The 288,358-nt window shown below is 41.1% G+C and overlaps 3 protein-coding genes across 11 annotated transcripts; all 3 read left to right on the top strand.

The window, feature by feature from the left end:
* The first annotated feature begins 52,078 nt into the window (after positions 1–52,078).
* Positions 52,079–66,619, top strand: STX16 (syntaxin 16). Of its 6 annotated transcripts, none has more exons than XM_030009937.2 (9): positions 52,079–52,457; positions 54,978–54,989; positions 57,387–57,494; positions 58,670–58,810; positions 59,360–59,522; positions 60,438–60,529; positions 61,703–61,846; positions 62,370–62,450; positions 63,959–64,612. In XM_030009937.2, the coding sequence occupies exons 1-9, from the start codon at positions 52,323–52,325 to the stop codon at positions 64,046–64,048; spliced, it is 966 nt and encodes a 321-aa protein (XP_029865797.1). In that variant the 5' UTR covers positions 52,079–52,322; the 3' UTR covers positions 64,049–64,612. The 6 variants fall into 6 exon arrangements, with proteins under 6 accessions (XP_029865797.1, XP_029865795.1, XP_029865800.1 ...); XM_030009935.2 differs by lacking the exon at positions 63,959–64,612 and adding an exon at positions 64,627–66,619 and having other exon boundaries at positions 52,080–52,457; XM_030009939.2 differs by lacking the exon at positions 63,959–64,612 and adding an exon at positions 64,627–66,619 and having other exon boundaries at positions 52,081–52,403.
* A 3,075-nt stretch (positions 66,620–69,694) lies between these two features.
* On the top strand, positions 69,695–85,497 carry NPEPL1 (aminopeptidase like 1). Its single transcript, XM_030009750.2, has 12 exons — positions 69,695–69,896; positions 71,128–71,313; positions 72,479–72,649; positions 75,268–75,357; positions 76,052–76,133; positions 76,332–76,474; positions 77,034–77,111; positions 80,731–80,831; positions 81,488–81,611; positions 82,787–82,963; positions 83,626–83,736; positions 84,593–85,497. Exons 1-12 carry the CDS (start codon positions 69,747–69,749, stop codon positions 84,749–84,751), a joined length of 1,572 nt encoding a protein of 523 aa, XP_029865610.1. The 5' UTR covers positions 69,695–69,746; the 3' UTR covers positions 84,752–85,497.
* A 36,663-nt stretch (positions 85,498–122,160) lies between these two features.
* GNAS (GNAS complex locus) lies at positions 122,161–284,237 on the top strand. 4 transcript variants are annotated; one of them, XM_030007689.2, is made up of 12 exons: positions 122,161–122,521; positions 186,244–186,316; positions 224,400–224,454; positions 224,541–224,660; positions 242,983–243,080; positions 272,944–272,998; positions 274,719–274,792; positions 275,596–275,654; positions 277,578–277,698; positions 278,780–278,910; positions 279,425–279,492; positions 280,382–284,237. In XM_030007689.2, exons 1-12 carry the CDS (start codon positions 122,254–122,256, stop codon positions 280,526–280,528), a joined length of 1,269 nt encoding a protein of 422 aa, XP_029863549.1. In that variant the 5' UTR covers positions 122,161–122,253; the 3' UTR covers positions 280,529–284,237. The 4 variants fall into 4 exon arrangements, with proteins under 4 accessions (XP_029863549.1, XP_029863550.1, XP_029863551.1 ...); XM_030007690.2 differs by lacking the exon at positions 122,161–122,521 and adding an exon at positions 181,153–182,203; XM_030007691.2 differs by lacking the exon at positions 122,161–122,521 and adding an exon at positions 183,080–185,753.
* Positions 284,238–288,358: the final 4,121 nt, after the last annotated feature.

Raw genomic sequence — 288,358 nt, 5'->3', positions numbered from 1 at the left:
TTGCTTTCCACGTAACCCATTTGGCTTCTGCAGCCCAGGAGAAAGCTCTGGGTCCCATCCTTCCTGCCAGTGATAGCGGCAGTTGGGACCTCTTGGTTAAGATGAGGACCCCAGTTCAGCATCTGCAGACGCAATGAAATGGTGAGGTTTTTTTCCTTCCAAACTTAAGGACATGCTGGGATACTCGTGGTGTCAGTGTTAGAGAAGAGAAACAGAACCGAGTGTCCCATTACACTGGCTTTCAGCTGTGTTTGGGAACAACCATTACGTGAGAGGCACTGCCTACTGTGTGCTCTAAGTAATCCAGGCCTGATCCAAAGCCCCAAACCATCTGCCCTGCCAACAAAAGCATGTTAAATAACTTACCAGAAAGTACATTAAAACAGTCTCCTGTCCTTGGTGTTATTTTGGTATTTTGCTGCCTGTGCAATGTTACCACATTGTGCTTGCTGCTCGACTGTATTTTTAGCATAATAAAACTAGAAAAACAGTCATCCTTTCACCTGAATCTCTGAAGTTGATTCATTTTTAATGTTTGAGGATGTCCTGAATTCAAACGGGGATTTGATTTTTCTGTAGATTTGGCTCTAAAGTTGAGGGCAATTTTCAATAAGTTTTGCAATCTTTTTTTACTCTCTTTTAAGAACTGAAGGTCTTTGTGTCATGTTATGTTGCCAACTTCAGGGAGAACAAACAGGTATTGGTAGGTGTGGTGATGAATCCAGAAGAATTTGAGAGTGATTAACTTCAAACAAAGAAGCTAGGCTGTTTTAATGATGAGATTGTTATCTGACTTGAATGCATTTAAATGTGTATTTTACAGTCTGCTGGTCAAGTCATAGAAGTACTATAAACCTTAAAAGGAAAACTGAAGGTTAATAGGTCAGAAATCAGCCTCAGAATTTTATGGGTCAGGAAACAGCAGGTTTTCTTCTTTCCAAGGTACCCTGCAAGACAAGGTGGACAGAGGTCAGACAGTTGCACGCTGCGTGGGGATGGCTTTTCAGCAGTCACCTTACAGGGAGGGAGGAAGATCACGTCACAAAATCCGGGCTGTGATACTGAAGTGAACAATGATGCCAAGCAGCGTCACCAGCAAATGTCTGGTGGCATTTCCCAGTGACACAACACTTGGTTGGTGCTGGCTTGATGGCATTTTGTCCTTTGAAATCTCTGCCGAATACCGCAGCAGTAGCACCTGGGGCAGTGCAGAGAAAACGCCACGCCACTGCCTCTGCATGTGCCTGGGCTTCGTGAAGATTTAACTGAGCACATTTCCCATCTGCAGCAGAGCGGCTATGTTTTCTCTTTTGAAACAGGGAATGCTGTTCTCCTGCGATTGTTGTATTTATTTTACGAGTTGTACTAGGAATGTTGTGTGGCACTCTCTTGGCTGCTCTCGCCTATGATTTACAGTAGTTATAAACATTCCAAAGTATACATGTAAGTTAAATGATACATTAATATTATAAAGTTACAATTCTGGTATAAATGTGTCATCAGTTTGAAAATTCAGTTTTTCCTTTGCCCAGCTTTGTGATTAGGCTGACTGGAATCAGCTTGATGCAAAAGCTCCACAGACATGAATTCAGTGTGCCTGTGTGTCCCCAAAGTAAAATGCTGTGAAGACAAGAAAAGGATATTCTGCCAAGCTGAAACAGTTCAGGATATTTAACTGCTTACACGCATTTTTATCATATTCTTCAATAAATAGAGCAAAGGGGAAAAAAGGAATTGAACCTCATGCCCATGACAGGAAGACAAATTAGACTCTCAGCAATACCCTCCGAGGTCCAGCTCTTCCCGCGGGTTCATGCCACTGAAGTCGTTTCTGCAGTGCCAGAAACCACAGAGCTGGACTCGCTGCTTGGAAGGGTATGTCTGCACCGATGGCCCTTCCAGAGCCGGCCACACGCTGCCACGGCTCCAAGTTGGTCGGATCCAAGCCAAGTCCGCAAGCCAATGCCTGGTCGTTGCTGGCCTAAGTGCAAAATGCCTCTGGGACACTTGTACAGACATACTCCCCTGCTTCTCCTTTGTCGGTCGGGGCATTTCAGCCCCACTGCTTGCAGCAGCAGTGGCACCATTGGGCTTTCCTTCCCCGCTTACCCCCACGTTTCACTTTATGAAAAAAAGCATTTACATCTGCTAGGAGGAATGACCCGGACTAGGATTTTCACAGGAGGATTTTAACAAAATTCAGAGTCATCCGCATCTCCTGTATTTGCAGAATAACTGCCACAGCAGCAGTGAAACACAGCGAAAACAGGTGATTAGTTCAAGGTCACCCAGGAAATCAAGATCACTGGGAGGAATGAAACCTAACACTTAAGATCTATACACCCAGACTCTAACACTAACATACAGAAACTCGGCTGGCAGGTATTCTGTAAAATGTAATCTGGCTATACAAAGAAGACTAAGAATAATCACTTACATAATGAATGCAATAGGATAAATTAAGATGAAAGAGCCTATCAAAGGAAAATTGAATCTGTGGCATTAAGAATTTACAGGATCAGTCTCAAAGTCGGGTGGAGATGGGTTATTTGGAAGGAGATGAAGTGACTGTATTTGTTATATCCATCCAGCTACATACCGCTAGTCTGAAGAACCCCTTGGAATGCTCATTTTCAGAATAAAATATATTAATTATCTATTTAATAAAAGGAGGTGACCTAATTCTTTACACTCACATCGCAACTCTGTTTCAGCCTGATTAAGGTGACTAGTTCATCTGCTTCGTGGGCAGGGTGGAATGTCCCTAAATCCCTGAAAATGTCACTTGCATTGTCTTAATAGTCAATTCTTCATCAGTTGTTCCATAAGAAAATTTTTTTCTTTGTAAGAAATTTATGAAAAAACAGCTTAGTATTCAGAAGTACAGCTCTTGAGAAACACTTCTCCTTCCTGTTGGACCCAGTAAAGGGAGCCGGGTGAGCTATCAGATCAAACAAGCCTACCACAGAGCAGCTTCAGTTTTCATTGTTGCAATATGAAAATATTTTATGATGTCTCATAACTCATGCATGAGGCTCTGATAATGGTCACGTCAGCCCCCACATTTCACACTGCGTTTAAAAATACGGCTTGTTTATCTACCACATGGGCTGCAGCCTGCGATCAGATTTACATTTGAAAACACTCAGCACCCGCACGCAGTCTCAGAGACTCTCTTATGAAAAGCACCCTAACACGATACAAAATTGTTGCCCTCCTCATTGTAATTAATGTTTTAGAGTTTCACATTTTTTGTCTCTGGGTTTGGAGACAGAGTTAAATCCTTACTCAGTGCCCTTTCAGGAAATGCGTTTAAGATATTTTGCACATCCCTTTCACCCTGTATCCCCTGCAAACTGTGGGTGAACAGGGTAGGTGGGTGGCTAGATGGGGCAGAGCCACAGTGTGTCTGTGTTAAGGGTTCTCACGTCCTCTTCATTTTATTGTGTTCTGGTGCATCTAACATTTTACTTACAGTACAAATCTTACAGACAATTGTGAGAGGATCTGTACTCTCAGCAATAATTGCCTTGCAGCCCATACGATTACACTGAAAATCTTCAATATGCAGCTGAGATGAACCTTTGGGTCTTAAGGCAAATGCAATGAACCTCAATGCCTTTAAACATACAAACACATAAAAATAAAACAACATAAGTTCTAAGCCAATTTCACAATTATGCTGCCTGAATCACAAAACTAAATCCCTTGGAATTGGCAGTAACATATGAACTTTTATTTGGGTCTGTGCTCTCTATTACATTACTCTATTAGCTCTTTAAATAGCAAAATAAAGTATGACTTAGCATTCAGCAGTAAATCCTTTCCTTTTTTGTGTCCTATGCTACAGTAGCATAGTTTAAGTGAAAATAATTTCTGACAATGACAATAAATGCAACGTATTGCCTGACTGTAAAAATGAGGTGGTGTTTCAGTTAACTATTTCTTTCTTAATGCAGAGTATTAAATGTCAACCAGGGGCATTAGCCACGGTTTAAAGGAGCCTGTTGATGATTTCAAATATTCAAGTGGTGTTTTCCTGCCTTGTTTGTATAGTCATTGGGCAGTTGACAAGTAGTTTTGCAGAGCATAATGGTTGCACTGTATCACACCAGAGCCTAGAGAGAGCCAGATGCTGCAATATAAGGGACGGCAGCTTCAAGCAGGCCAGCACATCTGTAGGTTGGTGTGTTTATCATTAATCCATGTGTATTCAGGATGTGTAATCTTCTCCCGTGTCCCCAGCTGGCCCATTGCCCCAGTACCCCCGGTCCACACCGTGCCCATACCACCTCCAATGCTGCCTTTATCTCCTCGCTTGCTGAGGCTCGCTGCCCACCGCACAGCGTCTCTTTAATCTTTGTGAACCAAATTCCCGGCCAGAACAAACTCTGCGTGCCAGAATGCATTTGGGAGGGATGGCAGGGACGAGCGGCGAGAGGCTGCATGGCAGAGGAACCGGCGTAGGGGCCTCATGGGTTAATTCCTGGTCGAGCACCTCCTTTCCCAAAGCAGAGCGGGCAACAGAGAACTATTAAATCCCCTTAGAGGTTTTTCCATTGATTACGGCACTGGTCTAACCTGTATTCTCAGGCTTGAAATCACATAAAAACCACCTCGATGTGACCTGAATTTCAGCCCTGAAATGTCTTCTTGTGCAGAGCTCCCAGCCAAGGGTTGCTTTTTGGGTGTGATTTCAGGCAGGAGGGCAGGTTGCTCTCCAAAAGCTCTGCCTGGGTACAGGGAACAACAGGCTTTCATGAAAAGCTTATTCTGAAAAAAAAAATACTGTACATTGTATTTGGAAGCGTGTGGGGGGTTATCCACACAAGCCAAGTGTTATGTTTTCCAATTGTCCAATAAAATAGATTTACATAGGAGCAAGGAAGAAATAAGGCATTTTATAAGACTATTCCTAACCTCCATGAACTAAGACATCTTGATTTAAAACCACTCAGTGCCCAGCAAGAGGAAATAGTTTAGACTATATGTGAAAAGAGAATAATGGCTCCATCAGGTAGTCTGTCAGCCTGTGTAAATAGGACCAGGTTGGTGTGTAGGAAAGCAGGGTGAATGATCTACTCTCCCAGGAAAGGGCTTCAGTGAGGCATTTAATGAAACTAGAACAGACTTATTGTTCTATGGGACTCATACAGCAATTCCCCTGGGTCCCTTTGAAAATCACAGGCTGAATAGACACAACAGGAAAAATAAAGACTGTATTTACAGCGGAAAAGTCGAGTCCCAAAGCATTTACAAGCTCAGTCTAAAGCCTTTCAGAAGTACAAGCTGAATCCGTATTTCTTAAAACCTAGCACCTTATCTACAGAACATCTCCCCGTTCAGTAGAAGCAGCACAAAATGTACCATTTGACAGTAATGCTGCACTCTGTGCAAAACCTCACTGAATTTATTTTTCAGGATGTCTCTTTCCTACTTTATTGCAGGCAAAACTCCACATTGCCAAAAGACTTCAATGCAGAACAAAGTTTTACAAACCTAAAGACCAAGGTTGATTGAAAATCAGGAATCATTCATGGAAAATTAGGAAATGTGACACACGTGGAGTGAAATCTGCATTAAGAATCGCCTCCAACTGGCGAGGGCTTAACCTACGGGACAGCTTTACTGTATCTCCCAGGATTATAGCATAATTTTCTCTGACAACTAGTTCACGATCCAAACTATGCAGAAACCCTTTTTGGGGGTCTGCTCTGAGGCTGCCTACTGCGCCAGGATCTGTGAAAAATATCAAGACAAAAACAAGCAGGAGGGATTTTTTTGGTTTGTTGTGTGCGAGGAAGAAACAGGCCTTGAAACAGCGAGAGCTTCCATGTGCCGAGGCGTTGTTTCAGACTCTTTAATTCTTCTGCCTGGATGCACATGCGGCTCCTATTAATGTCAGCTGGAGCTACACATGCCACAGCAGAGGAGCAGACCCAGCAGCGGACATTAACGCGCGACCAGGCACGTGTGTTTCCAGACACCGTCATGCCTCAGGTACATCCGAGGCACCACGTCAGGGCTGAGCTCTTCCCGCGCCTCCGCCATCTCTCCAGCGCTCCTCACTTCATTTGACTTTTTAACCAAAATCCTGGCCAAAATAGATCAGAGCTTTTCTAGGGCCAGTGAAAAAGCCTGGGAGAGCCCATTCATACCATAGAAAAAATTTTGGGGCTCTTGGGCATCACCTCTAGCCCTCTGTGATCCCCTTCCCACAAAAGGGAGACCCAGATGCTAAGGGCAGGAGGAAGCTCCTTGTAGAGATACCAGGTGAGTGGGGAGGACCAGGAGCGAGGTAGCTGATGGAGAGCACCATCCCCACAGTTTAACGAAGCCTCTGGTGATTTTGGTGGGGGTCGGAGCCATCTCCAAGTGACTGAAGGTGCCCAGGGTGCACCGTCCCCACTGCGGGTGCCGGTAGGGCCGCACACATTGTGGGTTATTAGGCAGCCGGCAGTAGTGGTCACCACATAAATGAGAGGTATTTTTTGAAAGGAAAGCACAGAGAGGCTCGTCGCAGTCCTGTGGCAGAAGAAGCGTTGAAGGGCAGATTTGGGGGCAGCTGCACAATCTGCACGATGTGCAGGACAGAGCCCGGTCCAGGCGCAGGGGAAGGGATGCTGTTGCTCATGCAACATGGGGCGGTGGTGGGATGTGACCTGGAAAATCGGCAGCGATGCATGGAAGGTGTGGCATGGGAAGGTGCTGCAGTCTGCACGCTCTGCTGAGATCGGCATATGGATTCAATGTCAATAGATGAAAGGCCACACGTCTGGGGAGGAACAATAAAAATGCAAAATATACTTTGGATGGAAATGTTCATGAGGAAACTAAAGGGGAAACAGATCTGCTGGCAACAGTAGCTGCAAAGCAGTCAAACAGGGCTGGAGAATATAACGGTGGGGGACTGGGTTACAAAGCAAAGGAGATAACTGCTCCCCTCATCTGGCCACATCAGGAATTCTGTAATGGTGTTACTCAATTTGCTTTATAAATTACACTGGGGAAGAGATTCAAAAGGCAAAAAAGGCCTTGTGATAGGAGAGGTGCTGCTTTTAGGAGGACCTACTCAGCCAAGCAGTTTTAGCAAGGCAGAAGTCAATCTCCTTCTAGTACAGGATAAAACCACCTGAAGGGCTGTGTGTGGGGAGAGGTGCTCTGTCTTTGGGATGGGTACCACTGCTTCCCTCAGGCAGGGCTGCTGTTTTTGCCAAAGGAAATGATGAGAAAATATATGGCCAAAGTGTTGCAAACAGACAAGACACAAACTTTTCCAGAATAAGAGATGCAGCTCCTATCGAGCACTCATTACCAGAGGCACAGGGCTGGCTGTGTACGCAGAGGTGTGCTGGCTGGGATGCCTGTACCTCTGCGGGCAGCAGCCATGTACTCAGGATGATGAAATTCAGCAGTAAGCAATGGCAGGAGGTGGCCCTGATGGTCCTTCAAGGGTAAATGTTCTTGCAGGTGTCATCAGACACAGGGAGGTCATTGAGGTGAGGGTGGATTTGGACAGGCTAACCAGTCCCCATTCTTTTCTGTGATCACATCTGGTAATTGCAGGGGCTGCAGTCTCAGCAAGAACCATCTTCTGCCTTTTTTTCCTCACATAAGCAGCAAATGGGGTCATGGATGGGAAGTGCCAAAAGTAATCTTTCAATCTCTTGTTTTCTTAATATGAAAAATGTATTACATTTTTCTAAAAGGAAAAAAAAAGAGACAAAGAAAAATGACTTTGTCTGGAACCAAAAATTAAAAACCCCAAAGCCTTCCTTGTGAAGTGAGCTAGGAGTGACTTGGATAAACACATCTATTGACTTTAAAATATAATACTTTTCTTCAGAAGGAACGAATGACATGAAGGGTGTGTGTATCTCAGAAAGCTATTTACATTGCCTTAACCTGGATTCACCTTTTTTTTCTCTGCAGTATTTATTTTCTTTGCGTAATGTTCTTCACATTAGCCCTTCTGCAATAATTTCGTAAAAGGATTTGCAAGAATGCAGGTTTTATTGTCTGCAGTTTTGCTTTAACCTTTATGCAACTTTTGTTTCCAACAAACTCTTTCTAGCTTTCCTCATTCTTTCTTGTTTCTTCTCATTTCATCTTCTATTCTTAATGATTCCTCTGCTCTTCTGGAATCCTTTTTTTACTGTTAGTTTTCAATAGATAAAACCTTTAGGACTTCTCAGCAAATGAATGTTGGCTTTTTCTCAGTATGAGCCAAAACTCTTATTCCAGAAGACTGAATTTGCATCTTTTCTGTTTGTAAAACTTCGGTAGTACAGTTTCTCACCATATTGAACAAAGGTCTGCTTTAAAGAACCACGTGGTGTCAATGTTCATACATTTGATTTATTCATTAAACCTATTGGAGGAGGCTTTGCTTTTATCAGGAGGCTGCCAATATGCAGTAATAACTGCAGGGCTGTTCCTCCCCCTCCAACCTCAGCGTGTGGGGGATTATTACACCTTTGCATTGTTTTACTTCACTTCCCTGGTGTCAGGAGGTCTGTGGGATGTGGCCAATGGCCCAATCACTCTGCAGAATAACTTGCTAAAATACATGATGGAGAGGAGCTCAAAGTGTATGGGCTTAGTTTGTAACCCCAAGGACGGCTACAAAGAGACTTCAGCATAGCTCTGCAGTTGCGGGGGGAGGAAGACTTAGGGATGCCGCAAAAGTACTGTAATGACTGAGATAGATACAGGCAGGCTCAGAACCATTGCTTTTAAGCCAACATGGTCCACAGAGCTGAGAAGCTCTGTGCATGATGTCTCATACTACGAAAACAAAGTCGTTGTGCATCCAGCCACAGTAAAAGGGAGTGTGGTCAAAGCTGATCCAAGGATGTTTTTTTCCACGTGAAGCCTGATTAAGTCGGAATTTAGTACCAGAGGAAGCCTTTGTGGTCAAGAATTAAGCTCGTTTAGCAACCATATAGGATAATAAACTTGTCCAGAGCTATAATGGTTACTGTTAAATCCTAGAAATACTGTTAAACCTAATACTTCAGAGCTGAAACCAGCCTTCACCCATTGCAGATTAAGAAGTGTCTAGAGCAGGCAAACCTCCCACACCAGCATCTTAGGCATTTCATACCAGCACAGGCTGGTGACTGCATGGGGACCAGGATAGGTTTTATCGGTAATGAGCATCTTGAAATGAAGATGCCTACATGAATGCTAAACTCCTTTAAAGAGTTTGGCCCAACCTAGTAAGAAAAAGAAAGGGTTCTCCAAGGTACGGTTATTTCTTCAGGCTGTATTGGGTAGCTGCCAGCTTTATTCACAAAACTGCTGTTTTCCTCCTTCCATAATTGCAGTGGGCAGAAAGCCACCTCACAGAAAAGAACTGGCACATCCTTGAGCTCCGTCCACCCGCCTCAGCAGAGTTCGTTAGGATGAGCTGGCTGGCAGGTGCAGCCACTGTCTTCCCTCAAAAAATGCAGTCTGACCTCTCTTTGCTCTTTCAAGCTCAGTGCCCGCTCTCAGAGTCGAATTTTCCAGTGCTATGAATGTCAACCTCTAGTTGTTCAGGTGCCTTTTCACATCAAAAGCTTGAAATTTTCCTCCTCCAGCATGCAAAAATTGATTATTTATCCTTCCACTGCCAAGTTTGATCCTGCCTTATGTCATGAGCACCATCAAACCAGTGGCAGTTATATCCAAGTCGCTAGCAAGTTTTCAGTGAATTGGGGTTTTGTGTTGCTGGAAAATGGCAGTTAATTAGAACTGAAGCTTTCTGTGCAAATATATTGGTTTTGCTAAATTTAACTCAAGACAAGGTGTGAAACTGCTGAGCAAGGAGGCAGGGCGGGAGCATACCCCTTTCTGTCTCTCCTGTCCTGATCATCCAGGAGAGTATCTGGTGTCCAGGTCCCTCACCTGCACTATGGAAAGTTATTTTCAAGTCCTTTCCTTGAAATGGTGCAAAATCTTTCACCTGGTACCCTAACCAATGGATGAGGGAGCAAAGAAATCACTGGTTTCTATCCCATGACAGATGGATGCTATAAACTGGTGCCTCAGGCGTTCATTCAGAATAAGAAAACAATTTCCTTATTTTTTCTGAAAAAATAACCCAGAAGTTTTCCATTTCATTCCTTTCAGAACAAAGCAAATGTTGACACCTGCACATTTCACAACAGGTAACTGTTGGTGTTTCGGTTATCCCTGGCATTGGAGTCGGGGGGGGAGAACCTTTGGCGACTCACATTCATACCCACCAGCTTCTCCAGCGACCTGGCATCAGTGTTCCCTCTTCATCAGTCCTGGCACATCTGAAACTCCCAAGGTCATTTGCAAGGGCAAGCCAAAAGTTTACATTTAATAAACCATTTCTCATAGTTAATTAATAACAGTTCAGGTAATTGGGAGACCTGGGTGAGGCGTGAGGATCAGCCCTATGGGTGTTATCCTGACTTCCCCCAGCTCTTACTCCTTCAAGTCCAAGTGTGCACCACAGATAACTAGAGAGAAAAGCAGAACAGCAAGTTGCAAAATCACATTCTTTCCCCTAAAACATGAAGGGACATGTTTGCTCCAGCATATTGGGTTTCATAGTGATGGAGTATAAGCAGGTTAGGGAACTAAGCCTGTCTGCCTGTGGTTATCAACGTGTCTTCATCTCGGTATTACTGTAACCGGTAACACGAGTGCAGAACCACGTCGCCAGAGAGCTGCTACCTGCCTGCGAGCAGCCAGCAAAAAGCCCTCAAGAGACCGAAGTCTTTCCTCTCCATTTGCCCAGGCAGTGTGGCTCGTTTGTATGTGTCGAAGAAAGTTTGACACCTTTTAGTTTCTTGAAGAGTGGATGTCGGAGCAATGGGAGAGGAAAGGTGAGGCAGGAAATCTGGCTCCCTTTAAAGGTGCTTTGATAATCTCCTGCACAAAAAGCGAAAGCCCTCAGGTTTCTCACATTGTAACATGGAGCATGCACTGCTCGAGACCTACATTTATAGCTCAGTTACTAGGAGTGAAATGCTTTACATGCCTCTGGGGACATGTGAAAGGAGAGCTGCCCCCAGTGTACTACTAGAAGCCATGCCAGCAGTTCAAATAATTTTTTTCCAAGATTTTATGATCTGATGCTTGGATTACATTTGTTTAGCTGTAGAGGTGTGAGGTCTGAACAATTTGTCAAAGGAAAGAATAGCCCCAGCTCCAGACGTATGTGCATTTGGAGTTCAGCTTCAACCATGACACTGTGGAAATCCTTGAGGAGGGATGAAGTCATAGGACATCTTGCCTGAGACCTAAAGTGGAGGAGAGAAGAGGGACACAAAAGGTGGGGAGAAGTGGCTGTGAGCCACCTTCCCCTACTGCAGAGCAGGCTGGGTGCAGCGTTTGGGAACGGTGTCTGCACGGCAGTGGGGAGAGAGCCCCAGGAGCCATCGCCTGGGGTCGGCAAGTGCTGTGCCCCCACACCTGGGGTGAATCCAGCACCAGGGTGAAGTCACCTAAAGCTCACCTGGACATCTTGCACCGTGCAGTGGTCTGCAATGGACATCTTATACCCCAGCCAGACATCCCAAGGAGCAGAAAGGGCTCGCCATGAAACATTACTGTCTCAGTCACCTGCAGTGCTATGACAAGAAAAACCTTCACCTCCAAATATTTAATTTTATTAACCTATTTCATTCCAACAACATTTTCCTCAAATTTCAGGCTTCAGACCTTTATTTCTGTTGTTCCAAGGGGGCAGTTCAATAACACAACACGATTCTCTCCCTAAATCTTCACAGACATGAACTGAACCTCACAGCTCCCCAGACTGAAGGCAACTACGGCAGTCTCCCTGCCGTGCAGGTGGGGCATTGAAGCAGGGAAGCTGGTGACATTTCCAAGGCCACAGAACAGAGCCACCCTCTTCCCCAGCCCAGGCAGGCGGTCACAGCAGACAGGGACTGAGAAGTGCAAGTGACAGCCTGGGCAAGTTTGTGGGAATCCTCTCTCAAAGCCTCAGGTAAGGATTAAATGGCAGGGCAGTAACTCCAGGACCCCCACCCTATATCCCTCTTTGCATGCCAGAGCCTCCTATCCCAGAGCAATTTGCTTTTCTCACCAATCCTATCCCAACATCTTTTTTTCTTCCCCATTTCCTCATCCCCAAATCCCCCTTTTTCCCCCTTATCAGCCTTCCCAGCACAGATCCTTCCACCAGCCCATGACACTTCTCATCCTGCCTTGACCCTCCATCATCTCCCCACGTCCATCAGCCGCTTGCATCCACTGACACCCTGCATCTGCCAACCGTGGCAAACCAAATCCACTCCTGCACACAGACGTGCGCACTTCAGGGGTTGGGGAAACTTGGATGTGGGCTGCACCTATGAAAAATCCAGTGGAAAAGAACTTGGGGGCAGAAAAAGAAGACAAATGTAAGAAAAAAAGGTGGACATATGGTAGCCCTAATAAAGAGTGATAAAGTCCTCTGATGTTGCTGGAAAAACTCCCACTTAATTAACCGAGCTTTGGACCAGACTGCAAAGCAGCTCACTTTCCAAAGCTGAGATAAGTTCCTGGCTCCTATTTCCAGCTCTTGTGCTCAGACTGCTCGACAAGGCCCATCCTCCTGCTTTTATTTATATTAGGGAGTCACTCATTCGTAATGCATCTGGGACTGAAGCTCACTTCCCGTGTCAGGATACGGATCGTTTATAAGGCGATAAGGGACTATATTAACATTATAACCCAGTGTTTGTAGATGCTCACATTCTCTCTCAAGATGTTTATCGCCAATAAACACAGCAGAACATCTGACCTTCATTGACCTTTGCTTCACAGATGATTCTCTTTCACACTGTACATAAAACACGACATTTATTTAATGCAGTGCTGGGTTGGGTTCAGTCAAGTTCAGTACGTAATACTGAAGACAAGAGGAGCTGTAGGTGCTCAGTACCTTTGAAAATACTGCTCTTATAAACCTGTTTAGGGTTTTTAATTATCACGCGTGCCAATAGTATATTTTTACTTGATCATCAGGCATTTCCCCTACACACTGTCCACCCTAAAACCCAAATTCATTTGTTTTCATTTGAAGAATAACAAAACATATAATTAACAAGCACATGACAAGACTTCATGATGGATTAACACCATTTCACAGTTGAAAAGTAGGCCTGTAGATAAAAAGCAAATGTTAACAGATAGTCACTTAGTGAACTCAAAATTTCCACCCCATCTGGAATTGCAATGTCATGGTTAGTGTGTGCTGCATTTATTGAAACGAGTAGCAAACATTCATCTTTTCTCTTTGAAACATATTTAAATGACTTGTCCTCTTTATGGCTTGTAAAAAAAAAAAGTCTTTATATACCAGGCAGGTAAATATCAAATCAATCTCTCGGGTAAGACAGCATTAATGAACTAACTGGTACAGGTACCAGCAACAAAAACTGGGCATGGATGGCTCATACCATTGGGACTACTCTTTGGTTCATATTTGAGGAGTCTTTCATTTCCAGGTAACAGGTTTGACTCTACCACGCTCTAAAATGATGACCAACTGACAGTGAAGGGTGGAGAGGAAACTCAAATTGCATCTGGTGCTCTTGCGACGAAACAGCAACGATGGGTCAGTGACTCAATGGGTCAACCCTATGCGCAGCAACTCTGGGGAGCTTCTCCTGAGCTGGGCTAGCAGAGCTTGGTGAGGGGTCAAGGCCCAGGGTGACGATCCCACCACAGCCCTTGGGTGACCATTGCTCATGACCTAGTACTTTGGAAATGACAGAGCAAGATATGGGGTGCCCAGCTCTGAAAACGTGAAGGAATGTGACTTCCAGTAAGTGGTCAACACTCACCTCTAAAAATAGAGGCACTGGAAATCACTGGTGACTTTTGACAGTCTTGGCCAAAATCAACTATTTTTAGTCCATCTGTTCCCTCTGAGCTCAGTTCTCTCAGGAAGAATGTATATTTTGGGGGAAGGGGAGGAGGCAGAGGTTCTTGTCACAGAGTGAAAGTTGAAACACTTTCATATCAAGAGCGCTAAAAAATGACAGAACCACTTAATTTCTTTAAATGGGTGTGAGAACGTTGCCAAGTTTTGTGAGCAATTAAATTTAATGCAGGATAAGATGGCAGGGATGAAGGATAATTATATGCTCTCAAAAGCTTGGTCTTTTTGTAAATGAAATGGCCTTAGGGAGTTTTCCAGCAAAGTTTGGGCTCAGCCTTTTAGTTCCAACAAAGCCGATTGCCAGTCGTGGCTCTGCACCGGGCATATGTGACATGATTTTTAATGAATTCCCTGTCAGATTCCCATTCAGTTGCCCACCAAACCTGACAATAGTTTGGTTTTTCTTTTGTGCTTTTGTGCAATTGAATCTTGCCTAATGTGTTAGCCTTCCCACATACCTGCACCCTTAGCAAGTGAAGAATTCAATATACTGGACACTGAGAAATTTATCTGATAAATAAACACTGGAAGCCTCTGAGGTGATAATGTAACAAATGCATCAATAACAGCAATGGGAGCACTAATTACAGTTCTTGCTAATGAGCCCTGACCTGTGAGGTGTTTGGTAGTTCGTAAGAGGTGCTCAGTGCCACCATTCGCTTTGCTGAAAGTCAAGAGAATTAATTCATACTTGCTGAAGGGAGGCACAGGTACTGATTTGCCCTTACACGAGTTGTTGGGCACGTCAGTTAGAGTACGTCCGGACATCATCCCGTAGCAGTATGAAAAGCAAATCTTTAATAAGATTAGAGGCTGGTGGCAGAGGGTCTATCCTTCAGACTTTGAGCACATTACTGACTCATTTTCTTTTGAAGTTATTTGTGGGTGTTATATGAAATTATTTATTTATCAGTATTCAGACAATGTTAGATTATATATTCATGAAAACTTTTTCAGTTTTCGGAAGTGTTGTAAACCCATTACTACTGCTTCCCCAAGATCAGTTATTTAAGAAACTGGGGGAGGTGATATAATATTCTTTGTGTGATGCTCATTACTGTCCTGTTGTAAAAGTTTTGAGTAGCCAGACATGTAACAGAAACAATAGAATATGATTTAGACAGTATATTCAAAATATCTGATAGTCAATCTGAACAAGTTCATGAGTATCCCAACAATGGAAATTTTAGGAGGGGATGGATTATGATAAAGGTCATGAATGATTAAAACATCATAAGAATGAAGGATTAACAAACTAAAAATGGGTAAATCCCTTGGATCACTCATCTGATGTTCACTATCCACTCTTACAGGTCGCAGTCTGACAGGATACAAAATACAGCCTTAGGCCAGACACCAACTAGTTGATTCTAGCAGAAGGAGAGAATATTTATAAGCAACTTGTCTAACCATGTGAAAAAGTTATTTCCATTTTTTATTTTATTTTTTTCCATTTTCATTTTTTCATTTAATAAATCTATTTTGTGTTATTTTGGCAACATTCTCTCCATGTAAAGCATATTTTATTTGTAGCTAACTACAGAAATATTTCCCAAGTACATTCCAACTAGCTGCAAGGATGATAATCTTCCAGACATTTTTCTTTTTATGGTTTAATTATATTTATTTTTAGTTGAATTGCTGGGCTTATTCTTGGGAGCCTGTTGGATCCTGATGATGCTTGCGTTTGCTGTTGGGAATATGGCACAAGCAGCAGCACTGAACTGGATAACATTTATAAAGGCTCTAATAGCTTCGCTGCTGGCGAAGAGCTGAGAATGTCATTTTCCCAACCCCACCTACAGATTTCAGGACCTAACAAGCTCCGGAACAAATGTTGCATTTCAATTTTGTAAAAATGATTTTATCTTTTGCTGGAACCCCCTCCAGCACTTTAGAGAGGAAAAAAAAAAAAAAAAAAAGAAAGAAAGAAAGAGATAAATATGGTTATATCTGATACCTGCATTTGTTTCTCCACTGGTTGAACATATATCATTCTGACTAGTTCAGAGATATTGCCCAATAGTATAACCATACTCCTACATTACCACGTAACTGATATGGCCATGCCACCACCAGCTAGGACATAATCAGCCTGTATAAGCCAGGTCAGGCTAAAGCTTTGCGTCCAGGCAAGCCAGGCTGCTCCAGAGGGATGCTCCAGTGGTTCGGGCCAGCCGGAGTATCCTTCTCTGCAAGGAAGTGAATAGTGCAAATGGATCATGACCCACTGCAGCAAGAAGAGTTTACTGTGACCACTGTGCTGGATGGAGCCTTTGTGACCAGGGTTAGTGCACCGTAACGGGGGTGACAGGCAAAACACTTGATGGGAATCTCATCTTTTCATGATTCAAGACACCACGTTCTTTTCCATAGGAAACACTCCACTTAAGATTGTGCAGTTGCAATTTCCTATCTGTTTTTCGCTCTAGTTTTCCTTTTGGTCATTTCCTATCCTTCTTTCTTGAAGGAAGATGCTTAACATTGTTAAGCAACTTCTGTTTGAGATATTTACATTTCAGTAACTGATACCCAGTATAGAGTTTGCTAACGGATCATTCAGGAAGGAATACACTAAATGTGAGGTACAATGAGGCATATATTAATAGTATGTGTTCACAGTTAACATTAGTTTGATATTTTTTAAGATTTTGATGAATAGTGCCACATCTGAGAAAACAAAAAATAAATAAAATCTGAGTAAAGATTTCCTGAGTAGATACGTTTCACAGGAGCTAAACCTGAAATCAAAGCTGTCTCGCAGGTCTGTGCTTAACATGCCATTAGCACGTTGCACATGGGATTGCCTGTTTGCCCATCGTTTATGATTATGGTGCTGTAAATACCTAGTAATAGCAACACTTTGATGTTTCAATTGTCATAGGTCTCACATCCTTGAACCTAACCATGCATCCAGTCTCTGTGGCTTGAAAGCTCCAGAGACAGATGTGGTTCTCATGTGTGTCCATCAGTGTGCAGCAAAGTGTGTTTATCAGAAGTCTTTCTACTAATTGCCTGGAGGGGTCCTGTGCGTTTATATTGGCGTAACTCACACCAGAATCCTGTTCCCTGAACCTTGAAAAACAAATACTTTGGCTTCAGGAAAGAAAATGGATCCACAACAAATGGTGTAGTATTGCTTAATGGTTTCCTGACAAATCCCTGTCTCTGCTTTGGAGCCGTGAAAACAGACGCAGAGGCTGCTCTCCTTTCAGTCTCGGGAGGAACCTGACAGGTGCAGTGAGCAAGCTGGTCAGGATAATAAAAGCCATAGGTTCAGTACGCTATTAAAACAGGCATTATGCAAAGCTCGGACACTTAGCTCAATTAAGGGCTGTCTGCAAAACTGCCATAAGAGGAGAGGTCCTGCACTGCTGGTGTGTGCGATGCTTGCATGTGCTCAACTCCCTCGAAAATGGCAAGACCGGGGAAGGAAGGCAGGTTAGCCATTACCTGGCACAAGGTGCGACTCCCCAGGGACACAGCGACACAGAACAGGGGCAAGTCAGATCAGAAGATGAGGTGAACCTTCACATAGGAAATGTGTACCTGGAGACTGGGTTTCCATGTGTTTTCTTCTTTGCAATGGTTTTATAGTTTACTAGGACTCTCACCATGAGTTCAGCCACGGGTCAGTCACAGCCCAAGGTTTCTTCTCTTTTAACACCACATTCCACAGTAATTTCTGCCCCACATTCAGATTCTTTGCCGTTTGAAGGACGGCATTGGATAAAGTTTTCTTAGTTTGTTGAAAAGTCTTACAGAACTAGACAGACTTGATCCAACAACCTTGAAAATCAATGGATCTCCTCTTGCTCCAGCAGTCACAGAGCTGGAAGGGAGTGTCTGAAGTAAGAACCCTTCTTTTCTTCTTCACCTGCCCAGCCCAGACTAGACCACCTAGGTCCTTCCTCACAATTTATCTAGCCTGCTCCTAGAGACAGCAGCCTGCACACTCTGCAGCTGTGTTTCTCAGCCCTCACCCCAGGGAAGCTTTTTCTGATGTCTTGCCTAAAACTCTCTAGCTTCAGTTTAAGCCCATTGCTTTTTTGCCCAATCCACTTAGGTGCAGAGGAAGGCTTTATTTCTAAAATACTTCATAAATCGATAGAAGGTAAGATGGAGCCTTTCTGCTTCCATTGTTACTTATTTATTTTAAACTAGAAATTTGGAGGATTTATTAACTTCCTCAGAGCGGTTCAAATAAACCACACAGAAGAGCAATAGCTTTCTATGGAGTGCTTTAGGGAAAAGTAGTTTCATGCGCTAGTTAAACCTGGTGTACTGAAGTCATGGGAAGTTTTGCCATGGAGTATAACAGAGCCTGGATTTCAGTCAGTGACTGGCGGTTTTCATACTCATATATTCGTTAGGGTCCATTGGGTCATCGATCCTGAAAGCATCTCAGTGTCTTCCAGGTAAAAACCTGTAAAACTGTGAAGCCTCCAATAGGTCTTGTTGAGCTATGGCCCCTTCACCTTCCTCCAGGGCAGAGACAAAAGATCTCCTTAAAGCAGGGTTATAAGGGGCTTGATTGATTTGCCTGAGCTTCACTTTAAGTAGAGAAGAAAGAGCTGAGACTGTAATTCTCTTACAATGAGAACACAGGTTTGAAGGAAGAAAGGAAGAAATACAGATTCTGGAAGAGGTGGAGACTCGTGGCAGAGCACCAACAGTCTCGGTCCCATCCATCCATCAGCCCAGGCACAGACCAAAAGTCTATCAGTCACAACAGTTTATTCATGTCAAATGATTCCAGCTCCCAGCAGGAGCGATGGGACCAGCACCAAGCAGAGGAGGTTTGAATCATCTGAGCTTATCACACAGAGGTTTCAGAAAGTTCACATTACAGAGCCCCAATGCATTTTACAGCTTACTTGAAGGGAAGGGACTGAAACATCCCATATATCTCCCATAGGCTGACAACCTAGTAAACACTCCAGCAGGATAACCATGATCCTTAGAACAATGGAAACATTTTAGTTAGAAACTGTAGAAGTTACAAGGCAAAGATTTATGTGCTGTGGGGTAAATAAATATTCAGTTCCCATTAATGTTAATGGGAGTTAAGTGGCTAATTCCCCACACATTATGCTGAAGATTTACTTCTCTGTGTTTTATAGAATAAATGAATTTATAGTCTTCCTGGAGGTTAGACCTGAGAAAAACAAAGAGCTCAGAGTTTACTCCATTTTTATGAGGTCATTTTTTTAAAGGAGGTTTATTCCCCAAACAGAAGGAAAGGTTAGAAGAGCACCAAGTTAAAGCAATCCCCTCCATGGGATGCCAGGGAGATTTGTGGCAGGCATTTAATCCAAACTCACAGACGGAGAGACACGCAAAGATCCATATAAAATGTCTTAATAACAGAAGCCGGAAATTCGTAACAATAATAAAGGCTGACATTTATACAGAGCCTTTCATCCACACATCTACAAGCTGGATTTTGCATTCAGAGGCACTCACAAAATCCTCTTGCAAACCACATGTGATTTCACACTAAGAGGGCAAAATGCATCAAGTAGGCTGACTTCAGCGTTACTGAAACTCGGCCAACACTGGGGCAGGCATTTAATGCCCCAGGAAGGTAGTTAAGCATGTTTCTATTTTAAAGCTCAGAGTATTCTCATTAACTTCAATTGATTTTTCATGCCATCTGACTATACATCAGAAATGAGCATATGTACCTTGATGAACTAATACCTACGCCAGCACTGAACAGTCATTCCCCTGCATGTCCATGCAAAAATCCCATGGAATTTGTTCTTTTTTCTTATGCTCCAGTCTCTAAGATGACCCCATAAATTTTCATTGCTGGTTAAAAAACATTTAAAGTCAGTTTTAACACATTAGAAGTCACAAGAATCCTTTGCCCAAGATGCAAACAGTATGCCATAGTCTGTGTTCAAAGACGACCAAATATTCATTCCAAACAATCACATTTTTCTCTTCCTCTGTTAAGGACTACTACGTATTTGTGCTGAAACTAAGATTAGAGATTATGTATGAGACAATTGCACATTTGTTTCCTTTCTGCCTGATCCGAAAAAGAACAGCTTCAGGGAGAGGGAGAGAAAAATTCATAGCAGTGTTTTCAATAGGGCACAGTGATCTGCTACAGATAAGCAGCAGTCTTTTTTCCTTATTCAAATGTTAAGCTTTCCCAGGCAAATAATATATTCCCCTAACTGGTCATTCATTCATCTATAACTCCATGCAAACAAGTCCTTTTCATTAGCAGGGTCACTCTCACAGTTTCATTTTGATCAGACATTGCTTTTGTATTGCATATATTGGATTTTTTTTCCTTTTTGGCAGCAAAAGAGCCTCTCAAGACCTTTGACAGGAACTCCATGCACTCATCTTTCATTAGGACTAAGTTCTCCCGGGTCACTTCTTATTTACCAGAGCCAACAGCTGAAGAGGTACCGCAGGATCAAGTGGACCGGGCACCCACGCACCAGCTTCACCCAGCAACCTGGTGCCAAGGCTGGACCACGGCGCTTTTCAGCATCCCCTCCCTCCCCCAGCTGCTGTTAAACGCTCTTGATGCAACTGGTTATCTCCAGGCTGACACGGAAATTGCAAAATGAGGTAGCACACGCAAATTAAGTTATAGTCCAGGTGTATTACGCTTGGCCTGGTGTAAGCACAGAGCGCAAATTCAGCCCCTGGGAGAGCTTAGGGCTGAAATGTCGGGGATGAGACGACCTGCGGATGGAGAGACAGCTGGTGGCTGGGGCTGCTGATGGGAAGCCACCAGTCATCAACCAGGGGCATGCCCTATAAATGCAACACTTTCATTCTCTCTCTGGTGATTTTCCAGGCTATAAGCGCACAGAGGAGGGCAACAGCAGGCAGTGGACCGCAGCGTGACATAAGGGGTTGGATGGCTTCCCCTCCTACGTGGGACAGGGTAGCTGCTGGTCTTTTGGGGTTTTTCAGTGCTCAGTAAGAGCATCCTGATGAGGGCGATGGGGAACCTGAGTGAGGGTCCTGCTTTGTGTCAGGCTTTGGAGGGTCTGCCTCTGCCCATCAGCTGCAAAAGCGACATAGGGAAACTGGTCAGCCAGAGAGACACCTAAATTATGTCTTGTATGAAGTGGGGCAAATATTCCCCAAAGTTATAACTGCTTGTGTTTGCGCTGGACTTCCCACAAGTAGAGCAGATCCTGGAGGGAAGGAAGGCAGCAAAGAGAAAGCAGGACTGGAATGTGATTCCCTTGCATATTTGAAATGTTATTTACTATCTAGTAAACCCATTTAATAGCACCCTGCATTTTATTTTCAAACACTTCTATTGACACGCACTGTATATCAGTCATTATCTGATTATGGAAGCTTTCACAATGGTTTCCGGGCAGCTTTAAAAAGCTGCCAAAGAATTCAGTGTGGCAGAGGTTTGAACTTTATTGCTGCTTTTCACAAAAAAAGAGATGGAAAAAATGGATTTCAATGACCTGTGTGCATGCAGTAGGCCCCAAACAATGAAAAAATGACCTTTTGGGGGTTATTCAGTGCAGATAACCTGCTCACAACTTTCTGCCAGTGGATCATGAGATCCATAGCCCCTCTGGCTTTTTTATTAATTCTTGAAGAAGAGCAATAAATAAATGTCTTGTCATTACTGAAAAAGCACCTACGAGACACAGAACAAATATTAATTGTACTTAAAGTAGTCCAGTTAGACGGTATGTGCGCATCCTAGAGAGATGATGGACAGGTAAAGAAAGAAATCTCTCCTTTTAAAAGAGATAGCTGACTCAACTAGTTTGTTTTTGCTGGCCACACGTGAATAGGATTGCGTCTGTACAGATTACTTTTACATTCTCTGCTTCTCCTCGGGGACAATACCTTGTCTTTTTAAGCCATTTAGTTGTGTTGATAATTTTTATTCTTTACACTGGGCTGTAAGCCAAGGCAAATGTTTGTGTTGTTTTAAAAACTTGAAGTGTATCACTGTGGGAAACTTCAAATATACAGATAACTTCAGAAAGCATTTTTGAAAAAAAATTGTGATAATATCCCATGTTATTTTACTTTCCTTCTATTAGTTTTACATGTAGCAGTGTTCAGTGCCTTCACTGCCTGTTTTTCTGTCCTCCTCCTTTCCCACTCCAAATATATGAAAATACCGATATGATGCTAATTGAACTGAACCATCAACATTTCTGTAGCAACAAAAGTTACACAAGAAATCAAGAAGCTAAAATCAAATGTTATTTTTATCTTTGAGAGAATGTGTGAAATATGTAGCTGAAATAAGGAAAACACTTTGAAGTGCATGTATATTAAATATTAGCACTAAACAGGACTCAAAACAGTAACGGAAGGACAGGCAAAGTTTAATTGAAAATGACAAAACTAAATAAGACACAGCCTCTGAGTTCACATAGGGAACATTTGTCTCAGTCAAATGCTACCAGTGCTGCATACCAACGATATGCTGTGTGCTGCTGAGCACGCAAGGACTCAAATCAAAAAGATTACAAATTTGGCTTGTGAAGCCTGCCTCGGACTCTAAGTAAGACAAAGTTAGAAGACTCCAAATATTCAAGGACTGCTAGGCACTGATGAGAAAGCTTGGGGGAAGGAGCAGAAGTGAGGAGGAAGGCATCCAGGCTCTTTGCTGCTTTTGCAAAGCCACTCACCCTCCCAGCAGCTCTCCCTTACCCCAGGGGTGAAAGCAGAGGATCTGCCACTGCAGGGTTAATCTCTGTTGCCCACTCCGTCCTGGAAGTGGATCCTGGCAAGATCCACCAGCCAGTGGGATACTGCTCACTGTAGAAGGAAATATTAATTAAGGGTGAACCTGATCTGCAGAACCTGGGCTTGCATATCTGAATCCAGCTTAACGCAGAGTTCAAGCGCGTAGGTTTTGATACTGCGTTAGCAAGTAAATCAAGCAAGCACCAGCTGTCAGCCCAGCCCAGCATCCCGTATTTCTGCCACATTTTTCATGGTGAGGGCATTGTTATGTGTTTAGACAAGCCAGAGGCTGTCCTGCGTAAAGCCTGACATGTATGAACTATACACGTCTCTATTAATCAGATGATGATTGAGCCCCCGTGTGTCCTCGAGCTAATAGCGGACCTGGCATATTCAGTGCAGACCCAAGTCTATACACCAGCTTGTCCTCATGAGTCGTCATAACCTCAGACCTACCTTCCTTCTCCGAGACACGCACACACAGGCACAAGTCCCCCCAGGTTTGTTGTTTTAGGAGCAGATGACATTAAAGCAGTACGGAGTTGTGTAATGTAGCTTTAATAAGCATGTGCTTTCTATTTGTCACTGCTTAAACTGTACTTTTATACACACAGCCCAGGAGTCCTGCTGAAATCTGCAAAACATTAACGGCAGCAAAGATGAAGGGGTTTCGACTACTCTGCGGGCTGGGGAGAGAGTCTGGCTGGGGAGGCCGGGTTGGGAAGAAGTCATTTTGATGGAATTAAAGGAAATAGTAATCAGGGTTGTAGTGAGAACTCTCTTCCTCCAGTTAATGTATTTTCTTAAACAAAGAACAGGAAGCTATAACAGAAAGCTCCTCTGTGCTCCTTAGGCACACAGCGACCGGCATCCTTCGGCTTAGCACAAATCCCCTTTGACTGGGGGCAAATCGGAGATTCTCCCCATTAGCAGCACACAATCCTGGGCATGCTCCATTCAATCCCTCCTTTTCCCACTCCAGGGATGCTTTTTCTCTTCCATATACCTCCTTAAATAGATGATCTGTTGGTGGAATAAAAAGAGAAATGTCAGTTTTCCCTCCTTTTCACTGAACTCTGTCCCTCCAGCTCTCTCGCTGGCTGTGAAGGTTCTTAGAGAGTCTGTTTTTCAGCAATAACCATTCCCTAACCAAGGTCACACATACTGTCTAAGAGCCAGCAACCAGAAACTTTAAATAAAGTGTTAGTGAAGTAACTGTACAAATACCTTTTTCGCAATAATCTGCTCGCGGTCTTTCATGTGTTTGCTAATGAGCTTTACCTCCTGTGGAAATTCAATGGGCTCTAGCTGTACAATTTTCCAGCATTTGAAAAATATATCAGTTTTGCTGGAAGGGGAGCTGGTGTTTGTTTTTCTGCGGTGAATTTTGTTTTTATTGCTCTAACTGCAGCTTCAGAAAATGAAATATCTGTCAAAACAAATCAGGAGTAGGAATGCTCAAAACTTTCATTTTTGGCACCATTCTGCAACATCAAGTGTTCATCGTCTCAACTTTTTTAAATGCTGAACATGGTTAAAATGAACCTCAAGATCAAAAATTAGTAGATGTCCCATTAATTATGTTTCAATGTGTAGTAAGCTTCCAAGTGAACTCGAGGCCATACGGAATTTTTCTGATGCCAAAGCCTGAGGCCTTCTCCAGCTCTGCTATTGCTGCTTTGGTCACTCTCAACACATTCCATCCCCACAACTCACTGATAGTGGGGGACACTGGAGAAATCCCGGTTTTGCAAACATGTGCCACTGGTCGTATTAATCATATTAGTAGCACCAATACTCATAGCATTTACCCCTGGGAAGGATAACACTAGTTGCCATGGGGTTACTTAGGCATATAGTATAAGCATGAGAAATATTTGCACGTCCCAGGAAATGTTCTCAAGGCAATTCAGTGCAGTGAACTGAAGTATCATGGATTATGAGGTGATAACAAAAGCAGGGATGCTAAAACACAACGCAGTTTGTCTTTGCAAATGAACCTACGTCAGCTGCTAGTTAAGCACAAGCAAGTCAGTGTGCACGATTAATTGGTATGGTACATGTGTCGTAGTATACAGCCTCCTCGGCATAGCCCCATGATTTGGGTAGAGGATGGCAGGTACAAAGGCTACAGCCCGTGTCGGACATGCTGACTGTGGTAATGCCAAATATTTTCAGCATAGTAAGCCTTCAGCTAATTAGTAAAGAAAGGCTCAAGAGGGAAAGTTATAAGCTGAATAGCATTATCATGATATTAGGATTCAGATGCTGAAAATCGGTCATGTTTATGATATTGCTTATTAATAATTAAAGTAATTTCCAAGTGGGGTCTACTAATAACAATAATAACACAGCAATCAAATATCAACTATGAGCTAATAGTTGTGCAAAGAGATGTGTACTTAGGCATGGTGCCATCAGACAGCATGTACAAATCTTAATGTGCAAATTCCGAGTCCAGGACTGAACAGGTGGCTTCAGAGAAATGTTGATAAATACTTTTCTAAACAAAAAATAAATAATAGAAAGCACAGGCAGGCTACCACATTTAATATTTTCCATATGCAACTGCAGAATCACAAAGTCCAGAGATTAATAAGGGGAAAATTATTCTATGTCAACACTAGTGAAAGTTTTAGAGGCCAAAATACTCTTGAGTCTGAGCTCAGTCATGAGAATATTCCCTCAGTGAAGAACCGTGATTGTCTGGTAATAAAATAATGGGAAGAATAATGCATTGCACTTGCCCAGTACTGCATGGGAAGTGGCAAATAAGGACAGTGGTTGCCTCTATGTAAAAATAAGCCCCAGGCTGGGCTCAAAGCCAGCTCTGCTGTTCACCTACACTTCTTTGCTGCTGTAGCAACCTGAGTCAGCTCTGGGGTGAGCCATTTGGCAGTTCAAGAAGAGGAGAATTTGATGTGCTTTCTGTACTGTACAGCACATCCACAGCATGCGTGGGGCCCAGAGCTCCATGCCTAGCTCTGCAGCTTCCCTCTGCCCTATCTGCCTCTGGGCTGATGCCATGTCCTCAACATCGGCCAGACAAGACCACTTGAAATCTTTCCTGGAAGGCCACAGTGTTAACTGCCTACCAGGGCAGATGGGATTTCTAGGCATGTCAGGCTGAATCCAAACTGCATACGAGGACAATAACGAATGCAAGGTTCTGGGATTTAGGAGGTAACCCAGGCTTCAGGACAGTCCCAGACTAGCCAGTTAAATTTTGAGGTAGCCACAAGGACCACCTCTATCTAGATCTATAGGACGGATCACGGTGTCCACTCTGGCCACGTGCTGTCCTTCAGCACACAACCATTCCCAAACACCATGCAGGCAAAAGGTTTGGCTGGGACACGTTGAAGGAGAAGGGGTGGCCAAGAGAGGCTCTGCTGGCCGTGCCTCGCCTCTGGCTGAGCGGCCGCCAGCCCTGAGGTTGTTCAGTCACACTACAGGTCAAATAGCCGTCTTAAAAAATTCACTACCTATTTACTGCTCCCCCTCCTCTCTGCAGTGTGCCGAGCAGACGTGTGGACTGCTAGAATATGTTTAATCTAAGGAGGAGAAGTATCTTTATTAGTTTGTAGCATCATTTTTCTTTCAAGTTCCATTAACAAGGTTTTGTGTGCCTTTAGCTGGTGTTTTATTATGACTTTTAAATGTTAACATAAATCCTGTTGTTCATCAGTATATCTGCACTGATCTTATTTCATTAATTCCTATCTTTGCTCCTGCGGATTTTATTAATTTTAGTCAGTATATAATTAGATTTTTAAGAGCCATCATTAAATTTCTAGCATTTGAAATAGTCCTCAGAGAGTTACCCTGTAAATGTGACTGGCTTCAAGCACTTTTTTTCCTTTATAAGGAGTGCTGTAAGATCTTTTGTTTTATTCATGAAATGTCACGTTGTCTAGTATCACAGCACTACATCACATAACACATCCAGTCTGTAGTAGTAAATCCCTTTATGTTTCTACATTGTATTCCAATTTGCAATATTAATGCTGCAAGTAACATCTAGTGACAACTGAAACTTTCAAAAGAACATACATTTTCCATTCCAGACACCCACTATCATTTCCAGTAATGGGTATCCAGTCTGAATGTATGTTTCTAGCAGACTGTAACAGTATGACCGTTAAAGTACCAGTGGTACTTGTGAAACCACAAATATGCAGGTAATCTTCTGTGATTAGTAAAACATTTCCAAGAACTTTGACTTTTCCATTTCAAATCTTAATTTCTTGTTAATTCCCTAAAATACGTAATAATAACAACAATAATAACCATAATGATAATACTAGTAAGTCAATGGCAGAGTAACTGTGAAGTGTCTTCCAGTAATACATCAGTGCACAACTAAATTGCTGTATGTGGCAGAGCAATTCCTTCTGCCAATCTGGTCTGGAAAGATCCAAGAATTTGACTAAACCATGGATGTCATCAAAAGGGAATTTTGATTTTAGTTCCTGAAGATCTTGAAGGGTTTCCCACTTCTTTCTGTGCCACCAGGTTTATGCAAGCGTTGCTACCTTCCCACCAAGTGACCTTTCCACCATCCCCTTGGTAGAAGTCCATGCCTTCAGGGTTTCAAATCAGCCTTATCAGAGCCTCCTTTTTACCTCACCAGAAATAGCTCAGGCATCTGCATACATGATGTTCCTGCTCTGCCTGCAGCTGTACTAATACCAGAAAATGTAAGAAAAGAAAAATGAGGGGTAGCTTTTGAAAATGTGATCGTTGAAATTTAGAAAAAATTTCAAATTAAGATAGCCCCATCCCCTCCTCCTCACACACCTCAACCACAAGTTTAGATTTGTTCAAGTTCTGGCTTTTCCTGAGGCCTCACTCTCCATTAGGCAGTTTTATCCTTTCTTTACTAATTGTTTATACCAGAGGTAAATCCTCCCAGCTGCCTATGAGGAGTAAAGAGGTTCCCACAGCACTGCTATCTCAGGGAGCACTGCAAGCCTCGAGGGAACATTTAAGAGGAACATGCACACTGCATGTCAGGGCCACATTTCTTTCAGGCACCAGTGATTTGGGCTTTTAATTATCTTCTTAGATATGTCAGGACAGGTGACAACATCCCAGGGAAGGCTCACAATTCTCTGCTGGCATTGCATCAGTGGTAAAGCCTGGCTGCAAAGCTGCAAGGGTGCCTGAAGATAAATGAGCCCCCGCATCCCAGCCTCTCCACACGTAGCTGCTTTCACCCCTGGGATTTCACAGGTCAAGCTGGCCTCAGCAAGTCAATAATTCTGCCCTGGGTATCCATGTTTACCCATTTCTTTCGCATCAAAAGGCTGTTCCTAGCGAGCCAAATGATCCGTGCCGTGCTGGGGTGGGTGGGTATATTCAATTCATCAGAACTCGCAGGTAAAGAACAGCCACCATCACAAAACCTGGCTCAGTTCTCAGCTGCACCAGGTTCATGCTGTAAACTCTGCTTCTGTTTCCCTGAAGCTGAGCAAAAGTTGGGCTGAAAGGCTTTCCAGCATACTTCAGGATGACTTGGGGCTGCTGCAGCACATCCCAGCTGCAGCCAGCTGCTGGCCCAGCAGAGGAGCCGGCTAAATACTACGTGCTGTCACCCATGTGTGAAGGCAGGGACAGGGGACAGGCAGCAGAGAGCCAGCCAGGGCAGCTCTGCTCTGTCCCGGGGCTCCTGTGCAGAAGAATCCTCCATTACTCTGCAGGGACAGTGCCTTGGCTGCTTTCTGCTGCCTCAGCAGAGAAAGAAACCTACTACCTGGACCAAAGTCCAAGGATTTAGCCCATAAATCTCAAGGCTTTGATTAATTCCTTTCCTTTTATTTTTTTTTTCCTTCGCAGATGTTAACATTTTCCAAGCAGTTATATGCTACCTTGGTGAAGTGCAAAGAAAATAGAAACCATGTCTGAAATTACACAAAGGATGAAGTAGAATAGCATGCATAGGTTTAATGCAGCAATCAAGATTAGATAAGAAGCATATGCCCAGTGCTGGATCTGAGAAATTAGCAGGAACGCAAAAGACATTTTTAGCATGTGTTTCTGATATAAAGTCACTTTCACTCAGAGGGGAAATACGTTGTGCACTAATACTGATATTTTCTTCCCTGATCCATCAGGTGAAAACATATTGGAAGAGGCAGGATAATACTATTTCACCCAGGGTACAATTTTCTTCTTGCTAGAAATAGATTTATTGTGCCTTCTCAGTCAAAACTGATAGCATCCAGCATACTCCCATTTACCTCTCACTGCTTCTGTCATCTGACATTTTTCTATAAACAGACAATGATTTAAGATTTCAGCAGAAATGAAATCATTTTGCCTGGTAGATGATGGTAAGCTTTGAGGCTGTGCAATCTTGATTATACAGTTTTAACATGAAAAAACACCATACATCTAAAACTTGCTTCCTTTTTTTCCAAAACTTAACAATTCAAGAACACAGTTGCTTTCATCATCCATCATCACGATAATGGTGATGATGAAAAGACGTATTAGCCACGCTTAAGTTATTTACTCGGAAAAGTAAGTTTTAATATGGAAGTACTATAATAAAATTTGGGAACTCAAAAATAAAGGTTTTCATGTTACAGTCTGTTAGCTGAAATGTGGCAGTACAGAGGTACCTAATAGTTCAGAGAAATCTGGAATCCTTATTGAGACCTAGGAATCCCAGTCTCACTTGCATTCAAATAAGCAGTTTTCACTGGGAATGTTATGGGTTTGCCAGTTGAACTGACATGAGAAGGTTCATTTCCACTCTTGAGGGGCTATACAGAATTGATGGAGATTTTTCATAATATGCTGTAGGCGCCTCATGTTGATGCTGTGGATCCAACAGCCAGGGACTTCTCCGTCCTTCTGACTCACCCTCCGGAGGAGCCCCGGTCTCCCTCTGTGGGAGTCTGGCAAGATGAGCTGTCTATTTTAGGGAATCAAGTTAAAGCTAAACAGGAGAGAATACTCCTACAGATACAGCAATTTCTTTTGCAAAGAGTGGCTGAACAACTGGACCATTTCTGCAATTATTTCTGCGTTTTCCAGTTATATCATATACGGCCTCAGTTGTTTTGCAAACTCAAGTGAGAAGTGCAGTTAAATGCATACGTGTAGACATTTATCCCAGCAGTGCAGCAATGAACTACCGCTCAGTCAACCCCATGGCACTGCTCTTAGACCACTCCTCTCTTTAAATTCCAGTTTTACATCTATATTATTCTTTATGAAAGAAACAAATTACTCCCATAGCACACAGGCTTCTACAACGCAGTCATTAACCTCGCATAAGTGATGCTTGCCTGATGCTGTTTCCGACATATCAAAATCCCAGGACTGGAATACATGACCTCTTCCTTTTCCCTTCCCGCTAAAGGAAATCACAATACATTTTTTATAAGGTTGTATACTCCCACATAGTGAGGGAAAACATGGTGCTGCTCTTGTGTATATCTTATAAAAGAAATTCTTTTGTCAAAGAAGCCCCACAAATTATAGCCTAAGGCATAAAAAAGAGATCTAGATCCCAACTCAGATTTAGATGTGAACACACTGTGATCAAAGATCTTGGAACTAAAGATAATTACACCCTACTGCAACGATCATTGCTGCTTTAAAAATAAATCAGGCTGGTTAGAATCTTTTCACTGAAAGCACTTCCAAAGCAAAAACGGGAGTTGGATCAAATACAATTTTAGGAAAATGTTATTTTTTAACTGTTAAAAAAGATATTAGAAATTTCCAGGCACAATCTGGATTTTTGTATTAGTTATATTTTCACTTGAAACAGAGGTAACATTGACATTTTGTTACCTTTAGAAATCTCCCACCAAACATTTCAAGTGAAAAAATTTTAAGCAGAACATGTTCAGTTAAAAATTTTACGAGAAAAAAAACCAGCCTAAAACCAAAAAAGGCATAACTGGAGAAAACTAAGATTCTAAATTCATAAAAATAGGATTAGCTTTTATTTATAAAAGCACAGGTTTTAAATAGACATCAACTTAGCGTTTTAAATGTGTGAGTCCAACATATTGTCACCAGTATGACCATAACTACAGTCATTGCTGAAACTGACTGGTGACATACTGGTGTATCGAAGTGTTAATGTCTCAACACGTGAGTTAAGGAAAAGGTTGCTATCATGCACAATGCATGTGTCTTATAAATTAGGTGGATGAAAATCAAAATCCCTTATTACTGTAAGCACAAAATTACAGGGATAAATTTAGAAACTACTTTCGATTTTTCAGTATTCCTATGCCATTAATCCCTCTCTCTGCTTCTCCTATTATTACCATATTAAGTTTATAAGCCTATAGCCAGAAGAACAGTCACAAACAGAGTCCACTGGTAACTAATATAAATAATTTATTTCAATTCTGAGTTTAATCAATATACGGCCCAATTTTTCTAGCTGTATTTTCTTCCATGCATAGAAAATGCACAGAATTTCAATGGCCATTTCAGAATCCTTTTTAAAAATTGAACACTAGGGATCGTATTTTCCAAACCTGCCCAGTCTGTCTCTTCTAATTAATGATGTGGTGCACTAAAATAGATTGCTGTGTATTTTGCAAAGTGTTGCTTGAAGTTTGACTTGTATGCCTGCCATTGGCTTTCACGGCTGTTGCCATGAAAACTCCAAATCATTATTAAAAAAAAAAAAAAGTCTGTACAGCAGAATAAAGGCAGAAGTTGTAAATAACATGCCAAGAAATGAATATGCCTAAGTAAGCATGCCATCACTGCTATGTACCAAAGATTGCTCCTCCAAACGGAGCTCCAGCCAAGAAGAGAAATGGCGGTGATGAGTTCTTCTGCCATTTCACCCTCAGCCTTGAGCTCAGCAGCAGAATTAGCACCAGCGCCTTCCGAATCTGTTTAACAGAACGGAGAGCAATGAGTCATTTCTCAGGAGAAGTCAAAAACCGATCAGCTGAGAAGAGCTTTTGATCACAACTCCTTCTGTGGCCCTTCCTTGGCCATAGGCCACCAGCTCACCTCGGTGTCCCCTGCGAGAGGGCCAGCGGCCCACAGAAGCTGGCAGCTTCCACAAGAGCAACGCGCGACTGCGCATTCTTTTGCTGGTGGATCTATTCATAAATGAGTTCTGTTTAAAACTGTCCAGCTGCAGAAACTTGGCAAGGGGACTGCTCCGCAACACAAGCACTAACTCAGTTGTCACTCTGGATATGGGGCTTTTACACAGTGTGACATTTGCACTGATGGATGAGGTACCCAAACAGGGTGTCTATGTAATAAATGCACATGAGTGAGTAAGCACATTTCATTCCCAAACAAAAATCATGCCTAGGAGAACAAGAAATCAACAAACACATTAGGGAAATGAAAGGTCACGGGAGGGAGCTTTTCTCATTAACCCTTTAAGTACCGAGAAGCTGAAAAGAGTAGTCAGTCAATGTATGGAGAGCTAAAGGTCTCCATTGCTGCCTTCCTTCCCATCCATACCAGCATCTAACAACAGTGTACGCAGGGATTTCTGATACTGCAAAACGATTTATGTCTTAGCGTAGGCAAGAATCACTGAGATAGTTACTGACAGTAGTCAAGATCTGAAATATTCTGGCCTGTTGGTTATAGCTTTAGCTTCTGGCACTGAGCCACAGTATACAGCAGAGGTGCAGCAGTATTACACCTCTATTAGTATATGCATGATTTAATTCAGCTGGTGCCTTATGTAAATGACCCACAAAGGATGAATGTAAGCTCTGCTGGGTGAAAACTTGCCTGTCGCACATGCTACATGATCAGTGGCCCTGGCCTGCCCGCTGGGTTCCTCCTAAATCCCTCAGGGTTTGTTCCACTAACACAGCACATCTACCCGTATGCAATCGGCTAAGCCACTGTTCGGACACTAGTGCTAGGGAACCCTGATGTCCTTTTTAGCTTGGGTTACAAGGCAAAGCTTCACTTACAGCCAATGCCTCTCTCTTTTCAGATCCAAATGCCCTCAGGGCCTCAGTATGGTGAGTTATCTCTGTTTCTGAAACAATCCACCATATTTACTTCACCACCGCACCGCATATCTTTCTGATAATGTTTCTTCCTGCAGATGACGAAGAGAAGCCTGGCTTTCCACAGCTCTCCTAAATTCCCAGTCACCGCAGGTCACCTATCCTTTTCTTCCCCTATTTTCTGCCTGCCATCTCAATGGCTTCTTAGGGAGGGGCAAATTCTCTCCCTTCTCCTCATCAGCGCATGGCCTTCCTCTTCCTCATCCCGCTAGCCGAGGCAGGAAGGGAGCAGGGGACCGACAGCAAAGTGAGGGCAGAGCTACTTGTGACACAGCAGCAGCGCTTTCTGAAGTGTGTTATGCCCCAGAAAGCTCTCTCCAGCCATCGGGTGGTCCAGGATCCATAATTTGAGACACACTGACGGGGAGAAACAGGCTTTCTCTGTTCTAGTCCAACACCATTTGGTGTTTTCTCTTACAGGCTGTTCTCTCCACCTCACTGCACAGAGAAAACACCCCAGAGTATCCTGTTCAGAGCCACTTCCTTACCCTACATCCCAGTGGATGCAGCTTCTGAAAGGAAGCAGAGTCGGCAAGGATGGAGTGCTTTTGGGAATCATTCCCAGCATATGGAGACTGCATTCTGCAGCAAGCGAGGGCAGTTCCCTCAGCAAGTGGAAAATGGGCTTCACCTCCCTGTGGTCTCACTGTGGTTTGCTTCCCTTGCGATATTATTTTTGAACAGCAGGCAGGAGCTCTGTGTTTCTTGTTCTGTTTAGTAAATCCAATAACCAAACCTGGCCCGCTTCTGGGTGGTCCTCGTGAAATACCAGAAAACCACGCCAAGGCCATGTGATATAATAATCATAAGAAATACAGGGATTGCTTTGACAGATACCTCAAAATCAGTTTTTCAAGAAATGGGATGTTTCAACCAACGTGTCCATTCCATTTGGGTTTTTTTTCCCCTATTCCTTTCACTTATTGAGTGCCTTTGTTCCTCATTCTGGTAAGCCAGAATTACCAGCCTGGAAAATGAAGATCACTGATGCATGACGCTTAACTTGGTCTTAGGCTGGGAGACGTTACACTGCACAAAATGCCTTCCAGGTTAAAGAATTCAGATCTGAATTGCTAGGCAGACTGACTGCTTTCATGACCAAGAATAAGAAAGCGAGATGCAAAAAGCCAGCCACTAAAGCCCGAACGTAAGCATGGTTTCCTTTTATTTTCCTGAATACTTTGTGGGTAAAGTTAGTGCTGAAGGACTAATCTCAGTGCGCAGGGCCAGCTTCAACCTTGCCAGGCGGTACGCCTGCCCACACACCCGCAGCTCCGCCAGCGGACTTCACTTGCAGCAGCAGCAGCAGCAGCCACCGCCGTCCCACCGCGGGGCCCCTGCGCTCGCCGTTTGCCAACACGCTTCAGCCATGACTTCCAGTGCCTGCGGTCCAGCTCCGGCCCTCCTCGCTGACATCTGCCCCAGCTCCACGAGCATCCGTGCCGCCCTGCCTCTAGAATTGATTTTGGAACGTATCAGCCCCCCCGGGGGGGAGATGGGTGATGTGAGATGGGCTAAGGGAAAGGAAATAATCCGAGTCCCTTCTGACCTTGCAGAAGCAGGGGCACAGTCGATCATCGGCCAGCTCATCTCCCTGCACATTGGGGATATCCCTAAACATGCTTAACTCAGAGGGAAAATAAACATTATATTTTACCACTAACACACTCCTTCCCAGCTACCAACTATTAATGATGTTATACTTAACCAACATTTTTTCATTCACCGCTTTTTACAACTGCATTGTATATATGCACAGTCATTTCTGGAGAGGATAGGAACCCAAGTCTCTTCAGGTCGAGAGGACAGGCTGGTCAGAGGCACTGTAGTTTATTCCTGTTCTGATAGCAATCAAATTAATAATTATTTGGAGCAGAAAGGCTCTTCCTTCTTAAGGGCCCGATCCACATCACATTATGTCAGATGAACTTTGTTCTTTTCTTCAGCTGCCTGTGCAACAGCGCCTAATTGGGCATCTATGCTCTTATTTGTCACTGCCCTGATTTAATTAATTGCCGTAGGATTAAAAATACTGGTTTAATTCATGCTTACATTAATATTAATCATTCTTGTCTCTTTTCATAAACACAGGCGCTAATTCAAGTATCATAATTTTACACAGCAAACATAGCCAAAAATATGATAAAGGAGAATTTCATGATCAGAGGTTGGCCAATACAGAAACACAGCACAGCAACATGACCAAAGCAGAACAGTGTGATTGATTTTCCTCTTCCTTTCCTCCCAGCTGCTGCGATTCGTGTGAAATCTGTCTCGAGACAATGGGATCCCATGAAGGGAGCAATTGGTGCCGGGAAGAAGCAGTCAGCATTAAAGGGGATACACATCCTCCCTCTCCTCCTGGCATGGATATACATCTGGATAGACAGTCATTGCACTCCTGGATGCCCTGCCATTTCCTCACAATCTGGGAACCCAGCTGCTAAGCTGCACTTACAGAGATGCTCAGGGTTAAATAGGCAAACCCCGACCCTCCCAAAACCTTCATCCCACTGTCACCTGGCACTTCACAATCCTGCTAGCTTTCCTTTGCCACGTTACTTTCTCACAGACCTGCCTCTCTTCTCCCAGCATGTAAATAATGTAAAAAAGACTGTTCTCTTTGTATTCAATTAGAGAGGGAAAATGGTTTTGTGGTTCATGGACCAGGTGGGGACTCAGGAGATGTGACTTCAGTTCCTCGCACTGCCACACGCTTCCCGCGCGACCTTAGCTTCCCACACAGCCTCGTCGCATTCACCCAAGCCAAAAGGAGAGTAACAGAGCAAGCGTGATTTCAAACAGCAGGCCCAGGGTGCCAAACCCACCAGTCATCAAAAGACCCGGCACCAGTGACACCAATAGGCTGCTGCCCACACACGGCTTTGTGCAATCGGGGTCACAGCCTGAGCGGAGCACGGTGCGGTGCCATCCCTCCTTCTCTTCAGCAAGAAAACTGCACCGCAGTATTCCTGACTACAGTGATTTGGTGTCTGTTCCCTTGCACTGCACTGAACCAAGCCAGCCGGGGCGCAGGGAAGCCTAGGACAAACTGCGATGAAAGGAGCATCACCACGAAGACAGAGAAAGGTTTGTATAACTGCAAAGGCAAAAGGTCAAATCCTTTATTAAAAAAAATCTGTAAACAATTAAAGTAGCCACGAATATGGGAGGTATGAGTGCAGGCATTAATATTTAGGGGAGTGGAGGAAGGAAGACAGAGAGATGAAAGCTGAACACCTTTTTGAACCTCAGCCAAAGCTTTATCAACCGTATAACTAAGAGAACACATCCTGCTCAGCGAGACATGTATTCACCCTGTTTCATTACATTCTGTTCTGTCCTCAGTCATGATGGATCCTGCTGAGACTCGTGTTTAACAGCTCCTTCCTGGAGTGGCTCGAGCAACAACAAGAAAAAAAATATTGTGAAAGTCACACCCCATTGAAATTGCATCCTAAAGGGACCTGGCGAGTGCAGTAATTACCAGAATGACTATGAACACCAGGGCCACACTTGGCTCAGAGACTGCTGTACATGTTAAAATTAAGAAGGACTTTAAGCAGATGCAAGAAAAGTGGAAATTAGGGACCAAAGTGTAGGCACAAGAGCGATTCATCATTCCTGATAAGGAGCCATTAGGCTGGATTTTGATGGGAGCAGAACCCGGGGAAGCTGGCCTTTTTAAGCTTACAAATGCAGTGTAATCCCCGACTGTTTTCAGATAATGGAAAACTGCATTAACCTTGTAATGCTTCCCTGGTGACTCTATCACCCTCTTACAAGCCTCTCAGCTACTTTTTTTGCACCCTCTGATTTCTCCAGATTCTGATTTCCATCCTCTGGGGCCAAAGCAAAATGCCTTGGTACACGAGATCAGAATCCGGCTCCTTGTTATTTCAGCCGGAACAAGATTTCTGGCTTGTTTTAGCCATCAGGATAGCCTTGACATGCTTTGACTTGCCTGCACCAAAAATGTAAACAGCAGCGCTAAGTACAACAATTAACATTGTGTCTCTGCAGATGTTTGTTTCCCTTGAAGGAGCTTGGAATTTGAGTGGGGAAAAGCAGGGTAGGCAGAGAACAGAGGCTAATGCAGTCTGGGGCAAACTTCCCAACTGCAGTTTTATAAACAGCTCAAGCTGCTCCCCTTTCTATCAGTGATGTCACTCCTAACCTTATAGCGGGCTGCGGCATTGCGATCTATCATCTGCTGGCTGCTATTCCTTCCCCACCATAAAGCAGGAGGCACATGGTGTGTAAAGGCGGCTGGAGTCTTGAAGTGTTTCAGTTTCATGTGAGTGGAAGCCAATAAGCTTCAGATTCCCTGGATTTTTCATACAAATTATCTCACCCAAGTCTGCAGATAATGCCGTCTAACAGTTGTAGGTTATAATTTCCAAACAGCAAGATAACCTTCATCATCAAGCAAAGGCAAAAATGCCATTAGCAGATAGAGAGGTGATTTAACTCAACCCAGCCATTTGCTCACAAGTCTGAATTTATGTCACCAGCTGTGATGAAATGAGTGTTTTCTTAGATAGATATGGACGACTAACACAGCGCAGAACTCGGCAATCTTCAAAGGACTCTGAGTTTTAAATTCTCTGGCTAAAGTCAAACATTTGTCTTTCTTATCACTTTCACTCTAAGGATGTGTTTTTGCAATATTACATCAGGTTCATTTGCCAACAGAAGAGGCCAAAAGGTGACATCCAAGAAAGAGATGAACACTGCCTTCACTTACACGACAGTAACCCATCAGCTGCACTGGAATTACTCTGGGTTTCCAGTGAAGGACTGACAGCAGGACCATAACACCCTGCTAGAACATTTCTTGTATCACCATTGCAAGAGCTCTGTAAATCCAGCGCTTTCCAGCTGAGACATTTCAGATGAGAGCTCAAAGTTGAGGTGATCAAACCACTAGCGCAGAGGTGGCCGAACAATGAATAACAATAGGACATTCGCCTTCCTTCCTCTGTCCAAAAAAGGTGTTAAGTTAGAGTAATACAAAATGTAGAGTTATTCTGTGTCCAAACCTATTTTGTCTGCAGTTAGACCCTTTCACAACATAAGTGCTGTAGGCTTTGGGAACAGGACCTATTCTTTAACAGGTCACCTGCATTTTCTTGTTCTCTTCTCAAATGACAGCACCTTGGATGCTCTTGTATCCTCCTTTAAACTGTTTCTGAGCCAATCCTGTATGATTGCTTGCGGTGCTGCTCTCATCCCTCAACAGGCCATGAAAATCAAAGCAAATTTCATTTGCTTTGGAAGCAGATGCCTTGTGAAAAAGCCTCTGTCTGTTTAGCAGCATGGCAGATTCATTCCTCCTGCGGTCAAAAGGTTTTTATTTTAGTGAGGTCACACAGTCAGAAATTGGCCAATTGAATACTCACCAAAGAATCTCTGCAAAAGCCTGATGTGATTCTACAGGACAGAGAAGTACCTTCAGCATCAGGTAGAATACTAGAGCATCTCATTATTCAAATAGTGAAGTGGTTTCACTGCAGTACATTGTTATTATTATATACAGCAAATGTTGTTACATCAGTTTTACTTTCCTGCAGCCTCCCGTGGGGCTCACAGCAAAAGCAAATGAAGTGAGCAAAGAATGATTGTGGGCACCGGACTTCTTCAGGCGTAGGAAAGGCTGAAGCTGACTGGCTTTTGTGCAATACATGACTACAAATCCAGAGCTGGTCGTTTGCCACTTTTCTACCAAGATAAACAAAACATGCCTCTACTCTGTGCATGCAATTTTCCACAATGCCATGAACTCTGCAGGTGACAGCCTGGGCAAGGGAACAGAGCCAGCTCTCTGCACACACGCTGATTGGATTTCAACACACAATTGTGACAGATGTGGATATTTTTCAAAGCTATCTGTGTACTGGAGGATTTGAAATGTTTCTTACCTGAGGCTACCTGCCAATAACTACTGCTATTCTTTGCAGCTGCAAACACCTTCAAAATGAAGGCAAAGTTCCAACTAAGCCTGATGTTCAAACTCCGGCTCCAGCTTCAAGGTATGTGAAGAATTCGATCAACCTACTCATGCATCTTGTTGAACAAAGATGAGTTGTTTTTCATGCCCATAGTTTCTGGACAGTTGTGTCAAGCTTTTTGCTATACCTAGCCAAAGACTTGCCTAAACCCAGATGCATCACTAGGTTAGTGAGGCTAAGTCATGCCAGCGTCTCCACAGTGACATTAAAGGGAGCAACACCCTTTCCATCACAAGTAGCCACCTTTGTGGCTTGAGGCAGATGGGTCAGCCGGGAATACCTAGGCAAGGATGACCAGAAGGTTTCTGCAGAGAAGAAGCTAAAGAAAAGCACCCTAGCACGGTGCATTTAGCCATCACTAACACTTATCAAGTGCATCATTTGGAACAAAAATAAAAGTAGCTGTAATTCCAGTCTCTGCATTCCCTGTCTTCAAAGAGCTTCCAAAGGCAGCTTGAATTCTTCATCCTTTTGCTAGCATGCTCGGAGTGACATTAGAAGCCACTTCTGGCACTAGCTGTTATCACATCCCGGTAACTGCAGCCCCCAGCTAGCCACATGTTGGCAGCAGGAGAGGAACGCAGCTGTAACACTATCTGACACACACCCGGAGAGTTTGTGCAGCCCCACTCACAACTCCACTACACAACGGATATCAGCCCTACACACTAACTATAGACGTGCTGAAACATTATCATACATGAAGGACTAATTAGGTGTGCTGGGCCATTAGCCATCTCTGAACATTGACTGATGAAAAACATAATTAATGGCAGCTTTCATAAACAGACTCCAGAATGGTGAATTAAATTAAAAGGAAAACAGCTGTTGCTAATGGAAATAAGGACCATTTCTTGATTAAAATATCTGCCTGTCTTTCTGTGGGAGTTCTTCCAGAATGGTGGGATGGAAGAGTGTAACAAGATCTGGGAGCAGAGAATCTGCAAAGCTTCCTGCTGAAGAAAACACAACTTCCCTGGCTGATGAGTCACAATGTTTTCCTTTTGCAGATTTGAGTAGGGGAAGGAGCTGTACAATTGCCTTGTTCATCTCACTGCCAGTCTAAATGGCTTTATAAAGCTTGGAGATCAACCTTGACATAAAAGAATCCATTTCGGCTTTAACATAAGATAATATTTCATATTACATGAACCCGCAGATATAGGAGGGTCTAGATTTCAAAAGCTACTTGCTAAAGCCCTACATACTAGTACAGAGCTCTGAATCCAGAAGACAACATCTCCACAAATCTCACTTAAGCACATATATCGATTCTGACACCAAACTTCAGCAATGAATACATGGCTGAGAACATCTATCAGAGGGAGACTTCCACCCAGAGAGAGCCACTATGGACTCAGTAAAAGTTTGCTGACATAAATGAAAGGGTCTGAAGGATAGAAAATGTCAGAATCAAGATTTCTTCAGGTCATGAGGCCTTTTCTTCATGCTGTGATGACTCTGATCCTCTCAGACAAGTAGTACTGCACGAGGAACCTACAGTATGGAACAGTTAACATCCAGATTTTTATAGAAACTGAGGAACACAGCTTCATCTGCCTCGTACCGTCTTCTCTGTGACAGAAGTCACACACCTGTGGGGTGAAAGTCTTCTTTCTGAGCCCCTGAAGTCATTTACATTTACTTCATTTAGCACAAACATTTTCAGTGAGCTTCCAACTGCCATTGGGACTTGTGTGTCATTAGATGTGGCCTTCTCAGTTTTACCCTGTGCGTTTCAGTGTGTCCTCTCCGAGGCGCACAGACGCTTTAGTCTGTCTTCATATAAAGTCTTGAATCATGGGTTTGATTCACTGGGTGGGCTCTGAGCACTGCGTGTTACAGATTAATACTGGTACTTAACTGTCGATCAGCTCTTTGTAGATTTGCACGCCATTCTGTACCTGGGGCAGGAGAGCCTCCGCTCTGCCGCACCGACTCCATCAGTCTTGCTCTGCCTTGTTCAAAATGATAGATCTTTTCCATCACTCTGATGCCTGAGAGCTAAGCCCTGGAAATCCTGTGCCCCATGAAGCCCGCTGACAAGGAAATACATGCTCCATACCACCTGCGCCTTGAGGAATGAAGGCATATGAAAGGCTGCGTTCAGGCTGCATTATCAGATTCAAAGTGGAAACTAAAGAGAGAGAAAGGTCTGAAAGATGAGCCAGCCAGGAATGCCTGTTGCTTTCACCTTTGATCCACGTGGTGCTTTGATGTGGTATTTCAGCCCTTCAGACAAGGTAACTTATCCCAGTCTGCAGCTCATGGCACCTCCAATGGATATAAATGAGGCAGCAAGCCGTGCTCTTCGGCTCTCGCTGAGGCACTGCCAGTTAGCAATATAATTCAGTCCCAGCTCCCTTCCCATCCCCATTTTTTTCTCTGCCTGCAGAGTCTAAATGGAAATTCCCTCAAATAAATACAAAAGCACTTGATGTTCATCTAATGGCATTTCAGGGAAAGGAAGCATGAAACCACACAAGTTATTAATCTCCATAAAATGGTTTTATCAGAGGCCCAGAAGACAATTCCTTAGCCTGAGGAGGTCTGATCTTCCTCGTGAGATATAAATGCATGACATTATGTGCAGAATGGGTGCTGCTTAAGAACCCAGATAGATACAGAGCAGGCATGTGGGAACAATCAGCATAAAACATTTCCTTTTAATGATGTGCACACTTCTGCTCCTTCGAGGGAGAACAATATGTGCACCGAATACTGCAGCACATTCTTCTAGTGATATGGAGGTCTTGATCTGCTGGTGAGGGCTCAGACTGGAGACATTATTTCTATCACTGACTCAGCCAAAGGTTGCCTCTCCTTCGCTCACCCTCACTCAGCCTCCCTGTGCCAGGGTTTTCCCACCTGCAAAATGGAAACAAAGTTCATGTCCAGGGGTTCACCATCTGGGCAATGAGCTGAGCTGGAAAACCTGGCTCCAAAGTCCCTGGGGTTTCTCTCTGCAGTCAACAGCAGCATGGAGTTTATTTTTCTCACGTAAGATTATCCCTGTTTCTTCTTTCCCTCTCACAATAGCACCAAAGTGAGCCTGAACTCCCGAAGCCAGGATGACTGAATCATGTTCAAAGGAGCCCCAAACCAGTACAGGAACGCAGCCTTTCTTGCCAGAGGCCTGGGTATACAGCAGAGGGGTCCTGCTGGGTGGGAAAGGTTCTTTCGGGCTCAGCTGCTGCAGTCTGAGGTGGTGGCACTGGAGCCGATCACCGCTCTTCCGCTGGAAGCTGCTGTCACAGCCCGGCAGCTATCGCAGAAATCACAGCTCACAGCCACTGCAGTTCACAGTTCACTGCCATAAATTAAATCACCAGCGTAAGGTAATACAGCAGACTGGGAATAGCAGAGGCCGAGGACCTGGCAGATATTTGTGCCTCTCTCCCCTTCCATTATGAAAACAGAGGCTTATACCTTCTCCGCCCCAGGAAGATTTGGCACAGTTTGGCTGTCAGAGTCCCAAGCAGCTCGCTGGAGGTCACGCAGGAAATGTGTGTCAGCACAGATCGTCGTGCAGGGTGTTGGATTTGCATCTCCGGAGCCCAGGCAAACACCCCGCCATGAGACTAACCTTTTCCTCCGAGCAGGGGCTGGCTGTAAGCATCAACCCCAAGCCCTTCAGTTACCACCGCCGCTGCCTGCCAGGCATGCGCCTGTCAAGCCGCCTTGCGAGCAGCTGGCACGTGTGTCAAGAGGAGCATTATTCTGTAGTTGCCTTTCTAAAGCCCTGTTGAAAAATCTGTCCCAAAGAACAAAAGGAGAGGTATTAGTTTAAACAAGCACTCCTTAACATGCACGTGAAACAAGCCCTGGAAAGGGAGCAGAGCTGGAGCTATTCTTACTTGCTACCTCCTGTGCAGGCTTTAATTGCACGTTATTCATTAATCCTTTGCTCTTCAGAGCAAACAGATCTGTTTCAAGACACTTGTGTTACATAAACAACCAGAAACCCTTCTGGATGAGTGTGTGTGTACACACCCACCCAAGGGAGCGTCGCAGACATGTCGGAGATTCTCGTTTCCCCGTGCAAGCGCTGTGCTAGAACTGACAGAAATTAGTAGTCATTGTGTGGCTTTGTTGGGCTGGTTTTGAAATTGGTTTTACAAAATCTGCATGGGAACCCAAAGATAATTGCCTAGCTCCTGGTTAATTTAGGAACAGAGACACTCTCAGGAGTGGCACTTGGAGGGAGGCAGATATTTGCAGGACTGCTCTGAGCTACAGGAGGCATCTCGCCGAGGCACGGTTCATAACACAGTCCCTGGCAGGAGGGAGATTCCTCCTCTCACCCACCAGCTGTTTGTGTCTGCTGCCACCCCCGTGCGCTTGCTCCGCTGTCAGACCATGCGCGGATTAGATATGCAATTCTGGGTCTACAAATATTAGCACTCACCGCAGTGATACAGTTTCACGGTCACTCTACAGAGAGCATCATTCTGGCACTGGGGCCATGAAAACAGAAAGAAATTAACAAATGAGCTGCAGGAGAGGGCGAATTCTCCTCATCCAGGGCTTTGATCTCTGTAACACAGCTGCCATCTTGCTTAAAAAAAGAGAAAAGTTATCTGGAAACAGAAATGAGGGAGCAAAAGGTGAAGAAGCAAATGCAGGGAGCAGAGAAAAGTGTTCACAGGTCTCTGTCGTGCTTGGACTGCACGTTCAGGAGAATCAAACACAAATGCAGCTCTGTTGTTCTTTGATTCAGTAGGAATGAACCCTGGTCCTGCGGGGAGGAGGACGGGGTAACAGGCGATTGGTGCAGCAGGGAGACATTTTGAGCTGGATGTGGAGCCAGAGTAACTATTGGCCAAAGTCATCTCTGCTATAACACTGCCAAAAGCAGCTCAGCATTCTTCACCTCCCTTGAGCTTCACCAGCGACAAACCTGGCTGGGCTGTGCTCAGCCCAGATAATCCAGCTGTGGTAGGACCCAAGCTCAGCAAACCGAATGGCCTTGCGGGCACTTGCCAACCTGACACGTCTGAGTTCGTGAACTGCAGATGGTGCTGGCCCGTGTATTTCATTTTCCCTCGACATCCCCGAGCAAAGTGAGTCAAGCGTGCCTTACCACAGCGCCTGGGAGACCGCGGGCAGGAAGGGATCGAATTTTCCAGTTTTGCCTCAAGCGTGTCACCACATCAGCAGACAACTCCTTTGCCTAATGCCAGTGTATTGTGTGTCACCTCATATTTCACACAATACAACACAGTCCGGTGATGCAAGTCCCTTCTCCTGCCGGCTGACCGCTATTTATGGAGATAGCAATTACCAGGAAGCCAGGATTTAGGGCACGCAAGGGCTGGTGGTGGCACAGAGCCCTTGCTACTGGTGGGTGGGATTCCTTTACCTCTCCCTGAACTCCTGCCAGGCCACTCAGCACATCTCCAGCCACAAGAAGTTTGCAGCTGTTTTGGTTTGAAGCACCAGAGGAGGGGGAGAAGCGGGGGAGGCTCTATCAGCTCTTCCCAGGGAATGCGGTTCAGTTCCTCACACCTCATCTTTGGTCAGGAAACTGAGATGGGGATAGGCAAAGCTGCTGAGCCTACTTAGACAGAATACCTCAAGAAAATATGCGGAGCCAAATTATGTCCCGTTAACTTCTCCCAGCCCACCATCTTCCACAGCTATGCTGCAGGGAAAGCGGGTCAGCATTTGGACCATTACCTTGGTCCCCTGCTACTGAACACCTCCCGTTCTCTCACATGCTTTCGTTCGCAACGGTGGGGAAAGGCAGTGCTGTTAGCTGGGACACTGAAGCACCAAGAATAACCCAGATCCAGGCACCCTAAATCCCACCGTGGTCCTTGTACTCAGTGTCTCCTGCTGGCCGAGTACTGCTGATGGCCTCTTCTATGGATTTTAAGAGGGACACAGCAGGCAGAAGCCAGGGTGGATATTCCCATGCAAGGAAAATGGGGTGGCTGTGTCAGGGTAACCAGCCAGCCTGGACTGGCACAGGCTGGATCCAGCCCTCCCTCAGGTACAATAATTCGGACATTCGGGTCTCTTTTTTTCCTGCAACTCAGCTCAGGGCTCCAAGAATCCTGAGCCCTGTATGGTCAATGGTAGATGTACTCCAAGCATGGGAAGATGTGACCACCCCTGCAAAGCACAGACAAAGGGCACTGGACTACCTTTCCCAACGGGGATACAACAAGGACAGCAGAGCACAGAGATGGGGCCATACACCCTGGAGACCACAGAGCCTCCCAGATCAGCCTATACATGGCAGCGCAGAGGTGGGAGATCGAAGTAACCCTCTGCCCACTCTGAGCACTGCTGCCATCACTCACAGTGCGCTGGATGATCCTCTGTCAGCAATGGGGGTGAGTGGGGAGTTCAGGGCACAGACGATTGAAGAGGATATTCACTACCGCTGCAGACCAGCTGGAGCCCACAGGCAACAGCTGAAGGGTCCTGGCCTAAAGCCAGCCACTGGGACATCAGTGGGAGGTAAACTAGTTGAGTCTGGGCTGCATGAGTCATCCAAGGTCGGACATCCATGTCTTCAGAGGGATCAGACGAGGATAGCTTGGAGAAAAATTGGTTGTCAAATCAGCATCATGCTCCTTTGCCTCAGTTTCTTCAAACTGGGGACAATAAGATGTGTTCCTGTGAGGCCTTGCTCTGTGGAATGGAAGTTCACAGATGGTGGTAAAAGTGTTTCTGGAGACACTGTAATTCTTTTATCTGAGCAACAGGAAGAAAAGAGAAAGAAATGAGAGCAGTTCCTTTCTTGGAGCTGCTGTTCTGCTGTTCCTTGCAACACCTTTGTTTTGATTTCACATGTATGGTTTGTACTTTTTTTTTTTTTTTTACTGTGATGCTATTTAAGCCAGAAAAGGGATTTCATCATCTCCCCATGGCCATTCTCAGCTGCAGCTCTGACCCCCCTCCCCACCTTGCTCCACTTGGTCTAATAAACTTTTTTTTTTGCTTGGTCTAGTTTCCTTCCTTGCGCTCTTACATCATCTTTGTACTTATCTCAGATTCTAGCATTTCCCATTTCTAAGCACCTCTGAGAATAGCAATAAACACCACGTACAGCAGTATCTTGGCATAATACGTCAGCTGCAAGCAGCAGTCGTAAGTGACAGAAAACCGTTCTGGAAATCTACGATTCCTTCTTTAGAGGATACCCACTTGCTAGCCACTTGGCACCGATTCATTAAGAAAATCAGTATTTACAGTTCCTGATTCTACGGGAAAATCTAGGCCAAAAAAGTGAAGATTTGTTAAGTAGGAACCTGCTCTTATGTGCCCTCTGCTGCTCCCAAATGGCATTGAAATTAGCAGGGTCATTCCTTCTTTCCCTCTCGTTTCAGAATGATTTGTGGTTAATGCTATTCATTACAAAGCAGAGTCAGACTACTTCTGTGCAAGATAATACTCATTATGCAGACTTTCTGACTGGATTTTTTTCACTATTTCATTGATTATTTTTACATTGTAATGTGCGAAAAACTATTCATATCTTTATTAGCCTGACTTGTTTCCTGCGTTTATGAAAAAGATCTTTCTTTGATAACAGTTGTTATTGCTGGAATGAATGTCAGACCATGATCTACTGTAATATATCTTTTTGAATTGCCTTCTCTAATTTTATTAGTTGAAAAAAACAACACCTAATTTAAAGAGATAAAGCCTTCTGGAAGTGGAACATTGCCACTAATTAGGATAACAAGAACAGGTATGAGTTGCTGGCGATACTGGAGTCTAAGCTTCTTTTTCTAACACAAGCGTAGGCATCTTTTTCTGGCACAGTCTTCCTTCTTTTTCTGAAATTCTGCTGCTTTGGGGGAAACTGTTGACACTAATCTCCTTATCTATGATTCCTTTGGGGAAAATGCTGACCAGGACTCAGCAGCTCCAGATTCAGGTCCTGGGTTTGCTATAAATACCCTGTGCGACCTTGAGCAAGCCACTATTGTTCTGTGACTTGGTTTTTCCATCTGTAAAATGGCAGTAATGATGAATCCTGTGGTTTATTGCCAGCTCTTACATTATGCATATCTGCAGGGGAACTGCTCACTGAATCTCTTCATGGCTTGGTTCCTCATCTCTAAAAGAGGAATAATAATACTTGCCTTGTCTACTTATTTTGATTACAATCTTTTCATCTATGGATATGCTTGAAGTACTGTGGGACTTTGCCACAGTATGCAAACAACACACTTCCCTCCTCTCTTAATCCAGACTCAGTACCGTTCGACCCTCGAATGTGGGTTTGCAGAGTGGCTTTGAGCTAACTCCCCTCAGCACTCCAGTGTGTCAGCTGCAGTGGCTTGACCTCTCAAGGAAAGCTGCTATATCAGTAACTAAACTGATCAACTTGCACTAAAGCATGTGAGAAGCACTCACAGACAGACTGTGCTAGCTACATTGCAGGGTAACATCATTGCTGTGGTCAATAGCAAACAGCTAGGGGACAGAAACATCTTGAATTCACACTGCTATTTCTGTGGATGAACATCTAACCACTGCTGTACATCTAGACCCACAACTTCTGCTCAGCTAAAACATACAACCATGAGAGCTAGGTATCCCATCTTCATTAAAATCTTTGCATATATATCTTACAAGAAAAAGACCAGTAACAAATTTTTACCTTTGATGCATCAATTTAAATACAGAATATCTTCACATGACTACTGGAGAGGTACTTAGAATAAGCAGAGATATAAATGCCTGCAATGAGCAATCTTTTATCTTTGCTGCAGAGGTGACCTAACACCATGGTGACACAGAAGATTGAATATAGTGCCCAGCTGAAGAAAGGAATTTTGCACAATATTAGATGACAAAGTTGTTCCATTGTTTAAGTACCACAGGCATTATTAGCCGGTCACAAGACTGGGGTACGAGCTCAGAGACTGTAACTCTCATATCTGCCTTTGAACAAGGTTGCCTGTCTAATTATGTATGTGAAGTATGTCTGCCTGTAAGCATCAAATTTTTGCAGCTGAATTTTGATTAAAAAATTCCTCCCAGCCCTCCAAGCAGACACAGCAGTCTTCACTGCCTACCCAGATTGAAGACTTGATTCCACCTGGATTGATTGCATTTCAGTAGCAGGGGAGGAGTGCAGACACATTTGCAGGATCTGTTCTACCATTTTTCAGTGTGCAGAAGAGCAGCTGAACTCAAGGCAACATTTGAGTGTAGAGCAAAAGAGGACAGAGCCCACTTAGAGATGTGATATTTTTTTCTCTTTAAACATCCATTACTTAGGGTCTCTGCATGACCAACTTATTATTCGTTTTCAGATGTTCTTCTCTAATTCATTAGATTCTACAATCTGCTGTTAAAATTCTGGTAAAGTTAGATCAATATGAAAAGACAGTTTGTTCAACTGCAGTTTTCCAGGAAGAGTACATAATGCCAACAGTTTGAACCCAGGGAAAATAACAGTTCTCCTCTGTTTATATTTCCAATGAGTGCATTCAGATTATAGATCATCGAAATAAAGAAATTATGGGCAACTATGTCTAATTTTCTTTTAAGAAAGTTGGAATACCAGGAGCTGGTTAAGAAACCAAGGGACTGACTTTCAAAAATAGCACAGGCGAGTCTTAATCACATCTCACTGCCTTGCAGCACCACCTACAGAGAGGCTGTCAGAATCACACCCACTGCCAAAACTCGGGAAACTCCCAGTTCACTGCCCAAACAAACTCTGGTTCAGTGATTAACACACTGGAAACTGCGAGTTTGACAGCCCTGAAGCCTGAAAATCTGCTACAGGATAAAGGCAAGAACATGGTCTATTTTTCCAAAAGCCCCTCAATTCCCATGCAGAAAATGCACCTCTAGCAATGACAGAGCTAACCTAGCCACTTGGCTGTCTTTTTCTTTAGAAACTTTCCTGCAGAAGAACATTTCTGGCAGCCAAGTGTCCCAGCTGCAAAAGGATGGTGGGATTTTCCAGGGCAAAATGCACTTAATGGTCCATTAATCCTACCTTTGGCACAAGCCGATTGTTTAGGCTTCAAAAGACTGCAATATTTCACCTCCTCCGTGTATCTACTCAATTACACAAGATAAAATGTCGTGGAGATTGACCTTCATCTGATCACCGAAGCATAAGGTCTGTTTGCCCTTGACTTAGCCTGGGTAGCTAAACAGTGGCGATACAGGGACTGGACTGTGAGAAAGGAGTTTGCAAGCGTAGTTTAAAAGCTGGCTTTTGAAATATGGCTCTGATTATCTTCCCATTTAAACAAAAAATGCTTCGCTATTCACCTCAAAATAGAATGTTCTTCTGAAATATGGCGTATTGTTGTCTTCCTCCACAAGCCTGATCCAAATGCCATGGTAGTAACTGGAAAGTTCCCACCATTTTGGATCAGGCCCTGGCTGTGGGAGGCAGTGGGTGCAGGAATGTGCAAGTGCAGGCAGCATTGCTATCTCATTGCTCATTAAGAACAGCAGAAAAGAACAGGCACTAAAAAAGCAGATAAAAGGGCAGAGGAAGACACAGGTTCCAAATCTATGGCAGTGAGCTTTAGCATTAAGAAGCAACAGCCTGAAATATTAACAGTGTATGCTTAGAAAAGATATATTTAGGGATATGTGCTGTCTTAGGAGGGGAAAATATCCTTTTTATGAATGGATTGAGTGCTACCTTATAATGCGTTTGTTTGCCCTTGCCATGCTTGTAGGAAGGACACTCATTCCTCTAATGGTTAAACATTTTCTTCTAATTTCCAGCCTACATTTATTCATTACCAGACAAAATAATCTACTAGCTTTTCTCTGTTTAGAAAACTAGTTACCTTACAAAGTCACAAAAAACTAGTCACCTTACGTAGCACTATGCACCTTTAGTAAATGCATGTTGTATATTAGCCTGTTTCCATCTGCCATCATGTCTGATATTATTCTTTCCTGCTAAATTTATCCAAAAGTCTTATATTTTATTTGGATCAGACTTCAATTATTTTTCCTCTTTTTAACTGCTGGAACAATTTTTCCTGCTCTCAAATTGTGTTGTGTTGCTCCTGCAGTGATGCTGTTACACAGCCAGATATAATCTTGATAGGCCAGTGCTGTTAGATGTCTGGGTCAGAAATTAGAATATTTCAGTTGAAAGGGACCTATAACGATCATCTAGTCCAAATTATCATCGCATTATGATCTTCATGACTTGTTCCACTTGGATGAGATAATTTCTATCTCCATGCATTTATTTCCTCTATGTACATTTCCACTATATATTATGCATTCATTTGTGTCCTGCCTTTCCCCTTTCATCACCCCTACCTCTTCTCTCCTTCATCTTCTGGTATGTACACCTGAAGAACATTTTGCTATTTGTTTTAATTTCCTTTGCAAGGTCTAACTTGGCTTTACTTCTGGCACATTTCCCTTTATGCCTACACTTCCTAACTTCTAAGACTTAGTTGTCTTTGATTAATCCTTCTTCCATTCCTTCTACTCCCTTTGCTTATTCCTAATATCCACTTTGAAGTGGTTATTCACCAAGTTAGGTCTGGACCCCTTCCTTGCAGTTTTATCCCTCTGTGTACAAGTCCACAATACTTCTTATAGCCACTGCTTAAATTCCAAGCCTGCCCAACATTCAAGCCTTTTTAAGCTGTCAAAAATCAGGAAGCAAAAGATGTTAATTGTTGGTGTGTACCAACTTCCAGCACATTAGGCTTCCCATTGGGTTCATGTTCACTATCCCAATGTGTGAGATATTCCAACCGGTTTTCCCTGCGCACGCATCCAGAGCTAAGAGATCACGGGGAGACCGCTGACGGCAGGAGAAATTCCTCTCGACCTACAGCCATGACAGCAGTGCCAAGAGAAGGCTGGAAGGTCATTAGCTGAAACTGTTCTCATAGAATAAAAAATTGTTACAGTAGATTAAAAATTAGCATGAAGAAATGAAGTACATACATATCTTTTTAAAGCCTCTGTCAGGCAGCCAAAATGAAAACAGATTTCACCAGACCACGAAAAATGAAACGCGTGCGTTAGTCCTTGTATGACTGGAGCTTATTTCCTTGCTAAATTCCAAGTTTCAGGTCTCTCCCGCTGAGGCAGAAGGGCTGCTCAAGAAAACTCCCCAAATGTCTTATAATAGCAAAGGAATACTTTTTTTTATTTCTCACTGTACAAGTTCACCCAGGCGGTTAGATAAAACGAGGTAACACTTCCAGAAAATGTGGTTGTGATTATAGTCACTGTTCCTACCATATGTGTAAATACTAGTTGTTTTGGGGGGCGGGGGGTGAGAGTTTAAGCTAGGGAGTCTCCTGACGACCAGCGTGCAGCAGCCGCCCTGGCCGTGCCGTGGCTGTGGCCGCTGCCATTTTCACAAGGGACACGTTGGACGTCCCTCAGGGTGCCAGCGCGAGGTGCAGACATGGCGTGGGGTGCGCAGGAGGGAGCCCAAACCCCAACTCGTGTCACGTCTGCCCCGCGCAGGGCGGACCCAGGCTGGCCGGACAGAGCAGCAGGGGAAAAATCATTTCAGTCCGCCTTATAAAAAAGCCTCTTTCAGAAAGTGAAACCCAGTATTGTCATTTTAAACGGCTTGTTCGTTTTCAGGGAACGACCTGATTTTTGAATAGTTGGGGGGGGGAAAGTTGCGTGAGGTTTTTTGGAAAACAGAAAATTCACTGGAAGCAAAGGAAATTGGGGGGAAGGTGTGGGGGGATTCAGAAGACAAAACATAAATGGGAAAAGAGAAGCCATTGATATAGAGAACGAACTGCTTATTGCTTGATGATTATCTCTCTGTAACTTTACATACCAAGGACTGGTGTTTGTCAAGGATTAAGCCTGTCAGAGACTGGTACTTGGGAGTGATGAGCAAGAAGAAGCCATGAGCAATCACAAAACTTAATTAAATGTTTGATGAATTTACGCTCTTGTTGAGAAGGCACAAGCGGAGGCCTTGCCAAACCAAAATGGTCATACTCCGGTATTTCGCTTTGAACCAAACTCGTGCCTTTCGAGGATGCTTCACAGCAGTGAGAAGGAGCAAGTTAACTGAAAAAGCTATGGAAATGTTAGGGCTTCTTTGTAGGAAGCCATTTAGCCAAGTTTCCCCGCCAGGGAAAGGCAAGACCCCAGCCCAGCCGCCAGCGAGGGAGCCCAGGCACACGTGTGGAGACACGAGGCCACCATTTGCGCAGGCCCGCACCTGGCTCTCGTTATGGGCAACCAACACAAGGCACTAACCCCCCCCACGCCCCCCTAGCTAGGGCCGGGAGCGGCAGAGGGCTGGGGTCTCTTAGCCCCAAGGGGGGGTTCACAGCCGTTTGGGTTGGATGTGGGGTTTTGCTCGCCCCCGGCCGCAGTGAGGCCCGGAACGTTGGTGCTGCGGTCGGCGGGCCCGGGCGGAGCGGGACGGAGAGGGGCGGGCCGGAAGGCGCTGAGCGATGCACAACGCGGAAGTGAGCCGGGCCGTTGCTGGGGCTGCGGTCGGATCCGGGGGGGGATGGATGGGGCCGGCGGCCGGGGGGTCCCGGCGCCGGGGGTCTCCGCCCGGGCCCTGTGAGCGGCCAGCGGGCGTCGCCGGGGGCGGCCGCCGTCTCTGCCCGCGGGCCCCGGGGCTGAGCTAGGGCCGAGGGCCCGGCAGCGAGGCGCCGAGCGGCCCCGGGGCGAGGGGCCCCGGGGCGGTAGGCCATGGCCACCCGGCGTCTAACGGACGCGTTCTTGTTGTTGCGGAACAACGCGGTGCAGAGCCGGCAGCTGCTGGCCGAGCAAGTGAGTAGTTACGGCTCCTCCAGCCCTCTGAGTTCACGTAGCATGGCTGCTGCGGTGAGTCTCCTCCCTTCATCCTACTGTACCTTGCTGCGCCTAGGGCTGCCAGGCAGCCGTGCTGTGTGCCCCGCTCCTCCCGTCCGACCCTCCAGCCTTACCCGACCCCCCCTCCAGCCGGCCCGGGTCTCCCTAGCTCCCTTTCTCTGAGCCCTCTCCTCAAAACCCCACCGTCCTCTGTACTTTCCTCCTCTGCCCCTCCCTCCCCACCTTGTTGATCCCTTTTTCCTACTACTTCACGTAAAAGGAATAGAAGAGATCTGTCCTGGTGCTGATCACGTCTCTGTTCACTTCATGAATAATACAGTTATTGTTCTAGTAACTTCGTGTTTGCATTGACTTGAGGTTTTTCATCCCTTGCGCTTTTGATGCCTCCTTTCCCCAAAGAAAAAAATCCAAGTCATTTCACAGAGCAGAACTCTTCTATTCACTTCAGTGTGGGCACTGTTAAATGCACTAGTGTAGATTATTCCCATTGCTTGAATTTTTCCATAATTTGCTCTGATGTCCGTTGCCCTTTTTATTCCCCCCTCCAAATAACAAATAATACTGAAAGTCGTCTGTGAGTGAGGGGAGTTGGTAGAGTCTAGTGCAAGTCCTCGTTACAGAAACTTCAAAAAGTCATTTGTTCAGTGGCAGTTTATGTGGCTTTTTCGAAGTTTTGAGCTAGTCAGACTGATGGACTGCTTGGCAGCTCAGCTCTGCTGAGGTTTTTACACTTTCTGTTCAAAGTTGTTATTTATTTGTAATAGGCACCAGTAAATATCTGCTGGTAGTCTCATCATTATAAATTGCTTTACATTAATGCACTTTTGTTAGGAAAAGCAGGACTTCGTGTTGCAAATTTTATTTCAACTGATGAGTTGCAGTGGAATGCTCTTTGTTCATTGTTAACTTTATTACACCTGTGTCTAGCAACCTACATGTTAAATTGCATTTGCGGAACAGGAAATGTCAATAGTAATGCGTATTAGACATGTTTAATTTGGCACTGCATTTAGTTCTTGTTAGCGTGGGGTTTTGCCAATACCAATATCACTTCTTTAGATCCTTGGCTTTGTATAAATTATCACTTAGAAAAGTTAGTGATAGTTTAAACTCACATACAGACTACTGAGCGGTGAAACTACACTTTTACTCAACAGTGAGTGCAATAACACTTAGCACTTGCATAAAACATTTATTTACAGTGTTTGTTAATGTTAATTGAAGCTATTTTCTAGGATGGTTATTCAAATGTAATGAAAGCTAACAGTGATTGGAAATTGTTGCTCTTGTGCAGTGGGTGGAGTTAGTCAATGGCTCAGTCTTGATCCTGGCAGACAGTTCAGAGTTCTGTAGTTACTACAAGGGTATTATTTTAGCAAGAATTGTAAAGATGGTAGTGTGAGCTATTCGCCTTTCATGTTTCTAAGGTGCCTATCGCTGTCAGAGTTGCAGCTAATTACCTTTTAGGTGGCATCCCCAGAGCAGAGCTGCTGCGTGCCAGCAATGCAGTGTTGCAAATTCTAGCTCATAGCACTTCAGCTTACCTTAGTTCACTCTCCAGGCTTCTCCTGAAGAAATCCTTTAGTCTGAGAGCTCTCTATCAAAAATTGCATTCTGCCCTGGAAGATGCATTCTCATGTGGACAGTCAACCACTCCTTAAACTCGGATAATCAAAGCAGCATTCTTAACAGTATAGTCCTATTTCAAAAGCTTGGTATAGGATAAAAGAGATCAGTAGTTAAAGCCTGCTGCTTTGTTAAACCACAAGTATTTTGTCCCTGGTTTAGATCTGCTTGCTTTATTAATCTTTGAGTGAAATATCCTATTGCACACGCATACCTTCTACAGTACAAAGATTGATGAGTAGAGGAGGTGCAGATATGTTGCAGATGCTAGCCTTTTGTATTTTTTCAGATGCATGTAGGATTAACATTACCTGAAACCAGACCATAAGTGTGTACATAAGTGAGCGTACACTACATTTGCTGTTGCTTTTTGTCTTTTGCTGTCTGTTTTATCCTGTGATAACTGGGGTGCTTGTCAATAAATGTCTTACAAAGCTTATATGTGCATCTTCCAATCATAATCAAACCTTCTAACTCACCAGTGGATGTTGAATACTGCAGTCAAGTTGCCCTTGCTGTCACACTTCAATATATTCTATTGCAGTTTTTCTACCTGAAATTTTAGTAACTAGAAACTTCACTGTGCAGTTACTTTGGAAAACAAACCAAGCTCTTAACTTGATCTCTTATGTTCTTTCTGTTTACCAAGCAACTGAAATATTTTTTTTAAAAAGTTTGTGCATCAAGCAAAATGCTGACTTAAAATGTGCAATATCATGATGTATTTATTGAATAGTTGTGTTTTAAAAGCCAATTTGTTTTGTTCTTGGTAAACCATCATGCTTAAAAAATAAATTAGTATTTTCTCAACTGACCATACCCTATATCTGTCCTATGTCTCTTTTCCCTTTTATCTTTTGCTGTCTCTAACTGGATGGGGCTGATGGGATCCACAAATCACTTCAGGAGCTGGATGAGGTACTGTTTTTCACGTTTTATTCTGCCATCGTACATCAAGCATACATCGCTGAGCTAAAATGTTCCTTTCTTTATTCTGCTAGTTTTATTAAATTTCATTATGTAGGATGAGGTGTTTCCATGTAGAGTAGAAGGATAAGGCTGAATAGAGAAGACAAGCATTTTGTGATACCATGTTACATTGTTAATAGATACATGTATAAATTAGTCTGACTTATTGTATAAAGTCACTGTATCCCATATGTATACAATGAAGCATTAACTATTTTTTATGCTATGCATAAATTGTATAAACTTTATTGGTCAGGAAATAAGGTCAAGGATAAAAAAACAGGCTTTCAGGAAAGAATTGCCCAGGAAGGAAGAAGGATTGTTTTTTAAAGGGGGAGGGGGTGGGGAACCACAGAGCTTTCCAGGCCTGATAAAGGAAAATTAGAAATCTGGGAGAGATAAGGAAGTGAGGATTTTTGTATGAAATCTTTCCCTGGGAACAAACAGTGACATAACTAGGTATGTTTCAAGTGGTATCATTGATGATACCACCTCTTTCTATCTCCAGTAAAGGAGGATTAGTTTATCTCTGAAATCACAAAGCCTGATTCAACTGGCAACAAGATCTATATTTGTGTTCCAATTTCATCCATTCCCCTGCCTTCCTCTCAGAGGAAGATGACTGGAAGCATTTATGGCCCCAGTGCTATGTGTTGCTCTGTGGCCCTGCACACTGTTAGCTGTGTATCCTACTCAGCCTTAAATTGGAGAATCATAGGCATGCTTGTTGGAAGGAACCTCTAGATATCTAGTTCAGGCTGCTGCTCAGAACAAGACTATTGGTAGTCTATATAGGGTCACCCATGACTTTGTTTAAGCGAGTCTCAAAAACCTCCAAGAGCAAAGATACCATCCTTTCACTGGACAACCTCATACAACACTGTGCCATTGTAGAAATAGGTTTCTTTGAACCTGCACTATAGCACTGAGTCTATTTACATAAGTTTCTAAACCCTACCAAGAAAAATCTTCTGATCTGTTTAAAGGTCAGTAGCACTAGTGCTGTCCTTAACAAAAGAATTCTTATTGAGGGTGAACAGCATGTTTTACTGGCAATGATATCAAAGCAGATAAATAAATCTGTACCTGTATATTCAAGATCAGACCGTGGCTTTTGGTTTCTGCCAAACTGAGCTTTATAGAAAAACAAACAAAACCAAAACAAACACCTGACACATTATGTTCTTATTTCTTCATAGTTGTCATATTTTAAGCTTTGTTGAGGTTGAAGTTATTCAACCTGCATCCAAAAGTGTTATTTGAAAAATAAGATTCTGAGAGATTTATCACAGGCATTTTGTGACTCAGATACTTTTAATTAGTTATGTGCCTTTTCTCCTAAAAGCTGTTAATATTTCAACCCTACAAATGGGATTCTATTCCCAAAAAGAGTCTCCAAAAAATATATCATACCCTTCTGCAACTGCGGCTGTGCTGCTGTACATCAGTGTGCATCAGCCTCCAATAATATAAACCCCTGATTTGTTGCACCTGAATTATTCAAATTATGACTATTAATTGTGATAAAGGGTTTCTTTTATTCCTTCCCTACCTCCATCTCTCCCTCAGATCTGTGGAAAGCTGTGTATAAGCTGGCTGGCACATTGTCTTACTCTCTGACAATCTCTGGAATTTTCTGGAGAATTATTCCACCTATTTTCCTGCAAGTTTCTTTGCCTCATGCCATATAGCTGAAGTAGCAAGCATGTATCATTGTGATATAGAGAAGTGTGGATTGGTCACTGCCTTGGCTACTTTTGTTTAGCACCTTTTAATTTCTGTTAAATAAATAAATTAACAATTTTAGTTGCTTGGCAGTTTGCAAGAGTGTTTGTTCTTCAGCTGCCTAGTAGGTGAGTGCCTGGCTAAATACAACATTGTCTGAGAACAATCATGGGATACTGTTTTTATTTCTTGGAGATGTAATAAACGTTTTTATTTGGAGATTTTCCCAAATGAGACTTTCAGACTCACCTGGCCCAATATAAACCATGCTACACTGTTGATTAGGGAATCCCTTGGCTGTGAATCGTCTAATACGAAATGTACCAACATGAGAATTACTTGAATTCTCACTGCAGTGCCATGCTTTCTCCTTTAAAATCTGCTAAGAATTTATTCTAAGAGTAACTTTCATCTTTCAGATCCGGTAGGAAGGGAGGATGTAGGTCATTAGCATACAGGACAAACCAGGAGATGTGGAGCTTGATCATGCCTGCATTGTGCGCAAACACGTTTTTGAGGTTAATTTTTATGGGAAGGCATACGTGCACTTTTTCCCGATGCTCAAGGATTCAGATCTAATTTGAGTAAAATTAATTTGCTATCTTTTCTTATCTTCTGTAGCTTGCTGATGATCGTATGGCACTGGTATCAGGAATAAGTTTAGATCCTGAAGCAGCAATTGGAGTAACAAAACGCTTACCTCCGAAATGGGTTGATGGAGCAGACGAAGTAAGTTGTGTGGCAAATCCAACACAGATTTTGATTTCTCGTGTAGGGATTTATTAGTGTTGTCAGTTACGTTCTCAGTGCTGTAAGTTTTACGACAGAATTAGTATTAGAAGAAAGATTAAAATAAGTGTGTTTTCTAAACTGACACCCTTGTTTAGAAGAAAATATCAGGCAAGCTGTGACTCGTTATCTTGAAGTATATATTGCCAGTGAAATAAAGGGAGGTTATGTAGGGCCAGAAATTCCAGAAGACTTGGTTTGCATCTGTAGCTGAGCATTTGGACTTGAGACTGCAGGAATGTCCTAAAGCTCTTAGCAAAGCAAAGTTGTTCTCAGTTTGAAACTTAGAAAGAAGGATACAAAAAAATTAGCACTTCCAGTAGACTTTTTGTTTTAACCTATTGAGGGGTCCAATTGAATAGACCCTAAAATGGTGGAGATTAGCAGTTTACTGTTTGAAAACAGAAGTGTTAGTGTCTTCTAGCAGGAGAATTTTTCCTGCCTATGCAGTACCGGTGCTTTGCAAGTTATGGATATATTTGGACAAACGTGAGGGAATTATTCTGGAGGCATCCAATTAAAAACCTTTTCCAGTACTTGGAGTGTGAAGCTATTCTTGACTTTCAGAAAATCCTTTTAAAATGTACTCTCGGAGCACATGTTGGCTCCTCAGTTTGTGCGTACAGAACCCATTGTGCAGAAAGGTGATCGGTCTCCTTTTTACTACGATAATAATCACCCTTACAGATTTATTTTTAATGACTTGTTTGAAAGCATGTCATTTAACTTCTACTGTTGAGTTCAGGCTATACAATATTTGACAGAGTTGAAGGTGTGACCTGAATTTTCATTTCTATTTTTGGAAGTTGGCTAAACCTTCTTACTATGATATTAATTACAAAATGATAAAAATATTATTCCAACTTAATGAAGCATATTTGAAAACAGCAGTCGTAACAAGAGTAGGTTTAAAAAGTAGCAAACTCTAAGTATATGAGATTATTCAGTTACTTCTTAGTCAGCTTTTTATGTGTGTTTTTCTTTTTCATGATCTTTGGTCTGCTTTTTATATCATATAGATTTCTTTCAGTGATTTTTGTCTAACATTTGTCAGAAGCTTTTCCTCTGAAACATTAGTCACTTCCTTTTCTTCATTGTTGGGTTTTCTGTTTTAGATTCAGTATGATATTGCCAGGGTTAAACAGAAGATGAAAGAATTAGCCAGTCTTCATGATAAACATTTAAACAGACCAACACTGGATGACAGCAGTGAAGAAGAACGGGCAATAGAAATAACAACCCAAGAGATCACACAGGTACAGACTGCTTTCAGTTCTAAACCTACAATTCGATGTATCTGTAATGCATCATGAGGAGGCAGTGGTTGCCTTTTGAATAAAGCATTTCTTTTGTAATCAGTATTGGTGAGAGCCAGAAGTCCTGGGCTCTGTGTTTGGTACTGCACTTGCTGTCTCAGTGAATTTCTCAAGTCACTTAACCTTCCTGTTCTTTTACCTTACCTATTTGCTTTTCTGCTTGGAATAGGATTGGGAGACTTAATCAAATCACATTTACAGATATCTCAGAGAAATACAGATATATATTCTAAGGCTTCCAGTCCAAGCAGTTATAATGAAGCAAATGCCTTTGGTTGGAAGTAGTTGTGTTACTCTGCTACCCTGTTAGCTTGAAGTCGTTTGTTCACCTATGTTCTGTGTTTCCGCACCTTTTTAAACATTGCACTGGGCAATAAGAAATTAACTTTAGAAATCAAAATATTAGTCTTCCGTTTGGAACTTTTGCAATGTGATATTTAAAGTGTGTGTTGCTGTATGTTTTTTTTACTAATGGAATTGTTTTCTCAGTTATTTCACAGATGTCAGAGAGCAGTCCAGGTCTTGCAGAGCAGGTCACGTAGTTGTACAGAACAAGAAGCACGTGTTCTCAGGAATGTAGTGTCTTCCTTAGCACAGTCCCTTCAGGACCTATCCACCAACTTTAGGCATGCACAGTCTGACTATCTCAAACGTAAGCATAAGAGATACAGTAATACATGGGCACCTTCTGTGGAACCACTAATTAAGGTGTGCTTGTTTTATTGGTTGGGAAAACTGAAGCACAGAAGGGTTAAGTGATGCACACAGGAGTGCCAGAAGTATGTTAGAGTGGAGGTTAGAATTTGGGAGTTTTTGGTTCACAGCCCATGTTCAAACTGCTTTGTTCTACCTCTCATATTGCTAAAGGAGAAATTTCATGGTTAAATATATCAACAAAACCAGTGTATTTCATCCATCCACATTTTTAATGCATCATTGCTTCTCAAATTGTGGTCTGCAAAGCTACTTCTGTTATATTGGTGAAGCAGCTGTTGGTCTTCAGACATGATACCTGCTGTTGATTGGTAGTCTGTGATAAATGAAGTCTTCATCCATAAACAGATTGCAAGTGGAATATCCTCTGTTTAAAATTCTAAAATTGTGTGCAATTCTATTTTCAGCTAAGTAAGATTATTTTGATCTTGGGAGAAACCCACAAAAATTTGATCTTCAAATTTAATACTGATGTATTTCTTCCTCCAAAGGTATAAATGGCACAGGTGGAAATTAAGATCACAATTCAAATAAGGGATGTTCCTAAGAGAATTTGTTAGAAAATAGCCTAGAGTGATCACACATTAAGGCTCTTAACTTACCTATTTTTTTTAACTTCATGGAACACAATGACTTAAAAATCACTGATTTAACTGGAGTCTTGCAAGTCTGGTTGAATTTGTTATGCTTTGTTAAATAGTAAGCCTGTGTGACAGTTAAAATTAAGATATTGCTATTTGTCATTAGCCAGATTTTCTTTCTTCTGCTTTTCTATCTGGTGCTTCAGACCTTACTTTTAGTCTGATTTTAGTGTGCATAAATATTATGCTCAAACATAGTTTGTCTTTTACAGGCATGAAGAATAGAGAAGAAAGATCCAAACACTTCTTCGACACCTCAGTCCCGCTGATGGATGATGGGGAGGATGATACACTTTACGATAGAGTAAGTTAAGATATTATTACCCAAATTCAATACAAAGAAACTTTTTAATATACCTTTAATTTTAGTATGAAAATATCAAAATGGTATGCTATGAGCACCAAGCTACATGCAAATTCTATTTCTGCAGATTTCTGTGATGCATTTTCCTAATTAATATTGCTGTTGCGATGTTAAGATGATTGCACTATCAGCCTCAGCGTTGCAGTGTGAGGGATCTCAGTTTGACTACTGAATCCTCCTTACATGACTGACAGGGACTAAAGGTCTGTAAATACAGTGCTGTCCTTTGTCATACCACCTTTCTGGGCAGATGCAATTGTTAGAAACTGTCATTCTGAGTTTGGATGGAAGGTGGCACTCTTTAAAGTTAACTTTAAAGTGTCACTGAAGCTTTTCAGTATTACAAATTATTACAAATAATGGTGTAATGATTTGTTTCTGCACAGTTATGTTGTGGAGCCATACCCGACCCACTTTGTTTTACTTTGTGGAGTTTGGGGATACTGAATTTCTAAGCAATGGTGGGATCTGTTCTATTGTGTCCTATCTAATAGTGCTGCAGAATACTCTTAACTGTAACGCTTACTGTTTAACTGAAAACTTACCAAAAAAATTCAAGGCAGCTTTTCAGCTAATCTTGTGTATAAGAGGTTTTTCACTTATCTCTAAACAAGAGTGATGGAGAAAGGATAGTGTTCAGTTATGATTGGCCTTGGGAGACAAAACCAGTAAGGTCTCTACAGTTTAAAAAAAAAAAAAAAAAAAAAAAAAAAAAGTCAGAATTGCTGCTGTGTCTTTACACATTGGCATTATGGGACTTTCTGTAATGCTGGTCAATCAGTAGATATTCCATAACTACCAGACACTTGCATGTATTGGTTTTGTACACCAATAAAAACATTGTTTTAGGACAGATCTTATTTTAAAAAGTTGTGAGTTTGGGCAGGATGCGAGATTTACATTTTCTCTGCTCAAACTATAAATAGCTGTCCAAGTTATTTTAGTGACCCTGAAACTCTGTTTTTAAAATACAGTAAGTTTTTTTAGATACTTGTCTACTAAGGAAATTCCAAAAGGACTGTTGTGTTATGAAATCTTATAATCCTTGTAATTATTTGTAGTGTTTTCATGCTGTTAATGTTAGTTCAACATCTAAATCTTTTATTTCAACAGGGTTTTACAGATGACCAGCTAGCATTGGTGGAGCAAAACACATTGATGGTGGAAGAGCGGGAACGAGAAATCCGTCAGATTGTACAGTCAATCTCTGATCTCAATGAAATATTTAGGGACCTGGGAGCCATGATAGTAGAACAGGTACATTGACATCACAGTGTTAGTAAGAAGTAGGAGATTCCATGTAGTGTTAAGTCTTCCAGATGGTTGTAACATCCTGTTTTCATGTGCTGCTTGCTTTTCCTAACTTACCTCTTCAGGCTAAGATTTCCTCTGCTTGAAATCTGCCAGAAGATGACTTAATGAAAATAAATAAAAAATTCAACTGGTTATGAGTGTCAGACTAAAAAAAAAACATAGAATGCCAAAGTTCTGTTGGTTATTTCTCCCAGAGATTCAGTTTAGGTTGTGTCAGCCAAAAGCACCTGGACTGGAAGTAAGGTGATTATTAAGGGTTGTGATGAGATGGTGACAGAGCTGCCAGTTAGGCATTGAGCAAGGAGGTCCTTTAACGAAGTCCCAACTAGTTCTGTAAGAGTTCCTAGTTTACGTACTTCATTAGCTGTTTGCTGTGAGTATTGTTAATTACTCTGCTGTTCATAATAATTGCTTTATGACGTTCATTTAGGTTCAATTTGGTGCTGATTCTCTCCATTTTATTTAGGGAACAGTTCTAGATAGAATTGACTACAATGTCGAACAGTCATGTATGAAAACTGAAGAGGGTCTCAAACAACTACACAAGGTAAGTAAAGAATACTTAAGCTGCTCTGAATATCTAATAATCTTTTATAATTTAGTAGAACTAAGTTATTCAGTCATTTTTCAATTGGACATCGTCCCTTTTAGAAATGATTGCTGTACTGTATAAAATGTCCAACTATGCTATACTAGGAACTTTTCATATAATTTCAGTTAATGTCATGCTTGATGCCTAGTGTTAATTTCTTAAATAACTTCTGGGCATCCAAGTGATGTGCTTTGATCTTTATATTGTTGACGTGGTGGGACCTATCTGCAATTCCTTCTCTGGAGAGCCCAGCACTTGTGAAATAGGGCTGGTTATTGGGTACCTCGCTATAGATTTCAGTCAGTGGGTATCTCCTACTTTGAAAACATTATCTCAATAATGTGAGCAGCAAGAATAATTTTTAATGTTTTCTCTTACCATCTGACACTTGTTAGAAGTTAGGTCTAACCTTATGCTTTTAATGTGAAGCTTTTACTATGAACATCTGAAAAGTTTGAATTGGCAGCAGAACACAGCATTTTGTGGTTGTTTTGTTGGCTTTTTTGTTTTGATTTTAAGCTAAGTTCGGACTTGTCAGCTCAGTTCAACCCTTCCATTGCTGGAAATAAAGTAGAATGAGAGATTCATGCAAAAGCCTCTTAAGTAAAACATTCTGTTTTGGAAATGTGGACATCTTATTACTACACACTCAACTTCTTCATATTATGGTAGACTTCTAATATATGGAGAGCAAAAAAGTGCCATTTGAGGAAAAGCAAAATAAATTGGTTATAGGTTTATTCTTGTTATACATAAAAGTGAATTGGAGATCACTAAAGTCATTGACCATTGGTGAACAAGGCTTAAAGTAATTGCAAGCAATTTGCACAAACTGAACTGGAAATAAATTAATCAGTTGGAATCAATGCTATTTCTAGTCTAGTGGCAGTTAATGAATTGTCAGCAAACCCTTGTTAGGATTGCTGACTAGAGTATGGGTATTTGATGCAATATATACCTGTTTTCAGTACAGCATAGGAATTTTTTCACCTATCATGGGAGACATGCACACAGGTCTGAATAGTAATATCAAACACAAATACCTTGCTGTTTCTAATGCTGTTGATAGCTTTATTCTGATTTAATATCTATGATGTCAATTTTCTTTTCTGTTTTAATTGGCATAATTATTACAAACTATTGAGACAGCACTTTCACAGAAATTGCATTAATTCACTGCAGAAGTCTGGTGATATGAAGCACTAGTTACCAGTTCCTGCTTCACATGAAAATTGGAATCAGTTGTGATACTTTGTCAGGCTGTGATACTTAAAGCCTAATAAAGTAAATAATCACAGTGGTTGCATGTTACATAGTTTCAGGTCAAAAACTCCTCTTTAGCAGATCTGATAATACTTAATTACTTTCCAGGGACTATAAAGGAGAATTAATATATTTTTCCCTTTAAATATTGAAGGTTTGTTAATTTAAAAAGAATTAAATGCAAGTTTTGTTTTGTTTAGCTTCTATTAGCAGACTTTCATTTGGCTTTTGGAGAGTTTTCTCCACGTTGCCTCCTTTTAATTCCCCTGGGAAAAAGAGGAAAGGGATGAGAAAATGTGGTTAGAAGAAAGAAGGAATGAAGCAGAAAACTGAGAACCAAAACAAAAAGAAAGCTTTCAGTTCTAATTGAAATTAAATGAAAATACACAGCTGAATCAGGTACAACAAAAATGCCTATTAAATAATGAAGTTTTATTGTGAATTTCAATGTCCTTCAAATATGATACAGGAATCTCATTATCAGCAAAATGACTTAAAACGTCTTACCAACTTCTACTGTTTCACACAACTTCTGTGTAGCTCGTATGTCCTGTGGAGGCATAGGGACCTCTCAAGGACTCCTGAAAAGTAGTCACAGTAAGGTTGCTTAACTGACATGAGGATGTATTCTTCTTTATAGAGTCTGCTGTTTAATACAGATAAATGTGACTTCAGTGCACACTTACCTTCACTGAAGTCTACAGTGCAGACCAGAGTTATTTTGTGGGAGTTGCTTGCAATATACGTTGTATGAAATGTCAAATTACCAAAGAACAGTTCTGAGATACATGTACTGCACTTATACTAAACAAGAGTCTGTACCTTGGCAGAAATCTAAGTATTAACTCTTTCTTTTCTGTTTCTATAGGCAGAGCAATATCAAAAGAAGAATCGGAAGATGCTTGTTATTTTAATTTTGTTTGTTATAGTAATTGTCCTTATTGTTGTTCTTATTGGTGTAAAGTCACATTAGGTTTCACTTCATTTTCTCATTTTTGGAGTTTATGTGAACTTTTTTCCCCAATGTGAATGGATGGACCTGCACTCCAGAAAGCTGCCTTTTGAATGTATAAGCCCTTGTGGTGCAAAGTCAGTGCAATGTTTCTGTAGAATTCTTCAAAGTACAAGTTTGGTGATCGGTGAGGTGTTTTTAAGGATTATTTGGAAAATATCAGGAAATTTGATGCTCCCACACAAATAATTTGGCGCCTTTATGCAGAGGTATTTGGAAACACGGTACTTAAAATTAATTACAAAATTGAAGGTTACCAGTGAGTACAGTAATGAGTGTGTTACTGTGAACAAAAATGTGTTGTCTTCTGTATTCTTAGTTACAATTGTTACAGGCTTCAAATTTAAACCATGTTACTGAGTCATGGGACTAAATAACAAAAATTGACCTAGATGTAAAATATGGTGAGGCATAAAAATGTTTGGCTTCATCTCCTTTCTTCCAGACTCAAAAACTCCAAGAACTGGATAGACAGCTAAAGAAGAAAGCTTTTAGCAACCAGAATGTAATCTGACCCCTGTGATCTTAATTTAGATACTGCGCCATTACCAAGAATCAGAGTAGTACTTGATCTTGTAAATAACAAGATTTAATCACTGGGATAATTTAACACATTTAGTTAATTAAAAAAAATTTCTGAGCTTGAGTAATCATGGGAATGCTTTTCCTCACCAGAATGATCATATATATTTTTTCATGTACAATTTTTTTTTAGTTTGAAGTACAGACATCACATTAAAGCAGGGGTGAAGTTAAACATAAAAAATGGAGTAGAAAGCTGAAAGGAGAATCTCTATCTGACCTCAGATGTTTCAAACTTTAGTTGTTGTATAAGCTGTTTATTTTACAGTGCATCTGCCCGTATGTATTATGTTTTTTTTTTATAAGAAGTGACTTCACTACAGTATATATTACATCCATTTTCCCTGACAGAAGATTATTTCTTTCAAATGTCTGCCTGGAAGAGGACGTGCTTATGGTCTCTTACTGACCATGAGATGTCACACAAGTGACATGTTACTAGGCCTTCAGTAGAGAATTTGGGGTTGTTTTCACTATTTTTTTTCAGTGGAAAACTTTGCTGTAGGCCGTAAAAGAGAAATCAGGGCAACATCTAATAGAATAGTCCTGATTTAATTCAGGCCTGAAGTGGTGTGCAATTGTAGAGGCCTTGTCTTAATATTTTTAATATGGCTTTTCTGTATGGATTTTCTTCCCCAAAGGGACTGTAACTTCCTTCCTTCACTTTGACTGATACAGTGCTCCCCATAAACTTGAAGAGATGCTCTGCTCAAAGCCCCTGAAGTGCATTTTCATAATACTATGATATTAATTTTGCATATGTTGCCTGCCCTGAGTTTATCTTTACTATGTACTAAGGAGGACTTTAAGATGTGGCTTTAAACTGACTTGGTGCAGGAATGGACCTGAAAGCAAAGACTACAAAGATGTGAAAGCCTTGGCTTTTTGTGTGGCTTATTGTGAAAAGCTTTGTACCACTTTTGTTACCTCTAGACAAAGGGGATGTTGAACTTCCAAAACTGTCAGTTCAAACCCTTGATTAAATTCATAAAGTAAATTGGTAAAAGAATGATGCTTGTGGTTGGGTGTGCAGCTCCCCTGTTCTGGTAATAGATCTTTTCAATGATCGTGAGTAAAACTACTGTCTCCCTAGTGTGCTGTCTACATCGGTTGGTGTGAAGCAGCATATTGCTATAATTTAATATACTGTATTTGCAACTTTCTCTCTAACATGAGATTGTGTTATTTATTTCTGTCTTGACTGGTGCTTTTGACATTTTATCATGGCTAATGAATTCAAAAGAGTAATAAAACACTTCCAACCTAATTGGGCAATTATTCATTTTTTAGAAAAAGTATAAACTGAAACATACTTGTGTGATGTTAATGTGTGTCTATATATTCTTCATAATTAAAAGAAAGCAGCAGTGATGTGAAATACCTTTGTGCTACAGAAAGTTACAGGGTTGTTTGGTTTTTTTTTTTTTTTCAGTGTAACTTGTATTGTCAAGAGTTATTTCCCCTGAGTTATGGTCATGGTATCTTAGCTCCACTGAAGTAACTGGCTACATATTTTCTATCCAAGTTCCGTAAAAGGAAATGCATTTTTAATATGCATTGGACAAGAGGTTAAACTTGGATGTGAACTGTCCTGTGTAACTTGAGCTAGAATTTATTGAAGCTGATTATATCAAGAAAAAAAACAGGCTTCTAAATCATTGCAGGTGTCTACCTTATTATGAGTCAGTCCAAATAACTATCAGCAGCTAAATCAAACCCTTATGCTGTGCTTGGTAAGAATTTCTCCAAGTGGCACGTTACAGAAGGGGTACTATCTGTGCCATTGGGCAATGAAAGCCCAAAAAAGCCACTGCAACGGAGGAGTAGCTTGGCTTTGATAGTGGGTGCTGCCTACTCAGGTGTTACAGGAGCAAGAGCTGCCTGAACCTACTGACTGTGCTTCTGTCCAGCCCTGTAAGCATCTCTGCTGCTGCAGAGAAAGCAGGTGTGCTCCATTATGCAGATTGTGGCCTCTTCGTGGTTGCTGAATTCTTCTTCTTGGCTTATATTGAACCTCTGATTCCTTACAAAGGAACGGAACAGCATTGCTAGAGCATCTCCCAAGAATCTGTGGCTCCTCACGCAGTGGGAATGACCTGTAAAGCTGTTGGCTTGTGCAGAATTTCTCCATTAAAATGCATGCAAGTGTGCAAAAACGAGCTGCTACTCTTTGTTAACAGAAGTTAATTCTAGTAGTATGTGAAAATGACAGTATTAAAAGCACTGTTACAGCAAATTTATTTCTACTGCAAGCCTTCTCCAGAAACTGAAAAGTAAAATGGAAGAATTAGTTTCTTGCTTGGTGATTTTTTGGAATGTGATAAAAATTTGAATGAATATAATCAATGCAGTGTTCACTGAGGCTGCCTAGATTGTATTTATTTAAGGTTTGCTTTTATGAAACATCACAACACAAAGGAGTCTTATTTCCTTTGTTTAAATCCTTGGAAACCTTGCTTTTGGTACACCTATGCAAAATTTAAGTTCTTGGATAGGTGACAGTGAAACTGACTTTGTTGGGAAAAAAAACCCATATATTTACTATTTCAAAAAAAAAAAAAAAAACCCAAACAACCAAACCCACCACTGAAAAACACACCCGACAGCCTTCCTAGATAAAATTCATTAAAACAGGGAATCCATTATGATTTTGCATCTTAATTGATAGATTATGTTTCAGTGGCTTAATTCCATAAATACTTGTAAAGGATCAATAATTGGAGTGGCCATGGAAGACTGGTCTATGCTGCAGCTTCCACTGTGGCTTGTATGAGTAGAAATGTTTGCAGCTACTGTTAGTGGAACATATGCAGGAAGTTTCTGTACTGTAGATAGAATTGATTTTCTCAGTCTATTGCTTGACTAGGACCCTCCTCTGCTGTCCTTAACTTTAGTGAAGGAAGGGTCAAGGGTTAGATGAGTATTTCCTACTGCTTTGTTTATCTTTCAGATAACGTGGATTTGGGGACATTGCTCTTGCAGTAGCAGGAATAGTGGAATAGCAGAATTTTTACTCTAGGAGCTTACTGCCTGGTAGAATCTTTGGAATGTCTCAATCCTGAAATAATTGCTGTGTGTTACTGTCTTTCGTATCTCCCATGCTGACTCTATATATTGGAATAATAGTGAGCCCCTAAACAGTTTATGTTCTGTGGCTTAGTAAAGAGACTCATAAAAGTTGGAGTTGGAGCTTGTTTAGTGGGTTATCCCTTCCAGTCTGTGAGGATGCATGACTGATCTCTGCAACAGATTTTGCTAGACCTTTTATTCAGGCTAATTCTAAGTCTATCAGGCAATAAAGTTTCCATAACATCCCTTCAGAGACCAAAGACCTTACTCTAAGGAAGCGTTCTGCAATACAACCTGATTTTTTTTTTTTTCTTTTTAGATGTATTTCCATTATATGCATCAGCATTCACGTTTCCAGTCTAAGTGGAAGTGCACTGCTTCTGATGTTTAGACTTCCCTAGCTGCAGATTAATGAGTATCAATTCCCTACTGACCCAACATTAATAGGAGGTGCTTGGCAAATATAAAAAGATGAGGATAAATACCCTATTATATTTAAAACAAACATGTACATCTACTATTAAAGCTGGTGTTTGGAAAACTGTTTCTGTTTAGTGAATCGCCATGCTGTACCTCGGAGCCTATTTTGGCTTTTTCTTCTGTTTCTGGAACATTTTTTAGATGTACCTTTTTTCCAATATTTAACTTCATGAGGAAAAGAGAAATTGAGCTTTTTCCATTTTTATCCCTATGTAACTTCACACTTTCAGAATGAAGCCTTTCCATCCTAAAATGGTATTATGAAGGGGAAATACAGACTTTCCGCTTGATACGATTGCCTGTCAGTTGTACGCAGAGGCAGCTGGATTAGGACCAATGCCTTTCCCTCTGGGACGCAGGGGGAGCGTTACCGTGTGGGTGGGGTGGGTTTTTTTTCCAATTTTCCTCTATAACCTGTGAAACTGTAACACCCCAGATGTACGGCCTGATCTCCGAAACGCGAGTCAAACACAAAGGCCTGCCACAAGGCGCTTTTTCTGGCCGGGAACTCCCGCGCGTTGTGCGGGGGATCCCGACGCGACCGAGCCGCACGCCGTGCCCGGGCGCGGAGCCGAGGGCGCCGGGGCTGTGAGGGGCCGCAGCACGGGGCTGGGGCCGTTTCGGAAGGGGCCGGGAAGGCCCGGCCCGCTCTCCCCGGGCCCCTCCGCCGCATCCGGGTCCCGCGCCCCGCCCGGCCCGGCGCCTTGCCCGCCTGCGGTGCCCGGCACGGCCGCCGGGGGCCGCCCGCCCCTCCGTGGTGCCCGCCCGCCAGAGCCGGAGCCGGGCGGCGGGGCGGAGCCGTGCGGACGGGCCGGGCTGAGCCGAGCCGGGCCGGGGGCAGGAAGATGGCGAACGTGCAGCTGGAGTTCCAGGCCAGCGCCGGCGAGGCGGACCCGCAGAGCCGCCCGCTGCTCGTCCTGGGCCAGCTCCACAACCTCCACCGCCTGCCCTGGGCCCAGCTGCGGGGCAAGCTGCAGCCGCGGGTCACCGAGGAGGTGAGGCCGGGCCGCGGCGGGAGCGCGGTGTCCCCGTCCCCCGTCCCCCCCCCCGTCCCGAGGCGGCGGCCCCGGCGCAGGGGAACGGGGGGGAGGTAAGCGCGGCCCCGGCACCGCCTCCCCCCCCCGCCGCCCACGGGCCCCCCCGGAGGCCGCGTCTCCCCGCCCCGGCCCCGAGCGGCCTCGTGGTGCCGGGTAGGCGGGGGCTCGCCCGGCCTGCGGCTGCCTGCGCGGCGCCCGGCCTGCTGCGGCGGGCGGGGAGGGAGCCTGTCGGCCCCGCCGGAGGGGAGCCGGCCTCGAAGCCCAGAGCCGGAGGGTTTTACCCCGTGAAACCCCCTCGGAGTGACCCCTTAACGGAAAAATAAAGGGGAGACGGGCCGGGCCCGGGGGCGGCAGCGGGGTCCGGCGGGAGCCTGTTGCTGAGGCGGGGGGAGCCGCGCAGCCCTTCCCCACCCGCGGGTGAGGCACGGCGGCTTCGCTCCCGCAGCCCTTGCGCCCACCTCGACGGGTGGCGAGGGCTTTGCCCTCCCCTGAGGTGACCGAGGATGTCCGCAATTAGCGTAATTACCGAAATGCGCCTTCTCGGGTGCCAGATGGCAAGCGGGAGGCTGAGTGAGACTCGCCCCCGGCAGAGGGGGAACGAGGTGGCAGCGCTTCCCCCTCCCCGGCTTTCAGCTACCGCGGCGGGATGCGCGGACCTATTTACTTAGGTGGTGCTGATGGCTTGTGGTAAAACGATAAATGTTTTGCATCGCGGCTTTTTAGGTCGCCAGGTGTTTGGCCGTCTTTTTTGCTGGACTCCCGAGCCTCTTACGACAATGTTTAGCCTTCTTTTTTTGTTTGTTTGTTTTTAATTAAATTGCTACGTGAAACAGTAACCCGGGACTAGTAAATCAATCCACTTATTTATCAGTAGCAAAACTGTCTCATCTTAAAAAGGCTCTGAAGCGGCTTTTGCGCTAAATGGTGTGGTTTTAAATTTTAATTCATAGGGCCTAAAAGAAGTGCTTGTAATGGAAGGTACGTTTGTATTTTCTGGTTAATGAACAGGTTCGTTTTGTTTCCTGTTTCTTTTTACTCTAGAGGTTATTGCATTTAAATGCGCGTGCATAATTTCTTTGTTTCCAACACCTAAAATCCTGCAATTAAAAGTGCCTAAATATAGTGGGAATGAGACGGAAAGAAAAGTCTGATCCAGTGCTTTGTCTTTAAATTCTTCTTTTCTCCCCAGATATGGCAATCTGCGTTAAGCACTCTGAATCCAAACCCCACCGACAGCTGTCCTCTCTACCTGAATTATGCCACTGTGGCCGCTTTGCCTTCCAGGGTCAGCCGGCACAATAGTCCATCTGCAGCTCAGTTCATCACCCGCCTGGTTAGAAACTGCCTTCCAGGAGGTGTCAACAGATGTATTGTTGTAAGTGGCTATTTGAAAATGCTTCCGGTGAAATGTCTAGTCAAGTATTTTCTCGACTTTTCAGGATTTTAGCTGTATCCAAGGAGACTGGAGGTGGGCAAGCCTTACCGGTATAATTATACTGGTATTTATAAGTGGTTTTGCACTGACGCGTAAACAAGACCTAACTATAATGGCTTATGCGTGCTCAAACAGTTGGAGGGAATTAAGGTTGGATATGCATGGAATGTCTTCAGCTAGGAACGTCCATGCAAAGGGAACCAGTAGTGGCTTTTTTCGAACAAGAATTCATTACATTAGCACATGCTTTAGAAGATTGACGTAGCCTGCATGCAGGGTGCTATGTCTATATTGCATAACCCACTTAAGGTGCCTTGTTTGTTATTCAGTGAGTTTTAAAAGTCTTAATGCAAACTAGTGCTCCAGTGTGAGTCCTTTGCAGGACAAGCTCTTGGACTGCTTTGGTCATCTTCTGTATGAGCCTGATGAATTTGTTATTTGTGTCTATGGCTTCTCCAGTTAATTCAGATTTTGAGGTTGTTAGAGAAGACTCATATAGTCAGTGTCAGTAAGAAAATCTTATACTCTTCACTTGGAAAACTTATTTGCAAGAGTAATTACTGAATTTTTTTTCCCCTTATAGTTAACTTTGAAAATGTTTAGCTAAAACTGCTTTCCATTGGTAATTTCTGTAATGAACTTCAGAAAAATATTCTACATGTTAAAAAGCTTTTGGGTTAATATTAGCCACATTCTCATATCATTTCTGTCTTTGTTTCAAGCACATGTTGATAGTTCTCATGCTTTTTTTTGTCTTGATCTGTAGGCTAACCTGTGTTAATTGCACTAGTATAATTAAAGGAGTCCAGTTCCCTTGTAAGGATGTACTAATTCCCACACAGTCAAGTCCAGCAATGTAATTCATTTCCATATGGGAAATTAACTCAGTCAGTACAATGTGGTACTGTTTGTACTGTCACTCCATCCATGCAAAACATGACGTATGAGTATGTCTTGATTCAGACATCAGTTATTTCCCAGCCACCCTCCCCCCGCCTTTTTTTCCCCCCCTCTTTTCCCCAATAATATCACAGGTAACATCCTTTTAAATGTAGTCTTGCACATCCCTAATGCTGTCTGACTTGCCTTCTGGCTGGTGTTTCAGATGGTCTGTGAGCGGTCTGAAGTCTTCGCTTCTGCTTGTGCGTTGGCCAGGGCTTTCCCATTGTTCACACATCGGTCCAGTGCATCAAGACGCACAGAGAAGAAAACTGTAACGGTAGAGTTTTTCCTGGTTGGACAAAACAATGGACCAATAGAAGTGGCAACACTTAAAGTAAGATTTTGCTTTTTTCTGTCATCAGTTTTTTCCATTATTCCCTGAAATATTTTTTATTGTTTTCTTCAATTGGTTGCATGCGCAAATACATCTGTCTCAGGCCACGTATGGAATAGGTGTTGTACCTAAAGTAATAAATTACTGTAGGTCAAAGTTCCTTGAAATTGATCAGTTCACAGTACCTGTGAGTAGAAATATTGAACATATTACTGCAGCAAAGGCTGAAGATGTTATTCAGAATTTAGGTTTCAGGGGTGGAAAACACCACAAATAAATAGCACAAAGAAAATGTCTCCTTTCTCATGTTCATAACAGATGCAAATAGTGTATTTCTAGCCTTTAATATTACATTGCCTTCGGCGTGTGGGCTTCTCACTCTCTTCTACCCAGGCAAAATCCGTATGTGGCTGTGCAGGTGAATGTCACAGTGAAGTCACTGAAAGTTGCTTATTCTGGGATCACATACGGCCTCTGCTATTTCTGTGTGATGTACCTCTTTGGCTGAGTTTTTCTAGCAGAACTGTAGCCAGAAAAAAGACCCTAAGAAACAATACAGCTTGGAGAAGAGCTATACATAACAGTTAAATATGTCTAAGTCATCTTTCAAGAGCAGAAAATCAAATTCCACATCAGGTAACTTTTAGTATGCTAGGTCATTCCTCTTCAAGATCCTAACTTAAAAGCTGTTCCAGGGTTTACACTTAAGCTGTTAGGCAACTTCCTGTTCAGTGCTCCAGGTTCTGTGCTTCAGTACAGATGGACGCTCACTTAGCTGATCAGTCAGTGAGGTTATACAAATCCCTTAAAAATTTTGGCAATGGATTTGACAAAGGATATGGTGTTGCTGCATCTGAAATTCACAGAATTGCAGCTCTAGGGTATTTTTTTTTCTTCCAGTATTTCTTCCTCCATACTTTGTCCTTACACTATGAACTGATTTGGCCACAGCAAATGATGCCAGACCAGTTTTCAGGAAAGTGACAAAGACAGATGTGCTGTGAGTACAACTGTTGATCACTCAATTTTTCCATGCCCCAAATCAGAAAAAACATAACTGGTGTCAAAAATAGTTCCTTCAGATAGGTAGATTCCAAACCACTTGGGTTATTTATAACTAAAAAACAAAGCTGAAATATTTCTACCTCCTGTTCTTCCCCTTGATGTCAATGCCAAAACTATTACTGGCTTCCTCCAAGCTAAGTTTTCACCCCTTAAATTCAACCAGCACCAGGCAGCTAATGTAGAACATGGAAGAGGCACGTGGTAGGATTTTTTTAGCTAAACCTCTCCCTCGGCATGTTGCTGTATTTTGCACCTACTGCGTTGTCCAGGATATTTTATGGTGAGGACTAGCAGGGATTGTCATAGTTTTACAAGGCACTTACTAAAGGCTGCCATTGTCCAGGTTCTCTTGAGTACCATGGAAGCCAAAGCCAGGCACAGCTTATTTCTGTAAGTTATATTTTTTCCCTCGGACTTGGCCTTTGGGTTAGAGCCACCTCTATTTACCTGCATGGCCCTAACAGTGAATCACTCCAAACCTAGCTTGGCTCCTGAGGAGGCCCTTATCCCTTTAGGGGAAGTAAAGCAATCAAAAGTAATTGTAGGGAATCGGGCACCATTCCAAAGCAAGCCAAGGTTTATGAGTCTGCTGGGATACAGAATGTATAGAGTCCTTAGGCCAGTCTGGCCAAGCCAAACTTCGGATACCTCAGCACGAATGACTATCCAGCACATCGGATTCCTTTGAAACCCATCTTGACTCACCCGCCTGCTGTGTGTGGTCTTCAGTGTACTGTGGCTACTGGAAAGCTTGAACAAAGTTTCCTTCCACCTGGTCTTTTTGTTTCAAGTTGTTGATTTACAGGAGTTAAAAGCTGAAGCTTAGTGTCTGGTGCCCTCATTGTCCTTTTTGCCAGGAGGAGGATCCTTCTTTAAGGAAACAGCCTCGGCATGCTCACTGTTGACCATTTTGATTCTGTCCGCTCTTGCTTAGATAAGATTTTACTTAGTCCAGGTGAGGGTCAGTCCATTTTGCCACAGGAATGAGGAAACAGATGGGTGCATGTTTTACACAAATATGAAATACTCCACATTCCCCATGGGCCTGCCATATAGAATGTCTTACGGTAGTAATCTTTATTGCACTCAGCCACTCTGCCTGCCGTATATAAACTGCTGTTTCCCATCTTGTAGATTGTGTAATCTCTGCAGGTTTCCAACCCGAGCGGCCTACAAGCAATTTGTGACTTCCTCAATTGGCTTTCTCTTATGTTTGTTTCCTCCACTTCACATTGTCTTCTTGGTCTCCATTTGATAGTGGAGAAGGCTACTAATTTTGCAATATCAATTCACTGTGGGAAAGAATACAGTTGCTTAGAAATTAGAGCCTAGGGAAAAATAACTGAAGCTTAACACGTACAAAAAAAATAATGGTTAGCTTGGTTGACATTATTTAATACTGTACAACTGCCTGTGATTGGTTGCAGTTAAGCATTAATGTGCTCCAGAGGAACCACACAACTGGTGTGGGCTGCATAGGACTAAATGCAAAGCTATGCAGAAAACCAGCCAAACCAAGGCCAGTTCTCAGGTGTCCTCACTTCTTTTCATAGTGTCTGGCAAGTGCTACAGAAGGAGTCAGGCTGGCTGCTCGAATTGTGGACACCCCATGCAATGAGATGAACACGGATAACTTCCTGGAGGTAGGTAATACACCTGATGAGTAAGAGTTAGTAATTGTAAGTCTAGACTACAGTAATCAAGAACTAGTGTTGCTATCTCTTAGCAAAACCTGTATGTCAGCAGTGGGAAGCACATCAAAGAGCATGTCCAAGGATGCTGAGGCTCTTTCTTTGGCCTTTAATATTTCGTAGAACTTTGGTAAGTTGGAAGGAGGCAGAGTGTACAGCTTGGGGTAAGGCATGGGGAGTCAGAAGATACGAGTTCTTGATTCGGTCATGACACTGGCTTCTCTGCCAGTGCTAGTGTTGTCTTAAGCCTGATGGTGATAAGAGTTTCTGAAATTACAGGACAGAAGTTGACATATTTCCAAATTAGCTTTATCATAAAGATCTGGAAAGCTGTTGAGAATGAAAATATTCCTGTCCTATTGCATCATGATCCAATAGAGTGAACAGCTGGCCTTTACCTCTGAAGATTTCTTTTATTGGCGGAGCTTAAAGGTCAAATTTGTATTTCATGCCATAGTAAGTCAAGGATGTCTCAGTGCAATTAGGCCATTGGAAAACCAGCACCACTCCCAAAATTGTGAATGTTTGTACGTGTATGCATGCAAAAATCACACAAAACCCTTAAGTGGGTACCCATTTGTGTGGAAAGACAGATGTGTCCTTCTGATGACTGACTGACAATGTCCTTTTTCTTTTAATGATTAAGGAAATCAAAAAAGTTGGCAAGGATCTTGGGATTACTCCTACCATTATTCGAGATGAGGAGCTGAAAGAGAGAGGCTTTGGAGGTATATCTTGTTGATAATTCAGCTTTTTTCCTAGCACTTAATTGGAATGTTTTGCCATCTCTATTGTAATATTTTATTTGCACATTTTTAAAATGGTTTTATTGCCCATAGTATTCCAAGATGTTTTACAGAAAATAGCCACAGATTGCTCCCCACAGTCTGTCTTCCCCACAAGTGGTTTAATTCTCTGTTTTCCAGGTATCTACGGAGTTGGCAAGGCAGCTCTGCATCCTCCAGCCCTAGCAGTTCTTAGTCACACTCCAGATGGTGCTACGCAGACCATTGCATGGGTGGGCAAAGGTATTGTGTATGACACTGGAGGACTCAGCATTAAGGGAAAGGTACCTAAACACTTGTTATTCTGCTGCCTTTGCTTACAGTGTTGTTTTCTGTTGGAAATAATTCAGTTAATGTCTGTAGGAAACCAAAGTATGTTTATTTGAGTAAACACTTGATCTACTGTCATCCACGTGGGCACAAACTGTCAGCTGAGAAGACCAAGTAGAATTCAAGGAACACTTTACAGAGCAGTGAAATAGCTACCTGATATTTTGCCATCTGTATTTTATATTTGACCACTGCTAGGAGAAGGCTAGAAACAAAGATGTTTAATCCTGATTTTGGAGATAGATCCAAAACCCATTTGAGTTGGCCTCAGTGTGAATCTTGTAAACAACCTTTTTTCTTTTCTAACAAATTAGCAGCAGAGGTTTAGTATTTTCCAGTTCTAAGGCAGGATCCACCAATAAGCAGGTGCAGGTGTTCTGTGTTTCTCTTACGGCTGAGCACTGTTAAGACCAGAGTTACAGAAGCATCAGGAATACTAGTTTTAGCAGGCATTACTGTGAAATTCTCTTTTAAAGAAAAAAAAAAAAAAATTCTATGGTTCTGTTTAAACAGACGACTATGCCTGGAATGAAACGAGACTGTGGTGGAGCAGCTGCTATTTTGGGTGCCTTCAAAGCCACTGTAAAGCAAGTAAGTAAAATGTGTTAATTGATATCATGTATCCCAGCATTGCCAAGGAGCAGTCTGGGTTTTGGATATATTCCCAGATATGGGGGCCAGTCTAACCCTGAGGTTCTGACCTGCCACGGCTGTTAGTGATCCTGGGTCACTCTGCTCTTTCTGCTATTTCAGGAAAATATTTCAAATCTTTACTGGGATCTTGAGAATTATGAGAAGTTCTTTGAGTGCTAATTTTTTTTGAAGAGTCTTTCTTGAATTTCAGGGTTTGTTCTGCAGGCTGAGTGGTTTCTAGTTCCTTGAATCAGATTTATACCCAGTGCTGATTTTGTTTAAGCTGTAGGATTTGGGGCAGCTGTCGTCCCTTTAGCAAAGAAGGGCATGAGTGACTCCGGGGTATGAAGTCTGTCCATATTCCAAATCCTGTGCCAGCTCTAATATTAGCCTACTGGGGAAGTGGCAGCTCTAGTCTCATCAGGAGCTGCTTGTTGGGTTTGCTCCTGTGGTCAGAAAGTAGTAGGGGAGCTGAGAAGAAGCCAGGTATCGAAATATGAAGAATTAAAAAAATGCATATTGTGCTTTAACAATACGAACTGGGGAAAAGAAGTGGCTGCTGCCAATAAAACTGTGCCCTCTCCACAAATCCAGTGACTTGAGTCTTGCTGACAGAGCAGCTATTGCCTCCAAGGAGTATCCAAAGTTCAAAGAACATTACTGCTGGAGATTAATGCATAGATCTGACGGAAGCTTTGTCCAGAGGATGATCAGTGCCAAATTCCCATTTCTCAACAGTTTAGTTCTGTGCCTTGGCCGTAGTAGCATGTTTGATGTGGAAAGATTGTAAACTTCACAGTTATCTGCAGAGACTTAAAATTGAAAACAGATTCGCGAGCTGTATCTTAGGCAAAACGTCTAGCTTTCCGTAACTAAGTTCTTCAGAAAGATCAAGCGTTTGCAAGGGGAAAGCGTTAGAACTTACACGGTGGTTTGGGAGAGTCTGGGAAAGCCATGGATGTGGTACATTCTTTCGGTGATTCAGTCCTTGTTTCCAAAGTAGTTTTGTGTGTAATCATCTGCACTGAGAGAAGTTGCATTCACAACCACACTAGGTGTGAACGCAAGTGATCTGCCATTTCATATGCAATTATTGTAACGATGAATAAACTGGCAGTGATATGTTTGGACAAACTGAGCCTGAAGAAGCTGTGGTACCTCATGAGAAATCTGTGCCTTTACATGTAAAACCAAAAGAATGATCTTGCTGCTTAATTTTACAACCTCATGTAAGAAGATCTGTTAATGAAATCCCTGCAGAAAATGTATTTGGTAGGCAACGGAAATAATTTGTTGTTACTGTTTCAAGTTGTTGGTTTTGTTTTTTTAAATGCTCTTAAGAATAATGTAAAACTGGAAGAGGTTTAAATTAGCTATGCTTTGTCAGAGAGACTGAAGTTGGAAATGTGTGTTGGATAGAAAGCTCAGTGGGAAGAGGGGCAGAGGTTATTATCCATCTTCAGAAAATATCTGCCTACATGCTGTTCGACAGTTTTACAACGTGATTTAAAAAGACTTTGGATAGCAAAATTAAGCAAGTGATTTTTCCTAGAAGGATGCATTTCATCTGTTGTGAGCTTTCCAACACAAGGGAGAAGAGAAAAACATTCACTTAAATTTTTTAAATCCGTCTTGATCCTGCATGTTAAACATAGTGAATCCTGCTTCTGAAGAGCTACAGACAAAATGAGATTTAGGAAAAGGCAACTGATACCGGAAACGGCTTTTCACTTTTTGACAGTAGATTAACCATATCTCCCACTTGGAGGAGGAAAATTTGGTGCAGTCCAGTGAGAGATTGTGAACAGAGCGAGGTTTTTGCTGCACAGACCGTTTTGGAAGAGCCAAGGGTCATAGATGGAAGGTTATCTCATCAACAGTGCTGTTTGCCCACTGGCTGGACTAGAAACTGCAAAGTTACTTTATGGCTTCTAGATGCTGCCCGTTGTTTTGAAAGGTTTTGATTGATGCATTTGCCCTTTAGACTTCAGAACAGGAGCTGATTCAGCAAGTCCAGATTTCTTCAGCTATTATCCAGAGATTAACAGTAAAACTGTACCTGTTTTCCATAGGAGTTTGGTGGTTTTAAGGCTAGCTATCCCATTTGAGGAGGAACTATGTTTTTATTTGTTAAATACTGCTGTCTCCCTTTCTGTTCCTAGGATCCCTCCACACAATACAGCCATTGTATAAATAACAAAATCATCATACATTTTAAAATATCATCCATGACCATATAAGCACTTGATTTTAAACCAAAGTAAACCAGAATGGGAAATGCCAGAAGAGAGGAGACTAAGGGAAAAAAAGAGCTTGAAAATGCTGTGTGCCTCCCAGCAGGAATGATACATTTAAAAAAAAAAACAAAACCCAAATTCATGTTAGCCTTGGATATTTTTAGTTTCACATGGAAAGAGAGAGGACAGATCGTGATAGCATGTATGTGACCTGTGGTGCAGGTTGGATGTTGAAGGACATTGAACTGTGTCGTTGGCATCTGGGAGATCCACTGAGACATGGAATTCCACCACATTCCAGGATTGCTATGATCAAAGTTACTTTCCATGAAAATTCTCAGATATGGAATCTCTTCACCTGGGGTTGGCTTTTTAGGGAAAGTATGCCATTCACAAATGGCTGCATATTAGCATTCATTATTTCCATCATTTTTCACTATTACTGTGGCTCTTCCCCAGTGTGGCAGCAATGATGGGAAGGAGCTTAGTTTCTGAAATGGCCCCAGTTGTATCTTTGTTGTTATTGGAGACTAAACAAAAGCAGTGGAAAATACAGGGTTCAGAAAATAATCCTAAGCATCCTGAGCGGCTGCATAGTGTCCTCTCACGAGCCTTTGTAATTGTCACATTGAAAGCATCCGTTGCTTGGATCTTTCCTTCGTGGCTCTGAAATGTGAAGGAGTTACACAGTCTGGATGTGTTGTTTGTGATGTCTGTTGTGGGTCAATGTTAGAGTTGTATTAAAATTAGATGAGTGAAGTGTCGTATCTTTGGAGATGTATTCTGCTGATTTTCGTACAGGGGTACTGTAGTTTAGTGACTTAGGGTTTGGTTTTGGTGAGCCTGGCAGTTTCCTGGTGAGCTCAGCGGGCTTTGAAGTTGTGCTTGTGAAGATCTTACTGGAGCTGGCTGTAAAGAGCTGAATGTGCTCTTCCCAGGGAATCAGGTTTGACTAAACATAACCCCCTCCAGTTGCATATGCATACTGCATATAAAAGATGTTTTAGTTCAGATAACTTACCACTGAGAGAAGATTGCACTGATCACTGCTTAATTGTCAGACACTGCTTAATTCTAGATCCCTTCCCCAACTGCCTGTCACATGCATGCAGGCTTTTATTCACTCTCCAGTGAGAACTCTAAAACCAGTATTAGATGTAGCCTCCTCACCCGCCTTCTATAGCTCCTGGCCTCAGCTTCAAGATACAAGACATTCCTCACAGATTTCCGATATAATTAGTGGTGTTGCTGTCAAGAAGTCATAATCTCTCATTGATTTCAGTCCCAATAAATTAGCTTGATGTGAATCAAAAGCCATTTCTCTCCTATTGTTGTTACAGGGTTTTAAAGATAATCTTCATGCTGTTTTTTGTTTGGCCGAGAATGCAGTCGGACCACGTGCAACAAGACCTGATGACATTCATGTTCTTTACTCTGGAAAGTAAGATTGTATCTATCCTTTTCACAGAAACATTGAGAGGAAACGTCATCTTTGGTTCTGTTTATCTGAGTACCATGCAGATTGTGAACCTGTCCCTTATCAGCTTCCCTAAATATTGATAACAGCGTTTCAGACAGCCGTAGCAGTGAGTTTTAAGTGTGCTGAGAGTTTCCTGTTGGGTATGTAAATACACACCAAAATACATATCATATATCATGAGCCAAAGTTTCCTTAAACCACTCAGGTTTAGGCGTTTTTTCCAGTACAATCAGTTTTCTGTGTCCCTCTGTAGTCTACGTTGTCTCAGTCGCAGAGGCAGGCTACCATTGTATAAGAATCTCTTCTTGTTTTAAGCAGAGTATGATACCTCTTTGTATGGAAGTAATTTGTAAAATCCCAGCTCAACATGCTAGGTATTATACAGGCCCAACAAGGAGACCCAACCATGAGGACAGTACTATTATAACTCTTTTCCATGTGTCTTCTGTCTGGATGCTTGCAGCTGGGGAATAAGCAGCCATACCGACTTGTAGAGTCAAATAAGAAAGCACATTAGGTTTGAGTCTGCTTTTTCATCCAGTATTCTAGTCCAGACAGATGAGTCTTAACTTTCAGCCTGAAGCACTGTTGTATTAAATGTCCTCTTTTCTTCCTAGAACTGTGGAAATCAATAACACTGATGCAGAAGGTAGATTGATACTGGCTGATGGAGTAGCTTACGCATGCAAAGATCTTGGAGCTGATATCATTCTCGATATGGCCACTCTTACGGGAGCTCAGGTACTGATACAGAACTGCTAGCAGACAGGGGGTGCATCCTTCTACTCTCTGTGCGTTATACGCTTCTTTGCCTCTGTCCTGCTAGTCTTTGGGGGAAAGTAGATATCGTGAACTGTTGTGCTTGATGGTGGCTTCCTAAACTTGTGCAAGAGAACGTTGCCAACAGCAACCACAGTAAACTGTAATCTTCTGTGCACATGACGTGTGCCATGAATTTGTTAAATTTATAACTGCATTACTCAAGCAGGTGGGTTTTTTGGTCTTTATGCGACTTTTTTTGCTTTTTCATACTTAAAGAAAAAATGGTATTCTTATGATGACATTAGTAGCTGATGTAAGTGATCTGGTACTCAATGCTTGCAATTCAGTAGCTTTATAATGAGCAAAACTAATTCGATGATAGTGATCAGGAATTTTCTTGTCCATAAGATGGCTTACATTGTAAGTTGTACACAAAATGATAAAAAGAGTATGAATTCAGTGCTATTGTTTTTTGAAATCTATTCCTGTTTTATAGGTTATATTGACAAGCAGTGATTCTTGTAGCTTAATTTTCTAGAAAATGAATTGGTCTTCATATCAGGAGGAGAAATGGTGGCAAATTTTGAAAGCACGAATGTTGCATACAGTGCTATAAACATCAATCCTTTGAAAGTTTCCCATCATTGTCCTACTGGAAAACTGGTGTGATGGTGGCCTCTGGGTTTTGTATATCTGGAAGGAAGCAATCTTTCCAATGAATGAGGATGTTACATTCAGACTCCAATGACTGACACACATTGGTGGGGTATGCTTTATGTGTGTGTTAGATGTTTTATTTATAATTCATTGCTGATTTAATTTTATTTCTGAGGATAAATGTAGAGTGATAATAGTTTGCTTGCTCATATAAAGAAATGTTTTTGTGGGGCAGTGGTTTGAATAGGCCAGACAAATGCAGACTATTTCACTGCAGAATGGATTTTCAGAAATTTTAAAAGATTCAGCAGTAGCTACAATGTCTTTGTCTACATTTGTAACACTAATTTTCTGCAGAGTAGTTTTGAGACTTTTTTTTCTTGGTGGTTTTCTTAGATGAAAAGCAGCTGTTAATGCTGAGAGGGAGTAGTACAGAATTATCCTGCCCAGCACATTTAAGGTGAATCCTTCCTGATTTTTGTCTTATATTTCACTAGGGAATTGCTACAGGAAAGTATCATGCTGCTGTCCTTACCAATAATGAAGAGTGGGAAAAAGCTTGTGTTAAAGCTGGCCGGAACTGTGGAGACTTGGTCCATCCTCTTGTGTATTGCCCCGAGCTCCACTTCAGTGAATTTACCTCTGCTGTAGCTGATATGAAGAACTCTGTGGCAGTAAGATTTTGTTTTTCTTTTAAATGTCATTTTTTACATAAAAACGTGTCTTTTCTAAATAATGTGCTGGCCTGTTGATAGCTGAAAACCTCTTCATGTGGGCTGTAATATTTTAGAAATGGGCCATATAATTATGGTCTTTGGGGTCTTATACCTGGGGATTTTGCAGGCTGTGTGTCACTACACTGATACTTAGTGTCAATTTTTAAACAGGGTAGCCTGTTGCAAAGGTACCTTTGGGCTGCTTGCCCCAAGATGAATGCTAAATTCCTGGATGGAGACCGTTTAAGAAGTAAAGATGGATATTCCTGAGGTCATACTAGCAGAGGCAGTATCTGGGAACACAGAAACCAGAAAATTGAGGACAGAGGTCTTAGGAATCACTGCAGCTTCTTTTGCTGTATTTGAGAGTTACAATGTGCAGTTGACTTCCAAAAACACTGCAGAAAGGAGCTTGGGCAGAAGAGGACTTGAGGAGGGCCAGACTGCTACCAGAGATTAAGTCAAAGGATTTATAGTATAATTGGTTTGCAAGACTGTGTTTTAGGGCTATTTGTTAAGCTTTGAACTAGATTTGCACAACTGTCTTTTCTGTAGACAAGAATAAAACATTGACATTTTCTTTTCTTCCAAGACCTACTGTATTTTTACTATTTCTACAGGACCGTGACAATACTCCAAGCTCCTGTGCTGGGCTCTTCATTGCTTCTCACATTGGCTTTGACTGGCCTGGAGTCTGGGTCCATATAGACATTGCAGCACCTGTTCATGCAGTGAGTATGTTCATATGACTTCTGACACTTTCCTGGGCAAGCAAGCTGGGTAAAGAAAACTGCTTGTGCCTGCAGGTACTCTGAATTCTATGCCATCAAATTCAAAGCAAGAGAATTAGGTGGAAAAGAGTTCTTTTTAAAAGCATTGACTCTTCACCTGTGTTGGGAATTTCTTTGTTTTGGTAGCTTCATCTGTTCTTATTTTTCATTTTGGTTTTAAAATATGCTAATGGTCACTTTAATCAGCAACATCTTTATCATTGTAAACTTTGACAACTTGCCTGCTTTCTCTTCATGGCAATAATCCTAGCCTTCCATTTTCACCCATATTGTTTCAAGGTGATTGACCAGAGTTGATCATCCTGCCTGCTGACCTGCAGCAGAGAAAACATTTGTTTCCTCTTGGAGGTTTTCCCTCCTCCCTTTGATGGATCTTGAGTATATTCTTTTTTCCTAAAAAACAAGCCAGTTTGCTTCCCCACCTCCTTTTCTTTTAAACCCAACTTACTCAGCTTATACTCCAAATCCATGCTCATGCTGGATGGAACATTCCCTGCCCTGAACAATGCTAGCATAAACCCGCCATCAAGTCAGTGTGAGCTCTGTTCTCATGTGAATCAACCAATGTGTTGATTTAATCTAGCTGGGACAGATTCCAATAGCAGTAGGGATACAGAAGCACAAGCTGAGCAGCCCTGCCAGGCACCCCAAGTATTTGCTGTGGCCATGCGCCATCACTGCCCTTGTTGAGTGAGAAGGTAGATTAAAACTAGATTCAAATTGTACAATCTGAAGTGTGAATTGTTGTGTGGTGGGTTTTTTTGTTGGGGTTTTTTTGTTGTTTTTTTTCTTCTAGGGTGAACGAGCTACTGGCTATGGCGTGGCTTTGTTGCTGTCCCTGTTTGGAGGGGCATCTGAAGACCCTTTGCTAAACATGGTGTCCCCTCTTGGGTGCAATGGAGACTCTCCCACTGAAGATATGGAGAGGGATTCCAAAAGGCGGCGCCTGGTTTAATGTGCCCCCAGCCCTAAGTGATGGGGTGCATGGGTTACCTCACTTTGCACTGATTCATTCTCAAGCAATGAAAATGTTACACATCAGAAATTGCCATTTTTTTTACTATCACGATAAGATTTATTACTTGTTTCTGATAAAAACAGCCTGATTTCTTGTTTGTTTTTTTTTTTTAAATTATTGGTGCACGCAGTTGCTGAACAATATCAGTGGTGCAGAGTCTAGGCTCAACTAACTGTATCAGGAAGAGGACACATCCTCCTCTGAGCTCCTCACAAAACCTAACTAAGTGCATTAATGCATGAGAAGCTCTCTCTAGTCTGAAGAAGCAACTGCATCTATTGCTTACAAAGCCTTCTGAATTACTTATTATATGTGAGATTTTATCAGACATTTCTGCAGGCCCCATTACATCTCAGAACACCGGACAAGGAAAAAAAACCTCTGTAGACTTGGCTTATTCAGTGACAATTTAGCTTAGCAGCAAAGGAGATGTAATGAGAAAAGGCCTATAGTTTTAATAAGGTGCTGTTTCCGCATGTTTAATGTTTTTCTGACCAGTGAAATCAGCGAGAGTGGTCCAGAACATATCTCTACGTAAATATTTCACATACAAATTACAGAATGTATTCATGTTAAATGAGAAAAAATAGAGGGACTGTGATTGAGTAAAATCAGTTTACAAAGCAGAGTGGCTTCTTGCCACTTAATAAATTTATTATTATTAAAGCAGCTTACGTATCCCATGTGGCGTTTCATGGTGTTATTTACATTTCTGAGAACACAGAGTGCTCCAAAAGTTTGTGCGCGACATCATTACTCTGTTCAAATTCCTTTTTCTAGCACTCATACATCTGAAAATAGACCTGCTAGAGTAACAGCTTATACTGAATGGTTCGGGGCAGTTGTGAAGAACTTACACTGATTCACTTCATTTGTTTGATTCAACAGTAATCGGGGATGCATAGTATTAGTTTCTGTGTAAGCCAGTCACAAGGAGCTCACAAGCACTAGTTTGGCTTGGACACCCCCGGGGGAATGACTTGCCCCAATTTATGTAATGTCAGCGGCAGAGCTGGGAACAGACTGACCAAGTTTTAATCAGTGCTGGTCCCAGCCCAGTGGTTCAAGCGTCAGCCTTTGGAAATGTTTCTTGGCTCAGCCAGAGTGTTGATGGTGAAAAATCCCACCCAGCATATGCTTTTGGCTGCTTTGCAGATAAAGTCAAGCTGAGTTGTGATGAATTATACCTTTCCCTGTGTTGGAGGTGATCTCTGGAGAGAACTGGTGCTAGGTTTTAGATGGAGTTCCAACAATGAGGTACACATCTGGTTTTAGGCATGAGTCTTTTTGATTAAAGACTTCATGGAAAGCTTAATGCAGTAGGGCGAAGAAACAACATTTTTCATTCTGGTTTTGTGGCTATATTTGATTCTTAGGCAGAATGTAACTTTCTTAAAAAAAACAACAACACAGAACTTCATTGCTTCCTGTATTTGCTTCTCCCTAGCTGTTCTGGTTCCCTGGTCCACTTGATCATAGTTTTAAGGGATCTATATATAAATGAGTTCTGCCTTTGGTCATTCTAGACACTCAGTATAAAGCACTATCTGGTACCAAAAACTGTTGTGGGAAATGTGTTGAAGAGTTGTTTTTGTTACTGACTCAGTCTGACCACTGAAGCCAATAGCAAAATTTCTAATTTCAGTGCGCTGAAATCAAGTCTTCAATCTCCATCCTGCAGAAACACTCCTCAAATTAAGCAATTCTGATTTTGAATTTTAGTGTTTTGCCGAAACAAGGCAAATTTTTACATAAAAAGTAGCCTGCAGTTTTGTGGCGTAATGCTAAATTCTAATGTTATTCACTGACTGCAGCAAGCCCAAATAAAGGAGAAATTAGATTTTCATGACTGATTACCATACTCTTCAATTTTGCTGTGTCTCAGAGCATATCATTCTGCTGGATTTAATTTGGAAGGCACTTAATAGAAGCTATCTTTAAAAAGAAATACCTAATATTAAGGAAATCTAATATGAAATACCTGAAAAGCAAATGGGGTAAATATTTAGGAAATAAAAAACTGAAAACTGGCTTAAGTTTGCTTAAGCAGAGTGAAATAAATCAATCCAATACCTAACAGTAAAAAGGTCTGATGCTTCCTGTTTCAGAGATACAAAATAATAACACAAGGTGGGTTTTTTTTCCTAATTCTGTAATAAAATCTCTTGCTATTCCTGATGTATGTTATTATTTCCTTCTGTTTAGATAAGAGGTCTATTCTCTAGAACAGAAGCTTCAGACCTACACAAGACAGTGATTTGTGAGCTGTACTTGCCAAATAAATGATTCTCTCTCTTCTGTGTTTCACAGAGCTTGCACTGGGATAATTTCCGTTAAGCTCACAGTGTTTCTTAACGCCTTAATGAGTAGAATTTTAGTTCCTTCAAGGCCTGCTTCCAGCACCTGCATTTACTTACCTGCTTTCAGGTACTGGGCAATTTTAACTGCTGCTGCAGCATTTGCCCTGAAGTGTCTTGATATGAGACTTGGAAGCAGTCTACGAAAGGGGGGATCCCCAGACTGCCTTAGAAGTAGCAGATAGTGTCAGAAATTAATATGTGGGATAGTTATCAAACAGAAATAAGCCTGTGTCGAGCAGCAAAGCTGGAATTTGGTGTCTGCAGCTGCCACCTACTTCTGCTAATCACTGTGCAGCCTGAAGTGCGGAGGTTGCAGAAGCTGTCTGATGTTCCTGTGGCCTCCGTGGCCATCCTGACCGAGTGCTCCACAATTACTAACGCATTTAGGTTTACAGTCCCTTCTGTGTGACAAAGCAACGGTTATTCCTGGGAAACAGTTCCAGACACCAGAGGTTGACCTCAGTGGATTTAGGTGACAACACTTGAAGTATATTCTGGCACCACTTAAGCAACTTTAAATAGAAACACTCCTATGCTGGGCAGTGTGCACCAGCATCGTTTCATATAACTCTGCTAGGTCCCGGGTCCTGTACGCTGCGGGGTACCCTGGACCGACCCTTCAAAGATAACGAAGCAGCACAGGGCTCAGTGAGTTGCTGAAAGTCACCTCAGTAGATAAGCAGAAAACTGAAACTCGGGGGCTCCCATGCCCCGGGTTCCTCCATGTCCTCTGGCTCCTCAGCGCCTTCTGAGCACCCACAGGAGATGGAGCAGAGGCACACATGGCCTGACACCTGGCTCCAGAAGCAGCACAGAGCCAAGGAGGTGCCTCTCTAGGTTGTTTTCTACGAATTAGAGCTTAAATTACTACAGCTGTGGGCCCAGCACTTTGAAGAGGAGGTTGAGGAGTATACTAATATACTCCCCCAGGAGGTTTCCTTCTCCTCATTTCCTCCTTGGAGCTGTGCTGCTGTTACCTGAGGATGGTCCAGGGGAAGCTGACACAGGCGGCAGGTGAGGTAGCAAGCTCCTCCGCTGTGGCCACCTGGCACTGGTGGCTGATGGTCTGTAGCAGAGCAGTGCTGCTCTTTATCTCGGTGACACCAACGTCCTCTGGGCAGGAGTTTGCTATGAACTGTGTGGCAGGCTTGGGGGGGAGGACAAGGGTGATCCGCTGCTTTGCTTGTTAAAGAGGAGTTGGTGTTTTATGGATTGTCCAACGTGTTCAGTCAGGGACAAACCTATCTGATGTTTTCAACTTGTAAACCTTACTGCAGAAAACACCTTTTCTGTCTTTGCTGCACTTTGCACGGAGCAAATTAAGCCAACAGCATATTTTACCACATTTTGGTACTACTAACTGCTGTCTGAATTGGGGACTGGTGACAGACGCATCACCAGAGTTTTATCAAGGGCTCACTCTGTAAAGATGCGCTTACCCAAAGCACTGCTTAGGGGTTAACTCTTGCCAGGCAGTACGGACCCTGGGAGAGCGTTTACATGCAGTAGAGATGGGCATACTCCCTCTGATGCGCCGACGCAACACTTCACAGGGTCTCGTATGCTGCTGCGATGCGTTAGCCAAGTCGGGTACGGTACCAGCGTAACTCCCGGAGCTCTGGTAGAGGAGCGAGTACAGTGCCGTGCACTAATACCACAGCTGTGCTCTGTGCACGTCTTTAAATCGTACAGGGGTTCTGCTCTCCCGTGTTATATATGTCGGGTTCTTGGCCAGCACTTACTGGGTGAAGGGCGTAGTGATTTGTTGGGCCGTTGCGTGCTGCCTGAGTAAAAGGGATCAAAGTCCTCTGCTGAGAACTCACGGTGAATGATGAGGAAGAGTCTGACAGGGTGTTCCAAGTGGAGCCTTTATAGCACCGGGGCTACGTGTAGCCTGAGGGGGTGAATTAGCCTCGTCCTTTACCAGACATACGGAGAGAAAAGTTATTCTGGAGGATACTGTGGTCTGACTGCCAAGGAGGGCAAACTGTTTCCCACCGACGACAGGGAGCCTGGGTTGGTGGGTGTTTGCAGATACCTCCTCCTGCATCTGGGACAGCATTTACTAAAGCTAACAAAACCTGTGATGTTGGAAGGCAGAAAGAAACTAAACTGGGACTCGCTGTGTTCACATTTCTCATTCTCCCCTACCTTTCTTCTCTCGTTTTCCTCCCTGCTGCTTTATGCGTGGGACTGAACAGCCTTCAGTTAACATTAAGGTGATGGGTTAAAGTCTTTTAGCTATTGAGTTTTGAACTTGTATGTCATGCTTTGGTCAGAGGAACCCCTTACCTCGTAACTGCTCCTTGTAAGAAGTCCAGAGATGTCCAGGGGCTGGCTGGTCTCGGACTGAAGAAGTGGCGTAAGGAGCAAAGGAGGCCACACGGTACAGATCAGTATGAGCCCGCATTCTGCATTTCACAATCACTTTCCTCTCCTGCCCTGTAGGCTGAGGATATTTCTGCAAAGAAAGAAAATTTTAGTTAATTTGCCACAGCCATTTCAAAAGTTTTTGTGAAAAGGGATTGCACAACAGCACTCGCTCACCTTCTTGGACGCTCTCCAGGCTTTCGTAATTAAAATGTTAGCATATAAATCATATAAACACAGATGCAGCTGGAGAAGCTGAGGGTTGTGTTAGTCCAGACCCATTTTGGTTCCCTTTGGGTGTGTTGGACTTTACCTATAGCTGCCAGTTTGAATTCTGCTGGGTCGCTGAGCCATGCTGGGTGTCTGGGGCTGGAGGGATCATAGACACCTACTGCTTTCTTTGGGTACAGTATGAGAGTGGGAGGCATGGAAATCCCATCCTGTTTGTAATTTGGACAAAATTTTGGACAAACTAGTTTTTTGGAAAATAGTCTTTGGGACATCAAGACAAGTGCCTGTATTCCAAGACTGTTCTAAGTGAGTCAGGGCATCTTTTTATCTCCTAGTACCTATGCACAAAACTACTATTAATCATGTTTGCTACAGCAGGGCTAGGAACCTGCTAAAAAAGCACCCATACAAGAAAAGGGTCCTCTTATACTTACACTACACTGAATCAGAAGCTGCACAAAGTCACACTAGACAATCAAATTGACTTTTCTCTATTTGCATGTTTAAGGGATGGAATTAGTACATCTCATTCCTTGGTCCCCATTGTGGTTTGTGTCCTGGAAATTCTGTTGCCTTGATGTGTGATGACTTCTAGGCTCTGGATGGGCAAGTAATAGTTTTCAAAAAGTGCAGTGCAGGGATTTTTATTTTTCCCTTTCATGTTTTCTTTCAAACACTTCTCTTACACAAAACCCACAGAGAGACTTCCAGGCAGTGTCCACCCATATGAAACCAGACATTTTTTCCATAATCTTTTTATAGATTTGATAATATTTAACTCAGCATGTATTAAAAATGTATGGAGTACATAAAATTCATTATAAATGTCACCAAACGGGCCAATGGCTTTTTAATATCACTGCCACAAGACTGCGTTTTAACCTATTTCCTGTCTGGATCCATTCCAGTGGCAATTCCAGCAGGGGAATATATTTAGTCTATATTTACTTAGTCTGTTTAACTTTCAGTTAGTGTCTTTGGCTCATCCCGTGGCCATGCTATTTTGGGATGATTTATACAATATTTACATTAAATTCTGCTAATATTTCCTTGCCTCTTGAAGTCGGATTACACTATTTACATCTCAAAGGCCCAAGCTGGAGGAATAAGCAGCTGTTCCAGGCACCAGAGAGAATTTAGCGTAGGGGAGGCTGCCAGAAATGAGACCATGTGTCTGAAATAATCATGAAGGAATTATTTAGAATTGGACCAGTCCTCCATGAAGGAAGGGGGAAGGCTTACCATAGCAGTAAGAAACGTGGTTGGTATATAGGGGTCAGACAATAGCATTCGGACATTGCTCTTGTTTTCTGCAAAGAATTCCTGGTGCGCTTGCCATCAATTGCAAATGTCCCAAGCTAAACCACGGCAGGACCGTACTCTGGGCTCCTCCACGGGTAGAACTTGTGGTTTTCATACTCTGTTGTAAAAGCTGAATGTCACTGCTGTGCTTAGCCCTGAATTAAGGGTGAATGCCATTGTATCTCCATCACAACGTTGCCTGGGACTGGACCAGGCTATAGCCATGCCTGGTCTGACAGTCTGACAAACCAAAATAGATGCATTTGACCAAGTACCAAAGCTGAGCCATGTGGTTTCTGTTAAACCTCCTGGAAATGAGCAGAGCACAGGATTTGCTGGAGTATTTTAAAGAATTTCATTTTAAAGAATTAAAAAAGTGACTACTTAAAAGTAAAAGATTGGACCTCTTTGTTAAGGCTGAATCAAAAAGCAAGCAGACGAGCAAAGAACAGAGGCTGTAGATCAGAGGAAATTCCCATCTCATCCCCAGTGGTAGAGCAAAGCAGTCAGCTGAAGGGAATAAAGTGTATCTCTTATTCAGGCGTCTGTGTGGCGTAGCATGAGAAGTAGGGACGATGGTCCTTAGGTGTGTGATTTAGCCTTTTACAAAGCCAAGAGACATCTTCAAATCAAAGTTTGGATGCTGAGGCCATATTTCTTAAAGCAAAGAGGTCAATTTTGGATTTATAACAAAAATTAAGACAAAGTACATTCAATGGCACTTAAATTAACTGCAAACGTGCATCAGAGTTAGGAAAAAAATCCTCTCCATATGTATGAAAATTTACCTTCAGGATTGACCTGTGAAGTAACAAAGCAAGCAGCTGGATGAGATCAAAGTGCACGTAGCCAGCCGCCTTCTCAAACCCAACAATATTTGGCAGAACGAATGGTTCTTCTGCGTTGATGGCACAATACAATTTAGTGGTCCAGGGAAAAAATCCAAACTGTGAAAATATTTGACAACTACTGTTATTGGGGGGGGGGGAGAAACCAAATTATCTGGAATTTTGGACTGTAATTATTCTCAGAGGAATCTGCAGATCTTTTAAGTATAGGGGATGGTTCCAACAGACATTCTTAATGGCTTTAAACTCTGGAGAACAAGTCTTGCTCTGAAAGCCGGTGAAACTTTAGGGTGGATAAATATTTTCTCTTTTTACTCAATTTAGTTCTCATTTTCAAGTCAATGAATTATCTACAGTTCATGAACAAAATATTTTAAGTCTTATATCCTTGCTAATCCACCCTAACATTGGTCCTAAAGGACATTCGTTGTACTTTAAAAATGTCTTGTTTGCAAAGTTACTCACTTAAATACTAAGAAAAGCTTTAGCAGTAGTAAGAAAAACATACCTGTGTATAAATAATAGCTGTCATCCAGAAGGATTTCATTGGCCTTGGAACAGATAAAATGACCCAGAAAAAAAAAAAAATGGGCAGAACCAAAGTGAGAATTGAAGCAGAAATCCTGTGATTCAGAATGATCACAAAATAGCAAAGCCTTTCTGGCTTGGACACTGTAGCATTGTACAAAGAAAAGCACAAGGCAGACTGATAAAATTTCTCCGACTCCTCCAGTTCATTGTCATGAAATATCCTGAACCATGGCGGGGGCAGGGGGTAGAGAAAAAGAGTTCAAATGAATCATTTTTATTTTCTAGGAAAAAGGGTGTGAGGCTGCTAAACAGTAATTTTAACCCCAACAATTAAATAAATCAGACCAGGGGATGGCATAATGGAACCTCCTAAGAACTGCAGGTGAGAGGTGGTAACACAGTGTTAACCAAGTCTTTCATAAAAGCTTTTGCTGACTCAGTGACTGATAATGACAGTCCAGGATACTAGGGCTGATTTATAGGTACTGAAAGGATGCAAGTTAAATCATCTAAATTGCACCTGCTCCATAACCCCCCTGAATTACAAGGATGTGTTTACACTTATACATCAAACAGGGCACTAAACAGTTGCCAGATTACTTTGTCAAAAGTTTAATTTTCTTTAAAAGGCCACAGAGACAACGTACAGTGTGAAAATGAGCATCGGTTCCTGCGTATGGCACTACTGATGGCAGGGGCTGTGATCCCAAGAGGCAGACACGCGCTCACAGCTGGTACAGGCGCTCTGTCAAGGCAGTCATCCTGATTTAGGACAACTGATTTACACCATCTTTTTAGTCCATACGTGATTCAAATCCTTCTTGGAGCAAGTTTAAAAAGTGGAAACTATTAAGTGCTATTATTTTTTTGTTGTTAGATTTTTTTTTTTTTTGCACTGATCGTAGGTATATTGTAACAGGTGGGTTTGCTTTTAGTTTTTTCTTGCCTGTTCAGGAACAGTTCACTGGCAGCGATCATAACAAGAACTTCATTTAATGGCCTGCCTGCTTCTTTGCTCCTCTGAATTGGTGGGGAAGGGATGTGACCCGCTGCAGCTAGGGAACAGTTCTTCAGGCTAGAAAACTGAGCCGAGGAAGCAGGTGAAGGATTCATCTCTGGCATCTTGCCTTTGATGCCATCTTCAGCTTCCATCTTTTCTGCTGCTTCGTCTCCACTTACTTCTTCAGCGTCGTGGCTCAAACGTGTTGTTTCGAACATCTTTGAATCCATCAGAAAAAAAAATTAGTAGACGATGATCATTTTAGATAGAGATAACAGAAGGCTCTTGCCAAGCAGCAAATATCCTACCTGCGCTTCCCTGTGTGCCCTGGGTCTTCCTCCTCTTCACGCTCAGCCTCAAAGAGGTGGTAACCACCGGTTCAAATCACTAAAACAATCTGAAAAACAGTGGAGTTCGGAGTTGTGTAGATGATTTAGAAAGACAATTCTCCTCAAAATCCAAAGGGACTGTGCCTGTAAATCATGTGTCTGCTGTTGGACATCTCAGTGCGTATGTTTAACTTTTTAGTACAAGTTAACTATAGCATAATGGAACATACAGTTAATGTTTTTATTCTCTTTATTAGTATTTTTAATGTAATTTTAATATAGTTTAAGGCAGTTATTGAGCTCTAAATAGGAACATCTGGGAAGAAAATAATTTTCCACGTACATTGAAGTATCTTGGGCAATGGTAGTGTTTGGGAGGGACAGAGTGGAAAATTGTACACATCTTGCTAAAATACACACACTCCCCTTAAATAAGGGTAGCTCTTGGTGCAGCTATTGGAGAGCAGCAGGGTTTCATTCCTGCAGGTCGTGGCTGCGTGCAGAGACACATCTCCGGCAAGGGTGTGTTGTTTCCACTTCTACACATCATCTTTCCTACTAGTAATGGCTCGTTGGCTTTAACTTTCCCGAGGTGTGGTTCAGCCAGCGTTACCACCGTTTCTTTTTGCCACCGTTTTTCTGCAGAACCCAGGGAGAGAACAGGGACAGAGACACAACGGGATGCTGCCGTTTTACCTGCATCTTAGAGATGCTGCTCTTTCTCTGGTAGGATCACAGGGCTAGCAGTTTGCTTCAAACTCTCACATTTCTTCTGTCTTATTTTGATTAGTTTCATCCTACTGGTTGAAAACAAAATTAAGGCAATAACTGCTCTAAATTAGGTGTCCACTTTATCTGAATTCAATGTCTTACAAACACTGTCCTCATGACAACTCTGTGGCATAGAGTCTGCAACTTCAGTGTTATTGAAATGACCAGAAAGCTCACATTTGATTTAGAAATTACTTAAGAAATGAGAAATATTCATTTTTTTAGTCTAAAATGTTTTGGGGTTGTGTTCAACCAGTCAAATACTTTTATTTTATTCTATTGTATTTTACAACATTTTTGATTTCCTGTCAAACCAGCCCAAATGAATAAATCCAGATTGCAAATCTGGAAGTATTTTTCCCAAAGACGTAAGGTTAAGACTAAAGCCAAGGAGACACTGGCTGTAGGTCTGGTGTTTAAAACACCAGCCGTTTGTTTGTTATGGGCATCCACATCCACACACGACTTTCTTTTTCATCTGACTGTTGCACCCATTCTTACAAGACTGGGTATCCCACCAACATGCTTCTTTCTGAATCGTACTTCACAAGCAATTTCATAACACTTAGCCACTTTTCATATCTGTCTGAAATACTTTCGGTGGTAGCAAAATAGCATTCCCTTTGTCTTCAGCAGAATTAACAGTGGACAAGCTCACAAACCTAATCTGAAGCCCATTGTATGAATATCAAAAGGGATGGGTTTTAAATGCATATTTTGTTGGATATCACTTTGACATGTAAGATATAAAGGCTGTGAGAGTAAGAGAGACCTTCATATCTTTGGCCATCAGGAATTTAGCATATGTCTTTTAAAATTGCCCCCCCTCCTGTGAACACATGTAAGCTTGCAAGCCAGGAAATAATGAGGAGACAATTATTCATCTGAGTATTTATACTACTTCTGATATTATTGTTTTTATTTTTGTGGAGCACAGCTTACTTTGGACCTGGCTAGTATTTGGAAACTCTCCATCCCAAGATCTAATATCCAAAACAGGAAGCGGATTTGACAGGCCCATGCAATACTATAGACAAACGCAAAACAACATCGTAAAGGTTTGGCTCTGGACCAGCTTTGTATGTTGAAACATTTGGTATTCTGCTTAAGGCTTCTGCAAGGAAACATCTGTGAGATTCTGCCGCAGATAACATGAAATGTTTGATCAATCTTTGTTCACCTAGAAAGGCACTGAGAAGGCTTCACTCGGTCCTAACTGTCAAATCAAAATGTGCCTCGTTATTCCAACGCGGAAAGCCCACGTGCTGTCTGTAGTGGTGCTCCACCAAGAAATGGTGGTGTAGTGCCCAGGCAGAGGGACACGGGCCAGGCCAACCCTGTTACCTCCCCGCTGGGCCACAGATCAGGGTCACTACCGGGTCTAGATCTAACACGCTTCCCCTCGCTCTTCAAGGGAAACTCTACTACTTCATCCTCTCCATCTGCAGAGGGGCGTCTCCAGTGGAGGACTCTAATGAGCTCTGTTCATTGTAAGGCTTTCACACTGGTACGTCTATGGAACGCGCTGTCAGTGCCAGCGCTTTTTGGAGAGCCTGTGACAAAGTACAGGGGTCAATCCCAGTTTACGTTAATGCAGTGGGTTTATGCTAGATGTTTGCACCAGTGCAATTATGGTATCAACTAAAGCCTTAATGGGCAGATGGCTTCGATCTGATCACCGAGCCATTCACCCTTGGCTGCAAAACAGTGAAGAAGCCACATTCCCTTCAGACGGAACGGACAAGTGTCTTCTAGCAGAAAAACACTGTCTTGGTGAGCACAGACAGTTCCTCCAGAGTTGCAGCCACCGTGCCAGGTTAACAGCTTGTGGCTCGTGGCTGGGTCAGAGGGACAAACGGGAGGGAATGCTGCCTGTTTTCAGGCACATGTTCCCCAACAGCCCTCATAGAACAGGTGGGTTTTTTCTTTTTTAAACACTGCTGTTTTCCGAATGCATAAATATACTCCTAATTGTGACAATATGCTTACCAAACCCTTCCACTTTTCAGAATTACAGAATTGTGATCCCAAGACCACACTACCATCAAGCAAAAGGAGCTCAAAGATTTGCATGCTGCTTTTAAGGATGACTTGAAATTTCATAAGTATTTTTATCTACTCATGGTAGATATATATAGAGAAGTGCTGTTTGGAAATTTTCCATGCAGCATGGACTATACCTAGAAATGCTCAAAATTTTTGTATAATATATTGTCTTGATGTATCATGGGAGATTCTTTAGTAGCCCATTTTCTGATGTTATGGCTTCATATAATTAGATGGTGTTTTGGCTATTTCTAAACTACGTAAGACACAGACACTCTACGGGATTGTTAGTACGAGGATTGCTGTCTGCGAGAAGAACTTGACACACTGGGTTATTTTATTATTTAAAGGGACAAAAGTCATTAGATGGTAGAGCAAACTGTCAGGAGAAATGAGAGTGTCTCCTGATTTCTTGAGACTGTAAGACTATATGTTGAAGATACAGCTTAGTCAAATGTAAGCTAATGACTCAAGCAAATTGCAGTCAGTTCTTGATCCTTTTAAAAAATGATGTGGTGGGATACCCAGGATAAATGAAAAAAGCCCACATGAAACCACAAAACATATGTAAAATTAGCCTAAAAAACATGTTACAAGAGAGCAATGGAAGAAAGAAGAGTCAGTGATAGCATCTGCTGTGCAGAGCAGCAATCTCTGAGTTAGTCCTGGCTGAGCTGGTAGCGTTTGCCTTTGTCTTCTGTAATCTCCTCAATCAGTATGAAAAGATCCTGCCCTTCCACCTGTAACAGCTCCCTGTAACTGCACTTACCTGCAGCGCACCGCATTTGGTGCAGGACTGTAGTGACTGAGGGCAGCCAGGTCAAAATCATGACTGATCTATCTCCACGTTGCCTCCTGCCCGTGTTCTCCCACAAGCTTTACTCTCGTCCTCAAGCACTTGCCACTGGAGGGAGGCAAAAGGCAGAAGTTGAAAGTCATCTGGAAAGACAGAAGAGCCAGAAAAGTATGTCGCAGTTTAGCTTTAGCTGTAGGATTGTGCTAGGCGGCTTCAGGTCTCTGCAAAATCAGCCAGGTAAAGCCATTCAACCAGGCTGGAATGGATGGGCCAGTGAGAGGCCCTCCATGGGTAAGCTATTAGCAGCGGGGTTATATTCATCACATACAATGCCTCAAGCCACTTTCTGTGCTCGTGGTGTAGCAACACAGACTCTAAAAGAAAAAGACGTGTCTGGTGAGATGTGCGGAGCTAATGTGGCTGTCCATAAACATGTACCTACCTTCGCAGTGCTCTGACGCCGGGGACAAGTGATGGGATGTGCTATGTGAGTTGACTTCAGCCCTGGGAAAAGTCAACAGGAGCCTTTGTAATGGAAGATGGATGTTTACAGCTGCATACTCTGCGTGCGGTTCGGTGCTTAGCAACTGGTGATTTGGGGATATAATAGAAGGAGCTCATCGGGGTCTATTCCAAGATGCTTTCTGGTCTCTTCTTGTCATTAGTTAGCACTAGTTGAACTGTGCCAATTGCTAACTGAGCTCTCGGATATCCCTTCCCCCTTTATTCTTCCTTGTTTTAAATATTTCATTGCAGTGGCCGCCACCTTCTGCCACTCTTTGGGCTCTACAGAATGGTGGTTGAATACCAGTGTCCGGACTGCTTGTGGGCAGGGAGACAACTCAGGGCATCAGTTGAGCTAGAGAAGGAACTCAGTCCCGCACTCTTTATTTCGCTTTGTAGGGAGAAATAAAGGCTGCCGATGGGAGAATCGTTTACAACAGTGATCGTTATTTTATATGCTTGCATTACAGGTTCCCAAAATGCACTGTTTGTCCTTTGCTTCCAGCAGAATATGGTATGCAAAGAGACTTTTTAATTGTGGCCATAAAGTTGTCAGGAGCATAATACTGTGTCGTTGATTCATTTTTGTATGTGGGCCTCAGCCAAACATCTTAGCTGTTGGCTTCAAAAACTTTTGATTTGGATGGTGATTTTTCTATCGCAAGGAATTAACCCCTCTTCTGACTTGGGTGCTTAGGACGCAGGGGAGAAAGGGAGGGGAAGCTGTTTGAAGGGGAACCGAGAGAAAAAGCACGTCTTCCAGAGCATGACCAGATTTTGGTGATTATAATGCAGATCACAGTTGATTGCTGCTTTTCTGGCTGTTGGGCAGATAAAAACCAATCGTGAGGAAACAGCCTTGGTGACCTGAGGCTTGGAGGGCTGTTTGCATCCACTCCCTGGTGGGGTCCTCTCACCAGCCTACCACTGCTCTTGAATGAGCATCCCGTGGGAGCTCAAAGAACAGCGAGGGGCACTACTGACTGCGATCCCACCTCCTGCTCTTGCCTTGCCATGGAGGTGCTCTCCCCTTGCAGAGCTGGAAGGGCAGTAACCCTCCAGTGCTCCTCTGCCGAGCTTTGCCCAGTTCTTTCTTGGGTCTCTTCTGCATTCTGTTTTCCAAACCTAAAAATTGCGCTGCACAAGGGTTTGCAGAGAGCAGGAGAGAGGCCAAGACACAGCAAATACTGGAAGGCCGCAACAGTGGCCAGGGAACAGCAATATCTTGGCCAGACTTCAGCCACCGCGTTTATCCTCTGGCACCATAGCAGATAGATTGTCCAACATGCATGGAGCAGCATGTAGAAATCCATACGGTGCTGTATAACATTGATGGCAGCAGTGAGGCGCATCTGCAAGAACACAGCAAGCCAAGTAAACAAGAAGGCATGCTTTGTAGGTTACAATGTACTGTCATTTAGAAAATTATCCTGACTTGGCTTGTGCAGCTTGAGAACAGTTTGAAGAAACACTTAAGAAAAGAAAAGAAGCTCCTGGAATAAGAGTGTCTATACTTGGAGTTTACTTGTATAAATACAGACAAAATTGTGCCGTATTAGGGAGACCTGTGCTTAAAGAAGTCAGAAAGCAATGTTGTTATTTACAGAGTGAAACGTTAAAAGCAATATTCCATTTTTCTGTACAAGTGGGTGATAGCCCTGAGAGCTGATGAGAACCCCTGATACCGTAGTCCTCCTCCTGCCGTATTGTGCAACCCTCAGAGCGCAGTGTGCACCTGCGGTGTCTGGTATCGCTGGGGGAGAGAGCCTGGGAAGAGATGACATTGGTACGTCGCTGCTGTTGTGTATGCTTGTGGCATCAGAGAATTTGGCCTCTGTTTAGCTAACTTTGAGACGGGTGTTTTAATGCCTCAGCAAACTGAGGCCCGATGCCCGCTTCCCAAGGATATTTCTCCTCGCCTTGTATTTCCTCACCTCCAATCCAAATTTGTAAAAACTGTAGCTGAGAAAATATTTGATACAGCTGAGTAACCCATCATCCAAGTGCTCCCGAGTAATGCTGTCAAATATGATCCCTGTCACGGGAGGTGGCAGCTGGTTTTGAACCCAGTGGACAAGCTGTTGGCGGTACACTGTCATCTCCATTGCCGTTAGTCACACTGTGGTTATTGTGGAATTGTGTGGTTCTTAAACATCGGTGCAAAATGGTCTCAGGCCTGAAGGAATCCTAAATGTGACACTGAGCAAGAAGAACTGAAAAAGGTGAGGACAGTCAAAACTCACAGCATCTAAAATGCTGTTCTGTGTTTTCCTCTGCTAGGAAGCAAAACTGTGTTTACCACCCTCTAGGGCTGTTTTTAGGAACAGGAGCCCAGTGAGAACTGGATGACCTGTAGCCCATTCCCAGCCCAGAACACGTGCAATATCATGATGTGGGAAGATCCTCCTCGTAGTACTGCAGTAACAACAATAACTGAAGGATTTGAGCCTGTGGCAATTTCAAGGGATATTGTTTCTGGAGTTGTGTAATAAGGATCCTATGGGGAGAGGGCCTAAAGCAGAGTGAACTAAGAAATAAGCACTAAGATGGCTGAGAAAATATAATTTGTTTCATAAATATCCTCTCTCCTCCATTTGCTGTCACAAAGATCTAAACAGGATTTTTGCTTTAAAGAATTGTTTACACCCTGTTTATCCCATGCAAATAATGGATTATTTAGCCTACTGACTGAACCAGAAGTCATTTAAATAATTTCTAGCCAACTGGCAAATACATTCCAGCTCTCTTTAAAAGAGAAAACCAAACAAAATAGAAGAATGAAAGTTAGTGCAACTGTGGTTTTTTTTAAAAAAAAAAAAAAAAAAGCCACAATAAGTGCAAATCCTGCTAATACTGCAGGGACTTCCTTCTCTTGGTAAACATCAGCCTGATATGCAGCAGAGCTTGGTGCTGCTTGGACCTCCTATGACATTGTTCCAGCAATCTTTCAGTTATTGAAATAAGGCTCCTACCTTGAGGCAGGGTAAGAGTCCTCGCACTCCCAGAGCCCTCTGCACCAGTCTGCAGGATCAATAACTGCAGAGCACCGTGCAGATTTGTGCAGCACCTCGTTCAGGCTGGCCCAATGGTGTAAATTAAACTGAAGTTGAAGAACAGCCCCCCCCCCAAAGATTTGACAGTTTATTCCACCTGAAAATCTGCACTAAAGGACACCATTAATTTCATTTTTCTGCTTACCTGATACTGAGCCACATAGAGAACCAAAAGAGCACAGTGTAGAGTATTTCATCTGCCACTACGCTGCCATTGAGGCTGAGAATTAAAAACACGGCAGCACAGAAATAGCTCCAGTATTTAACTAGCATTCCCTTAAGCAGAGAGCCAAGGATTTCCAAAAGAAGATTATGTGGTTTGTCCCCTTCTGTAATAAGAAGAAAACAAATCTGTTGGGCGTGACGCTATCACTGTACTGTCTTGACACCTTTTTTATAATTATCGCTGCCTATGGCTGCAAACGCCTCTCTTAGTAGGTGACTTATCTTGCCTTAAACATTGTCACCTAGCAACGGAGGCTGCAAACGCAGAGGAGACTGGCAGTCCCATAAAGTGGTCACTGCTCCTGAATACATGTAACATGCTCTCTTCTAGTATACATGGCAAGCCTCCACCTGCCTGTCCAAAATCCACTTACTCGAAACAGCAACCAGAGCGAGCTGAGCAAGCGGTAGAAATAATAGGTATGTTCTTGGCAGCAGAGAACTTCTGCTTCAGGAGGCATGTATGGTCCTTACAATACTGTGTTGCTCCCAGAATGGCTGGAAGGTCTCTACTGTGAGCGTGAATGCATCACCCATCTCTGTCCTGCATGTTGTTTCGAAGCTTGTGATATCCAAGAAGTCTGTTCTCATTCCAACACCGAGGCAAACGCACGGCTGAGCTGTTTGCAAAAGCACATGTGCAACTGCACAGACAAGCCAGGTAGCTGTCTACACAAATCAAGTGTTCATGCTTGCACAACTGATATTTAGTAAAACTATCCTTAGAGTATTTCGGTAACAGGTTCCAGCTTTAGTTTAGCAAGACTAAATGCTTAACTGTGTTCCTAAAGAGGAGGTCAGAGAACCACACTAAGATGAACTTGTGTTGTTTCCTTGCTGCTCTCATTCAATATTGCTTCTTGGAGAGATTCTTGTTTATCCTTCATAAGTTTTTGAATCTCCTGTTGCCTTAGCAACAGCCAGAGTGTGAATGCATAGAGGATCTGCAATTCAACAGCTAGACTGTGAATGCATAGAGGATCTGCAGTTAAACCACATTTGCACCTTATTTTTTCCACAGAACTCTTAGAGGTACACAAGCAACATCTTTCCTTGTTCGGTAACTGACAGAGATCTAGAGCCTTGCAAACTATCTAAACAAAAAAGTAGCATACTTTAGAGGGGATGTCTGTCCCAGTGGCTATATCTTCTATACGTGTCGATTAGGGAGTTCAGGTTGCAAAGACTTTGGAGGCAAGAGTTGCTTTGTGTCGGTATTGCACAGGACCTTGTGAGGTCTGAGCATTATCAGAAAATGGGACGCAAAGTCTAATAGCTGTACTTTTCTTCAGTAACAACAAATGACTGTTTTCCCTGACAGTTAATTAAGTTAGCATAGGAAGAAGAAAGTTTCACTTGGCTATAGAGCACGATCCCCTCTGAACTCCACGTCCCGCGTTGAAGTGTCTTTGACAAATCAGATGACGAGTGTTTCCAACACCACAGCGTTCTCCCGTGCAGACTCCAGAACTGGCCATTCACCACTCCGGACTCTCTTACAAAGCCAAATTCTTGTGCTACAAGAAACTGGTAGGCCTGGAACAAGCTCCCAGGCTTTAACAATGAGAATTGGACTTTGCATGTGGCCTGGCCTCAGTGGTTGAAAACATACATGCCAAACTGTGTGTGTATGTCATGAATGGCTCTGCCAAGTAATTTTGGTTTGTCTCTCACATCATTCCTAACATGGTACTGGATGTCATGGGTTGAGGGAGAGTACAATACAGCACAAAAATAAAAATACAGTTTTATTTTTCTCTCAAAGCCTGGCTCACCTAACTAAGGAATGAGAAAATGAGGAATTCCTACCTTCATGCCAAGAGGCATGCTTAAGCCAAAGCTGATGAGAACTGATTGTGGGATTGTAGGGAAGAATTCCTCTGGGGAGATATTTAGCCCTGCAAAGAAACTTAGGACAAGCAGGATGTTCCCATAAGCAGGAAGGAATGGGGAACTACGCAAGGCATAATGCCTCTGGTCACGAGCCATCCAAATGATGCAGCACCAAATCAGCAGAACAAAAGTCAAACAGCCGTAATGTGCGATGCTCCAAACTTGCAAGGCAACAGAAACACGCAATGGAAGAAATGCTGCCATTTAAATTTCAATAGGCCTCAAAATTAGATATATCAGAAAAGCTATGCGCTATGTTATCCCTTTTGATTCCCTTGGGCAAAGCAAAATTAAAGATTAATCGGCTCCCAAGTAAAAACGTTGTGTTTGCTTGGTTTGCACCAAGCAGACGGGCAAACCAAAAGCCTGATTTGGCGTGTCTGTAAGGAATGAAGTAGGACAGATAGTCCTTCAGGGAACCAGGGGCCAGCACCTTTTTAAACATGTTTCTTGGCCCTTCTGGTCATGGTCCCCGGCACACTTACAGAGTTTGTGTACACAGTCTTTGTGCCTTTCATTTTCTGTTCCAGATGCCATTATTGTCCCATTTCAGTAGGAAGCAGATGTGACACTGGAAGGTACATTAAAATTGCTTGCAAATATTATACAAATTATACCAAGTTACTGTGTTGCAAAGTCAGGTTAAACAGACTTAACTGACCAGGTAAACATGTTTTATTTCTGTGCTCTTCATCATCATAAAGTTCTTGCAAATGATAGCCAAGTGGTGTTTCATTTTTAGAGCTCATCTGGCACTGGAACTTCTTTCAATCGCGTATCACCTAGCGATAGTGAAAAAGTCAATGGATATAGCACCTGCCGTGAAACCAGGTGTGTTTCCCTTCCCCCTTGGCCCCTTCCCCCCCAAAAAACCCCCAACCTTAAGAAAGAATCATTTCTGTTTGTTTGTGTTGGGAATCCGAAGGGAAACAGCTCCCTCTTACAGCATTTATATGGCAGACCCGTACTGATCCATGAATGGCAGGCAAGCTGCCTTCTTGATTCTGTGTTCCCCAAGGCTGTGAATTTACGACACAACCGCCTCCATTTTTCAGATGGGATTAGGTGGCAACTATGCTTTGGTCTGCGTCACGCTTAGTCATGTAATTATCACTCTTAGAGCTTTGTACCTGATAAAGAAGGGCTGTATACTTTGCTGATGTTGGCAGGAGCTGTGCAGGAAATGCTGTGTACACAGGGTAAAAAGGGAGTGTCCCGCCAGCTTCCACTTGCAAAATGAGCTGCCCAAAAATGAAACGCAAGAATATTGTAGGTGCAACCTCATCTTCCCACAGAGGTTTCTAGTGCACTGGTACAGGAAGCTGGAACTGCTTTCCAATGACTCACTGTTCCTGCGTGTTGGCATGGCTATCAAGGTGTTAGTTTTCTGAATATTGCATTTGTTTGTTAAGAAGCTTGAACGGGTGGAGGGAAAAAGCAGGAAGGGAAAAACAATAGGTCTCAATTTCTCTGAACATATTTGTGTTGATAAAAGATAATGCTAGTCCACCTTATTCTCTTCATTCTTGGTCAGCCGTAGCACATTATCCTACTCCAGACTTCCGCTCTCAGCTGGTCACGTTAGGACTTCTTGCCTGCACTCCTGCATTCAGTATCACACCAGGATATCATATTCCTGTAACACAGCTACACACCATCCAGTACCAATGTTACTAGCTGAGAGTAACAGTACAGTTTCACCAACACCCATAAAAATTTTTTTCTGTTAGCAGTTCCATAAAAAGCAGGAGTCAAACATCAGTCTGATGAGTAATATGAAAACCAAGCTATTGCTAAACAAGGCTTAAAATGTCTTTGATGCACTTTCTCACTAGGGCAAATGTGATCCAGTCTGGATGTGGTGACATGCAGAACAGTACATAAGAGTCTCCAGAAAGGTCAAGGTACATTAAGTCTCTAAATGCTGGATTGAATATTCACAGCTGGTGTGGGAGAACCTCTTCTGGGAGATCACTTAGGCTACACAATGAATTAGACAAAGCAAAACTTCTCTTTAGAACTGTTTCTTTAGCTCCTATATATGCTGCAAACAAACTTTATCCCAATTGCATTTTTGCTACGTGTTGAAGTTTTAATTCAGGTAGTGGAATACTACATGTACTTCTTCATTGTTTTCCTCTTCCTCCTCTTGTTCCTGGTCTTGAGAATGAAACAGTATTTGGGGAATTTAGGGCTTTGTCAGGTTTTTTTGCAAATTCTTGGAACTGTGGTACTACTAAGAAATGTTCCAAAATCCATAATCAGTAGGCAGAAGATATTACCAGCATTGACTCTGCTGAGCCTGCCAAGCAGAAAGCAATGCTTAAAAATGTACAGCTTCATAATTTTGCATGTATTCTTTTGAATAATTAACTTGAAATCTCTCTTACTTCTACCACCCAGAAATGTAACTGCAGTAATACAGAAAAAAGCGCTGGTGTGCTTTAAAACAAAGCAAATTGCATCACAGTAATCAAATGTGCAATAAAGTTGCTCCAGTAAAACATTTATTCTCTCTTCTAAGGAAAGATTCAATCAGTCCTTTCAGAAGGCTTATTATAATTCTTTGAGAGAAAAGATCAGATAACCTAATAGATAGTGCAATTTAATACCTCTTTTTGTTTGTTTTATTTTTTTATAGCAAATACTGAACATAGTTTGATGTATTTAATATGCTACTTCTTTGTACTGCATCTCAGAAGTAGAGCCATACTTTGGTATCCCACCTTACAATTCCAACATCACAAAACCAATTTTCCCAACTTCAGTCTAGTAGATAAGAACGAAAAGATATGTTTATGAACTGATATGCCCCTATTTTCAAATCCCCAGACACATGCTTAGCGTAGGTGTATGGCTCCCATTTCTGTCTTCACATTTTTTTAAAGGGAGCCTGAATTACAATATATCCTGCTTTCCCACACCCCAACTACTTCGCCGTTGGCTTTGGTCAGGACAGTGTATGGGTCCTTTTATGTCGCAATAAAAAGCAAATGACAGAAGTAGAATCTGATTTTGGTTCAAGTTGATGGCGTTTCAAGAAACTTCTGAAGAACACACTGATGTTATCTGCAGTCAGAATGACGCATTTGTGTTTCTACCAGCAATTCTGGGATTTCAGTGGAACTGCAGTATATGTTTAAATGCCTTGTGAATCAAATCATTACAGAAACAGCTTCAGTAGCAATTGGAGATGTCACTGAACTGTGACATCTGGACCCTGTCCAGGTAAAAATGCCACCCGATGAAAAAGGGAGATCAGTATCCGAAGTCCTTTAACTTGGGGGCGGTTGGAACAAGGCTATCAGTGACAGCACTTTGCTCCAGTAAATGAGTTTCTGAGGCTTTTACTATCAAGTAACCAATTGCCATGAAAAATGCCCTTACCATTGGGCAGCAGGCAGTGGTAAGCTATCTGAAATGCCACTTGGATCGTGAGGAAAGAGAAACTGCTGAAACTGATTGCTCTGAGTAAGGTGTGGGTGCCTCCTCAAACAGCAGATACTGGTTTTGTTGTGCCAACAGAAAAATGTATATTATATAAAGCAAAACATATGATGAAGCAAGTACCTTGCTCTGAGGATTTAATAGGCTACATCACCTACGTATGCTACCCCAGGGCAACCACGAGCATGTTCCTTTCTCAAGCACAGTTCAGATAAAACCACACCAGAAGATCCTGGCATATCTTATGGAGAGGAAACTCTCCCATTTGTCACCACTGCAGAGGCAGCGAGTGAGAAAAATGAACAAGTTAACGAAATAATGATGATGCAGCCAGAGGGGGACTCCTTAGACACCATATCAGGAAGGTCTGTAAGAACACAGGAGATAATGTATTTATATAGGTCCAGTGCACAATGCTTAACTGAGTGGATTAGTAACTAATGTGTAATTATGCAGTCTTGCTCATCAAGAATTTGACAGAGGTTGTCTACCTTTCACTGTGTCAGCTGTAGGTCTTGGAAACCGTGGGAAAATCAGCGGGAAGATAAGGTAGGCAATGAAGTCCATTGTATAGGGTGATATAGCTCTGAAGTAAGATGTGACTTTAATTGCGAGGCATGATGGAATTAAATGAAATCCTACATCTGTTCAGCAATACTGTGGATATTGGGAATGAGGTATTTTATTTCAAAGCCATCTCTCCTGTCTGTCTTTCCATAAGCCATACCGTGCCTTTGTGAGACAGCCTTGAACATGAACTTGACTTCTCTACTACTTAGTTTTGATTGTAACTTTAACATTTTATCTCTTTAGGAAAATTATTCAGTATTTCATTTTCTTCCTCTTAATTGTCATAATCAGAATGTCCTAGACCTTTTCCCTGGAGTGCTTGCAGTTTGAAGACAGCGCCAAGGATAAGGAAAGGGTGGAGTGACCCAGTGGTGATGGTTCCAGCCTGAGACGTACCAGCTCCTTGCAGTGCCACAAGCTCTGTGTGGTTGAGAGTAAGTCACCCCAGCTCTTCACATTAGCTTCCAGTTACAAGGAGGGGGGGGGGGGGGGTGGCATCTTCTAATCGCCCAGTGTGTCAGTGGTAATAAAAGCTAAGTAATCAACACAGTGAATCTGAAGCTTTAGAAGGATTGAAATGCATTTTATGATTTAGGCTGCCTGATCTTTGCACCATGTTCAAACTAGAAATGTGGATTGCTGGTGCGTTTTGAAGGGGAAATGCTCTGATGAGGCTAAAGGTTTGGAGGTAGCAAGAGGCTGATATGAATGCAAACAGCTTTTTTTTTTTTTTTTAGCAATTCTATTAACAAGAAACTTTGGGTAAACTTTCACTTTAAGATAATGAGAGAGGGTTTGGTTTGTTTTTTAAAGTGAAGCACTTTTTACTGGGTTTTCTTCTGCCCCAAATGTAAAACATCTTTTATTGAAATGAGTGGTTCTTGCCTAACCAATGAAAGTAGAATCGAGCTAATACATTTAATGAACAAAACCTGTATTTTAAAATAATCAATAGCACATGAAAAACCCTGAAATACTAATTTTGTTTCTCCAGATACAAAAATGACAAAATGCCAGTTTAAAATAAAACAAGAACCGGTATGTTCTGTAACACAACAAATTTTTATTGCTAGTTTTGATTTCAAGGTGTGTGTCTGTAAAGAGTTTGTATTATTAATGAAACAGAGAAGCATATATTTCAGCTACCTCTTCAGTGTAGTAGGTATTGCCAAGCTAATAATGCAGTTACAGGGTGCTACTTTCAATGATTGGTAAGTTGTGCCAAAAAAAGCAACATTCATAAATTAGCTCATATATTCATGTTGTCCAATTGTTTCGTGTACAAAGTTGTACTATTATTTGCAAAGTTTACTAAGCTACTATTTTCTTTAACTGTAAAGAATGACCAGGGGTATATTGTACAGACTGTTCTTCAAAACAAGTTTCCAAAAATAATAAGCACAGGAAAACAAGTTCATATCAGATAATTAAAAACTAAGCTATTAGAATTTAAAGTAAGTTTGTGAAATTTATTGTAATAGAACAACAGAAAAAGTTACCCTTCTTTTCAAAGAGAGCTTTCCATGTTAAGTTGCACTCACGTACAAGAGCTGTATGAATGCTAAAGTTTCAGCATGATAAATGAAGTTGTATATGATATACTAAAATTTTAACCATATATATTTTATGAGTAAGGCTGTTTTAAGGAGAAGAAATCCTTTACGAAAAAAGAAATCCAACTGCTGATGAAGGTGAGGTGCAGCTAGTGTCCCTGTGTCAACAGCATGACATTTTTATAGCAACTCTTCTTCAATCATTGTTCTCTCTCTCCCTCCGTCTCTCTTTTTTCTCTGAAGTTGTTATCTACAAGAAAATTCTTCTGAAAAAAATAACATCTTCCAAGGTTCTGACAAATAAATATGTCAGAGAGCACAGGAGAGTTTCTGAGGCTGCCCTGCATCTAGTTCTCTCTCTTTCCAGATCTGCCCAGTTCTTTTGTCCAGACAGTGCCTTATCTTTCCACCCAGCGCAACGCTGCTGGGGTTTCCTTCAGTGAATGCAGCTCCTAAAAATTATATTTCTAGATTTATATTTTTTTTCCTTCTTCTCATCTCTAGTAACACGGTTCAATTTCAATCCTGCTTCATCTACGTTGAACTTTGTGTGATTACTTTAGGAATAAGTTTTGCCCTCTCTTCCCATCACCTTGCTGCATTATTCTAGCCATGAATAAATTGTCTTACTTGCTATCAAGGCAAATGGCAAAACTACGCTGAAAAATCAACCCAGAAGCTAAATTATTCTCCATGATTGTCACATCACTTCTGTGGTTGATGTAGCAAACTGTAAGGCTTCCACAAAATGTGGGCTAGCAGCAATTGTTTACACTGCTTAAAAAAGGGGGAGCAACCTTACAGTGAGCTGTTTCTGTTTTCTTCCCCTTTAGTTCTCTCAAATGGAAAGCACAAACTGTGTTAATCGATTGCTTTGCAGGTACTTTTAATGTATACATTTCTAATCATCAAACCAAATGCTGGGATTTGTTTTCTGTCCAATAATCCTCATTTTCTCTGAAATGGGAACTATTGATCCCTTATGTTTCACCTCAATCCAGACTCTTTATTGCTGAACAAGTATTCTGAAATGTGGCTGTTGGATCATTCTTTATAAATTAGAGTTTCTTTGCTTGGTTTCTTTCCAGATACAAATAATTAGTCAGAACAGAAGTGTTTTTCAAATTAAAAAAAAAAAAAAAAAAAAATCTGATTTTTCTTTTTTTCATTAATGTTCAACAGTCTAATTCTCGAGTTTAAGGTGAATGCAGACATTCTGTATACAACGCATCCTTAAATGCTTAACAGGCCAAGTGGAGAGACTTTAAAGAAAATTCTGAGCAGCAACCCAAGCATCCCAGGGGCCACATATAGCTGCCTGGATTATCCACCAGAAAGTTTATTCCAAAGAAAAGCATTGACACATGGGCACAACTGTTTGGAGTGAAACAGAAAACAGCTGTCTATGGACATGATTATGTCCCCAGATTAACTCAAATGCTTTTGACTAATAGCTACAGTATTAAATGTCCCAAATTTCCACCTATTCATGCCACATCGCTGTATCCACTTCAGCAGAGCAGAAGCTGTTTGTATCAGCAGTGGTTCCAAGTGCGAACTCTGAGCACACACAGACCAGTGTTGCATGAAGGCACCAACCAAGCTCTGAGCAAACTAGCTTGCAGACTGGGAATAGTAAAGGTACCTCAGCACAGTACTTCACCTGAGTTTATATCCTTAGTAATACTCGGGGCAGGATTAACTAGCAAGGCAGAACACAATGAAGTTTATATAGTACTGTTGCCTCACTCAGCAAATCCTCTTTCTGTCATATTAATTATTTACTAGAGACATTTACTACTTAAACTCTGAAAGCTGAAATATATCTGTGAATTTTCCTTTTAATCTTTGGCTAATGATTTTGTAGTAGATAATCCAGCAAGAGTATATGGTGGGTCTGTGATTTTTGTTGCCAAATTTATCTGTGAATGAACTTTGCAGCTCTGAAAACACAGAGCTCTTGGCAAAAATAATTTACCAAAAAAGCAATTACAAGCTGTTTTGAGGCTGGTACTTGTGTGCAGTCTCCTTTTACGTTATTGTTAGCTTTAAAGGAAATTAATCATAGGGTGAACTGGAGCTCCCATCCCAGAGACTAGCCAGAATGCTGTAACATGTTTGTACTACTCAGCAAATGGATGCGTACGTTCAGTTGAAATAATACAGGCGGCCGGACTGTACCCTGAGTCACATCGATTCCCAGGGCTTCCTCCGGCCCTGGGCAGCTGCGTGCTACTCCCACACTGGAACGGGAATTAGTTCAGGGACTGTGCCTTAATTACACAGTCTGTCCAAAAGGAGTGTGTCTCTGTGGAGTATCAGTCCTGCAGAAGAACAAGTCTTCCTGAAGTCCTTAGCGCCAGTGAGTCAATTAAGGAACGACACTCTGCAGGCTACATGCACTCCTCTGTTTACGTATTTCATCTCCCAGTCATTTCTACTCTCAGTGGAATTTAATTCAGTCCCATAAACCTCTCTGTGACATGTGAAGGCTGAATGATAGCTAACATTGCATTCTGCACCTAAAATCCTGTTGAGAAGACCACAGATATCTACGCTGGCGCTGGCTGTAGAAAGAATTATTTCATAATGGGAGTGCAAGTAAATGTCCTCAGCAAAAATTAATAACGCTCATCAAAACTTACTTTGCTGTCCAGTGACAAATACCGCTTAAGATATGACTGACATCATCGCATGGAAAAGCACATTTTTAAATGGGACAGAAACCAAAGTCTTTTGTATCATATAAACAAGGGAATTATTAAAGTGATAAGGCGATGTTATAAACCAAAATACAAATTTTTGCCCTTTCCTATAGAGCAGTTTCTAGAAACTAGTAGAAGTTAATGTACTGTTCTGCCTTGCTTTTCTCTGCGCTGCCTGCCTGCCCTGTCTTCCAGCGGGGCTGGTGTAGCTGTGGTTGACCCTGGGTACGGAACTTGGCCGTGCCATCGCAGGGGCAGGGTTTCAGACCCGGTCTCTAGTCAACGCGTCGTAATGTGCACTTTTAAATATCTTCATAAATTCCATTCTATCCAAAAGCCAAAGCAAGCTAAGTCGTGAGGGATATATACACTACAGAAGGTAAAGGCATTTTAAAAACAACTCGGCTTTAGTATGAAACAGTCCGAGATACATCGTTGGGACCTGAGCGCTATTCGAAAAGGACAGCTCATCACCCGCCAGCTGCACAGAGAGCATTGCTGCGTCCAGAAAATCCCTGCGTGCAGCTTTCCGCATGGCAGGCTAGCGAGCAGGTCTTGACTTCAGAGCACACAGATCTTTATTCATCATCCCTTATTTGGCAAGTATAAAACCTGTGGCTGCATAAAAGCACAGCATGCTTTTGCACAGAAAGCGTATGACAGGGACAAGGCTTTGGCACTTCCACCTTGGTAAAACACGAAGGAAAGCTGCCCGTGCCTTGCCTCCAGCCAGACATGCTGAGCTCTCCCAATGTAATAGCACAAATTACTTTGTTTAATCTGTGGAAACGGATTAAAAGTTCTCAAGTCGTTTAAAGGAAAATGCTACGGTGATTTACTGGTTTATTTTTACGGCTGCAGAGAAGTGGGAAATAGGGGACTCTAAGGAAGGCACAAGACCTGTAAACTTGGAGGTTTGCCTAAGTTCTCAGCAAGGTGTCATCTTTGTGCATCCTGGGTATGTTCTAGCGTCACTGAGATGTGGCAGTAAAAATTTGAACCAAGTTCCTAAGAAATAGATGAAAATCTACTCTTAAAAAAATCCTTGGGATTTTTTTTTTCCTGGCAAAGGCTAACTCTGGAGAAAATGAAATGTTTTAAAATTTTTTTTTCATGTTTTCTAACTAGCTGCACACAAGATGTCTGAATTCATAATGTAGATATAGGTTTGGCAAAAAAATCTTCTTGGTGTAGAATACTACAATTCTGGCTTGTGGCTCTGAAAGCAAGAATCCTTTGGCAGTACTTGCTTTCACATCCAAAAAATGATAGATTTTTGTCTTTTTCCTCTTGTAGCCTCTGTACCCATTGCTGATAATGTAATGCAGTACAGCCTTTGGTGTCTTTTTTGCCAGATTAAAGTTTCTTAACATGAAAGGACTTCATTGTCTTCATTGTTCCATTCTCTTGTATTTTTTTCAGTAGTAATAACAGCAAGGGGAATCATGAATGCTTTGCACTTCCAGGAGGGCTTTATAAATGAGAGGCTTGAAATTTTTTCCTTTACACCGTTGTTCTCTCTTTCACATGGGGCCTTTCCATTTGCTTCAGTGGATACTGCAGGTCTTCAGCTTGGCACAGAAGGCCCCTCCTGAGTGAAGGGTAGCTGTCTGTCCCAAAAAAGGGCAGCTGTCTGTCCCAACAAAGACAAGTCTTTTGCTTGGGCGTTCCAACCAGATGTTGTTTGGCTCTATCCAGGCAAAGAGTTAACCAATTCTTACTCTACGGAAACCATGGGGAAGATGAAAAACACAGCAGTTAGTGAGATAACAGCAAAATACATCTTGTGAGGAGGATGAGAAGGAACATTGTATTTTTCCAAAGGGTTTTTTGTTGTTGTTGCACCAGAAGAGGAATGGTTGTAAATTACTCATCACTCCCCTTTTGTGCCTGCAACCTGAGCGCTGCAGCATTAGCATGCAGACACCTGGATTGATTAGACACCAGATGTGAGAAAGCAAGTCGTGAAGGACCAGCCGAAATGGTGAAAAAGAAATGAAGTGGTTATGTTCTTTTTTTAACTTTTAATGAGGCTGGTGTTAATACACTGGGGCCTCATTAGCAACTTGAAAACGGCTTTAAAGCTGGCCATCTCAAAGGCAGTAACTCTGCCTTTGTGCTCGCTGGACACGCTCAGGGATGTGTTGGTGCAGGAGCAGACACCTGCAAGGCCGTTGCAGTGGTGACATCTAGAGGATTCTGGGTTTCCAACCATGGGCCATTTTCTGCTGCCGGCTAAACTCATTTCACAGTGATGTAGCAGAGGAAAACATTAAAAAAACACTCCGTGTGCATATGTAACTGCCCCCTGAGGAAACACTGTGCTTTCCTCATCCTGCAGCCCTCGCTCTAGTTTCAGATTTCATTAACTAATGGTGTAAACTGTACTACTGCAAGTGAAGAATAGAAGAGCAAAATCCCTTACTTCACTGCTGTGTCTGACTGACTTATCAGAAGGCCCGTGTCTGGGGAAAATCTCTGACACTGTTCCTAGAGCCGGGGTCAAGTGACGGTGCGTGATGCAGAGCAGAGGCAGCTGTGGTGCTCTGGGGAGTATTTCTACTGTTGCCCTCCTGATCTCCGATAGTATCTTGCCCTGGAAGCAGTGCACAAATAATCAGAATTATGACTATATGACTACAACTGCAGCTACAGTGAATTGATGTCTGTGTTTTCTGCAGTCCGAACGAGAGGCAAGCGCGAGGTGTTCAGGCAATGTGAGTATATAAAGAAAAGGTGTAAGTGGGAGCTTAAACTCTTCCGTAGGGCTGTTGCTTCTCATTTCTCTGAGGCAGGTCGCTGCAGTACCTTCCTGAGAGCCCTGGGTTCGCTCAGCCTCCTTGGCCCTGGCAGCTCCAACTCTTTACCTTGGCTCTTGAGCGTCTTGGCACAGAACTGTTCAGTGCCAGAGCTGCCAGGCTGCTCTGGGGCTTGCCGGCGGTGGAGATACCAGCCTTCTCCACCTCCCCTGTCCTGTGTGGCCAGCAATGCTTTCATGTTCAGTGCTTTTCTTACCAAGAAAGTAGATCCCTTGTTTCTCTGCCATCTTCTCCTTTAAAGCTGCATGAGAACAACAAAGTCTAGCAGGCAGTCTGCCTGGCCCAGTGCTTCCATGGGAAATATTAAACTGCAGCGCTCAGAGAAATGATGAAATCTTTACTGGTAGAACTTAACAAGCTACTCACACTGGAGCCAACCAGGAGAGATTTATAAAGCTGTAAAATAAGCTAATTCTGTTTTAAATTATTTCAAAACCTGAATAGCACGAGCTGTCTTTAAAATCAAAGGGCAGATTTGACTTTTAAAAATGAGATTATATTTTGTAAGGCAAAAATTAAATGCTGTTGGCCCAAGCATTTAACAAATATTTGTGAGGAACATCAGGGAGAAGGATTTCTGGAATTGTTTCCACTCGAAAAGGAAATTGATGGTAGTCTCCATCTCTCTCAAGTCTGCCCCTCCAGTCCATACTATCCTAAAAGTCTTCTTCCATGTAACTTCATCCCATGCTCACAATACCTCTGTGCTACTTGTTTGCTCTTTCTCTCACTCACAAAGCGCTGCAGTCACATCAGTGCCCAAATCAGCTGGGCACCGTGTTTGCAGAGCGGTTCTCAGAAAACCCCTTGAGCTGCCCAGTCAGACTTGGGACTTACCACACTTTGGGCATTAGTCACTTAAAAAAAAGAGCCCTGTAATTGCATCATCACTAAGCCTGACAGAGAAGTGGGTAGCACTGTTACCCACTTCAGTTAAGTCTTGTGTTAATTCTGTGAATAAGAGCACTGACATATGAGTACAATATTTGCAGGACAGAGCTTTTAACCAAAGCAGGATGCTGGCTAAACTCCAGGACATCCAGTTGTTCTTTGCTTATTACCCTGAACATACAGTTATATTATCAAAATTGTATATCTGAGTAAGACTTTGCTAGTTCAAGTGAAACGCTTTGCTCAGTTCTTACTTGTTTTTTCCAAAAGGTTGTGTGATCTTTTCAGACACTGATTCAGAAATGAGTGTTCATGTCCTACTGGTTTAATTAGTCACATGGACTGAACATGCTTGCAGTGAAGCACACAGCTTCTTCAAGCTGGCTTGAGCTTTCTCTAGAAAGGCAAAGGCAACTTGTGCTGTTTCAGGACACGAGGAGAGCCACAGAATTGGAAGGACGATCGCTGGGAATTGCATGTTTCATAGGGAACACAGTACGTCGCCAACTGTATAGGAGGCCCTGAGCTTTTAAACTTACTCGACCCTGCCCACTGGACAGTACTGCCTGTGAATTACTTACCACGCCTGGACGCAAGCCAGTGTTATTGCAGGATCGCTCGCCCGGTTATTCGCTTCGGCCCGCGAGCGTTATCTCGGTGTATGAAACCAACCGGGTTTGTTTTTTCCTACCTTGGTTGATAAGAGCCAACAGATGTCAGTGCAGCCTGAATAACAAGAGGCCGAGTCGCTGCTCAGGGCTCTGCTTCTGCAGAAACATCCCTCTGTGGGAGTTCCACCATCAGACGGCTGCAGCATGCCTGGGAGAGGGGGAGAACGGCGCCAAGAACACTACCCGTGTGTTAGGGGAGGCTGGAGAGGCTCTCACAGCTAAAAATACCCGCCCAAGTATTTTTAAAAACACATTCGAGGGTCCTTATAAACACACAGACTTTTGTTGACAGAACAAGACTGCTCATTTATGCCGCGTATTATCCTTGAAAACCTGCGCTGTTTATGCAGGGAGTCCCATGACAACCCCGGCTTGCTAAAGGTGCCACAATGATCTCAACAACAAATGTGTCGCTTTATCTGCTGGAGAGGGACAGAGGGGAAGCAGGAAGTATCTGCAGGCTGTTGGAAAAGCAGTTAAGAAATGGAAATAAGCTGCTTTATCAAAATATTGCTTTGCTGTTTACGCGAGTGCAATCCCAGTGGCTTTCTAGCCCAACTCGGGGCACCTCTTACATGGCAGGTTAATGCTGGATATGTGTATAAAGCCCAGTAAAATCAGTGGAATTGGGTAGGTCATCTGGTTACATGATTTCTGAAAGGAGGGAATTTGACAATGTGCTTTACTCTTTTTCCACCTGAAGCCATAAATATTTTTTCAGGTGACAGCTCTAGAACCCAGAAAGCCACTGTAGGGAAACTCACACATGGTCTTCAGTGGGTGGGAAAAAAAAAAGGGGGACGAGGGGAATATGTTGATATTCCTGAAGGAGAACTGGGGCATGATGCTGAAAACCAAGACAGTCAAGGGGAAACCAACCATAAAGATAGTCGGGGGAAAGGTAGCAAGTTTTATTGTATTCAACAGAGTGAAAAGTTTGTACTTTGGAGTTTGGATGGTGACAGTTGTTGGTTCTGTGCCCAGTGAAGCCTACCTGTGAGGGAGCAGTTAGTCTCCCCAGAGCACAGGCTATGGTTAGTACTAAAAGACACCTGCATGAGTGCCTTCAGAAGTTTGGCAGGAGGAATGGACCCAGGAGCAAATAGTCACACTTTAATTTACACGCACAATGTCAGTTTGATCCCATAATGCAGTACGCTCAGGTACAGATGTCCAAGTCCCACTGCCACCTCTGAATGCCCTTCTTCTCGCCACAGCCAGTCTTTTATCCCTCACTGCGTTGTCAGGACCAGAGAGAAGACAAATGCTGGATGAGGTGATGAAAGATCTCATGGAAATTGCTTTGGGATAAAAAACACCTGCATAAAACTAATCAGGATATTAATAAGTTGGATGCTTATCGATTCAGCCACGCACCACACACAGTGAAGTGCACAGCTTTGCTCCTGGAGTCCAGGACTTCACCCTGTGGCTTATGGGAACCAAAGACAGACTGGAAGGGTATCAGTCAGAACTGACATTTAGACCAGGATGTTGTCCCCTCCCACAGCCATATCTATACGCTCCGGTCTCCCCACATAAAGACTTTGCCCTCTTTATACAGGGAATGGACTTGAATATCTTCCTAGATGAAGGTGGCTTTGCTCAGCCTATGTCCTCATGAGCCCAGGGTGGGAAGCTGAAAGCCTGCTGTGCAGTAACAGTTAACACTGCATTTGTTGACCGTGTCTTCGGAACACTTTCCCATGACTAGAAGCGCTAATACCTTTTGTCATTTTATATCTGAAACAATTCAAATGTAGCTAATTCTACCCATCGTGCCTTATCTGTGTATCATGATGTTTATTTTACAGATGAACTGGCTTTTAAGTTAAGAGATGTGACAAGGCTGCTGACAGTGGCTTTGTGGTTATAGGTATTAGGACCTCTTGGCTTTCACACTTTCTGAAAGAAGACAAAAAGTTAACAGTTTAGATTGATACTTAAACAAGGATTTAGGAATCCAAGATTGAAATTAGGTGCTTAGTCACCCTTTTAAGTCTAGACTTCAATGTAGGAAACAGAAGAATGACAGCAAAATAATATTGACCTGAAGCCAAGGACCAAAAGCAGAGACCAGATAGAACCTGCTTCAGCTAAAATTAGTGGAAAACACTCACAGTCTGTAGTGGGTGTTCAACCTTACAGACACTGAGCAAACTCCACAAATGCAGATTACTCTCCTTATGCCCTAAAAGCCTTGTTTTGCAACTGGGTGGCATGATTTATTTTTCAGGGGTGCTCAGCACCCTTTGTTGCTCCAGCCACACTGTAAACAGCAATCACAGGGCCCGTTTGAAAAGCTAACTCCTTTGCTTGAGATGCCTTTAACAGAGGTGCCAGGCTACAGCCACCTACATTGGAAAAGTTGAGTGCAAATCAGCGCAATGGACAGAGGACTGCCTGTGGGAGGGCAGTGCCAGAAGCTGATGAGCGGGTCTGACACGCTGGTGTTTTGCAACAAGAAGTGAACATTGCATGTATAGATCACTTACAGTAATAGGGGTGGGAGTTCGAGTTCAATCAACTATTTTCCCTCCCAAGGTACAAATAAATGCAAATTTTACTCATTTACATTTCTCTTGATGACATATTTCCTGGTGTTGATCCAAGTTTTTTTGCTTGTGTGTCCATGTCTCTTCTTTTAACGCTGCAGTCTCACAGTTACTGCCTCTCTTCCTCGGTATTTTTTGCATTCCCAGATGGCCCACTCTGCTTTTTAACCTCTCCACTGCCCCCCCCCTCCCCGCGTTGCAGATGGTAGAAACAACAGAATAAAAATATAGAGAGATCTGCAGGCCAGTACTTGGGGAAGGACAACTCTCTATTCCCTTCCCTCCCTGCTGGGAGTCAGGAAGGGGCAGGGATTTAAAGTCATCCCCACTCCGCTTGGCTGCCAGAGGGGTGGGAGCGGTAGAGGAGATGTATGGAGGAGTAGCAAACTGTACAGCCGTGGCACTGCTGCAGGCTCAGCGCCTCAGAAAGCCCTCTTATATCCCTGACGTGAAGAACTCCTCCTGGGCTGGTACAGCCGTGCCTCGGCCCAGTGGGCCGCTGGGCTGTACAAGCTCTCAGTTCAATATGCACGGCCGTTTGCTTCTTGTGATGTTTGTTGCTTAAGGAGTTTGAATGAAGCTGAACACATTGCCGTGAGCGGTGCAGTTTGTCGTGTGCAGGCAGAGTGGCGTAGATACATACCCTGTGTCTGTGGGCATGACCAGTGCCCTTTAGAAACATATTCTTTAACTGCATTTTGTGAAACCCACTTAATCTGTGCTTTTTAAGCCTGAATCTGTCCCACAGCATAAATGCTCCAAGTACAATGCGGATGAACATTTATATATGGCAGAAGGTGGTTTGATCTTTGAGGTGATTTCCTCTGCTATCTTTGAAACTGTGTGTGATTTCAAAAAGCAGTCAATCTGTGTCATGCGCTCTTTACCCAGGTGAAATATGTGACCTTATCCTTGCTGTCACTTTTTGCCACCAACTAAAACTGGTGTAAACGGGGAAGCTGATGAACCTTGCCTCTGACATTGTTAACAGCTGGCATTCGAGTAACTACACCTATACTGTAACTATAGGCAGGGCCATAGCCAGGACTATACCAGGATGTGAAATTTCTGTTTTCCTGAAACACGTTATTCTAAGGGTTTAGAATAATAGGATGAGGGAAAGCCCGTCTTCCACTTTGAAATCCTACTTCATTTTCAGATTTCTACTTCAGATCATACCCAGGAGAGGATGGCCATTACAGTGAAGATAGGCTTGGTGTGCTTTGCAGAACCTGTCACCTGCACTGGAAAGGTTTTCAAAGTAATGAAACCAAGACAGACTGATCTTAAACTTGTCTTGCTGTGAATTGCACCAGCAGGAAAACCTCTGCTTGTCTACCTGCAGAGCCAGGGGAACAAATTCATGGGCTGAATGCTGCTTTCCAGTTCCTCATTTTACCTTTTGGGTTTGTTTGGATTTGTTTTCTTCACAGCCCTCAAGAGTTCCCTTTCCTTTTGCAGGTGGCACATCGACAGATCCCCACAACCTAGCATGCTTCAGAGAACTGTCCTGTCTGTAAGCATAAGCTTCCTCTTGCTCCAGTGCCTCTCCAAAAAGCACAGGAAGAAAAAGAAAACCGCTATTAATAATCCTCTAGGCTGACCTTTACATTTTCTTGGTATATTACATTCTCAGGGGTGTGTTCATCAGAAGAACGAACTCTCAGTCCCAGAGGAAAAGGCATTACAGCAGTGGAGACAGAGAGTGAGTCATGTGGGCATCTCGAGCCTGATGTGAGATGGATTAATTCCTGCAACAGGCAGCCGCTGCTGCTGAAGCCTGGGCTCATAGCGATGTGTAAAGTGAACTTGTCTGCTGTGTAACGATTTAATGTGTACACTTAGTAATTGCTGTAACAGCCAGGCAGCAGGGTATTGATTAGGTGCCTTGAGTGGCACACAGGCGACACGATAAACGGGAAGAAGGAGGCGTTCTCTCCCTTTGCTCAGGTGATGTCTTTCTCCAGGAAAAGACCCACTGACTTTCCACAGCATAACTTGCAGGAGCGAAGAGGTAAGAACCTGGCCATCAGTTACCAGACCTGACTGAAAGTGACTCAAATAGAAATAAACTCGTTGAAATAACCAACATCCTTCCTACGAGGGACACACATACACACACACACAGCGTCTCCTTACAGAACAGATGCAAGTCTTTCCAGGCATATTCCTGCTGTGGAGCATTTGCTCATGTCTCTGCCTGAGCCCAAACTCACAGACCATTTAAACACATTTCCTGAACTTTGTTCTGGCATCCCCACTTGCCGTTGCCGATTATTCCTGGAACCACTCTGGGAACAGGATGCCAGGGAGCCAGTATGCAGAAGCCCGAGCTCCCTCCTGCAGGACCGGGCTCGGGGTGAGCCTCACCAAAATGCCACTGCTGCCTGCCAGGACCACGCTCTTTGTTGCTGCCTTCCAGCAGAGGCCGGACCCGGGGCACCGCTCGTCCTCTGCTTCAGCGCAAAGTCAAATGGGTTGATTTGAGGCTGGGTCCCAAGAGTAGGAGTAACAAAAGGTACAAAAAAAGAGAACTGGTTAGCTCACCTGGTTAACGGGGACCTCCGTGGGCAGCTCTGTCATTCCTGCAGGGCAGCTCCTACCCTGTCAAAGCTGTCCTGCTGAGTCAGCAACAGAAACACTCTAAGGTTTCATAGAGGATATGACCTGCTCAGCCTTTTGGGTGGTGGTAATGAAGAGGGAAGAGAGGGTCACTGCGGCCCTCTTAACAGATCTATCCTTCTGCTGACACAGACTCGCAGGAGATTTTGAAAGAGAAATTTGTGTCAAGAAGACATCTAACTTGTGAGAAAGCCCCCAAAAGAGAAGCTGAGATTTCAGGGAGAACCACACAGGCTATTTGCAGAAGATAAGCTACAGCACAGATAGCTGGCTGGAAAGCTCTAACTCCAGAGTGCAGGATGTGTGGCCAGGCCCCAGAGAGTATTAGTCATATTGCAAGTGAATGTTCAGAGCTGGCCGGAGATGAGTATAAAATACAGTATGACAAAGTTGGCAGTACTGTGCATGGAGTGTGCTGTCAGGGAGGGGGATATTACCACAACCAGCATCATCACCCCAAGCCAGGTAAACGGATAGCAACCGAGGAGGTGAATTGGAAGTTTGTTGTAAGGAGGCAGATGCGGTGCCTCCAGCGGAGAGGGGGAGAGTGAGAGAGCAAGCTCCATCATTAACTTCTCCACTGGATGACAGTGTCGGTAGAAAATAACAAGAAGCCACTGAGAAATACGTGTGTGGCAGGAAGTGTAGAAAAACTGGGGCACGAAAATGGCGCACATCTCGGGTGTCACGTCCTGATCCCCAGTGGGCTGAGGCGTCGTGGTGGAGGAGCTCAGCCGCACTGTTCAAACTGGACGTGAGCTCTCCCGTGGACCAGGGCTCTTCCCGCCCGCCGCAGCATCCCCACGACATCCCAGAGGCTGGCATCTCACCTCACCCCCCGACCCGGACCCGCGGCTGGGGTCACCGAGGCCGGGGGGCAACAGCAAACCGGCGAATAGCTAAGGGTGGTTGGGGGTGCTGGAAACGGGCAGAGCTGACCGACGGTTCTCCCGGTGGCTCTCCGGCCGGTGGCTTCCCCGCGGGGCAGGAGCGAGGAGGGGAGAGCCCGCAGAGCCGCAGCCGGCCCCGGGGCGCGGCGGGACGCCGGTGTGGTCGTCGTCGTCGTTCCCCCCCTCACCCTCCCCGCCCCGCCACCCCCGGGAGGCTGCGGCGGGGGTGGTGGGGTGGGGGGGCCGCTTTCCAGAGAATACGGTAAACATGTCCGCATCACGTGTGGCCGCCGGCCGCGGCGCGGGGGACCGGCCGAGGGGAGGGGCGGGACGGGACACCGCGCTCCGCAGCCCCGGCGGAGCGGGGCCACTTTAAGAGGCCGCCGGGCGCCGCCGCCTCGCCCCCGCCCGGCGGAGAGCATGCCCGCGGCGCGGTAGAGCGGGCAGCTCCGGTACCATGGGGCTGTGCTACAGCCTGCGCTCCCGCCTGGCCGCCGCGCACCCCTCCGCGCCCTACGGCGGCCGCGGCGGCGAGGCGGACATCCCCCCCTCCACCGCGGCGGCGGCGGCGGCGGGGGAGCACGGCGACCCGCAGGTGCGGCACCGGCTGCGGCAGGACCTGGTGGCCAAGGAGCGGGCGGACAAGAAGCGGAGCAAGAGCATCGACAAGACGCTGAAGGCGGAGAAGCGCGAGTACAAGCAGACGCACCGGCTGCTGCTGCTGGGTGAGCCAGGGCGGGAGCGGGGCGGCCCGGCTCGGCCCGGCCCGGCCCGGTCCGGCAGGTGCGGGGCGGCCCGGAAGCCGCTGTCAGAGCCGGTGCCCGGCGGCCCCGCGCTCGCGGAGTGGGCGGCGGTCGCGGGTGGGCCGGGGCGGGGCGCCGCGCTCACGTGGGCGGCCGCGCCTCAGCGCGTCCGGGCTCTGCCGCCGCCGGGCGGGGGTCGCCGGCCCCCCGGGGGAGGCGGGAGGAACTCTTCGGCGGGACCCCCTCTGCCGCGGCGGGAGGCTGCGCTGGGGTCCCGCTGACCGCGGGGGCTCGGGGCCGGGCCGGGGGGGCCGTGCCGGCTGTGCCAGTGCAGCCGTCGCTGTGGCGGGAGCTTGTGGCCGGCCCGGGGGAGGTGACAGCCCGCCTCACCCCCCTTCAGGGGACTTGCTCGGTCGCCACAGAGGTGCCATGTCCGCTCCCCCCCCCCCCAACCCCCCCCAAGTGGCTGTTGACATAAAGCCGCTCGCTGGGACCACAGGGGAAGAAGGCGCGTTCATTGAGCCGGTGCAGTTTTTCTGTGAGGAGAAAGCCTGAGTTTCTCTGTGCGCGTTCGTTTTTTATTTTGCTGTTGCCTGCCCCACCTCCCAAAACACACGCTGGGCAAGTTTCAGCCTCTACGACCGAGGCTCGTTTAATTCCTCGCCGCCTCGCACTCCCACGCGCTAGCACCTGCTCGCTGCGTTGGCACCTTATCTCTGCGCAGGGCTGCCCGGCCGGAGATGCTCTGGCACTGGGCTCCCATCCTGAGGGAAGCCCCTTGGAAAGACACCTTCTCTTTATCCGCTTGCGTTGTGCGATGTCTGAGCGTGTACGGTACGTGACCCCAACGCAAACGGTCGTAGAAAGTCACGTGTTGGCCTTCAGGTAAGCCAAAGGGGCTTGGAAATGTTTTTGCTCCCCCCAGCACGGTGCAGGTGGAGCACAGATTATCCTGCACAAGTGGATTGCTCAATTCTGAACATCTTGGAATAATAGGGAATATTTTCAAATGTCTGCAAATGACTCAAGAGCCTCCTATCCCCTGAGGCGTGTGTGGTCCCGCATGTGATAAATAGCAAGTTTTGTCCCTGATCTTTTCGGTATGTGTTTGTAGCCTGTAATTGAGGACCTGAACTTTAAGGAGCTTTAGAAAACAATATTGGACATAGTATTTCTGACTCTTAGTGGTAAAAGTTTTTATTCTAGAAGTACAGCTTTTTTTGATGTGGTTGTAGCTATACTGATGTAAGTCTGTTCATAAAGGTGTACTTTCTTCTTGTGGAGAAGGGGGTTGCGCAACCCCTGTGTAAAGACTAAAGCTTGTATGCTGCGACTGTATTGGCAAGAAATCACACCTTTAACCGACGTGGCTTTCCTTTCAAGCACAGGCAACACCGTAGGTATTTTACAGTTCGGGGTTGTTTTTGGTTTGTTTTTTTAACATATTCTGAGTTTTTTCTGTAGTGAACAAGTGCTTGAAGAAGGAGCTGTGAGAATTGGTTTTTCTTTGTAGATGAAATAAGTAGGGAAAAAAAAACCAGTAGGGCTAATTTTTATGTTAATCTGCAAGCCTTTATGACTTAAAGGCTATCTGATAGGCTTCTGTATTTGCAGTAGGCAATATTTCAGTTGCCTGTTTTTTAATATTGCTTCTAACATTTTGTGCCACAAAACTGGTTTTTGCAGAAACGACATTAAACATTGAGTGGGTTAAACAACTTATCTTAGCAATTTAAAATTATCTATGGTGAAGCCAACAGAGAGAGCATTCTTTGTCGAAGTACTGATTTATAAATCTGATGGATATGAGTCAGTGTTATGCTGGCAGTGTTTTATTATATTTCAGCTTGGACTTGAATAGCAGGAAGTCACTTTTTGGCCCTCTTGTAAATCTTGGGATGCCTAAGAGACCCATTTCCCTGCTCCTTGCACAGGGATTGTCAGTTTTCCAGTTAGCTTCCTTCCCTTGCTGCTTCTCCCCTGCATCCCGCTCTCACTGTTACTTTGTGAATTTTCTATTTCTAAACTGGAGTACGAAGTTTGGGGTACATTTGGTTACACTTTATGTACATCTGCAGGTATTGCTGCCACAGCTGAGTGTCTCTGTGCTGAGACTTTGCCTAGATGCCTATGGATTGCACATGCAAATAGTGCAGGACAGTAATATTGAATGAGGGGGGCAGGACCGTCTAGCTGCAATTTAAAGCTGCAGCTGAGTCTTCTTCCAAGAAATGGAGTTAGGATGGGCGGGGGGAGGCGGAAGAAGTACAGAGCCAGGGATGTGTCCTCACTTGGGGTTGAAGGCTCAATGGCAAAAGCTGCAGTAGGTACTCATGGTTTCTTACTCGTGCTCCCAGCTTTTTAGGCTGATGTGCTCCTGCAGGAGCATATCGCTGATGTGGATAGCAAAGAAAACACAAGTGGACGCTCTTTCTTTGAGCGTAACAGAATTTTAAATGAAAACTACACTGATGCTTCAGGTCTGGTCGGTCCCCAAAACTAAATATTTTTAACATATGGCTATGTTAGCTCATACGCTTTCAAGGACTGCAGAGTTGTACTGCAAATCTAGAGTGTTTCCTCCTATCGTGTACTCGGCTGTTCAGAATACAGGGAGTGCACAAAGTCACAGGTATCTGTGCCTGCATGTGTTTTGATGTTGTAGTGTGTATATAACATACATTACAGCTGTAAGCTCTAGTCTGCTACTCGCGGTATTACTCAGATTAGTGCTCTTTAGCACAGCTGATACTTATGTTCCCATGTTGCAGTTCCTTTTTTGGAAGGAGAAGTTCCTCACTTTATCCGAGTGCTCAGGGATGTGCAGTGCATGGGTGTAGTTACTCAGTGGACATCTGTATGTCATGTTAATTCATTTTAGGTCTTTTTCATAATTTTTTCAGTCCTTTTTCATCACCGCAGATGTGTGAGGTAAATTCCTGATTCCTGAAACTTCTCTTGGTTTCAGTAGAGCAAAGATCTTATATCTGCTCTATTTTTGAAGCAATAATCTGACTTTGTACTTGCAGTAGAGTAGTTTTTTGCTTCGTGCATTTTCCTTTCACAAAAAGAGTCAGGTGTAATCTCATTGGATTATGTTTAGTGTACTGTACAAGTCACAACTTCAGGATTACAGTCATTGTTATGTTGGCAACATAGTGCGAGTTCAGGGTTACTACTGGGTATTGGAGGGTGATTTTTTCAGTGCATGGGGTGGTTTTTTGTTTGAGAACAATCCTGGCTCTAAAACTGAAAGTGTGTGCTTATGGGGGAAAGGATTTTAAACTTTGCCATGAAACAGTTCCATTCTGTGTGTGCTTTCTCACTGGTGACAGTAATGTGGGTCTTCCTCTATCTTTTTTTAAGACTTTAAAGTATAATTCAACTTCACTTATGGTTTTTATTTTATGACAAGTATATGGAAACAAGAACTTTAGTCCTGTCTGAGGGATTTTAATGCTTTTGATAAGTTAGTATTTTGCAACAAAAACCCACCCTGTCTGAAACCGTCGCTCAGCTCTCCTGGCGTATGTGTTGCTTTACCATGACCTTCCTTCTCTTCTGTGATCTGGTTTGCTGTAAGAGAGTGAACTTGGGCTGGTCTCGTCTTGGTGCTTTGCCAATCTTTGTGTACTTAAGTTTTTTTTTACTCCCTCAGGCTGAACTCTTACCTGTGTGAAAAATGCTTGTAGCTTATTCCCACATTGAAAAGGAAATGTGGATATCAATATACCAGTATAGATATATGCATTTGTCACCTTAGGTATTTATATTAAACTACAATATATTAAATAATGGCCATTCCAAATCTTACCTACATCAGTGCTTAAGTAAAAATGTTTCTAACAGAAATATTTATATTGGTACAAATATGAATATAGGGCATGCAAATTTGAAGTTTTTATAGGGGGAATATATTATACAGGAAGAAAAACATACTTTAAAAAGCTAGGAAATATCAGCGTGAAGACTAACCACAGTCACCCTCTCTGTGCGTATGCTGCATGGTGAGCCCCTCCATACCATATAATTAAAGACTGTCTTGTATGGTTTACATTGTATTTTTTTTCCACAGGGCTGGTACTTCATTCAGGGCACAAGATGGATGTTGTGCAGTGAATGAGCAGCTATTCAATATTCTTATCCTCCTCATACAATGTGTCACCCTGTGCCCTATTTATGACACACCATCCATACCCTGTACTGAATAAAGAACTGTTGAACTCCTCATGGGCTTTTCTGTAGTACTGGTCACTGCAGGGACTGAATGCTTCATAAATGTCAGTGCACGGCACTGCTGTGAAATGAGGTGGTATCGTTCTCCTTCCTTCGTAGATGCTGAAGAGGGAAATGCCACCACAGACTAAAGCTAAAATTGTCTGAAGCTACCACTGACTTTAAATGCCCGGTCTTTGCCTAATGCTAATTTTTCTCTGTAGTACTCAACTGTTTTTTTAGTAACACTTCATGTGTTTAGAGCATGGACCTCATGCTTGTGAACACTCAGCACTTTTGTAACACGAGCTTTAGATGTTCTGAAGCGCAACCCAGGGAGCAAGAAGCACAGATGGGTGCCTGCTATGGAAGCTGCGTGCTGCTCGGTTGGCCACGGCAGCTCTGCAGCAGAATGAAGCCGGTCTGGTTCTCCAGGGCAGCATTTAATGGCAAATCCCACAAGATATCCTTTTTCTTGTTGTGATTCCCTGTCTTGTTTGCTTACAGTGAGGTGGTTGTCCTGACACTGCTTCTCTCGGGCATCAGGCGGCTGGGGAGGGGAAGATACACGGTTATAAAGATAGGCATGTGTTCAAGCACTTGACGAAATTCCATCTCACAGGAGCTTGTCCTTGTTGACAATAGTTGCATTCACTTACAACCGATTCATTTTTTTGTGCCCCATGCATTGCGAGCTAGGAGAGGAGGGGGCATACACCCTGCAAAAAAGCAGGAGAGAATTAGAGGAGTGTGTAAAAGATGTACAGAACAGAATAGATTAAAAATGTAGAGGGAACCTTTATCCTGTTGCTTCCTAATTCGTGAGAACAAGATTTTTGACACTAAACATCTTATACCAAGTCGGTATTTAGTTTCCCCTTTAAGAAAAGCAGGAATAGGAAAAACAAAAAAAAATCCTGCGTTCAGTCCTAGGGGAAGTTTGCGATGCGAGTATCTTGTAACAGGGGGGCTCTGCTGAACAACCTGCCCCCTGCGCACTGCGATAGCAGCTGGCAGGGCAGCAGTACATGGTTGTTCTCCAAATGGACTGTCATTAGTGGTGAAGGAATTACAATATTTTCCAATAGGGTTCCCAGTAATTACCAGATACTACAAGAACACTTGGACATGGGAATCTCTGTGGTTTCCATTTGCCCAGTACTTTCCAGCACAGAAATGACGATCCTGCTGTGGACACCAGGAGGTGGTATGCTAATTATGGGTCTTTCTTTACGATGAAGAGCCTCTGCAAGACGTGTCCTATCCGGTTCCCACTGCTGTATATAAAATGTGCTTTATGGCATAGAGTGCTGCCTGTTCAGTTGGTAAACAGAGATCTTCTGGGTCTGGAGCTTGTTTACACTGAACAAAAATACCTGAAAATCTTTGCAAACTTTAACAAGGCTTTACCAGTATGCAAGCAATGCTGGCTCCAGGACCTGTGATGTGATTTGGTGAATGTTCACTGAACCTCGGAGTGATGTAGTGTGTTCAGCACTGGCACCTCTATGCTTTAGATCACTTAGTAACATAGTTTCTCTCCTGCTCCCCTTTTAAAATTTCATAGAAAGGAGACAGACAAGCTACTCATAATTCCCTGGTTTTTATTTTGTTTTGGGTGGTGTGGTTTGTTGGGTGTGGTGTGGGGTTTTGGGTGTTTTTTGGTTTTTGTTTTTTTGGGTTTTTTTTTTCCCCTCAAGAGCTCCTGACTGTGACTTTTTCCTTGTACCACCTCCATACAAACAAAAAAAAAATCATTAGCCTCAGGCAGACACATGGCGTGGAGAGCTTCAGCCAGCATGTTTGAAGTTTGGCAAAGTTTGAGTTGCTTCAAACAGGATCTGGCAACAGAAGGTGTCAGGAAACCTACAGCAGCACTGCTATAAAAGTGTTACGATGAAGGTCTGCTAATGGATGGCATACTGTATTGATGCTAGGATGATGTTCCCTGTATAGAAATCCAAACTGCAAAATAATTACTTTCACAGTTACAGCTAATGCTGAAGGGATGCTCTGTGCATGCATAAGCATGGATTTTTGTGGGAAGGGAGTGAGGAGTCTGGGGGATCCCCTGATCCCTAGGACCAACCACAGCTGTGCAGACACACAGCAGCATAGATGTACATCATCTCTCCCCTTCCCCAGCATATATGCAATCTCTGTGTTAGTGGTAATCTGTATTTTTACTCATTAAATGCTTGGTGGGATAAAGATCATCATCCATCACTCTAGACAGGCCACATTCATGTGTAGCTATGGGCCTAATTTCAGAGTTATTGGAGACTTTTTTCAAAGCTAAAACTCCACCCCAGCAGTGCTCCCTTTTTCACTATTGTTTTTTAGCTGTTTAGTCCATCTCTGTTATTCTGAAGGAAGGTAGCAGCTTTTCCTTTCCACCTGTTGAAAGGATGGTGGTGGCACCTACTGGCATCTCAAGTAGTGACTGAAACCACCATGTTTCTTGCCTGAAAGAAGACTCACCTAGCACACAAGTTGACTGAAGTCAGAAGTTTGTTATTAGGGCAGCTGAGTCCTGTGAAGTTTTTTCTGGGGAATGGGAAGAGGGTTTTCAGGTGTGAATGGGTGGCCTGACTTTAAAGGGAAATGCAAACTTGTGAAAATCTCTATTTATACCCTCTATTTATAGTTACAAAGAGGTTACCTGCTGAGCATGATATCAATTAAATGGTGGTGCTTAGGTCTCACCTGTGCTGTTGTATTTTCAACTAGTGGCTGGCATGGTAGGCTCAAACTGCTGCTGGTTTAGGTGTAACAGGTCTGGCAGAAGCTTGTCGTCCTGTTGCTAGGTCAGCATCATCTGTTTCCAGAGCAGACAAAATGTCTTGATTGCTTCTGTGCAACTGCTGGCTCCTTTCTGCACTGGGACATCTTAAATTGAACTGTCTCCTGTGCAAGGGTTTCTCTAGACCTGGCAGTGTCATGGTTGGGAATAGCTGATGGAATGGACTAACAGTGAAGAAACGGGAGAGAGGAGGACTGGGTGCTTCTTAAAAGAAAAAATTCTTTGGAAATAAATAAAAGAAAATTAAGGAACAGGAAAAGAAGAGAGAGGAGACCCAAGCACCATAAAGTTATTTATAGTTCAAACTTTACTGCTGTAATAAAGTACAAGCAAACTCCTGTCTGATTCATGAGGCATTTGTGAATTTTTTGGAGCTGCCTACGAAAACGTCGTTCAAATTCTCCCTGATTTCTCAGCGTTTACTTCCAATGTATGTACTGGAGGTGTGTTCGTGTTCTTGTATGCTGCCTTAAAGAGGTGTGTGGGGCAGCTTAGGCAGGACTGGCAGGTGCCTGAAGGTAGAATATCTGGACTAGAGAAATTTTGTTTTCTTCTCTCAGGTTGGGTGAAACCCCTGCTGTCAGGGTTAGGGAAGTAGCCTCCAGCTATGACCACTCTGGTTTCCATACCTGATGTCTACCTGTTTTTCTTCTGTTAGAAGAATCTAATAAGTCCCTATTAACCCTTGTTCTTTATATTGGCTTCCTTGGGAAGGAGGGATGAGAAATTTCTCTTTTGAGTTTGTAGAATGCCGTCCCACCTTGACTCCAAATATACACTACACTGTCATGGTCAGGCATGTAATTATTCCTGCAAAAATTTCCATGCAGAACTAGAAGGGTTTGTGTGCATGTTAGCCTGTTAGTCTGCCAGTAACACTGAAACTACGTGACTGATGTTTTAATTTTTAACACTCTTGAGTGTTATTACTGAAAGCATTTGTACTAGCTGGTGGTTTGTTCAGGTTCTCCTTCTTTGGTGTCTCCTGTAACCTCAAGAGATTTTTCGGAAGTCAATGAATATTTTTGCCCTGTGCAGGTGGAGGGCTTAGGCCCTTTGAGTGTTTGTCATAAATAACTACTCACTGCTTTGACATATTGTTCAGCAGGGTTGGACCTTATACTAGGGGAGAGAGAGAGAGATACTGGCCTATCCATCCTGGCTACAGCATTTCAGTCTAAAGGGTGGGCTTCATGCAACTTGCATGAGCTAATCCCCATTGCTCGATGCCTAGGTGAGCTTCTTACATGGAAATGTGGGCCACCTTTGCATAAAATTTTGGTGCCTTTCCAGTGTTGTCTGCACTTGAACTGCCTCCTGCAGACAGTACCTTGGCTTCTGGAGGTCCACTTGTGCACAGGCATCTAGCTGAAAAGTGTGTTAGCCAGCAATCCTAGCTTTATCAAAACCTGTACTGTCAGAAAAAAGGGATTAATAGTCATCCCAACAGAAATGTGAATAGTTTCTTTATGGCCCTTTTGTGTGCTATGGATACCCACACATCTCCATAAGGTGTGCTCACATTCATTGAGGAAAAACCTTGAAGAGTGCAGTTAGTTCTAATTAGATGCAGTTCTTTCCTGGCTCCCTTAAATTTGGGAGTGTACTTACTCACAAATATGCATGATTTCATTGAATTTCCTTCTAATTGCTGTAACTTAAAAATGGCAAGAAAAAAACTTGGCAATTCCCTGAAGTAAGGACAACTTGGATACTTGTCATAAGAAAACTCGGTTACCAGGCATATAAATCCATGATATTTTAGATATTCAGACCTGAAGCATGTGTCTCAAGAAGGGAATTTGAACTCCATGACTTATTCTCATTGTTGCCCTGGTCAGTGAAGCATTTGAGGAACAAGGCACTGTATGCTTTATAAATAGCTCACTGAAGTTTTCTTTACTTCCTCTAACTTGTTCCCTCTGCAAAGAAAATCCACAGTATCTGTCTGAGCAGCATTCTGTAAGATTTGCATGTCACTAAAAGGAAAAAAAAGTTGATGAATATTCTCTGCATTGAGGAATGTGGGGTGGGTAGGGAGGCAGAGGGTGTTAAACAGATGTCAGAAAGTTGCTACTATTTATTTTGCCCAGTGAAGGAACTGGATGCTGAGGAGGATGGGTTGGTTCCTAACAAGGAATAAGATGCAGTTTTACAATCTACAGTCTTGCTATGTTGAGCCACTTCTGTCTCTGCTGTAGTGTGTTGGAAGGGGTGGGGGAGTGCTGAAATTCCTAGGAAAACCCAGTTAAATTCTGATTCCAAATTGGAGGAAGAGTTGGGGGGGGGTTCCTCCAACTGAAGGACTATTCCTTCACCTTTTTCCCATCCTAAGCACAGTTAAATCTTCTTGCAAGGAGGGATTTCCATATAGAAATCATAGACAACACAACAACCAAACCAGCCTGGTGCCTTCCGTCCCTTGGTACGTGTCCGTCCCATAAGGCTGAGCTTGGCACTAGGCTGTCAATGTATTCAGCACTATTTTCAGAAACCAAATCCTCACGCTCCTACCCCAGCACAGCTTCACACAGGTTTATTTGTGCATAGCAATGCTGCTGCGACTTCGTGACTTTGACCTCAAGGAAGTATATCAGGTTCAGTGGAAAAACAAATGAACAGAGGGCCCTACGCCTCACCCATCCCATGTGTGTGCCCTGCATGGGGATGGCATTTATCACAGCGCCAGTGGGAAAGAGCTGTGGGAGCTGCTCATGAAAACGTCCCCTGCAACTTCCCCTGTGAACTGAAGGTGATTTATGTGTGAGGTGGAATTCTGCCAGCATGACTGGAAAAGTGTTTTTATGTGGATTTTCATGGAAGAGGCTTTCATTTTAAAGCACGATTTCAGATGTGATGGGAGAGCTTTCCGAGCCCTCGCTGGATCTTCCTGCCCTGGGCTGTCCTGTGCAGTGCTGTGATCCCACCCCACCGAGCAGCTCTCACATCTGTGCCTACCGCAGGCTTCCTCTGCATTAAGTTATAGGAATAGTAACCCCAAATAAGTTGCTTTTAAAATCTAATGCTTGCATTTTGGGAGCATTCATTTGATTTTGAAGTTCGGTGATGTCTCAACCAAGTGCTGTTACTGCAGAGCAGGTTGCATTGCACAGGAGCTTGTAAAGCATATGCTGCTCCCTTGGCCCATTCAACACTGGCTATGGGGCAGTCAGGGCAGCCAGAAACGTGAGCCTGAACTATAAATTGTCCCTGTCATGTTGCAGAGATGTTAGATTTCCCTAATATACTGAAACAATTCAGATCATGGTCTTGCTACTGGTGAATGTGTGTTGTGTGCCAGCGTGTGCAGGAACCAAAGGCTGATGGAAGGGATTCTTCAGGCTCCAGCTCCACGGTTTGTAAGAAAGTTGTGAAGCTTTTCATCATGGACTAGTTGGCACATGTTTGTGGAGAGCCCATCTCTTGTTTTCTCATCATTGCAAATCAAAATAACCTCAGAACTACACTCTCACTGTTGTTCTAAGTGTCCTTTCTCTTTTTGTCAAGGCAAAAATAGCAGAGTACCCCAGGGATTAGGATGTCTTCTTTACTCCTGGTGAAAGCGAAGGGGCTCCATCTTCACCTCCATCTTCCTTCACATGATGAAAGGAGTTGTGAGGCAGTGCAACAGCTGGGCTCATGCCTGTCGGTTGAGTAAGTGAGGAGTAGGTACAGGTTTAGTTTCAGTGTACAGGTGAGTGCCCTAACTGATGCCTGTGCTACATCTACTCCCTTGGGTGGCATTCAGAGACCATAGTTGCCACCTCCGAGGAAGACAGCGTAGGGTTACTCTGAGCTTCTCATCCTGCCTCACACTGCAGGAGACAAGTTTCAGGCATTAAAGCAAGGCGACTGCTTTAGTCCTTTCTAACTCTTTAATTTTGCTTATGGCAGTTTGACTGGGATGCCAACAACTGTGCAATCCCGTCACTTATTTTCCCAGAGTTCATGAGCTCTGTTGGCTTCTTGGTGGAGATAGCAAACTGCTTTGAGTCCACATAGCCTTGAGCACAGACAGCCCATAGTGGAAACCAGCAGCTGTCTTGCTTGTCTGTCCCCAAGCTATTACAGAGCATGACTGCTCAGTGGTGGTGCCTGGAGAGGAGCTCCGGTCCCCCGGGGCGCGCAGGGTGCAAAGTTTGGACTGCGCCTGATCAGCAGCTCTGATGGGGAGATGCTGCTGCAGAAATGAGGGGTGGAAAAAGAAAAAAAAAAAAAAAAAAAAACCCAACCGCTTTACAGGGTTTGTCCTCCTTGTTCTCGGCGACATCCTCATCATGCGTTACACCACAACCTCTTCCTCTTCCCTTCCCCACCCCCTGACAAACAAAATTTTTAGTTTGTGGGCTGTATTTGTTTGGTTTTGCATTTTTCCTGGTTGTTTTTTATGCTGAAAATCTCAAGATCGCTGGTTAGCTGGGAGGTTTTCTGGAGCACTGGGGGATTTGTGGGACTGGGACTTTACAAGGGGAGGAAACGGAGACACTGAGGAGAAGGGCATGCTATTGTAACCTGAAAATCTGCATTCAGATTTTGTTTTTTATAAATACCAGTGAAAACCATCTGCTTGGAAGAAACATACCGCATAAAACACTCTCTTGATGCTTTCCTTCCCTTATCTCCACACAGGAAATTCACGATTTGATAGACCCGATTTTTCTGTATTGATTAAAAACATATAACAATACCTTTTAGACTGTAAAAGCTGAAAGATATTTTCTCCTCTAAGCCTGATTCCTTAACACTACTTGTGCTCTCACTTCTCTCTGCTTCTGTGAAGCTTAATCTCTTGTCTGTAGCATTTTGTGGTTTTAGGTGGTGAGTGATGCAGGACTCAATTTGCCGATATTTCAGAAGAATATGTCTTTGTTTAAAAACACTTCAAATATTCACAAGGAAAATACTCCTTATCTGGTTTTCCCCCAAACAAAAACTGAGATAAAATTTGAGTGGATAGTCCTTAAATATGCATATCCAGAAGTGCCATGCGCACTGCTATTGGAAAGTCGGAAGCAATTTGCAAAGGCCTGTTTGATTAGCAAATAGATGAAATGGGTGAAATGTCATTCTTGGCCTTTGGATCAAACCAGGAGTTTCAGTCTTGCAAACTCCACGGCAGTCAGTCCTGGTGATTTCAATGGGATTATTCACACGAGTGAGGGCAATGTCAGCCGTCCCCTCTCGGAGCTGGTGGGAACAGTGAGTCACCTGTGTGCTGCCGTCCCGTCGGCAAGGGGACAGCACTCCGTCCCCTGGACAAAGTAACGGTGACACACCGTGAAATCATGCGTAATCCACTTCAGTACAGAACCAGCCAATTTAGCCTGATTATCACTATCGGGCCCGAATTGGAGTTTTACTGTATGAAGGAGTTTAAGAAAATGCTATTTGAAACTTTTTCTGCCATCAAATAATTCTGTGTTAGGTTTAAGAATCTGTTGCTCCTAGTAGAGGTCTAAGCAAAAACGAAATACTGCAAAGATATTTACCATTCAGGCTTATTTTGGGAGGGGGATGAGGAAAGGCCTGATAAGTTATGTACTTGACCGCATGTAGTTAAAAATATTATTTGGAATATAAACTTCCTTGTCTGAAGACCAGCTTTATGCATGAAGTCAAAAAGCACAAAAAGCAGTTCTCCTCCTGGCCTCCATAAGTATACCTTAATGCTGCTGAATCCTGGAAATTATGCAGGGCATGCTTTTTAAATGTTGATTTTGACTTCTTGCCTGGGACCAAGTGTAAAGTCTTTCCAAGGAAATACTTAGAAGACTTGCAATGAAACCCAAAAGCTGCTGCCAAACCGTAGTTTTTAGAAAGGGAGTAGGGGGCAATCCAGACTGTTAAAAACTTCCAGTTGTTTGTAATTAAATCCACTTCTTCTGTGCACAATAAACATATACTTAGAAAAAGATCATTTTACATAATACTTATGCGGTTTACTGCTGCTCTTCAGCTGCTAAAAATCAAGCAGTAGGTCTGCTATTTTAGTCTGGAAAGGTTACTGGAAGCTGGGAAGCCAGGACTCATGCAGCTGTGCCACCGCAGTGGCACGTATCCATGTATCCAGTGGTGACACGCAAATCAAGCGAGGGAATCCTTTTCTCATCGTGAACCGTCTTTCCCGCCTCTAACCAGTTGAAGTTTGTTTTGGATTGACAGGGATGGGAATGAAGAGGAGATAAAAATATCCCGTCCGCACATCCCTCCTCGCCAGCAGCGGCACCACTTATGGCTTCAGTGGAAGCTATGGGTTTGCAGGAACTTCTTATCACGCTGCTTGCTTCTTTGAGGGCTGGCAGGAGACTGGACTGCTAAATCCTCACAGCTCTCCCCACCCTGAGGTTGGTCTGCCACAGTTCATTCAAGATGGTTTCAAGTCCACTGCCACCGTTCATCTGGAGGATGGGATGTGCAGGATGGAAACACCAGCAGCTCTTCCTGACAGCTGCTCCGCTTCCCAGCCGGCATTCAGGAGATGCCCCTGGGGCTGAAGCAACTGGTAGGTCTGTCAGAAAGCCCAGCACAGGTAACACCTTGCTAGGGAACAAAGAGGCCAAAGCTTGAGTGAGATTTTGTACCCCCTTGTGCAGAGAAGGGATGCCACCAGGTTGGGGAGTGTGATGGATTCATGATGTCTCTGCTTATGTCTTGGAGGAAGGAGTCATTCGGGCTCCAGAGGAGTCCGTCTCTTGTCTTTTGTCAGTACTGCAGTCACCTCTGGTTTTGTTGTTATTGTTGCTTAATGTCAAAGATCAAATTCTGTTTGTGTACATACATGTTTGTTATGGCCACAAAAGTACCATCACAGCTTTCAGTGTAGGCACCTTGATTTTGCCAAGCAAAGTGCCCAAAAGATCTCTGATGTTCAGTTAACGAAGTTGCTTATAAACCCAGATCTTCTCCCTTTGTTCTTTATATGCTGTTTGCTGCGTGCACAGACACGTAGCCCTAACCAGGAGCTCGAATGAGAGCAGAAGGCTGCTCCCACCAATGATAGACAAAAACTTTCAGAGCCCTGCCCGGTGCGTGTGACTGTCCTGGCTTAGACCTCTTGCAGGTGGAAGGGACAGCCTGAGTGTGAGTTTATCCAGGAGGTAAATTTTGTATTTACCCTTGGGAAGGGAGGAAATTTTTTCTAGGATGGCATGAAGAAATTGTCAGTTGTTACTAGGCAGGTTGCAGGAGCCTTTGGTTGCTGGTAAAGAATAGACGCAAGGCATGGAAAGAGAAGAGAGGAGCAGCTGAGAGGTATTATCTAATAAGTGACATAAGAAAAACCATGAAGCCTTGCAGAGCAGATTTGTTAGGATTTGAGATGCAAATCCCTGTTGCTTGCTGAGATTATCCCCCAGCATATGGCAGGGAATGTAACAGAGATGTAGAATTAGCTGCTAATGATCTGGACACCTCTTGAAAACAGATGTTTGTAGTCCTGTATAACTGCGTGCTGTTTAATTCGGCTGAAATCTGGATTACTCAACAACAGGCTTGGCGTGGTACTCAAATGCTTGGTATCTTCATTTCCCACTGATCTCCCCCCAGTAGATCGCCTCTTTCTTAGGAATACCGCTGGAGTAATTTTATGTGAAATTGGAATTGAGAATTCAGGAAATCACAGTCAATGTGGTGACGGCAGACAGCATTAGGCAAGAGCCAGAGAGGCGGCGTGGGGAGCTGTGGTCATCTCTTCGAGCAACCCAGTACGTCTCTGTTGCGCCATGGCACAACCCTGCTACTATTACTTGAGGGTGGGTGGTATTTGTTTGTGGCTTCTTTAGAGGATGACTTACTGATAGATCTCTATGGCTAATGATGCTGCAGTTAAGGAGAAATTTGCTCCTGGGTTTAGGTGTGAATGGCCTGGCTTTTGGAGGCAAAGGTGTATCATCAGTGATGCGCGTTTGTTTCTTAGCTGATGCCTGGCTGATCCACGTGCATATGTGACAGCGTATTGTCACGTCTTGCTTTGCCTGTGGAGGAATGCTGGAGATTTGAGCAAGCCATATATGAATGGAAGACTTTATCCTTATGCCTACTTTAATACCAAAGTATAATTGAGATTTTTGTGTGCAACATTAGAAAATTCAACACCATTCCGACAGGAAGATTTTCTGTCGGTTTTTACCAAGCCTTTGTTAAAGGCTATTTTGTTGGTCCTTATTAAAACCTTTAAGTGTCGTCAGCTTGAGCATCCACCCGTAAGCCACGGATGCTGAACTCCATGTCCCCATTCACAGGTTACAGGCTGGATGAATGAAGTGAGCAGCGTATTGTGCTGGAGAGAAGAGGTGGGGGAAGCTGCGTCTGCTCTCGCCACCCCTGACAGTTCCTGCTTCCCCCAGGTTGTCCTCCCTGGGGCTGTCGGCTGGGGTGGTCACTAGCTTGCTCGCCCACACGTCCTCAGCATGCCATTGGAAACATGGGGCTTGAGTTATCTGAGTTATCTCATCTCGCTTTTAACAAATGCCTTATCAGAACCTCTTTCTCTACAGCTGCTTCTCTCCGGACTCTCAGTTTGTTTTAGAGCGGTTTCATTCAGAGCCTGCTCTGTTCCCTCCTGCCGTCATCAGTACAAAACTGGCACCTAGTGAACTTCTTGTCACTGCTGGGTTTTCTGTTGTCCTTTCTGTCATTGTCTTACCTCAGAACTAACTCAGCTAAAGGGGATAAGCGCTTAATTTCCTTTCTGATGCCTTAGACTACACCTCGGGTCCTCTGCATCTCACTCAGCTGTTTCCTAATCATGGAGATTGCCAAATTCGCTGGTACCTCTCTTGCTTCCATGAAGTTTTCTTGGTAACTCTGTCTTCCACCACACGTGCCCAGGGCTGACCGAGACTCGACACTGCTGCATGAGCAACTGCCTAATGCAAAACCCCCTTTGTTTGATGTTTCCCATCAGGTAGTTTTGGTATGCCCTTACTCAACCCGACTTTGAGCTGTTGTTCCTAAATACCTGACTCGTCCTCTCCGTTGTTTAAGGCACTGAAGTTTCTAACGCAGGGATGTAGTTTCCCCTAGGTGCTCTTTGGGGTCTCTACATTTACTTAAGCCTTACTTAAGCAATCTGCTCTGATAATGCTCTCACTATGCTTATATTTCTTTATGTTCCAAACAATGCTTCCTAAGGTCTCTTAATTTACTTATCTCAATTTGCATTATTGGAAGACATCCTCCTGGAGTTGGAAGCCTTTATTGTTCACAGGAGAAAAAAGTTTGTTAGCTCTCCATTCACTTCATCTTTTTTCCATCCCTTTCTTCATGTTAAACTTCCTTCTGGACTTAATCTTTTACAGTAAAAGCAAGACCTTAACCTCAGCCTTTCTTTGTAAGTTAGATTATTTTGACCTGGCGTTATCTTTGTTACAAAGCTTCACACACTGCAGTACAATAATATTTTTCTTGTGGTGCAAAGAGCAGCACTGCAGACGCTGTTTCAGATGGGGTCATTTTTTTCTAAATTAGCAACTGTCTTAATAGATATTTTCTGTGGCTTCCAAACTATGTGGTATTGCTTGAACAAAAATGTAATTCCACTGAGAGGTTTCAAGCCCAACTTCTTCTGGGCTTCCAGAAACAATTTTTAAAAAAATCTATTTGCACAGTCAAAACAAGTTTGCTAGCGTACTGCGTTTGCATTTTGAAGCTGCATCTTTAGAATCAGATTGAAAATATGAATATTCTCTGGTATATTTTTCTCACAGAACACAATTTTCGTGCAGGCTTATTAATGTAAGGGTTAAACTATGGCAAATGTGTCTTGAAACAACTGAAATATTTCTTTGCATCAAGAGCGGAAAGCCCAGTTCTCTGCCACTGGAGAAACTACACTCACAAGGCTTCACCTCAGACTGGTTAATTTTCTGTCATTTTAAAATAATCATTTGAGAATGCAGTTTTAATTTGGACAACTTGCTTCCAAGTCCAACAGAGTCATTTATTCACTTGAAACTTCCTTGGAGGGGTGAAGAGGACTCTTTTATACAAACCAGCCATGCTGCGGACTAGCAAGCAAACTCCTTTGGGGTGGTTGCTTTAGCAAGATATGAGTGGACCCTCAGGAGCATTTGCTTGAGTTCTCTTTTGTCACAGACAAACATGAAAAATGCAGTAAATCATGAAAAATCCACCAGAACATACTACAAGCCTTAGGATCACAGGCACCTTCTTACAAATTTAAAGCGCTATGGACAGAAAAATAAATTGAGGAGCCTCAAAGACTTAAGAGTTTCTGAGAACAGCTAGGGAGGTGATCAAGGGACTTTGACCCCCTGCAATAGCAGGGAAGTTGGTAGATGAAATGTGAAAGAGGGATAAACGGAAAAGTTGAGAACAAGAAACAGTTTTGGGTTTGGTTTTGGTTTTGTTTTTTAATAAAAAGCCCCAACACCTAAGCACCTTTGATAAAGACAAGTTGTATAGTTCCATATAATCCTAAACCTAAATTTTTTAACAGTTGCAGCAGATCTAACTTGGTAATCGTCTTTGGGGAATGAGGACTTCATCCATGTGACCCTGGAAAATGTTAGAGGACACCCTTCGAGGTTTGTTCAGAATGGAAAGCATTCAGTAACCTGACAGGCATATGGCCTGTGGGTCTTTTTTTGCATGCTTAACACCAAGGAAAGCTGCCCCTTAAAGAACCTGGAGGCTCTGGGAACCCCGCACAGGGTAAGGATACAGTTCTCAGTACAGATGCTTTTGCCAGAGTGAGTGGCAAGAACAATAATATCAGACTGGCATACTGAAAAACCACAAATGTTGGTGATTGCAAGAAAAGTAAGAATTGGTCTTGTGCCACTGGTAGTCAGTACAGTGCCTAGATGTAGCTACTTTGTGGTGGTGTTTGTTGTTTGGTGTTTTTTTTTAATCCCCAGGCTTCAAATAATCTTTATTATTATTAATAAATAAGCTTTAGTATTTACAACAATTTTATACAAATGAGTTATTTTTGTTATATTTGCTATTTGGTAATCCACATAATGGTGAAACTTTATTGTGACTGCTAGAAAGCTCTTATTTAGTTTTCAGGATATCAGTTTCTAAATAGCTGGATTTAATTTATTCCAGAGAAATTCTAAAATTTTTGAATGTTTATTCACCTAACATCATTGGCGTGGTCAATAGCTAACTATTAAACTTAAACCTGTGCTGTTTCTAAGTCTTTTAAGATTGCGGGATCTGTCTACTGCTTTTGAGATGGAGAGTTTGCAGTTTGGTCCCAAATTCTTGTAGCTCTGTGTCCATCCCGGCACATCTGTCCTGAGCTGTCAGTGCACTCAGGCATTCCCTCTACTAGGCAGGATTTTTTTAATGCCAAAGCCAGAAGGACTGTTCCAATTTTTTACAATTTCATCAAGTGAAAGGCCCTGAACCGAGTTCAAGCCTTGCCCCACAGCATCGCAATGTCTGTGCTTTCAAGGATGGGCAGCTATTGCCCAGTTCGTGATTCACACGCTACGTTTCGGTGAATAGCCTGGTACAGGGTAGCGTGCTCCAGCTCGAGAAGGATGACAGCAAAAGGCGCTGGGCAAGACCTGATTCTGAGCAAGAATAGCTCTTTGTGTTTGTGCACTCGGAGTCGAGCACGTTTTGTGTTGGTGTACAGAAATCGCTCATCATTTCACGCTGGAGGCCTGTGAGATGCTATTGGAGCTATTGTGTTTCAGGAGAAAAAGTGGGATTTTTGTGTAGCCAAAGTGCTAAAGCTGTGCCTGTGGAGTGGGAAGGATCCCTGCCAACTCCCCAGGGGAACAGAGCTGAGAGTGCATGAATTTCTTAGGTCTGTGTGGGCGGTTTGGTTCGGTTGAGCTTTCCTGTGAAGATGTTGCAAGAAGAGTGTGTCTTGGTCATTAGGAATTTGTCTGTGTTGCATTATTAGGTGAGATTTCTGTTTACTTTTTCGCTTTATCCTCCACCTGCATCCCACTGTGCATAAAGAAAATCTTGCTTCTGTCACTTGGGAAGCAGCAGTTTTCCAGCGCTTCCCAAAATTCCCTCCAGAAAGAGATTATGTCACATCTGACCCAGATGCTTATGGAAAACAAAGTGTCTCAGCACAGTGAGTTCTGGGAGAGACTCTCACACACAGGAGCTGATCGCAGCGGTGAGGATAGTGTTGGGGGAAGAGGGCTTTTCCTTGGGTTACCTCAAGTAACAGCCAAATATTTAGGTTTTAATTAGTCAGGGAGAGCCAAATGCTGACTGGCCCTATTTCCAAGCTGGACCTTTCCATTTCTCAAGTGGGCGTGGTGTTCTTGGACCTCTAAAACCTCCAATATATCTTCTCCTCCTGTTCTTTGATTAAGGATGTGTTTGTTGACACTTCAGTGGGTTGTGGCTCTAATGACAGCAGCCCTTGTGTCAACCAAGACAGAGCTTCTTGCTGTTGATAGTTCCTGGCTTTGTCTTTGCTTCCTAGATGTGGTCTGACAGAGGTTGTAATGATCATGTAAGTTGTAAGTGGGAATAATTCTCAGTACAAAAGTTAATTAAGTGAGGTTTTTTTGTTTCTCCAACTGTCCCCTGTCCGTATCTGTGGACCAGACAGATGGACAAGGACGATGCTATGCAGGTCTTTGTCAGGTGTTTCTTTTAATAGTTTGCCTGCAAGAAGCAGATGTGTAGGATGAAACAGAAGGCTCCTACTTCTTCAATAAGTGTCTAAAAAGTTAGTTCTGGACATATTTTAAGATAACTTTTCAATGGAAAATAACTGACTGAACCTACCATGGTAGTGTTTCCAGTGAACTAAGTGTGGTATAAAGTTCACATTTACATTTCTTTTTATAGCTCAGAGGGTCTCATCTTAAAGGGGTTTTAATAGGTGCCAAATGTTCTCAATATCTGTCAAGGTCAATTATAGATGAGTTGGGTTTGGTTTTGGTTTTTTTTTTTGCACAGAGCAGGAAACATGAAGCATCTTATTGGAATTGTTCCTAGAAGGTTTGAACTTAGCAGATGTATGAGGTTTTCCTATGTCTTGGTAAAATGCTAAGTCTGAAGCTCAGCAAATTACTATGCTGGCAGTTAACAGAAGATTCCAGCTATGCTGGTTCGGCAGGAAAAGATACGAGATTGAAAGATTTCCAGCCCGGCCAAATGGAGCTCTCTTGGTAGGTGACTGATCCCAGGGAGCAGCTCGGCTGTCCGTCTGTCTGCCATCTCAAGTCCCATTGAGCCCTCTCGAGGGCTTCAGCAAGCCAAAACTCAAGGGTAGACTGTGCTCCTCTGGTTTCCAGCTATAAACACGGAGATCAATATCATGTCACAACTAGAACTGTTAAAATTGGACATGCACTGTTTGTTATTATTTATTTTTAAAGCTTAACTCGTAGTCTTAACTAATCACAGAACACTATAGAAGAAAGGATTCATTCATCTGCAGATAAAGTACTGAGTTACTTTGTACTCTGTTCTTTTTCTTATCTTTTCTTGACAAATGTGGATTTTAGGGCATCTTTCTTTGACTGCTTTCCCTTTATGAACTTTGTCCTTGCTTTTTTATACTTGCAGATGATTTTTGACATATAAGCAGTAGTCCTTACAATAATGTATTTTTATAGGACTGATGCTGTAGTTGTCTCTAACGTTTGGCAAAACAGTCCGTATAATTTAGGATGTGTTGTCAAGCATACCTACTTTATGATATTTCTGCTTTCTCAAAATTCAAGTCAGGCATTTTGTGAAACACTGACAAGGATGTTTTTAAATATTAAATTCTTAAGGACACAGACAACTGTTGAATAAAATGATGGGGAAATACAGTGCTGCAGGAATATTTTAAAAAGTTGTGAAAGTTCTTTTCAGTCTTCACTGTTTCCCTTTACTCTTTCTCTGTTAAGCAGTCAGTATTAACCAGAAGTTCAAATGTCAAATTGTCAGTTTTCTCCCCCCCAATATATATTTTTGAGACAACCATGTAATTAATAAACTACTACAATGAAAAATATTGAGCATACTGCTCAAAACTGAGAAAGAGAACAAAATATGAAGTCCTGTGATAAAAAAAGGCTGTTATCAAATGCAATGTTGCATTGGCAGAACTTTTGAACAGAGAGTTTTCTCAGGCTGGGAAGCTGTAACTTCAGGCAAAAGATTGTTTTTCTTCCAGCCTGTTTCACATCGGAGCAGGAAAAAAATGGGGGACTAGTTACATTAATTCAGAAAAAGCTGAAACATTACCATAACCCGTGGAGAACATAGGTGTCTGTGATTCAACACTGGAGGTAGGTGTGCACTTAGGGTAGAATCTGAAGAAAATGATCACTGATATGGGTGGATCTTGGATCTGGCACTGAACATCCCAAACTGCACATCAGCATCCTGCAGGACCTGGCTCCTGCAAGAAGAAAGGTGGGAAGGATGCAGTGGAGGATGTAGCAGGTGGAAGGTGCAGGAGGGATGTGGGTTTATTTGTGAGGAACAAGCAGCCTTTGCAGGGAGGATGCTATTAAAGACCAGGGAAAATGGAGCAAAACAGTGTCATCAGTCTGCCCATAAAGGACTACAGAAACTCATGAATCTCCCTTAAGAGAAAGTGGTGTTTGCATCTTCATCCCCAGTTTTGTTTTGGTTTTTTTTTTTTTTTTAGTTCCATGAACAGATATGATTTCTCACACCTTCTCATTTTACCCAGAGCAAATAAATTATCCTGGAAAAAAAAAAAAATTCTGAATTAAACTGTTTTCTTGTCCTCTTTCCACTTTATCACTTTGTGCAAGTATTTGAAAGGATAACTAGGTGCTAACCTTGAATGTTAAATGTTAGTCCTAACTTCTGCTCATTGTTTACCAAAATAGTAGGGCCACTGTGTAACAGCAATAGTATAAGTGTCAACACGGGTCACTGATATATTAACAGAAGACTTTAATTCATAATAAAACTAAGTAGAGGTTTTTAGGGTGAGTTAAACTTATTGCAGCAGCGCCCTCAAGTGCTGCGACACTTTAAAGATCTGATGGTGTCTCTCCCACAGGACACTGGGGGTTTATTTGCTGGGGCTTGATTTGTTAGCATGTTCAGCCCAGAAAGAGCATATAAATTATTTTGGTGTAATTTTGAGTGCTCACGCAAATCTATGAGACTATTTAAATTAGTAATAGCACGAAGGGAAGTGTGCTGGTTTTGGAGTTTCTTTTTTAATTGCTTGGTGGTAAGGAAGGTGGTGTCAGGACCAGTTTGGTTGGAAGTGAAGGTAGAAGGGGTCCTGGGCAGAGGAGTTTTCAGGTCAGTGATGGGCCAGGTCCTGCAGGTTGCCAATTTGTAGTTTGGCATGCTCAGTGCCGGCAGCGCCCAGTGCATAGCTTTATAAACTGTTCTTCGGCTTCCATGGCCCTTTCTTAGTTTAGGCTGTGGAGATAATGGAGCAGAATCTTCTCTGGTGTGACTCATTACCTTAATGAGAATTTGTCTGGATTTAGACATGGTATTCATTTGGTACTGAGATAACCATGTCTGCTAGGCTGTGGACCAGTACACTATTTGTAATGGTATAAACTGTATGGACATAACTATGGCAGTATAAAGCAATTGTGGTCTGCTAGAAGTGTTACACCGTCCTAAACATACCGGCATCATTACGGTTGTGCAAGGAGCCAGTAGCCCCTGGACTTGCCGGACTGCGGTTTTGCCAGCAGAATTCCAGCTCTCCTTGAGGCAGCAGCTGGAGGGAGCCCAGGTTGCAAGCCCGCTCTTCAACATCTGAGCAATAAAGCCACAGCCACTTCCAAAATTGCAGCATCTATTTTAGCTGTCTGACAAAGCTGGCACTGTGATTTCCTCCATTCTCTAGAATTCCCTTCTGTTAAGCTCTCTACCTCTTGTCTCCCAGCACGTATGATCAAAGCAGGTCAAGTCATCTTTGTTCAAAAGCAGAATTGCCAAGTGATACTGGTGTGTCTGGAGAATTGAATTTAGCCTGAGAGAATGATTCCATGGGGATAATACAGGTAATTATTAGGTGCTATCATTGTATCCACAGAATGAACTTTTGAGGCATTGCTGAGAGCAGAAGGCATTACTTACAACACTCCCTGTGTAAAAATAATGCCCTTTCCTCCTAATTCTTAAGGAGTATGTTTGTAAAGGTACTTCAAAGTCTCTATTTTATATTCATTGCATATACTATTCAAATGTGTATTTTATAGTGTCCTTTTGTGTGGGTTTCTCTGGATCCAGAGGGAATAGCAATTGCAATAGCGATAGCAATCTGTGGAATGAAGAATTGCAACATTTGGGCCATACCCGCTCTTAATATTTGAGTCTTGAATGAGTATTTCTAGAGTAAAACAGGAAGAAAATAAGAGGTCAGAGGGAAGATAATTTGGAAATCATTCAATTGTTTGACTTATGAGAAAAATAAAATAGTGACACATCTTTAAAATAAACAGATATAAAGGTCAACGGCCGTCTGGAGATACAGTAGCCCAGCAACACTTGGGCTTTTTTTTTGGCCACTTAAGGAAGTTTTAAAGCCTTTGGCCTAAGTGCTGCTCTCTGCTACACATGTGGAGTTTCACATAACTCCTTCATTAGGTGACCTCAGGCTGGTTTTGATTTGCACAAATTAAAAATGACTGCTTTTCTTTCGCTGGAGGTTTTACCACTCTGGAGCGGTGCTGTGAAGAGTTGCTTACTTGATTCAGTCCCTATTACAGCTGCCTTGGTGCTCCCTGGTGCAGGCTGGGGGAAGATGCTCATAATTATTACAGGTACATCCCTTTCCAAGTGAGACACCCAGCAGACTCCTGAAGTATTTTGGACCAAAACACAAGGGCAGTGTGTGAAATACTGCATGTTACATGTCTGTAGGCAGGCATAAAAGATGGTGAGCTTTGTATTCATGGGAAAGCTGTTGTCTCTTAATTGTCTCTTTCTCCCCAGCATAATTTATTTTTTCAGTGTAGAGGACTTATCTACATATACAACTTCATTTCTGTTTTATCACATTCTAATCCATTTAAGGAGCAAGACGACTCCATTCCAGAAGGAATTATCCCAGAATAAATACGGCCTCCTACAAAGCCAGGTTTTTTGCTGCTGTCACACCCAGTTTGGTTCATGGCGACCGGCCTGCCTGTTTGTCTCTGTACCCTGCATAGCTCTGGGATTTTTCCTCCCTGGATGTCTGTCCCTCTGCCACTTGAATTCTGGCACGCAGTTAAATGCACCACTGCAGTCATGGTTTCATATACCTTGAATCCCTAATTCTGCCCTGTAATCCTACATGACCACAGCTAGAGATGCTAGATTTCTAGTCTTTTTCTGAAGGTGAAATGCCTGGTCGTATCTTAGCAAGGGACGCTGGACTGTGACATCTGGAAGCAGCAATATCAAATCTAAAGGGGCACTCCCCACTCGGGAGCTTTGGCAGAAATGTGGAAGTGCTTCAGGGCAGAAATGGTCTTCAAGGACATCTTCCAGGGTGGATGCATGTTACTAAGAACCGGAGTGTGTTTTCACAAGAGATACACATGCTCCCTTTTCTCTTCCCCTTTGCTTCTGCCAGGCTGGGGTTGGGTATTTGCAAGACATTGAGTGATGAGATCTCTACAACACTACTCTTTAATATAGCGAACGCCAAGCCAGGCACTTTGACACCAGAAATGGCAATGAGACCTGTGTTGGAGCCCACGAAGTTCTGCTGCAGAGAACACCCAGAAACATCATGCCCTGTATTACAGCATTGCAGGGACAACTTGCATTGTCTCTTTGTTCTCTTTGCACCTGCTCTACCATTGCCCTCCAAGAAGGAGGAGGGGAAAAAAAAAAAATAAATAGTGATTGCTGCTTAATGAATACATGGCAAACCTCCAAGGCGAACGTGACCAGGGAGTTTGTTTTTGCTAACAGAAGAGGGGGCCAAAGCTGCAAGGACTGAGGGTGGGTTTCAGATTAAGAAAGGAAGAGGGTGAAAATGGGAAGGAGCCAAGGAAGTGAAGGAGCAGAGAAAAGGACTTGAGGGGGTTTGCAAGCTTATGTGGCTAGGAAGCAGCTGAAAACGGAGACTTAACTCAGGGCTCAGCCCGAGGAATGGGCTGGGAGGGAGAAGAGCTCCTGGCTGGGGAGGACAAGGCAGGCAGCTGGCTTGGCAAAGCGCGTAGGGCAGGAGTGCCAGGGAGGCTGTGACCCAGGAGCCTACACCGGCTGGGTAAGGACCTGCTGGCTCAGGTGCTCCTCAGCAAAATAACCCTTTAGAGCCTCATTCAGAAGAAAGATGTCAGGACCAGAAAAGCTTGTTGCATTTTGTAGCTGCCCAACCCAGCTGCCTCTTTTCGGTTAAAAACCTGGGTCTCTGGGTGCTCAGGACAAGCTTCTCCCAAGCAGTGTTCTGTGTGTGAGATTGGGGGCCAGTCAGCCTGCCCAGGGAAGCTGGGGCTGTGCCTGCCCAGCTCTGGCGTATGGCTGCCACAGTCCTCTGGCTACGGTTTTTACATCTGCAGTGGGTTCTTATTTGCAACTCAGGGCGGGGGGGGGAAGTTCCTCAAGCTATACTTCGCCTTAATATCAATTTCTGTAATGTTACTGCACAAGCATTTATTCATAGCTTGGGTGAAGTTGTGCTTTTTTGTCTCCGTCTTGCTTCTGCTTTTGAAACCCGGGGGCATAGCGCTTCCATGGCAAATTCAGGCTTTTTGCAGAGATTTCCACTCTCTGGTTAGAAAGTACTCCCAGCCCTTGGGCTGAACTCTTTCTCTTGCTCAGAAAAATATTTTGCACAGCAACCACTGCAGGACAGGTTTCTCATGGCAGGCTTGTCCAGGGACGCTTACATTTTCCTGGGTCTTCTGAATGCATGCTTGACTGTCGTTCTGCAGCAACTCGGTGAAGACTGAAAGAAAGGATAATCTGGATTTCTTGCAAACACAGACACGGTTACAATACTGATAGCAATGTGGCAGCGAAGTTTCCATTTCCCTGCTTAAAGCATCTCCTCCCAGAAAGGCATTTGCAGAACCACTGCTGCATTCTCCTATTAATGACTTTCAGGATCATGGTTTTCAGTGATTTTGCTTTGAGCCTTTCTGAAAGCAGCTTGAAAATGGCACTTGATTGCTAATGTCAGATCATGGGAGGTGGTTAGTGTGAACCTCTGCCTGTAGCAGGCAGCTAAAAGCTAGTGGAAATTGGTAGAAATCTGTATATTGTAATAAAAATTTTATAATGCATACAATGAACACAGCTCCAAGAAAAGTCTGACCAGCTTGCTGCACGTCTGTTTTGGTGATACGTGAAATTTTGGAAAGGCACTGGTACACATAGACACTTTTTGTTCCTGTATAAACAAAGTGAAGTGAGTGTATACGTGGTAGAGCTATAGAGAGAAAATACAGCCTGAAAACTCTTGTGCAGACAAGACATGAGGTGATGTGATTTCCCACCGAGAAGCCAAAATCAAGAAGAATATCAGAAAAGCAATGGGGCTATTAGGAGAAATAAATGTAGGCAATGATGTTGCCAACTGTTACAATCATTTTTTTCTCCGGGTCCCACCATGGTTATTACTTTTTTCCTCAGCTACAATCCATGGAGCACTGGCACTGAACTTCTGCTGTCAGTCCAAACAAACCACATTTTCTAGCTCTTAAGAGTACTGAGAAATGTTTCAAGTGTACCCAAAAGACTCGTAACTGGAAGGTATATTTTCCTTTAAAGTCTCATAACTTTGGGAGGGTTTGACCCCTTATTTTTAAGTGGCTGGGATTTGCACATTTGTGATAAACTGCACTAAAATACTGTTGTTTGCTGGTGGTGGTGGTTTTTGTCGCTGCTGCTCAGTGATGCCTAAGTTGTCATCCTGCCTCTGAACCGGGGTTCTTTGTTTCGGTAACAAGGGAATAAAGCAAGGAAACCCGTGCTTCCAAGAGAGGAAATTTTAAAACACTGAAGCGCGTCGGTATTAGATGGGAAGTGGCGTTCGTGTGGCACCTGGTTTCCCTAAGCGGGAAGGTGTGACTTCCACTGAACTGGGTGCTGGGCTGTGCCCTTGGGACTTCGTTTTAGTCCCACAGCTCTTTCTGCTGCGCATGTGGTTTGTGAGTCCTGCACAGGTGCTAATGGAAATTTTTAACATGGAATTCAGAAGGCATTAGTAACGGTGAAGGAATAAATCCCACACGTAAAATCTCCTGTATTGCAGATAACACTGTGCATTTACATCTTTGCCAGCTGTGGTGCCACTTCTAGGCCAACTCCTAGAGCTGACTATAGCATCGCCCTGGAGCTGGCTGCAGCCCCTCTGCTCCCCCAAACCCAAGAACCATGTCTGGAGTTCTCTGGAGTCAAGACGGGAGCCGTTTCCAGCATCATTTCTAGAGCCACCTCTAAAGCCACGTCTAGAGTCGTTTCCAGCATCCACCTCTGCACAGCTACAAAGCTGCTTCCAGAGCAACCTCCGGACCTGCTCCTGGGTCCGGGTCTGCAGTCGCTCCCACCGCTAGCGTCAATTAATGAGTTGATCCCATATGGAGCCAAGCTGGAGCTGCCTCCGGAGCCCTCCCTTTGCTGTGTGCCAGGCGAGGTCCTGCCCTGTGCTGGGGCTGCCTGCCAGTCCCGGACCACCTCTGCTTCCCGGGCTGCCTCCCTAATTGTACATTTTTCAAGCACGCCAAGAGGGGCATGGGGCAGCCTGCTTGGGTTACTGTCTTTTTTTTTTTTTTTTTTTTTTTTTTTTTTTCTTTTTCGTGTTTTTTTTCCCCTCCCTTATCCTGATCTCCCCTGGAAGCAGGAGTCATTTCAAAGTGTGCTTTGTGGAAGCAGAGCTGTCTGAGCCCTTTAAGCGGGAGATGAGCTCAGGTAGAAGGAACGCAAAGAGCTCCTTTCATCAGCCAGGGCCCCGCCAGCGGCTTCGGGGCATGTCCGGCCAGTTATAAATGGATCATGTGTTGCTATTTTTAGCCAGGAGAGGATTGTAAATATAAAAGGGTATAAAGTGCAAAACTTAGCAACAGTGGCGTTTGTTTGCTTTTTCTTTTTTCTTTTCTTCTCCCAACCTCCCCCCTCCCTCCCCGCCGTTGGCAGGAATGTGTTTGGAGAGGAATGAAGTTAAAGCAGGAGATTTGCAGCGTGATCGCCTTTGGACTTTGCACCGCCTGCAACTTTTTTCTATCTCTCTCGCTCACTCCATACAAAAGGAGGGGCAGGAGGAGGGGAGCTCAGGCTTTTCTGATGCTGTTTAAAGAGATCCAAAAGTGCAGCCTGAAATGAAATGGAAGCGCTGGAGGGGAGAAGCGGAGGAGGGGGGGGAGTGGGAGCCGGGGTGGGATGGGGGGGGCGGTGGGTGATGGGGGTGAGCGGAGCCCTGCCTGCGTGGGGACAGAGTTCAGCAAATGGAAAACACTGACATGGGTAAAAATAGTAACAGCAGGGTTAAAAATAGCATCTGGTGAAAGAAATGTGCAGTAACTTCTGAAACCTCTTGGGAACTTTTCCCTTCTGATCTGCTCCTGCCCTGCGCCCTGTTCCTTCTCCAGCCAGAAATCCCAAAGCAAACCCCTCTGCAGATTGAAAACATTAAAGCAGTACCCTGCGCTCTGCAGAGGATGAGCTTTGGTTACTTTTTGACGTTTTTACGGATTTTTGTTTGTTTGTTTGTTTGCTGAAACTTTGTGCCAGCGGAGGGGGGACAAATTCCTCTTTTGCTGAGCCTCTCGCATAGTCCTGGGACAGACCAGTTAGAAGGTCCTTGGGGTTGTTTCTCCCTTTTTTTCCATCCTTTTCACCTTTTTGGTGTGGTTTTCTTGTCTTTTTTTTTTTTTTTTTTTAATTTTTGTTTTGTTTTGATGGTGGTGTTCTTGCTTTGGTTTTTAAGACCCTCTTGTCGCTTCTAGGAGTGCAGACTTCGGTCTTTGTCGTCCTGCTCCGGCCTCTCAGCCTTGGCAGCAGCAACCCCCCGCCCCGGGCAGACGGCTGACAAACCTCCCGCAGATGTGCAGACCTGCGGCTCGGGGGGCAGCGGCCAGCCCCGGGGGGGTCACGGGGAGCACCGGGGCTCCCTGCAAATGAGAAGGTGCAGGCTTTTCTCCGGGGGATGGCAAAGGGAGGGAGCAGCGAACTGGGCGATAGGAAAGGATGGAGAGACCTTGAGTAGCTTGTTCTGTGGAGCAAAGGCTTGGCCGGTCCCTTCTCTTAGTGGGGCTGAAGATGCTGGGGCTGAAGATGCTGAGGGCTCCGGGTGAGGTGGTGGTGCCGGGCGGGGGTCGGGGGGGGGGGGGGGAGAGGCTGCTAGGGGTGGGCTGGGCAGGGGGATGCAGGGGAGATGCTGAGGAGGGTTTGCAGGAATCTCCTCAGAGATCTTTTTGCAGCTCTGGCTATGAACTTGGCGTGTTTTGACTGGACTAGATAACTGAGGCAGAAACAATTGTTGTGACAGACAGGCAGACCTGGTTCCTGAAGCTGCCCCACCACAGCACAGGGACAAACAGAAGGTCCTGTAGTTTAGAGGCAATTACAGTTTTAATCAGATTTTTTTTTTTTTTTTTTAATATTTTTTAAACTAAGCAGCTGAAACGTTCCCCCTGGCTCTTCATTCCCCAGGTTAAAGGCACGGGGTGTTTCAGGGGTGCGTTTTGTAACGTTTCCTCCCCACTTAGTTATCTTTAGTGGCTTTGGAAGGAGGAAGAGTGCTGGCAGGGCTGGCCCTGGCCCTGGCACAGCCCCACCGCCTGCGCCCAGCCTCCTCTCCCTGCGCCCTGAGCAGAGCGGTGCAGAATAACCTGACCTGCCCGGGGGACTCCTCTGTTCGTGTGCTCCTCGGCTAATAAACACGAAAACCAAACACGATAAATGAGATTGCGCAGGTTTCTGTATCGAGACGTTCCCAATGCATCTGGAAATCATTGGTCTAAAAATGCGGGTTGATGCCTCCCCTTTTTCCAGGTCTGGTGTTCGCCTCCAAGGTGGTTGTGAGTGCTTCTGCCATGGCTGGAGGTGAAGGGGGAGGGCATTTTATCTGGCAAAGTGAGAAGGGAGGCGAATGTCCTTAATTGTATTTAGCAAGCTAAGCCCTGAGCGTTTAATTACTTTTTTTTTTTTTTTTTTAAGGATTGGACATTCCACAGCTTGTTTCTCTAGATCATTTTAAATTAGTTTTGATGTTTAAATATATTTCATATGAAGCCTGTCTAAATCCTTTAACCGGCATATTTTTGAAAGCACAAATATGCTTTCATTTGATAGAGTAGCTAAAAAAAATACTTTTTGTATTTGAGCAAAGCTGTTTTGTTTTTAAATTAGGTTTTTCAAATCCTTCTAATTTGATCATTTCATATTTGATTCAGCACATAAAAATGATGCAGAAACTCCTGTTATGAATCTGAACGGAACATTCATTTTCTTATCAAAATATTATTATAGAAAAATATTAGTCATTCTTCTTGGCATAGTAAGCAAAGAAACATGTGGATGTGTTAATTTATTCCAGAACCAGCAAAGAGGGATAGTTTATATAAGTAAAATAAATAATTCTTGGCTATTTAATAATTGGATCACTTTAACAATAGTTGACTAATAGTCAGATGTCTGAAATACATCTTGCCCATTTCTATTCTTTAGGGAATTTAACACTTAAAGAGCATTTTTTCCAGGAGTTGTCATTTTTAAACTGTTACCTTTTTACATACTTAATGTTTGTTGCCCTCCATAATTTATTAAGTCAGAACTAGGAGAAAACAGCCCAAACATAGTTGAAATTAATCCCTTGGGAGTCTGCAGAGAAATTAAACTGAGATGATAAATCTTGAGAAGGAGTTAAAGATGAGTATACCCTACATGAGTAGGGTTATTTAAAAAGTACATTATTTTACTGTCTAACATACGTAAAAAAAGATTTTGATTCTCAGAAATAGTGATGCATTGGTTAGTCATTTATTGGTTTTGATTGTGTTAATGGATCATTGAATTATATATGTTTAGTTCCAAATTGCATTGGTGGTACAGGAGTGAAAGTAAAAAAAGTGAAAAAAATTTTCTCGCTACTGTAGTCTAAATGTGTCTGCCTATAGCACATGAAATTCCTGTATTTCTACATATGGCTCTGCTAACTTGTTAGTTGTTAAATTGTTTGCATTACCTTTCAAGTCATTTTGCTCCCCTTCATAACTGCTTAAACATTTTGTTGTTTTCCCAACTTTGAGAACACAGGTGGCATGTCTCTTCATGTTGGCAATTGATAACAGCTAGCTAAGATTAACTCCTAGGATTATGTTGGTTTAGGTAACAAAATTCCACAATTGTATTTTTTCATTTGCCTGAGCTGTAAAGAAATCAGTCCTGTGATTGTAACTTGTACGTAATAAAATTTACCCCCGCTCCTGCCAATGGTACGATAGTGAGGGTATTGTTCATAGAGTGCAAACATACACAGTAAGTACTTAAACACTCATGGGTATTTCTACTACCCTCTAAAATAATAAAAAATATAAAAGTATCAGGCTCTAGAGTGCATTAATAACTTCCTATTTTATTTGAAAGGGATAACTTATAGTGTTAAAATGTCAGATAAACTGTATTTGTTTTATACAGAGAATATATTAGAGAATTTTGAGAACATTTAAAATATTAGTAAATTTTTGACAATATAAAGATAGAATACCTGGAAAGTCCCAGCTGAGGTCTTGCAGTCATTGTTTGTTCAGAATGATTTTTATAGAAATAGAATTTTTGGATGCATGGTAGGGAATTCAATACTGTTCTCTAGAAAGTTAACAGAAGAATTACATTTTGTTAGAAAAAATTAAGGCATAATTGCAAAGTCAAAAATCTCTAAAAAGAAGATAATTATCATTTTTCCTGGTAAACTTTTCCTATTGCATGTTTTCACAGTAAGGACATAAAGGGCGGGGGGGTTGAATCAGCCTTTTTGATATTTGCATTTTTCCTTGGAACCTGCCCACCCTCCCCTTACATTGAATGCCTTGAGTTCAAGATGGCATAAATAAAATTTGTTAATTTAAATTATTGGATAATATGTTTCTTCCTCATTTATACATAGATGAATAATGAATAAGTTTGATAATAGTTAATGTTTTTCATAATTTTGATGTAGTTTTTAAAATGAATTTAGAGTTGGTCCAATTTTTCATGTAAATAGTATTACACGGTTATCAGATTAGCATACTTAATTTTGTCAGCATTACTACAAACTCAGTGCTAAAAGGCACGGAGGTGCATGAAACTGCTTTACATGTATTTGAAGATTATTCTGTACATTTATACTGGCTCAGTGCTAAGGAGTGAGCTTTGTCCTAAATGTGAACTGTAACTGTAGCATTAAACATGTAATTGCAACATCTATATTTAAAGGAAAAGTAGGGAATTTGATAGCAGCAACCATGATTAGAAATTTAGAAATCTTAAATGATGGGAGAAAGTAATACTGAATAATTTGGGGTTTAACTCTAAAAATAAAATTCCTAAATCTTGGTGAAAATAGATTTTTAGCATTTTTCTAGAAACTAAAAAATAAGCACAAGGAAAACTAATATTCTGAGAAGCTGTAGCATGGCATTTCTAAATAAAATAAGGAGTGCAATTAGTGAGATACTGTGACATTTATTATTGATCCTTAGTATTTTCTTTTTCCCCCAGGGAAAGTTAGTTAATTAAAACAAGGAAAATGCTGAGGGTCTTTGGTGAGAGAACAGGAACCCAACTTATTCTTGACACAATTCAAGTAGTGAAACCCACCAAACAGTGTCTCAAACCAGAAGACTCGCAGCTCGTTGGAACAGCCTCTGCCAGAGCTCGCTGGAGATCTGCTCGCACTTTCCCAACTTCTGCACTTCTCTTTCCTGTGTGCAATAGCAGGAGCAGACATTTAAATTACTGCTTATTAAAAGGGAGCACATTAACATCAGGAGGCCACACTGGATGAGGAAATGTATGACTAGTTTAGCGATTATTTTGATTATTTATAACTATTTGGCAATACTAGACCTGCTAAACTCTAGTCCCTTTCTATTTATTTGAATGTATTTTTAATCATATTTTCTTGAGTGAGAGATGTAGGGAAAAGGAGGCTTGGCAAAAAACCTCAGAGTATTGACTTGCTGTTTGCATATTTGGGAAGGATTCCCTCTGAAATATTCCTAAGGCTTTAGAAAACTGGAAAGGAAAAAGAAACTTATTAAGTAAAACCACTGATGTAATTAACATATCCTAAAGTGATGCAAGGCTTTCAGTTACCTAAATAGTTTGTTTCCATGTTAATAACAGAATTGAGAGAGATTACCAACCTACAGTTTTAATTTCTTCTGTCAGATTGTGCCAGTTCTGTTACTATACTGAGATACTAGTTTTAATTGTTGAAGTCTTTACTCTTGCTCAGTAACTCTGCAGCTTAGGTCCTGCCACGCAGCTGATGGGGTCGGTGGGTGGGTCTCCTTCCCGCGGGGCAGCCCCCAGCCCTGGCTCCCCTGGTGCAGGTCTGACACCTGCAGAGTATAAAATGTGTGTCGGGAAGCTCAAAAGTCACGTGTGATTGATTTGCTTGATTTTTAGCAACTGTGGAGGGAAAAAAAAAATTAGTCATGATTATGTAGTGATTAATAGTGCTTACCCCAATTTTTTTTTTTTCTTTTTTTTTTTTTTTTTCCCCTCTGCAAATCCCTCGCGGTCAGAAGTACGTAGCCAGGTATCCAGTGCATACCACTGGTATCTTAAAAAATCATCTCTCAAAGATCTCTCCCTTAGGCAGCATATAGCTGCCAAAACGGTCTCCTGCCGAGTATCAAAGGGCATCCCCTGCAAAGAATCGAGGTTTCTCCCAGCAGTTTTGACAGAGCAGCTGTCTGGCATAACCAGAGCTGCAGCTGGATAGCCCCAGCCCTGCTCATCCTGCCTTTTTTTGTAAGGAGTTTATAAATACACACTGCTGCTCATACAGCTACCCGGGGTTAGGATTTTGCGAGCAGATAGGCTGTTTGACTGAGTCAGAAGTACTAAATGCAACGTGCGTTACCAAACCCACGGAAGAAACTGTTCCCAGTGAGAAGTCTCCAGCTGCCGGCAGTGGCCCTGGCTGCTCCGCCGCGGTCCCTGGCACTGGTTTCTCTGCACTTTCTATACATTCAAAACAATGGAATATTCCCAAAAAACCACTGACAGCTGCCTCCAGCGGTTCAGAGGGAGCCCCTGCGTGGTCCTTCGCTCTCCGTCGGGAGCTCCGCAGCCACGAGGTCTGCAGCAACGTGCTTGCTCAAATGCTTTCACGCAGCCCGAGGGAGACGTCTGTTAGCACTGATCTTACAAACGGTCGCTCTCAGGGTTTCGTGCATCATGGCGTGAGCATTAAAACTTGTCCCAGAGGGTCCCTCGACCCAACACGGGGGTCTCGAGTGGAAGTCCTGAGCCCGACGGGTCCCAGGGAGCCTCCAAAGGGAGTAAAGCCCAAGCCCAGGGGAGGATGGAGATGGTTAGACCTCAGTGTCAGCCCCGCTTTAGGCACAGAAGCAATGGATGTACAAATGCAACTTACGATAGAAGGATTGGAAAAACGTACTAACTTTGTTGTTATGGGTTCGGTCAAGCTGGCAGGTGAACCCAGTACAGAAATAATGTGGCTACAGGCTTCTTGCAAAGCAGTGTCACCCCAGAGCGCTCAAGGGAGCACCCAAATTTTCTGCTGAGCACAAAAGCGGCAGACAGGGTTTGTAAGGCTCCGGCTCCTCTTCTGCGTGCTGCCCGGGGAGCGGGTCGACGCTGGTACAACAGTGGCAGGTCAGCTTTCCCATATATGGGAAAACCCTGGTCTAATTTTTAAAGCCATGTGTTGTGGCAGTGCTGAATATGGGAATTTTGTAAGCAAAGCTGAATGCTTGTTATGTTCATTTGTATGCCAGTATCTGGAACGCTGCCGTTGCAGTTGCCACTGCAAGGTACGCTTGCAGCCTTTATGCAGGCAGGTTCCCAGCATCTTCCCACCTATTTGGGATTTTCTAATAGAAGTGTGTACCTCAGGGATACGGCACGGGGGAAAGCGCGATGCTGAGATGCTCTAGAAAAGCAAATGACCAGAGGGCCCCATACACAGCACCTTTTGCATTGGTAGTTTGGTGAGATAGCCAGTAGAGGATAAGGATGAGCATTGCAGCAGTAAATGTGCTGGTTCAGAGGTATTATTTATTAATACATATTATTTTGGTATTATTTGGATTTACACTGAGCTCATCCCTATACTAATCTGAATGCTTTACTCTTCTCCAAGCTGTTGCAGGCTGCCCATACAGCAAGTAGACAACCAGCCTGTCATTTCTGTAATTCTCGTAATCTAATTACTGCCTGCCAGAGCAGCGAGTAACTTCTGCTAAAAATCCATGATGTACTTACTGCCTTGATGCAGCTGTCTGATCTGCAGTAAGGATCAGCCAAAAATGTCCTGAGGGCTCCTGGGTGTATCAGGAGGCTGAGGTGCCTCTGGGACTGTGACCGTGGTTGAATTTTTCTCTTGGTTGGTGTTCACCTGTGCGTGTGTGTGTGACTCTAATTGTGCAGCAATTAAAAGACTGAGGAAAATGGGAAGGAAACAACCATGTCTACCTCTAGGACAAGGTAGCTGCTTTGTCCTGTGAGCAATTAGTTGTATGAACAAGGCTCCTGCCCTGGCAGCCCGGGACGGGCAGACCTCCCCTCCAGGCACTGCTTAGCATTTTGGGTGTTCTAAATCCACTCATTTGGGTTTTCTATTTGTTTGCTTTTAAGAAAATATAGAACATTAATTATTATTTCTAAAGGGCCAGGTGCTCGCTACAGAGCAGCCCAAGTAAAGTTAAATCATACAGTAGTTACTTTGCTTAAAATATTAAGCAAAGTTTGCTGCCATTGCCCTGCTGACCACTAGTTTTGAGCCAGCAAGTGTTCAGAAGTGCCTGGTGGTGCTGTTTGTGGCTCCCCTGATGTTTATCCATTGATTTGGGGTGGCAATGAAAACCTTCCTTTGATGCAAGCCTGACTAGTCCAGCAACCGAAGTGCCAGCATGAGCAGGATGTGACTCTATAATTTTTTTTTTTTTTTATGAACTTGTTTAAAACCAGCCATTTTGCAGCCCTTCCAAAAAGAAACCAGATATGAAACCCACCCTGGTAGTTCCTTGCATGGTCCAGGTCACGGCTGGTTCTTCTCACCACGTGCCCTGTTTCAGGGGCAGCACCTGTGAGAATGTGCCATTTTCTCAGTAGCTGGAGAGGAAAACATTACAGGTACTTGCTGGCTGGAAAAGAAAGATGCAGCAAGCAGCAGCTAGTTGCAAAATAGCCGCTTTAAAGCAGAAGCTGCCTGGCTCTGCCAAAGCTGAAGGGCCAGCCCCAGAATGGAATGCTTATAAAAATAAGATGGTAACCATGCAGCGGAGAAGGAGTAGAGACCAGGAAGTTTCAGTGTTACATACAACATGATACTCTGCTTGGAAAAATATTGTCACAATTATAGAGATATGGGCATGGATCCATAGTTGAAAGGCATAACCCAGTACCTATCATTAGGGTGATTTTAATCTCTCATTTCCAATTTTGTCTGTGGAAGAACCTCTTTTTGGCTTGAAAATTCTCATGTGAAACGTTGAGCCAAAGGAGATGTGTCTCGTCTGGGGAAAAGTTTGAAGTAATTGGTTAAGGCTGGTTTTGAATTATAGAGGGGGAGAAATTCATCTTATACCATTTCAAAACATAACAGTATATTGATTTATTTAAAAATTTACAGGATGATGGATTGATTTAAGTTTAACCATGTTGATATTTATTTGATGGTTTGGATTTTCAACAAAATGAAAGAAAGTGCTCCTTTCATGCAACCTGATGGAGAAATAAAAACAAGACAGCAACCTTTGAAAACATGAATGCTGCAGCTCCTCAGTCATCCTGAGTAACAGTGGGATATCTTGATTTTCAATACTTGAGAAATCTTGCAGTCTGTACAAAGGCAGGTTTTGTCATTTTTATTTTTTTTAATAGCAGAACCTGATTTCTGTCATCTTGGTTTAAAAGACAGGCTGTTCTTTGAGCTCTGATTACATCCAGAGAGACAAATTTCTGCTGGGATAGGGGCTGTAGATATGCAAGAACTACTGTAAACTCTCGGACTTCATTCTCCTTCATGAGTTGCAGAGGTGCTTCAATAAGCCAGTGTGGAGCACTGGAGAAGGGACAAACCTGATCAGAGAAGGAGTGCTGGGCTGATGCTTCTCCTATTTGTGCTGTCAACTGGGAAGATGCTAAGTTCTAGCAGTCCTCCGAGTTTAAAAGTTATTTAAGAACATATAGCCAAAGTGCTAGAGAGAAGGTGTACTAAAATTCCTGCTAGCCCCAAATCTTACACATCTGGAAGAAAATGGTAAAGCACTATTTAAGTGGTCTCTGTCTTGCTGTCTTGCTCTCTCTTCTTTTCCTCCTGCTGCCATGGATCATCAGAATGACAACACAGACACTGAATTTTCATCTTTACCCATTAAACACTAACAAAAAATCACTTTCTGGCTTTGTAACGAAGCTGTCACTGCTGAAAAGTGAATTGGGGTGCCTTCTTTTGAGCTGTTGGTTTACAGGCAAGCTGTACCTTCTGGTGGTGTCCTGGCAAGAAATTAATAAATTACAGACACTTAATCACTCTTCTTCTCGTTACAAATGTGTAACAACCTTTGCAATCAGAGAAATGTGTTCATATGATAACTTAGCCTATTGACTATTACTCCAACAATTAATTTGCTTTCCTTGCTTTTTTGCTCTTACCTTACTACAGAAGGGACAGAGTGGTTCACCTCTTGGGTATTTAGTTGCAGGGCAGAGAGTCTTGTGTGTAGGTGGGGGGGTATTCCACATGTGTTTTCCTGCATTTTGTGCATTGTCTTGAACTTTCAACTCTCTTAGCCTGGTCTTGAGTGGAGCTCCTCTTTTGCAGCCCCGACATTTGATACACGTACTGGTTTATATCACAGCCCCAGACCCTGCTCTGGTTCTGTTGCAAAAATTTTCCATACCTGATGTCCTCTATGTTTAATAGATAATGCTTTGAAAGCATTTCATTTATTAGAAAGACCTTGGCTGACATGATTCACCTCAGCAAGCAGTGAACATATATATATATACACATATATATGTGTCACCTTTACGAGGTCTACCAAGACACTCTGTGGGCACTCAAACGTGGTGCTTCTGTCAAAGATATTGGTGTTTACTTTACAAGCAAGGCAAAACTCTTTAGAACCAGCAAAAACTAGGTCTTACAAAAACAGTTTAAGTAAACAAAGATGTTTCTTTTTTGAGAGGAGGTAGATGTGCTTGTGTAAGGACATGATCCCTATGGAGTCTGCCACACCACAGAGTATAAATAAAAAAAATCCACACTGGAAAATAAAAAAAATCAGGAGGCTTGTTGCTCTTCCTTTTCAAGCGTCTCGTCGTTAGGACACGGTTGGTTGGTGTATGCCGGCTGCTGCCTGACAGTGTTTCCCCAATAGCATTTTCCTCACTACATGTCTTAAAGGACAACAGCAGATTCCTCCTCTACATGTGTGGCCAAAGAATTTCAGTTTTCCACCAAAATTAAGTGGGGGCCTGTATAACTTCTTTACATGAGCAGGAGTGGGTCGTGTATAGCAACATTGTGCGTGTCCCCCTCCCCATCATCCTAGCCTCAGTAAATCTCTGCCTGGATTGAACCGACGGGATATCTCAACCTTTTTTTATAGATGTAGTTGAAGGCAGGTGACCTTTGTTATTTAGCAGCTTTATTGTCCTCTGCTCTATGTCGGGTATCACCTGTATTTCCAGGAAATATATGAAAAACGTTTTGAAGCATGCATGTTGGAGGAAATCTTTGAGAGGCATCCTACAACATTTCTTTCCTTGGGAAAGGATTTGTTTCTTGTGAGGAAGCTTGTAGCTCTATTTAAATTTTTTTTTTTTTTTTTTTTTTTTTTTTTTTTTTTTTTTTTAATCCATAAAAACAGAAAGAAGATGCAGCAGCTGAACTGCATGGCCTGTTTTGTATTGCTTGAAAACAAATTGTTTCCCTTGACCTTGGTGGGAGTTTGGGTGAAGTCGCAGCAAAGGAATATAGCTTAAAATATAGGGCAGAGGATGTCTGCCCCCTTTTAAATCTATGATAACCAATAAGCTTAAGTAACTTCATAAGAAGTATTTCAGAAGGACCCTGAACAGTGGAGAGGACTGGTATTTTAATTTTAATAGATTATGATTGTTTAGGCAGAAAATGTAATTCATTTCTGCATCAAGCTGTAGTTTTGGCTTATAAGACTTAATGCCTTTAAAAAGCACCGGTCTTGATTTAAAGACTTTAAGATACAATGTAAATGCTTTGAAATGCAGACAGCAACATTATGTTATTTTAAAAAAGTAACAGAAAAATGTCATACTTGTGATACTATCAGCATGCCAGATATTGTAACACCTGAAACTTCTTGCGAGGTTTTCCTACAGCCCTGTTAGCTCAGACCCTGTGTGGATCAACTTTTGCACATTTTTCAAGTCAGCAAGACCACAAACAAGGATTTAGAGACTGTAAAGTAGTAAAATTGCAAAGGAGAGACACTGGAGTTGGAGACAAGGGACTCTGATATTTAGTTTCTTTTTCTTGGCATTATTTAGACTCCCAAATGACAACGTTTCTAGTTTTCTAGCACAAAGGAGGCCTCATGCTGTTCAGGATCTGCTGTAGAGTTCTAGTACAGATCATTCTGTATCCCAAACAATTTATCTAGTTCAATGATATTTTTATTTCACAGCTACAGTTTATAGACCCTAGTCTAATAGATGGTATTTTTGGAAACCTCCCGTTTATCTAACAATAAAAGCCAGGATAGAATATCAGCTTCCATTTCGATTTTCCTGAATTCTCTCCCATTGAATCAATAACATTATTTTTTTAAATTAAAGTTTGTTTTGCTTTTAAGGAGAAAGACTAAAAAGGAAAATTAAAATACTATTTAAAACAAATACTGAAGCATAAAAAAGAAAAATGGCATTAATTTCAAATAAGTTGAATAACCTGGGTGGGTTTTGTTACAACTTTTACATCATTATAAAATGTAATTTTAATTGCAGGAATGTAACTGATTTACAACATATACTGTGAATGCTAGAAGTAAATGTGAGCGGGCCATTGTGACTTTTAGTTTGTGCACATCAGTCGCACGTTTTAAATCCGAGCTCTTGGGAGAGAGACCAGGAGACTGGAGAGAGAGAATCAGATCAAAAAACTTTTTGACAAATTGACTTCCAGAAAATAACAATATGCTACCTCCTGTTTTTTGACTAGACCCAACTACCTGAAAGGAGCTTTATGCACATAATCAGTCGCAGTAGGACTTTCATTTCTGTCACAGAGGTCTAAATAAATGAATTGGCCATCTGCAATTAATTCGCATTGTACAAATAGTTTGAAGACTGAGTCGTCTGTCTTCTGAACAGAACAATCTATTTTTAGCTTTTCAAGCAAGCCTGTTTTGTGTTCTTTGTAGAGTCAGCGACATTCTTTCAATTTTTCAGCTTAATTAACACAAAAGAAATTGTAATCTGAGAAGGCAGCAGAAACAAGAACCCCCTGTAAACCATGAATTTGCAAGAAAGCAGAAGATGGCAGCTTTGCAAAAGATAGCTGGCAAAAAGAAAGAAAAAAAAGTTCAGAGCAGTTTGTGGGATTTTGGCTGGATACTGTATAGGCTAAATTTATACATACAGTTTGTTGATTTACAGTGAATGCTCACAGGTCTTGCAACTCATTTTGGATTCTTTATTCTGAAAATTATGAGGACTACAGAAAGAACGTTTTCACATGAGGTAATAACTAGAACAGAAGAATACTTGTGAATAAAGCAGATTTCTGTAGAATTACGTACATACGTCTGGCCTGGGTGTGAATGTTGGTGCGTGCACCCCGGATGGTTGAGAGAACACTGAATCCCCTCTGGATGGACTCTGTGTGCTTGCAGTTGTGAGTAAATCCTTATTTCAAGCTCAGATATATTCATATATATGTAATTTTTATTAGAATCATGCCCTGACAAATGGAAAAATATCCATGCCTCACAAGAGGTATTCTGCACTACATTAGTTAGAAGATTTGTAGCAGTCGTTTGAGAAAAGGAGGGAACAGCTTTCTGCTCAGAGGGATTTGACTTAAAATGTTAGTTCTAGCTACAAAAAAAGGAAATGAAAAGTTGAATAAACACAGAATACCAACTGCTATCAGTGAATGTTCAGAAATAGTGCTTTGAAGTAACGATGAGATTTCTGTGCCTGCTGGCAGGTGCTTTTCTGTTTAGATATATTAAAAATACAGCATTAGCATTTGCTGTGCATTAATATTATGCACGTGTAGCATGTAAGCTTCCCAATTAAATATCTTCCCAAGTACTCGTTTGTGGGTGCTTGTTTGAAATATGCAAACAGAAGGAGGAAGTCATAAACACTCAGCCTCCTTTCTTTGAATCCAGGCAAAGAGCTCGAAAGCCTGAAGTACAACTCCAAAAAGCATGTCGGGGACATCGGCAGCCCCACTCAGCCGATGGCTGCTGTGGCACAGAGTGGGAACACGTATTCCTGCAACAACTGGTGCCAACTATAGCCTTACGTTTCTGAGTCGCTTGCAACATCTTTTAAAAATAAAATGTAGATTCTAAGTCATATAACGTGGAGTATTTAGAGGCATTTAGTTGCCTAAAAATACAGCAAAGTTCCTAATGGGATTCTTTTTCAAATACTGTGGTAGGTGTGGCAAATAGATCCAGCTGGAAGCCCTTCCAAACGTCTACGTGCATCTTTAGATACAAAGGTGCCTTTCGAATTCTGGTCTCCAGGTGCTGTTGAAAACTATTCCCCAATGGATTTTACCAATCCAGCCATCCTGAGTGTCAACTTAATCTGGTTCCTTCCCAACACTTGTGTATGAAGAAGTTGTATCACGCATTACAGAAAAAATGTGCAGAAAAAGGGTTTGTTTAACAAGCTGAATTTAGTTCCCAGAACTAAAGAAGGTACTTGAAGTACCTTCAAGTGTATCAAATGAAAGTAGAAGCTGTGACTGACTTCTGATTAAAATACAATTCTTCAGTTTGTTGCAGAAATGGGCTCCTGCAGGATGCCACCAACTTCTCTAGCTCTAACCAGTTTTGCAATAACAGAGTCTCACCTCTTAAAATAAGTGCTGGGGGAGATTCCTTTCACTGCCAAGGGCTTATAAGACTGTATCCTCTTTTTCCTTCACTGTAGAAACAGGCTCTATTTTCCATCTGTAAATGAAAAGTGCAGCTGAGCAGTTAGGGGTGAGGAGGAGCAACATCAATTTTCTTACTAAAAAACGATAAGAAAGTTACAAAGCTGTTGCAAAGCCCCTGTGAAGGATTAAGAAGGAGTGTAACTGGTGTGTGCAATCAACTGGCAACAACGCTGAAAATAAAAGGGAATCACGAGTGGTGGTGGGACAGTTGGTTTGCTCACCTAGAAACTGAGGAAACTGGAGTATGGCAACCCACAACAGTTTCTTTAAAAGCTATCATCTCACCCGTTTTAACTTCAAGGTCTTCACAGTGCCAGATTTGATGTGCAATTCTAACTACAGGTAGTATGAAAGCTGTTGATCAACGCCGAAGTTGGTGATGAATATTAAATACTACAAAGTTTGCATGATTTTGCATGAATTTGCACTGTGAATTTGCCCCACGCAATGCTAGAGGAGGTAGAGGAAAATGAATGTTAGTGTCATCTTTTTCAGTATCTAAAAGCAGGCAGAAGAAAGTAACAGGCACAACTAATCAATAAACTGGGATTTAATTATTATTTGAATTTTACTTGCAGAAGTTTTCCATTCTGGGCAATATGCAGGCATGCCTTTTGTGTCTAAGGGCTAAATATACTCATAGTACTAATATGTTAGTAAGTGTTCACTGCTTTGATTTTTATAAAGATTTGTGGGTATTCATTAAACAATTTCAGTGCATTAAAAACAACAAGATAGATTTATGTGATCTCCATACTCTTAAAGTGAAATTTTTAGGTCTTTGTTTAAAGAAAAGTAGATTTAATTCTTGAAGTGTAGTTAAATACAGTAACAAAACAGGAAATATGTCCCAAAGTATGTTTGGTTTAAGCCCCATAAGAAAGTCTATTTAAGGATTCTTCTGTAAGGATGTAAATTCTGAAATACCTATTTAGTGTAATAGTTGTAAAATATGTGAGGTAGTCAATCATGCCTTTGGCTTTTATACTCAGCCAGGTTACTTGCCAACATAAACAAAGACTTAAAGGCTTATTTTTTAGACATTTCAGACAGAATCCAGTGTAAACCTTTCACTTAATCCATAATATCCTAAATATTAATTAAGTATTTCTGAAAGTAATCAACTAAAGTTGTTATTTCTAAAGACAGCGTGAAGGTATCTTCCACTTCATCCATGTTAGACTCGCATGTTTGTCTCTTAAAAGAAATAAAATATTTCCCTTTTTTTTAAATGCAAGGCATAATCTGTTGATCATTTCTTTAAAAGGTCTGCACCCAATATATTCTCTGTTGAGTCATAAGTCAAGTCTGTAGACCACTGCATTGTTAAATAACAGTAAATATTCTTTGCTGCTGAATCACCCATGGGAAGGATAGATATAGCACCCAGACTGCGGGCACTGCACGCTCCAGCAAAGTAGAGGGACAAAGTACTCCATGCCCTTAAGGATTCAAGAGAATTGTTTAGGTGATTGGCTGTCCACAGCCCTTCCCCATACTCTTAGCCCTGAAAATACCCTCCTCAACAGAAGTGAAGAGACATATCCTTAAATGTCTGTCATCAGCTGGAAACTAACCTTCTTGCGCAAGGAGTTCTGTGACAGGCTTCTTCCTGGAGACAGCAGGTTCGGTAGCAGTGTCAAGGACCATGTGACAGGCAAATTGCACCTAATCTTTAGAAATTGGCTGGCCTGCTTTCCATGAGGAATGGCCAGAAATCAAAGCTGGATAGTGTTGTTCAGCTGTCCCATCCGTCTGCATTCTTTACTCCCTACCAGTGGTCTTCCCTAAACCTCTTCAGGGACTCTGGCATGAGTCCCTTACCTCTTTGCTTTACATGCAAGCCACACAAGAGGTCCTTCGAGAATATTGAGAAGAGGTTTCGCTGCTTGGCATTTTGGGGTTTTGTTTCATTTTCTTCACAGACGTTACCTTGTTATGGCATTGTATGTAAATATGAAGGCAGTCTTCATGTACCATATGCACGATGAATCAGGGAACTTCAGGATGTGTTTAACATAAGGCACCCATTTCGCATAGATAGCCTGCTCGTCTAGGAGGCTGGACAAGCACACCAATGGTATTTGTGCATATAGTTTGTTCGGCACGTCCACAGTGGCCCTTTGGTCGGATCATATCTGAAAAACCCATAAGTGTATGGTATCATTTGTTCAGTTGATGCTCCTCATGGTACTGAGAGGATACTACCTGCTGGCCTCCATCGGTGTGAGCCACATCAAAACATACATGAAGTACTCCAGCAGTAAGTAGCTGTGGTGCTTCACTGTTTGATCTGTAGACGCTGCTGACTCCAAGGCTCATTCTCTGCTCCGTGCTTCATAGTCCTCGATAGGAGCTTCTAACTGTAATTTAAAGTTGTCTTCACTGCTTTTATCTGTCTTGCAAAAAGCAGGGGGAAAACATCCATGTTCATGAAAAGGAATCGCAGAAGGGTCACCAGGTCTCTTCCTGTTCCTCCTTCTCTCGCCACTTTATGGATGCTTACTGCCAGTGTAAAACACGAAGATGCTTTTTCCATGACAAATAAGGAGTGAGGGGCCCTGTCAAGCAAAAGCCGTGGGTCTAAGCACAGCACAAATCCCTGGGTCAGAACTTGGAACTCAGTGACCTGTTCTCTTATCGAGGACTTGTCTGGTCTAATAATCAAAACTGAAAGGGCCTGGCCTTTTAAGGGAGGGAGGAACCTAAGTATTTGTGGCTTACATTGATTTTGGTAGGAGTTGTGGCTGCTTGGCTGTTCTAAAGTATTTTATCCTAGCTGCCATAGTTGCTTCATGAGGCTCCTTCATTTCACACTGGGCAGTCCCAGGAGAGCAAGACAAAATGGCCATACTTGATGGAGTTCTGGATAAGTCATATGCTAGTTGAAGATCTACATGTTTAGGACCTTAATATTCTAAGTATGCATTTTCATAAGTGTAACAGAGTAGCTGTTCACATTATAGTAAGTAATAGACCTTTCTGTCAAGAAGAAATTGCAGTTTCCTCACAATACATTGCTATGTTGCTGCAAAGCCCATCAGACAGTAGAGGGAGCACAAGTTAACAGTCACTTTTCCCAGTGCCATGGGATAGCAGCACTAATTGTATGTAAAACAGCTAAGAGAAATGGAAGAAAGAAAGAAAGAGAAGGGTGAAAGCCGTGTTGGTTAGTAGTGTACTGGAAGTGGATGAAAGTGCTGGAGGGAACAGGTTAAATGCCTGAATATTAGGGAACGAGGAGCTAAATATGGCATCTTAATACAGCACGTGGCAAGACGCCAGATCTGTTAGTTCATAGATCTTAACCTGCTTCCAATAGTTGTGTCTGAGCAGGATTAAAAACCAGGAGGGGAGTTTTTTTGGGTTCTGGTTTCAACAACGATGGAATCTCTGAAGAGCAATTTCAGTGCTGTGGCATCCAAACCCAAATTCTCATCTTGTGGGACCTTAGGATCCAAGCCGCAACCCAGCGTCGTTTCTTCAGTCTGTCTGTACCAAACATTGATAACTATGCTCTACAAAATAATTTGTGTGCAGCTACAAAATGTAGTTAGGTGATCATGGCTCTCTGGAAGTAAAACGTAGCACTCTGACAACTGATGTTCATATCAAGAATAGTGTGCAAATTTAGCTTCTACTGCTGGTTTAAAAAAAAGTAGCATGTCCAAGGTGTAATTTTCTTATGCTCTGCGTTAGACGTGTTTACATTATGCAGTGCCAGAGCTAGGACAAGTTGCTAAAATATAAGGTTTCTTAGTAATCAGCTGCATTAATGACTTTGTTATAACTGAGGATATAAATGAGTGACATTTATGTAGCAGAGTTTCCAGTATAAAAGCCAAAGTCTGTTGGCTATAAACACTCAGAAAGCTTTACCATGAAAAATTATAACAATCAGGGGTTAGATGTTACATTTAGAGAAAATGCAGGGCGAGATGCATGAATCTACTGCTTTTTTCATCACCTTCTTCCAAGTGGAATGACTCGAGCTAAAGTTAACTTTTTACTACTTAAGAAGATTATATGGTTCATAGAAAAATAATACAAACTGCTTAATTTTTAAAGCTTTTTTAATAAGAAAACTTCAAAGAGGTTCATTTTAGAGTAGGATTCAAGTAAGGTAGGTAAGGTAGTTAAATACTCCCTCACTGAAAGGTAGTTTGAAAAATAGACTTTCATGGCACGTATACAAGTATTTCTGTAGATCCTTATCTGTAAGAACAGCAACATACTTCTTTTTTTAATTAAAGATCATTATAATTGCTAATGTATGATTGTTTGGGGGCATATGTGAGTCAAATTGTGGTTTTGAGAACACAGTTTTTGAGAACACCTTAACCTTCACTGAATCCTTCGCCCTGTGCTGTAATGTCTGTGTGGAATTAAAATATAGGCCCATGCTGGAGATGCCCTATGTCCTTGCCAAGGAGAGGAGCACCTCCAAGAGGACAAATGAGAAAGCTGGGAATCATTCAGAATAACTGAAGAACCGAATTTTGTAAGACAGTGACCATTTTGCAGAGAAGCTGATTAGCAGTTTGGGAAAGGAACAAAACAAAGAACCTTTGAAACCAAAGCAAAGGGGCAGAAGAGAGGTTCAAATTATTTAGGGAAGAGATGCTCTTTCACAAATAAGCAAAACTTTCTAGAGAGAGCAGAGGCAGACTCATCGCTGCTAGAAATGGCGTAATCAGGCCAAGAAGTGAATTCAAGCCTGGGTTTTTCCATGAATTTGTTCCTTGCTTATGTGTTTTTGTTAGGTTTTTTTTATTGTGTCTTGTTTTTTTTTTGCGGGGGGGGGGGGGGGTGTTAGGACTTAGGTCTCTATGATTAAGAGGTTTCTCTGCTAAGCCTATATTGCTTTCTTTCATAGTCCTTTAAGGATACTACTGGAAAACCAGAGTTTCTCACAGCCAATATACCCTAGGGTAATGTACCAAAAGAACTGTCTCCAGAAAATTGTTCCATAAGTGTTGATGTGTCCAGATAGTGGCTTACACCATGGAGTGCTCTTCAGCTCGGGTCTTCAAAGCTAGTCAGTGGTGATTCATTCACGATGTATATCTGTCTAGACATGAGAACTTGATGCAATAAAAAAGTTTCTTACTCAGGTATTAAGAGACTGTAACAATTACATAATTGTTACTAGGGCAGGAGGTCTCAAGTCATGGTAGATTATTACTGTCATGTCTTGCCCCATCTTCTTCTCTGCATGCAGACCAGTTTGGAATGTTTGGATCCAGCCAGTGAATCTATGTGCTTCTACCTACCTGAGTCGTTTGCTCCTGCTTACAGCTTTCACATTGATGCTTTTATCAAGAGACCTCCTGTAGGACCTTTCTGCGGCAGTGAGATCCTGCAGTCCATTTTCTTAGGCAGTGAAAGCACTGCTTCGGTGCTTCACATTCTTAATTTCATAATATAATCTCAGCTTCAGCTCTCTGGTAATGGGAATTCCTTTATTCATCCTTAGGTGAGGAATTTCTTAGCCTTTTTAACTTTACGCTTAAACAGTACTAAGCATATACAGATCACTGAAAAATAGCATTCTTGCAAGTCTTTACTGCACAGTTCAATCTTGTAGCTCGTGTGTCTTAGATTGGGTCACTATCCCTGTGCCCATTGGCTTTTCATGCCGTCCCTCTGATTAGCTTGGCCAGTGTGGGCTGATGCAGTCCCTTTCATAGAGTCTGAAGTCCATTCTTTCTAGCCCTCTTTCTTCCCTTCAAGCCAGCTTTTAGGGTGAAGAATTAATTCTTCTTATTTCTAGGCTGAAAGTTGGGAGACGGACTGTGCTGGTAGATTACGATGGCTCTTTTTCTGCTTTGCGGCCATCGTCGTTCAGCTGGGTACAGAGTCTCTCCAGCAGCAGGAATGCTTTTATCTACCACGGAGGGTATGATACTGAATAAATGTAAACAAACCTTATAGCCAAGGTGATGTTCACAAAATAAAACGGGGTTATCATTTTGATGGAGAACTATTTTTGGTGTGTCACAGTTGCCTTGGTCCCTTTTGCCTGCCAGAACTGTGAATTTATAAACTCCCTCACTAGTTTCCTCACTCAAGGGAAGCAAACCCAGGAAGCTTAAACTCCATTTTTCTTTCAAAGGAATATTAATGGCAAACGTTATGAGTTACTCGCTCAGCTCTGTAATAGTACACATGTCCATTGATGAGATGGTCCAGACAGAACAGAGGATTAGGAATGTAGAACTTAAGACTGAATTCGAAAAGGCAGCACAGGAACTTCACGCCCCAAAATATCCTCTGAAAGTTTGGCTTTATTTCATGCTGTCGGCCAGGATTCTCCTTACAGCACCACGATATTCATAATAAAGAAATAAATTAAATCCACCCCTTCCTGTATGCCTCACAACACACAGCACTGTGCATGCTCAGCACATGTGTAGTTTTGATAAAGAGACATTATCAAGCCTGAAATCATTTCAAACAACACAAATAATGTGGCTGCCCAGCACTTCCTCTGGAAGTAGTTCCTTGGACAAATCTTCCTTAACTCTCACATGTATGGAGTTAGTATATATATCCCTCAGTAACACCAATTCATAGAAGGAATTTTTCAGAATAAATGTACAGCTGTGTATTTTATATATAGGGTGTGAAATGCAGCCATGCAGGAGGGCCCTGCCTTCAGCCTGCGATTGCCGGTGCCAGGAGGGACTCCGCGTCTTCCAAATGCCCCACAGCACAGGGTAGGGGTGTGTGTGTGTCGGGGGGGGGGGGATAGATGTCCCCGTGCCGTCACCCAGGGGTGCTGGCTGAGGGCAGGGCGGGTTACCGGTCACTCTTTGTGTTTATGGGCTGGCAGAGGAGCTGCAGCTTGAAGGAGGCAGTGGGGTAAAAGCTGTTGGATCCCCTGCCCGTCGCGGCATCCCCGGATCCTCGGCCGTTCTGAGGGCGAGGTGGTTTTCCACCAAAGAAAGCCCTTCCGCTGACACAGCTACGATCCCACTGAGTAAAGGGGAGGGGGTCTCTCCACGTGCAGTGTCGCAGTCTTCGTTCACACCGGGCTTGCAGGGAGCTCAGTCGCTCCGGGCTGACACCCGGAGAGCGGACAACGGCCTCCAAGGCTGGTTCGGGTCCCAGGGGTTGGAGCGTGCTTCTCGCCGCTGAGGACCGGGGGCTCAGCCGCGCCGCTTGCTTTCTGTTTACATAGTGTAGACTGAGCTGTAAAAAGCCGATTGCTTCAGAAGCGAATAGGTCACTCGCAAGAGAGCGCGCACAGAGCAATGGAAAAACAAATTCGTTATTGTAACACCAGAGAGCATAAAGCAAACCTGGAGGTGACCTGCAAAAGAACACAGCACCGGGTTTCTGCCCTGCTCGGTGCTTTATGGTCTACAAAGAAAGACTGAGAAGTGTGCAGGCATTTTTTTTTTTTCCTATTTTCAAAATAAAAAGTATCTTTGTCTGGTACTTTGAATGTAGCAATCACGCTGATTCTAGCTTTCCCTGGTTTTGCTGGAGGGCCTGTGGGAGAAGGACTCCACAGAATACTAGCTGTTTTCTCAGCGTTTTCATTTAAGAAAAACAGTGTTTAGATTTTGAACAAAGCCTATTTTCTCATCTAATGTTGCTGAGAATGTCTGAGTTAAAGAGGTGTTAAGAAAAGGAAGACAGACTATTAAAAAAAATCGCTTCCTTTTTGAATAATTATTTTATGATGAAACGTGTAGCAGCAGGGCTTAAAGGTCACCAGTGAGATCAGGGCCCCTTGGTTCCCGATACTGTGCAGACATGTCGGAAGTAAACAGCTTACAACCTATATGAGAGAGGCAGATAAAAGATAATTGGAAAAAGAGGCACAGAAAGGGGAAGTGGCTCGTCCAAGGTCACGCATGGATTGCTGGCTGTGCTGGATCGAACCATCTGCGGTAGATCAGGTCTCCTGCATGCTGTTCCCCTGTTTGATCACCACAATCATTTCTTCTCCATTGACATTTTGGGAGCGTTCAGACAGGCCCGAGCGTCCCCCTGGGCTGGGTCCATAGGAGGCGATAATCCTTCACCTCTGTTGGTTTTAATGTGGCAGAGGCAAAATCCCAGTGTTGGACCCCAGGTCCAGTCCCCGACTGCTGCCTGGTTCCCACAGCCCTGGCAATGGATGTCGTTCCTGGCTTTGTCTGAGATAGAGCGATAAGGGAAACCTTTCATTGCACACCTAAAGACTTGGAGATAATCGATTGTTTTATATACATTTCTAAAATCTAAGAGACAAAAAAAAAAAAAAACCCAACCCACCAGAAAGACTTATTTGGAACGCTGGGAAAGGGTCTAAATTCTGCAACTGCCCTAGGGTGTGTGGGGCACTCTAATTTAACATCAAGGCACTTAAGAAGTAATGATGCTGTTCGTTTGCCAGACAGCCGGATTCTTCCAGGAAAAATAGGGTACAAAAGACCCCTATTCTATAATTGTGTCTGTATGTAATTTTAGGATCTAAGCTTAACGTTTCTCCATCTAAAGAAAAAGATGGGAGAAAGCACCCTTTCTGAAAGGGAACATTTTCAGTCCTTTAGCAGTGCAGAGACAGAGGAGCAAAATCACAGTTCTGTTTTCCTTGCAGATCGTCTCTAATAATGGCTCCTGGTATTGAGAGTATTGTGGTTTTCCAGCACTAAAATGTAAAGTTATTTTGAGCGTGAAAGCCCGAACGTCATTCTATTTAAAAAAATGTAAAAGAAGGAGAGGAATGTTTACAGCACATTAAAACCTGTGTGACAACTTAGCAAGAACTATTTTAACAATCCTCTTATTCCCCTTCCTGTTATGTGCCATAAAATGAGAATGCAGTGTCAGTAATAAATAATAATTCGCGCGGAGGGATGGCTCACTGTCCTGCTGGAGAGCAGGCTGGGTCAGGCTGAGCCTAAGCTTACGCTCAGCCCTAGGTCCCATCCTGCTCCGGTAGGAACCGCGGCTGGTGCCGGGCTGCTCGGCTGCCTTGTGTGCTGGGGAGGTGAAGCCAGCAGCTTCTCCTCCTCTGCTGACCCCCTCGGCAGGAGAAAGGCTTGGGAGTTTTTGTGCTGCTTTGCAAGAGCTAACTATAACCTGGTATTTAGAAAACACAGCCTCTACTACTACTGCCTCCGTGGGTTTTGTGACCCAAACGTAACGAGGATTAAAGCAGAATAATTCTTTATAAAAAAGTTTGCAGTCGGGGGTAGGTCTGCAGTGAATGTTGACAAATATTGAAACTAAATCTGAGAAAAGACTTGTTCCAATTTTTTTTGTAATCGGCATTCCATATGTGTTATGTGGAGAGCTAGGATGTGCTGCTACTTCTGTTACATAAGAGGGTTTGTTTTTTTTTTAAATAAAATGCAGTGCAGAATGCATGAGTAGTGAGAAGGCATATCAGAAAAAAAAACAAACCCTGCAAGAAAATAAGAAAAGCTACTAGGTGAAAAGCTCTCACTGAGGCTGTTATTTCCATAATTCCATGAGTTCCTTAAAGTCTCTTTTAATATTTCTGAGGAAAAGCCTCGAAGTGAAAGGAGGGAGGCAAGGATTTTTTTTTTTTTTCCCTTTGGTTTAAAGGAAGGTCTCGGTTAATTCTATTAGTAGACTTTGAGCTTGTTTTTATTTAAAAACAAAACAAAAATCCTTCTCAAGTTTAGAATCTCTGTATGGAAAAATTCTTCTTTGCCAGAGAGGGAAGTATCTCCTTTTCATTCTGTTTGTTTTGGAGTATCTGTACTTAAGTGTTTTGTGTTTCTTCTTGATTGAATACATTAGTGGTGCGTTAATTTCTTCCTGACAATGCTGGTTTCATTGCGTTCAGATAGGCTCACTCTTTCTCATATGACAGACAAACTTGTCGTTTTACTTGATGACCCTGCTTTGCCCTCCCTGGGTTTGATTGATAATGGCTTAATTTCCTACCTTGTTTACCTTTTAATGCTTTTTGAAGTGACTTTTGTTCTGGCTGCCACAAAGGAAACAGCTGAAAAAAAAACCCACATTGGATTCTTGCTCCAATTCCAATCTGTTTGCTTTGTTTTTCCTTTTTAGATTATTGTTTGGCTTTAATTTGTTTGTTTCTCCTTTAAATGGGCTTGAGATTACTCAAGGGTTCCTTGTTCAGCAGGTCAAAGGGTAACTTGGAGACTTTGAAACCGTCTCCCTTTTTATCACCAAGTTTCGTTCTTCCAAGAGTCCAAAGGATTTTGCAGGACGATAGCTCGTGGAGGATGCCTCCATCTAAGGAAAGCGTGAGCAGCAGACCTGAGTCATTGCAAGAGGCCACGGGAGCCTTTTTAGTGTTCAAAGCAGATGAAGAAGACACTGATCTAAGTCTAAATCAGAACGTTACCTAATCCTTGTATATAACTAACTAAAAGACTGAGTTTACTGAGGATTAAATACATTGAGATTGATAGGTTTGATACTCGACTACCAGTCACTTCTGTGGCCCAGGATGAAGGCCCACAGTTCTGTATTTCTAAAGCTAAAAATTTTAACAGACTTCAAACCAGAGAGGTATCAATACACAAAAATATACAGTGTGTGCTATTAAAAAATGTCCTTTAACTGAAAGAGTCAATCTGTCCCAGAGGTAATCCCTGCTTTTGAAAGAGGGAAGTCTGTTCAAACTACTCAGCCAAGGCACTGTGAATTTGTAAGACAGCAAAACAAAGCATTGGGTAATGTAGGCTCCTTGACAAAAATTCACAGCTACATCTTACTTCTGCATAAGATTTTAATCCTCAAAGGTGCTATGCACAGGGGGATCTTCTTCTGCACCTTTCTAATATAAATTCACTCACTGTTTGTTTTTTTCCAGTACTTTAAATCCCTTGAAAACCTTAGCAGGAAAAAAAAAGCACCTCTAAAATCTTCATTTCTTACAAAGATATACAAAGATAATAAATTTCAAGTGAATCACAGAGTGGAGAAGAATGCATAGGGTTTTTTGGTTTTTGTTTTTTTTTTTTTTAAAGAAAGCAGGGTATAGAGATTATCCTACAATAGCATATATTCAGCTGTGGGGCAATTACAGGGTTGCAGATTCTCAGTGAAAAAAGATTAAACTATCTTCCCCTTGAAAGTTCACCTTGACATGATTAGCAGCTCTGACCCAAACTCTTAGGATTGGAACAGTCTCACAGGTGTGAGGACTAGGGAGAGGAGATAACTGAGATGCGTGCTTGTAACTGCATTTTCAGGTTTGTAGTGAAATGACCCATAGTTTGTTTGTTTGTTGCTCCTTGACAGCTTTAAATCAGAGAGTATTTTTCTAGTGGGTTTTTTTTGTTGTTTTGTTTTTTTTTTTCCACACACACAAGCCTAACTCTCTTTTGGTTCATCCTGATATCATAGAGAGGAATGTTACAAAGTTTACAGTCTAGGTTTTCAAGTGGAAAGAGTCTAAAGTAAATCAGAGATAAAGGTGTTGCTGTAAGAACCATTTGTTTCATGTGTTCCCCAGATTGAGCTCTGTATCCTTGCATGAAAAAGACTTGCTGAAAATAGGCTATTTCCTATAAACAGAAACAAAGGAAATTGTACAGTTAGATCACCACTATCGCTTTTACTTTTTAAACTACAGATTTTGTCTTCTCTGCTGTGTCTCCTCAGCTGTGGCAGGAACTGAAATACAGGCTATTCCAGTGGCAAGGAAGGCTGACAACCTCCTCAAAAGCTGCAGTGCCATTTCAATCCGGTTGCTAAGGGATGCTCAAGCGTGATGTCGTCTGTATCTTCACTTCCAAATGAGCACATTAGTTTGGTCACAACTCCACCCCCACAGTTCACAGCCAAAAGCTTACGAGGTCATGTTCACTGTGGACAGCCTGAGCCCGTAAGGAACTGTACAACTGTCCCATCTGAAAACTAATTGACCGTTTCTTTTTTTCTGGAAGCTGGGGCATCCAAAATGCTCAGTACCTTCAACTTACTAACAAATGTGAATAGTCTGCAATAGGAAATAAGGGTGTTTGTCACCGGGAGGGTTTGGAAGGCATCTGTGGTGTAAGATGGACGTCTTGGTCTGGGTCTCATCATCACCTGTAAAAACAAAGAGTAACTCGAGTGAATTCAGAGCCTAACTCTGATTGATTGAGAGTAAAACTGATGCAACATCAGACTTGAAAGCAGAAAGTTCTATCCATTCAGTTAGAAAGAGAAAAGAATGGAACAACATGAAGTATGTGTCTCAGAAGCATTTTTTCTACAGGCTCAAAACCTACTCTGTTAAGAAAATAGTAACTCCAAAACCAGCTCTTGCATCTTGTCCAGCCAATGTTTGTGAATTTTACAACAGTATTTCCTTATCTTTTACCTATACAGGTGTGAATATCCTCATGCACGATAAGGGAGACTACCACAAGGAAAATGCATTAAAACATATGCAATGGTCTGTCAAATATAACATAAATATATTAGAACAGGAAAAATATAGTATTTTTCTTGAGGTCCTTTTGAGTGATTGTACCAATAGGTATTATATGTAAATCTTAAAAGGACAGAAGTTTATGTGTATAGGGTGGGAGGAGCTTAAGGGACATGTACTTTTCAACAAGTTCTCTCTCACACGTACTGTTATGGATGGTCTACTTCTACATTAATCTTTTTAACCATTTGTAAATCAAGCTAGTATAGTTGCCCTAGCTGGGAAGAGTAAAGTCCACATAAATTATGCACTTCAATAGGACTGCTCAACTGAGTAGAGTACATGTTTATTTACAGGACTGGGCTATTGTTACAAATCTTCCCTCAGTCTCAAACACCAAGCAGTAGTTTTGGGGGCAAAAGCTGTGGAGGGAGAATGGAGAAAAGAACTGTAATGAGATTCCTCCTTCCAAAAAAATTAAGAAAATTAAGAGATCTGATAATTTTCATTAGAATGTAATAGAAGTTAGGCCAATGGGACTAAAAAAATATTAACTAAAGTTATCAAGTGGACTGAAATGGATTATAGATATGTGAAACTTTCCTATACACGTCCCCCACAAATATTCCACTGGAATATTATTCACTTTGAATTATCCTGCTGCCTCTCCCTGTGAGATCTTTTCTGGTTTGAGAAGTGAAACAGCAGAATATCGTTTCACACTGCCAAACCCCCTGTTCTTTTTGTGAAATCCTTAAGCTAAGATGCATGTTGGTGTCTCAGAGTCTTTGCATTTACTTTAGACCGAAAAAAAATGCAGCAGAAACTGAGGCTGTTGGCTGTTACATTCAGACACAGAAGGAGTATCAATGAATTTGAATTTCATCTCTAAGTGCAATGTTCACAGTCTTCTGCGTGTAAACTCTTATCTCCCATTAATTTAAATAGTGCAGGATTGAGTCAATAGACATAAGTCTTCTCATGTGTCTTGCAGCCACTTCCACGTTCAGGTTACCTTGCATTTTTGGAAAATATTTCTGCTTAACATGCAGCAGTGTCCTTTAACACCCTCTTTTGAGTATTTTCAGGTCTCAAATAATTAGACTTTTATCACAGAGGCACTATGCCCATACATGTAGCTGTTTCATCTTTGCATTTATTCTTAAGACTGCACTTCTTCAGAAGTGAGCTTTAATTTGACAGTGGGTTAAGGGTCAGATTTTGCCTGTACTTACCCTTCTGATGTCAGGAGTCTCGTGAAACTGAAGTCCATGGATTTTTACAAGATGGAAGCTAGTGCAACTAGTTCCAATAAGAAACACAATTTACTCTAAAGACATGTCAGCAGCATTATGTTATTTAAATAAATAAAAAAGAGTGAGAACAGCTGATGTGTTGGTATGCTTGCTCTTCAAATGGTGCTCTCCTAATCAGGGCAGGACTAGAAAAAAATCATGGCAATTCGGTGGGTTTGTGAAGTACACTTGGTGCCCTACGTCTTGTGTCCTGTCGTATTTCAGAAAGACAAAAAAAGGCTGTAATTGCTGATGGGTTTAACAATTTGGGAGTTTTCTTTTTGTTTTCTGTAGCTTTTCATGCTTTTACACTTTAATAAGACTTGTACAAGAAGCTAATTCTTAATTCTGTTGTAACTGTGAGTTTTGTGAATTAGCTGAGTGTGTTTTCCCTTTTCAACTACCTCATGCTTTGTTCAGCCTGAAGAGACAGAGGCACAGGGTATACGTACCAGGAGGGCAGCAAGTCCTGTGCCCCAGCGTGGTGGCTGGCAGCAGTTTGAGTTTAACCTCGCCGAGCCCGTTCCCCGTTTGCGTTTGGGAGAGGGATGGGTGGGTGCTGCTGGACAACGGCATTTACACAGCAATGACTCCCTTGTTGGTGGATGCTTTGGCATATTTACCGCTCCGCTTTGCCTGCGCTAATGCCACTCACCGTTCACCAAGATTTTAGCCTTTTGTGTATCTCCAGCAATAATTTTTATCTTGTTTGTGTATTACTTTGTGTTTGGAGCCTGAGATAGGCTTCCTTCCCCCCCAGCTGGGACCCGAAGGGAAGCAAAGCCTGGAGCCTGGAGGCTGGGGCAGATTTTCCCTGCTGCATGAGGTGGCAGGTACTGGCATTTCTGCATTCTCTTCATACCTGCGACCATAAAAAGGCGATGAGGTTTTATAATTTTCAGTCTGAATTCTGCTTTATTGAGCCCTTTATACCTGGTAAACACCACAGTTAAAATGTATTTGAATAACGTGTATTACGTGGAAACAACACAAATAAATAAAAGACCTATAAAAGATCCAAGGAATTATAATCTTTGCTTCAGATGGATGTGGGCATTGCTGAGCCAAGTCTCTCTAAGACCTTTTAAAACTGCCTTGGCCTAAACCAGCACCTGGAGAAGTCAATAAGAGCCTCTCCACTGACTCCAAAGCTCTTAGGCTCTGTGTACCCCAAAGTTGCGGCATTTAAAAATAGACCAAAAGTGCGAATAACTCCTCAAAGACCAAGACTTGGTGGTGGTGTTCCCTGTTTCTTCTGAGGTCCACCCCTCTTTCACCAAGGGCAACTAAACAGATGTATCTGATGACACTAACTGTGACCTCTTAGTTGTTTGCTCTATTCACATAATTTTTTTTACTGCAGGTGGTTCTAAATACAGTAACTGGATGGCGTAAGAAGGTGTGTTCATGGGAATAGCGTTGTAGATAGTTGAATTTGGCAAGTGAGGATAAGTAATTTAGGTATAGTAAAGGACGTCTCACTACTCTCGGGAGGGGGGGGGGGGGGAGAAAAACTACCTGTGTATTTTAGGGAACCAGGTTTTACAAAGAGCAAAGCGCCAATCTTTGTTTTCCAGATGTAGCTGATAAGCTTGCGCATGAAAACCACTGTGTCATCTATATAATGAGGTTTCAAAAAATATTTTAGAGAACGGAGCTAGGTAGCTGGCAAAACCATATGTAGAAGCAACTGCATGCATCAAGTTGTACTCCGCCGGTCCACCCAGCGTGACTTGGTAGGTTGTTGCCCTCTGTCCCACGCCTGAAAGGGCACCCCACGGGCTCGGCTGGACCCAGCGCCCCGTCGTTTGCGTTGTGCGTGAGGGAGCTGCCCAACGCTGGGGAAATGCATTTGCCCAGAAATACCCACATTGGTAAAAATTAATTCATGCACATCAGCGTCTGCAGGATCGTCCTGTAGGTCGGTAGTCGGATATTCGGAGTTCATCAACTGAGAAAATGTATAAATACATACATACGTAAGTACCGAGTAGGATAACTTCTGCGGTGATTATTTTCAAGTGTAGTATAAAGTGCCCCGGGGCACGACTCCGTTAAAATTTATTCAGAATCCTATTAACCGAACCCCCAGCTCCTGCGCATCTCTTCTCGGCTGCTTTTCATCCCCAAAAGCCCTTCCCAAAGACCACTCGCCATCAGAGCGACTGCCGTACCCCGGCGGCCGACCGTCCGAGGGGATGGCGGCCTGGGGGGGGGGGGGGGGAAACGGACGGGAAAGAAGGCGGCATGGCGGGGAGGGCCGCTGAGTTCCAACACCGTGCAGGGGGCTCCCTGAGCGGCAGAACCCGCCGGAGCGGCGCGGGGCCCCTCTGCGCCACGGCGGGGCGAGAGCGGCGGCGGGGCCGGTTCGAAGAGGGCGCCGGCGGCGGCGCGGGCTGACGCGGGCTGTCATGTGAGCGGCCCCGCTCCCAGGGTTCAGTGTGGGCCTGCTTGCCCCACCCCGCCGCTCTGCCGCCTCGGTGCAGCTCAATAGGGGGAAGGAAAAAAAAAAAAAAAAAAAAAAAAAAAAAAAAAAAAAAAAAAAAAGGGGGGGGTTTAAAAAGAAAAAAAAAGAAATGCGGGAGAGAGCAGGGGAAATAAGACGGGGAAAAATCCTCCCGTGAGGGACAGGTTTTTGCTAGGGGGGGAGAGACCAAACGGGCTTTTTTTTTTTTTTGCCCTTTTTTTTTTTTTTTTTTTTTTTTTTCTCCCCCCGCTCCCCGCCCCGCTGGAGAAGCTGAGAGGATTCAGCCGCCTGGAAACCTAATGTGAAAAAGCAGCAGCAAGGAGAGAGAGGGGGGAAAAAAAAAAAAAAAGAAAAAATAAGCGGGGGGGGGGGCTTGGATTGGACCCCCGCACCCCGGTGAGGGAGGAAGGACCCGCGGCGGCCGGAGGGCGAGGAGCTGCGGCGCCCGGCGAGGGAAGGGGACCCGACCTCCGCCGAGAGCCGGGGCTGGCGTGACCCCCTCGGCGCTTCTGCCCGTCGGCGCGGGGGGAGAGGCGAGGAAGAGACGTTTCCCGATCCTCCCCGCCGAGGATTTGGGGAGGTTTCCGCGCCTGGAGCCCGTGCCTTTGGATCTAAAGAGGATTATTTTTTTTTTAATTTTTTTTTTTTTTTTTGGGGGTGGCACTGAAGCTGGATTTGTTCCTGTGCGTGCGGCGCGGGGGGGGGCATTTCTGTTCCCTCTAGAGGAGCCGGCGGCCCGGCCGGGGGCGCGGAGATCCCCGCGGATCGCTCCGCATCGGGCCCTGCCGCCACCCCCCCCCCCGGGGAAAGGTGCGCTGAGGGGATCGGCGCGGGGCTGAGCGGGGGGGCGGGGGAGGAGAAGCAGCTGCAGCTGCCGGGGAGGAGGCCCGGCGGAGCAGCAGCAAAGTCATCGCCATCGGCCCCCCCTTGGCTGGCTCCGGGCTCGGCTCTCTCCATGTCTCTGGCTCTGGGCAGCGGCCGCCACAGCAGCGAGTAGGGGGGGAGGAGAGGAGGAGGAGGAGGAGGAGGAGGAGGAGGAAGAAGAAGAAGGGAGCCCGGGAGAGTGCCTCCCTCCCTCCCTCCCTCCCTCCCCCCGGCAGCCCCGGCCGCCTCCCGTCCCCTCGCCCCGCGTCCCCTGCCTCCCCCTCCCCAAGATGGGCTGTTTAGGGAACAGCAAGACGGAGGATCAGCGCAACGAGGAGAAGGCGCAGCGGGAGGCCAACAAGAAGATCGAGAAGCAGCTGCAGAAGGACAAGCAGGTCTATAGGGCCACGCACCGGCTCCTCCTGCTGGGTAAGGGGGCCGCGGGCAGCGCGGCGCCGGGGCAGCGGGCCGGGGGCCGGCGGCCGTCCCCTCCCCGCCGGGGGGAGGGCAGGGGGGAGGGCGGCGGGGCCGCGCACCGGCCCCCTGCGCGGGCACGGGGAGGCCCGAGGGAGAGGTGGGGCCCGGGGGGGGGGAGCGGAGCCGCAGGGCCCACCGGTTCCGCGGGGCCGGGGCGGTCGGGGTGTGTGTGTGTGTGGGGGGGTGTCGGTTGGGGCGGCCGGCGAGCCCGCTCCCGCCGGCGCCGCGGGGATCCGCTAGGGCCCGGGGGCGCTGAGGGGAGCGGTGCGGTGCGGTGCGGTCCGGAGGAGCCTGCCGGGCTCCTCGGCCTGGCGGCGGCGGGGAGGTGTCGGGCACCACCCGGGGCGCCGCGGGCAGGGCCGGCCCGCAGGTACGGAGCTGCGGCTTGGGGGGCCGCTCTCCGCCCGCGGGCGGGTGCGGGAGGGGGGGCAGCGCCCCACCGCCGGGGCGGCAGGCCGGGGCGGGGAGCGGGCCTCGGGGCCGAGCGTGAGGAGGTGGCCGGGGATGCCGGGCCGGCCGCCGGCGAGGGGCGCGGGAGCGTCGGGCCCGAGGGGGAACCTGGGAGATAAACAGGGCAGGGCGCTGACAGGGGCCGCGGGCCTGCCCCGGGCGTGCGGAGCGGGGAAGCAGCTGCCGCGGCGAAGGCCGGTCACCGCGGCCTGGCAGGAGCCGGGGGCCGGGCCGGGGGAGGCGGCCGAGGCTCGGCCGGCCCGAGACGGCTCCTCTTCGCCGGGGGCTGAGGCAGGGGAGCCGAGGAGCGTGCGGCCAGGCCGGGGAGAGGAGGAAGAGGAAGGGAGGAAGTCGGGGAATCGTTTTGGGGGAAACGGAGGGAGGATGTCGGTCCCGGAGGGAAGCGCGGCGGCCGGCGTTGGGGACGAGGGAGCTCCGTGGCGGGAGGGAGCGGGGCCGGGGCCGGGAGCGGGCGGCCCGCACGCCCTCCGTCCCCCGGCGGGCTCCTTGGGCTTACTTTCGCCGCACCATTAATTAATTGAGGTATCGCGCGTTTGGTGGAAGGGGAACGTTTGTAGCTTGGCTTCAGGTATTACCTCAGCGGTGAATTTGGGTTACCTGCATGTGTCGTGTTTTTCGGGAGATCCAGTTAGAAATGCAGCTTATGGCTTCAAGGAAGGGGAAGGTCCAAAAATCGGTATCGGAGAGGACAAGAAGATGTTTGTCACACTCATTAAGTCAAAGTATTTTAAAGTAGTCTTTTAAAACAAGATGCAGTTATGAGATCTCGGTTGTTTAGCTCACGCCGAGGGACCGCTTCTGCACATTATGCAGGGGCTTTAGCGTGGAGCAGAGGCTAGGCCTCAGTGAGCTGACTCAGTTCTGGTGTGAAACAACCATAATTGGGTGGGGGGAAAAAAAAAAAAGGAATTTTTGAAGGTTGTGAATTTGGAAGTGTACACTTACCGGTAAAATCTTTCAAATGCCAGTTTGAAGAAAGAGGCTTAACGTAAATGGAGAGTGACTGGGACTACAGCAGCACCTGCAGCACTGAGGAGTCTGCCAGGGTGCCAGCAGAAATCTTTTAACAGGATAATTTGGACTTCAGCTCCTGGGGAATGTCTTGGACTTCCAGATTTCAGGCTGAACGTTACGTAGATACATAGAAGCCATTTGTCATCAAGTGGGTTACTTTCGTAAGAGGCAGAGTTTCAGAAAACAGAAACATGATGGGCTTGCCTGGGTTTTCCTTCTGTTTTCTTTAGTTTTGGTGGCTGAAAAATAGTTCAGATACTTGTAAATAAAAATTTGCGGGTGTTCAGTGATGGCTGTAAGGTCATCTGTGTGCATGTGTTTTAAAGTGATAGTTCAGCTGTTGCAGTTTTGAACAGTAGCTGTCATGAATTGTGGACAGTCTATAACACAAACTCACTGGTGAAAAATAAAAAAGCTTACGTCCCTATTGTTATGTCATGTTTACTTTAAGACACGTGAAATAAAAAAACCAAGTACTTTGAAAGTATTTTTAATATTTTCACGTCATATTCAAATAACAACAAAGAAGAGCTGCCAAGTGTTCTAACGGGTTCATACTGCTCTTTGTAGGCCCCACTGCTGTACACGTGCTTGCCCCTTCTGCCATGAGCAGTCTCACTGAAATTAGTGGAACTCTCCTTGGTGGTGAAGTTAAATGTATGCATAATTGTTGGTAAGAATAGGGCCTTAATGAGTGGCCAAATATAGAAATAGACTTATTCAGAAATTTAGTTGTAATACTTCATTTTGGTTCACTGGTTTTGTAGCTGATCCAGAGAACCCAGGTATGTCAATTCCAAACTATGCATTTATAGCAAATGCAACAACTATCTACCCTCATTCTTGGTCTAAGTGAAGCAGAGATTTTGGCTCCCAGCACTTACAAATATAAGATGTGATTTGGAGTTACAGCTGAAATTTTGTTATTAATTATTCTGAATGGAAGTACGACTATAGCATATGCTGCTATTCCTGAATAATTCTTAGTTGTGAAGAGGACCCAGTCTCTCTCTTAACCCGAGATACTCATTCTTGGATTAGTTTTGCCACCTGTCTTTATTGCATGGTGCAGTATGCCTGAAGAGACAGAGTGTGTATGTTATAAAATAGTAGTTTTGGGGCGAAATGGCACTTGCCTAACGAGTTGGAGATAAAAACCGCTCTCTTAAGTGCTTACAAAACTTCAGTGACCAAGGAGAGGAAAAAGGAGTAAGGCTCTGGTATTAAGGTGGCAAAACATGCAAGCAGGTTCTATGGAGAGAAGAGCAGGGCTATTAAGAATTCATGAGGGAGAAGGAAAAGAAGGGAAAAAGCAGAGGGGAATGCATTTGTCGGAAGATGAACTTTGAAATATAACTGCTAAAATACAGTTTTGAACGTGAGGCTCAAAATGGAGGCTTGTGCTCTCAGTGTGTTCTAGCAGAGGCCTGGCATCCTATAAATGCAGACTGTACCTCTGTGCCCATTCTGCCACAGACATACATTTTCTGTTGTTGAGACATAGGCTAATGAGAGGAATAAACGAGTAGCCAGGAGACACGGAGGGGAATCTTTCTAAATTTTGCCAGGTTATGATACTACTCTTGCAAAAATATGTTTGCTTTATATAGAAAGCTACCAATCTGGCAGCATGGAGCAGCTCAATTAAATGCTGCTGTTCCAGTCTTTTTAGCATGCATGGAAAGACGGGTACTATAGGCAGATGGGTTGCCCTGTGCACTGGCATTCTGTGCAGCACAGCAGAAATAGCATACATCTACTTATGGAAACTGGAGTAAAGTGGAGTGGTTTTTTTTGTACTGCAGGTATATAAGGGAATCAGAGGAGAGCTGCGGGGTGGGGGGGAGGCTATTTGGAGCATGTAGCCACAAAAGGTGGTCTTTGCGTCTCGTTGCGTATATGATTGATTTGGAACGTGTAGAGAGGGTGGGAGGTTGCTTACAAGACACAAATTAGAGAAGGAGGCTTCTGTAGCTTTGTGGGTGGAGGCTTAAAGGGATGCCTTCCTTTTTCAGATGTGAGTATCCACATTTTTTATTTCTTGTGATTTAAGGTACAGTCTTTTGACTGGGTGATGATAACTGCAGCCAAACTTAAAATATTTTAAGGTTCTAATGAAAATGCTTCAGTTTAATATGGACTTCAGTCAGTCTTTCTCTCCATCAGAGTAGTGACAAAGAAAGCAGTTTTTGACATTCCCTGTCTTGTTCTCTGTAAAATGTTGAAGTTGTCCTTTTCCTTCCAAACCCTGCAATCTGCTTTTAACGTTGACACTGGAAAAATGAACAGTGAAATGATCCAAGATTCAGATCTGACACATGACTTGAGCTGGGCATTTATTTTTAGCTACAACTGAAGTTTCCAGTGGCAATTATTTCTTTTTCTTTCACTTTTCACTCCTGCACTGAGAAAACCAACTTTCTCGATTTTACCCTGAAGAAAAAATTCTAGTGTGTCACTTCATCACTCATGCTTCCTTCTGAAATTGATTTACTTTCATTTTCTAGGTGCTGGTGAATCCGGTAAAAGCACAATAGTCAAACAGATGAGGATCTTGCATGTGAATGGATTTAATGCTGAGTAAGTGCATTTGCTTTTTCACTTTACAACCTACCTTACGTCTGTGCACCACACAGTAGTCGTTGCTGTTGTTTTATATCTTGGTATATTTTCTTCTTGCTACTGTTTCACGGTCTCTAGAATTCAGATGTGTATTTTTAGATGAGATTAATAGACATTAACTTGAAGTCATGCACCAATAATAAGTAAGAGGTAACGGTATAGAATGATTTATATCAAGGTTCAGTATAGCTGATTTGATTAAGGCTTAAGTTTTGTGGTTTGTTTTTTTTAACTGCAGTTTCTTTCACAACATGGCTGACACTGATTTACCTCCGCTGTAGCACATTGATTCATACTGCTGTAAACATACCTCCTGTTAGTGCACAAAATGAATGCAATTTTCTTCATTTAGAGCAAGTAAGGCTTTTGCTTCTGTCTCCTCACAAAATGAGACTGTACTATGAATTTTGGGGGTAGTAGGTCAGATTTTCTTCTCTTTTCTGTTGTGTTTGCTTGTCCAGATGTTTGTGTTAAATTATGTTTCTAAAAGCTTTTCTTGTTCGCACTTAAAATCTGTTTTATTATATGATAGTTGTGAGGAGTGGAATGGCATTAGGATAGGGAAAATGGAAATCTTTTTTTTTCTTTTTTTTTTGTCTGAGACAGATTTGTGTCTGCTAACTTTTTCATCTAACCTTGCTAGGGAGTAGGAGGACATTATTCTGCATGTTATGTGCTTGCACGTGTCCATGTGTGTGTCTACCAGAAGCCGCTAAATTAATTCTAATTGAATTAAGGTGTTAGAATTTCAGAGCTTATTCTCTGTGTGTATTTTTTTTTTTTTTTTAGATTATATTACTGGTTTTGTCTTTCTCATCTTCAAACATAACATTTTTGTATTGGCATCCTCTACCTTCTAGTAGTATCGTCTATTTTGTGAATAGTGCCTTTTTCGGAAGATTAAGCTTTCACCAGTCTTTCAGTAGTTAATTCTTCAGTCAGAATGTCTGAGCTAAAAGTTTAGCCGAGGAGCCTGGACAATACTTCTTCCTAATCCCCAAATGCTAGTTCAGGATAAGGTACACAGTCTTTTGGAAGAAAGTTCAGACTGATTCATAATAAATTACATTCTGTGCTACATGTTTTTAGCTACTCTTTATAAGGAATATTTTCTTTATCCAAGACAACTCTTTTTCAGAAGTGCCCAGTCCTGCATCCTGTTAGTGCTGAGTTGTCTCCATTGTTTTGGCTGCTCTTGTTACTAAAGACCTTTTAAAAGACTTGCCCAACTTAAAAGATTTGCATGAGTTGACTTTGATAGCAGCTCTCAACATTAGGTGCCAAGTAAAAAGTTCATCAATGAAAGCTGAAGTCAAGGATCCCTGGCACCTTTAAAAGTATCAATCCATTGAACCAACACAGTTCTTGTAAGTTTTCTAAGCGTACAGATGCTCTTAAAGAGATGATGCTGCAGTGTAATGAATGGTGTATTACGTGGGTAGATTAACTTTCTCAACCCTGCAAGCTGCATACCCAAATTTTTGCGAAACTGGGAGTCCATAGACCCGTTATACAAAGCCTGCAGAGCTGGGGAGGGACTGGGACACACTCTGGGATTTGCAACAGCAGTGTGTCCCTCGAGTATCTCACTTCTGCGTTGTAGGTTGGGGCTGAGCTGAGCACGCATCTGGATTCCAGGGCAACATGGCAAATTTGGCCTCAGGAGCCTCTGCTGGCTTCTGCCTTCTCGTAGGCAAGGGATTTGGATTACCTAGCAGCCCTATGCCAGCACAGCCCTGCTTCCAGTCACATAGCATACCCCAGTGTGGGAGGATGCGTGAATTGCGGGGGAGCTGCATGCAGCTCAGGAGCCATAGGTTGTCCACCCCATGGCGTATTGTCTTGCAGTCAAGTTTGTGCTTGTCCTTTTGTGGGTAGTATGTATTGGAACATTCAGGTGCGTAAAAATGAAATTAAAAAGTGGTATATATAAAATGTACAAGAAGTAAGTTATAATGCATCTAGTTTTAGGTTTTTGTTGCCAAAAATAATCAGTGGATCCCCTTTACAGGGGGGAGAAGGCTGTTTTTCAGTGTTTTGAAATACTTGCAAGTTACACGTTTGTCCTTAGGTAACTTGTATTTTCTTCAAAGTAACTAACTGCTCCCTACATGGTCCTGCTTTCCCTGCTACCGTTTTTGCCAGATTCATTCCTTTCCTGCCCTACTTACCTTGAGGAAAAATGATGCGGGATTCAGCTAATGAGAGAGATAGTATGGAAGTTTTTTGGAAGGGTAGGAGAAGTAAATCATTACTTCTCTTAATGTTGTTATCAGTGGTTCTGCAACATAAACATGTTTGTATACACCACCACAGTTGATGTGATGAATAACAGCAGAGAGGTTGTGAAAACTGTAGTATGCTGGAGATGAAGAGAGATTTTTTTAATGTCAGTGTCCATGTACATAACTGTAGTTTTGAATTATTTCTGTTGGTGCAGCTTATTCATGTGGCTTGAAAGAAATCCAGTTTAAAGTCCTGTCTAAAACTTGTTTGCCTTTGATTTGATTGTCCAGTGATAATTGATGTTTGAAGCAGAAAGAGGATACCTGTTATGAAGGATGTCTAATGTGCTATGAACAGGGGAATCAAAAGTTTTTATGTTGTCTTACTCAAATACTCTTCTTAATTTCTGGTGAGTAAACAGGATATCCAGTGCTAAATGCACTAGCTTCCTTCAGTGAGTGCAAGGATTTTTTATTTGTTGTGGATTTAGGATAGATGGACAGTTGTCATGTGCATTTAGGTGAAATGTTGTAGCATTTAACAAGGTGAAATCTATGTAGTTCTACAAAACTAGAAGAATTTCCTCTGGGACTCCAATCCTTGATCGCTTTAGCTAATTAATTATTTGACGAACTGTATGGAATCAAGTGTTCCAGGTAATTAATATGCTTAATAGTTAACAATGCTAAGGTGAATTTGAAGGTGGTTAAAGTTCTAGCCAAGTTAACTACAGTAAAGACTGTTTAAAAATTTCTCAATGTTCTTTTTATAATCTGTAGTTGAGTGTAGAAATAATTTTTTTTTGTTCCTGTCGTCAAGGTGGTGTGTGGGAAGTAACAGCGCTGTGGCATTGGTAGGCAGAGTAGAATACTGGAGAAGCAAGGCATGGTCTACAGCACAGGTTTTTCTGGATGGAGTTTTTGGAAGGGCTTAGCCCGCTTCCAGCTCTTGCAGGACAGCTTCAGTTGGCCGTGCTATCAACTGACGTCTTCCTACAGCAATTTCATAAGCGTGCCTTGTCTTTAACATGGAAGAGCTGCATTTTAAGCATAATGAAGACTCCATATCAACCAAATTTTCTACTCTTTGCATTACTGCCAACAACAGAGCCCCTTGTGATGTAGAAAGGGTTTAAATTTGGCTTGTAATAGCAGGAAGCCTGTGACTTCCCTTCCTTTCCTTTCCTTCCCTCCCTCCTCAACACTTCAACTGTCTTTTCATGAGGCTGTTCCAGAGGAATAGGTCTCTGCTGTTGCATACTGCATTTTGTGAGCATCCACTGGTAAAGTGGAGCTAAAACCTTCTCTTTTTGACTGCAGAAGTTTGGGTGCCAATCTTTGTGAGCCAGAAAGGATTAAAAATGGGAAAGGGAGGACAGGAGGTGTAAGGAATATAGTTGGAAGAATTAATGTAAATGTATAGTTCAGGTTGAAGAGGAAAAAAAACCCCCTCTTTTCTGTGTTATCTTGGGGCCAGGGTTCTTTGCTTCTAAGATGATGGCCTTTCACTGACTTTTTTTTAAAGTCATCTTTCCCCTCTGTGATTGCTGTGGGTTTGGCTGACAGACTCTAAGGAGAGGGTCATTGTCATGCACAATTTTAGAAAGTGGGAAATTGGCAAGGGTGATAGACAATTTTGAAGTGTCATGGGAAAAACTGGGACAAGCAGAAATATTTAGATAGAAATAAATTGTTGAAATGTGACTTATGACATCCACTACAAAGGTTGACAAATAATGGGAATATGCCTTTGTGATTGGTAAGTTTGAATAGTATTTATGATTCAGGAAGTCTTCAGTTTATCAGGAATTTCAGATAACACTTCTCAGCCTCAGTTTCCCAAATGGTGTTGTATAATGATGACTTTATTTCTTAAACTGGTATATTGAAGTGTTGAATAGGAGTTTGTGTATTTATCAAATCTGTTAATGATGATGGCAGAAGCAGAACTGAATAGTTTTATCTTCAAGACTTAGATGACAAATATATTTACGTTTCTCTTGTACTTTTAAAAATTATTTTGTCTTAGTGGGGAAGTTAAGAAAGCCAAGTCTGCCTCTTAAAGGTTTGGAACTTTTTGTCTTTTCTTACCTAGATTTAGTAGTTTGTGAGGAAGGCAAAGTAGCCATTGATGCTTTCTAATCTTTTCTTTATACGTCTTGTACACCAAAAGTTGAACTGCAGTACCACCATTATTTCACATTAACCAGTAGGTGATGTTATCTAGTCACATTGGTCAGTGTCGATTTCTTTTGTGACTGAAATGACTTCTGTTTCGGTAACTTTACTCTGCTTCTATCTGATACTGTGTTTTGTTTTCTAACTTTGGTCTTTCTATGCATGTGATTTTATGGAAGGGAAGTTAATGTTATGAGTGAGGAAAAAGTACAATATTTATAACTAAGTCTTCTAAAATAATGATTTCCCTCCTAATGGCTAATATTAGTTTGTATACACAAACGTTATTGCTCTGTTTTTACAGTTCCTTTAGATTTGTGTACCAATACCATGTTTTTAGAATGGTCACATCAGTTCCTTGCCAAGAAACAAACTGACTTTATTGTATTTTACTCTACTGGCAACAAAAATAATTTTTTCCTGGTGTCTGAGTACCATTGAAAATTGGAGGCGGGTGGGGGGGGGTTATGTGTGTGATTTCCCTCCCCCCTCCTTCTTTCTTTCTTTCTTTGTGTCACAATGTATATTGGGAGGCTTCTGCAGATTTGAGGCAGAGAGTTCTTTTCTTTTCTCTTTTCTTTTCTTTTCTTTTCTTTTCTTTTCTTTTCTTTTCTTTTCTTTTCTTTTCTTTTCTTTTCTTTTCTTTTCTTTTCTTTTCTTTTCTTTTCTTTTTCTTTTCTTTTCTTTTCTTTTCTTTTCTTTTCTTTTCTTTTTCTTTTCTTTTCTTTTCTTTTCTTTTCTTTTCTTTTCTTTTCTTTTCTTTTCTCTTCTCAGCTCCTGTTCCAGGGCATAGACGAGGTGTTACTGTGCTGGAAAATTTGTGTGTACATGTCCGTTAAAGACTATGAAAAGTTCCATTCCAGCTGAACAGCTAGTTATGGGTTTTGATCAAAATTTGTGCTGCAGAACATAAAGTGAAGGTGTGGGCGGAGAGGGGAGCAGGATATGTATTTCAGTCTATTTTAGGTCTTGTCCTAAGAAATGACACAGTTGTGTAATTGAGTTTTGTCAAAAGACAAGAATATACCAACAGTGAATAAATACTATGATTAAGAACTGAGTACTGCATATAGCTTGTAAAAGTTTATGCAAAATGTTTATGCAAGTTAAATGGAAGTTCCATTAACTTGAAAGAAATGGGAGGTAATATCTGGTGATGTTAAACAACCTAAGCAAACAAGAAATTCCTTAATTGTTAGGATGTTTAATGTTGTGTTTATGTGCTTGAAATAATTTTTTCTTTGGAAATACTTTTATTTTTACAAAGGGGAAAATTCCATTCTGTGAAAAAGTAAACCTGAACTCAATGAAGCAGCATTAATATTTCGTTATGTTTTGAAAAAAAGGAGAAAAAGTTTCCAGGTTTTGGGTTTTTCAAGTTTCTTGTGGTATCTTGCCCTAAGATATGAGACATTCTCCATTAGGAATATGTGCAAGTGTTTTGCAGTTAAAACTACTGCTCGGGTGTGATTTTAAATACTGTAAGATGAGTTTTCAGAAAATTCTGATAGTTTATAATGCCTATAACAGGCCTTATTCGGCAAAGAGTATTAACGTACTGTGGTACTGAATATTCCAATAGTCAATGGAGTAACTCCTTTACCTTGCTTAGAGGCATTCTGAAATCAAGCCATTAAAATATTTCCCTGTGCAAGTGAAGTGAAATTTTTTTTTTTTCAGGGTGCAAAATGATGTTATTTAGGTTCCCGAAAGTATTACAGAAAAGCAATGCTTGAAGGAATCTAAAAGTTTACAAAGCTGTTTAGTTCTATCTGGTTTTAGATACTCATGGTAGGCTCAGGCTAACCATAAGTGGAGAGATGACAACACAGTATTGAAAGAAAGTATAGACTTTCATTTTTACATTATACTTTATTTTCAGCTGCCCGTTTTGTGTGTTTGCTTTTTCAAGAAACTCTTACTTAGGTAAAAGAAAGTGAGAATTGAAGAAAAAAATTTCTTTATTTTTATCATTGCATGGGAAACAAGGTGTTGTTGCTCATAGCAGAGCATGCATCTTATCTGCATTTACTGGTTGGTGGGAAATGCTGAATTCTCCTAGCAAAGCAGTATTTAAACTACCAGTTTTATGTTGTTGCATGTTGAGAGCTCTCTGTCCTCTGAATTGCTGTTCCTGGCCTTGCAACTTGGCTTTTGTGCTTTCAGCTAAATATTTCAGTTTTCTGATTAAAAAGAAAAAAAACAACAGCAGCAGTAGTAAACTCATCCCTTAAGCTAAATTTGCATATGTTGCAGACATGATTTGGCATGTAAAGGGACTGGCCAAAAATATGGCAATAGTTTTTACTTGTTTAGAGGTTTAAATTTCACAAAAGCTTTTTAAGTATGCATAGACAGCTATCAACCTAGTCGAAAGGTTTATAGTTAGAGTTGTAGAGAGCTTGGAGGGCAGTAACTATGAATAGTGGAATAAGCATGAGTGATGTAATCTGAGAAGCAGAAGAGAGAGACAGAAGAGAGCTTAAGACTTAGCTATGTGGAAAACGTTGTGAATGGGTCTGGGAGAATTTTGACTTTTGATGGTAGATGTGGGATTTTATTTTTGGTAAAAATGAACAAATTTGGTAAACCCTGTTTTAAAAAAATCGCAAGTTTCCTTTTACCTTCTCAAAACAGATAGTAAACTGTTCTTTGGGTAGCTGAGCTAATGAAGTCTGGTTTCTGTAACTTGTTCTGTGTTTCCCAAATCTTTTCTGCAATAGTCCCTCCCAGTCCCCTACAGCGTCTGCAGTTCCTCCCCACAGGACCTGTAGCTTCCCAAGTATCTCCCGTTTCCTCCAACCAATACAGCCCTCGTTGTAGCCCATGTTCCATGGCCCTGATGTCCGCTGCAACTCTGACCCCTAAATACTCCTGGATTGTCCAGTCCTTTATCTTCCTTTTTTCTGCTTTTCCTGCTACCTGGACAAAGTCAGCATGTACTGTGGCTGGTGTGTATCTACATGAACTCTTCCTGCTTTTCCTCATTGGAGCACTAATTTTGGTCTCTATTCTACTCAGCCTCTGAATTTTGTTTCTGGGAATTAATCTCTGCAACAACAACCCTCCTTCAAGTTTCGTTGAAGTTTGACAACAGTATCTGAGAGAGAGTGAGACTGAGAGAAAACCGCTAAAAAAAGTCCTACTCTTCCTCAATTCACGCCAAATATTTTTTGAAATATTTTTACCCTGCACATTCATGAGTTAAAGTGGAAGTAGTATGTTTTTCTCCATTTTATTATCTTAAGCAAGCATCTCCTAGTATAAGCCAATGTATCATATTCTATTTGTTATTTAATAAATCACGAACTATATTAAATACACCCAAAAAACTTTAAATAACTTCAAAAATAGAACTCTGTATGGAGAATATTAAATAGATATCTATATTCCACGCTTCAGTGTGCTTTCTGAAAAAAATTCAGTGTATTGGGTTTTCCCCAACTCTTCCCAAGAATTAGACCTTCAGAGTGATTACCTTTTCTCTAGCCAGTGTTACAGAATCGGTACTATGTGAAGAATTTTCTTCTATAGTATCTCACTGGATTTCTTCCTGTCACATACATTTTGGATGGGCAGACTGGGCAGTACTGTGATATTCCCAGTAAAAAATGGTTTTACTAATTTATCCAGATGGATGCTGGAATTACTTTATATATGAACAGAATACTTTTCATCATCTTAAGCTCATGGAAGGCTACCTTTTCGGTATTAAAATTGTACCTTCACATTATTGCAATCCCTGATGATTCCCCTTACTTCATTATGTAGCTACATTTTATCTGTTGCCAGTCATTCCAGCTGGGGAAATTTTTTCAATTTCATTATGTTAAAACCTAGTGTGTTTTTCCTGTAAGATACAATTTATTATTAAAAAATGCAGTGCCTTTCTCAGCTCCTTCTAGCAATCTAGTTATGAGTGTTATTTCTTGTTCCTGTTTCTTAGGTTGCTGAGCTTCCTGCATTGTTATGTTCTCTGTGGGATAGGTTCAGTAAGAGTGAAGATGTGTCCCGTCATTTCTCTTTTCTTAGGCTGGGGGAGCAGGTTTGTGGGGTTCTGAGGGATTTTTTTTAAAAATGAAAAACACTACTCTTGTTCCAGTTTTGTAAGCATTCTTCCCAAGTGTCTCCTAGATCAAGGCAGGCATAGCTAATGCTTTGAAGTATAATCCAGCAGGCAAATTTATCTCTATCTTTATTTTTAGATATATCATGCGTTTGTATATTAGGGTTGCCCAAGTCCCATCTCTGATGAAGAGCTGAGATACAGAAATTGTTCAGCTTAATCGTGGTCATTCAAAGCTCTCAAGTTGAAATGAAGGAATTTCCACTGATGAGGTTTTTGTTTTGTTTTGTTTTTTAAATGTAACTTGAATCCTGATGTTGAAAATACTATGCCCTCCATTTTACTTTGACAATTGAATCTTGGGTTCCTAGTAAATGCAAGAGTACTTAGGATATGGCGCAAGTGTAGCTGCACCAGCTTTTATTAGTTATTTCTACAACCGTACTCTAATGTAAACATGCAGTTAATCAGAATTACTTGTTTACAGCTGAGCTTGCTTACTTAGAAACAGCCATACATTGAGGTATCTTTTTGACGGCTAAGGGGCAAAATTATCCACTTTTTGAGGAATGTAGTAGTGGAATGTCTTGATGAGATGTTCTGTTTTAAGGTGTTTGCTATTACAAAAGTATGGGAAAGCTTGTGACCTTCTCTTAGCTACCTGTTGCTGACTGTATTCTCCAAAGGGCTATTTAATAAGTCATTGTGTTCACTTGTCTTTTTAGTTAAGGCACCAGAAAATAATCATCTCTCCCAGCTGCACCCTTGTAGCCTCCCAAGAGTGGTGGGTGAACTAATGGAGCAGGCAGAGGTGTGCAGTATTTCCTTCTGAGGTTTAGTGTAGTCCCAGTAGATGTTATATTTAGCCTTGAATGGCAACTTCACAGCTAGCTGGGGGATTTACTATTGCCTTCTTAATCATTGTGATTTAAATGCTCTCTTCTTGTCAGTAGGTCTGTGTGCATAGATACACTTTTATTTCCTTCAAGTTAAGACATTTTTATTCTGTTTTGCCAGTACAATTATCTATATAATATAAATGTTCATATTAATTAGAAAATGTTGCGACAAAGTAGGTTTCTTCCTTAAGTTTGCAATGAGAAAGGATGCCTTGCTCATATCTTGCTTAATTTTATTTTTTTAAATAGAAAAAAATGTGTAATGGGACACTTAGCACATTAAGTTTAGCAAACTATGTGTAGTACCTGTTTTAACCCTGATAATTTAAATAACTTAAAAATAAATATGCTAGCTAAATTTGATTTAACATGGCATTACTGTGGAAAAATTAAACTAATTGGTTTCATGAATTTTAATTTAATTGCATAACAGTGATTGGCATAGTTTCACATATTTTGTGTTGCTTTTAACAGTTTCAGACCATTTAAGATAAAGATGAAAACTTACAGTTGTAATAGCTTTTTTTAAATAAGTAAAAGATAATAACCATAAGGACATAGCCATTTGCTGAAAAGATTTTATTAAATACCTTTTATTTTTTTTTTGTTTTGTTTTCTGAAATGAGAATATAATCACAGCACTGCATTATTCATGAAAAAAAAAACAAGCACAATGCAAAGCTGAGGAAATTATTTTTTTTCTTTAAACGAGTGAGAAAACTGAAAGGAGAAAGGCTGTTAAGTACTCAGAGTTCTCAGGAAAGCTAATAACACTCTGACCCAATCTGCAAGTCCATATGCAGGTCAGGAAGAGCAGCTCTAGTTCTCCTGTCCTGGCCTATGCTTTCTACACTGCAGGATATTTGACAAAACAGTTGCAGAGGTCAGTGTCAGTAAGAATTTTTAAGTTTTCTGATACTTTGTCTCCATGTATTTTGCAGCAAGCATGTTATACAACTTCCTGGAAGATTTGCTTTATGGGGTTGTTTTGGGTTTTTTTGTTGTTAAATTTCTATGGTGTAGGAAGTTACTGAATTTTCAGTATTGGGTTTTGAAGCGTACTAAAATAGATGCCTGTAAATTAGATGCAACCTTTTACTTTTGGTATGTAGAAATGATTAATGTTGTTTCAAAGTAGTTACTTGTAGGAACACATTCTGCTTACACTGAACATTGTAGATAACAATACAGTCCATAACTTACTCATAAGACACTTAAAAATTGCAAATGTAACTATTTTGCCTTTTAGTATTTTGAATTGAAAATGGAAGGGAACTGTGTCACTTGACTCTTAATTTCACCAAACCATTGGGAATTTGGGATGCTCCCTACTGCCTCTGTGTTTTGCCTTCACTTAATTGGACAGTCTTCATTTTATGTAATTGCATCTTATGCAATCATATGTTTACTTTCCTTTATTTATCACTGAAGAACTTCGTAGTGTTGTATTACCTCAATATCTTTTTGACACCACTGGAAAATAAGGGGCTAGAAAAAAGTAAAAAAGACTGAGTTTAGTAAAGCATTTCTGCTTATTTTGTAGAATTGTAGGAAGTCAGAAAAAACCACTTTGAAAGAATGTAGGCAACATACTGTCTGGCTTTTTTCCTCACAATTTTATTCATACCTTGGAAACATAGAAAGAGTTGTCTGAAAGGAGGAGGGAGGGAGAAGGGAAAGTAGACAGAAGTGATAGTCTTAGGTGATGTCCATAAGTAATATTTAATATGCACACGTTAAAAAAAAAAAAAAAAAAAAAAAAAAAAGGCCTACTAGCTATATCTCCCTTAGACAGAAATGGAAAGTTAACCCAATTCAGGGGTTAAAATTAATAGATTCCATTCTGATGATTTTGGACAATATGGAAACAGTAGTTTTTTCCACTTAATTTTATTTTTAGTAGTATTGTTTGGGCATAGATTTCTTGCTGAATGCAGGAGGTAAAATGATATAGTAATGTAGAGAAAGCAAAAATATTGTATGGATATTTTATTCCCTACCAAAAAAAGTACATATCCATCCTGTACAATGCTGCAAATAGAAAAGGAAGTTTAGCATCTGTGAGAAGGGCAAATACCAGGATCATCTGTTAGAATATGGATTTTTTCAATAAATAATGGGCAAGAATCCCAAAGGAACTATGTGAGAAACTGTGGGAAGTGCTAATGTTAATTTCTTTATAATTCTTAGAAAAAGGGGAACAATTCCATTGCTTAAAGTAAGAGACTGCCCAGATACTTGGTGTCAAGTATGGGCATTTTAATTTATTATTATTACTTATTATGGTTTCTTGCAACCAGGGTGTATAGGAAGAACGTCATTAATGGTCACCTTAGCTTCACATATAGTGAGACCTTGTTGAATGAAGCTGTGCCTTTTTGGAGGGATTATAGATCTGATTGATAAAATCAACTGGTTTGGTATTTGATGTAATATCACATTATATTTTGATTTTAAAAATTGCATTGTGTGAAATTAACAGTGTATATATTACAGGAATGTAAAAGCTGGCTTGCTGATAGATCTCTCAGTGCGGTGGTTAATAGAGGCAATGAGTGGGACCACTTCTTGGAAAGCTTCCAGGGAACTAGTGGTTACATATATAAAATCACTTCTTAGATTGCTGGCCTGATTCGATCTGAAACCCCTCTGCAAACTGGCCACATAGTTAATCCTGGGAAGGTCAGGTTACTCTTTTAGGGTGATCTGAGTAATGTGTTTAAAAGTTGTACTTCAGAAATTTGTTTTAATACAGCTGAATGCGAGGCAGTCTCATGGGAGTTAGAATGTAGATTGTATCTGTAAAATTGGAAAAGGACTTGAAAGTCAATTAGTTAATTACCTTAGTATGCTTTTTTGTGGCAAAAAGACAAATGCAGACTTGGATGCGTAAAAAAGGGAAAGTGAAACATAAGTAGTAAAGTGGACTTCCAACACTGATAAGAGTGTTATTAAAATAGTATATCCCATGCTGGTGTCTTCACTTCATGAAGGATGTGGAATTACTGGGTAGAATTTAAAAGAAAGGCCACAGGAGTTGTACAGGGTTCAGAAGCAGGGTGTCCAAATGCCATGTAGAGGTGGTGCTATGCGAGAAAGATTCACTTCCTTAGCATTAGAGATACTTCCATTGAAATAATTTGTTGGGGATGAGGAAGCCTCATTTGAGCTCTCAGGGAAGGACAGGTTTATTTTTAAACTGGATTTCAATCCAGCTTCTGGAGATACAGCTTTCCTGATGCAAGCGTGAATGCTCGTGGTGGCCACTCTGGCCTTGGGAAGCATGAAGCCTGCTTCATGTGCTGCAAATTACCCACTTCCTTTGCAGCTATGGGTTTTTCTTTTTGCTTTTATGACCCTGAACATCGTTAGAGATATATGCAATTCTGTGTAGGTATTTGAAGCCTTGAAACCTTGGAGTACGGTGTTTGCCTGCAGGCATCAGAGGTGGGGAAGCATGGGGTTGACTTTTGGTTTTGGTTTTTCCCTTTAGATAGTTTGCTAGTTGCGTTTTGTCACTGTTTTCACTTCCTTCTGAAGCATCAAAGGTTGGGCAGAGTCTGAGGTGATGTTAGAAGATCCTCTTTCGTGCCAGGCTGGTTGATTCTTACTCACTTGACCCAGATAAAGTTAGTTGAAGAGCTTGAGATAAGAAAGAAACTCTTTCACTATGAACTGTTAGGTGTGTTTCCATCTTCTGCTGCATAAGGCTTTTTTGACCTTCTTGAATTATTAGGACAGGCTGTTTGTAACCGGTTCTCTGCCATTGCAGGAGTCTTGGGTGCTCAATCTCATCTTGTTTCAAATTGTGACATTCAGGAAAAATTTGTTTCATTTGAAATTTCAACTTGATACTAAAGTATATGGAGAAGCACAGTGGCTTATGGTATACTGAAAGGCAGACTGAAGTATTCAACTATCCTCTGTGGCCTAAAATTCTTCAAAATACTTACTATATGTCTGTGTTAACCTGATTGTTCCTTGCTGTACCAAACTGCCAACCCAGGAAGAAGCCCTGATTCTGAAGTCTCTTCTGTACAGACAGACACGTATGTGCCTGAGGAGGTGGCTTAATGGATTTAGTGGGACTCTGTGATTATGGATGTCTGTATTTTGAAAGAAACAGCAAAATTTCACGTTATTCACCAAATTGGTATAGTTTGAGTGCATTAGTATCTCTTAATGAAACCAAATATAGTTCTCTTCAATTCCATTCATTCTGGACCTTATCTCTCTTTCTGATACGTCTCACTAGTTGCCAAGCAACCTCAACAGTAGTTCTGCACATCCAGCAGCATTAAAAAAAAAAAAAAAAAGTGAGTAGTTGTTGCTGAAAATAAGATGCCTTCTGATGACATGAATGAAAAGAGTTATGAGAGAAGGAAATGGGGAGTGGCAAGTTTGGGGCTGATGTTCTGAAAAAGCTAATAATACTTAGCACTTAAGTAGTGCTTTTTATTTTCCAAGCACTAATCAAGCAGTCGTAAGATTATTAAATAAAGACTATTTTTTTTTCTTTCAGTGAGTGAAGCACAATTAAGTTTATGCTTCATAGAGCAGAGGCCAGGATTTAGTCCCAAGAGGGCAGGAGTTAGTTTAGTATATGTATTTCTTTCTCTGTCCATATTGACTTCCTGTGTTTCTAGTTGCACTGCAGATTAACTGGAAGGTTTTGGAAGATTCTTGTTTGTCTGTTTGCTGATACAGAGCCATCACTATCTATTCATTTCATGCTGATGCACCTGCAGTGTGTTGAGTTTCATTAAAATATTTATCACCTGTAAGGCTTTCCAAAGTAGAAGTATGATAGATTGTGTGTAGGTCCTTTATTACTTGACAATGCTGTAATGCTTATAAAGTAATAAACAGAGCTTATTTTTATATTCCGTCTCCTGTGCAAAATGTGATCTGAGCAGCAAACAACCATAGCAAAGGATATTATAATGAAAATGAAATCTGATTTGGGAAAACGATACTGGCTTTAGATTGTTAAGTTTCTATGATAGCTTCATTTCAGTTCAAAAAGAAAACTGTCTATTACGTGTAGACTGACTAAAGCAACATTACTGAGGACACAACTAAGTTAGAAAGTATGTGAATTAAGATTACCTCAGTTTGAGTTCATTTTAATATAGGACACCATTGCCAATGACTGCCTATATGAAAAGGTAATTTTGAATTCTGTAACTAGCTCCTAAGAAGCAGCAAGTAATTCTAATGTGGTTTTTTTGAGGCAGGTTCTGACACCATGAATACTCACTTTCCTGCAGTCACAGTGTGTCTGGAATTACCGAGTTGTATGCTGTTAAGCTACTCAACAAGTTTTGGTCCGGAGGACTATTGGTCCCAGTCACAATTTAATGCTTTCCTTCCCATTCTTTTTTTTCTGAAAGTGGTGGTCTTAGAAATGCACTTATTCTGCTTCTAGGTGAGAGTAGTAAAAAAGGGATGTACTGCAAATGGGTCAGAAATGGGGATATGTCAAGTCCCTAGTTCAATTTACACATAAACCAGGATCTGTTCTGAATTACGTATTCAGTGTCTGTGGAAGACGCAAACACATCGGACGTGCTTCAGACATAGTAAGGCTTTTATATGCAGGGTGTTTTGTGCTAAGCCTGTGTTTACATCCTGGATGTCCACATAGGTGTTTTTGTCAAGAGGCTTCCATTTTGCCATTGTTCAGGATAAAATGAACAAGAAGAAACAGTATAATATAGGAGGCATTTTCTGTGTGATGCAGATAAACACAAAAAATGAACGCTCGGTGTGCAAATTCACAGCTTATTGTTGCAACGTGACTTCCTGCTATCCTGCTTCTGCAGGAGCGTAAGGTGTTTTGAAGGTAGTACAAAACTTAAAGCTGTTACTAAGAGAACATTCATTTTGAATTACAGTCTGTATGTTCATTGTCCACATCACAGTCTCAAAGGAGTGCATGCCTGAGAAGAGTTGGGTTTTGCCGTGTTTGGGAGAGGGGTGGTACGTTATTCACCAACTGCAGTTGCAGTGAATTTGAGTCAGCTGGTGGTGGTAGGTTATTTGTTGCTTTAATGTGAGGACTAAAAACAATCCTAGGTAATTCTGGGTTTAAGGATAAATTGAATTAATGAAGGCATACAAAAGAACTAACTTGGACATGGTTAAAATACAATGAAAAAATATCCCAGTGTTATGCAGTGGTTTTACCGCGTTCAACGTCTAAGGTTTATTTGTGCTGAACTAAAATTTCTTCTGACATACTGCAGCTAATAGAGGTAATTTAGAGATAGAAAAGTAGTCTTATGTGTGTGTCTGTGTGTGTGATGTGTATACAAAAACTGTTTGTAGTGGTGGTATTTTTATCCTCCTCTTCTAAGAGAAGATGGCTGGTCCTAGTCCATGCTTTTTTGTAATGCATAAAATGTGTGGATTTTGGCAGCTGTCTTTTGCCTCCAGTCTTGTAAGTAGGTTTGTCCATGCAAGATGCATGTAATTACTATATATATGTGATGCGCTAGCTGCTGCACCAGTATTGCCATGTGAACTTAGTTGCCCTTTTTTATATGTATGTGTTCTCTGTATACCTAGTTTTAAAAGGGTAAATATTATAAACTGGTTGCTCAAGAGAAGTATGCTATAAAAAAAGTAATAAGCACGTCAGTAAAAGTGTTGGAGGTAGTAATAAAACTGCACTATAATCCTTCTACCAATTTATTGAACTCTAACTATTGTTATCTATGACAATTAACTGCTACACATTGTACAATAACCCTTTGTGTAGTAGTTGTATATGGAATGGTACTCAATATGACTGCAGTGCCTTAAACTTTAGGTTTTCAAGCAAATGTGTCATCTAATTTGATAGCATTCGGAGTTTGCTTGTTGCTTTTCTCTTTTTGTCTAGCTTTTGTTTCGACAAAAAAGGACACCCCGTTACTTTGTGGAGAACATCTTTGTCACAAAAATCAATGTCCTTTTTGCAAAATGAAAGTAAACACATGACTTATTTCAGATTTTTCTTCAGTATTGTTAAAAAAAATAATACTGCAAAAGGTGGTAAATTTTTAAATATTAAAATCTGTACTTCTTGGATTAGATATTTTAAGAAGCTTCATTTGAAGGTATTACAGAAGTGATTACAATGGAATTGTATCTGAATGTCGCCAGACTTCTGAATTCTCTGTTACCTCTGATGACGAAATCTAATGAATTAAGATTTGGTAGAAGGCAGCTTGCAGGGCCTCTCGCAGTTGGTGCATGTGAAGGAGCTTGGCAGATGCAGCGCATCATCTGCCATCACGTACTTCCGTCACTGCTGGAAGAACGGGTTAAATCCCCATGCAGAAGCTGCCCGTTTCAGGACCTCCCCACAGCCTGTTTAAGGACTCAGCAGCCATTTATGTGTTGTAGAGGTTAGTTGGGTGTGAGTACAGAGGTGTGGGTTCAGGCCCACCTCCACAGGGGCAGCATCTGAGCTGGTGCAAGAGCAGCGATGAAGGGCCCGCAGGTACTCGCCAGCAGCCTGCCTTTCGGACCTCCCTTAGCTCGCGGTGTAAAGGATCCATTATGTGTGCGGGTGCCTGCTGAAGCGCTTGTCACGGAACCGTAACATGGGACTCCTGTGTGATGCTGGGTGTTCAGGGGTGTTTTTGATTCCTAGAGCAATTTGCATGTGCTTAATGTTCACTGAAAGCTGGGTTGTGTAAGCTCAGGAGTGCAGCTCTAAATATTTTGGAAAGTTGTGTAGTGGATGTATGATACTAAGTGAGGTAAAATGATAAAAGGATTGCGTCTCATTAAATACAAGGAGTCCCTCTTAGCCTAAGGTTTAAATTTTATAAATTCAGTCTTCCAGAAGGTGATTGTTTATGTTTAAAAATGTCCCAATATGTCCTCAAACTGTTGAGGAGTTGCAAGTTGAGACTACAGCGTTTTTAATTCAGTTGCCTGTTGCCTTGGCATGGAGGTGGAGTTTATATATGCTGTTGTAGCCAGCGTCCCTTAATTCCGAGAAGATCTTTAAAATGGCAAGCAGTTACGTTTGAAGTTTGGATCTCATGATGTCAATACAGATATGTAGTAAAATGTTCCAGGGTGTGGTGATACTTAATCATTAATGATTGAGACTTGGGGCATTTCCTGAATATTAATGTTGGATATGAATGTTGATTGCCCAAGGCAAAATTATTACCCAGTTACTTATTCTCTCCCCTCTCCTTTTTTATCGATTGCTAATGCAGAAATGATAAATGCATAGTTAAGTCAAACAAATTTTTGGAGTATTCTCTGAGGCACGGTGATCTAGACAGAATGCTTTCACTACCTTCATACCTTGCGGATTGCATAAGTATCATGTAGTGTGAAAATGGTTATTTTAATTTTTTTTTCCCCTGTAGTGACTTAATATGTAGTTACACAATGCAGACTGTAAGTTGTCCGCTGGGATTTTTTTTCCCCTCAGAATCACTTGGTAAAATTCAGCCTTGTCACAGGCTTCTGGTTTCGAATGATGAAGCTGATAGAGAATTTGCTCTAATTGTGTAAGTGTAACTGCCACTAAGGGTAAACAGATTCAATGCCACACTTTGGATGTACTTTAATACTTAATCTACCCCTTAGGAAAGGTTGAGGGTTGACTCGCTAATGTCAGTACAGTACTTTATAAAAAACCTACTCATAAAAATGTTTATGACTAGGTTTACATGATTTACGTTTTTAGAAAAAAGTAGCTTTTCTCTGCCAACACCAACTATTAATAACCTACTAAAATACATGACTTAAACATTTCATAAATGTATTTGGAACACGCAGCATATGCAGTTGGTTATGTTGGGTTCTATAGGAGCTTTAAACTCCCGAAAAGTCTTGCTTAATTCCTGCATGACAGTACGTGAGGAGACGCCAGTGAATATCATTACGCTGTAGGTAGATCTGTAGTGTTATCTGATTTCCAGGTAGTAGATTCATAGGGCATTTCTGCATATCACTTGCATGTCTTGAAAACATGCTCTTGTAGCTTGTGGGAGTAAACTTGGTTTCTCTTTCTGTTAAACTTTTCGTGGAGAAAGATTTTGTAATTCTGTATGTTAAACGTTTCAGAGGAAAGCCTTGTCTTTCTTGCTGTATGTTAGCGATTACTAAAGTGGGGTACATTCTTCCCCTTCTCCTCCCAATAGCTGGGAAAGTATCTGGAAGGAGCACGGTCTGCCAGTGCCAGGGTCTCAGCAGGAGCCCCCGCAGGCACCCTTGTGCCCCTCTGCGGGACCCATGACAGGCTGAGCAGTTGCTGGCAGGGCAGCTCCTGCTCATCCAGCCTTCCCTCCGACACACGGCTTTTCCAGAGCAGCCCCGGCTCTCCTAAGCTGTGTCTCCCAGCTGCGTTTCGGCAACTTTCTAACAGTGTGCCTTCCCCCAGGTACAATCTAGCCCGTTCTTATAACAGAAATAGGGAGGAACAAAAAAGTTTGAGAACTGCTGTTTCAGAAAGTTGGCAAACAGAGCTGGGAACTGTGGCTGCAGATGACTGAGTGAAAGGGCTGTCGTGGTGAGCTTTGCTGCGCTGCTGCAGCAGCCGTACTCTTGACAAGGTTGGTGACATTCAGTAAATTGCTGTTGGACTGCTCTGAAGGGTCAGGTATATAAAAGTACAAGCCAAAGACAAATGTTTCGGCTCTTTATTGAGGCAGGTTGTTCTAATTTTTTTAAAATTATTATTATTGTTTTTAAGGGGGGAGGGAGAGAGGAGACGTGCTTTATTTCATCTCTTGTTCCCTCTCTCCTTCTCCCTTTCCACCTCACCTTGTGTTTTACCCCTTGGCTGAGAAGCAGCATCTCTTATTTAAATGAAGAAATGTTTCATGTAGTCTGTTTTATGTATCTCATAAAGAATATATTTTAAAATTTTACAGATACGGATGATTCGCCAAATTATTTTTAATTTTTTAAATCAAATTTGTGGTACTAAGCGCACATTTTCTGTAACACAGTGGCATCTTGGTCTGCTGAAATTTCTAGGCAGAGAATTTCTAAGAATCCATGCCATGCTAGGTTAGACTAATGGTTTGTCATGTGTCAGAAATGGCACTTGTGGACAATTAGGGAAAAAGTGTAACAGAAAGATTCGTGGTGATTGCTCTTCAGGTCTCTTGCTAGGTTCTGCCCCTGGCACTTTAGGAACTCCAAGAACTGAGATTCGTGACAAGTTTTGAAAATAAGCCACATTCAGTGTGTTTTTCTGTTTCTTTAAAAAGACTAATACTTGAATAATCTAAAAAGTCCTCATTTTCCTTGGAAGTTTTCTTGTTTTCCTTTTTTTCATTTTATTGTCCATGAACAGAATGCAAATCTTGCAAATTAGTTGTGCTGCCTGGTTAATAATACCTCTGCATTGGCTGGGACGCCACTGAGGTCAATCAGATTCAGATAGAGCCAAGGTATCTCCAGCTTCTCAGTGCTTTTGATACATTTTTGTTGCAGCCAAGGTAGCAGCTGGTTGGATCAATAATTGTACCCAAGCAATACTGTTTTAAGTAATTTGCAGTGTTATAACTTAGAGCAATATATACACTCTCTTGAGATTATTTTCTTCAGCTGTGTACAAGTTTCTCATTTAAACAATATTATTATTTAAAGGACCATATGTTGTGAAAGTAATTGGACAATTATAGCAGAGTGCTATATATTCTAACTGATGTGCTAAGGATCAGCAAATTATTTCTCACATAACTTTTGGCCTAACATTCTCATTTGTTATATACTGTCAGTATGAACTGTATCTTTTACTTTTCTGTTACCATTTAGAAATGTCGGGTCAGGGCCAGGACATGATAATTGTGCTATTGTCATAGTTTGACTTAAATTACAGCAGTATAACTTCCCTTTTATCAGGGGAAATGATAATAAATGTGCTTATTCAGGTATAATTAATTTCCAATTTTAAGCTCAGTAAAAGGTCATTCTTCTTACTGGTTGAGTCCAAATATACGTAGATGTTGAGTACAGTAAAGTGAAGGTTTCTTCTTTCCATGCATTGTGGCTTCCAGACTTCTCAATAAAGAGCTGTTTGGAATCTTTCTAGTTAATTTGTGTTGCATTGCAGAAGGCGCTAATTTGGATCCAGAATGTTTGTCCAAAACATCAGTGAACCTTGCTGGTTCTAAATGGTACCTTTCTGGTTAAATGAACCCTCCTGGTGCCGAAGGTGGGGTTCCCTGGAAGTCCAGGATTGTGGTAGATTGTGGCCTGTGGGGAATGTTCTTCACTTCCACAATTTCCTAAGCAGATTTAAAAAAATAAAAAAAAAAATTTATGTTTTGCCTGAAATATTTGGGGTTTTTTACTGATATTTTAAATGGGAAAGACTTATTTTGGTGGTATTTGTTTTCAGCAACCTATTTGTTAACTTGAGCAGTTGTTCAAGTCTTCTCTTTTACGCCTCATATGTTCAGGCTTAGGTTTGCACAAACGGGAACTGAGTAGGCAATGAATCAGGTTATAGATGTTCTGTATCTACTCTGTGCTCAGTTTGAATATAAATAACTCCACAAGGAGCGAAGACTCGGCCTCTTGGTGTTTGCTGGGAAGTAATCTGCGTAAGAGGAAAATCGTATGGAAAAACTACTCTGCCAACTTAAAAAAAAAATTGCTTAGAAAGTACTATCTTGTAAGATTGAACTGCCTGGCACAGAAGCAGATTTTGTAAGGCACATGAGACAAGAAGCTGAGAAGAGAGGTTTTTTGTATCTACCCATCTGCTTAGGGCTGACTTAGAAGGAGTTCAGGAGTCGGTCCCAACTGAATGCCTTAAAACCATAGTCGCGTACTGTATTCGCTTAAGCTTTTGTAACTAGAAATAGCTTGCTGTGACACAGTTAAGGAACTGTAAAATTTAATTGTGAAAGTATTGTTCTCTTTCTATGCAGTTGAAGTGAATGGACATAATTGGAAATGTAATATTTAGGTAAGGGAAATGTGTATCGTTTTCAGATTAATTTCTACAGCTCCTCTGTAGGAAGATGGTTTTTTTTCCCCTGTTTTGTTAAATGTATGGGGTTTGTTTACTAAAGTGTTTCATCAGTTAACTTGTAGTACAGTTTTACATAGATTGGCTTAATCCACAGCAAAATTATTTCAGAAGTAGCAGTACAGAAACTTGTGCTTCTTTCAATAAATTAACTCCAATTTTTCTGTAAATAGAGCCCTAGATGGCTAGAAATAAAATACATATCTTTCATGTCTTTTAGTTGACAGTGTCTTCTAAAGTCAGGCTGGCAAGAAGAACAGGTAGGTGGAAACTGTTGCCTGAAACAATGCTCCCTGATGCTGGCTGAAGAATTTCGCTAATGGCTTTAATGTGATGATGACTATATCTGTGCTTGGAAGGAAGTGAGGGTATTTTTGTTGTTGTTGCCTGGTAGTATTTGAAGTTTGTTTCCAAATATTTTTCTTGTATCATTTTCACTTCTGGTAGTGCAAAACTTTTAATAACTGGAAAAGAAATGAAAAGATTTCACATCATATTAAATATATTTATAGAAATTGGTGTGATACTTTAAAGGCAGCTATTGCCTGATACATGTTGAATTCTGGGCCATACCTCTTGCTGACCTGGTTTCAGAAAAACCTTTGTGTTACTGTCAGTATCTATTTACTTACTTGTTTTTTATTCAATTTTCAACATTGCCTTCCAGTCTAGGTAGAAAATAGAATATGATCTTACAAACTCCAGGTAGAAGACCAGTTTCTGTTTGGCCTTTTTAATTGATTATATTTGGGGGGGGTGGCGGGGTGGTGGTCTCATGGGGTGAGTCATCTTCCTATCAGCAAAGCAGTTCTCATCCAGAGACTCTCAGCTGCCATGTGAGGGTCTCCCGGTGCTGGGTCCTCTCCTGTCTCCTCCCAGGTGGGAGGGGAAGACTGCAGAGTAACAATTAAAACCGGTTGATGTGTGGCTTTAACCTGTTTTAAGTGCACTGCTTATACAGGTGGTTGCAAACAGAGGTGGTTAACAGTGTTAACATGGAGTAGTATGCTCTGCCGTATTTTTTCTAGACCTCTTCTGCCAAACTGACACCGGCGAAGTGATGGTTCTGCTTGGGTTTGCTGTCCTCTTCTGTTTTGATTGCAATTACATACACAAATAAGTATTGCGAAAATATTTTTTTTTCTTAAACCATGGACGTGGGAAATGGTTTATAAAGGCACTTACATAAACTCTGCAGAAATAAAAAGTCCACATCATCAGCGGTAAATAGTACTAAAAGATCAGAGTTTGGCCTTGTTAGCAGTGTGGTGTAGCCTTTGAGACCAGTTTGGTTTTGGTGTCAAGTTGATTTTGGAGAACGTCTTTATGCACAAATTTGATTATTTGCACTTTTGTCTTATGCTTACTCTTTCCAGTGCTGGCTTTGAAATTCAGCATGGTTGATCTCTTTTGCATGGCAACTTGATTATAAACAATTTTTGTGTTAGTTCTTGGGCTATTAAGAGAGTAACTTTGCTTGTGTAAGTTTGTCAAGGTGTCTGTAAATACATTGGAATTTTACTAAGCCTATGAGGAAAGTGTGCTGACAGCTACAATTTTAATTTAGTTTTGATGAGTTTAATTTGGCTGTACCTCGAGACTGCATTTCTTAAGACCAGAATTTCTTTAAGTGATTTTTCATTCCTGTTACTTTTTGAGGGACTAAAACAGAGAACGCTTTTTCAGAACGTGAAACTGATTGTCCAAAAACACTGGCAATTGCACAAGTAAGGTGAAATGGAAACTTTTCTTCCCGTAATTTTACAGTTTCAGGAGACATAGGTGGTGTTTGTAACAATAGGGAGATTTTAAAATATCAGAAATCAGATTTTAAAATTTATATCCTTTTGTGTCAGGAGAGTCTGTGCTTCCTTGAATTCTTTGTTTAACAGTCACAAAAGTTTCCCGTGAGGTGTGTAGGAGGCATGAATACTTCGGTTGTTCACTTAACAGATATAAACTATACCTTTTTCTTTTATGTTGAGGGCAGCCTGCACTTGATATGAATGACCCTTTGCTATAACTGAGCCAATGTTATTGTACCTCAGAGCTTTAGGATTGGAACATGCTAATCTAGAGGGCAAAGTTTTCTGTTCCCTTAGAGGAAAGCGTCACTCAAATGAGGTTACGGGAGGTGTTCGAGCAGCTTCGGTGTTGCAGTTACTGTCTGCAGAGGGCTGAATGTCATCTAGTGAAGTGGGGGGACCTTTCGTAAGAAAAAGCAGGTGTTGGTTTAGACCAACAAGCTTTTTTCTGCTGAAATATTGTTAGAACGATGTTAAGACTTGTGCAAGGTTTTCCCTGCTGGATTCCCTGTTGTGAGCCTTGTTCAGTCCCCAGTCCCCACAGTAGTATTGCATTGTTGTAGCTGGTCTGAGCACTTCCCAGCTATGGTAAGCAATGCAGTCCATGTCTCGTGCAACCTCGGGTTTTGGCACAGTCTCGTCTCAGTAAAAATGTACTAGTAACGTTAGTGATATGGGAGATGCAATATAAATAGCAATGCAGTCAGGTTACTTGGAACTCTGTATGTGGGGGTTTTGATTTTGTGATACAAATGCTTTTTTAATGGAAATAATACTGAATTTTGCTTGCTTGAATTCTCATTGTCTCATGTCACAATATAGTTGCTTCTTACTACGTAGAAATGAGCAAGTAGTTGTGTGACTGTGGCATTAACAAACCTGTCCTTTATAAACATGACGTTGGGTGTTAATCTGTGAAGCTTCATGTGAGCTGTAAGAATAAACCTCAGTGTTGAGGGGTAATGGAGCTAGGTGCGTTGTTTCTAGCGAATGATGGTAGACTCGCTCTGTTGAGGTTTACCTGCTTACTGACACTTGTGCTAGGTGTAAGGGAAGATCATTTAACAGTGATTGGGACTTCAGAAACAATATTTTAAAACCATCCTGAATAAAGAAGAAACTGCTTTGAATTCCAGTTTGGAACAGAATCAAACAGTGTCTATGTCTGAATCTAGAATAACAGAGCCCTGGTTAACCACTATGTTGCTGGAAGCTGTGAGGACAGTGAACTTCACAAGACGAAGTACCTTCCTTATTTTAAAGATGGGAAAATGTGGTAAAAGCACTGGACACACTAACCTGAAATAAAGATGACCTGAGCTGGGAGTTGTGTGTGACGCTGAGGAATTCGCTCAGAGAAGAGTAATGCTATGTAGTTTTTTTGGAGGCATGGGGTGTGGTGTTTTGGGGGATTTTTTTGTTTGTTTTGGCTTGCTTTTTGGCTTCTGGTATATAGGAGCCTAATATGATGCTTTGACCTCCTAAACGGTTTTTTTTTAGAGAAAAGCTTACTTCTGTCATAGTTATTCTGAATTGCCTTTTGGAGACATAGTCACTTTGCCTCCATTCCCTCATCTACAAGGATAATAAGCTTGTGCTGTCACACAGTACTGCAGTGATAGATGTACACAAGTGAAGTAGAAGTACTAGAAGACAGATAAGCTCATTTGTTATACAAAAATAATTATAAAAAACTCTATTGTGATAACTTAAAAAGCATTTTAAGTTAGAAATTGTCAGAATTATTATTAAAACTGTTAACAGTAATAGCACTACAAAATGTGTTGATGTACCACACTAGAGACACTGTTTTAGTAAGCTGAGAATTCTGGCAAAAATTAGAGACTCTGCAGTGACATAGACTCAAAGCATTCTCTTTTTGAATTGTATTTAAGGGAATTTTAAAGTCCCCTAGTAGTGTACTTCATGTTCTATAAATTCCATCTAATAAGTAGTAGTATATAATTCCCTTGCTGAAGATGTCTCAGAAAACATAATCCACAGAAAAGCTATTTATTTTTGTGTTCTCTTTGGTGCGTGTTCACCAGCAATTAAAAAAAAAAAAAAAAATTAAGGAAAAAAAGAACAAGAAGAAAAGGAAAAAAAAAATAGCAAAACCCAAACCTAAACACACATTTGTTCTTAATCATACTTGTTGACAAATCAAGGAGTGAAATAGCTGTATTAATTTTATGTTCTATTAGGAACAGTCAGAGCAAAAACTATACCAACTTCTGAGTGGTAGCAATCAGGGAGGGAATAAATTTTAGTTTAAAGGTCTGAGACAGCATTAGAATCAAGACAGACCTACAAGTGACGGTCTTGCATGGCCTTTGTTTTCCCTGCTCTTGAAAAGAAGTTTTGAGTTCCCCTAACTTACACTGCAAGAAAAGTACAACAGGTTACCTAGCTGCTTTGTTTTTATATCCTATGGTATGCTTATGTGATACGATGGGGAAGAAAAGACAACTAATAATCAGCTTCAATTTTATTCCACTCTAAAGTGAGGAAGAAGTTTGGAATTCTTGAAACGTTTGGCAGAAGAGATTTGTTTTCCAGTGAGCCATACATTTCCCTTCCACATTTGTTATTGGCTGGGGATTTGGTAGTAAGCAGACAGAAACTGTAACATTACCTTTGGTATGGGGGGGTAGAGTTGGTCCCTGGGTACAGGGATCATTTAATTGCCTTTGACTTCTCCATTGTTTGTTTCAGAGCAGATATTACTTGATATTATATTAGAAGCTGTTAGAATTCACTGTACATTTGGGACAATATGGCTATATAACCAAAATTTTTCTGGAGCTTTTCCAACTTAAGAGTACAGGGATAAAACTAGATGACTCTTATTAAAGTGTTACTATTTGGTGAGACTGATTTGATCTGCTGGAAGATGTCTGTAAAGGATTTTTCAAATTGTTTCATTCTCTTCTTTTTCAATAAAACTGTTTTCTAAAACTTGGTAACAATTTTTGGAGCCATATTCAGGTAAAACAAGATCCAGAATTTTCTGGTGAGTAGTTCAGAGATCAGGGCAGTCACCTGTGATTTATAGAAGCTGTCCTAGCTTGAAATTTGCAGAGCGGGTGTTCTGGGTTTTTTTAACATCCTTAACATTGATTGTATAAAATATTTTAAAGAAATCATATTTTTACTTAAAAACACTTGAATTTGCCACACGTTATACGTGTACAAGAGAGGCACGTGTACAGCTTTGAATATCCAAAATAATTGATGTTACAGAGGAGTTACTGAACTGTTAAGCCAGTTACAGTTGAAACTGTGCTATGCTGGTGTCTGTACAGGCAAGCTTACATTTGAAAGGCTGTAGTACTGATGTTTTCAAACAAGTGTAACTAGTAGCAAAGTTTTTGGTCTTTTCTGCATTAAGACTGTTTAACTGTGGTCCCCGCTGTTTCAGAGCACAGTGTGATGGGCATGGGTGACATATGGCCACAACACAGAGCTGTCAGAGAAAAAGAAGGGCAAACTAAAGATACATGGACATCTTGCACATGAGAACTTGCATTGTATTTTATCTTCAAAGACTGCAGAATAACTCGCATCTCTGTGTTTACATAAGCAGAGCTGTTTTCAACTTATGGTAAATGTTCCTTCCAAAGCTTTTATAACTTAATTGTTCAGTGGAAGAATGCTGTTTTTTCTTCGTATAACATAGGCCATGCAGCATTCTTAAAGGTTCTGCGCATTCTGGCCCCTATCCATCACAGTACTTAAACCATGAGTAGCCCTATTAAAGTTGATAGAATTACTCATGTGCTTAAAATTAAACATGTGCTTAAGTGCTTTGATGGATTAGAGCCAAAGTTGTCAGCACCTTGCCTTGTTATGTGTTGTGTTACACCTGCCTCCCTGTGCACTAGCCTGGATCTTTAAGGGACAGATTTTCAGATTTGCTCATTCCAATATGTAGTTACTCTGTGTTGTAAAAATGAGTTTACATGCACAGTCATAGTAAATTCATACACTGTCTGGAAGTATAAACACACAACTACAACTCTTGAAATCTAACAGTACTTGACAAATTTCACAATATTTTTTTCTGGGGATTTCAGTGGGAATGTTGTGCTAATTGTTTGCATGGAAACATGACATCCATAGTGTTTTTCACAAAACTAGCTTTCTATTGAAATCTGGATTTTAATAAACTGTATTATGGAAATCACCATTTAGAAACAACAGCACAGTGTTACAAATGACTGTGAACTGGAACTTCACAAAAGCTAAGATGAGTAGGGGCTGTTCTAGTTTCTGCTGATAATGCTGAGTTTGTAAGCATTTAGGCAATTCTTTAAGGATTATAACTAAAGTTACATGTACCAGCTCTTCATCCTTGGAGATAACTGTGGAAATCTTCCTTGATTCAGACTTTGTCAGTGGTACAAATTCCAGATCTACAGCTGTAGAGAAAATAGTTGATTCAGTGAAAGCAGTCCAACGCTGCCGTAAGAAACGTGTGGTGGACTAAACTTCTAACATTAATATCTTGCTGAAATCTAAGGTCAGCTTTCAGTGACAGCTGCATAGTTTAATAAACAGTTCCTGTGTTCCTTTCCAAATTGTCCCCCCTGTTTTTTGGGTGCTGAAAGTCTACATTCACTGCCTTAACTGTTTTCCTCTTCAGACTGTCATTCTGAACTCAGGAGGCTATCTATACTAAATCCTGCAGCATTTAGGAAATATCAAGGTTGGGGTCATTGAGAGTTTAATTGAATTTTAAAAAAATTAATGGGAAAAATGGTGAAATATGTTAGATAATTATTTTTTGAGTGAAGCAAAAGCAAAATTTTCAGGAAAATGCAGTCATGTTGCAGGTCATTTCACAATGAAGGGGAAGCCTTCTTTGTTTCATTCCTTGATTAATATTTGGAACTGAGTTTTTAAATAGAAATTAATAGTTGAGTGACTATTTCATGGTGGGATGTGTATTTTGAATTTTCTGTTCTAACTCACAAATGGGTTTTTTTTTAACTATCAATTGGTAGCAAATAGCTCTTTGCAGGTACCTGTTGTTAACTGTTACTGATCAGATGACTCAATGACACTTTGTATTTGCCCTGATCAGATGTATCTAAGAATTTCTGTGATCAAATTGCACTTAAATTTGAATCTCTGTGAGCATATGTGCATTTGAATATTGTAATAATTTTCCCAGATGTTATGTTAGCAAACCTTGATTGCACACAAATTTTTTTCTGAACGACTAAAGTGTATGTCCCCAATAAGCGAAAAAAATAGCTATTTCAGTTGTTCTCTTAGTGGAATTGGAAAGCTCTGTTATCACATTCGAAGCTCTTTGTGTATTTTAGTGGCCTTCAGTTGTATTAAAGGAAGAGATTGGAAAGGTGGAGTGAGAATAAAAGTAGGTAATTCAGACAAAAGTTACAGTGATTGCTTGTAGAAACATGTTTTGTAGAATTTACCTTGTCTCTGGTAGGACACCACATTGTACAAATTTCAGCCTTCCCCTTTTTCTGTTTCTGTTGTGCTGTTGTCCTTTTGACATCTGTGTCTTACCTGCTAATGTGCAGGGGTTTGGATTAAAAACCTTGGGTTTTGTCACTGTTAGAGGCAAGCCTGTCTTCAATATCACATGCCAGAAGTGTTTCAGATGATAATGGAGATCATAATCACTAAAAAAATAAGAGATTTTCAGGACTGGCCACCTTCCACCTGTCTTGTTACTGTCTTCCCTACTGCATTGCATCTTGCTTGGGCTGGTCTGTGTGTATACTTATTTGGCATCCAGTGTTCCAGCCATTTTTATTTTAGGGCTTCTTTCCATTTAATATTGGCACTTAGCCAGCTGTGTACTTTTTTAGTTTTAAGTAGCAGTGAGGTCATTAGCCATTATAGGAGCTATTCCTCTCATTCTTGTACACAAACCCCTGAAGAGCTTTGGGATGTGATTACCCTCTTTGGAAAGCTTCATACCTAGTCCTGGCTGAAGAAATTACTAGCACACAGACATTTACAAAACAGTGTCAGAGCAAATGAAACTCATAGGGTGCTCATCAAATCAGTGTTTCAAAGTTCAGACAACAGTGCTTTGAAAGTGCCTGAAAGCTAGGGTGAGAACAAGACCCCCAGTAACGCTGCCATAACCTGCCTGTATTTTAAAGCAAAGTCTCTGCAGTACCAAGGATGAAGTGATGAACAATACAGCAAATACCCCAGTTTTAACAGAAGGTGCTGTTGATCCATGTATACTGCAGTGTCTGGTCGGTATGTACTCGCACGACAGTATTTTTTCTGGACATGAAGAGAATGATAGACCCAATCAGGTAACTCAGGAGAGCCTAGTAGATTAAGTCTGCAGACAACTTGAAACAGCAGAGAGTAAAGTATGTCCTGAGAGGTGTCAGGTGCTGTATTTCAGTGCTGTTGCACAGTTGACATAAATGTTTCAAAAAGGTGATGGCCAATGCGCATGTTTCCTTTTTTTCTGTGTTAATGACCACACTCACAGAGCTAAAAAAAATAAATTTAAAACAATGTCTTTGTGCTTCCTGACAGCAGTTTGAAATGGTTATCTCAAAATAGTGAATTGTACAAGGCAAGATGATTCAGCAAGTTTGACTCGAATCCTGTTCCTGCTGGTTCTGAGAGATGTCCTTCTGTACCAGAAAAGAATGACAAGGTGTACTCTGAAGACTCTAGCCTTGTTAATTATTGTATCGAGCATCTAGAGAGAATACTAAACTGTTGAGGACACCTTTTATTGTAATATGCTTAATTACCTGTACTCAGAGCAAGAAAACGAAACTGGTGTGTTATCCTCTGTATGCACGCCTGAAGAACTAGAGACCAAGTTTGCAATTTACAAAGGTGTTTAATTGCATGGTATGAATTAAAAGGCCTTTGTCAACCTCATACATCACAGAGCTCTTTGTGAACACTTCTATCTTCATTCCTTACCTAAACTATTGCTAGTTAATTAGCTGAGGTAAATGGAGCAGTATAAGCAGAATTATGCTTCTTAATATTGGGTCTGTGATGGTCTCTTTGTGCCACTTACGGGTATAAAGGGACTGTAAACCAGTTAAACTGGTTTTACATAAGAATCTGCAAAGCAGAAGGGGAGCCCCAAGGTGGCTTAGAGCCAGAATAGCATCTCCGTGCCACATCCAGCTGGACAGATGGTATGAGGAGGGTGCCATGTGCCTGGGCTGTTCCTGCCTGCCGGAGCAGCCTTTGGGACAGAGCCATCAGGTGTGCATCCAGCCACCCTCCTGGCTCCTTGAACTTCATCAGGAGCCAAACCTGCCCACAACCAGTCTTAGCATCAGATGGCCATGGAGGCAGATTAAAGTTACTCTTTAACCTTTACACCTGGGATGACACAATGAGCACAGGTAAAATAAACCTAAACATTGAGTTTATTAGGCTTATATTTAAGGATGCTTTTTTTAGAGTTTTATAGGAATGTCATTATGGTACTGTTCTGTAAGATAAGAAACAGGTCACACCCCTAGGCCCTAGCACTCCAGTGTAAATAAAGATCAAAAATAACATCATCTCTGCTTTCACAGAGCTGTGATATGTTTTTTATCAATGCTTCAGTAATTTCTATTTCTTGCGCAATTTCTATTTCTTGCCCTTTAACTTAGAGTATGATTCTGTCATTCCATAAATAGCAGGTATCTCTTTGTGCTTACATTTCTTATCATATGTTCATCTATTTATGACCACATAGATGCGCACGTAGCTCATGGAGGTGAATATTTTAATGTATTAAAACAAGCAACAGTAAAGCAGTTTATAGTGCTTTTTCCAATATTTAAAAGGGAACTTGTGAAAGCCCTGTATATATTGTCTATTCTATATATTGCATCACGTGTTTGTGTGTGTGTGAAAGTGATTATGCTTCAGGGGATAATTGAACTAAGGTCTCCCAAATCATTTAGGTCACAATTAGATCTGTCCAACATAATTAATTTTTAACCGTGTCTTTAAATCAAAGTATATCGTGACAAAATTGTTCAACCTGTTGGGTTTTTCTTTTTCCAAAAGGTGTTATTTACAGAGAAAGCGAATAGTCCATCCTCATAGCTGTTCTTTTTCTATTATAATTACTTCTTCTCACAGTAAAACCTCTTTGGTAGCTAGATGGTACAATTTGTTGTTACCCATATATACCCAGAATGTCAGAGAAATAAACCCAAGAATCTTCAAAGTGAAGTAGATGTTGGGGGGAAAAGGTGGTGTAAGAGGAAGGCCATAGTATTAAGGAGGGGAAACTACATTTCTGCATCCAGGAGCAGCAAGGGTCTGTTGCTTTCAGTGAGATGCTTGATACGTACGTGGTCAATGTTACCAGCATGGCATTGACTATGTAGAGTGCTTTAGATTACATTTTGTCAGCTAGCTATGCCTTTGGTTAACTTTATTTCATCTTACAGGGTGACAGAGTTATCAAGAACAAAGTATTAATGTGGTTAGAAAATCTCTTTCAATTCTGCTGCAAGTGAGGACCCAACTAAATCATATTTCCTGTCGGAAGCGGTACAGAGTTACTGCTGCGCTGCTGATGCATGGTAGCTCTTACCCCATGGTACTGCATGTGCTTGTCCTTTTTGTTCTTGAACAGTACAAAACAGAAAATCTCTTTGAAGTTGGCAGAATTACTGAGGTATCTCTGTGGTGTGATATAAATGAAGAGTTCATTTTGCAAATTATATTCAGTGGTTTTTGCTATTGCGTTTAGCAGTTTTGTCTAAAATTGGTACTTTGTCATAGGTCTAAGATGAATTATTTCAGCTTCACTCTGAATAGGCACCTATTTTCCCCTGTTTTCAAGTGCCTCTAACTTGGCCTCTGCCCTGTTTGCCATTCTAGCTGTTATATTTTGAGATAATTGCCATGTTGTTTTGTTAGAAATAACCCAGGCTGCTAAACCAAATTTATCTTATTGTTGAATTGTAAAGTACCGCAGAATTTTTGTAACGTGGATTGGTAGCAAAATCTTAATTGAACTTCCTTGCTTGCGGTCTTGTGTCTGAAGATGTTGACTGCACTGCTTTGTTTTTATGAGGTGGATTGGCAGGTAGTGCTGTTTGCATTTTTGTTAACTTCCAGAACGTGTAGTAAACAAATTTTAATGCAGATTTTATGGAATGTTTATGAAATCCATAAGCATGTTTCACTGCATCAAAGACACCATATTTAGATGAATAGCTATGTTTAAAGCCCATGTGCCTGTGAAGTGCATGACTGCCTGTCAAAGAACTGAATTGTGTTTTAAAATGAAATTGGTGTATTAACTTTTCATTTGCTTTCAATGTGTAGTTGCAATGGGCTTTTGAAGGTGAGCAGAAAGGGGACAGCCCGTGGCTACTTCTCTGTGCATTCATGATTGTTGGTAATACCTGAAAGCAAACTGAGATGCACCTGTTTTGAAACACAGCAATGTCATTTTCTCCTACAAAAAGCCAGAGGCAAATTAATTGTTTTGTAAGATTTTTATTCTGGCTCTTATACTTGCAAGTTGATTCACTTAACTGGCAGTGCTTTGCACAGGCAAGGGAAGCTTTTCACTAGATAGAATTGTTAGTCAGCAAGTTCAAGAGTGAGCAAAGTTTGACAGTGCTTCAGAAATAAAGGTAATTTATGCATTATACCAGTCACTGAAGGTGGTAGAAGTCAGACTGTTTACCACCTTACAAAGAAGACAAAGGCTAATGCTTTTTATTAACATTATGTGATTACATTTTAATATGCCCTATTAAAATGGTCTGTATATACTCTCCAGGCATGTACATTTTGCAATACAAGTTTAAAGAGAAACTTTCTGCTTTTTTTATTATTTGCAACAGCATCCTGAGAACTACAAAAAATTGGGAACATAATTAATAACATTTTAACATGGTTTTGGGGGTTTTATATAATACAAAGCCAGTCATTCGCTTGGTGTGCTCTGCCCATGCTGTTACATACCCTTCAGGATTCTAGACAAGCTCGCTTGTGGTGAAATAATGTATACACACTATTAAATTGCAAACCATTATGTGGCATTATTTGTTACGTTAAGGCTGCACCTAGGCTATCATGTGTTAAAAGACAAACTGAGAAAGAAAATGACGTTTTGCAAAGATGAAAGGTAGCATTTATATCTGCAATATGCAAAGGACGTTCCAATATTTTGTATTCACATTGTAAGTATTCATGTTCCAGGGTGTTTTCCTTTTTTAGGCCATGTTCATAGTGGGATTAATCGGCAATCATCACTGACCCTCATTAAAAGCCTTTTTCTGTTGCATATTATCTGATCAAAGTGTTTTTACTTTCACTCAAATGATGCATTCCACAGCATTAAATTTACCTCTTCACAGTGTTCTTCGTGACATGTCTAACGTTTGGTTCCTAAAATATTCCTGCATTTAAAGTGTGGAGTTTCCTGTATAATCAGGGGATTTGGGGGAGTTGTGGGGAGGGTTTCCCCACTAACTTAGATAATTAATATATGTTAAAATGACAGTGCTATATTATCATGGCTATCTTTCCTTCTAAAGGGAAAGAAAAAATGTTGTTGTTGCTTTGCACTCTGCATGTTTTGGATTTTTTTCTGGCTATCTTATCATGGGTTTGTAGGGTTTAAAGAAACATATAATTTCATTTCTGTTCATAAAATCTATCTACTTTTTGCTGGAAAAAAGAAGTAATATGCTACATTCTGATTTAAAATTAGGTAGTTCTTTGTATTTTTCTCTTCAATCTTGCCCGAATTCTGTGCGTTGAACAGAACTTTGCAACAAGGCATACATGGCTTCTTAACCTATTAGTAGTGACCAATAAATTCAAACTTCTTTGCTTTCAGGAATTTAGATTAATGTCATAAAGGGGTCACAGGATTTAGTACTTCTTTTTTTCTTCTTTTTTTTTTTTAATTCTTTAACGTGTTTTGTTTTGACCATTCATTTCAGCACTGAATTTCTTTAACTTTTCTACCTGTGAGATGTTTATACTGGGTGAGCTGAATCCTTGGTCCTCTGGAATGTTCTTTTTAAACTGTAAATATTTTTTCCAAGTTCTAAGTAATGGTTATTCATATTATCTGGAAAGTAAACCAGAAATTAACATTAAAATTAAATTAGTTTACTTTCTGATAATGTCTGGTAATGTGTTCATTGCATGTAAGATTTGACAAAGTCTGAGTAAAAATGTTGCCATTTTAATACTAAAGCTCAGCCACAGGTGGAGAAGTTCTTTACTAAATACTGATTGGGTTTGTTTTCAAGGAAAACTTGATTTTCCTGACCTTTTTTTGTCATTCTGATTTCATGTTATTTGAATTAAAATCTCATCTTTTTTTTATAGCACCTAAAATAGACTTTATTAGTTTTCCTGAAAGCTATGTGCAGCTTTGCTTTGGCCCATTTAAATATTGAAAACAGCAGGATTTGAGATTTTTCTTATAATCCTCAACTAATAGAGTTTAATGCTTTGTTTGGCCTACCCTACACAGCCTAAGCAAAAGTTTTAAACAAGATTAAAAATATGACCTTATTAACCTACAGCATCTAAAGATACAGAACAGGCCTGCAGAGACAGCAGTCGTTCATTAGGCAGGATAGCATGGTGCTATTCCCAATCCACTCAGTCTGTTCCAGAGGAAAACATTTTGGCTGCCCAGCTTTTTTCTTTAGTAGTTTTGGCCATCATGCTGGCACCCAGGAATAAGAAAGAAAAAAGCAAGAATCTGTGTCTAAGTTGGATATTCATGGTTGGGGAAAATAAAGTTCAATTACTTTTGGAAATTCGAGGTGCAACCTGTCTGGGATTTCTCAAAAACAATTCTGGCAGAGCTAAGGGACAGCAGAGGTGGAGCTTAGCTTTTGTTTACTGTACTTCATTAGTCCCTGAATAAAATGAGTTTCACCTTTTGTTTTTTGAAAAGAAGTTACAATAGTATCTAAGCTGTTGGATGGGTGATCGATGAACATGTTGCGTTCCAGAAGAATAAAGTATCTCATCGTCATGGAAAATTTATGCTTAGTAAACATTATAAAACACAAAATGACATGATACATTCATTGCTGTGTAATAAGATTCCTTGTTTACTGGGCATGCTATAGGGCCATGGCAACAAAACCAGAAATAGGAACTATGAGTATTCTTCTTGTAAAGATGATGATGGTTATCAAGCTGTTTGTTGCTTGCTGTAGCTCTACATCACTCCATATTCACTATCGCTTTGCAGTGCCACTAGTAGCGTGAGGATCAGTGAAGAGGTGTAAATATGAAAGTTTGACTAAAACTTATAATAAAAATAATGTGGTTTATTGTATGGTATGGAAGAGTCAGGTAAATGTGCATTTAGCTGATGCTTTGAGACAGTTATCTCCAAGTGTTCCAGGGGAGAGAATATAATTATAGTTTGCTTAAAAAACAAACAAACAAAAAACCCCACACACATAAACACACACCCCCAACAGAAGACTCTCTAAACTTCTGTCTGTCTAATGATGTTCTGAAACAAAGCAAAATGACTGAATATTTTTTCTCGACTTAATGCTTTAAAAATACTGATATCTTGCTTAACTTTCAGCATATCAGTTGCCCTTTTGATCTCAATGGGGTGGAATCTGGATACATGTTCATTAAGTTCAAGAACCAGCTGAAAATTGGAGGCAAAATGAAGCTAAATTGCTTACACTGTTATTGATAAACATTTCCTGCTTTCATACCATTTATTTTTTTTAATAAAGGAACATAATTTTGTGGCTGATGTTTTTGCAACCGTATGTGCACTATCTGAAAAATACAGTATTTGTACACCTACCGTAAGTCTTGGTTTGTGGAATGGAGAATTTCTTAAGACCTGGGGCAATAGAAAACATTGAAGATGGGAAGGAAGAGGGTGAAAAGGCCTCAGTATTTCCTCTCTTTTCCTGTCTTATTTATTTTCCTTAGTTCAGTGCTTTTGGCCTTTCTTGGCTCACTGCCTTGTTCCCATCAGCAGTGCCAAATCCCAAAAGCAAAAAAATGGTAGTCTTCAGGAATAATGTGGTCTGTAGGTAGATCAAGAAGTCTAGGGAAACCAAGAATTTACATCTGATGATTGATCATTTAATTTTCTTTCTGCATCAGGCTTCACTGACCTTCCTCGCCCTGGCCCATAGTTTTGAGAATATATGCAGTGGTCAGTGATGAGGAGCTGATGTTTAGGGATAATTGCGTTTCTGTTTGGTAGAGTTCTGCTGCTGATTCAGACATGTTCTCTACACAGCTAAGTCATCCTGAATGAGCTGATTCGATGCTGCTGTTTGCTTTCCATCTGTAAGAGCAGCACTTGCGTGCAACCACGCTTTCACAACTGTAGAATGTATAGTAAGATCCTCCACGTCTGTATCTAAAAGGCAGCGTAACATGCGACTGGCATGGTGGTGTTTTCCTTGACCCTATCTTTTACAAAAGTTGCATTAATCTTTCATTTGATAACCAAAATTCCCACCAGTCTTGGATGTCTGCATCTGCCTTATTTAATCAGTACTTTTTTTTTGTGCTGTTCTTCTGCCTTCTTGATTGGTGAATATGCTTTCAGTTTCATTTTAGTTGTTGGTATTTTAGTTGTTGAATTATAGAAAGGAAAAAGTGATAAAAAGCATTTGCAATGTGAGTACTTAATTAACTCAGTAAAATGAGTTTTTCAAGCTTTGGTCTGTAAGCTGAAAGTGCGAGCAGTACCTTTTTAAAGGGTAAAAAAATAAAACATACTGTTGGTAGTTTGAAGTCTCTGGGATACTGTGCTGGAAAAATGTTAGTTTTCAAAATGAAAAAAATTAATAATAGTTGGTATAAATATTCAGATAATGAAAGCATTCTGTAAAAACAGTTTCATGAAGATTAAAAGGTCACTAGACAATTTAGCTGGTTTTTTTTAGTAATTACATGGCTAACTTGGTTTACCTCAAAGTAGCAATTTTATGCTGCATATAGCAAGAAATTAATAATTAAAAATTTTGTCATGGTGCATTACAATTAAGTTAGAGTTTACAGGCTCAAAACTAGTAAGACCTTTAGGATGCTAGTTCCTCGTTATACCAAATGTTTGTTCATACAGTTCTTTTGATTGCACTATTTAGCATTGAAAATAACTATTGTCAGATTTGACATAAAATACAATACAAATACAGTAGAGGCAATGTTTTACACTCTAGTTTGCTTGAGCCTGCGACGCTTTTTAATTTGGTTGCAGTTAATCCCAAATGATAGTGCTCATATAGAGCATTCCAAGTGGTTTCCTAGCCTACTCTTCAGCTTGTAGTTAAAAGGTAATTTTACATATTTGGATTGGCCCTTTATTATTTATTTTAGATTTTACATCCAAACTGTTGGTTTTACTGTCTCTGTCAGGTTGAGTTCTCCGCTCTAGCTTTTTCTGCTATGACATCATTTTTGTGTTTTAATTTTTTTGTACTTTGAGATTCTTTGGTCTCCTTTCCTTTGTTTTTACTTTTAATAACTTACCCATTTTTTTCTCTATTGTTTCCAGTTTATGCTTTTGTAAATAACTTCAATGTATGTCTAGTATTTTGCATTCAAATGAATCAAAATCGGTTTGATTTTGCAGAATGTCTTAGTCCCAGTCTAAGAGTGCAGTAAGTTTTTATTTAAGCCTAATAGATACTGATTTCTGGATACAAATATATGTTTACTGTTTAAGTAGAAAAGTTATGAGATATTTAGTCAAGTCTGTCTACAAAAGTGTTTGGTGACTGAGAGCACTTTAGTCAATAGTGACAATATATTTTTGATAGAATGCTTTTCTAGTCCATGTTCTGTTTCAAAAAATATTCTGCTTTTATGGCTTATAAATTTAATAATGGTTTTTTTCATTACAGGGAGAAGAAAATGAAAATTCAGGATATTAAAAACAATATTAAAGAAGCTATAGAGGTAAGCTTAGGAGCTATTGTTTTTAATTATTCAAAGCTAGCTATTTAGACACTTTTCTGCAATATTTTATTTTTATTTCTTTGCAGACAATAGTGACAGCAATGGGCAATTTGGCACCTCCAGTTGAACTAGCCAATCCAGAGAACCAGTTTCGAATCGACTACATCTTAAATTTAGCTAACCAGATAGACTTTGATTTCCCACCGGTAAGTAAATAATTCAAATAGGCTGCAGTCATGCTTTTTCGCAAATTGTTATGTTTCACTGCACTGTAGTAAATGTTTACAAAAAACAGTGAGCTGCTCTTTGGGAATCACTACAGTAGGTGTCTTTGGTCAGTGCTAATCAAATAAAGTGTATAGCAACACAGCTAAAATATTTAGGCTGATCCTTTATGAACACAGAGACCCTTATCTAGTTTCTTGTGCTCTACTGAAATCATCTGCAGAGTGAAGGTGGACAGTGCTGGCAGTAAAGTTTGGATATTGTTGGGAATTGCCCTGCCCAAAAGGAGTGAAGATACGCACAGCAGTCTGTTGATGATTAGCTGGCATTTAGTGATACTGTATTTCTCTCTTTTGGAAGAACAGTAGAGTTTTCTTGCTGATTCATACATGTTCTCTGACAGCTGTGTCAGCCAGACTTTCTGCAAAAGCTCCACACACTACGTCCTTGCCCCAACCCTCCCAGTCCTAGTTAATCATTCAAAATGCCAGCAGTCCCAGGGTAAATGCAGAAAGTATAATTATTTGGTTGGTGGTATAACTCTGTGCCCACTCACTGTGATTAATTTTTACTGTATCTCAACTAGGCTAGTAGCAGAAGCCCATGAAAATACAGTTTGCAAACACTGAACTTTTAAGCACCGAGAAGGTATTTTTCACTAATTGCCATGAGGTACCTTATACTTGCAGTAATACAGGAGTGTTTCAAAGCTTGTATTCTCTCTCTGTGCACTGTTCCAGAGGGCTGAGGGTAGGAATTACGATGAAGTATCAAAATCGTGATCTGTTTACACCAGAATTTTGTATCCAGCAGTAGTCAGTCCCAGATGCTTGAAAGTGCATGTGCAAATAGTAGTTAAGATGTGGGATAGTTTGCACCGCAGCAAGGTTTTCGTAACTCTGATTCGTAAACATTATTGAACAAGCTAGTCTGTGAAACCAATGACAGTTACCTTTTGCAACTGTTGCTGCTTCTGGGAATTTCTCTGCTTTCGTCAGCCTTTATTAAAAGAAAAAAACAAACAACCAACCAAAACCACATACTTCGTGTGCAAGGCAGAAGTCAGGTGCTATTACCAATTAATTGGAGATACTGGCATTGTAATCTTCAAATCCAGTAATTTTCAGAGTTCAGCAGGCACAGACAGGTTGATAGAAAGGGGGATGTATGATTCTTCTCTAGCACATAAAATGTAATATTAGTAAATTCATCTTAAAGAATCTTAAATAAATTAGAGATTTTGAGATTTTTAACTTGACACCTCTTTAATTTTGACAATTGACAGTATTATTCATAGGAGTATTTGGTCCCTTCATGGATGATCTCTTCTGCTAGGGGGACAAAAAAAATTGTGCTTTGAAGATAGTTTTAGTGGAATATTCGAGAGAAAAGACAGTGGCTCCTTACTCCACCCCGTGTGCTCTTGAACTGGCTGCGTGCCCGCAGCTCTCCTACTGCCCATTGTTTTGTGATAGTTCAGGTTGTGATCTGTAACAATGCTGTAACAAGTTCCTGTGACCTACCTTGTACTGAAATACTTGATTTTCCTTGTCTTTTCTATCTCAGAGGGGTTTTTTTTCTTTTCTTCCATTCAATTGGAATGCAGTTATTTTTTAAATATTCTTTTTCTTTCCCCTGAAAGGAAGGGGTAATTGTGTAGTGGTAAGTGAATAAGCCAAGTGTGTATAAAAATTAATAATTCAGTATGTATCGTCTCTGGTAGGATACATGGTAGCAAGCCCTTGATGTCTAAAGCAATAGAAATACACTTACTAGTCCATAAATAATTTCAAGTTCAGTGAAGAGTCTTTGATGTGTTGAATGACACACAACTTCAGGAATAACAGTGCTCCAATAAAACTAGTTTTTCTTCTCTGACCAAAGGTACTGTGTTTAAAATTTTAAGCCCTGAGTCTACAGAGGTTTAGGTGTGTGCATAACTTTGACTAGTGGCTAGCTTCATTGGCATGATTAACTAATTCATATGTAAATGTTTGTAGGGTTGAGGTTTTAAACTGGATATACATTAGCCGCTAGGTTAGGAGCCACTAGGAAGGAGTATTGTTGGCTCCCTCTGCCCTCAGTGATTATATAAACTAATATGTACCTGATTTCCAATTTTGTCTGAATGTAGTTATAGTCCTTTGGAACTTGAAAAACTGAACCTGCATTTTAATTGCGTATTTTAAATCAAGTTAAGACCTAGAATGTCCCTAGGTGCCAACTCTCAGTGCATGGTATCAGAAATACACGATCCTTCAGTACCTCTATAAAAATAATTTTGACTTTGTTATAAATTAATTAAAAGTACTTTGAAGAAAAAATAATTTTCTGTAAATGGAAAGGATAGCCTTATGCTAGTTATGCTTTATATCTAAAGAAATCTTGATTATTTACTTTCTCCTCCAGAATTTCATAAACTGGCAGCTAAACCTTTTCCTATATAGAGTATTAATGCAGAAGAAGGGAGGGGAATTTGAAGGAATGTTATCGGTATGGGATGCTGTCTGTTTTGAGTTGTAGAAGTTGCTTTCTGTCTCTTCCATTTGCTTCATGGGGAATGATATTTCAGCTGTTAAGAAGGCATATTTTCCTCAGTATAGTATTTGATGCTGCTCTTCTTGGCCACAGGAAGAACATGAAAGTAGGGAGAAAGAACACTCATGTACCAAGGAGATATTCTTTGAGGGTTCTGAGTACTTAGCACCATACTCTTTTAAAAATACAAGTCTGTTTTGCTTCCCTTTAAATGCCCATTCATCTTTTTCTAAACATTAATTTAGCAAGCTCTCCAGAAGGCAACGCACAGACATACAGAGTTTAGCACTAGGATTGTGTAGTTTCTTCTCCAGCTACAGGGGTTCTTCTTTATAACACAAGAGGCTTCATCCTTCTTCTGTACATGAAGGAGTAGTTTAAATGAAGTTTAAAGTCCACACCAAAATCTGTGTTTGTAATTACCTGTTGTACAGGAGCTAGAATTCAAGTTTCCTAACAGCAAGGTTCAGTGTAATGTGAAAGGCAGAAGAAAGTAAAGGAAGAATGTGGGAGCTTTACAGTGTGATGTTAGTATAGGGGTCTGGCTCTACATATCTAGGATTCAAAGAGCAACTTTTGTATTATGATATTCTAATTCTTTTCTTAGTTTGTGTCTCTCTCTGGTTTGCAGTTTTTGACTTACAGGAAATGTGTGTCATTTGTATACAGCATATTGTATTGAATTAAAAAAAAAAAAAAAAGAAAAAAACCAACTCGATTTAAAAACAATGTTGGTACAGTGCAATGCTAGGTTAAACATTCCCTTTAAAATTGAATATTTAGGATGTTGGAGATTTATTAATTCAGCACACTTGGTATTAAGCAATCAGATTTCTTGAATACAAATAGTAGCATATGGGGAAGGGAAAAGAGTAGTACTTACTGAAAAGAATTCTGTCCACATAATCATGTTGGCGATTTAAAGTATTGCAATATTTAGTAGATCAAATCTGTAGCTCATTTTGCAGTCCTTCCGTGTTGTTTCACCATACCGCTACTGGCAAGAGCCTAGGAGAGTTTCACTCTTAGAGCCGATGGTCCAATTTGTCTTTGGTATGTTTTCAACAGGCAGGTTCTAAAATGCAAATTACAAAAAGAAACCCCAAACTATGTGACTGAAGTGAATTGATAGAGGCTAGGAACGTAACCACGTTGAAAACCTGCGGAGAATGCTAATTAGTAATATTCTAGGCAAAACAACTAAGTTCATGTTTTTACGTGAAGTATTTTCTGCCTTAGCTTATTGTGGACTTCTAAAATAGCTTGAGGACATAATATCTCCATGGGTAATGGAGTGCTGTTCTGATTTATTTTTGCAAAAGACTTTGCTCCTTTTGGAGGTAAAATCTATTCTTATTAGGCTTGTTGCACAGCCTTTTCTTAGAGCAGAGCAGAATGGAAATAACAGAATTGTAATCAGGTCCATGTAATCTATTGTTATTACGAATAGCACTGATAAATATTGTGTGTAGTATTCTATTTGCATCACTGGGAAACATTCTTGCTACAATGACAGGACATTAAATGACTAAGTCTTGCAAAAAAAGTCTAGCCCTGCTAGTTTGCATGAACACTGAGAATAATGGGGGGGTCATGCTTTCCATAGAGAATTACTGAAAGCAGAACTCAATTTTTTCTAAAATACTACAGTACCAATTTTTTATGAAAGATTATCATTTAAGGAGGACCATTATTGTTGCCTTTATTCAAGTTGGGTTTTTATCATGCAATTAAATTGTCACTGGCCAGCATGATAACTTTAAGCAAAGGAAAAGAAAGTTGAAGAAAGAAAACCTCCAAGTTAATCAAACTGAAGTCATTTGAGACAACTGAAGCATTTAATTTTAATAATCGAGCTGATTGTGAATGCACATTAGTTAAAGCCTTAGAAATGAGGTAGTAATCTATGTGTTGATGTATTGGTACAGATCTGAAGGCATACATGTAATTACTGCTGCTGGGCTTGTGTTTTAAGATTACATCATGATAAATAATATTTTTTAAAAAGAATAAATTTATAAGTGATTTAGAAATTATAAAATGAACTATGCTCATAATTGAGGCTCTCTAATGAAACAAGTAGTGGTTTGCTTGAGCAGTAAATTTGAGACCTTGCCCGAGTTTGTGCTAGAACTGCTCTTTTAGTTATCTCACACTAGCTAAATTTTGCAGGAGTAAATTTTACTCTTTAATTTTCTGTGTAACCAGATTAATACATGCTTTACAGGATCGGTGTGGTGTGTAAGAACAAAGACCTTGCAAATCAAAATTTCAGGCTTTTTTAACAACTATTACATCAGTTAAAATGGAAAAAAAACCCCAAATGATGCTTGTAGTTGAGGCTTCCTAATGGCATTTCTATCACTATTGTCCTTTGATGCATTCAGCTCAACACAATTGTATGTGTATGTTTTCAATGTCAAAAATCAATCTTATAAGTATTTTCAATAACTCTGACTAGCTGTATATCTGTTTCAAATATAGGGTGATGTTGGGTTAGCTGGGTTGTAGAGGTGATATTTTTATTCCTGTACTGCATGCCAGACAGTGGTTAGGATATTTTCTCCATCCCTAGTACCAACTGGAATAGTGGTCTTTTTCTCATCCTTTTCTTTTTGCTCTTTTAGAAGAGGAAAGGAAATGCTCTCGTTCTGTGGACATTTCTCTTTCCATGATCAACCAATTTGAACCAAGCTGCCAAATAAAACCTATTTATATTGGGTCACAGTCCCTTTATAATTCTCTTGGTTTAATGAAATATTCAAAATAGCAGAACAGTATTTACAACTGCCTATTTTTAATTGATCTGGAGTCAGCTGAAGAAGATGTCTCTTGAAAATACCATAACAACTTCAGGAAGATTTCATAATATTAGCTATTGAAATGCAAAATAACTGGGGAATCACTCCAGCCTATAGCTCTCTAGATCTAGGAAAATACACGTTCAGAAGAGATGCGATGATTTTTAGGGTGTTGGTGAAATTATCTGCAGGTTTTTTGGTCCCGGTTTATTTTTTTATTACACTGCTCCATTGTAGTTATCTTGAATCTCTCGCTACCAGTGTTGCTGAATAGGGTTTTTTTATGGTTTCTGAGTGGTGTCCTTGAGGCCGAGCTTTACCACATGCTGGCTTCAGCCTCAAAGCCAGCTTAGCATCCCCTCTGCCCACAGCCATCCCTTCCCTCTCCTGCACACCATGATGTGCCACCCTTACTTGCACCAAAAAAACCTCCATTGGGTCCCCAGCATAAATGAGACCATTGAACTGATCCAGGTTAAAAATAACCCTGGTAACCCTTACTCCTCTCTCTTCTATTTTGGGGAGATTATTTTTAACAGGGATCAGTTTTGAGGGCTGGTTTATGACATGGCCTGTAGGCAGTGTGGTACAAATGAGGTGGTACAAATACATTAATGCGCAGCAGGGTCAGAGGTGGGGGTAGGAGTCCTTAAAATGTTCTTGATACCAAAATCTTCAAGAAAGTAAAAAGAGTAAGAATCTCAGTAAGAAAAGATGTGAACTGGGATCTCTTTGCTGCCAAAAATGTTCCTTAATTATGTAGGCAACAGAACAAAATTATCTGTCCCTGTAGATAATCACCCTGATGTGTATAATGATAGATATATTATTATTCCTGTCTAAATACATCATGAAAGAAGAAGAGAGCTGTTCGGGTTTGACAGCATCACTAGCTTTATAATGTAATGACAAACGTATTCACTCTTAATGGGGGACATTTCCCATGAGGCTATCTTAAATGTCACAGATTTTGGGGTGTGAAAGTAGGCAAAACATTTTCTCTGGTGGGTTTACCCATGGGAAGCTGAGAACACTGGTGGGACACAGAGCCTGGTTTCTTGGGTGTCTGGATAATATTGTATGCAATTTGGGCAGCTATCACAGTGAGAAAATTTGGGGCTTTTGCTTTTTCTTGTCCAGACTCTTTATGATTTTGAGCAAGTCACCTCAATGTCCTATATACTTTTTTTTTTAATGCCCTATGTATCTTGTTATCTGTAAAATAGTAATAATATATGTATCTTGGAGATGCATCTTGAGGTGCAAAATTGGTAGAAAATGTGGATATGTGAAGTACTTTTAACTCAAGAATGTTAATGTTGTTAACAAAAAGGAATGGAGAGTATTACAGACAGTATCAGCAGAGTGATGTGGTACTAGATCCTCTGAAATCTTGACTCGCTCTTTTTTAAATCTCCCATTATCTTATCTACACAGAGCAGCTCCTTCTAAATGGACTTATAGATAATCCAATTGAGTTTACTTGATCAGAGTTTAACAGGACTTAAATAAAGCTGGTTTTCCTATCCTTTAATAGTAGAAATAAATTCTTGAATACAGATTAATTAAAGAGTTCTTTTGAAGTCTTCTTTTAGTATAGTGACTCTGAGGTAGGCAGCCGCTTGATTTCATTTCTGTTTCTCATAATTAAAACATGTATAACTAGTAATGATTTCCAAATGAATCTCCTGAAATCTCCGGTTTTTGTCCAGATGGATAGATGCCCGATATGAATGTTTTATTCTTATGGATGAATAGCAGTATCTAGCAAATTCTGGCATTGCTAACCTATTTATTGGAAGTGATCTTTTTTAATTTCAGCTTCAGTCTGCAGTACCTTAAATTTTTGTTAGGCTGTGAACTAGCCCATTGCATCATACTGAGAAATATTATTTTCATACGAAGCTTTTTTCATGAATAATTGAAATTAAAATATATTGAGCGTAAGCATAAAGTAGTATCTGACTTATTTGGTGACTAGACATTATTTTAATGAGTAAGAGCAAATACTGTTAGAAAACTTAGTTTTTAGGTTCCCAAGCAAATTCCTGGTGGCCATCTTTTTTGACGGCAGTTGTCACAGTAGTTGTTATCTGGAGTGGCAAGCTTTCGGATGTGCAGGAATTTCCCAGTCGTCCCACATGGCTGCTGTAGCTGTGCTGGGAGCAGCTGCCTATGCTGCATGGTGGAGAGGCTCTCGTACTCTGGGCTGTGTGCTGTGACTCAGGGCTGTGTATGTCCCTTAGCAGCTGGTAGGTGAATTCAATACTGTGCATTTTATTGGTCCCGTTTCTTTTGGTCCAAGAAACAATAAAGTCTTCGGGATTTCTGTAGGAGCATGCATAATTTATGCAAAACTTTTTTTATTTACAGGAGAGAACTTTTTTTTTTTTTAAAAAAAGCAATTCTTTAGTAAAATGTATGATTAGAAACTGCGTGTGCATATATAGTAAATAAATTTTAATATGGGAAGTGCTCTCTTTTTACACCTAAGTGTAAAACTATTTAAATTAAGTAAAAAATGTTTGTGCTGTATATGTTTTGACTGCTGAAGCTTTCCAGAAATCAAAGCACTGACTAGGAACCTAGGCTTTTTCAAAGTGAAGAAACCATTTGTAGCATCTTGTAGAAAAATGAATCACTGTAGTCCATTTAGTTTGCTATACCACTCAGTAATTTGACATTAGACATTAAAAATAGGTTAGTTTCATATTAAAACTGGAAGAAAGAAAAAATATTGAAAGGTACAAACTCATTGCTTCCACAAAGCAGAATGCTGTGGTGACTGGAAACAATTATTTAATTCACCAGCTACATAAAAAAAGCTTTTTTAAAAATATATTTTGATAAGCCTTTAATTTTGCTATACTTCATGCATCCAGCTAGAATTACTTATTAAATAAAGTTAATAATGCTGTTTTTCTTAATTTAAATGGAACTTTGGTCTCCATCTAAAACAAAGATCATGGACAAAAAGAAAGTGTAGCAAATAAGAAAGTGGCACTGCCTGGCTGGTGATGAAATAAAGTAAGTAAAAATAATTTTAAAACGTATTAACTTAGAAAATTGCTTCCATCCATTTATACAATATTCATCTGTTTAGCAAAAGTAACACACACACAGACTGTATGTATCAGCAATTCAACATATTTAATGGATAGCAACTAATAAGCACTAAGCTTTGAGAAATAACAATTTAAATATTATGCATGGTAGGTTTGATTTTGGTAATTTAAGTCAGTGGTTCATATTTTTACTTTAATATAAAATTTGGTTTATCTTGCTGTCTAGTAATGAAGGTTGTGTATTTTTGTTCATTTGTCTTTGTCCTTGTTTTCCTCAAATATAGGTTAAGTCCCCTAGTTTTCACCTTGTTTTAGAGTTTCTTTTCATCCCGAGTTTTAATTTGTAGGAAAAAGCTTGAGAATCTGTTTTTCTGAAGAAAGTAGAAAGCTATCAACTATCAGCATCTCTGTAGGAGGAATTTCATTAATTGTTAAGCCTGTATTCAGTAAAACTACATACATATTTAGGCCGGTCTTTCAGAAGAACAGTAATATTACAGTACCTTGACTTTACATATAGCCTAAATAATAAGTACATGTGTATTTAAAAAAAGAAAAAAAAAAAAAGCCAGTCTCCCTTCTGACTTTCGGGAACAGAAATGAGATGAAATGTAAGAGTTCAGCAGCTTTACTAATTAGCATTGCTTTTCTATATAGTGATTAGTCTCCCGATTTGTTTGCTATAGTCCTTCTTGCTACAGCTGATTCGATTTTTAAATGTGGCAGCATCTGCAGGAACAACTCTTGTTCTACCTTCTGGTAATCCAGATTTTATTGCCAGTAACCACAATTTCTAACTGCAGTGAAAATGGGGATGCTATTACTTCTTATGCTTCAGTTTGTTACATGCAATAAAATAAAACATATTCTGGGCATGAAGGGAAGATATTTTTGGCTAGAAAATTAAAGGAATATGCCCTTTGAATTCTGCAGTGCTTTCACCGAGGTGTTCACATATTGCTGTTGAAATCCCATAAGGTTATTTCCTTAAATTGGAGTAGCTACAATCCAGGACTTCAGACAATGGACATTACCTGCACATCTTTTCTGTAGTACAGTCGTTTTTATAGTACAAAACCCCCACCCTATATTTTGCTTTATTATTTATTAGCATTTGAAGTAAAGGCTAATGCTTTATTCTGCACTTGTATTTTTATCCAGTAAATTCCCACCATACCATATTTATAGGGTCATAAGTTCACATTTAGAAATAATTTGAAGAAATTGTGAATTAATTTCTCTTGATACATCTTCTTTGTTTTCCTCAGAGCAGTCTTAAAGAACAAGAACAGATTAATTCAATTTTTGTTGAAATAGAAGAGCTGTCAGCTGAATTAAACAGGAAATAGGCATAAATTTAATATAGAAATTCTTAAGCATTTTCTGGTTTTACTCACAGTAAGAGACTATCACCACGTATTGGTGTACGCATAGATGAAATAAAATTTTACCTATGAGCCTGCCTAGTATTGCAATGGCTTGAGAAGAGTTTCTGTGAGAGACAATGTGAAGACTTAAGTAACATGTCAATGTGCAAATTGCCCCGTGGACGTGCTTTTTGGGCATACAACAAAAAGTGCCTTTGGGCATAAAAATTCTACAACGTACAAAGACTTGGAAATGTGATGGTAAACATGCTTCTAAAAAAATCATGACTTTGGTATTTTAATGTCATTTACATCATATCAGGTGAGTAAAGGATGAACTTGGATAAGCACGGAAGTAGCTAAAAAGAAAAAAGTGAAAAATACCGTGATCTATTTTACATTTTGATTCTGTGGAATACTCTTTGCTCTTTTTACACGTGTCCCTCAGTGGTACATTTAAAGTTGTTTTTCATTATTCCAGTACCAAATATGATATATTGTAGTATGGCTAAGTTGTGCAAAGTTACCTTTTTACATGCAGCCATCTGTGACTTCCCAACTGGGAGACTTTTACACGGAACAGAGCAACAGGGAGTGTGCTATTAGTTCACGAAGTTATGGCAGAATTAAAAAAAGACAAAACATGTCCGTTCCCAAATCTTGAGAGAGATCCACAAGCACAGACCTTTTCCCTTGTCAAACTCGAATGGAAGGTGGTGAGAGCTTGTGTGCGAATGAAGGTGTGTGGATGAACAGGTATTTACTTGTGTATTTGCTGCTTGCATGACTCCAAGTTTTGATCCTGCCACAGATGTGAATGCCCAGAGCAGACTGGAGCTGTTAAGGGTATTGTGTTTCCTAAATGCAAGCATCTCTTCTGGTAGAGTCCTGCTGTTCAGAGAAGCAGCAGGTTGTCAGGGTTTTCAGCTTGCCTTTGGAGGGTACATGACATTTCTTCAGTGTTCCAGTAAAATTTAAGATTTCTTAAGGTCCCAGGAAACTGGGTAGCTTTTTATTAAAAAAAAAATAAAAAATCCCAGCAGATAAACAGAACTTTTAATTAACTCTATTGTAAGTGTATGTGAGCTTGATTTCTCCATGTAGACTGTATTATAAGTCTATGACTACTTTTATGAATATAGATTCTGCTTCTTCAGAAAGATTGTAAGATTATTAGTGATCTGTCCTTGGGATTTGTCCCTTAGAATGAGGAGTAACTATTTTATCTTTTACCCTTTTCTGTTGGTGGAAGTTTCTGGCAAAAATAGGCTTTTTATTTCCAATCTGAAAGGGGGCAGCAAAGTTGCTGTATGGTCTGGGGTTCAACCCATTATTTGAAATGGCGCTTGTTCTTAGCACTGCGTAAGGTAATAAGTTCATTTTATTTGACTGTTTGTTTTAAATGTATTATATATTCATTACACAAAAAGCAACTAAATGATGTAGTATGAAAGACATTTTCCAAACCCTAATTTAAAGCTCAAAGGAAATTTCTCAGAGTTTTATTAAACCTTCTTTCTTAGCCAGAGGTCTACAAAAATAGCTAATGGTTGAAATGCCTCTATTGCCACTCTCTACTGCCCCAAGAGAGAGCTGGAATGGTATAGAAGACTTCTTTGTGAGCCTTTTATGCTATCAGTAGGTTTAATCCATTAATTAATTGCCTTTCCGTGTATGAGTATACTCTGAAGAAGCAGAGGAACATTGATTAGTCGGTTTAAAATTGCAAAGGAATCTTGACAAAATGGTGAGTAGGGTCCACATCTGCCAACTTCCATCTTAGTGCTCTTAACCAAAAGTGAGTTATTCCTCCCTAATGAGCGTGATGTGCTTTAAATAGGAGTTGTGTGAAAGGATTAAATCTAAGCGGTGTTCTAGTATCAACAGATTAAGCTTCTGTGGCAATTAAACTTCTTGCGAAAGTAGAAATAAAAGAGAAATGGTGCGATATTATGCTAGTGAGGCCTTTTAACCAAAGGCACTTTGTAGATTATGGGTATGGAATTGTGTGTTGGCACATTTCTCAAATACTGTGGTGTTTTGAAACTCTTAACAAAGGGGAAAAATGAAAGTTCAAACTTCACAGGAGTTACTTAAATAAAATTCCTTTCCCACTGTCCATTCCTTGCAGCCACATTCAGTTTAATTTGTGCTACTAGAAATGTGAAGATACTGTAAGCAGAAAACCAAAATTTTTCAGCATCATTCTTCATTTGTAAGCATGAAAAACTATTGATAATGAGACTGAATCCTTGCTGAAAATATTTCTGACTCAGTTATGGGAAGTGCTGAGTACTCTGGCCACTCCCAAAGAGTTTTGTATTCAGCTCTGGACACATGCCAGTAACTGGAGAATATCTTCAACTATTTGTAGGTATGCGTTTCCTTTGTGATATCATCGGCATATTTTCCCTAAAATAGCAAGCAATAATTAACACTTGTTCACACCATTAGGAATGCAGATGTTTCCCTATTCAAGTAAGTGGCTTATTAAACTGTCTGATTTGACAAATTTAACACATTCTAGTATCCCTGCCCAAACACAGGGAGAATGACAAGATGCCATCAGTTTCCTTCTCTGAGTGGCCTTACAGTCAATAGTAATAATTTGACTTCAGATATGAGCAATGAAAAATAAATCAATTTGTCGTGCATTTACTTATCCTGGAAGGAGAAAATCAACTTGTGCAGTTTGTCTTGGAATGCACTGTGCTGCCCTGCCGTCCTGTGACCTTGTCTTGTTCTAATGCGGTTCGTTAGTGGAATGCAGCAGAACTGCCTGACTGTCATGCAAGTAAAGTTCATGTGCCCCCACCTTGCAGACTAGGTTTGTAAAGGGGTTTGAAACCAATGGTCAATGTTATTTTTAAAAGCTGAACATGTTGGGAAGCAAACGTCCTCCAAGATGCGATTTTACAGTTAGAAGCTGGTTTGGTTTGACCTTTAATCATTAGGCTTGTAAGTGGACGACCTATTTAAAACTCTTATTATGAAATGTGTAACTCCATGGGACAGTGAACTTTGCCCAGGAATTGAATCCCAGTTTTAACCACAACATTGTGTAATGGTTGTACACACCTTTTAGTAGGTAAGGGTTTTTTTCAATGGCATTGACTTTTGCTGGAATTAGTAAATAAGCTGTTATAATGATAGGTCCACCCTATATTATAATTTACAAAGAAAAGGTAATGTTGCGTGTCCATGCTAAGGTTCCTGTGAACGTCGTGTCACAGTGGCAAGAACTGTGCCAATGTTTTTCCCTGCCAACATCCTAATGCCTGTAAAAAATTGCTTCATAAACATTTTTTTAAAAGTCTCTCGAGTATTTATATATCTGGAGGGAACAAAACCTTGTAGACAGTATGTCCAGTTTTTCTCTTTCATTTTCTGCTAGTATTTTATCCTTTTAGAATGCCTCTCAAAAGCTGATGTTGGTTCCTTTATTTTTTCCCAGGCCTGGAGTTTGTCTCTTGAGGATTATTTTTTTTTAACAACCAAAATGCTCAACCTTCAAGTTCTTTAACACTTTCTCTGGTTTGACTTTTAATAAAACCACTGTTTACCTGCTGCCATTTATTCAATTTACTGAAATTTTCTAATACAAGTAGTTTTTTAACTTGATTAGAATCTGCATTGCCCCTTTTCTAATCCAGAATTGTGTCAGTAAGATCTTTCTGGAACAAAGTACTGTTTTCCAAGCATCCCTTTTACATTATGATTTCCACTGATGGGTTTTTTTCTCTAAAGGTCTGCGTAGGTTCCTACAAGTGAATACAAGTGATGCACAAATGTTGCTTATTGACTCATTGTACTGGGAAACTTTCAGCAGGTAGAGAAAGTGTTGTCTAATAAATAAAACATTAATCCTGAAATACATTTCTTTCACATAAATATGATTTTTTAAGTATTGCGGTGTTACGGTATGATGAGAGTTGAGGCTTCCTCGCCATCAGCAGGTCATGGTTCTTGATAATTCAGTTGTAAGTAAGACAGAGAAGGTTTACCCAGACAGTGGATTTTCTCAGTTTTTTATAGTTTCACAGAAGTGTATCCTGTTAGTTAGGGATTGTGCCTGGCATTCAAACTATGCCCCTGCCCAGCCTGAACAAATTCAAAGTCAAGCCCTGTATGTTCTGTTCAGATTTGTGTTATGTTGGCATTGTTTTCCCTAAGTGTTCTACACAAGGATTTCTCCCTGTTTAGGGTTATGTTAGCGCTTTGGAAAGTGTAAAGTCTGGTCTGGTGGTAAATAAATGCTACAATCTTGACATAATTCTTAGGAAGAACTCACTTCTTACCTTCCTTGGTGATGCCATGCTGTCATCACTTATGTTGACTTTTGTTGCTTTACACAGCTTCAGCTATAGTTTAAACAGGATCTTGGGTGTGTATTGTGTAACTGCAACATTTTTTTTTTTAATGGAAAATGACATAACTTGAATATTTTTTTGAGTTTAAGTATGCATAGGGCAAGAATGGATAATATGACCATACTTTGCAAACGCTATGGATCGTTTGGAACCTAACACTTAAATCATGTTTATTGTGGAATGTCTTCTCAAACCAAATTGTTATTTAGTAGTATTTGTTTATTTTAGCTGTTTTGTTAGGAGTTCCATTTTATAGTGCAAGAGAAACCTGTGTTGATGCTGCTGTAGAGTCTGTTATATTACAATGTGCCAGCAAATGAATCAGTGTTATGGAAACAAGAACCAGACATGTAAGGACTAGTTTTCTGGCTACTTCTTTTCAGGAAATTTGCCTGCTACTTCTGGATAATTTGTTTCCTAACTCATTGTTTTTAGAGATCTCATACAAATTAGACCTATTTAACAAAAAAAACCAAACCAAAACAAAAAAAAAACCAAAAACCAAAAGCCCCCAAAAAACCCCAACCAAACAAAAAAACCCTGTTGCTAACTTGATTTTTCTAGCAGCCTCTGAAGCCCCTGTTTTACCTAAATACATAACAAATCTTGCGGTTTTACTCGCCTTCCCTGAGAGTAGCCCCAGGCTTACGTTCCATGACTCAAATGGGATGCTGAGGATTTTTTGTGTTATTCTTTCTTAAATATTATTTCAGAGTTGTGGTTAGTGTAGGTGTATTGGAAGGAGGGAGAATCTGGTTTTTTGCAACCAGCTACTATGTCTTAATTCCAAAATCCATCACTAGTGGAAGTAGGCTTCTAATAAAGCAAGAGTGGAACTCTATAAGCTTGGTTCCAACTTTTCTTTGCCGAACACCTTCCTAGTTTACAGCTGTGTAAGCTGGGTCAGCATTAGTCCCAAAATGTGTGCAGATATATTTGATGTGGCCTAAAGACAAAAGGTTATTTATTAATAAAAGGCCTTTGTATTTGGCTATCACAAGTCATGTAGTTCAGTTTTAAAAACAAAACAAAAACAAACAACAAAAAAAAGACCAAAAGAAGCACAAAAAAACCACCCCCAAAAACCGCACTGTATCTTAGTATAGTAATCTGTTACTCATGACTTGTTGTAGATCCTGATTTTGAAATGCCAATATAAAAGTTCAAAGAATGTGGACTTAAATTCTCTTTCCATCACACATGGACAGTTAATAACCATATTGCATAAGTATTGCTGGTTATAGTTCAGATTATCAGGACAGACATAAAGGCAGTATTAAGTACTTTATTGCGAATTAGGCCTAACAAGGCACAAACATTGATTATTATCCCATTATTGCAATCCACATATTTTCTTAGAAGTTAAGAACTGCCCTTAAAACACAGGGAGGACTCTGTTAAACTAAATCCTAGGCTTTTTACTATCAGTGTGTTTATGCAAGGGTCAGGAACTGGATTTACTTTTCATCCCATTTTAAGCATCTAATTGCAGAAACTACTCCAAATGTTTCTTCACAAGGTATGATGGAGTTCCTAAGTTGTTTGAAACAATTGCTTTATATCAGTTCTCTACCAGAATGTCATAGTAGTAGTAAGAAACAGTAGTGAGGAAGGACTTTGTGTCTCATTTTTGTGGCGGAGTTTTACTATGCTGTGACTTTTTTTCTTTAAGGCACTGCTTCTTTTCACTTTAAATGTACATTTGTAGGTGATGAAGAATCTTTGTTTTATTGCATTTTCTGTAAACTTATCTTTGCCTAGTTATTTGTTTACTTACTGTAATGCAGGATGAAGCAAGTATTTTGGGGTATGTTTGGAGATAATTGGCTTGGCAGATGCTGACCCCAGTTTAAAGTAGATGTCTATTTTAGAACCATCTCTCTGCCAAATCTTCAATTAGCTATCTGGAGTCTGGTGTAAGTTATCTTGATTAGATGGGAAATTTAAATGGTGTGTGTGCGTTTGAATCAGCTGCTGTTTCAGCAAAGAAATCTCGTACAATTGACGATTCAATTTTTCAATTTTCCAGCTTTGTAGTAATGAGTTGAGTGAATCATAAGATGTTCTGTATTAGACTACTGTTACTTTTAAAAAGAAACGTATAAAGTCACCCCCAAATGGGTTTGGTTCAAATACAGTGAGATTCCAGTTACTTCTCCCTCTCTCCTTTACTTTCTCTTCCTACTCCTTTTTGCTTTGGAAAGATATTTTCCTCACTATGCTGTCATACAGTTGAAGATTGAAGGTAATTGACGGTTCCCCAACTGCCAAAAAATTGGAAAACTTCAAAATGAAAGCATCCAATGAACATAATTCCAGCACTGGGAGAAAGAAAACTGAGGACTAGAATTAAGATTTTTATTCATCTTTTACTTCCTTTAACAGCAACTGGTTGTACAATATACAAATACTAAAAATCAAGTAAAATCTTCTTACCTGTTTACAAAAGAAATTTAACTGGTCTTTTTGTTCATGAACAGTTCATAAAAGCAGGGAACAAACTGAAAAGATACATCTAACACTATATTTAAACTTTATAATATCTTTAAAAGAAATTAGAATAAAATTTTACCCTAGAGAGTTTTTTAGCTGTGTAGTGTGCATTTACTATCGTTTGTGTGCATGTGCAGCTAGTGAATATTCAATAGCAATAAAAGCAAGATCAAATTTACATTTGATGGGCTGTTTCCATCATTGGTATTCACAATTCTATGATCACACAATCACATATGCATCTTATACCTGCCAAAAAGAGGATGGTTTGAAAATCTGCATCACTAAATTTACTTTAAGATGCCATTATGCATCTTTAAGACGCCATTTAAAGCATCTACTGTTCTGGTACAGTTCAGGTGTTAGTTAACGTTCTGGTAGGAAAGTGAATTTTTAAAAAGATATTTTCAAGTGAAACCTTGGAAGTCACATTTGGATGTGACCCCTTTCTTTGTACTACACTGATAGTAAAAGAATGTGAGAGACTGATATCCCAATAGAGGGAGTGATTCCAAAACTAAGTTAATGGAGGAACCTTGAAGCGATAAAATGGCTATTTAAAATAATATATTTTTCTTTAAAATGTTTCTACTGTAAAGAAAAGGGGTGAGGGGAGAAATAGAATATATACAGCAACTATTTTAACAGTCATGTGCCGTCCTGGATGCAAAAAAGCTGATATGGAGTAAGTCACCTGAGCCACTTAAAATCAGAATAAAAGTATTTAGTCCAAAACACTTTAAAAGTTCTGAGAGATAGCCAAGAAAAAGTCCGTGGTCATTGATAAAAGTAACTCCCACAGTGGTGTGTGTATGTAAGTCACTAGGTTGCTGCTGTTCTTTCTAAGTCTATTCAAAGTTCTTAGACTGATAGCCAGAAATACAATTACATATTGCACACACTCCTGCTGGAGCCAAAGTGCATCTTTTATATGCAAAAAAGAATGGGCTTCTGTGTGTGTGTTATACTTGCGTTGTAGGTTCAACAAAACTGAAGCATTGCATTTTTGGCTGTCTGCTTTTGTATCTTGGCTTATTATTTTTAAGGTTGACACAATCAAAACACAATCTAGCTTTGTATCACTGTATTTCTTCTGTAGTTCAATATCCTTTTACACTGTAAAACAATAAATTCTGCAAATACTTTGAGTTAAGTGATACAGAGTTAAGTAAGAATCAGATGTCTATATGGTCCCCAAAGAGCCTCACTAACTTGGAAAGTCAAGCAAAACCTAATCATCATTTGCTACCTTTATGTAAGAATTACTGAGAAGTAGTGTTTCACTGAAGGAAAAAAAAATATATCTTGACAGCCAAATAAATATAACATGCAGTGGAGTTGTGAGTTAAAGAACAAATGTTACTGAAGAGTACTGATTATTAACAATGCCAACAGAATTGTCATTAATGATAAGTTACCCCTTCTTTCAGTATATAGTTGGACTCAATCAAAATGATTGAGAAGCAGTTTTTTAAGTGTTACAAAACATTCAAGTCAAAACAACTAAGAAAGCCAAGTTAACTTGTAGTCAGGATCTAAAAAATATTTAAAGTTTTTTGTTAAATATGTTACCATTTACTGTTCATTACAGTGGTAACAATATGTTACCATTTGCCGATTCTCTTTATATGATAAATTCATTTTGCTAATGCTATTTTTACTCTTTCAGGAGTTTTATGAACATACAAAAACACTTTGGCAAGACGAAGGTGTGAAAGCCTGCTATGAGAGATCTAATGAATATCAGCTGATTGATTGTGCACAGTAGTAAGTATAGTTTCTATTCTGCTGTATATTGACTGTGATATACAGAATGTTTTATTGAATGTTAATGACAGTGATTTGGATGGTCCTGATGCTTACTTTTCCTTACCTTGGAAAAGGAGTGTATGCTATGTAGTGAATTCTTGGTAATCAGCCATTCAGAGAGGTAGGAAAAACTGGCATTCAATTATACAATGGTATCTATATTGAAAACCTTGCAGATGCTTTCAAATGGTCTTAATACAGGCAGACACCTTAATGCGATGGACAATTGTGTTGTCTCAAAGACCAAATTTCCTGCTTCTTCCGCTTAGAACAGTTCCTTTCCAAATGACAGCTTCAGATACTGCAGCAAGTTTTAGTAAGTTGGAAACTACGTTGGCGTGAAACATGCCCATGTTTGTAGCTTTTGTTTTTAGTGCAGTTTATTTATCTGAAAACAAAGAGATGGCAGCAGCCTGTGATCAGTCACCAAGGCTTCTGCTTGTGTGCCTTCGTGCACATATTTGAGAGTGATTCATTCTCTTCTGCTATTTATACCACTGTGATAATTAGTCTCATCATGAGAGACTACTGCTACTGCATGTTTGCAGTTACTTATCACATATAGCAATATAGTATGGTTCAGAATTTTTTTATGGCAAGATGTTTGTGATAACTGTGACCATTCCTGGTATTTTTGTTGTGTATACTCAAGGATTGCAGGACTTAAATTTGGAATATTAATGGTTAAAACTGTTCTTTGTTAGTTTATATTCTCTCTACTTCTTTTGGAGAAGCTGAAATAAGGTTTAATGGTCAAGGAAATGCAGGTTTCTCATTTCACATGATGGTGGAAATACAGTTTGTCTACTACTGCATCTCTTAAAGAATATTTGATGAAATCAAATTTGTAAGGTTCTTTTGTTTTTGTTTGTTTGTTTAGGTAGACTTAAAGGTAAATCAACAATTAGCTCTTGTTGAAAAGAGACCAGGGAGATAATTTTACTATGACTTGCACAGCTCCAGGTCTTTAGGAGCCTCTTTGAAGTTTTGCCATTGTTTCTAGTGTGAATTTGTTTGATGTGTAGCGATGTCTTTTGCATTAGGTGACTAATGTTTGATCATTTGGCATGGATCTTTCTGCAAGTTCAGTTGCTACAAAACAAAAAATGCTACAAGATTTTCATGTTCTGCCAACCATCCAGTAAATCTTGTCTCAGTGTAAAGCTGATAGAAATGGGGAAAAACTAGTTTTGTTTCTGATAGTGTTTGGTTATCTGTTTGTTTCTGGTTAGTGTTTGTTAATAGTCAACTTCTATGACAGGAAGAAGTAAATATTGTTAAGCACTAAGGGGGTTTCTGTTGCCCTTTTTTGGAAGAGAAACAAATTTTGTTCTGTGCTGAATGCACAGAAGAAAGCTAAAATTCTTATAATCCCTGATTGCTGGACATCAACTTTTTCATGGGTCAGCAAAGGGGATGGCCATCATGATGGTTTTACCATCCTGCTCCATCTAGTGGAACACTTAATTCTACATCATGGGCTGTTGAACCAAAAATAAACTTTGTACGTTGCTGACAAATTACAGATTTTTTTTTTCTAAGATACCATTGCTGTCTCCTTCTCAAAATATTTCATAATTCTAATATTTATTCAATTTGATGGTAAAGTATATGATATTATTTTCTTGCAGAAGGAGCTTTCTAATTGTTAGTTTTGGTAGTTCTTGTCCTTTCTGGCATTTTTGATCGTGCAGTGGCATTGTTTTTAATAACAGAATATGCAAAGTAAGAGTTTTTTAATGGCAAAATGTTTGCTTGGAGGTTAACGTCACTTTGAAATTCTGAACTTGTTTTTATCATATGAAATTTTCAAGGGACCTGACAAAAATTACTTCCTGTAAAATCTGACAGGACTGATACCTTGAAATTAACCTGGTGAGCACACCAAAAAAAAAAGTAGCAAAGGCAAAATATAAAATGTAGCTGAGATGTCAAGTGAAGACTATTTTAATTTGAATGTGCAAGCTACTGTCATTAGGGCTAATAGAAGTTAGAAAGTTGAGCAAACTGTGTTGGAGTTGTCAGTTCTTTCAGAGAAGAGTCTTGGGTTTTAAACAGTTTCCCCATTTGAAGGCCCTGTTTAAAATGAGGAAGGCATGTTTAAAATGGAAGGCAGAAAAGTGACTTTTCTCTTTCAAGATCAATCCAGCTTCCAAAAATCCCTTCTTGCTCTTGAAAGTTGAATAAATTCTTAAAATTAATGGATTCTTTGGTTGATTATTAACTTCAAAATTCTAAACAATGTTTCTTGTTCACAAAAATTAACTTCTTATAGTTGTTTGTAAAATTTTTAATTTTTTTTAAACTGTTGTTTTTTGAAGTGTGAATTGCTTAGTGTAAAGTTTGTCTTGGTATGGGCTCATTTAACATTCTGCATTTTTTAAAAAAGAAGGGTTTTTTCACTCTTGGAAGTGACACGGTTATATATAGGAAGCTTTGCAAGGCGACTGCCGAACGTTTAAACATCAATTTTGTCTGTGTTTTAGCAGGGAACAGCGAGGAGTGCATATCTTACAGGGCTTTGTTTGGCTTTCAGAAATGTTAATATCAAAATGAAATTCATTTCTGTTTCTGCCAAACCTGGATGTGAAATGTATGCAGAGCTTCTTCAGGGATCTTGAAGAGTTCAGTATCGCCTGTCCTCAGGGAGCGGGCACATTGCAGGGCTTGTGGTCTGCTTGTGTGGCAGCTGTTCCAGGCAGCAGGCTGCGGCAGCTCCCGGCATCCTGCCTGCTGTCTTCTGGGAACTGGCACAAGTCCCTTCCATCTTTTGTTAATGGTGTGATGGTGGCAGTGAGGTACTAGGAAGGCCATGAGGACTTACCTAGTTCCCTTCTGTTCGACATTGCTGCTTTTACAATTCCCCTTTTCGTGGATTAAAACTGGTTCTCCGTGTAGGCAGCTTAGCTATAATCCAACAAAGGTCTTCTCAGAGTTAAGGACTGCATGGCATAGCTGCAGGATGCTGGAGCATCTTGAAAGAAAGATGTTGGGGAGATGGAGGTTTAAAGCCTCGCAGAGTTTGTGCCGAGGAAAGACGGGGACTAGCTGATGGGTCAGGAGCTCTCCTAGATGAACAAAGGGCAAGGAGAAAGCCACTTTTTACTACTTGTCCTTTCCCAGGAAAGTGGGAACAAATATAATTCTCAACCTAATGTGTTGTATCTGCCTAACTCAAATGTAGGTGTTTAGAGTCTGGAAATGGTGTTTTTCAGCTGCTTCTGAGCAGTAACTTTAAACACTACAATACTTCTGCTGTCTCGCGACAATTTTTCAGTGCCTCCCTATAAGAAGTTAACGTCAATATGCACTATTATCGTTGCTCCACCAAGTTTCTGGTTGCATTGGCTCAGAAAAGATGACTTTACCAAAAGCTACAGGTACCATCCTGGCTTTCCATTTAAATGCGGTTGTGATCTTTGGAGGTGTGAAGCTGGGAGGCCTGGCCAGTAACCTCACCTGCTGGAGAGCCCTTCTGGTATCCCACCCTTTATCCTGCAGCTCACTGGCTAAATGAAAATGTCACTTCAGAGGAACCCTGTTCGTTTTGAAAGAGTAGCTGCCTCTGCTCATCATGAGCTTTACTGTACTTCCTGCCTAGGCATATTTTACAGTCTTGAGAGGCAGAGAAGGGAAAGGAGACTGTTTCCCTTTTCTTAACTGGACTTACTAAGTAATTAGTTTCAATTCTGCTTTTAGAACAACATGGTCTGCGAGGTTGTCACCAGTTTCTCTCTGAGAGGAGTGTGTTTTAGCTGTGAGGAGGGAGCATTATCAATGAGGAGACCAAATTTCATTGCTTTTGCATCTCGTGGGGATGTATACAGAAGAAAACGAATGTTTGTACTGAAGCTGCCATATGATACCACTCTTGGCTAATAATAAACAGAGGAATGCAGAAGTGTCTAGAAGACAGAAAACCCCAAATGGTGATAAATAAATGATTTACCATCCTTCATATTTCTTCCCTGAAGGCACAGGATTGCATTTTATTTAGAATATATTACTTAACATTAAGGCTATAGGAGCCATTTCCACTGAAATGTGCCAAGACCTGTTCGTCCAATATATGCCTTCTGTCAAATATAAACAAACATGTCCTCTTTGAAGTGCTGTTGTTGCTAATACTTCTACACAGCAGAGTAGTCAAAGTAGGATCTCTCCCATACGCATGTGCTGTTGGTGGCACAAGGGCATGAAGGGTGCCAGCACCGTCCTGTAAGGTCTGACCCAAAGTCTGTGGATGTCCTGAAGAAAATTGCTTTGATGTCAGTAGCCTTTGGATTAGCTATGTAGCAAATCAAAAGCAAAGCCTGGGTACGTGAGCCTCCTAGTGCTTTTTCTAGATGTGCTAATATTAGGCTGTGCCCACAGATCCTTGAATTTTTGCTATAGTTAGCCTTGGCCACCAATTTGATTTTGTGCTTCGTTTTACGCTATGCTTTCTCTGCGTATCTCCTAGCTGGCGCTTCCTGGTTTTGGCTGGGGTGGAAAAGGAAATAATGTGAGAGACAGTCTTTGCAACCCATTTCACACCCTCCGATATCAGGAAGGGCTGGAAGTAGCATGAGGGAGCCCATTCTCACGCTATTTCCTGCTGCCGGCCGTGCCGGCTTTTCTCCTGCCGCCTGCCATTTCGGGGAAGGAGAAAGCATGGGGAGGTGGCTGGTCTAGGTGCAGAGTCACGTTTCTCGAACTTCAGTACCAGCAGAACCACTCCGATAGCTTGAAACTGTGCCAGGCTGCTCCAGAAGAGTTTTATGAGAAGTATTTTCTAAGATGTTTGTTTTTAAAGTACTTATCAAAGAAAGGGGGGGGGGGGGGGGGTGTGCAGCTATTAGCCGACTGCTGTGCAGGGCTGCTAAAGGATCAGCAGATGTGGATGCACTGTTTTTTTAATTTCTGATTTGTTATGGGTTGTAAAATCTTTATATTTTTATTAAGATTTATGGTGTGTTTTATTTCTGGATTTGCTGACTTGTAGAGAGCAATTAAGAGCCCCAATCTGAGCACTTAATGATTTTCTTCCATGTTGATTTCACTTCATGACAAAGTTCCCTTCATGGAACATGTAGTAAAGTACGTTTGCTGAAAGTCTCACCTTTTTAAATAGTGGCTGATTTATCAGTGGTACTACTGTTAGTCTAGTTTCTTACTCATATTATTTATTACTTTTTTTTTCTTTTTACTTTCTTTCACTCAGTGTGGTTTTGGCAGAGTAGTTGCTCTGTCTTCTCCAGCTCTGCAAGCTATGTCTGCGTATTCACATTCAACAGGACAGGAATTTCCCTGGCCTATATTCCTGGCATACGTGAGCGTCTTACGGACATTAACAATTATATTGTTAAACATTCCCGTGAGGAAGAATAATATTCATGTCCCCTTTCAGTGATCTAAAACTGATGAGCTTGCCTACTGCTGTGTGAATTCTTTGGCAAGCCAAGGAATAGACCCAGATCATCTAACTTCTAATCCTTAGTGTTGATTATAAAACCCACCTTACTTTATTCCAGAGCAGTTAGACATAACTGAATTAGGGTCTTCTCCCTACTCTTCTTCAGCCTGAGGGAACAGAGGATCATGTTTTAAACAAGGTTAAATTTCAATTAAAAAAAAAAAATGCAGCCCAGGTTATATTTTCTCTGCAATACAGTGGGGTATTGGGTGCAGAAATAGGTTGCTGTAGATGGGAAGCACAGTAACTCCTGTCTTTGCATGACTTTAGTGAAGTCACTACCGACAAAATGAGTCCAAATATATAAGCAGCTGAATTACACCTAACTACTCCATGTGTCTGCCCTTTCTTGCCGACTGTCAATAGCAGGGATGTGCCTGCCGGCAAGTGCTGTGAAAACCAGATTACCTAAATTTAGCCAATAAATGGATTATGAATCCAACACATGTTCCCACTGTTGTCACAGCTGATCATAAATTCATAATTTCAAGCTACACTCAACCCCAGATAAACTTCTCTGTCTTCAAAATAAATTACATCCCAGTATGAAGCTAGATAAAACAAAGGGTGTCCTGGAATAGCTTGCTTGAGTCTTACGAATTAAAAGCACCGATATGTGAAAATACTAAAAGTGATGAGCCATAATGGCAGAAAGACCTTTACAAGTCCAAAATGTGAATAATTTAAGAAGTCATACCACAGGCTTTTGAGGTCTGTGCGATACCCACTGCGTCCTTCTGAATTATTGTGAAAGCGTTTAACTGTTTGCTCCAGGAATCTGATTTCTGCCTCCACTTTCACTCGCTCTGCCACTTGTAACCCCCCCGCACCCATCACCTTCATTCATTTGCCACTTTTATTTCTCCTTTGTTCCACACATCTGTTAATGTGTCAGTTCCTTTCTGGCCTTTGGCTGCAGATGCAACTTCCTTTCCTTGTCTAGTTGTAAATATTAGGGATTTGCCTCAGCTGGAGGCAGGGCTGACCTGATCCGAAGAGCATGAAAAAGCTGGGTTGGAACTTCTTCCCCAATTTCTTGAACCAGTCCTGCATCCAAATAGTCACACTTTGCCTTTTAGTTTAAGTGTATCACTTGCTAATGCCTGCAAGAGTTAAGGATAAACCCTAGTGCAAGTGTTCATGGATGCTTGATTTAGGGGAAATGGATGTTCATTTCTCAATGTGTTATATTTGCTTTCACGTGCAAATGGAGCATTTGCTCATACAACAGCTATTTCATTGTTTCAGTAACAAATTCACATGCACAAAATTTGCTCAGGTTAAGCACACACTTGCTCAAGAGTATTTTTGAAACTTTGGCAATGTTAACATTTTATTTAAATAAGCTTTGTCCACAAAATAGTATATTTCCTGTGTGATAATAAGTAGATATCCACATGATTTGTTCAGTAGATTGCTGTTTTCCTCTGACAGATAAGTTTCATTTTGAATGGCAAATGCACATCAAGACAGTGTCATGAAGGCAGGACTAAATAACAGGCATATTGACATTTTAGTTAGCCGCTGAAGAATACTGTGTTGAGTCTGGTTGGTAGTCAAAGTGGATGTTATCAAAGAATGTGAATGTATGAGTAACTACTACTGTATAAACCTAAGAATGATACAGCTTCATAAGATAATTCTGTACTAAAAGTATTTGGCTACAGTTCAGAATTCGGCAGACAAAATTGTTTTGTAGCCCAATTTCTTGATGGTTTGCCTGTACCCGTACAGTTAATTAACACAGAGTTGAAAATAATTCACTAAAGAGAATAACAGATTCCTTGTTACTAGTGGTTAAAAACGGCAAACTGTGTCATTTGATAAATAATACTATGCTTACCTCACCAAATGATTTTATATTTTAATAAACAAATGATACAGATAAATGACAAAATTTGCATAAGCCCTGAGATTTCTATTTCAAACAAAGAAAATAAAATAATCTTGAGCTTTTTTTAAAATAAACATCAGGTGCATATTTTTGCAATTGATTTCAAGTCTGTTTGGTTCAGTAGTATCTGGACATCTTAGTCAACATATTTCTGATACCTATCCATCCTCCTGCTTTGTGTTTTTGTGGCACTGTTCTCTGCAAACAGAAATTCAAATGCAGTGGAATTTTTTTGTGGGTGAAAGGGAAGAGTTGAAATGCAATACAGCAGGAGATAGAATATAAGCTAAAACCTTCTGTTAATTCAACTTGTACTAATTTCTGCATTTTAATGGCAACAGGTTCCCCATTCCTTCCCACTGTTTCCTTTTCCCATCCTCAAAAGTTTATGTTGTGGCATTAATTAACAGTGTGAGAATATTCTAGAAATGCATGGAAAAAACATCTTTCATCTGCCAAGGCTTTTGGAAGAGATGCTGTGAATATTGTATTGGTCTCTTGCTCTGTTGATAGGTACAAGTTTGTAATGGAATGAGAATTAGTGAACTACACTAGCAGGGTTCTTGTTCTGCACATCACTGTGTGATTTGTATACACATGTATACCTAAAGCTAAACTTATCTGGGGTTAGTTATGCAAAACAGTTAGAGTTGCCACCTTGAAAAGTAGTGTTTCCAACTTTTAATCAAGGAGATATATAAGGTTGATTTTTGTTTATTATTTTGGTTGACTATTTGTTAAGTTTTGATGCTTCATAAATCATTTTCTATGTTATTAAAATGACCGATATTTTTCAAACAACTAATATATTAGTAAACAAGATTTTGTGTATGCATTCAAAGCCCTGACTCAATGCACAATCCATTTTGAGTGATTAATCAGTGTTGTTACAGAATTTGACACAAAATAATTTATTCAAGAAATTAGTATGTTGCATTGTTACACAAGATCATTAAATACAGCTACTAACATAGCATTACTACACAATTTTATTTTTCTTTCATGATTGTAAAGATTAAGAAGAATTCAATAGCCTGGATTCATCCTTATAGGAACTCGCTTAAAGTAGATGGAGTTTCTCCTACTGTGAGTTAATTCATTAACAACAGGTTTCACAAACACCACTGAATGCACGGATTCCTTGGCATTCTGCTGACCAGCCTTTCATCCTTTAAGCGATGCCACACATTCCTGGAGTGAGGGGATCTCACTATTGTACTAAACACTGTATCAAGCTGCTAGTACAAAGCTGATAAGCACACAGTTGGTGCATTTACTGCAAGGCAGGCCCAATGTTTGACGAGGTTTGAGACATTCAGAAAGTCAGACATTTGGTAGAGCTACATAACTGCTGAAAGCTCAAGATTCTTTGGCTTGTCTTCGCTGTACACGGATCTTGCAGATGCTATTGCCCTTTCTTCTGTGTTTTTATTTATTTTCACTAGGCACAGAATATACTTTTTTATGGTAGGGGAAAATGCAACAAATTCACCCTAAAAATAACTCTATTTGCTGCAGGTGAAACTTCTCCTGTAATCTCAGTTCTCAAAAAAATACATGTACTTTGAGTAAATTTGAACAAGTAAAATAGTAGATTATTGTGTACACAGTAATCCTTATCCTGTTTTTTGTGAAGACAGGTAGCGGTCAGTCTGTGTTACAATGAATTAGTTAGGATGAGAAGTTAAAATAAGGGGAAGAGTTGTGTTTACATAAACTCTGTAAGGTTGTCATGCACCTAGGGTGTACTAGTCTTCTGTATTTATTGAAGTTTTACCCATTAATTTAAAAAATGTACTCAGTTTTACTGCAAAATTCCCATAACTTTATTAGAAGAAAGAGCAAACAACATCTTTAATTGTTGGTATCAGACTTAACGGTATAGTGGTCTTGGATTACTGTAGTGGTATAAAAACCATAGCTGTCAGGTGTTGAGAATCAGTCAAAGCAACTGTTAAAACTCTTATTAGTTCCTGAGAATTAATTTTCAGTCACCCTTTCCTCCCACGCTTTTGCAACCTCCATTTGTGTGAACACAAAAAGCCCTGAATGAGGTTTGTTTTGAGCTGCAATTCGAACAAACAATTCAATATGATACAGAAACAAGCAGAATAAAAGACTTCCATACGGTCTGGAGCAGCCTTCACTAGGAATCCCTCCTGCAAGAGAAAGATCTGCAGGCGCAAAACACAGGGCAAGCTATAAATAAATGCTTGCGGAAACGAGAAAGTGCGGCGTTGATTGCATCACTTTTGCATTAGCTATGTAACAGCCAGGCTGGCGCTCCCTGGGTGAATTTGGTGGAAGGAGTGCTGGGACAGCTGATGCGGGGTGCAGTGCTGGACTGGCTGCGGGACACTTGTGAGGGTGGGATCCCTGGGGTCTGGCTGCTGCTGTGGGAGCCACAGTAAATGCTGCTCCAGCAGGAAATGGCTTGCTGAAATGGTGTGCTGCTCCGGGTGCTCTGATAGCAGGGAACGTGGAGCAGGTGTGACCAGTATTTTTAGGATTTTGCAGTTTACTCTCCTTGGTGGGTGAGTAGCTGCTGGAACTTTTTGCCTGACCTTGGGATCTGCTGTTTCTGATATCCGCCGTCAGCAAGCACGACGGCTTTTGGAGCATGGGTGGTTGGTTATTTTTTTTTTAAGAGAGCTCTTATCGCTCATGCTGTATTGCTGCAGAAAAGGAACATTTTAAGATTAGAAGATGACAATTAGGAGAATACTTTTATCAAACTAAGACCTAAAAAGATATTGTAAAACCTCATTAAAGATTTGCTTTAAAAAAATAAATTAAAAGCAACAGTGTTCTGAAAGATAGGAGGCAACAGAAAATTTGTGATACAAGGATGAAATGAGGCCAGTACATTTGCTGGTACAATGGGAAAGTGCCAGGTTCGATTCCCAATTATTCCCTGAGCTGAAACACTGCAAATACATCACTGCCAGTTCCAGGGAGAGGGAGCACTTGATGCTGTTGACTTGCACGTTCTCTCCCTCCTTTTCCTCTTCTGTGAACTCCACTATTTGATGATACACCGAAGCCTTTCCTTCACTGGGGACTTAAATTTCAATTTCTTTTGTCTGGGTGCTTGCCTGCATTCACAGGTATTGCTGAAATTATTATTTTGAGAGACCCCTGACAAAGATGTCTGCAGTACATTTGGTATAAATTTACCAGCAGGCTCAAAAGTTTATTGAGACCATGTGCTTGCATGCAGAGAACATGGTCATAAAATCCTTACTTCAGGAGGGGCGGGCTGAAAATTAAAAAAATAGATTAAGCTCGTATTAGGTGAACAAGTTTGTCAAACTGAAGCTGAACTTAAGTATTCTTTAAGTGCTTTTTATAGTATGCGACTGAGTCCTAAATAAACGGAAAGAAATTGCTAGCTAATTTTACATGTGATAAGAATAGTTTTGTAGGCAGGATGTCATTGATAGGTTTCGTGATTTGAAATACCATTTTTTAACTGATTACTCTGTAGTATATTATACGTTGGTTTTGCGGCTGAAACTTTTTAAAATCAGCTGTTACAGTTTAACACAATTCTGTGTTAACTATATGTGTATTGTGCTACACTAATTGAGTCTCTGAGAAGCATATCCACCAATAAAGCTAAATTGTAGTGTATTCGTTATGCAAGTGAGGGTGTTCAGTGTCTGGATGGTAATTTACACTTGAAACGTGTTGGCTGGCCAGTAAATTTTCTGTGAAGGCTGGGGAGTGCCTTGGGTACTCTGCAAGGTTCCCCTTCCCCCAAAGGGCTTATGTAAACTGCAGCCGGAGTAAAAGCTTGCAGAGGACTATTTTTAGCAAGGCTGTTGCAGCTGGGGGAGGGAAAGAGCCTTGGGTCCTGGAGGAGGGTCTGCCAAAGGCGTGTGGTGCTGGTGGGAGCCGCATCCAGCCTGGTTCAAGTGGCTGGGTCGTGCTGTATGATCTTTGCCGAGAGTTTTCTGTTTCTACAATAAAAAAAGCCCAAAAAACCCAACCAAAAAACCTTCTAAAGCCTAAGTAATTTTTATAAATAAATGAAAATAGCAATATACACGCAAAATCCCTGCAAATTGTGTTAATTTGCTATTTTTGTTCGTATATTGCCAATGTTGGTAATACTTGCAAAGTTGCCGAAGACCATGTCGGGAACACGCTGTCCACCACTTTTGCTGTTAAGGCATCTCAGTTAGATTTTAATTACTAATTTATGATGTTATAAAATCAGGGACAGTGTGGAAAAGTTAGGCATCTTGAAGCTTTGTAACTGGCAAGGCAATCTTCTTACATAGCTTTGTAAAGAGTGTGGCTGTTCTCTTGATATTCTTTCATCAAATTGAGTCTTAAGAGTGAACCAATCTTGCTTGAGTCTACTGATCTTATTTCGGTCTCTTCGTTAGCTCTGCCTATCAGTATGTATGCCACGAAGAACAGATTTTGCAGTTAAGGTGTACAGTCTCAGTTCTTTTCTTGGTTCAGCCTGAACGGCTTCTCTTCACCATTTCTGCTGGAGGACTTGCTGTTCACCTCTGTTCCACAGAGCTGAACTGCTTTAGGATCCACACATTTTGTTGTCAAAGGCCAGACCTGGCTGAAACTTAGTTTCCCCATTTGTAAATTGGTGTTGTGATATGTCTCTTCTTCAAGAAGAACGCAAAAGCTCACATCTGCAAAAACCCTTGGATGATTTTGGATAGTGTGAGGTTTTAAATGAAATCAGATGGGTGAAGGACGTTATTGTTCAATCTTTCATGGTACTAATGCCAAGAAGTATTACAATGTCATCAAGAACCTTGACACGATGAAGTGGTTTCGTAGAAGGGGTGAGAGGTTGGATTTAGATCTTCTCCGGTCTTACCAGCATAGATGATATATTCCCCAAATAGGCATTCCAGACTCTAGGATCCTGCTATGTCACATTAAAATGTAGATATTAGTATGTTATCAGTGTATTTTTCAATGCTAACTGTAATTCTCTACCTCTGTTGTTAAAAGTTTGTTCCAAAATAAGGCATATAGTAGGTATGAAGCGTGGAACAGTCTTATGTGAGGTTGCAAGTATAACATACTCATTATTGTCAGAGTGCGTTATCAAGGGAACCAGTAATTAAAATGTCTAGTTTTAAAGAGCTATTTGGAGAAGAACATGTCAGATTATAACTCACTTTATTGTGATTTATGTGGCTTGTTCAGTAAATTTGCAGATATCAATATGCTCCATGTTGTGAATTCCTCTGTGCTCTTTCAGAGATCTTTGCTAGGTGAGACCCTTGACCCTTCACCATCGCCTCTGGAGTACTTCACTGTCCACCTCTCCTCCACAGAGTTGAACTACTCCAAGACCCAAGCAGTTTGTTATCATTTATCATTTTCACCAGCTCTCTTCAGACATTAGGAGCTCTGTTACTCTTTTCCTCTCCACCTTTTCCTTGCACAGGCAGGTTGTGAATTGTACAGCTGCGCAGAGGCATTCACTGCTCATAAGGAGAGTGACTGGGGAACAGGCAGGGAAAAACAGGGCAAGGCAGGACTGGACAGGTCAAAGCAGAACTGTTTTCATTAAACTTAAACAAAAAAAACCACCCAAAACCCAAAAAACCCCAACCAAACCCTGAGCCTGGCGCTCAACCAATTTTTAGGATCAGAAAGGTGTTGAGCCATTTCCCAGTTTCAGTCTGATTGGAGCCAAGCCTTAGCAGATGCTTGGGAAGCCATAGCTCCGCTGCTGCTTAATTGCTTCTTGTTTTGAAAGATAATTAGGAACTTTATTTAAAAATAGTAACTTTAGTGTTCAGTCCATTAAATTTGTCACCAAGATAATTTCATTAGACTCCCAGCTGTTTTCTTATTGGAATTGTGAACTAAAAATAGGTAGGATTTCTGCTGTTCTGTGCAGACGCTGGTACCTCCATTTCAGCTCTAACTTTCCCTAATGGTGTGAAATGTGTTTGTTTCCCTCAGAGCTTTCTTCTGGGCTGTATTTAAGAAGGTCCTGCTAATTATGCCAAAATTGTGCACTGTGGTTTTGTGATAAAGTCACGTGGCTGTAAAGAATATGAAACTGATTTTTCTCAAGACAAGTCTTACAAATGAAAGATTAGTGCCGCACCCAGTACATTTTCTTTTTTCACTAGTCTGTAAGAGTTGTTTGTAATAATTCAACAGATACCTTTTAAAAACAAACAAACACTAATGAACACAGGTTTGTTACTATTATTATGAGGAGTGCAATTTACCCTCTCAGTTCAGTTCTCATGAGCAGTCCTTTTGTTGTGCATAATTGAAATCACAGTGTAGATTGTGAGATAAAGTGACAATTACCATGTTTGTATTGTATGAAACATGGTGGTTTTTTGAAACAAAACTCTGTAATTACCAGAATCTGTACAAGTGTATGCTGCTTTTATACATATATGGATTACAGGGTGAATCGGGTTGTAGTATCCACATTTAAATAGTGTATCTTTTAAATTCTGAACTGTTTCACATTTAGTCCTAACATCCATACCACAAAGCATCATAATGGATTAATGCTAGACATGCAGAAAACCAAAACAGATTTTTACTTTACAGAGTTAGACACATATATGTCTATGTAAATGTATAGCAGTTTCCCTTCATACTTACTTAAAAATCAGTAATTAGAATGCAATTAGAAAAGCTGCATTTTTCAGTTGTGATGTTAGTTGGAGATTTTTTTTTCTTCCTTGGGATACCTTTTGACTGTACGTCCACTAAATATCTGCAGCTTACACTGATGAAAATGAATGTAGGGAACAGGAGAAAGTTTTACTGCAGAGCAGTGTGGGGCTTGGGTGGCTGGTTTTTTTCCTTTTTAAAGGCTTGGTGTTTGGAGCCACAGTCAAGAAAGTCAGTGACCCAAATATAAATTATATCGGTCTTTATTTTTTTTTCTTCCCCATTCTATTGTCTTTAAGCAAAGAAACAGAAAATCATAAGGTGTGTTAATAAAACATAGGTCTCTCAAATGGAAGTGAGTTCATTCAAAGGAGGGAATTTTTCTTTTTTAATTAAAATGAAGGATATGCTTATCTGCAGAAGTACTCCAGTGATGTTCCCTTAAAACCTGTATTTAGATGCAGTGTGTAATTCTGGCATGGTTTATTAGCGCCTCAGATCTTTTAAAATTTTCTCATCTGCTTGTTGGCAGTCTGTTCCTTGGACTTCCTGTGCATGTGCATTTATACAAAGAAGATAACTAGTTTTACAAGCTGAAGCTATATGATCTAAATGTGGGTGGGATGGGGTGAGGGAAAAGTGCCATATTGAGAGCTCTGCACCTGTCACTAGTTTTGAGCATCACAATCAATACAGGGCAGCTAGTGTGTTCAAGATCCTGCAAAAATGTCTTAGGCTGGAAAATGTAGAAGAAAACAGAGAATGGCTATATTTAGTAGTCGCATATTATTAACTTCTGTCTAATACATCAGTTGCTGAGCTGAGGCACCCTTTTTTGTGGTGAATCTAATAATTTGCTGCTGAGTAGAGGAAGTGGAGTTAAAATACTGTAGTGTGATAAAAGCTGTTTCACATATGGCTATAAAGTTTATAGACTGTGTATGTATAAGCACCTGATACAGCGTAAGGAATGTAAGAACACACCTCCTTTTCACCAGAACCATTGAGGTTGCTCTCCAGACTTTCTCCCTGTCTGACCCATCTGATCTGAGTCTCTTCCACCTTGCAGTCTTTGCTGCTGTTCTTAGTGTAAACCATGATCCGGAAGCTCTAATTATAGTAATGCAGAACAAATGGAAATCCTGGAATTGTCTTCGGCACTCTAAAATCGCATGGTTTCTAGTTACAGGTATCAGAGCAATAGGTGAGCCAGTCCAGGCTACAGCTGGGTCATGATTGTTCCACAAGAGCTGCTGCATGCCTCTGCTTCCTAGCACAGCTTCGAATTGCCCATTTATTACCAGATGTGTGGGCTGTGAATGTCAGATGCCCACTACGTTTTAGGCACATATTTGAACCAAGACTGCAACACTGAAGGCTGTACATCTTTCAGTGCTTCTTTGCAGTAAGACATTATAAGAGGGTTGCTGGCTTTATGTCTTTGTGCAAAACAATAGACTTGGATGTTGAGCAGAGCTTCGTAAGGGCGGCCAAAGCCCCAGCAGCTATGCACTACATTTGGGGAAGAGAAATACGTTCTCAGATCCCTTCTCATCTTTCCCACTGCAGCAATTCTACCCATGTTTTTTAGTGTCTGTTGTTGTTCACTTCTTCTCCTGAGACTGTTTAAATGTTTCTTTCATGTAGAAGAGGAAATTTTTAATCTGTTAATAAATAATTTAGGTTTAGGGTTTCAGCCATTTAAAATGCAAACATGAGACACTGCCCTCTGCAGACAAAGCGATGGTCAAGATGTGTGTGTCCTCTACTGGTATGTTACAGCTTTTAGTCATCCAGTAGAATCTGGAAATTTTCTGGAACTTGAGTGCACACCTTGGGCTCTTCAGTTTGGCTTTTCTTTCCCTCAGATTCCCTGCTGCCTGGTTGTGATTGAGTGGGGGGGGCGGGGAGTCCACCCACTTGTGGTGCAAAAATGAGTTGTTATTCATAGCTTTGTGATGCTTTCTTTTCAGTGTAATAAAATAAAAAAGCATGAACCAGCATCACTGGAATTTCAGAATTAATGCCTACTGAGAACAAATTCTTTTCCACCTCTCAGTGTGTTTGTTTCGTGCTGCCTGCATAGGTAGAGCTCATCACACCATTTTGTACTTGCTTCACAATCATAATGGCTAGAATCTTTCTTTCTTTATTTCTCCTTCCCCCCATCCCCTGAGGAAAGGGGGGCTAAAGTTAAGGTTTCCAGAGAACATGGCATTAATTTAGATTTAGCAGACTTTTGTACAGTATACCTTATCGCAGAGGTTCTCTTCAACCTCAGTAGAAGGGTGGTTTGTGGTCAAGGCTCTGGCATTGCCTGAGAGCACAGAGACCCATGTCAGAAGAGAAGGATAGGGCTGAGGGAGAAGACTCCCTGCCCAGGCTTTCTCAGTCCTTGGCCTCTGTGAGGCCAGTGAGGATGCTGAGACTGCAAGGGCGGTGTGTATGTGTCACCTTCAGTACCTCCTGAATCTTAATATTCTCCTCAGTATAAGGTTCCATTTCAAGATAGAGCTATCCATTCTGCTCTTGAGGGTTTTTAAAGTTATAATGCTGAAATAATTATGTTCTATGAATAATATATTTAGTAATTGTTTAGGTAATTACAACGCTTTTATATAACTCTAATAAATAGAGTCAATAAAGCTAGTTTAAAAGAACTAATTCCACCTGAAGCAGCTGCATTATCAGTTCCTCATTGTAACATTGTCTTAAGCTAGTTAGAGAATAAGGGATTTTAAGTGTCTTTACAAAATTTCCCCTCACCTTCTTTTTCCTGTGTGAGTTTCCCAACAACTGTTTCTCACCCACGCACATCCATCACCCACACACATCTCTGCACATTTACTCCAGTCCTGTCTCGGTTCCGTGTTTTGCAGCACCTGACTGCTTGTCTGTGAGTCAGGGAACTGCAATGGAAAACCTCTCCGTGCCGAAACCAACAGACATGACTCTTGGCTGAGAGAGGAAACGGGCTAAGGTTGTGCCTTGTCAGGGATTTTACTTTTCCTGTGCACACTTCATTCTAAACTCCCTGTTACTTTAATCTTGAAAGCACGCAGTGTAGAAAAGTCCATGTTAAAAAATACATTTTTCAAATGTTAAAATATGTTTTGCAAATATAAAGTGTATCCTACTGTCTGTTTTACAGACATTTGAACGATGAGAGATTTTAATACTATTTTTAAGGTCTTTTATAGCCAGTCTTCTGTTTTGAGAGACGAGATTTAAAGGAGTTCGTATTTTTGTAATGATCAAAATTCTGCCTCAGGATAAGTTGAGTCAAGTTAGCAGGTCAGTGGGGAAGAGAGGGGGAAGGGCCAAAATATTTTATTTAAAAGATTCTAAAATAGCGTATCATGTCGCTTGCTAAATTAACGCTGTTTGTGAGCCATTGTAAAGCCACGGCATTCTATGAGGTGTCCGTTTTAATTGTAAGCTTAAAAGCACTAAATACTCAAATGCATTTGGGGGAAATATTCCATAGTCAATGACTATGTATTGGTGTTACCATAAACAACATGTGAGTAAGTGAAGGTGGAGGGTCTATATTAGATTTTCCTTTTAAGAGTAGTAAAAATCTAAGCAAAGAGCAAAATCATGAAACTGAATGACTGACAGTTCTTTTTGTTTGATGTGTTAAATTTCCGTGAGAAGAAAAGAGGGCTGCACTTCTTCAGAAACATGGTCACTCCCTGTGAGTGGCTTTCCCACAGAAGTAGTATGTTCACCTTTATTGTTTGCCTTTGAATTTGGCTTCAAGCTTGATTTCTTGCTCCTTTTATCTGCCTGAATGTAATGTGTACCAGGGAAAGACAAGCACTTAAACTGGACTTCTTCATTTTATTGTATGGCAAAAGAACACAGAAATGGGTATTTGCAGGTGATGCTTTTCACAGTAACCAAAGATTAGTGTCACTGTACTACTCAAAATTAACAGGATAAAATTGCTATTATAGCTCTCTATCACTTGCTTGTTTTAAAATGAATTTTTTAAACTATGTCTGGTATTAAATTTCATGATCAAGCAAATGTTTTCAAGAAAAAGGAATAACTGTACATTGCAGCTTACTTCAAAATGAGAGGTGTGCTCTTTACCAGATGCTTTTAATACTAGATGCCAGGCTGTGTGTCTCCATTTACAGAGGCCTGGAGTTGTTTTTCCCAAGTTGAAAAAAAGAACGTTTAAAAAAAAAAAAAAAAAGAGGGGGCGGGGGGGAAGCACGTCTCTGAGAAAAGCAAAAACTGAAATGTGAGCTGTTGTGAGTTGTTCAAACTGTCGGCTCCCGAACAGGTATTGACAGGTAGTCCTGTGAAGATGCTGACTGCCATTCCAGTCCCGAGTGCCTGCAGCAAGCATTACGTGTGACGCTGGCGTAAAAGAAATGAAACATTTGAGCATCCTGTGAGCAGGATAACAGTCAAAATTACTGCCTTTTTGCAAAAGAACCTAACTTCCTAAAATACTGAACAAAAATCTCATTTGGGATGGCACCTAAGTAGGCAAAATTCCATCACTGGATTTATATTCTTGCATGTTAGACATGTGAACTATTTCTCTGAAGACCTTTGTACAAGTGTATTTAAATAAGGCAGTGAAGTCCTCCCTACCACCCTGCTCAAAACCCAGCAGCAGTTTGTCCTCCCATTGTTTTGGGCTCATCTGGGGCCTGATTCCTTCCCTAAGCTATCACCGCTTCCCTAGTTCCTGCGGAAATTCAGTCCTGGGATCAAAATTCCTTTTCTGTCACGTGAGATCATGTCAGCTCCACCTACCTCTGTCTCTAAAATTTCTGTTAAAAATTATGTTGCCCATTTTTCAGATAGCAGTTGGGGAAGTGGCTGGTTCTGTATTCGCAGTGTTTGGGCTTTAACCATACAAGCCCCACAGAAGCTGAAAAGTGTGGGAACTGTCTGAACCTTTGATTTGTCCGGTTTTGTTTCGTCAAAGTATGGAAACTAGTATGAAGGATTAGTTTATTAATTCTTTTATCACGTGAAAGGCATAGTGCAAATACCAATAAATAACGCTTATAAAGCATTTTGTGGCTGTCAGATAGTATAGTTTTATTCCTACTTCAGATCTAGCTCTTTAGTTGGCGCCCCCCCCCCCCCCCCCCCCCCCCCGGCTGTGTTTTTTGGTTGCAGTTGTTGAGGGAATATGCTTTTATTAACGTTTTAAATTATTGACAGAGTTTTTATTTTAATTATTAGTGATGTCACTAATTTTGTCAGAATAATGCAATTTTAAAATTATATGTATGTGGTGGTCTTTATCAACTGAAAGTAATTCTACTGATTTGATGGCACTGGAGGGAGCTAAAGACCATGAGGACAAGGTTCATATAAATACTTTGTTGAAACACAATGAAAGGATATCCCATTAAGTTCACCTGTTCGAATTGCACAGAGCAGCCTAAGGTAGGGGACATATACTTATAAAATGCATAGGTTGTTGCCATATTAAAAATGACATCTGAAATTGAAACAAGCATTCATTTGCTGATTTGAACTCAAAGATGTTAGGAGGTTTTAAAATAAATTTACATTCTGTAGAGGCACTCTTTAATTCCACTAAAAATTATTCATATTGATTTTTGCATATATGACTTTGCTTAAACAGTCTCCTTAGTCTAAGTTAGCAGCAAATATTCTTAAAACTGTCTAAGAAGATCCCTGTTGCACCTGACAGATTTAAATAGATTTTGAAAAATTATTAAATTTAAAGTTTCCCTCCAAGTTCAGCCCCCACAGAGCACAGGAGTGATGCAGGCAGTGATGCAGTTATGTTGATTTCTTCTGCTGTATATAAGGTCTGTGACTTTAGCTTACAATTAAAAAGAGTTTACAAAAGAAAAATTCCTGACCTAGTTCATAGATACACACCTTTTTCTACCTTCCAGAAAACAGTTCATGATCAGCCATACTTTAGTTCTCACTAGTCCAGCTTGATTGTTTTTTACATAGTAAAGACCATGGGAAAAAAAAGTTATTTTCTAACAATTAAGTATTAGACTTCAGCTTTTCATTCCTTGTGTAAAATTAAAAATTGTAGTCTTTAATGTGCAGAGCTCTTGCTGAAATAACTGAAAAAGATACCAAACTTGATGGAGTACTTAGGAGTTTGATTCTTCAGGATGACAGTCTTTGAGGAGTCACAGGAGGTTAAAACCATTTCAAACGTCAGGAAAGACAGAAATTGCAGCAGGTAAGTCACAGAACAGCCCGGGAGTGCAGGCTGCTGCATCGGCTCTGCCATTCACCATGCCCGATTCCCACCCTCATGTCCAGGGTTTGATTTCCCTGGGAACTCTCCAGGCCCAACGTACCGCTTGCCTTTCATTCTGCTTCCAGTAACGTGTGAATTGTTTAGAGATGGCTGATACTTTGATTTCTGATTAATTCACTTCTTGTTTTATTTTAAACAGTAATTCATTAAGAGGGATAAGTAAAAACGAAGGCAGGCAAACAAAATTGTTTTAAAGTGTAGAGGAAGAGATAACATCCCGTATCGAAAGAAACAGATTTGATAGTGTTTTGCAAGAGACAGGATCGTTAGTTAGAGCCGAGTCTCTGGTGTGTTTGGCCCACCAAAATTCAGGAAGAAGATTTGGAGAAGAGGAGCAGAAGGCAAAGCAAAGTGAGAAATGTTGTTATGTGAACATGTAATTGCTTCTCCTTTTCCCATGTTTTTTGTCATCTTTTGCAGCCTACTTAAAAGAAAGAAAAAGTTAATAGGGATTGTGCCATGATCCCCCCCACTCACTCACGCCATGTTCCCGCCCTGGGCTTGTCCTGGAATCAGATCACGACGTAGTGATCTCATCCATGCTGTTACCTTTCATTTCTGTACCCAACCTTGGCCTTGGAACAGCTTAAGTTTCTGCCTGGCATGGTGAAGTAATTTTCTGGGGCGGGGTGAGGGGCTGTTCTGAAGTTATTTGACATATACAGGCTTGTATTGCGGAGTGAGCCTCGGAGGCACGCAGTAGTGAGTTGTTTTTAATCGGTCTGTTTTGGTAGTTGTGAGAGTGCGAAAATACCTTCGTACAAGTTCACAAAGTAGGAGCGAAGGCAGCTGGAGTAGCCTCAAGTGCTTGCGTCGCTTACCGGTGGGGGGAAGCTGTGCGGGGCAGGTTTCATTTGAAAACCGGTAATCGAGTATGGTCACAGGCAGCTGGCTGTAATGTTCGGGATAAAATGTGCCCCGGTCAGTGGGAAGCGTAAAGGAGCACAGACGATCTGCTTGGGGGAGGCATCCCTCTAAAGCCATTGCTGGAGGACGAGAGATCCGTATCCAACATCAGCTCAAGGTGAAGAGTTAATGGCAGAAGGGGTCTGGCAGGCATCCTGGCGGTGCTGTGGAGGCCCTTCCAGTGAAGGACTGGAGTGTTGGCCAGGTTTGGGTTACCTTGTAGTGTTTTCTGCTCTACAGCCCTCTCCCTCTTGTCTTTCTCCCAGGCAAAACCGGAGAGTTTGTACATTATATGAGCCAGAAAGGGCTATCTTGTAATAACTTACAAATTGGTTTCTTAAGGAAGAAGAAAAATATGTATAGTTCTTTTTTTATATAATTTAAATCAAAACTTGCAGTTGATTATAGGCTCTTAAACTAACTTGGAGTATCTTTATAAAAACCAATAAATCCTGAATTGCACTGCATTGCATGTTATAAAGTACATTTTCCAAAATACTTCTGTGAAAACTGCTGTTTTCTGAAACATACATTGTTCAGATGGCAAAGAGCAAACTGGATGTGGTAAAGGGGAGGGGGAAGGGGAGGGAAGTTTACATACAGCTTTAAGCCTGGATGGAAGTTACTCTACAATTTTTAGAAATGAAAATATCCATGTAGGGACCTAAAGGAATCCTGTGGGCTGATGGTGCAGTTTGTGTGGAGTGCGTGCACGGTGCCTTTATGGCATACGGAAGATATTTTACTGTGGCTTAATGCTTATTATAGTTGCACTTTTTTGATTACCATCTGTAGTCTGTATTGGTTTTTGATAGAGCAACTAAGATTTTATATTTTGGGAGTGGTGTTTGCTGTGTTATATCACGCTGACTACTATTTCCAGTGTCGGTGAAACAGCAAAGTCTTACAACTTCACTCTGATTCCTGAACCGTTGCTTTCATATGCTGTAGAAAATATTGAATCTCCTGATTATACAAATGTCTTCTGTTGGGTAATATTGACAAATACGCTGAATAACATTTTTGACATAACATTCTGTTCCCACACAGATAATTTGGATGTAATTGAATGGGTTGATCAAGAGTCTGTGCTAAAAATACGACATTTTCTCACCCACTAAGTGAAAGAAAATGCTTGCTCAAAAGGCAGTTTTGTCAAGCGGAGCCGTTGGAAAGTGGGCTGGGTTATGCCGCGACTACTGATTCTGCCTTCCGCCTCTGAAGGCACGGCTCAGGTCTGGCCCGAGTTGCAGACACAGCTGGTTTGTAACCTCAGCGTAGTCCACGGCTGCAGTTTTGTCCCCGCTGAGGGTCCGAAGTGACGGTGTTGAGGGTGAGGAGGAGAGCAGCCATCGCTGCAGCGTGGCAGAGGGCTTTGGGGAACCACGTCTCGTACCAGGCTCACGGAGCAGCCTGTGAATGATTTTAACTGGAGCAAAGCGCTCCAGCCCATGCAGGATCCCATCCAGGATGCCTGTCAGACTTGCAGGAGTGCTTAAATGCACTTGAGCCAAAAATGTACAGAAATAGTTAGAGGGGGAAGTTTGAAGATCTCTTTTCTTCTGTTTTTCCTTATTTTAATGGTCTCCTGGGCAAAAGACTGCATTGTTACAGTTTCAAAAGCGGTATGGTTTTGCTGCAGACTAGGGGAAAAGAAAGAAAAATAGACCTTAGAGAAAGACTGACTGTTTAGTATGCAATAAAGTAACTTTTATACTTCTCCCAATCTCCTATCAAATAAATCTCATGCTAACAAGCAATCAAAACTGTTTCTCTGCCCGCCGCTCCACACAAGCCGAGCCGCATTGTACCTTTCCAGCCTTTGAAACTGCCTGTGCCTATTTTTATTTGTCAGGCCGGGGCTGGGCTGGCCCCATTCCAGATGTGTCTCACAAGATTTGGTGCTGATGAGCTATTTATAGCACTGTGGTTCCATTGTCATGGCAACCGTGCTAGAGGCCAAGGCGGCTGGGAGCTATTTCTGGACTTGTGCTGTAATGTAAAACTGATTGGGAAAGTTAGTGCATCCTCTAAGCCAGACTAACTTTAGACAGGCAGAGGAAAAAAAAAAAAAAAAAGAGATAACTACAACCTCTTTAAATAGATTTTTTCTTTTTCTCCTACTTTTCCCCCATTTCTCTTTCCGATCGCTAGCAGTTTTTGAAGGGATGGTTTGCCTTCTGCTGGATTTGTCTAAAATTCATTCATGCCTCACGGCCTCCTGGCAGATTACACTTTTTTAATTATGCAGTTTAGGAAGCTGGGTGCGCAATCAGCCTTGTTTTTAGGGCAAGGTTTGTATTTCATGGCAACACAAAAGTAAAGGGGCTTTGCTGGCTGGTCGGTGGGGTATGTTCAGGGGGTTTTGCAATAGTTGGGAGTTCTTTATACCCCGTAGTTTTAATACTCTATTTTTTGTGTGTGCTTCATGTTCTCCACACCATATAAGGAACTGTAACCTTGATTACCACAAGATGATTCCAAATATATGGAGTCATACTTTTCAGCTTTCTCATTATTTGCTTCAAAATTAGACCCATGGTGCCCCTCCGCCTCCAAGTGGCTGGAATGCTGCGAGGTTCTTCTGTAATTACAGCTGGGGCTGCTCTCAAAATCACTTTTCTGGGGTGTGTACGCATTAATACTATCTGTAATTAAATTCTGAGCTTTAGACTGTTTTTAAATCTTTTTGTGTGACTTGCTGCTTCGGTAAGGAAACCATAATAACCGATTGACTTGAAACTGGAAATAAAAAAAAATATTTGCAGCTTCTTGGGAAAGTCTTCTAAAGAGTTGTCTTTTGGTTTACTTCTGTTCAAGTCTTATACTACATTTTGAAGTTCATTTCCAATATAAATCTGGTTTTGAATGGGGTCCTTAAGTCTGAGAACTGACATGCAGAATTTGTTACGGGAACATAGTATGTAAGATATTTTTACATGCAATATAGTGGTCTGATAATTATACCAACGATATTTGTTACAGTACTGTCTCTACGTGCATGTGTCTCAAGGGTTTTCTTTTTTTCCTTAATTCTCTTTGTGAAGTAGTTGAAGTAATTGCAAAGGTTTTGATGGAATTTTTTTTCTCTCTCCTTATATAGTTTTGTTTAGGGGAAAAAAGACCTGTGCCTTTCTGAATATTTTTAATTGTCCAGTAACATGTTTGTGGCATGTCTTCTGTGACCACCTTAACAGTAAAAACTCCACCTTTGCAAATCATATAAAATATCAGCGTATCTTTAAAAACAAACAAAAAAGTCTAGTAACTCCCAATTTTAATTTTTAACTTCATTTTGAGGAAAAACGTGACAATTTTGGTTTCATACACTGTCCATGTTTGCAGGATACCATAAGTACTAGCAGATTGAGTGTTTGCTTATTTTATTTGTATCATTCCTGTAATTTTGCCTGCTTTTCTGCTTCTCTTGCAAAATAAACCAGCTGAAATGTAAAAAATCTTTATCACCAGTTTAAGGAATAGGATTTCCCCCTCCTCAATATCCTGCTTGCTCCCAAGAACAGCAGAAACGGACAGACTTCAGGGACAGTCGATATGCACATGCCTGCTTGCAACTGAAAATAACCCCTGTCCCCTGGAGTTATTCAGTGTATTGGCCTGCGTGGGAAGCCATGGTTTTGACACTGTAGCAGACTTGGCTTTTCAGAGTTTGGAAAACTCTTCTATATTAACATGTTTTTAAACTGTGTTAAAGTTACAGAACATACATCATGTATTTCTCAGCTCGAATACCCCTTTAAAGAGGGTATTACATCTTTGCCCTAATCCTGTGACTCTGGCTTCAGCATAGACAATATAGCTAACAAAAGAATTTATCAAACAGTTAACTGTTTAGCTTTTAGAAAGCTGTTGCTGAATAACAAAGGATTATGGCAAGGACTAAAAAGGGAGTAAAGTAGAAGTAAAGCATGATCTGTTCTGCGAAATAAAAAACACACTCTTGTTTATGAACACTATTAATGTTGAGTTAAATTTCAGCTTAAAACTACTTCAGGGAGCTTTGAATTAGTTTTGTAGTCCTGGTAGGGTACAGATAAATAAATAAAAAACTGCTGGGCATTTGCACAGTTTGGTCTTTAGGAAGATCAGTAAACAAATACTAATTTCTTTTCAGACATAGAAACCTGAATTGTAAAGACTGTTTTAGAGGTGATCAGGGTAAATTTAACATAAATTCTTAGTAAAATCTTGGTAATTCTTAGTAATATTCTGGTTACTTCTTAGTAATTTCTTGATAAAAACACATGACTCAGAGGAAATGAAAATTCCATTTCCAGTGACTTGGGGGACTCTGGGCAATTAACTTAGACCCTGTGCGCCTACCTTTAAAATAGGGTTAACGTAAGGTGTGCATTTCAGGATGCAATGGTAGAGGCAGGAAGCGAAGCATGAATGAAGGCAGGCAGGAGTTGTGAGTATGATTTACTGTCTGTAAAAGACCCTGAGGCTTTCAGAGGGAAGAAACTTCACAAATACGGAGTTCCAGTACTACCGTTGAGGGATATAAGTTATAAACAAATGTTGTATTTAGTTGGGATTGAAATTTTGAATTCTTGATTTGCAGTGTCTTACTAACACTAAAGATGAGATCTTAGTATGGCTTTTAGGAGAGACATTTTGTATACAAATTCAGGTTCTGACTTGACCAAAAAAAAAAAAAATCTGATGGAAATAAAGCTCTTCAAATATAGGCGTGTTGTCAGTTCGAAGAGACCTTTCCAGTGTTGTTCTAGACTGAAAACAAAAGCTCTTCTTCACAAAGCAAAAAAAAATTTCTTGTCTGCCAACCATTTCGTCAGATCACAAAGGGTAAGATTTCAAGTTACTGTTTATTGAAAAGACAGTCAGGAAATGCTCAAGGAAGGGCAGTCTGATTTCCCCCTCCCCATTCTTCCCAAAACAGTGAAGCCGTGTTGTTTCTTGAGGTGGAAGATTTAATGTGTTATATACCTTTTCAGTGGGGAAAAATGAGCGCAGGCTGCAGTTCTTAGTCTGGCAGCAGCTTTATTCATTCGGGAAATTCCCCCCACATAGGGATAAAACAACTCTCTCTGTATGAAAGAACTCCAGAATAAATCAGTAACTGGCATATATCTTGATCTGAAAATTGGGACATGGTTTTGACATAATAGGCTTATTAAAAATTCTGAAAGAATTGGGGATACGTGTATGACTTAATTACTTTGACCTACAGGAGCTAAGGAGAGTTTCTGTGTATCTCTCTGTATGAAGTCTGCCTCCTAAGTGCACCCCTTAAAATTAAAGACACTTGATTCTTCACAAAGATCTGTTTAAAACATATCACGTGTGTTTTCCTTCCCCAAGCTGAAGAAAGGGAGCCAAAACTAAAGCACATTTTTTATTTCAGATTGTTTTAAATTTTATTAATGCCTTTCATTTTAATATCTCAGGGACACATCTGCTGCTGTCCTAGAGATGCTGCTTCTCCAGTGATGCTGACTACAAATGACCTAAAGTCTGTCTTTTTTTTTTAACGTGTGTCATAGCAGTATCAATGTTTTATAACAAGGCAAAAGTGCCTTATACTAAGTGACAGTATTTTGCAGAGCAATAACTGATCCTGTTAGTTAGTCGTGTCCAGAATCTGGCCCTAAGTGAGAATTGGCAGCGATGCTGAATGAATGATTTGCTTTCTGGAAAACAGCTTTCCCATATAATCTCTGGGAAAATTTTACAGAAGAAGAAAACTGACTGTGTAACTTGGTGCAAGACTTGCTCGCAGTATAAGGTTTGGTTTCGTGGTTTGACAGTTTTATTTGAATTATTTCACCAAGGTCACTTTTCTTTCTCCCTGTGAAATTCATTGCTGACATAGTAGATGGGCGTATCTCCAGTAGACTTAGAACAATCTATAACAGCAGTGAATTCAGCACACAAAGTAGTACTGAAGTGGCCTCACTTGTGTTTTGGGTAGAGCATAGTAAGAATTAAAAATATAAATTAATGATGGTGAATTAGTTTCTGAATTAGGCTTTGTTCTTCTCTAACTTGATTATTAGTTTAGTTAACTGGATAAATTATTTGGTCTTGACTAACATTGGCTTAGAAGTCTCTGAACGTAGTGTATTGATCATTTCTGAACTCTCATGCTCCCACTGTTGCTCCTTATTTTAGGTGTATCAGACTAGATTGAATTACTGCTACTTTTTTCTCCTTACAAACACATTTATTTTTCAGTTGACCAACTGAAAGAATAACGCCCTTTCTTTATGTTTGAGCAGAAAAATCAAACTGGTTTTTAAAGTTTTTAGCCCTTTCTAAAGTTGCTAGAGCAGACTTTTATGAAAAGGCATGTGCACAGGAGTGCATGTTCATTTAACGTCTTGCTTTGCTCTATTTTCCCTAAAATGCCACTGGAAGCAGGGTAGGTTTTCTGTTAACTATCACACAGTGAAAGACTTCCTTCTTGAAGGAGTATTGTTACGAGTAGCAGATGTTACTGAATGTTGGAACTTGTTTTGGGGGGAAGAAGAAATGTTTATTCCATTTGAACTTGTTTTACCTGGCATGAACATTGCTATTGGAATTCATCTCAAGTACAGTACTGCTGCTCCTATGTGGCTGATGTTTTTCAAGGAAATCATAGGCCTAAAAATAGTCTGCATAAACAACAGTAAGAGGTTTGTACTTTCAGTTCCAGGTTTTAGCAATATCTTGTTGTTATTTTCTAATTGTCAGTTTCCAAAATCCATTAAGCTGATTAGCAGAGTGTTTAAAAACAAAACAAAAACCCAAATCCAAAAAATCCACCTCTTGCATAAGGTGGAACCTTGCATAAAATGTTATGCTTAAAATTCAGTACAGAAAGGCTGGGTCATTGCAGTAATCACCTTTAAATCTTTATGAACATGTTGTGTTCTTAACATTTTTCAAGCATCCTCCAACTTGTGAAATTGCCACATGATTCTGAAACTGTGGTCTTAGAAGAGAATATAATGTGTCAACACTCGTACTAGTTGGAATTCATGATAGTTGTACGTGTTTAACATCCTCTATGTACTGAACAAAGAGCTTTACTTCTTTTCCTTTGGATTTAAAAAAAAAATAAAAATTACTTAACAGCTTGGAAGAAATGAGGAAAAACTCCAGCTTGCAAATTGCAGTACACGTTCTGTCATCAATTTTATCCTTGTACATCTGCCTCCAAGTCACCTTTCACGATGGAAATTTATCTTTACACTTTGTCTCATGTTTTTAGTAACATGTTTACTAAGATACATTTTAATGCGTTTAAAATTCCGTAATACAGACTAAACAATTACTTTTCATTTGTCTCTGAAACAAGATGGTCATCTAGTCCCTGGTGAAAACGGCTTTACGCCGAAGCTGCTGTTAAAACATACAGTTGTTTTTCTTCTTTCCCCTGTGCTTCATTAGATGTGTTAGAAAGTCAGTTGGGAAGCGGGGTCTGAAACTGAGGGCTAAGACCCTTGCTGATTTTAACGGAGGTTTGCTTTCTGATTTGTGAATCTGGGACGTGGCTACCATTTCCCCTCCTTTAAATTATTGCCTGCGACCGTAGTTCATGCATTTTCAGCGTACCTGCCTATGTGTAGGGATCGGAAGGGAAAACTCAGCTTTTCTTTGTGATTTCTGCTTTATAAAGAATTCATGCAAAGGAATTTAAAAGGAAACTTAAAAGTACATTGGTTTTAAGACTGTGATTAATCATTAATGTTACGGGTAAAGTTAACTGTAGAAGTATTGCTAGATCTCCTAATAATACTGAAATGGAAGGTGTCTGAGCACGGTGTAGCCCTGCTGCATGCTTCATGTTGGACAATGTGATTCGGAATGCAAATAGCATAAAATCTGCGTCCTGAAGCTCCTGGTTCACTACATTCAAGTCTTATAGTAACACCACAATAAAACAGAGTTAACAAATTGGTTCCTTGAGATTTTTGCTCTTTGAGTTGAAGTGAAAGATAATTAGGAGGTTACAGTTAATTGGTAAAAACATTTTAAAGACTCCAGGATATCCTTTTTAGGTAATGCCTAATGAATTTGAATAAAATACTTTTTTTATATACCCATTTGGCCTACTACTACTAGTACTTCAGAAAGTAAACTGGAAAACTGATACCAACAATTGACAGAAAAATCAGTATTCCCTCTCACTTAACTGAACTTGTAATTAAATTGGTTTAGGGATTTCATTTATTAAAAGAATTACAGTGACATTAAATTTTTTAAAAATAATCATCTTACTTTCAGGAAAATTACATGTAGGCAATTTATTTGAGTCATTGCTTTACAGTAGCAGTAGCAGATTATATTGTACAATTTATATGAATAAATTACCTAAATTAAACTACTTGTACGTTTGTTAGCAGAGGGAGCAGAGTGGGAGGGGGTTGGAATGAGATTACCAGACCTGATTAATAAAACTGTGGATTTGGCCCTCTGCTGGGTGGTGCTAGGAAATGCATGTTTTAAATACTAGCACACATATGTTGAGCAATTTAAGTGTATTCAGCATTTTGTGAAGCGGAGTGCATTAAATTATAACAAATCTTATCTGGGAACCTGTCAGTTACTAAAGTGTTAGATAGTTGGTCTAATTTGAGAATGAAAAGTTACTCTTTTTCTTTCCTCTCCCCAGTTTTCTAGACAAGATTGACATAGTCAAACAAAATGAGTATACACCGTCTGACCAGGTAAGGAAAGTTTCATTAAGAAATTACACAATTTATCTGCCCCCTCTGTCTTTGAGGTAACTGTCTCATTAATTTTGTAATTGCTATTTGTGGCACTAATACAGGTATTACCATGTACTATACATATTTAGTATTCCAGTAAAAATTACTTTGTTATTTGGATTATGTTTATACATACAAATGTACTGTGAAATTAAAATCTGCCTAGATTCAAGACTTACATCATGCTTCTGTGACACTAAAACTTAAATATCCACCTGAATGAGTAATTTATAATGTTTTGCTTTCTTTGCTGAATAACCGTCATGTACTTTCTTTGATGCAAAGTTGATTGGTATTTTCTGAGCCCCACTGGTTCCCACTGTAAACCAGATTTTGTAAAAATAACCTTGTTAGAAGATTGTATTTCTTTAATCAGAATACGAATTATAGTTTTCATTTTGTTACAGATACTCTGAGGATCTTTTTAGGACCAAATCCCTAGTCCAAAATCACATGTATATTCCTAACTTTCTGCCCATAAGTAATGCAATTAAGCATCTAGTGTACTTTTATAGGATAAATAATCAAAAAACATATTATAATGTCCTAAAACTTTCACAGACAGTATTGATGAGGAGAGAGCAGTTTGTATCCTTTGAAGTTGTTCAAGAATAAATTAATCATTCATCCTTTTAAAAATCTGAAGTTTTTTATAAATGAGGCTTTCTTATCACTGAAATAATTCTATTTTCAAGAAACAAAATATTAAAAATATAGGTTATTATGTTTGAAGTTTGGAGCAACTAATCTTCAGATACGAAACTTTAAAACAAGTATCAGTTTTATATTGGAGGCTAAGGATCTGCTGCAAATGTTACAATTTATCTGCTATTTAGGCCCATTGTGAAGAAAACCAAAACTTTAAGTCCTAAATTATAAAACCTTTAGAGTGGTATTTTGTCGTTAGTTATATTTGGACTGTGTACTCAGTCTGCAGCCTATGCAAATTAGGTTCTTCTAGATCAATTACCCACTAGGCATTATATATGGCTGTCACTGCTTTACAATACACAGTAAATAAAAGCCGATACAGTTTGGTTTTAGTAGGATTTTGTAGCACTTATAACAATTTCAATTGTTTGTAGCTTACAACTTCTGATTATCATTTTTGTCTCTACAGGAAATTTCAGATTTTATCTCTGAAAAGCCCAATTCTTATGAGATTTAAGTGGTTGAGCTCCCAGTTCTTTGAAGGAAAAATTGGAAAATTCTGAGACCTAGACGTTTCTTTCAATAGCCAAACACTGAACAGCTGGGGGAGAGATCTATCTTCTGGAGTTGGGAATTATTTGGTGGCAGTTTAAAGATTCTGTTGTGTGCCACTATCCCTCTGAAATCTGTGAATGCATCATCTAATCTCTAGGGATGGGTCTGTGCTGTTCAGAACACTTGCGTTTGCTTTAAGTGGCCTGTAAATGTTTCCTCCTATTCCAAACTTGGCACTTACAACCTGCTTGTGAAAATATATATACTTTAAAAGTTGAGCACACCCATGTGTGTGCACATGTGTTCAAGATCAAATGCAGCTTAAATGCAGCTTCATGGTGCTCTGTTCCCTGTTTTTGCAGTACAGCATACACTATCAGCACTGGGTACAAAGTTTTTATTTCTATTGCTGCATATATGAAGAATTATGAAGTATCTGTGTTGAATCAGTGACTTTTCCTTTATGCTCTAGGATCTTCTCAGATGCAGAGTTTTGACATCAGGAATTTTTGAAACCAAGTTTCAGGTGGATAAAGTAAATTTTCAGTAAGTATGCTTATTTTTTTCTTTTTTTTTCTTTCTTTTTTTTTTTTCTTTCCTTGGTGTTTTTTTGTTGTTGTTGTTTTAATACAATGCAGACAAATGCCAGGGTAAATTGGTGGACAGTCTACCGTATAGTCATTGAGACTACTGTATTTCTCAAGTTGATGTTTAATAGAAAGCAAGTAGTTTACGATGTTTTAATTTAGTAGTCTGGCTTTAAAAAGAAATTCAAATTGGTGTGCAATTTTCTGCTTTTATTTTAAATAGCAAAGAACAAAATGTTTTAAATCTATTTTTACTAACGACTTTTCTGAGTATTTGATTCATTGCTAGTTTATTTACTGAAATAATTGACCAAAAACTTTGTATATATCTGAGTAACAGAAAATGCACGTTCTCTTTACTGTCCCAGGTTAGAAAGATTGCTTGACCCAAACAAAAACTGCTGAGTTTTAGTCTGGTCTTGTTGAGTTTAGATCTGCGATACTTGTTTCAGCAAATGACTTGTTACAGGACCTTTTTTAATGTCTTGGCTTGTAAGGGTGAAAATGAATCTACAATGTACATACACCAGAATTTCTTACCTTCAAGTGTAGGTGTTAGTGAAACTAAACATAATTATATTTTGTGATGAAAGCTCTGTGTGCATATGTTGGTGGACTGTTACCTGTTCAGGTTCTCATAATCCTTGATTCCTTTTAGCTTTTATGACACCAAAAATTTCTTATATTTTCTGTTTGTGTTCGGGGGGGGGGGGGGAACCAAACACAAAAAGTATTCTGACTCGATTTATGATTTTTTCTTAGTATGTTTGATGTTGGAGGGCAACGAGATGAACGCCGAAAATGGATCCAGTGTTTTAATGGTATGATTAGAATTTATGTTTGTTTTATAAAATAGTTCTCTGCAAAATTTTAATGCCCAATCTTAATTTTCTCACTGTGTGAAAGCCATCTTCTTTTCCATGTAGCTTGGTAAGGAATTATCTGGACAGTCATACAGGATGGAATTTTTCTTGACATGTAAACTTCTGTAACTGCATGGAATATCTTTAGGGAGAATGTAGGTGGAAAGGTTCAAGTTTAACTTAACATACCTTGTCCATTTTCTTCAGCTTCCCTCTCTTCATTTAATTAGGTTTAATTGGTGGTGGGTTTGTGCATTATATGCAAGCTATGTGAGTGTTAAATTCCAAGCTATATTCTGGCTTCCAAGTGAAGGTTTACATACATTTGTGCCTATACAAAATATACAATTACAGGATAATTAGTATGCATAAAATCAGAAAATCATATTTTTGCGCATAATTGCAGCCACATTGCTATTTCATGGGTGCTTCTTTCCAAATCAGCACCGACCCATTAATGCAGTATGAGATTGCAGGGAACATCTGTCTTGTTAGACATGGTGTCGCAATACGGTATGTGCATTGTATAGTGTAGCCCCAAAATGCCCTTGTCGAAAAGGTTTATAATGGATTTTATAAATCTGCACTTTTCTAAGGAGCCATGCATATTAAAATGATTTCTTGAAAAACAGCCTAAGGGGAAGGCCCTTACTGAAAACATAGGAACAAATACCCTCATTTAAGTAACCTACATGTAAGCTAGATTCCTTAGAATGCTGACATAGCACCAGCCTAGATACAGGTAAGACCTGAAACATTTGCAGGCATTTTGTAAGATCTGGAGTTTTAACACTGATGTCCCCATCAGTTTAGTTCAGGTGATTATATTTTTAACTTCCATACAATTTAAATTAGGTAGTTTTGTGTGTATGCTGAAGTGTTACATGTACCGTCACTACAGCTGTTTATTCTACTCTCTCCCTGTTCAGATGTAAAATGTTTCTCCACACAAGTTTTTTTAAAGCTAGAGCTGGTGAAAATATTTTTGTCTTTTTCTTTGTTGTTTGGGCAAAATATTTATGAAGCTATGCAAAAGTCTATCTTTTTGTAGAAGAGTTATAATGAGATGCTACAGAATAGATAAAGTAGAATGCAACTTACAATTCATGGTGTTTTGCTACGGTTACTGTCATAGAGTATCACCTGAACACTTTATATATGTCTGGAACTACTGTGCAATATTTTCTTCTTCTGTGCTATTAATAACAGATTTGTTTGGGTTTTACCTCTGCTCCTTCCTGTTACTTCATGATCTGACTCATCTCTTCTGCTGTTGATGTCTGAGGTAGACGAGACTGGAAGTCAGTGAAAGGGTTCTGGAGCAGCACAGCCACACAGAAACACAGACATCTGGATTCTGTGATCCTGGGAGTATCTCCCAGGAAAGAGATAGGGGCCTCTAAGCAGTATAGTACACTGTAGGAGGACTAGAACAGTTAACCATGAATTCACAGTAATCTACTGGTTTTATTATTACTATTCACGCAGATCAAAAGTGCCATTTGTCCTGAGGTCTTCCCCCAAGGGCCTCCCTGTCCTTTCTTGATAGCTCAGAGTTGCTTTCTAAATTTCTTCATACCTTTTAAATCTTCTTTAAATTCTCCTCTTAGCTTTCTTCAGTTTCTCTCTCTTGCCTCTGTTCCTTTCTTTCCTACATTTTCTGTCATTCTGTCAGCTTCTGTTCTGTGGCCTGCCTTTCCTATCTTAGATGGTTTCTTCACTTTCTTTTTTTATTTCTAGTACTTAGAAAGCTGTCAGCAATAACATTCCAGCCTGTTCTCTTCATGAAGCTGAAAGTCTGACAGCTTTTTATTGAGCTTTGGGATTCCTGGGTATTTCTTCTGAAGTTTGGTATTAACTAATGGGTATTCCTTGATTTAGATGTGACTGCTATCATATTTGTGGTGGCAAGCAGTAGCTACAACATGGTTATACGAGAGGACAATCAGACCAATCGGCTTCAAGAAGCACTAAACCTCTTCAAGAGTATCTGGAACAACAGGTCCGTGAATTGAAGTTTCATTGTTCATATCACATAAATTAGTAATCCTGTCTTATGCTATAGTCAAGACTTGCATACTGGGCCTAGCTAGGATAGAGTTTGTTTTCTTCATAGCAGCTCACATGGTGCCGTGTTACAGATTTTTTACTGAAACAATACTGATGACACACTAACGCAGCTGTTGCTGAACAGTGTTTGTAGAGCATCGAGGCCTTCTCTGTTTCTCACTCTGCCGCCCCCCGCCCAGTGAATAGATTGGGGGTACGGAATAGGTTGGGAGGGGACACAAGCGAGCAGATGACCCAAACTAACCAAAGAGGTATTCCGCACCATATTAATGTCATGCTCAGCAATAAAAGGGAAAAGAGAGGGGCTTAGGAGGGTTAGCCATCTTGCTGGGTATTGGTCTGCCCACAGGAGGTGGTGAGTGATTGCCTTTTTGCATCGCTTGTTTTGTTTTCTTCTCTCTTCCACTTATCCTTCACTTATTAAACAATTATTGTTTATATTTTTTAATCTTGACCCACAAGTTTTCTTGGTTTTATTCTTCTTTCCTCTTCCTCCGTTCCACTGAGGGGGAAAGTGAGCGAGTGGCTGCGTGGTGCTTTGCTGCCCACCAGGGTTAACCCACAACAGCAGCGTAGCTGGTGTTATTTGCTTCTCACAGCGCAGTCCAAGCTAGTCTTTGATCGCAACTGTCTACCTGTTACGTTAATGTCCAATACGCTCACCTAATTGAAGAAAACTCGGGAGAGTTACAGATTGGTAGTTGCCATATTGAGGCTGAAGTAATTAAAGCAGTGATAGAGTGGCACACTGAAAGTGGATATGCTCACCTATTTGATGTATTTGGATTAGCAGTAGAAAGTGGGCAACTTTCATTGCCCGCGTTAGGAGCACGCGAACCAAACTCAGGGTGTGTACACCCAGAATTACACCATAGGATTCAGGTATAAAACAAACCTTTCAAAATTATTGTAGCGTGTCATATGAGTGTTGTGTCCAGAACTGGATTAAGTTTCTTTTTGCTGTATGATCCTAGCTGTGCCTTCTCAGAGTGTTTGGTTTCAATTTTCTACAGGTGGCTACGGACCATTTCAGTAATTCTTTTCCTGAATAAACAAGATTTGCTAGCAGAGAAAGTTTTGGCAGGGAAATCTAAAATTGAAGACTACTTTCCAGAATTTGCTCGCTACACTACACCAGATGATGGTAAGATTTTTAAGTTTTATTAGCAATTTATCATTTCCTTCTTAATCACATTTGTAATGTTTTTGGTAATTTCAGCTAAGACTTGAAAACTGTTAAGTAGATGTAATCTTCATTGTCTTTCAGCCAAACTGTCATGTTAAATTGTAGGTATTAATAATGAAAGAATCCTGTCTTATATGCATTTAATATATAATAATTTCATCATGCCAAAATCCTGTTACTTTGCTGGACACAGTACAGCTTGTCATAGATATGTCCTCTGGACTCCCCCTAGTCATATCTGTGGTCACTTCTCTAACCTGCCAAATGGCTGGTACTATGGCCACTGTAATATTCCTTTGTTCTCCTGAAATCTTGCTCATTTAGATAATATGTTATGGTTTGTCTTATAGTCAGTTTTGCAAAGTATGTTTCTGTCATATGTGAGCAGAAAACAGAACAAGTTATGATTTTTAGGTGCTATCACCAAAAAACAACTGGTTTAATGAGATATACTTACGTTATTATTATTCAGCAACACCAGAGCCTGGTGAGGATCCCAGAGTTACAAGGGCCAAGTATTTTATTAGAGACGAGTTTCTTGTAAGTATTTCCTTTCTTTCAGTATTTCTCATGTGATTCTTCTCAAATATAAGCTCTTACGTACCTTCTACTATTGCAAAATGCTGTCACTTTTTGTGTTGTTCATATTTAACGTCCACACTGCCTAAAACACGGTTACATTTAAGAGCCTTACTGCTGTTTGTTAGCTGCTCTTCAGATATTTGTTTGTTGATGCAGTACATAATTAAATAGCAAAAGAATTGGTGAGAATTAGGAAACCTCAAATAGAGTGATGAGTGAAGTCCTGCTGTTCTTAATGGGGACAGATTTTTATTCCATGCATTCTTTCGAAAGATAAAGACTAAGTAAAAGATGCATCATCCATAAAATATTAATGTTCTTTTCATATTATCTTTCTCATTACTGGTCAGCTGAAGCTATAACAGATTTTTTAAAAATATTATTACAATTACTTGTAATGGTGAGCATGGCAATCAAAGTGTGGACTCTTTAAAATGGAGCAAAAATAAAATTTTGAGGGAAGCTTTCTGTAAGTGTAAGGCAGGGATAAAAGCCTTGTACAAGGAGGCAAAATCCTGCTTTCTTCATGGACAAATTGACTAGGAGTTGTGTGGCTAATTCACCAAAGCTGCATATAAATAATAGCACTTTTCTGAGTTCTCCTTCAACTCTGAAATTCCCCAGTATGCAGTGGCCTTCTCCCCATATAATTCTGATCATTTTAAATGTCATGTTTCAGGTGACAGAGTGAAAAATTGTGGGCATTTTGTCACTTCGTTACACCCTTTGAAAACACAATGCACACGTACTTACCTTAACCTTCATTCATCTGAGTTTTGAGAACATGGCGGGGGCAGTCCCCAGTCAGTTTTATTTTAACCCAGTATCTTTCTCTTACTTTTAACAGAGAATCAGCACAGCAAGTGGAGATGGAAGGCACTATTGCTATCCTCACTTCACATGTGCAGTGGATACAGAGAACATCCGGAGGGTTTTCAATGACTGTCGGGACATTATTCAGCGCATGCACCTTCGCCAATACGAGTTGTTGTGATGGAGAGCACTTTTTTCTGTGTTTTGGACTCCTTATTCCTTATTAAAAAAAAGAAAAAAAAACACCCTTGCCCACATAGGGTGGAAGAGAACTGTTTGAATCTCCCATTGATTTGCACCCCTCAACTTTTTCTCCTTGCTGGACAATAGCAGCACTTCTAAGCTTGCTTCTGTACCCCTCGGACAGTTTGGGATGGCCCCTAACACTTAAAAGGCCATTTCCATGAGGATTCCCTAACACTGTTATTAACAAAAAAGAAAAAAAAAAAAGAAATAAAAACTAATTAATTAAAAGCCCTGAATGTGGAGCACCTGAAAGAATTGGGGATAAAAAATTAAAACATAAAACAAAAATTGGGGAGAGAAAACTTTAGGTAATTTAGCACTGTTGTGGGCATAATCGTATAACCCGTGATCTCCACTTTGTATCATTCACTGCATCAGACTAAAGAAGGTGCCAAGTCACAGACCAAGTTTGAAGACAGACACTTGAGTTTGGTTCTCTGACTGTAATGTGGCTTTGAACGGAAATACTGACAATTCTACAACAGACCTAGACAGTGCAAAAACCAACTGCTACCTTTCAGAAGGGTATTTTTAAAACCAGTCTTGGTGGTCTAAAGACAACCATGGACATTTATGAATTGAACTGCGTATGGCCTGTGATTGCAGAAAGAGTTAACCACACACTGTTTTCAGTTTGTCCACTGATGATCCCGTCTGCTATAAAAATCATTATCTGGACTGTAGTCCTCACAGTCTTTCCCTTCTTTTTCTTCTTCCCTCCCCTCATTTTTTATTTTACTGCTGGATTATTATTCTTGTACAGACTGTAAAATGTATTATTTTGTACAACTTTATTGAAAAAAAATAACTTGTAGAAGATCTTTGTGCCTTGATTATGGCTGTACCTGTACAATGAGCTAAGATGTAAGTATGTTTGATTGCGCTGTACAGCTTTGTCAACCCTATCTGCAGCATTAGCTCAAGGTAGGGAAAATTTATCTGTAGTTTAGTTTTTCTGGTTTATAAAAGAAGGAAAAATACTGTTTAGTAAAAAAAAAAAAAAGAAAAAAGAAAAAAAAAAAGAAAAAAGTACAAATTGTGCAAACTTAACCACTTTAAAAGTGAGGTCTTCAACAAGTGACCAGATGTTGCAGCATCATGCTTTTTAATTTTTAGCTTTAATTCATTTAAATCTCTATCCAAATGCAAAACATGGCTTGTTTCTACATAAACCAAATTTTGCTACAAATTATAAATGTTAGTCTTTGGTCATTCATAGTCCTTTTTGCTAAAGACAAAACCAGAACAATAACGGACACATAGGGCATCATGCAGGTCTGGTGACCATCTCTAGACTGGGCCAAATACCCCACCAACCTCCACTTACGCTGCGTGGGCATACTACTACCAGAATGACAAGGTGTGCACTGCCCTTGGATTTGGCCACTGAATTCCAGTTTCAAATGACATTTTTATTTCTCTTTTAATAAAGAGATACTTTAGAACCTTTTTGTTTTATATTAACTATATAAGTAGCTTAAAGTGAAGATGTGTGGATTTTTCTTAAACTTGAATAATTTATGCAAATTATATGCTTAGAACAACATGTGGTACAGTAAAAAGAAAAAGAGCAAAAATCACTGTAGCAATAAGAGAGCATGTAATTTTAGTAACTACTACACTGCTTTATATTTTATACCTAGGTGTTTTATGTCTCTGTGAGTGTGTTACTTTTTCATGTGTCTAAACCTACGTGTACAATTTGTACAGAGTCAGAAATTACAGCTGTAATAACACATCTAGAACAGTGTTAGCCTATATTACTCAAACACCCCTGCTCCCCCTTCATTTATACCCCTAAACTGATCTGGATCTTACTGCAGTGACTTTAAAAGGAAAACAAAAGAAACAAAACAAAAAACAAACACCAAAATACTTGCCTCTCTGCCTTTCACACTAGCTTCCCTCCACCCAAGAGACTGTGTTAACTTTCTTTTTTGGGAAGAGGTCCAGTTTAAATTAAAATTAGGGTGTGGTCAGTGATGTCTGTGCAGCTAGATTTGCTTCAGGTATCAGATGCCTTTTTAATACTAAGAACTGCAACTGTTCAGAATTGTGAGTTTTCATTGCTTGTGTGGCTAAACGTCTAAATGAAAATTAATCACCTAGTCCGTTTTCATGTAAAGAGCAGGGACATGATGGAGTTACTCTCCCATCTCGCTTAATTCAAAATTACTAGTGATCTTCCAGAAGACACTAAAACATCTAAAAATTTTAGCTGCGGTTGCTACTCATCTTTTAAATAATGATCTTTCCTGTTCACAGGTTTAGAAAGTTGCCACCTGAACTTTGTAGAACTGTAGGAGAACATGACCGAAAATAACCCCCTACAATTTAAGAATGTATCCAGTGCCTGTAGGTTAAGGGCTGGTGTTTCCACTAGGTAAAAATGGGACACACATAGTGGAAAGGAAATTCATTGTGAGCCTTAATTTTAGTTACAGAGCCAAAATCTTTAATTTAGTGCCAACCCTTATCTTTTTAAGCCTAGGAGGAGTTGGTGTAAACACCAAATTTATAAATGGGGAAAACCTTTAGTGGTGTGAGGAATGTAATCTCTGATCTGAGAGAAACAAAGCACCTCCATTAACAAAAAAAAAAATAAAATAAGCTTCTTCCTCTGATAATGAGAAGGATACATAATAACAATGAGCTATATAAGACAGCAACAGTTTAAGAAACCTAAAGCTTTATGTGAACAGAAATGTTTAGGGGATGCTTTTTTTTTTTTTCTTAAGTAAGGAAAAAGGCAATTGTTGAATATGGTTGAGTTGCACAAGTATGGAGTGTGTGTGTGTCTTAATGTCTCAGTATTGCCTTTGTTAGTCTCTTTATTAGTCCATGCAGTTTGGTGGCCTGGTAAATGCAAGTCTTATTTTTAACAGCTTTTTTTTTTTTTTTAAATACAAAAACATAAAGCTTTAATGCTTGCTATTTAATAAGTAACTGTGTTTTCTTCTGTCTCTAATTTAGTGGCCATAACTTGCAGTTAATTGAACCATTCCAACCTAATGCTTACCCATATTTCCTAGTTTTGTTTTATTTATTTATTTGAACTTCTTGTTTTCATGATTGAGGACTTTCACTTTTGTCTCATTCATCTGTTTGGAAACTTCTGACCTTACAGCCAAAACTTAACTCATTCTACTCAGTATTCATCGTGATGCTGAAGTGTAAGATACCTGCAAATGTAAACACTACCACTTTTATTAATAAAAGCAAATACAGTGTTTTAGGGCACATTTGCATCACTATAGTTGAGGTTGTGTCAGTATTTCCATTATAAACCCATAGAGGGTCTATATCTTGGCACTAAATTGCCCAAAGCTAAATCTTTGCCATACAAGGCTTCTGCTCAAGCATGATTTGGTGGGTTGGTTTTTAAACAGTTTCCAACACAAACTCTTGTTTCTGTTTTAAGTTATACAACTGTTTTGTTGGATGGGGGTTGGTTTAAAAAAAAAACAACAAACACAACAAACAAACCTTGTTCAAGATTGTTTTTGGCACTTCTGTAACTCAGAAATGGTTTTGATTTTAAAACATAACCTTTGGCAAGCCAGTAACCTACAATATGGTCTGATCACTTTGGGTATTTTGTAAAAATAATAATAAATTGTAGAGATGTTGTGGTTTCAAAATCAGCTACTGTGCATTTGCAGTAACTTATTTCAATCCAAGAACTTTTAGTAATTTGTACGTAAGTAGACATATTCAGCAGCCAGTGTGATGCAGCAGAACAGTGGTAACTCCTGAAGGGTTTTTTTTTAATAATGTGGAGAGGTGAATCCACTACAGACTAAAAAAAGATTCAGCTGCTTCTGAAAGCATCAAAAACTGCTCTCTTAGAGGCTGAAACTGGCTGAAAAAGGAGCAGACTTTGGTGCAAAAGCATATGAAGGCATGCTGGATCAGTTGTCATAGACAGGAGCCCTGAGGGCTTATCTTCATTTATCTAAAAACTATTTTGAATCGTGGCATCGAGGATAGGATTTAACTTAGGAGTATGTCATTAACTCCAGAGGAACTGAAACTAATTCTGTTCCAGTGTGTTACACGTAATTGATAACTGCAGGATAATTTTCTTTTACCGGTAAATCTATGCACAGAAATATTAATGTTCATCACTTTAAAATCTGAGCACCTTGTAATTAGTTGTGGTGCAATATTCCTGTGAATGATGTAGGATGTTTTGTATTATATCCTATTTTCCAATGTCAAAAATGATGTACCAGGAAAAACAAAAGATATAAATGTGATTACACAGGAAATTGACCACAGATGTGCAGATAGACCCCATGACAGCTGAGTACCAGTGCAGTGCCTTAGTGATACTACTGTTGGTGATTGGTGCTATACAAATGTCTAAGACTGATGAAGTTCTTATAACTTATAAAATTATGTAACTTATTCTGGAAGAGAGTAAGTTCTCTTCTTTCCCCAACTGTATCTAATACGCTATGTGTATTTCTAACAATGCTGGCACTCATAAGAACTCTTCCATGGAAGTAGATGATAAAATTTCTACTAACTGTAAAAAGCAGGATCAGGGCCATAGATTACTATCAGTGGAAATCTCACACAGGAACAGGTCCTCATTCCTAAAATACATGTTGAGTTTGTATAACAGTAAAAATATTTACAAGCAAAGTTCTGTTTGCAGTCCAAAACCAAAACTGTACCCTTCTTCCTCAGCTTGGTATTTCTGAAAATTCATCCATTGGGAAAAACTCTTTCTGTTCTATGACAAACTTTGAAGTGTCTTTGTAAATAAAATAAGCTACAAAGGGGATTTCTGAACCTCTATTGATGAAAGCCGTTGCACTGAAAAATCTCTCTGGTGACTGACAAGACAGAAATTCCAAGGGTGAACCTATTTTAATTCTGGTCGTAAGCAGTTAGCTTAAATACTGTGAGTGGATGTGTTTCAGTTACTAGGTAGGTAAACTGCTTTACAGTATTTTACTGTATTGCAGAGATTGCTAAAATTTCAGCCATGAGTGCTGGCTTCATAATTAATTGTTTTCAGCCCTGATTCTCATCTTATTAAAAGTTATAACTGCCTCTTACCCTGTCTACTTTTAATATACTGAGCTGAGCAAAATGGGTGCAGTTTAAAGCACAAGTCTACTTGGAAAAGCAACTTGGGAGGAGCTGGGGAGGCAAACTAATCTCTCACCGCATTAAACATAAAAATAATAAGCTAGGGGTTTTTTCCTAACTTCCAGGTCCTAAACTTAGCCTGGTTCTGTGGAAAAAATAGGGAGCTCTTCTCTAGGTTAACAACAGCAAGTGCTCGCTGATACCTCTGCAACAAGGGGTAACTGACCAAATATGTAATAAATAGTTTTGTTTTTAAGAAAAACAAAAAAAACACCAAACCAGAATTTACAGGTTTTCCTAATTTTTTTCACTTAGGAAGTCTGCCTCAAAAATCTTTATTTTAATGACAGGACAAAGTAAAGCCTTTAAACATTGTCCCAAATACAGAGAGAATGATACATTTTTGAGGGAGATGGTATGAGGGTTTTTTATGTAACATAACATGCTTTCTAAGGCTGGGGTACCAGTAGACAAATGTAAGCAAATTCAAAATTAAAATGTGAATGTATCTCTTCACTTTAATTTACCCAGTTGTTTTATTAAATGAGTTGGCTAATACTTTTTTTTTTTTTTTTTTTTTTTTTTTTTTTTTTCAAATATACTACTACTCAAGTTTGGCAAAAGCAGCAGCTTAGGACAGAGGTAGTAATGTTGGGAATTTTCTCAGTTCTGTTGTTCTGTTATGCAAGCTAATATTTTTAGACTGTGAATTTTATGTGAATTATTAATAGTGAAGTATAGTGTTTCTGTTTGTAGTTTTCTGGTATTGGATATGACTTTGGACTTGTATCATTCTTGCAACTAGAATTACTAGAGTGCCGGCAGAGAAAGGACCTGCTGTATAAGGGTTATTAATTACCTTATCAGGCTTGTGGACTGTAAGGCTACTTGGAAAGGGGGCCCATTCTAGTTCTTTTTCACTACATTATCAGTTTTCTGTTGGCAGTATTAGAAGAGCTTCCATAGAAAAGACAAATGAAGGGGTTGGGTGATAGGACCAAATACATGTCTGTGTAAGACCTCACAGTATTAATGAAAGGTATTTCAAACTTGTATTAAGCTGGAGCCATAGGAGACAACATGTCTTTCCTGAAGTGTGTGTGTGATGATTCATATCTATCTCGGTATTTTTAATATCCATTCTCTTTTTGCTTGAAGGCACAACATCCAAAATGAAGAAGGAGATTTCATGAAGCTTTTGGTGCTAACCTTGAGTTCTGTTTCCCACAGGGCAAAACTCTGCTGGGCTACAAAGGTTCATCTATGTAAGACAGTCTGGAAGCCCAGAGCTGCCACAAGCAACGGCTCTTGTTAACCTATTTCTAATTTAAAACTGGGGAGCTTACAGCCGATTGTTTTGTCCAACATCATGGCCCAAAACCTGCTACCTTGGATTCAACTACTTTCTCCTGTCCTCACCCTCACCTACTCTTACAATGTATATGATTGATAAGAGAGAGTAGAGCAGCTATGAAAAAGTTATGAGACAACCTCACTGAAAATTCAAAGGAACTAGGGAAAGCTAGATAAACGAGACTCCTAAATCCATCACCTTGGACACTGAAAAATATGGGGGAAATTCTTCATTCCCCAGGTAAGTGACCCAGTTTGGGATCCTTATACAAATTTTCAAGATCAGAGAATGTATTTATCTAAAAGGCCAGGATATCTCCAACTAAGGAGCTGCAAAAAATGTACTTATTAAATACCTTATAGAACTGGGAGATACTTCAGTGAAGTTTAAGTTTAATGATCAATATGCAAGTCAACTGGAACTTGCTTTGAAGTAAGAAAATGTTTCCACTATAGGCTCATCTTGAAAAGTACTTGGGGCAGTGTGGGGCTATGCTTTTAAGCAATCCACAGTATATAAATATAGTTCCAAGTTTTAAGTTGATGTCTGAAGGAGAGTAGAATGACATCATGTCAGCAACCTAAAAACCACCTTGTTTTGTCTCGCAATAGTTCTCAGTTACCTAGCAAAGTGTCATGGTGTTCAATGTCTGGAATAGCAGTGTTACCAGTAATTGTGAATCTTGAAGTACAAACAAAAATGCTTAATCTTGAGGTTCTGCTTGAGAAGGAAGAACTGTAGCCGAAATTCATTAGCCTAACTTGATGCTACTGTAATTTCCCACTCAATTTGAAAGTTATCACCTTATCTCTAGCTGAATGTATTGGCTGATTTGTAAAGGGCTAACAATTATGAAATACAAATTTATGCTAAAAGAATTTGTAGAGGTCAAGGAGCAGAAGTAATTAGCATACAGAGAATGCCAGGGTGGATATTTTTAAAAAAACGTATGAATAAAAGGCAAACAGTTTGGTTAGAAGTTGGCTCTTCTGTTTGGGATTTTTATTTTATTCTAGGAAAGAACCAAATGATGTTGGCTGATTTCATCAGCTGTATTATATTCAGCCCTTCTTTAGGTAGGAAATCTTGAAGCATAGTTGTTAAGTAATTCGGTCAAAAATCAAGTAACAAATTTTGATAGTTGGGTGGAATTGAAACTTGAGCATTTGATACTTGGTTTATTCTTTACTCCCTTAGAAGAGCCATTCCCAACCTTTATGAAACCAACCTTCACTTCTGTTTAAAAAAAAACAAAGCAAACAAAAAAAAAACCCCAAACAGATAAAAAAGAAAGTAGTTTTCCATGTT

This window comes from Aquila chrysaetos, chromosome 3, assembly GCF_900496995.4.
Source record: "Aquila chrysaetos chrysaetos chromosome 3, bAquChr1.4, whole genome shotgun sequence".
Lineage (NCBI taxonomy): Eukaryota > Metazoa > Chordata > Aves > Accipitriformes > Accipitridae > Aquila > Aquila chrysaetos.
This window is presented reverse-complemented; position numbering and strand designations above follow the sequence as displayed.

Excerpts from the sequence above, each read along its gene's own strand:
- GNAS (XM_030007689.2), top strand. The coding sequence starts at position 122,254 with ATGGGGCTGTGCTACAGCCTGCGCTCCCGCCTGGCCGCCGCGCACCCC. Across the intron at positions 277,699-278,779 it reads AAGAGTATCTGGAACAACAG|GTGGCTACGGACCATTTCAG; the intron begins GTCCGTGAATTG and ends AATTTTCTACAG. Across the intron at positions 279,493-280,381 it reads TTATTAGAGACGAGTTTCTT|AGAATCAGCACAGCAAGTGG; the intron begins GTAAGTATTTCC and ends TACTTTTAACAG.
- STX16 (XM_030009935.2), top strand. The coding sequence starts at position 52,323 with ATGGCCACCCGGCGTCTAACGGACGCGTTCTTGTTGTTGCGGAACAAC. Across the intron at positions 59,523-60,437 it reads ACAGTCTGACTATCTCAAAC|GCATGAAGAATAGAGAAGAA; the intron begins GTAAGCATAAGA and ends TGTCTTTTACAG. Across the intron at positions 61,847-62,369 it reads GAGCCATGATAGTAGAACAG|GGAACAGTTCTAGATAGAAT; the intron begins GTACATTGACAT and ends CATTTTATTTAG.
- NPEPL1 (XM_030009750.2), top strand. The coding sequence starts at position 69,747 with ATGGCGAACGTGCAGCTGGAGTTCCAGGCCAGCGCCGGCGAGGCGGAC. Across the intron at positions 69,897-71,127 it reads AGCCGCGGGTCACCGAGGAG|ATATGGCAATCTGCGTTAAG; the intron begins GTGAGGCCGGGC and ends TTTTCTCCCCAG. Across the intron at positions 71,314-72,478 it reads GTGTCAACAGATGTATTGTT|ATGGTCTGTGAGCGGTCTGA; the intron begins GTAAGTGGCTAT and ends CTGGTGTTTCAG.